This window comes from Girardinichthys multiradiatus, chromosome 7, assembly GCF_021462225.1.
Source record: "Girardinichthys multiradiatus isolate DD_20200921_A chromosome 7, DD_fGirMul_XY1, whole genome shotgun sequence".
NCBI lineage: Eukaryota > Metazoa > Chordata > Actinopteri > Cyprinodontiformes > Goodeidae > Girardinichthys > Girardinichthys multiradiatus.
This window is the reverse complement of record NC_061800.1, coordinates 45,871,041-46,120,719: the sequence shown is the minus strand read 5'-3', so window position 1 is coordinate 46,120,719 and position 249,679 is coordinate 45,871,041. Positions and strand designations below refer to the sequence as shown.

Below are 249,679 nucleotides of genomic sequence, written 5' to 3'. Positions count from 1 at the left end.
TTCATGAATGAAAATACCGGATACACAGACAGTATTTCATTCTACTTAACTTTTGCAAATGATCGGTCCTTGGATCCAGTTGAATTTATGTCCTTTTGCCAGCAAAAGACATTCAGCCCGCTGTGTTCCCTCCTGACCCGATGGTCATCGGTGTGGAAGAGAAAGACTTGTGGAAAGGTGGGGCTTTTATTTGGGAAATGGCGCCACAGGAAGTCCGCAGTTACCCCATTTCCTGGCTGTGCTGGAAGAAGGTTAATGCACTTTATTTTGAAAGATTCCGGAGTTTTAATGTGGAACACCCATGGCTGTGGGTCCCAACAACCTATACCTGGAATATTTTAATAAAACAACCCAGTCTGCTTTTTTGTAGAAAAGGGATCTGTAAATCATTGGTCTACAGTTTTGTTTCATCTGTGCTCAGCGACAACGGGACACGGATGTGTCTTAGAAAACACTAAGTGTAATAAATAGGCATGATGCTTGTGGTCCTGCTTACTATGAAATTAAAAAGTAAGTAAAAATTTACGACCGCTGCTTGGACTGTATCGAACATCTCATTTTAAAAATATTTTAAAAGTGTTGATCATCAACCACCTGTGCTGCTGGACCAGAGTTGCTGAATTGGGATTGGAGGCCACATTTCTGACTGCCCCCATTAAAGTTTCAGTTTTTATGTGGTCACATTAGCTCCAACACAAACAGGACAATATGGGTGTGTAACAGCTATATTTAATAAATATACAGTACAGACCAAAGGTTTGGACACACCTTCTCATTCAAAGAGTTTTCTTTATTTTCATGACTATGAATATTGTAGCTTCACACTGAAGGCATCAAAACTATGAATTAACACATGTGGAATTATATACTGAACAAAAAGTGTGAAACAACTGAAAATATGTCTTATATTCTAGGTTCTTCAAAGTAGCCACCTTTTGCTTTGATTACTGCTCCGCACACTCTTGGCATTCTGTTGATGAGCTTCAAGAAGTCGTCACCTGAAATGGTTTTCACTTCACAGGTGTGCCCTGTCAGGTTTAATAAGTGGGATTTCAAGCCTTATAAATCGGGTTGGGATCATCAGTTGTGTTGTGCAGGAGGTGGATACAGTACACAGCTGATAGTCCTACTGAATATACTGTTAGAATTTGTATTATGGCAAGAAAAAAGCAGCTAAGTAAAGAAAAACGAGTGGCCATCATTACTTTAAGAAATGAAGGTCAGTCAGTCCGAACAATTGGGAAAACTTTGAAAGTGTCCCCAAGTGCAGTCGCAAAAACCATCAAGCGCTACAAAGAAACTGGCTCACATGAGGACCGCCCCAGGAAAGGAAGACCAAGAGTCACCTCTGCTGCGGACGATAAGTTCATCCGAGTCACCAGCCTCAGAAATCGCAGGTTAACAGCAGCTCAGATTAGAGAACAGGTCAATGCCACACAGAGTTCTAGCAGCAGACACATCTCTAGAACAACTGTTAAGAGGAGACTGTGTGAATCAGACCTTCATGGTAAAATAGCTGCTAGGAAACCACTGCTGAGGACAGGCAACAAGCAGAAGAGACTTGTTTGGGCTAAAGAACACAAGGAATGGACATTAGACCAGTGGAAATCTGTGCTTTGGTCTGACGAGTCCAAGTTTGAGATCTTTGGTTCCAACCACCGTGTCTTTGTGCGGCGCAGAAGAGGTGAACGGATGGACTCTACATGCCTGGTTCCCACCGTGAAGCATGGAGGAGGAGGTGTGATGGTGTGGGGGTGCTTTGCTGGTGACACTGTTGGGGATTTATTTAAAATTGAAGGCATACTGAACCAGCATGGCTACCACAGCATCTTGCAGCGGCATGCTATTCCATCCGGTTTGCGTTTAGTTGGACCATCATTTATTTTTCAACAGGACAATGACCCCAAACACACCTCCAGGCTGTGTAAGGGCTATTTGACCAAGAAGGAGAGTGATGGGGTCCTGCGCCAGATGACCTGGCCTCCACAGTCACCGGACCTGAACCCAATGGAGATGGTTTGAGGTGAGCTGGACCACAGAGTGAAGGCAAAAAGCCCAACAAGTGCTAAGCATCTCTGGGAACTCCTTCAAGACTGTTGGAAAACCATTTCAGGTGACTACCTCTTGAAGCTCATCAACAGAATACCAAGAGTGTGTGGAGCAGTAATCAAAGGAAAAGGTGGCTACTTTGAAGAACCTAGAATATAAGACATATTTTCAGTTGTTTCACACTTTTTTGTTCAATTTGTATATAATTCCACATGTGTTAATTCATAGTTTTGATGCCTTCAATGTGAAGCTACAATATTCATAGTCATGAAAATAAAGAAAACTCTTTGAATGAGAAGGTGTGTCCAAACCTTTGGTCTGTATTATATGTTTATGATAAACTGCTGCATTTATCACATTAAGGTTTAATGAGATTCAGCTGAATTTTTACTTTTAGAAACTAATTTCATTTTATTTTATTGTTACTTATTAACCCTTAAACCACTGCATCACCTTGGTTCTTTAAAGTCTGCATGCTACAATCTATTTCATTTCAAGCTTATTAGGCAATGAACTGTTTATTTTAGGTTGTCCTTTTCTAAGATTTTCTCTGTTTATAAAGTACATGTACATCAAACTGTAAAGAGGGGAACTAACATGCAGAGGGCCAAAAGTTTAGGTGCTTGGTGCAACAAAGGATATGAGGAAACTTGGGGTTTAGCTTTAACCAACACATTGCTTCAAACCGGAGCACATCTTGAAAATACTTCCAGAGAAAAACAGACTTTATTCCAATGAGTTCCTCAGTGCTGAAAACAAGTAAAGAGAAAAAAACAATTCATGTTGTTGACAGTAGATGGCGCTGAAGAATAGAAACAGTTTTATTTGGCTGAGCAAGTCGATTTATGGCACTTTGGGGCTTCAGATAAAAACACGTTAAGCCAACAAACTGTTTATTTTACATTGACCAGGAAATGACCTTAAAATATATAAGATCTCACTTCCTGTCTAAATAAAGATAGAAAAAAAAAAGTTAATTGTGAAGATGACGCACACTATTGGAGTCAATCAACCAACATTTCAGAATTTATTGATACCACTTTATGAATCCCAAATATGGCAGCATAATTACTCTAGAACTTATTTGGTGAAACGTTTGCTGTCTGTACGTGGTCCACACCCTGTTAAAAAAAGTACAGTTCATGGCAAACAAGAGAAAGATGAAATATCAGTCTACACAACTATGATTAATATCTCACATCTAACCTGTTTTCAGTCACTTATTGTACAGGTTGCTTTAGCATCCAGTCCTAAAATGCATTCTCACCCATTAAGGCCAGTTCCACTTAAAAAATAAAGAGGAAGAACACCTTTTCCTGACAAAATGACAGCCAAACTTCAACATAAATTAAGAGAAGAAAGTGCATCAAGTATTCAAGTAGGATGTGTTTTCTGAAAGAATAAGAAGGGAGAGATAACACTGGGAAAGAGCTGGTCATTTACAGGATAAGAGCAAAGACTGAGAAGCCAGACAAAACTCAACTATCAGGTCTCCATCACTAAAGTTCTGATAGTGTTCTGTGGTAGATCAGAACCTCAGTGTGGTGCCCATTGAGAGCACTACTCACACTAAGACAAAATGATGTGACTGACTACCTTTGACTGTATAAAAATGACATATTGTGAAGGCCATCACAGGCAGTGGTGGAGAAGGAGGCAGAAGATTGAGCAGGAGGAAATGAGGACCGCCATGTTTTTTTTTCCTCCAGCTCCAGTTTCATCTCTTGGCACGTCGTGGATCCCTGCCGTTGCTAATGGTGACGGAGGACTTTGTGGTTGTTGGGGGTCCAGCAGCATTGACGGGCGGTGCACCGTTGCCAGTTGACCGGCCGTTTGGGCGCCCGACACTGCCAAACGTTGGGTCGCGGGGTGCACCGGGTGTTGGGTTATTGGGAAATGGTGGCATTGCACCATTGCCTGAGGTGGAGACACAAGAAAGTCACTGAGATATTAGAAGAATGAAGGAAAATAAATGATTGACTGCTACAAACAAACCCAACTGCTTACAAGTCACTAAACTCGTTAACATCTAGAACTTTGAGAATGTTCCCGTTTTATTTCCCAGCACACTGAAAACAACTCTGGAAGCCTCTGCAGTGATTGTTGTACAATGATGCAACGGTATTAAAATTCCCTTTTGTAATTCTACAAATGGTGCCTACACCAACATCTCATCTACCGGAGGAGAAGAGCCATTTTCCTGGTAGCCCATTAACAAAAAAACATGAAAACCAGAGAGCTCACTGACCTGGTGGAGCAGGTGTACCTGAATTCTGATTAGGTGGCGAGTTTCCTCTCTGGTTCTGGTCAGGCTTACCCTGTTTGGAGGAGATAGTGTTAGATGCCAAGCAAATAAATGTAAATCTTATAAAAATCTATGAGTTACACTATAATAGTAAAGACTGAAGTTAAGTCATTTCAGTTTAAAATCTGAATCTGTCCAGCTTACACTGAAGTGACATTATTTCAGATTTTTGTAGAGTGAAGAAATGTTATAAAGCTGCAAATGAACCTAGAACCTTTGTAATATATCTGATGAGCCTTTATATGGCCCTAGGTCCTTAAGGTAACCAACATTAAAGAAAGCCATCGTGTTTTGAATGGGTGCATCACCACTCACAGACTTGTTCTGCTGGTTTGCTTGGCCTAGAAGCTCTGGGTTTGGTTCACTGAAGTTGGGCACCTCCGAGTACACCATGCAAAACCTGGGAAAGAAAAACGCTGGTTTAAAAAAAAAAAAAAAAAAGACGGTCAAGGAGATGAAAGACGACGTTACCTTGCCCCCCAGGGGTGACCATCCCTCACCTGCTTCTTTGCCTTGGCAAACAAATATAGACAACCATCATTCATCTGCTCAATTCTCCTGGAAGGCGCAGATAGACATTTATAAGAAATGCTCAAATCTGCCTTTAATCCAAACGACTATTTTCCATTTAATTTCCATTGTTGTTTTGGGGGGAGGGTTGGAGTTGGAACCAAACACCTCGAGCATATTTTAGTTGGCATGATGGGGGGTAAATACAAGTAGCTTCTTGCCAAATATTGACTATTCATTTTATCAAGTGTCTTATAGCTGCTTCATAACTGCTTATTAATTACTAAAAGGGTCATACGTGGAAACTACAGCTTTAAATCTAGAGAAAAATCTCTGCTCTGCTTTAATGAACCGTTTGGTAGGCCAGTGTTTTAGGTACCATGCATTAAAACTGGTTGTCAATCATACGTTTGGCCACATGGGTGTATTTTCATTGACTTATACACACCCTGCAAGATACGAGTGACCAACATCCTACTGCTGAAGGACAGAGAGGAGGACACTGGAGTGACATAAGTAGAGGGTTAATCAAGTAGATATTACCATGGCAACATTACATAATATGATTTTCTAGTGTCAGGGAGTCTCCAAGTCATACCCCTGTATTTATACTATGACAAATTAGTTATTTCTTTTATTTTAGGTAGGCACTTTCATGAATTTTAGGAATATGGTGAAACTTTACACATAATTCAACTGTTTATTATACCAAAGTAATTTTGAGATGCCAAAAATATTTGTCAACTTTTAAATGGACCTTGATGACATTCTATAAGGTCCATTTTGTTGATGGACCCACCATTGCAACTTGAACTACTCTGGAAACATCTTCCACAGGGTTTACGCAGAGTACACAGCGCTACCCTGGATCAAACCACAATACCTCAGACCGACATCCTGCTGGTACATCTTTAATAATCAGATCACATTTTCTTTAAATTCATTCTTCTTTTAAATTGTATTTCATTTGGCTTGTGTGAGCTGTGTTTATTTTGACTGTGGTCCGCTGCCGTGTTTTAAAGTTCCCTACTAATAAAGTTGTTCTTTTTCAAAAGGGGCTATGAAACGTCTGCCATGTGAGTTTAAACAGATGGTTTAAACAACCCTAACCATAAAAGTCAGGTTAGAAAGATCAAAATCAAATCAAATTACATGGGAAGGAGTGAAATGGCCTGCAGTCCTCAAGATCCTATGAGTTTAAAAGTTCTGCTCACCACAGAGTTTTGTCATTTAAAACAAACCTGGCTGCAGATACTCACTCTCCAATCTTCTGAAGATCTCCTCCTCTTCCAGTGTATAGGGTCAGGCAGCCTTTCCATATGGACGCATAGCTTCAAAAACAGAAAACATTAGTCATCTGCAGAAATGCCTGTGCAGACAGCGATTTGTGCAGAGAATTCAACTGGTTTGAGCAAGCACAGATTTTACAAGTCGTCTCAGGGACAGTCCTACCCTCTGGTGAGCTTGATGATATCCCCAGGCTGAATGAGGCTCCCCAGTTCGTCCCAGACTGAGATAGCTATGCTCCCGCTCTTGTCTGCCACCTTACAGGATCTCACTTCATGTCCGTCTTTCGTCTTCGTCACTCGTCCTGAGAAAAGAAAGAAAAAACATGACAAACCAAAGCAGAACTCGGTGGTACACAGCAGGGCTCTCTGTGCGGTAACTGAACACCGCCGCCGGTCCCTTTAAGAGACACAAACACTAGTGGATGTGGAGCAGAGAGGCTAGTTTAGCCTAACAACTCACCGATCTCCAACACGATGAACACAATATTCAGGTTCTTGGAGCCTGGTTTCACGTCCTTTATCAGGAACACGGCCTCGTTAGAAGGTGCTGCCATCACTGGTTAGCTTCCTCTCCTATTTGCCTATTTGGCTGTTAGCTTTAGCCTTAGCGTTGCTAGTTAGCCTGCTAGCCGGAGCCCTGTTCCAGAAACGGTTTAAACCGCTTCAGAATCGGGGCAAGTATTTGCTTTAATTCAGGTTAACAAGTTACTGAACGCATAAAGAACATTAGAAGGTCATTGTTGTCTCCCGCAGCACAAACACTGTTAGCGGAATGCCTTGTTAGCTCACAGTTAGCTACCTTCGGTTAGTTTCAGGCTGCATTATATGAACAGTTTTTGTTTCCCGACTATCGCCATAAGAACGGTTTCATTTTGCACATAACACCAGCTAACAGGTTAAACGGTAGTAAGAAGTATCAGTTTTGGCAGACAACAGTCTCTAAAATACTCCCCGCAGCCAGAAGAAGCTGGACTCGCTGATCTGAAGTTATTTGAGAAATGTTAACCACAGGCTGCTGTCAAACTGAGGAAAAACCATCCCTGAACCTGAACCGCTCATACAGCTGCTCTGGTGCTTAACGCACGATGTTTCCTTTGTGTGGCTCAGAGTATGAGGAGCTGTTTTAGCTTTTAACCGTAGACTGACCAGATGCTTTGTTATAACTCTAACCGAGTCTTTGTCAGGTTCAGATTACCCCAGAAATATCGGGAATAAAGTGTTCTGAATGTTAGCCACTCCTGGCCCAAACTAGCAAAGCTAACCATAAAAGCTTGCGCCAGCTGCTCACTGTACGAACTTTTCCCTGATTCTACAATGCCCCAAAAGCTACGTTAGGGCTGTCTGCCGGTTGTTTTTATACGGCTTGGACTGTACCATTACCAACTTAACAGGAGGGGTCAACTTCACTCATACCACAGGCTCATTAAGCGTGACGCTTGGGGTTGTACGTCAACGTGGCCGCCATATTTTGAGTGGATAACAACACTGTCTGACGAACAGGGTGCCCAGATCAATTGCATTTTTACACTAATATACATGTTCACTATAATATATATATATATTGACACAGATATATTTAAATGTCTTAATTGAGTGCAAATGGAACCGAAGTAAATTTCCTTGTTTGCGTCACAAACTTGGTAAATAAAGTTGATTTTGAAGCAACCTCAGTGTTTGTGGTATCCTGAACGCCCAGTTTCTAAGCAGACATAAGCAAATCTTGCCACTCACAATATGGTTAACAGCTTTGTCAAAGGATAAATAAATTGGTTTGTTCTACTGCCGTGTGTCCCATGGGTTTCCACGCGAGAAAGAGATGCCCTCGCGAGATATCAGCAACAGAGTTTTTATAAACTTAATCATGGATGTAAATTCTCAAAGTCAATTCTCATGACCTCATCATGGGTACAATCACCCTGATTAGTTTTTATGTTAGTAAAGAAATGTTTGACTTGTGAACTCAAGAGTGTTTGTCATTTAAGATTTAGGATGAGGCGCCATTGTTTTCCTTTTTTTGCCAGGCAGACATACCACTGGGTAATTAACCAGAATGTGTTGCACAAACATCACGCTACTCTTGAAATCCGGCCGAGAAAAAAAAAAAAAAAATCGTCACGGACAGGATTCGAACCTGTGCGGGGAAACCCCATTGGATTTCGAGTCCAACGCCTTAACCTCTCGGCCACCGTGACAATACGTACCAACAGGATACAGTCCGATCATAGCTCTTGCATTTTCAGTGGTACATTTCTGCACAGATCCGTTGTGTTTTCTTATGTTTATTCACTCGTTTCTATCTATTTAATAAATGTTATCGAAGGGTGACGTGGCGAACGCGCACTGACTGTGTACCGCCACTTCTAACACTAGAGGGAGACAAACACCACTAGACTACAGGGGTTGGACAATGAAACTGAAACACCTGGTTTTAGACCACAATCATTTATTAGTATGGTGTAGGGCCTCTTTTTGCGGCCAATACAGCATCAAGTCGTCTTGGGAATGACATATACAAGTCCTGCACAGTGGTAAGAGGGATTTTAAACCATTCTTCTTGCAGGATAGTGGCCAGGTCACTACGTGATACTGGTGGAGGAAAACGTTTCCTGACTCGCTCCTCCAAAACGGCTCAATAATATTTAGATCTGGTGACTGTGCAGGCCATGGGAGATGTTCAACTTCACTTTCATGTTCATCAAACCAATCTTTCACCAGTCTTGCTGTGTGTATTGGTGCATTGTCATCCTGATCCACGGCGCCGCCTTCAGGATACAATGTTTGAACCATTGGATGCACATGGTCCTCAAGAATGGTTCGGTAGTCCTTGGCAGTGACGTGCACCAACAATTTGTCCTCTTTTGAACTCTGGCATGTCACCCATAATGTTGTGTGCATTTCAATATTTTGAGCAAAACTGTGCTCTTACCCTGATAATTGAACGTTCACTCTCTGCTCTTACTGGTGCAATGTGCAATCAATGAAGACTGGCTACCAGGCTGGTCCAATTTAGCCATGAAACCTCCCACACTAAAATGACAGGTGTTTCAGTTTCTTTGTCCAACCCCTGTACTTCTCGGCTGGATAAATGTCCTTCACATGGAACATACAGTCCCTCACAGCAGGAATCATATCCCTTAGTTTTTGAACCTCAATACATTTTATCAGGACTGTATGTGAGAGACGGACACAAAGTGGTTCGTAGTCGGATGTGGAAGCAAAACAATACATGGTTTTTAGTATTTTTTTTATTTTTTTTTACAAACAATGTACAATGCAGTTACAACTTCAGTTCTTTTGTGTTATATCTCCACAATCTTTGTACATATGTTGATGTCTATTCTTCTATGTTCAGTCAGTTTGCACAGAGACAGTCTTAGAAGATCAATTTCCAAGCCTTTCCACCGGTTTTCATTCAGATTTAGGTCTGGACTTTGACTGGGCCTATCAGAAACATAAATATGCTTTGATCTAAAATATTCCATCAACCCAGTCTCAAGTCTTTTGACAAGTTTTCTTTAAGGGTTGTTCTATATTTAGCTCCATCCATCTTCCCATCATCTCGGATCAGCTTCCTTGTCCCTACTGAGGAAAAGCCTCTACCATGTTTCACTGTGGGAAACATGGTAGAGGCTTCAATGTGTTCAAGGTGATGTGCAGTGTTGGTTTCCTCTACATGTAGAGCTTTGTGCGTTGGTCACAAATATGTACATTTTTGCTGAGTTCTTGTGACAAACTGCCAATTTTTCAACAATTGCTTTATTTTTGCTACTCTTTCATAAAGGCCAGATTAGTGGAGGTCGTGACCAGCAGTTCTCATGTCAACAGATTCTCCAACCTGAGCTGTGGATTACTGCAGCTCCTCCAGAGTTACCATGAGCCTCATCTGCTCAAAGATATTTGTTTATAACCTTACCCTGTTTTAAACAACTGTCTCCCTGACCTGTCTGCTGTTTCTTGGTCTTCATGCTGTTTATTCACTAATGTTCTCCAAGAAACCTCTGAGTTCTTTACAGAACAGTTGGATTGATACTGAGATGTTGATGCAAACAGCAGGACTCTTTTTACTCATAAGGAATGTTATGTTCTGTGTGTTAGTGTGTCACATAAAACCCTGCTAAAAGCATTAAGGTTGTTGTTTGTTACAGAACAAAATGTGGAAAATGTTTTTGTAAGGCAAGGTAATGAAATATGTTTTTAAATATTGATATGATCCGTTTTAGTTTCAAGTACACAAATTTAATCAGAAATTCATTTTTTGTGTTATATTGTTTAAAGTAGAATATAATGTTATCAAAGATACCAAAATACTAATTTTGTAGCATCTCAAAAAACCTTTTTTTCTGTCTATACCAATCAGGGGGTTATTATATAATTACATACTTTTTATTCTTCTGGAAAACTGCTAGAACAGTTTTTATTTGAGGAAACAGAATCTTCCATGGCAACAGTTTCACTGATAGAGCCATGCAGAAGTCCACTTTGTTCATTTGAGTGTTCATCTAATTAGAAACTGCAAAACCATTAAAGATTACAGCGGGAGGATGACCATAATGTTTGGCTTTAATAGTATCAAACAACATCTGAAAGGTGCTGAGAACAGAGCAAGGATCTGCTCACTCTTGTCTGTGTGGATCCAAGCTTTCACGTCTTTTTTTTCCTCCAGACGGACCAGCAGATGCTGGTCAATGAGCCACAATGACGAGGAGCAGAGCCTGGCAGATAGATAGATGGACATGATGTTACCCTTCACAAAAAAGATCTGGAAGAACGAGCACAACAAGATGGAGCCGAGGGCCAATCATTTATCCCAAGAAGTGAAGGCAGCCCCCTACAGCTCAAATCTGTGTGCTAATCTATCAACAGATTTCAGATTCATTCCAGCAGATCAGAGGGAGTTCCTGACACAATCATTTTGTTTATGTAGATGGTTTATTTGGTTTTGGTTCGGCAGGTGTTCCCTTTGGCTTTAATGAATGCTGTTCAAAAACCCGTTGACCTGGTAAGCTCAGGTCAGGCTGACAAATGTTCCTTGGTCTTAATTCACAGAGAAGTTAGATTAGCATTCACCAATAGACAATTTGCACTATATATTAAGGATTAGAAAGGTGTACTTAACAAAGTGCCCAGTGGGGGTAAAAGGTTCAGCTTTTGACGGGGTTGAGCTTTGTGTTATCAGGCAGTTCCCAAAGAGTCTGACAGTTAGTGAAACCAGTGTATGGAGTTCACTGGACACAGAAGATGCCCCATAGACCCATCGGACCAGGGGTTCACAACCCTGGTCCCAGGTGCCTGCATGTATTACACGTTTCAATGTTGCCACCCAGCTGATTTAAATGAGCAGTGACATGCTAAAGAGGTGATGCAACATTATAATCAGATATTAGGCCCTGAGGAGCAGCACCAGGGAGCACTGCATTAGCCAGCACCTTAGCTTGATCTGGATCACATATTTGGGTTTGTGGAACAGCAGGTAGTTGTACCGACTCCTCTTAATGATGACCGCTTATGCCCCCAGGGCCTTTTTCTAGAAATGCCACCTCTCTTGCCACTTGAATACTTCACCTCCCCATCACTGGTCTGCATGCAGGCCACATAACATCCATATCAGACCAGTCCTGCTTGGTCAGTAAGAGGGAAACACTTTTCAGGGTATATTTTAGTGAAGCCACTCTTCATCATGGCCTTACCCAAACAGTTATCTAATGCTAGCTTCACATTGTGAATCAGTGTAAAGTGCTGCATAAAGCAGAGTTGAGCAACTGAACCACTCCCTCAGACTGTGACTCATCACCACCACACCTCTGAGGATCTGTAGGTTACCTCTGTGGCCTACAGACCATTTCACCTCAAGTTACCCAAGAAACGCAATTCAAACCTGCTCTCTGACATTTTCTACCACATAATCAGCTACAAATAAACAACAAAGACAGTGTTATAAAATCTTTATTGATGTATGCAATTCTAAACTTTTCAAAGATACGGCATGTTTACAGGAAGCATATGTGACGGAAAAGTTCTTTGGTTTAAGTGGCTAAGAGAAAAGCAATCATCCTGATGTTACCTGCAATAACACACTCTAACAGAGCCGATTTCACTTTCAGCAAACAAAGCTTCTCACGTGTTTTCGACTGAAAAGTGTCATTTTAAAACAAAACCTTTAAGCATGCCAGAAAACACAGAATAAATGATGTTTAATGAACCAGCGGAAACAATACACAAAATACATTTCTAAAGGAATTCAAACAAAATGATTGAACAAATTTAACAGAGACAATGAGTTGATTAGAAGAAAATCCGTCAAATTATTTAGAGTTTTGTCCAATTACAGATGCCATAGTTTGTTTATAGCACAAAAAGCATACGGTGAAGTGATGTTACACCTGTGTTATATGTCCCGTCTTCCAGCTCCTGTATTTGTCATATTTAAATTCCGTCATGAATATAAGAGTAGAAACTATTCATCAAAATATTTCTGACAAGCCTTAAATGACAGAAGAGTTTGATTATATGCAGCAATCAATAAAAACTGATCTATATAGAAAATAATAAAACACAACCGGGCAGAATATCCAAGAATACAAAAAGTTAGTATATATTAGAATATGCAATATGAAAGTGTTTCATTTTTGTTTTATCGCTTTTTTGCTGACGGGTGTAAACAAGCAGGAATAACTCTGCAATTCACTAAATATTATTTTTTCCTACTGAAATATATGCAAGTATATCTAAACAGTGTAGATCAACTAGAAAATGTCCCATTTTCTAAACTTCCCAACGGTTTCACACAAATAAAACTTTTATTTTGTAGTTATATATATATGTACTTGTGCAATAACAAACCTTAAAACGAACATTAAGCTTCTAGAAAGACCTCTGGCATAACTGGAGACTGATTTGATCAGTAAATATGTGATTTTGGTCAGTCAAAAATACCTTTTGCACAGGTAATGTGGAGCTTTATGAACTTTAAAATGTGGTTTCTGCAGGTTGAAATGAGGGCAGATTATTTATGTTTTAAACATAAAAATTCTAAAAAAAGAACATTTATTGCCTTTTTGGGATTAATTTAATTCAAAATCAACAGAATTTATGTGAACTTAATTCAATCCGAAAAGGAGGTTGCCCACTCCTGCACTGCCAGATATCAGATTGTCTATCCCATAAAAAATGTGTTGATTCCCACAGTTAAAGGCATCACAGACTCTCAGTTTCATTGCCGCTCTGCAAAAAAAATGCAGCATGAAATCACCCAAGGCATCTTTATCATCCCTTCCAGCACCTGAAGTACTTTCCCACAGTTTCCAGCACAGTTGCTCTCTTTCTCCAACATGCTTAAGTGTCGGTGCTCCTCCAGGAGCAGAACACCTGTGGCTCCTCAAGAACCTCCACCACCTTCAACCAGGAGGCCAGGAGAATGAAAGATGGGCTGAGCAAGAGTCATCAGTCAAAGCTGGGAATGCTGTTCTCTGCTTTTAGGTGCTCCTGTATAACCGATCTACAGTCTGGATCCCTGGCAGCTGTTATGACCCCATTAATTATTTTTAGGAAAGTTTTGGCATTACTCAGTTTTAATTCACGTTGATCAATATTTTTTTTTCTTCAGAAAACCTGACAGTCAACTAATGTTAATGTAAACTTTTTTTTATGTCTTTGTAAAATGCTAGCTATGATCCACAAGGTGAGGGATGAAATGAATTAAATGAAAGAGACGTTTCTGGTATGTTTTACTCCCACTCTTATCGCCTAAAACCACTGGAATCCATCCCTACAGAAGTGCAAATTAAACCAGCTTGTGCAAGTTAAAGGCAGGGCAGCAGGATGCCTGAGCATGCATTAGGCATGGAGGGTGTTACAGTGATGGGGTCCTGGAAAATGTTTTAGAAAACAAAATGATGTATTAGGAAAGACAAACATGGGCAGAGCTTTTACACAATCAATAAACATTGAGTTTTAGATGTAAATACATATTTAAATAAAATGAGCCTCCGGCATAAAAGAAATAGGGATCTGCAGCCCTCCACACCAAAGCAACGCAAGCATGGGTTGATAATGATGACACAGGAGCTTAATGGCCCGCCTGCTTGTTTCTAAGCAACAGTGTGAGAAAGGTTCAGGTTCCCGGTGATCTACGGTAGCAGTGGAGAGCTAGTTGTGAGTATACAGAAAGACAAAAGGGTCAAATAACTGTTAAATAAACCACCAGGATTTTATGTTAGGCCAAAACTAGAAGTTATGCCGTTCTCTGTGTCCTTTCTTTATTTGCATTAGCTTAAGGCTGACGTTTTTACAGTTAAAAGAAAGGTATCTTTTAGTTTTAAACCAAATTGTGTGGAACATTTTACCTGAAGGGAACAGTTTAGTCCAGCAGGATGAAGATTATCTTCCTTCAAGAAAATTATGCTTTCTTTTTTCTCTCTTTTTGAGGGTTATTTGCAGTTTAAAATACCTTTAAACAAACACTTTTCACTACTTTATGCTGTTGTACCAAACCCATACAGAATGGAAATCCCTAAAAAACCAATAGTTATACAGAGCTGTGACTTTAGTGTAAAGTTACATCCACAGTAATTACATCTCAGAGTAATGCCACCCAACCTTTGCAATTATCTCCCTTTTTATATATATATTTTATTTCTTTTTTTACAGTTTCTAAGTTAATTGTTTTCCCATGATATAAGAATACTTTACAGTTGTTCTAGTTTTGTCAGCATTAATATACTATTAATACAACATAAAGTTCATATGATCTTCTAAATAGGTATCAGTTACATAAGATCAGAAAAAGGGAAACCAGATCTCACCAAGGGGACTATCTTACAATTGCTGAGGCGAAAGAGAAGACAGCGTAAAGGCTACCAAATTCACCTGTTAGGTAGGATCTGGTCTTCCTCGGTTCAGGCTACAAAAAAAAAAAAAAAAAATCCAGTAAACAACCTCAACCCACCCACGAAAAAAAAAAAAACACCCAAGTGTTGGTTAGCTAAAAATGCAAAAACGCCTCATTCCAGCTCCAGCTCGACCTGGCAACTCGCTGCCTCAGCAAGTTGTGGTTTATTGCCAGAGGTTTTATTTTAGTTCTTTTTTTACTTTCCAGAAAACTCAAAAGGAACAAAAGAGGCTGTTTTTCAGCAAGGAACAGAGAATAAGAGGCAGACAAACACAGCAGGAGAAATATAGTTGCTCCAGCACCCTGGAGATGTGCACCCATGTGCACCAGTTTAACAGTGAGTTATGGTGGATTATTGGTGGATCACAACCTGACAACAAAACGGACCTGCAGTGGAACATTTCATCTGATCTCTTTAGGAGATAAAACCATTTGAAGATATTTACACTGCACTGGGACAATGAAAGGTAGAAGTTCAGACTATGGAAGTAAAGGTTTTAGTACTCAGTAAAAGTACACACACGTTTACAGTGGAAGGATAATTTGTGTCTGTGGGGTTTTTCTGTAATTTTAGAAACTTGAAGATGAAAAGAATAAAAAACGTGGACCTGATGCTTTAAACGAATGATATTAAGACACTTGCTCCACAGCAATTGCTTCTGTGGGGATCTGGACTTCAGCTGCTACCTCAATGGGGCTTTTCTGTTTCCCTTCATCCTCTTCTTCCTCTTCCTCCTCGGTAGCATCTTCATCATGCTCTGGCACCGCCAGGCCAGCCAAACCCTCCCCATTGATCTCACACTCAACGCTTGATGATTTTCCATTGATTGACACCTCTGCCTTGACACTCTCTGTTGTAGACGGACGTAAGGTCTCCAGAACCTCTTGCACAATGCCCTCCTGGGTGTGCACCTCCCCTGAGGGAATCTTGCCTTCTAGACCTGCCAAAGGAGGAATCTCCACATGGGCGTCTCCTTCAAATGATTGCATTTCTTCAACAACCACATCAACATCTCTGATCTTCTTGACATTGAAGGTCAAAGGGGAAATTGTGAAAGAAGAGGCCTTGGAAGTTGGGGACTTAGGGTGGCTGGGGGTGAAACTCTTCTTGATTTTTTCACGCTTCTCTGGAGGAACAATCTTTGAGGTGAGCTGTGTTACCTTCTCTCCAATCTTCTCTCGTGTGAAGGCCTTCTTTATGCTACCAACTTTCTTCAGGCCGGAGCGTTTGAACTTCTCAGACCTTCTTTCAAATTTGATGGGAGAAACCTCGTACCCGTCCATCTCATCATCATCTCTGTGGGATGCAGCACCTGGAAGATCAGGATCCTCATCTGAGGACAGGCTGACTTTCTGGAACACCTCGTCTTGAGTATGACTGCCTTCAACAGATCCGGTGATAGATGGAGCAGGATGGATGGTGGATTCTGTGTCATACTGGCTTGGTACGGGAGTCTTGGGGGAGTCCTTGACCACTACGCTGGCAGGAATCTGATTGTCTTCCTATTGGGAGACATAAGAAAAAGAAGACGGATGTTAAGAAGGTAATACATAAATTTGGTTTCTTTGATATTTTACGGTTAAACTCTGTCTACTGAAGATTTCTACATAATTCCAAACTTTTGCTGTAAAGGCAAAATAACAATCCTGGTAGGAAGAAATTACACACTGTTTCTATTCCAGGGTGTTATGTATTAGGTGACAATAAAACAGGACCCTACCAGGTTCTGTAACTATTCAAATTAAACGTAAACCACACAAAAACAACAGATCCAGACAGTCATTATTCTAATAAAGATTAGCCGTTGTGTTTGAGATCATTATCCGTTCGACGACTCAGTTTGGGTGAAGTTTCAGCTGTTGGACAGAAGAACTCATATTTGACTCTAGAATACTCTGGTTCACTCAGTGAATGCAAGGAACTCAGGCCCTGGGGCTACCAGACAAGCCCAGATCATCTGCCCTCCTAACCACAACCGAGCTGGTGAACTGCTGAATCTGAATGTGTCCAATTCAGATTCAGCTTTGCAAACCTAAAACACGCGGCTATGTTGTTTTTAGAGAGAAGAATTGTGTTACATTTACCTTTAACCTGCTACCTGAGGGCATAAGAGTCAGAGATGGAGCTCTTGGGTTTTTTGTAATTTCTCTCAGCATTGCAGACTGTGACCTTTGGCTGAATCTGCTGGGATGTCCACTCCTGGGAAGATTAGCAACTGTCTAAAACGTTTCCAAGTTGTGAATAATCTCTCTCTCTGTAGATAAAGGACAGATCATGTGGAAGTTGCCTTATAGGCATTTCCAGATCGCTTGGCAGCAAAATTTGCTTCTCTAAGGTCAGTGCTGTTGTCTTTATGCCTTGGCATGATAATAACAAACACCTGTATGCACCAGAACAGCAAACTGCCACAACCTTTACTTTTATAGAGGATCTCACACTGATGATGATCAGGTAATCAATGCATCTGATGAAAAAAACTTTACTCTTTAATCCTATGGAAGCAGAGGTTTACTTTGCTTTTCGTACACATTTTTTATCTTCTGTTATCTATCAGTTAAATGACAGTGGGGAATCTGATCTGTGTTTTTCTTCACTTGAGGTTAGATTTAAAGGGTAGATTTAAATAATATATCCTGGTAAGTAAAGCCCTTGAATTTATTAGTGTAAAGCCAAATGTGTATAAATGTGTATACATTTAAAAGCAGGTTTAACATTGTTAAAGGAATGTTTTAGGAACACTGTGTAATATACTTTGGTGTCTAGGCTTGTCTCGTCTGAACAAACCAGTCACTGCATGCCTTTTTGAATTTCTTCCCAAGAATTCTGGGGAATTTTACTGGTTCCTTTTAAAGGATTCCAACACCTCTCTATATCACTTCCTGATTTCGCAAACACACCAACAGCCATAAACAGAATGGAGCAAATGGGAAAGAGTTTCAAATTCAGAGTCTCTGTGTGTTTTCACATTTTAGTATCCTCCTTCTACCCACGCTTTGACTTATTGCCCGCTCATCTGTGCACAATCAAGCAATCAGAGCAATGCAGGCAGACACACCTACAATGTTCTTCTCCCCCTGGGGATTTATGAGCTTTCTGCCCACACCGGAGTGAATGAAGAGTGGAGGTGCAGCTGCAGCGGCTGACATACTCCACTGAACATCTGAAATGCTCATAAACAAATCCTCCATGCTAGCAGCTCACAGGATCACCTGAGGTTTTAGTCGAGTTAATGTTGCCCTCTGTACAGTAAATTCCACTGATTTACAGTCCACATCACATGTCTCTATGTGGGAAAGAAAGACCTCCACATGACTCCTGCATATAAGATTTATGATTAAATTGACAAAAAAATGTAACTTTAATTCTACACATTTTCCATGTCAACATTCCACCCTCTTCCAGACAGCAAGCTCCTTTTTAACCCATTTTACAGGAAAACTATTCTACAGAGGTCAAACTTTAAATTTAAAACCTGCATAAATAAATACAAGATGGATGGCTCTTTTACATATAAATGATGAAAAAAAAATTTCTATACTTATCCAGACCTGGAAAATGCTTAAATTCCACCCTTGTACATACTGTGTGGGAAATCTGGGTGAACGACACACAAATTATTGGGTTCATGTCATTGGAAAACATCAGTGTGCTAGATTCTACTGAATGTCTGACAATTCTTGTCTTCTCCTTTTTTGTCCATAGAAGAACTTAAGAAAGACCTTCAGAAAGCCTGAAAAGCTATTGGTCATGACCACTTTTTTATTAATTTATAACAGGAAATCTGGCTGCTTGGAAGGAAAATACAAAGATATGAGGCAGGACTCAGGACTTTTGCACAGTACTGGTGTTGTCACCCATGTTCAGTGTTCTGACAGGTGATCTAACTTGCATGAACAAATTGACGTGCACCAAAGTAAGACTACATTTCAAAGAATGCCTGGCAGCTCCTGAGACATTATAGAAGTGCTTCCAGCAACAACATACCTGACGTTGCAGAAGATCTCAGCATTCCATGTTTCCTGAGGTGCAATCAGCATAGTTACAGACAGGGATGAACAGATGCCCTAGTAGCACATCTTTACAGCTTTCTCTTTTCTTTTTAAGTGTGTTTAGTAAAAAGACACAGACGTTTCAACTAGTAGAATGCAAGCACAGACAACTGATATCTTCTACCCTAATCTAGAAAAAAATGCAGCTCTAAATCATGGCTCAGGTGTGGGCCAAGTATGTGAGATATCTCCCAGGTAAGAAAAATAAATCTGTCAGTGTGTTCTAAAAGCAGACCAACCCAAGCCCAGAGAACAGGGATGTATTATTAAAAGGTAGAGAGAACAATAAAAGCTTTAAGGTTTTACAATATACAGCACAGGAAACAATAAGGTGGGGTGGATGCTGTAGCTGTACCAGACCTAATATAGTGAGATAACGCCTGTAAAATATAGAATATTGGGTCCAATTTGTTCTGTTTTCAGTACATTACAAACCGAGTCAGTTAGGACATTCTGGGATAGTAAGGGGATCACACTGTTATGGGGAAAGAAATCACCCAGCAACATCAATTCCTGGGTTTGCACCAAAAAATCTTTTGGTCTTTTTCCACTAAAGTATTTTAATATAATAAAAGTTCTTCAGAACCTATGATGGTTAACAGAAAGCTGAGCTTAACGGGGACATATAAAGCAGAATCTACATTTTTAGCCCTTGAATACATTTTATTGCATACTGAGAGTTTATAGGAGTGCAGAAAAGTCACATTTAGTCTCTCCAGGTGCTTTGTAGATATTGTCTGTCATATTTTTCAATCCATTCAGTTTTCTCTATTCCCTATTCCGTTTTGAACTGTTACATCACAGTATTCGCTGTGGAACAGCTAAACAAGGTCATAAACCTTCGGCTGACCAGTTCACATACCCCCACCATCAGAACCTCTTCGAAGTGCCTGGTTACATTTTTTTTGTTTATGAAAATATTCCCACATCAGTGGGGAAATTCTTCTTCATCTGCGTGAGGCACTTAAAGGACGAGTGCCTTCAGCAACCTCTGCCAGTATCAAGAAGGATTTGCTGAAAGACTTCATCTGATTAAGGGGTCAGTTCCTTATGTCTATGAGAAAACAGACGCAGCAAAGCGGCAAGCTGCAAATAACGCTAAAATGACAATCTTTAATTTAGACATGAATTTATTGTGTTGATATGACATCCTGGCCATTGTTTTGATAGCAGTAGCATCGTACCTTCTGCTGATGTTAGTGCTGTGTGCTGCTTTTAGCTCCTTGCGGACAGAACCGTACTGTGTGATTTGAATATTATTACGGGAGCAGTTCTGCATTTTACGGCTGGATGGGCAAGCCTTCCCTTGTTCACATCTTTTAATAAAATTTGGAATAAAAAGTTTCTGCCGCTAGATTATTGTATCTCTGTTATCAAACTACAAAAATGGCTGAACAGGGTGGAGTGGAACGTTCTTTGACCTGGAAGGGGGTTGGGGTGTAAAGTTCCTCAGTAGCATTTAAAGGGATCGCACCAAACGAGTTGCTCTCAGATGCATCTCAAAACAGTTAAAAGAGGAGCATGTGGAGCTACAAGAACAAGGTATTCAGACCAAAGCATTGCAGTTCCACTTTATATAGACCACAACTGGATGGTTTAAAAACATTAAATGTCCCCTTTAATGGTGGCATTTTCAGTTTTCACATAGAGCTACATTCCATCTCTCACCTGTGATAAAGCGTTTGTGGTAATTAGCAAAAACAATCAGATTGGCAACACAAATGGCTGAAATGAGGTTCCTCCAGAGAGTTGGTGATAGAGATGAGGAGCTCTAGAGGAACCAAGGAAGCTGCTGTTTCCTGTCTTGCTCAGTGTCCTGGTGTTTACAAAAATGTTCCCTGGATCTAAAGATGAGAAAATTAAGGATATTTTGTGGAACATCAAGTCCTATTACATCTTTGAAGTATGTGTTGTTTTTGATGTGCTCCTGTTTGAATAGGGTGTCTATATTGGAATCAAGAGTGTGGAATTAGGAGACTTTACTTTGTCAGCAAAGAGTACATTATTTTTAAATGAGGTCACTGTCTCATGGTATTTTTTCTGTTTTATTTGAATAAATATCTATCTAGGAACACATTTTCAATGCTCTAGGAGGGCCCCTAAGTGGTCAGATAATTATTGACAGCATTAAATCAGAAAGTACTTCAAGCCGTCACTTTCAGTTTCAAGCATCATGCATGCTGAGAAGAGTGAATTTTTATCAGCACAGAAAGGGTGCCTCCAAAAAATAGTGTAGGATTATGGTATATTATTGGATCTTTGGAATCCTGTGGCGCAATTGTAATTCCTTTTAGTTTTAGTAACCAACATAAATAAAACCAGCCTGTGGTTGGTTTTATTTATGGATGCCTCTGTCCAGTAACCTCAAGGATTTTACTATATTTGTAGATTTGAAGAGATGCAGAGAGAGACTAAGCAAATTCAACTACATTATTTATAAGCTTTCCAGTGTGACAGATACAGAAAGCTCTGTAACATGCTGCTAATTGTAGGGAAACTGATCTATTTTAATTATTTTAGCTAGAAATCTAAAGAAATATAAATTATTACAGTTTATTTTCAAAAACATTAATCTGAATCTTATAAGCTATAATCTGTCCATCTGTACTTTCTGAAGTAACACACAAGTGAAGCTCCAGGCACACAGCGGAAATGTGAGATAGCCATCAAAAACAAACAATCAAATATTAAAAGTCAAGATATTTTTGGGCTGTAAACAGAAAGCAGGAAACTTGCCTTTAGGACAATATTAGTTTATGTTTGGAGCTTTTCTCCTTTATACAGTGGATAAAATAAGTATTGAACACGTCAGCGTTTTCCTCAATGAATATATTTCTAATATTTCTATTGACATGAACTTCACACCAGATGCTGGTAACAACCCAAGTAATCCACAGATATAAAGAAAACTCTATAAATGTGTCCACCAATAAAGATGTATGTGATGAAGTGGAATGGTAAAAGGACAAAGTATTACATACAGGGTGAAAAAGACGTGCAGGTTTCACGTCAGACTCTCTGGTTTGGCTTAAAACCAGAGCAGGGAAACTGAAAGAGGAAAACACATCCAAATTGTATCCACTTAAAGGTTGACTTACTGTATAAAACCTGCTGCATTGCGTATTGGTTTCCAGTTAATTAAACTGACCACTGCGTCAACATCCTGCAGGTTTTATTTTACTGTGTTTTTGGCTGCATAAACAATTAAACTGTACTCCAGTTTAACATGACTCCAGTTTAACCAGTGAAATGAACATGACTCCAGTTTAACCAGTCTTGGAAAGCATGCCACAAACAACTTTCCTTATAACCATTTGACCAAGAACCATCCTGTATGCGTGCACAGTCCTCACTTTCCGGCATGTTCTCTTGGGAACCTCATTAATTAACATACCCTCTGAGGACAGACTCATTAGTGATGAGGACGTGATGGAGTTTGTGTTTTTCCAGCGTTTGTGTTCTTGTATGCATTTATCAACAGCCAAGTCGGACACTGGGTTTTGTTTAAAGAAAGAAAACTTTTAAAAGAGCAAATAACAAAGATAATTCAGTCTGACAGCAAAGAGTAGTGCACATTAAAGGCCACAGGCTTCAAAGCTACAGGCGCGTAGTTATGTAATCCCATTGAACATGGTATTTATCAGTTTCATGGTAGAATTAGTATCTGATTGCAAGCTCTGAAGCAACACTTGTGCAAGGACACTCAGTGCTCTGCTGCTCTGCTCAGACACAAGAGATCAGGGTGTGGCTCGGTGGACTGAAACTGAGTCTAGGAGCAGAGATGGCTTCACGTTACCAATGAATGACTACATATGTAACTGTAAACCTTTTTATTTTGGTATTATTAGCTCATCTCTGTGTATTCACAGCACCTCCATCCATTTTGAATGAGAAGGTATGTCTGAACGTTTCGCTGGGGTTTATTTTCCTTCAAACTTGCCAACAGTGGTGTTTCATGTCAATTAGAAACCAATTAGTAGGTTATTTGGAAGATAATAAAATTATCATCAAATCCCAACAAAAGCTTTGAAAATGACCTTTACTTTGTTGCAAATACTGATCCAGTTTCTTAATCCAGCTTTGGTTACAACAAAGTAGCAAAAATGATGAAAGATCTTGGACGAGTGATGATATCACAGAAAGTGAAATTAAATTATATATAAAACCTACAGCATTTCTGCACTTTGGTACTTTAATGACAAATAAAAATAAATACATTGATTTTAACATTTTGGAGTAGTCCAGCAGAGTCCAGACTTTATTCTGATAGACAACATGTGGAGGGCTAACGATTAGGGTGATGGTAAAGAGGCCTTCCACCTCAAAGGTCAATCATTTAAACACCAGTGGAAACATGTGAAAAAGCTGCTCTGAAATTATAAGAAGGGTTTGATTGCTGTAATCCCAATAAAGATATTTCCAATGACAATAGAGGACATAAATATAACTCAATAAATCAAAACATTAAAATTATTTTAAACAGAAAGTCATATACAAGATGTATTCATTCCACAGAGTTATACATTTCCAGCAATTATTTCTGGTATTTTTAATGATTTTGGTGTACACATAAAAAAAAAAAAATCTGTTTCTCAGAAAAAACTGAATATTACATCAGACTAATAAAAATCGTATTTTTAATACAAAAATGTTATGTTGTGGCCATGTTCAGGCCTACACAATCTTCGGGAAGACCGCTGACTAGGGAGTTCACAAGGAGAGCCCACAAGGAGGGTCAACCACAACAGGTCATTGCTGAAGAAGCCAGGTATCACAGAGTGCTCTATCCAGACATATTGATTGAAAGTTGAGTGTAAGGAAAACATATCAGTTTATATCACTCTAACCTTGAAAACTGGCTCAGAGTTTATCTTTTCTTTTTTTCTAGGTGAAACGACTAAAGGAGCTACATCCATTAACATTTACTTTTCCTTCCCATAGAAAGTGCTCCTGGATCAGTGCTTCTTTGTTCTCTTTGTGTCTCTGCTCTGTTCTCTCAAACCCCCAGTCGGTCGTGGCAGATGGCCACTCACACTGAGCCTGGTTCTGCTGGAGGTTTCTTCCTGTTAAAAGGGAGTTTTTCCTCTCCACTGTCGCTACATGCATGCTCAGTATGAGGGATTGCTGCAAAGTCAACACCAGTGAATGTCCACTGTCTCTACATGCTCATCCAGGAGGAGTGAATGCTGCAAGTCACTGACTGGATGCAATCTGCTGGGTTTCCTTAGATAGAAAAACTTTTTATCCAATTTGAATAAAAAGCTAACTCCGACTGCACTGTTCAATTGTTAGGATTAATATGAATGTATGAACCTGACTGCTGTGAAGTGCCTTGAGACAACATGTGTTGTGAATTGGCGCTATATAAATAAACTGAATTGAACTGAATTGAATATCAGCCACCACAGAACAATGTATCCTTGTTTTCAGAAGTTCACTTGGACTACAACCGTCACTTTTCTTGTTTTAAGGCATTTCTGAACCAAACAACATCAGAAGCGCATGACATGCTTCATTCTGTCGACCAGCTTTATGAGGATTTCCTTTTCTAGCAGGACTATACTAAACTTTATGTAGGTATCATTGTGTCTGATTGGCCAGCAGACTGGTCTGACCCAAACCCTATAGAGAATTGAGGGACTGTGTTCAAGAGGAAGATGAGAGACACCAGAACCGACAATACGAATGAGCTGAGGACCACCATAAAAGCAACTTGGGTTTTCTGAACACCTCAGTAGAACCACAGGCTGGTTTACTCCATGCCACACTGCACCGATACAGTAATTTGTGCAAAAGGAGCAAGGACTGAGTGCAGATACTGCACAGTACATGGAGATACGTTTTGGTAAGCAAATATTTCTGTAATAAAAATCATTTTTATTGGTGTGAAATTCTAAGTTTCTGGGAAACAAAATTTTGGGTTTTTCTCAGCTGTGACCCAGAATCAGAATCAGACTCAGAAAAGCTTTATTGACAAGTGCGTTTTTGAACATACAAGGAATTTGTTTTGGTGTAGTCGGTGCAATACAGTACAAATTAAACAGTATAAACATATCTACAATATAATATAAATATATGTGCACAGTTTTAAGTGAGTGAGAGTAAATATAGAGCAGTATAAGATGCAAGAGCGGTACAACAGTGCAGGTGATCATTGTGCAAGTAAAGCAGGAGTCCAAGCCGAGCGTTAATGTAACGCATAGAGTTGCAAGTTACAAGTGTCCGGTCAGCAAAAAAGGGGTGTGTGGGGGAAAGGGAGAGTGTCAGGGTGGTTTCCGGGCTTTGTTAACAAGGCTGGTGGCAGATGGGAAAAAACTTTTCTTGTGGCGTGAGGTTTTGGTCCAGATGGACCGCAGCCTCCTGCCAGAGGGGAGAGTCTCAAAGAGTCTGTGACCGGGGTGGGAGGGATCAGCCAGAATCTTCACTGCCCGCTTCAGGGTCCTGGAGGTGTACAGTTCCTGGAGCGACAGTAGACTGCAGCCAATCACCTTCTCAGCAGATCGAATGACACGCTGCAGCCTGCCCTTATCCTTGGGTGTAGCAGCGGCGTACCAGATGGAGATGGAGGAGGTGAGGATGGACTCAATGATGGCTGTGTAGAAGTGCACCATCATAGTCTTTGGCAGGTTGAATTTCTTCAGCTGCCGCAGGAAGAACATCCTCTGCTGGGCTTTCTTGACGTGGGAGCTGATGTTTGGCTCCCACTTGAGATCCTGGGAGATGATGGTTCCCAGAAAGCGGAGAGATTCCACAGTGTCAATTGTGGAGTCACAGAGGGTGATGGGGGCAGGTGTGGCTGGGTTCTGCCTGAAGTCCACCACCATCTCCACTGTCTTTAGAGCGTTGAGCTCAAGGTTGTTCTGGCTGCACCAGTCCAACAGATGGTCCACCTCCCATCTGTACGCGGACTCGTCACCATCAGAGATGAGTCCGATCAGAGTGGTGTCGTCCACAAACTTCAGAAGCTTGACAGACTGGTGACTGGAGGTGCAGCTGTTGGTGTACAGGGAGAAGAGCAGAGGAGAGAGAACACAGCCTTGGGGGGAACCGGTGCTGATGGTCAGGGAGTGGTGGATTGTGGCTGCAGCTGTTGGGGGGTGTCGTGTGGGATGGTAGCAGGACTGTCCCTTTGTCTTTCAAAGCGGCAGTAGAACTCGTTCAGGTCGTTGGCGAGGCGTCGGTCGTTGATGGAGTGGGGGGCTTTCGGCTTGTCGTTGGTTATCTGCCTGAGCCCTTTCCAGACAGACGCAGAGTCGTTGGCTGAGAACTGGTTTTGGAGCTTCTCAGAGTACAGTCGTTTGGCCTCTTTCACTGCCTTGCCAAACTTGCACTTTGCCTCTCTGTATATGTCTTTGTTCCCACTCCTGAAGGCCTCATCCTTATCCAGTCTTAACCTTCTGAGTTTAGCTGTGAACCAGGGTTTGTCGTTGTTGTAACTCACCCTGGTGCATGATGGTACAGCTGTCCTCACAGAAGCTGATGTAGGAAGTCACAGCCTCTGTGTACTCGTCCAGACTGTTGGTAGTAGTCCTGAACACATCCCAGTCTGTACAGCCTAAACACGGCTGGAAACTCTCCACAGTGTCACTGCTCCACTTCCTTGTCGTCCTCACAACAAGTTTGCAGAGCTTTAGTTTCTGCCTGTATGCAGGAATCAGGTGGACCATGATGTGGTCGGATTGGCCCAGTGCAGCACGTGGGACGGCGTGATAAGCGTCCCTGATGGTGGTGTAACAGTGATCCAGAATGTTGTCCTCTCTGGTCGGACATTTAATAAACTGTCTATATTTGGGGAGTTCGTGGGTGAGATTACCTTTGTTAAAGTCGCCAACGACGATAACTAAGGAGTCCGGGTTGGTCCGCTCCAGACTCAGTATCTGGTCGGCGAGCATGCGCTGTGCGACCTGCACGTTAGCTTGCGGCGGGATGTAAACACCGACCAGGATGAACGAAGCGAACTCACGGGGGGAAAGGCTTACAGTTTATGATGAAGGCTTCCAGGTCTGGAGAACAGTGCTGCTGAATCACTGTCACGTCGTTGCACCAACCACTGTTGAGGTAAAAACAGATTCCTCCACCTTTCGCTTTGCCGGAGAGTTCCGTGTCTCTGTCCGCTCTGTAGAGCTGGAATCCTGCCAGCTGCAGCGCAGAGTCCGGTATTAATCCACACAGCCACGTCTCCGTGAAGCACAAAACTGCCGATGAATAAAAGTCCCTGTTTTTCCCCAACAGCAGTTGTAGTTCCTCCATTTTGTTGGGAAGTGAGCACACGTTAGAGATAAATATTCCAGGTAACGGTGTTCGTAGTCCACGCTGGCGAAGACGTACCAGCACCCCAGCCCGTTTCCCTCTCTTCCGGCGTTTCACCGCGTGAACAAAGGTGAGCGCACCTTTGACCAGAATGTCCAAAAATTCCAGAGCAGTAGGCAGAAAAGTGGGAAATAACTCCTCTGGTGTAGCAGCCCTGATGTTCATGAGTTCTTCTCTGGTGAGAGAGCTCCGGGTACCATCACAGAAGACCGTTTTAAAGCAAAAAACAAAACAAAACAATGTGCACCAACACGCTGAGGCGACCGTCTGCGGCGCCATCTTAGGTTTTTCTCAGCTGTGACCCAGAATCATTAAAGAAATAAACAAATACATCATTCTGTGTCTAAATATTCCATGTTTTATATGAGCTCCACCTTTTCAGATTAAGTAGTAAAATAAATAATTTCCCTGTTGATTTTTTATTTATTTACTGAGGTGCGCCCGTATGTGACTGTTGTGTTACTGAAAGCTTATTGCAGCTCTTTAATAAGCCCCAGACAGACAGGAAGCTTTTAAATCAAATGATAACGAACAGATAGAAAAACTGGGAGTACTTTCCTTCCTTTCACCCTAAACGGTTTTCTGAATCCACCCGTTTGTAACAAGATCTGGCCGATTCAAAGCTGTAACCGAAAAACTTTCTGTCACACCTCAGCCAATCGAACATGCATTCAGGGAACAAACTACCTGAAACTCAACTAATTGTGCAGATCTTTCATCATATGCATATGTTTTGATCAGCCCCCCCCCCACTGCAGAGCAAAGGTTGTTTTACAGATCATCCCCCACTGATGCTTGGTGAGCCATCTGTGGACACAGGAAGGAAGGAGGAAGGAAAGGAAATGGATTTCTGTGATCTGTCACTGTACCATGCATTACAAACATGCAAAGCTCTGAGATCTTTGCACAGACATGTGCAAAGGTTTTAAGCCAGCCATCGTTTCTTTATTATTTTATTCCCAAGCAGCCAGATGTTCCAGTAATCCTTTAATTTGTTTTTGAAAAAAGTTCTCTATGATTACGGAAGGTTATTCTTTGGACTTTAGCTGCTTTTTTTCTTTCACATTCCTGTTCCTAACCATTACAAATAAATATAAAATTAATCAAATTGATCATCCAACTTTAATTTTGGCTCTAAAGCATCACAAAAACAACATGGTGATCAAAAAACTATTATTTTGGGACATTCTGCTTGCAGGTATGATCTCAGATTACATTGCTCCCTCACTGGACGCAATTCTAACCCCTCCGATGGCTAAACTCAAGTACGTTATTTGATTATGTTTTGAAAAGTCGCCTCAAGTAAAGATTGACAGAGAAAGGAGAGGAGGAGGAGGGAAGATTTGCTGCTTGGAGGTGTCTGCACCAGTCCACAACATGAAAAGACTCTACAGTTACCTGAAATTTAAATTTGTAGGCATCTGTAAGCAACGCATGCTGTAAGTTACTGGAAAAAAGATCTAAAATCATGTGTAGGATCTTACAACAGCTTAGCATAATTATAAGCAAATATGTTTGGTCAAAATGACAAATTTATGAGATGTGAAATTTGTTTTTCATTGCATTTATTAGTTACTGATGTAGACTATATTGCTAAAAGCATATGACGTCGCCCAACCCTCCACAGCCTTCACAGCTTCAGCCCTACTGGAATGTCCTTCCATGAGGTTTGGGAGTTTATGGAAATTTTCGACCATTCTTTCCAAAGATTATTGGTGAGGTTAGACACTGATGTTGGATGAGAAGGCCCGGCTCAGTGTCTCAACTTTAATTTATTCCAAAGGTCTGCAAGCTGCATATCTAGGTGCAAGATGTTAAACACCTGTGACCATGGAGGCTGTTGGACACCTGAGCTGAGTGACTTTACGACTGGGTGTTAAGAAAATACTTTTGGCAAAATTATGTATTTAGAAAATATGTTTTATAATTTTGTTTATTTTATATTATATCTTCCAATTTATTTCCAATTTAGATTTTTGCTAGACATTGATGAAGCATTAAAAGCTCATTTTAGTTATTTTTTATGAATTGCCAACATGTAATAAATACTATCAGTTTTATATAGTTGCTTTAAACCAGGATGATTTCAGTATTAACCCAAATATAACAGATTATAATTTTTTCCAGAATCAAGCAGTCCATATGTGTGCACAGCCTGTGCTTAAAATAGAAACAGGAGGACAAACCAGGAAGTTCTCAAAGTCTCTAAGGAATAGTAAAAGAATCCTCAAGTCATTTAATTTGATTTAGATTCATGCCCCTACCGTCGGCATCACAGTAGCTGTGTTTACTAGCCTCTGAGCTTCTGTAATCATTCAATATAACAACCTCTTGAAGCGTGAAGTCATGGTGACGTGATGCTGAGTGGAACAGAGCGGTAATCTTGGGACCAACCCATTTTCTACACACTTTGGATTATGATGTTTAACTTTCTATGACATGTGCTTTCTAGGTTTGATAGAGGAGGAGACATCAGAGTACAGGTCCTTCTCAAAGAATTAGCATATTGTGATAAAGTTCATTATTTTCTATATTGTAATGATGAAAATTTTATATTCATATATTTTAGATTCATTGCACACTAACTGAAATATTTCAGGTCTTTTATTGTCTTAATACAGATGATTTTGGCATACAACTCATGAAAATCCAAAATTCCTATCTCACAAAATTAGCATATTTCATCCGACCAATAAAAGAAAACTGTTTTTAATAGAAAAAACGTCAACCTTCAAATAATCATGTACAGTTATGCACTCAATACTTGGTCGGGAATCCTTTTGCAGAAATGACTGCTTCAATGCGGCGTGGCATGGAGGCAATCAGCCTGTGGCACTGCTGAGGTCTTATGGAGGCCCAGGATGCTTCGATAGCGGCCTTTAGCTCATCCAGAGTGTTGGGTCTTGAGTCTCTCAACGTTCTCTTCACAATATCCCACAGATTCTCTATGGGGTTCAGGTCAGGAGAGTTGGCAGGCCAATTGAGCACCGGGATACCATGGTCAGTAAACCATTTACCAGTGGTTTTGGCACTGTGAGCAGGTGCCAGGTCGTGCTGAAAAATGAAATCTTCATCTCCATAAAGCTTTTCAGCAGATGGAAGCATGAAGTGCTCCAAAATCTCCTGATAGCTAGCTGCATTGACCCTGCCCTTGATAAAACACAGTGGACCAACACCAGCAGCTGACACGGCACCCCAGACCATCACTGACTGTGGGTACTTGACACTGGACTTCTGGCATTTTGGCATTTCCTTCTCCCCAGTCTTCCTCCAGACTCTGGCGCCTTGATTTCCGAATGACATGCAGAATTTGCTTTCATCCGAAAAAAGTACTTTGGACCACTGAGCAACAGTCACGGTGGCTCTGGATGTTTCTACTCCAGACTCAGTCCACTGCTTCCGCAGGTCCCCCAAGGTCTGGAATCGGCCCTTCTCCACAATCTTCCTCAGGGTCCGGTCACCTCTTCTCGTTGTGCAGCGTTTTCTGCCACACTTTTTCCTTCCCACAGACTTCCCACTGAGGTACCTTGATACAGCACTCTGGGAACAGCCTATTCGTTCAGAAATTTATTTCTGTGTCTTACCCTCTTGCTTGAGGGTGTCAATAGTGGCCTTCTGGACAGCAGTCAGGTCGGCAGTCTTACCCATGATTGGGGTTTTGAGTGATGAACCAGGCTGGGAGTTTTAAAGGCCTCAGGAATCTTTTGCAGGTGTTTAGAGTTAACTTGTTGATTCAGATGATTAGGTTCATAGCTCGTTTAGAGACCCTTTTAATGATATGCTAATTTTGTGAGATCGGAATTTTGGGTTTTCATGAGCTGTATGCCAAAATCATCCGTATTAAGACAATAAAAGACCTGAAATATTTTAGTTAGTGTGCAATGAATCTAAAATATATGAATGTTAAATTTTCATCATGACATTATGGAAAATAATTAACTTTATCACAATATGCTAATTTTTTGAGAAGGACCTGTAAAGTCGAAGGCCACACCTGTTTGAGTCTTTACCGCTTACTGCTCCTGCTTCTCAAACAGATTACACGTTTGCAACTTGTTTCAATCCGTTCCTCCCTGGAAAGAACATTTTTCAGGGTTCCATCCTAAGATTTCTCCACATTTCCAGCTCCAGTTGATCTAGTTCTAACATCTAGACCAGCCCATTCTTTTACATATCGGAACTATTGTTTGATAAGGGCAACTCGGAGATGATGTTGGACAATGTTTATTCTGTACAGAGGTTTAAGGGCAAGTGTGTCAAAAGTAAAAACCAGGAAGTCGTTATTGTCCATTTTTCTTGTTTCAGACAGAAGTAAAAACAGCTGAAGGAACAATATGCTGATTGTTTTTCCTCTTCCTGACATCAATGTCAAGGCTTCAGCAAGAAATCAGATGGGTGTGAAACGTCCAGACACAAAAAATGACTTCTGAAGTCTAGTGAGAGACTTTGAAATGTGTTTCGTTACATACAGTAATTGGAAAAAGCTTGTATAACCAGAATCAGTGGCAGCCGCTCTCAGCAGTGGTTTTCTGCTGACATCATCAGCCTCACATCATTCTGGAGGAGTTCTGCTCCACTTCTTTCTAACTTTGCTTCACTTTATTGAAGTTTGCATACATTTGTTTTTGCACAGCTGTGTAAAGGTTCCATCACCACATTTCCCTCAGTTTAAGGTTTGGACTTTGACTAGGCCATAGTGACACATTGATTCTTCTTTTCATCAGCCAGTCTGTTATGTTGCTGCGTCTGGGTTCAGTGTTGTGTTCATGCCCCAGTTTGGACCAAGCTTCAGCTGTCAGGAACTTGGTCTCATATCTGACTCTAAAAGACGTTGGTACCTAGAGGAGTTCTGGTCCACTCAATGACTGCAAAGTGCTTAAACAGGCCCAAATCATCATCCCTCCACCACTTTGCTTGACGGTTGGTATAAGTTTGTGCTTATATGCTGAATTTGATTTTCTCCAAACATGGTGCTGAGAATTATGGCCAAGCATCTATTCTTTAGTCTTCTGTCCAAAGAATATTGTTCCAGAAGTCTTGCTCTTCATTCAGATGCCCAAGTCCTGTCGCCAGAAGTCGTGCTGCCATTTAGTTTTTAGAGAGAAGCAACTTTCTCCTTCAACCGTCCCAAACAGCCATAGCTGTTTAGTCTTTTTCCAATTCTCCTGTCATGAATGTTCACCCCTGATCTGCTAACTGAGGCCTGTAGAGTTTGAGATGGAGCTCTTTGGGTTCTCTGAGCTTCACACTCTGACTTTGGGCTGAATCTGCTGGGAAGTCCAGTCCTGGAAAAATTGGCAGCTGTCTGAGATGTTTTCCTCTTGGGAAAAATCTTTTCATTGCTCATTGCTAATCTCTTTTCACCCTGGCATGATCTGAACTCACATTTGCATTTTTCAAAGCTGCAAAGTGTCAAAACCTCAAAGGTTTTCTAATCGGCACCACCTCATGTCTACTTTCCCTCTTAAATCCAGCAGAACCAGCAGGGGTGTACTTAGTTTTCCACAAACAACATTTCCATTCTGGCTTTCATTCTGTTTAGTAAACAATGAATCTGTTAAATCTGTTTTGTGTTTTTGTTCACTTAAGGTTAGAATTTAACAAATTTTTACAACCTTGTTAATCATGTACCTGACCGAGGGTGCACTTACTTCTTGACATGGCTGTATAATATAATAATGAGCCAATTATTATAATTATTTTTCTATTGGCATTGAACTTGTGCTTTGGATGTGAAACAGGAGATTAAACACAGCAGCCACAAGCAAACCGGTGTTGGAAAAACATGGATGTGAGCACCTTGTTAATGTATTAATACCAAAGCTAAACCAAAGACATTCAAACTATGAGCTGCACGCCTGTTCAAACAAAGAAGCTCTGTTCCTCGTGGAACAAGCTGGTTCACAGCTTTAATGCATCCCTCTTTTTGATTTAATTAAAATACAAACAGCACTATCTCAGGCAGCTGGGCTCTTCTCAGAATGTTTTATCTTCTAGCCAGCAGTGTAAGTTCTCTCAGGCTCTCCAACCTTATCAGCTCTCTAAGTAATTATAGCTGAGCTGGTATTTTACAAGAGGAATCTGCAGTTACAAACTTGCATTTGCCTCCAAGACTGAAACAGTTGAGCGACTCGACAAACCTGAATGCAGGCAGGCAGAGAAGCCTGGTTTGCACGCATCCAGTCTGCAAACTGTAGCCTGATATCCCACCATACATTTTATCTTATGCCCCAGTCATCAGATGAGAAATGCAGCTCATACAATATATTCTTTTTTTTCTTCCACTGCTCATCAATTTTCTTCTCTATATTTATCTTCGGCTTCGCGTTGTGCCGTAAACCCAGAGGATTATCCGAGGAATGAACCCCAAAGGGAACGTAAGAATGATAATAAAGCGGGAACGCAGGCTGTAAACAAACTTCATTGTTCACTTAGAGAGCACGCCTTAACATGCTGCACACTTTCATGGAGAACAGGTTTACTATTGCTGCATCTGACAGCACCTCGCTAAAAATACACTAATACATTAAAAAGTGCACAATAATCCCTTTTTGTGATCTGGTGGCACATTTACAACTTTTTTACTGCAGTTCTGAAACTTTCTGCAAAAATAAAATAAGTCAAATTCAACTGGCTAAAAACTAGACATCAGTTGAAGCTTGTTGACTCATAGGCCTAAAGAATGTGAACACCCGGAAACATTCAGCTGTACAGCAGGGTTATATATCACCACGAGCAACATAAAAACAACCTGTGGCTGTAGCCTACAGCCAACAGCCTGCCACAACCTGTGGAGGTAGGTCCATTTCCCAGAGAACACACACAACATGAGCTCCAAAAGCAGCTCAGTGGCAGAAACTGTTGCCAGAGCAGATGTCATAAGCTTTGCAGATACTAACGCATAAATTTGAAGCAAGGTACAGTTGCTATGAAGGTGGATTAAAAAAATAAAACTGTTCGCCAACGCATCACAGGCCAAGTTCAACAACACTCTAAAAAGCTGTTTACAAGATACACTGCGATTTATTTATTCTAGCACCCCCTAGAGGTCAAACTTAACTAGACTTTGTCCTGTGGTTCTAAAGAAAATATGTGGATCAGACTTGGGAGAAGCCATAGAAACAGGTGATGCACCAATCAATTTTACCTTAATTATCTGTAACTGCTGACCTGCAAATCAAATACTGAAAATTCAGATTTTTTTGTCGTCTCACTTTTTAAGTCTGTAAATGCATCATCAACCAGAACAGAGTAAAGATCAGATAAACCTTAGGGGTTGATGCTTTGATGCAGAAATGAGGACAAACTTTTAATTCCTACATTATGTGGTGGATTTAAAACTACCCCACGAAGGAATTGACAGCATCTTTTTTATTTTATGGCCAATGCATGTACATGTAATCAAAACGAAGCTTACACAGTCGAGTCTCTTCAAAACAAAATCAGAATCTCCCAAATTCATTATCAGCTGATTTTGTCCCAAAGAGAAACTTTGTATCTTTAATGAAAACTCAAGTGTATTGGCAAGATTTGCCCCAAATTTTACCATTTTGGAAAAAAACGTTGAATCAGTAATGCTCACACATGATTCCACCGTTATCCCTCATCTCGTTTATCACAACAAACCAACTGAACCGAGGATGCCCTGTTAACAGGCGTCTTTATCGGATTTATCATGAAAACCATAAACAGATGATAATGGTTGCATGTGTTACTTTTGCTGTTTGAACTGCTTTCCCACTGTTGGTTCCATTAACATTAATACAACTGTAAATATAATTTAATGCTGTTTAGTGGTAAAATTGCACAATGTAATGCAGCTGGTGTACTGAAGCAGCCTATTGATAGGTTTTATTTGTAGAGCAGAGTTTGTGTTGGCGGGGCTCTGACTCTATGCAATAATAGATGTATTCCCTCATATATAAAAATAACACTAATAAACTTACTGTGACTTTTACTGTTATCGTAAAAAATGTCACAAATTACCAGGATCACATTTTAAGTCCATTTCACCTATCCCTGATGTCTGCTCACCCTGTAGCACTCAAAGGGAGTTTGTACAAACCTGGGCAACATTTATGTGAGTTTGCTTCAACCACATTCTACGTATTGGTCATTACATGGGACCCATAACTCCAGATTATGTCTATTGAGGGCCCATGAAAGGGGCAAAACTCCCTGGTCCTGCACCAGAATTTATCTTGCACATGAAGGGACTTTTTCAAAATAAAATGAATTTGCATAACTGGCATAAAACTTTGAAACATAAAAACGTATGGTCAACCAGTCCAAACCAAATTCAAAGCTTCAATAGGGAGGTTCGAGGAACATTGATCCATAGATCCAAATTAGAAATCCAGAAATCCATGACCTCAGTGATACTTTCCAGTCCTTAAGGGGGATCCAAAGGTGTTCCCAGAGCCAGAAGGGATATAGTCCCTCTAATCTGAAGAAAGATCCTAACGGACTCCTGTTGAGGAGAAAGGAGCCTGTAGCAACTCTACTACGAGCAGCAAACAAGGCTCCAATCCTTCTAGCCATCCTAAGAAAACACAAAAAGCGTTTTCAAACCTACAGTTCCTTTGGACCAAATCAGTTGATGAAGTTTGTTAACTTCTAGATTTTTCTGGTGGTTTGTTTTCTTTTCACTCAGAGAAAACTCAAAGCGAACCAACACCTGTCACTATAAATGAAATGAGGATCAGGAGAGGACCATATGTACATACAGGAAGCAGATGTTAAGCTAGTAGAAAACACAGAACATGTTATCATACCATTATTCTGTTTCTCGGTACTATTGCATGCAAAATTAGTTCATGTGGAACCATAACGAGACTGAAAGGTGTATCGGTCCGCACCCTAGTGGGATTGAGGTGATCACATCTACACAGACGAACTGCACTAATGGAGAAAGGAATCCAGAGTTTGTTTTAAATGTACTGAACACCTACAGTGTTGAAAACCCCAAAGATACCTGAGCTCTTCAGCTTGAGGCAGAGATCCAACCCTACAAGGACATGAAACTTAGGAATAAATGTACCAAAAAAAAAACACTTTTTGTTCTCCTGGTGGCCTAAAAGCTTTTCTTTTCTGGCAGTAAATACAACTAAATACTTATTAATCTGCACCCAAGCATGCTGCAATGTCATGCTAGGACATAAAATCCAACAGGAACAAGAACACATGGGTTGATGAGCAGGATTTTCATGTGTTTATGGCGATCAAATGTTCAACCTGTAAACCAGGAGAAGAGCGAAGACTGAGTGGGTGATTTTACCTGTTTAGAATTCTGATGAACAAACAAGGTCAGACCATGAACAACCAAACCATCCAGGCCTTTTTAACCCCAGGAAGTGAAGTTAAAGCTTGGGTTAGACAGGATTTACAAGTTTCTTCCTCCATATTAGCCTGACTTTAGTGAAAAGATTAAACACAGGAGAAAAAAACAGGCTTTACTTCCTGCTTTCTGAAGCTGGATTAAGTCACAACCTTTGGTGAAGTGTTGATACACAAAGCTTCATGACGGTTGGTAACAAAGCAAACAGCGTAAGAGTGACAGGAGCTTTACCCGTCACTGCAAACCTTCACAGGCTTGTTCAGAAGCTTTCCGTCCCATGAGGATGCATTTTTACTTCCAACTGTGTTTCATGTGCACAGGGTGACAGACTAACTGTCATTATGCTCAAATTCAATTTGACATCTTGGTTTGCTAAGGTTCTTGTGAGAAATAAAACGCGATGAGAAACAGTATGATCTGCTCAGAAATGACTTCTGTTGCTGGAAATTAAATTAATGCAGCACATGTGGCCATGATGCAGGCTGAGATAAGCTGCTCGAGGATTCCAGGACTGTTTAAAGTCCCAAACGAATCTGTGTGATGAAAACCTCCTAAATAAATCAAGACCCAACATTTTACCTCTGCAAACGAGCCTGAAAGCTCTGCATGCCTGATGGTTGGGGATTCTGTATGTTTGCTGTGACTTCAATGAGGACAGGAGGAGACAGGAAAAACACTGAAGCACAATAAAACAAACAAAACAGTCCCGAGTAGCGGTAATTAAGGCCTCATTAACCATTTTGCAGATCGGTGAAACAGAGCGGCAGATATCGCTGTGTTCTCTGACCAACCGAGGCCAAAACCCAGAACGGGTACGGACCTCTGCTCTGGCTATACACCGGGAGGCCCTCCGTGTTTCCACGTCGGCTGTCACACACAGGAACATGACTGTTTGGGATCAGTCAAGGAGGGGCCCCTTGGCCGATGTCTGAGGGCCTCTGTGGTTTGAGGTTGGCAGCGTATGAGCGTTATCAAAGTTCTGAGGGAACCGGGACAGGTGGCTCCACCTAAGATGGTGGAAAAACTAAGTTACATAGAAGCAAAAGCTAAATTGAAGAAGCAAAATCAGATTAGGTGAAGCAGAAAATGATTGGTGTTGATAAGAGAGAGAAAAGACAGGAAAAGAGGGCTGCACTCAGTTCATTCAATGCTCCTTCCCTTCAGGCCCAGCCAGGATCTTTTACAAACACAGTAACCGCATATACCTGACCATTAAACGGCAGTGCTGCATGCACAGACATGCAGAGAACACAACCCATCAGGGTCAAACCTGACCTTCCTGCACCCACCTGCAGACACTGCAAGCTCGGTTTAAGGAACGCACCTTTAAACCAAGCCCAAGCAGCCTGACAGACTCAGGTTCAAACAGAGATCCAGCGAATGTGCATTCAGAGGCAGACAAACCGTCGGCAATTGATCGGCAGCTCCTCACCTGCAGACCGGCTTAAACAGGTTAAGGTCCTGGCACCTGCTGCATTTGAACAACAGAGCCTCAGTACCTGGGAAACCAGATAACGACTGCAAAGAGCTCTCTGTGGCTCTGCCTGAGTCAACAATGCCCCCCCCACACACACACACTCAGCAAGACAACAACCCACACTCACTGCAGGACTCCTGGTAAACTGGCCCATATCAGGTTTTATGGCTTTGATTGCAACAACTGTACAAGCAGATGAACTTTTAGAGCTTTTATGTCTCAGATCAGTGAGTTTTAGAAAAATTATTTAGAATTATAATATCCTTTATCGTCATTGTCACAACAAAACTGAAAAAACAGATGAGAGGAGGCAGCTGAAGCTGAACATCCAATCTAAACCCATGAGTGTGTGTGAACTCCTGCAGGCGGTAAATGGATCCAGTCAAAGTCAGCTAAAGCTCTTCTCTATTATCCCCTGCAGCTCCATTCTCAGACACACCCTTCTTTTCTGAATCACAGGGGACAGGCTGATCTGTGTGTGTGTGTGTGTGTGTGTGTGTGTACTGCTGGAACCTTAAACCCGTGAATACTGGGATCATTTCCTGTACCTCTGCAGTATTCGCTCCATGCACAGAGTAGTTTGGTTCCGTCAGACGGGTTTGAGGAGGTGGAAACATGATGCAGCTTTTCACCAGCTGGACACACACATCCTGAACACACCCACTATTCCAGGCAAATAGGGATGCAAATTGGGCACAAATGGAACAGAGTGTGTCCTAACAAGGAGCGGAATTGCTCTGTAATAATCCTTTTTAATTTAGCAACTATTTTCTTAAAGATTAATAAAACTTCAACTCATTTTTAGCATTTTAAGGCTTGGATGTGGCAGGAATGATTGGATGTCAGACATATAGACTCATTTTAGTTTGTTAATTTTCCTTTTTTGCAAGTGGCCCAAGCATGGGGCAAAATATCGAACTTTGATCCCAGGTAAGGACATTTAACAGGCTGAGAAATAAAAAAAGTAAAATGATAATGATTCATGTGGAATACTAATATCTGTGATATCAGCATCGATCAGTCAGCCACTCAGCATATACCAAAGTGCAACATTCCCAGCAGAGCCTCACACCTTCAGTCCATGACTGTGATTTTCTGCCTGATTCATCATCACAGCTCAGACTAAAACCAACAACCTGACTGACATCAGTGTAATCACCAGGTCTGCTGTTCTAAATAAAACTCTGAAACCACACAAACTGCCTCTGCAGGCCATCTCCTCCATAATAACCTGTTGTGTTTCACATGTTCTGCCTGCAGATCTTTTTTTTTTTTTTGGCCCTCACCAAGATGAGGACCATAAAGTTGTTCCACTGCAGCAGATCTACATCCACAGATTCTCCTCCATACTGATCATTTTCCTTTTATGGAGGAGAACTGATTTGGATAGAATGTGTTGGAGCAGCTTCACAGATTCTGCAGATTTTAAACCCCTCACCTGGAAGATGAGCACCTTGAAGTGGTTCCTCTTCAGCAGGTGGCTGTGGTTGGCCTCCAGCTTCTTCACCTGGACCGCCTGCTTGTCCAGACGCTCCTTCACCTCCTTCACGTTGCCGTTGACTTTGCGGGAGCGCTCCAGCAGCTTGTTGACGCTGTTTGCGGTGCCCAGGTGCGCCTTAGACAGCCGGGTCACGTCGCTCTGCACCACCCGCACGGCGCCCTCCAGGTCGGACTGCCGCTGCTCCATCCTCTGCTGGTTTTCCTGCACCGCCTCCATCATGTTCACCAGCTTGTCCAGCAGCGCCACCACCGTGATGGCGCTTACCTGCCCAGGGGCCAAGGGGGGAGAGGCCACCGTGGAACTGCTGGGTCTCCTCAGACCGAGCCGGTTGAGGGTCCCGGTGGGGGTTGGGGAGCACGGAGCGGAGGACGGGCTGATGTGGAGCTCCGTGTTCTCGGGCTGCAGCTGTGGGATGGTGTGAGTGCTGCCAGAGACACTGACGGACATGCTGCCGGGCTCTGCGTGGGATCCTTCTTCCATGGCTCACAGGTGGTCGGAGGGGTCTTTCACCTGAACTCAAACAGTTCCTCTGTCAGGAGGTCCTAAGTGGAGCTATGGGGCGGTACTGTCACTCTGTCAGGCTCTGCAGCTACTGAAGGCGGACCGAGGAGCTCCTTGGAGTGGGTTCGGCCTCCACGCCCCTTTCTGACACGCACAAACACGCCGTGAACTTTTCAAACACCTCGTATGTGGGCCAAAGGGAGGGGCCGCGTTGCCACGGGAAACGTGCAGGCCAACCCTGCTGGCTACAGGAAAAGAGTTGGACTGACTGTTGGGAGTCCCGGCTCTTTCTGGGATCCGGATCCTTTGGCTCGGCTCACATAAAAGAACCGGTTCTTTCGACTCTCAAACGGCTCTTCAGTCAGTATTAATGAAATTAGGCAATATCAATGAACACTTAAGAAAAGACCATTAATCATTTTCCAGAAAATGTCATAAAAAGTACCAATTATGGTGAGGATTGAGTTTGAACAACCACAATTATTCCCGGATAAAATGGCTAAAATCACATTCAGGAGCACGTCATGTGACACTGTTATTCAGCATTTTAAAGGACGTTTGTTCTGTTTTAAATGCAGACATTTAATGCTCCTTGCTGAAGTAAGAGTGAAAACCATGGTGAGATCCAAAAAGCTGTCTGAGGCCTTCAGAAATATCGTAGAAACTTATGAGTCTGATAAGGGCTTTACAGAGATCTCTGAAAAATCTGGAATCAGCCACTTTCACTGTATGGAAAATAGGCTCCAAGGAGTGGACATTGAAAATACCTTCAACCATGCCCAGATCTGGCTGTCCACCTGCTCACCTGAAAGCAGAATGCAAGATGCTAAAATAACTCTCCAAAAGCCCTAACATGTTACACGGGGCCTACAGGAGGAGATGCTATGGGGTGACTTGAAACAGGCTACACAGGTAAGGAACCCCTCAAATGGACGGACGGTCGATAGATAGCGGAACTGTTCCTGTAAGTGAGTTGGCAAGTACCGCCGGCTTGGTCTGCGTAGACACACGGCTACAGTGAGGGAGTGTGAGCTCTTGCTTGTATGTCAGCCTGCTGTGTGTCCAATCCACATTGAGCATGCCTGGCTGCATCTGTTAAATAAAAGTGAGGGCTACCTTTGTTTACAGCACTGGCTGCTGTGCATTTGCATTGTGCCAAACTGTCCCACACTGCCCTGAACAAAACAACGCAGAGGTTTCTGCTTTGTAACAGCTCATTCAGCCTTTTTCTCCGCAATGTTTCTCCAAAGATTCAACAGGACGCTGTAAACACCTGCTGTGCGTCTGCTCCTTCACAAGGCCCATGTGATAGTGTATATCTGTGTGTGTTTGTGCCCTATTTTCCTCGCTGCTCTTGTTTTTGAGTTCTGTATCATGGCATGGAAATGTGGAAATCCCTCTTTCAACAATGAGATCATTTGCATGCTGGCATTCTGCCCTTGTCTCTCAATCTTCCTCTCTGTCACTGTAAATCTTTCATTCATAGTAACGCAATAATAAAACCAGAATATGTTGCAATCAGAGTGAATGGAAGTCAGAGCATGTTGTATAGCAGTAGATAAAGTGTGTTTTTATCTGAGGAACTGATTTTCTCACAGAAATAAAACAATACATCTGAACTATGACTCTGTTATCAGTACATACCAGCACTGGAGCCAGCACCGGAGTAGGATTGGGTTGGTTCTAGCTAAAGAAGCATTGTCTCAATATCAATACATTCACACCCATAAACTGGGATTAGGCTTTCTGTAAAGGCCCGTAAAAAGCACACAAAGCAGCCGTACCTTAAGACAATAGTAAAACTGCTGCGAGAGGCCTCAGTCCTCCTCATATTCATACCTGAAACTAGAACCAACACTGCAATTCCTAAAATGGACCTAAGGTCCACTTCTTTCCTGTATTTTGATTGCAGGAACCTTGTATCACTTAGAAGATCATTTTATCTGCTTTTAGGAATCAGAAGTTAATCTTCAGGAACATATTTTATTTTAGGATTCCTCTGCCAAGATGGTGTTTTCTGTGTGTGAATTTTGCTTTGTTTTTTTAACAATTGCTTTATATGTTTTAGTGTTTTCAGATTTTTATATCTTTATCTCTAAGTTTGTAACTTTGGCACAAAAGGTGACCCCGTCCAGATCCAGGGCTAAGAGCAATGTAAGGCTATTGAGGTTAAAAACATAATGTTATTTTAATACTAAGACCAAAATGACTTAAATAATCAAATCAATGCTAACCAGTGAGTTATCTCCACCCTGCCTTGTCTCTCTGTCTGTTGTTTTGATGGCTGACCTCAGGTGCTTCTCATCTACCTTTACTTGTCTTGCTCTCTGTCACCTACATGGCTTCTTCTGATCTTCATTCTGGTAATTTATTTTTCTCTGCTGCACATGAATGTTATCAATACTTAATCTCAGATCGTTCGACACGTGGTTGCTGATTTCAGGTGAACCCTCCTCATACCTTTAATCTCCACATTAAATCGGCAGCTTGTCAACATTTCTGATCGGCTCATTAGCTGGCTGAATGATAAGGAATGTACACACACCCACTACAAACCGTATGGAAGCAAATCGTCAACTGCAGACCACGAAAACGAAAAAGCAATATCTGCTTTGTTTTCTTTTTGATCATGGCATAAAATGTGCAGTCATGAAGAAGAAAATGCAAATAGGATGATTGATTACTAATTTTATTTATGAGTCAAATAACGCAGCCGCATTCTTAAAATGAAAAAGCATTTCTGGAAATGCTTTTTCATTTTCAAATTTTACATTTCAAATTGAATTCTGGTATCTATTTGCTGGGGCATATTTTGAAAAATAAATCTCAAAAGTATTTTTCTTTTTCATTTTAATTAAGTGAAAGAATGAGCAGTCTTGAAGAAGAAAATTAAAATGCAAATAGGATGATTGATTATTAATTTTATTTATGGGTCAAACAATGCAGCCACATTCTTAAAATGAAAAAGCATTTCTGGAAATGTTTTTTCATTTTCAAATTTTACATTTCAAATTTAATTTTGGTATCTATTTGCTGGGGTACATTTTGAAAAATAAATCTCAAATGTCTTTTTCTTTTTCATTTTAATTAAGTGAAAGAATGAGCAGTCTTGAAGAAGAAAATTAAAATACAAATAGGATGATTGATTATTAATTTTATTTATGGGTCAAACAATGCAGCCACATTCTTAAAATGAAAAAGCATTTCTGAAAAGGCTTTTTCATTTGAAATATGGTAACAATTTGCTTCCATACAAACCGGACATGGCAGCGGGATATCCAGTAGTTAGCGTTTGGAGACCATGTCATGAGCTGTCATTATACTGGAGGCCCAGCAACAGAAGCAACATGAGTCCAATTCGGCAAAATGGGTGATACAAACTATGCATGAGCACGTATGAGATTCTCACAGTATGATAACCTTGAGTAAAAATATCATAATATTAAAACAGTTATCATTATACATGCTAATTATTTCAGTTCCAATAAGATTATAATATTCAATTATTTTATTTTTGATTTCTTAGAGGAATAATCTTAAGATGTAGAAATTCAATGTTAAATTACTTGTCAGTAAGTACATTTTATATATGTAGCACCTTTCTGTTGCCTGATCAGAGCAACCGTGATCCCCCAGGCAAGGCTGGCACACTTGGTCTTTTCAGAGTTCAGTTGAAGGGAGTTATTTCTTGACCAGTGTCCCATTTCTTTTAGGTACTCAAGTACTTCTGACAGTTTAAAGAATTTTTGTAAGAGCATTACAACTGAATGTCATCTGCATAAAAGTGATGAGCTATTATGGAATTTCTTAACAAAGCCTGCTGAAAGCTCTAGAAAAACTGAATCAGTAAATATCCCAGCCATCCAAGTCATCAGCCATCATGTCGTTAATGGACACTGTAAAGAAAGCAGTTTCTGCTGAATACATTTGAAGAAAACTAGATTGGTATTTTTCAAAAACTTCCTGTTGTTCCGGAAAAAAAATCAATTGGTCAGACACAACCTTTTTTAAGATTTCTGAAGTAAAAGGTATTTCAGAAAGCATCCTGTAATTATGTCAATTATGTCTGATAGGAGACCAGGGTGGGTTTCTAAACAGGTCAGAAACATTAGGAAACAAAAACAAGGAGAATATCGGCAGGGTTTTGAAGAAGGTTTCATGTTTTTGCAATGACTAAAAATGTAGAAGGGAGACCATGATTGAGAAACAGATGGATACACAGAAGAACAGAGAATGGATGGAGGTGAAACATTTGCCTTGATATCCCTAATTCTATTTTTATCAGAAAGTTGTTACTGTTAGACTCTCAGACTACAGGCTTGAGAGAAGCTCAAATTAAAATGATCCTTTTTACTGTTTCAAAAAAACGTGACTTGTTTTGTTGGAGAAAAAACACGTTTGCAAATAAAGCATAAGGAATGAAATTCACCAGACAAACAGCATTCTGTTACCTCTGTTCAACCTCTATCCAAAAAATGGCTGACAGAATGCAGGTTGTGTCTGGTTTGGATCCTGTTGTCAAGAAGGGAACCTTTATGTCTGAAGTAAAGCCTTGCTGAAACCAGTAATTGACATGAGAGCCACACTTTGCTATGTTTTTGTCACAGCTCCGTCTTTTCACAGCCAGTGCAAGTAGTGACACTCCCAGCAGATACATTTGTGTCAACATGTAAGGTTAACACCTCCTTTTCAGGGCTCTCGTTCAATAAGCGTCAAAGCTGTGAAAGTCACACTGAAATGCCAGATATTCACTCGCCAAAAACAGTAACTTCCTTCCTACTCTGACCCACTTTCTGTCTCTGCTTTCTCCAGGAGATGGACGCATTTGTTGACAAAAAAAAGTTTGACCTCTTGTTTCTCGACTTTGACTTTTCCCACTTTCACCCCTAGGACCCCGTGGAGTGAAGGCGAATGACCATCCCATCCGGTCTTTTTGCTTGACTTTGCTGTTCTTTCCTCTATCCCATTTCTTTCCATTTTTTTTTTGTTGCCATTTCCTAAATGTCTTGAGGTTTTCCAGTTTTCCTATTGATACACTTTGCTTCACACTTTTCTGGTGGTATGTAAAGGAATGTTAATTTTCCCCACCTGTTATGTAATATTTGGCATTGAGTTAAGCACCCTTTAACATCCTATAGCTGGATGTGATGACAACAAGGTATCATTTACAGGGGGTAGAGGATCATTTCTGCAAGTTGGCATGAGAAAACAGACTCATCAAGCCACCAGGAGGCTAGGAAATGCAAAAGTGACCTAATTCTGACATCCCCTCGATAGTTCTTCCTTTATCACACTTTTGCAAAACAATTACATATTATATTTTCCTCTTATCTTATGTAAATTTACAAATTTAAACTCCCTTTGTATTTTTTATATTTCGATAAACTAATCTGACTTGATTCAATGTTCAGTCGTAAAGATTCTCCAGTGTAAAAGTGGTGGCTGAAACTATTGCAGCAGAGTCTCTTTCATTTAAGGCAGACACGCCGCGACATGCTGGATGGACAGAGTTGAGCTTTGGATCATGGGAAACCTCCCTGGTTCCGCTTCAGCAACCATCAGCAGGGCGGGGCATTTATGTAAGCTGTTGGTTTACAGCTCATTTTCTAAGAAAGGGTGATTAATAATATAACTTTAGATTTGCCAAACATCTTGGATTATTTTGACTTCAGATCATTTACAGGTTGTTCCTTTACAAAAATGCAACCAAAGCAGATTAAAAAGGCACAAAGCATTCTGTCTGTTTCTTGCACTCTACATCTACATGGATGGATACTGCGGATCTTCACTCTGCTGTTTTAAGGGTTATTACATTTAATTTTTATGATGATATAAAAGCAACTTTCACACTTAGAGGGAGACTTTATGGGAGTATTGGGCCAGCCATGAGATGGAAAAACCACTGAATTACACACACAGAGAACAACAGACTGGTAAAAACTCTGAATCCCAGAATGCACAGCATTAACCCATTTTGAAGAAAAGCTTCTAGGAAGGAGGAGTCACTGCTGACATCAGTGGTCTACAAAACTCTGCTCCCGACAGCATTGCTCCATGATGATTTTAATTATTAAGGGAAAAAAGCTATAAAAACCAACCCGGCCCTATATGAAAAAGTAATTACCCCCTAAACCTAAAAACTGGTTGTGCTAGTCTTGGCATAAAATGTTTGCGATAACTGGATATAAGTCTTTCACATAACTGTCTAGGAATTTTGGTCCATTTTGCTGAATTGTTTAAATTCAACCACATTTCAGGGTTTACAAGCATTAATGGTGTGTTTAAGTTCATGCTATAGCATCTCAATTGGATTTAAGTCCAGACTTTGACTAGGACACTTGTAAACTTTAAGTTTGGGTTTTATCGAGCAATTCAGAGGTGGATATACTGGTCTGCTTTGGATAATTTTCCAGCTGCATAAAGTCAGGAACTGATTGTCGGAAATTCATCTTCAGGATTTTCTGGTGCAGAAAATAATTAGAGGTTCCAACAATTATGGCTTGTTCTCCAGGTCCTGAAGCAGTAAAGCAGCTTTTCTTTGTATGAAAATACAAGCATACATTTTTTTTTTATTGTTTAAAAAACCAGAACCAGGGGACACAGCCATAATCCTTCCCGCTGGCTTTTACTTCCTCCTTAATTTAAGATGGTTTTGTAATATCTGAAGAAAACACATTACCTGATCTGTGTTTAAATGGCACCCCAGATGTCGGTGATTACCTGCAACAATGGCAGACAGATGGTCCAACCTGTGAAGATATGATGGATGCCCAGCAGTGTTTGACTTGTATAAGCAGCTCAGGCTGGATGTCTGGTCACACAGTGGCAAGAAAGTAAAGGTACCTTTTTGTCACTAAATCAAAGGCTCCTGCAGAGAAGAAAATGGCATGCTGGGACCAAAACAGATGATGATGGATCTTTAAATGACCCTTTTCCACAGAGTGGCGTGTGCTAGACTCACGCTCACTTAAATGTGGCCTTGTACGCTACAAGAATAGTTTGTTTATTTGTGGCGTGTAATTTTGCAGTGCCATAAGTATTGGAGCTAATGGACCAATTTTTGAAGCACTGAGAGTTACGCTCACATATACACACACACACACACACACTCAGACTGTGAGGAAATGGTTCACGCTCATGTGTGTCTCTCTGCAGGCATGAGTGCATTTGATTTCAGGTGAACAACATCATCAGTTCTCAAACCAATGGGCCAGCTGCTCATGGCAAAGGAGCTGAGATGTAGTTTGTTGATTGTGAGTCAGTGTGAGGGCTCTCCTGGCTGTTCACCCTGATGGGTCCCAAAGTGAAGATCTCTGGCAGAGAGCCACATGCCTCCAGGCAGAGTGATTTGTTGCTATAGATATTTTGGATCACCTGTGTTCCACATCATTGGTAATTTCTACAGAGGTGGTCAGTCATGCAGAGGAAATTATACTATCAAGTGAAAGGTAAATGATTTACATTTGGATATCCTGCGGAGATGTCCCGCAAGTTCCCACAGGTTTTAAAAATGGAGAGGAGATCCTACCTTAGAATTACAGGACATGTTGCAGACAAAGCTTTGTGATGGAAGATCTGGCAACTAATGCGCTGTAAAAAAATACTTATCCGACCTGCTAAAGTCAAATTCAATTCAAAAATACTTTATTAATCCCAAAGGGAAATTAAATGTTGTTGTAGCTCATTATGAAGGTTTCCTCAAAGAGCCGTTGTAGATGCTGATGGCTGTGGGCAGGAAGGATCTCCTGTAGCGCTCCGTCTTACAGCAGATCTGAAGAAGCCTCTGACTGAAGACACTCCATTGTTGTAGGACAGTCTCATGAAGAGGATGTTCAGGGTTCTCCATAATGTTCTTCATTTTATGAAGAATCCGTCTTTCCACAATGATCTCCAGAGGTTCCAGAGGAGTCCCCAGAACAGAACCAGCCTTTTTTATCAGCTTGTTGAGCTTTTTTAAGTCCCTGGCTCTGATGCTGCTTCCCCAGCAGATGATGGCAGAAGAGATCAAACTCTCCACAACAGACTTATAGAAGATATGCAGCATCTTGCTGCAAACACCAAAGGACCTAAGCTTCCTCAAGAAGTACAGTCTGCTCTGTCCCTTCTTGTAGATGGCTTCACAGTTGCATCTCCACTCTAGTCTGTTGTCCAGGTGAACACCGAGGTATTTATACTCCTCCACCACCTCCACTTCTTCTCCCATGATGGAAATAGTTTTTGACTTATTGCTGTTTCTCTTAAAATCTACAATCATCTCCTTTGTTTTAGTCACGTTCAAAATGAGATGATTGTTTCCACACCATCCCACAAAGTGGTCCAACACCTTCCTGTACTCAACTTCTTGTCCATCTCTGATCCACCAACGACTGCAGAATCATCTGAGTATTTCTGCAGATGACAGGAGTCTGTCTTGTACTGGAAGTCTGAGGTGTACAGAGTGAAACGGAATGGTGAGAGTACCGTCCCCTGTGGTGCTCCTGTGCTGCTGACTACCTGGTTAGACTCACAACCCTTCAGTCTCACAAACTGTGGTCTGTTTGTCAGGTAGTCTTTGATCCAGGAGATTGTTGAGGCCTCCACCTGAGTCTTCTTGAGTTTCTGACAAAGCAAATCAGGTTGGATTGTATTAAATGCACTGGAGAAATCAAAGAACATGATCTTCACAGTGCTGCTGGCTTTGTCCAGATGACAGTGGGTTTGTTGAAGCAGGTGTATGATGGCATCTTCAACTCCAACTCCACAGTGATAAGCAAACTGAAGGGGGTCCTGATGGTTTACTCAGGTGGGCCAACAGGAGTCTCTCTAGGACCTTCATGATCTAAAGCAGTAACTGATATTACACCTGCAGCTATAGGCAGCGTTGAGTTTGGAACATCAGGCCTTTGACTTACAGGCGCGATTATTTAGGAGCTGTGACAGTTTGTCTGAAGTGCAAACAACATTATCTGTTCATCAGCACGGACTTCAGATCCGAAAATATATTTCTAGAAAAAGTTTGAAACCTAATGAAAATTATTAGAGCAGAAGGATAAGGAAAACACCTCTTTCCATTTCTCATAAGTGATGATGTTTGAAGCAGTTTTAATAATTTTTTTATTTATGCTTTTTACTACTGTAAACTGGTAGTACAGTGCATCAATTCACCATGGACACGGGACCTTGACTCGAATAATCTTAACTCCAACTCAACCACCTTCCACCTGCAAGTTATTGAACTAATAGGATTTACTAATTGCTGCAATATGCATTCAAACCTCAAGGTAATACACTTTTTACAAAGACTGCATAATAATCTGATTGATTGATCTTTGAGATAAAAACAGACAGGAGGACAGGTAGACCGTTTACAGTTGAGTCAGTGTCACCATCTTTTACATAAGTGGCAGCCATATTGGATTCTGAGGTAGGAAAGAGTGAAAAATGCTTTCTGAGTGCTTTCAGTTAGGAAAAAATAGATTTGTAACTGGAAAGTCAAACTAACCCGTGTTAGCTAGGTAACTGTTACCTTAAAAATCTTAAAGGACTTGTACATGTCAAACTGCCTAGGCTATAAAATCAGGAGCATAACCCATAGCCCATCATGTGATGTAAGACTGCCAGGGCTGTACTTTATGTTTTAAATCCAGCAGAGACCAGTCCAGCATTAAATGGCCAGCAAGGCCTGGCATGAACACTGTGATTATTGGACTCAGACTCTAAGTGAGGATGAGGAAAACGACATATCTGAGGAAGCTTTCATTGTTCCGAAACAAATTGACAGTTTTATACAGTCATGGTAAAAAGAAAGCACACTTCCCCTAAAATCTGAGGTGTTACATTTTTGATTTATATCTAGGAACATATATCTTCAGTAAATCCTGGGTCTTCCCTTGGGGACTCCTCCCAGTGCTACCCACCCAGAAAACGTCTAAACAAAATCCTCCTGATCAGATCAGGTACTGTACCTCAGCTGACTACTTTATATGTGGAGGAGCAGTAGCTCTACTCTGAGATTCAATAATATGATGAAGCTCCTCGCCTAATCTCTCAGTTTTCTATTCTTTCAATGCTGGAATCATTTCAGAAAATATGACTTTTTTGCAGGATTTATCTGCTCTCCAGGTACTACTCACCTAGCAGCACTGACATTCAGAAACTTTAGTTTTTACTTCCCTTTCAGCAACAGAAACTATGATCTCACTGCAGACCAATGCAGTAACACTGCACTAGATCACTATGCCAGGCTCTGTTCGGTGTCTTCTCCACCAATCCAATAAAAAACTAAACTACATCTTGAGAGAAAGGTGGTGCTGCTCATTTCGCACCTTTGCAGATTTGGTTGTTTTGTTTGCAAGTTTTTCAGGTACAAATTAGTGCCTTTCATCATGCAACGTTTTTTACCGACCATGCTTAAATTCATACCCACCTCATGGATATTTCATGCCTGCCTGGTTTCACTAGATCATGTGGTTCCCTTCTGGAACCTGGAATACGGGGGTCTGTTGTGGGATGGCTTTAACAGACCCTGTGTCAGTTTGTACAGCCCAGGAGGACATTTCCTATCAACCGTTTTGATAGCTAATGGTTTAAAATAATTGTCTTTATTCTTATTAGCATCTACTGTAAGAAAATGGAGTTTCGTCCTATAAAAAAAACATCTATCAGCAGCAAATCACAGAGAATTATTATGATTTGATCAGAGATAATAATCTGCCACATTTCATAAAGGTCGACAGGTCCAAACTGGAACAGAACCAAATGTAAACAGAGTGTACTTCAGAGGTTTCAGAAAATGTAAAAATAAATTTGAATATGTCAGGTTTGAGTATTTTATGACCATTTATTTCCTTAATTCATTAAAATACTGAACAACAAAAAAGAAACGCTTATGCATGGTTTTAGTGCATGTGTATGAAATGGATTTTACTTCACAGAAGTTTCCTTCCTGTTCCTCCCGGCCTTGAGCTCCCCAGATTTGTGCCGAAACCAGCAGGAGAAGAACGGAAACTGTCAGGAACACACTGGTTGTGTCTGTTGGACTACACACTGAATACACACATGGAGGAGTGTTAGTGGAAATATGAGGGAAGGTCTTTCTATTATTTTCATCATTTAGAGGAGGACCAGGGGAGGACGATAAAGGTGAAGTTAAGCACTATATTAGACTACACATTTGTCCTTTGGTTGTTTCAGTCCCAGCTCAGTTTCATTCAACACTGACCAAAATATTAAAATGACCAATGATAATTAATCATTATCATTGTTTGTTTTAATGTACAGTACAGTATGTATTGCATGGTTCCTTTTCCATTTCTTCTGGTGCAGTGCACCAAGAATTTCCTTACTTAGGGACAAATGAAGGATAACTGAAATTTACTATTTACTGATAAAATCTGACCAAAACTCCAGTCAATTCTATACAGGCCACCTGGAAGTTTTGCAGGGATTTCAACCCCAGTGAATATAAAAAAAAAAAAAAACTGAAATCTTTTCCCTGGTAGGTATTAACACAGAGCAATTTTACAGAGAAGTCAAATGTCTGTTGTGAATGTAAGAGATTTTTTCATGTATTTGTTTGATGGTATTTACACATTGTTCTTTGGGAAGCAGTTATCATAAAGCATAATATACTTTAAATTATATCCATTTTCATTTGTCTTATATTAGAGAATCAGTTACAGTTTTTCTGGTAATCAGACGTTCATCATCAGAGGGCAGTAATGACACTGTCGCAATTTTTCTGTTTTCTGTGGTCGCACATAGAGAAGAAAAGCTTTCAAAGCAAAAACGATTTGATGACGTTGTCGGCAGGATTCGAACCTGCGCGGGGAGACCCCAATGGATTTCTAGTCCATCGCCTTAACCGCTCGGCCACGACAACATGAAACCAATGTGGTGGAGTGAGAAAAATCCGCGCAGCCGCAGAACACAGACTTGATCAGGAGATAACAGCACCATCTAGTGGCCGCGTATTTGCCGTCTCCAAAAACTGAACGCGCTTGCGTTCCAGAAGTCCTAAATTCATAATTATTAATATATATGCAGAGGTGGGTAGAATAGCACAACATTGCACTCAAGTGAGAGTAATATTAAATATTTAATTAACATTATTTGTTCAAGTAGAAGTAAAAATAGTTATCTGGAAATTTACTCAAACAGGAGTAAGAAAAGTTTTTGATAAAAAGGCTACTCAGCCGATTGATCATAGTATTTGATTTAATTTGTACAAAATGTTGTAATCAGACCAAAATATAAAATTATGTGCAAATTCTGGTATCTTAAGGAATAAAATAAAAAAGTAAAAGTAGGTCACATGATCAGAAAATAAATTCAGGCAGAAGAAACATACGGTAGTTAAATGATCTGTTATAACAGAGCAAAGTACGTTCAGTGACAATATATGCTGTTTGCTGCATATACAGCATTAGTTCAAAAATATTACTCAAGTAAAAGTAAAAAGTATGGTGCAGTGTGCTGCAAAATGTACTGTAACTGAGAAAATGTAGCTAGTAGCCACCTCTGCATATATGACGTTAAGTAGGAACTAGGAGTCTGCAGCACATTAAAGAGCTGTTTTGTTGGGAACACTTATAAAAACAAAATGTACAAAACATAGCCAAATTATTTTTGTAGGTCACAAATAGGTCATTGAATTCAGCAATTTTCTACTGTAAATAATGTCAAACTCCTTTTGTAGGCAAATGAAAGCCTGCCAAAGTAAACTGAGGAATGTTGAGAATGGTTTGTGACTATACCAATCCTAGGCCTAGTTAAAATATCTAGTCTGATTTAATGTGGTTGTAATTATTTTAGAGATGCTTTAGGTTTGTCCAGCCTAGAGATTTAGTGTGTGCAAGCACCCATTCATTGCTTTGTTTCTGTGCAAAGGTCTGTGGAGAGTTTCACTGGAAAGAGGGATGTCTGGGTTTACTTCCTGTAACCTTTACTGTCGGACTATAAACAATGGATGGATGGAAATTAGAAAACCACAAATAAAGTTAAAGATTCTGTCTCAGCCTATTCAATACACTTGAATACATGTACAGGATTTCTAAACAGTTCCCATTTTCAAGTTCCATCCTTTACCAGACTCAGGCCTTGTCTACATTAACAAATATTAGATGTTCTGCGATGATTGCACCTGTCATCCTCATATAAGCACAGTTTTCATGAAGTAGAACTGTGGTTTTTCTTAAAAATACCTGAGGAAGAAATTTAAACAAATAAATTCAGCTTAAAAGTGTCTTCATGTAGGGTGGACAGAGATTCCTATGATCCATAAAGTAGAGCCCTTTGTCTGCACCAACTTTCTGTTCTAGAAACCACAGCAGAAACATATTTATTGTTCTTTTCCACATCCACCTTACTTCATCCTGACCATTTAATATATAAAGATAATAAAACATATCAGGAAGAAGATACTGACTTGAAGAAAATGAACAGTTAAAGAAAATATGAGCAGTGGCTATTTAGGAAGATCTTTATCCCAGCACTGCTTTAACTATGCTCTGGATGATCCTCCTTTAGATGTTGGTGGTAGATGAGATGTTACTGGTCTCTGCTGGAGCTGCAGGGGGTATTTCAGTGTCGCTGTCGGAATTTCAGAGATTCTTTCAGAAAAAAATACATCTAGAGGAATGAAGCATTGGTCTCTGATTTTGTAATACCTGTTAATTTTGGGGCCCTTGTGGACGTATAAGAGCTGTAAAGAAATTAATTGTGCTTTACCTGTATGCCCCAAACACCACGAAGCACCCAATCAGTGCATACTAATCCAGTCTATTACCTTAGGCACAGTTTCTGTGGATTATCAACTATCCAACCATCTCACCACTAAAACCTTTAAGGCTTAATTTGGACAGAGCAAACAGATCATTTATTTAAAATACCCTTAGTGTGAACATTAGAATTTGAGTATACTATGTTTTTGTATACTGTAAATTTGCCCTTACTGTACACAGTCTCTTATTCTTTCTTTCTGATTTTACTTTTGTTTTTGCCTTTGTGTAAATCTGCATGCTTCAACTTGCCTCTCACTTTGCTGTTTGTACACCTGAATTTCCCCACTGAAGGACAAAAACCCGACCCAGTTACACCAGTTCTGTCAGAAGGAACGGGTCAATTTTCCAGGGTATTATTGTGAGAAACTTGTGGAAAGAAACCCAAAATGTTTGACCCAAGCCAAACAGCTGAAGGCAGTTATTCTAAGGAAATGTATGTAAACTTCTGAATTACAAGTAAATAAAAAATATCTTTAAAAGTTTTCTCTTTCATTATTCAGTCATTTATAAATAGAAATAATTTCAGTAATTATAACTGACATAAAACAATAAAAAACAAATAAAGTTGTGTTTTTCTGACTGTAGAAAAGGGGACCATTTTTACAAAGAGTACACGCTGTTAGTATGAGAAACACATCATGACTCAAAGACAGAACAGACTGAGGCGGCATGTAACATTTCGTGATATAAATTATTTATTTACATTTACAGAAAAAACGGACCCCATCAAGACAATGTCGTAATAACTATTGGAAATAGAACTCAACATACAGTAGCTGACGTCATTGTCACAACCGAACAGAGAGCTCTATAGTAACGTTGTGCCCTCTGTCAAAGGTCTCCTATAACACAAGGTGCAAGGCATCACGTGTAGCCCCGAAACCCCTCCCTCCCCCCTCCCAGACTGAACACACACTGCAATTATTAAAGCCCTGTACCCTGCTTTGCACTACCCCGGTATGCTTTTACCCCTCGTCTACAAAGAACAGACGCCGGCTAGTTGGCCTCTACCAAAGCGCACACATCTAATAAGACACTCACACACACTCACATTCAGTGTCCTCAACGCCTCCCCCCTCTCCTCCTCCCCAGTTCATTTTTTTCAGAAAAAATCCTCAGAAAAAGGAGACACGTCATCAACCGGAAGGTGGGCAGCGGCAGCGTCTGATGATGAGAACATCATCCCAACGTGCAAGTCTCACCGCTTACTGCTGTGCCAGCTCTGAAATGGTAATGCCACCGTCCTCTGTGGTCGTAAGTTCATAGGAGAGGGGGAGTCGAGTGAAGGGAGGCGGATGCTAACTGTCAGGGTTGACCTATGAGGGGAACATCTAACGCCACGGCGCTCCAAAGCGTGAGGGGGGACTCTGTCCGGCGATTCTGGGCTCAGATAAGACGAGTGGAGGCGCGCATGGTGTTCTCAGAACTGAAGTGGACATTGTTCTGCTTCTGCCGGTTGATTCTGTTGGTCCGTGGGCACTTTCTGCAGATGGAGGAGAAAAGGATGACACAAGAAGGGAATATTATGATTGACTGTTACATTCTACAGATGGAATTTGGTTCAATTGTCATGTTTCACTGTACTTGTGTTGTAGTCATACCCTTAGGACCATGTAGCATGGTTCAGCTGACACTGGTAAATCAAACACCCTGTCTACTATTCTGCACAAATCCAATAATTGTCTCCACTAAGAAGGGGGAACCTGTGTATTGCCTGTAGGGGTGGATCAAGAGGCAAAGATAAAGCTATGCAACATTCAGGACAGATCTCAGAATCATTGTGGTGACTTTGCTGAAAATTATTTTCTGTACTGGTCCCAAATCTCTAAATGGTGGCTATACTCTTGTAAAAGTATAATTGTACTGCGATAACCTTTGACTTTTAACCCACTTTCTGAGACCTGGAAAGTCTTAAATGGGGCTCTTGACTTTTGTGTCAGTATTTTGAGCTGCATGCTTTGACCTTGGGCTGAATTTTCTGGGACGTCCACTCCTGGGAAAATGGCCCGTGTGTTTAATATTTTTCCACTTCATAATAATCAGCCTTCCGTTAATAATCTTTCTCCCTGTGAATGACAGACTTCAGATAATATGGAAGTGACCTCAGAGCTCCTCCCAGATTGATAGGCAGCAACAGTTGCTGCTCTAAAGTCAGTGCTGATGTCTTTCCATCTTGGCATTGTGTTAACACATAACTCTTGCTTTTATAGAAGTGTTCACAAGCATAATAATCAGTTAAATAATGCATCTGATCAGCAGTACCTGGATGATACTTCTCCTCTTAAATCTGATAGAAGCAGAAGTTGAACTTAATACACTTGATGACTTTTCTTTATTAAGTGTATATATAATAGAAGTCTTATGCATTAATGGGATGGCTCAGAGAGCACCTGAAATGCCTTGTTTTACTTATTAAACAGTTGACTTGATTAGTTTTACAAGGGAAGCAGGAGCCTGGAGTTAACCCAAAAAGTTTTCCTTTTTTTGTTCTTTTCAGAAGACAGAAGTAAGTTTACAATAATGTGTTAACAGCGTGGTATTTTGGAGGACAACGCTTTCTCGAGCAGACCTTTTCCTCGCAAAAAAAAGAATGTCAGACACAAGAATCAAAGTGCAGAAATGACCTTTCCTGCTCCCACATGTTTGTCCTTTACGTGAACGGGAAATAAACAGAAAATCCTTTAAAAACTCTGACAATAGAAGCAGGACTTGTTCTCCACGGGTGGAGCACGGTGGGAGTCGCCGGGTGCATGAAGGTTCAATAAAGTGAGCGCCACCTGCTGTCCAGGAAGGGGTTGTGTTTTTCAAGGATCTGTTAAATGGGTATTGCAGAGCTGCAGGAAACATTAATGCCACCGGAGCTGTACTGTAATTCTTTCTTTACTTCTTTATCTTCCCTCCTTACCCTCTCACCATGATCTTTTATAACTGCCCACTCTCTCATTCAGCCCCCCCAACACCTCCTCCACCTTCATTACCTCCTCTGCTCAGAGGAGTAGTTCTGTCTCGGGCAAAACTCTTAAAATCTTTTATTAAATGTCATAAATTGCTAAGGTCAGCCAGAGGCAGACACACTCCAAGCTAACAATGTATATATACACTGTTAGCTTGGAGCAAATATTTGTGTTTGTGTGTGTGACTATTTGACAGTGGTTACATAACGGCCTTTAAAACGGAGCTCCTACAGATATGTGAGTGTATCTCACCTCAAATGCTCATGCAGCGTGTTCTTCACACTTGTGTGCGACCTCGGGGGCTCTGACAGGACGTTCTCCCTGAGGTGAGGAACTCTGTGACCTTTCTGAGTTTCCCTCTAGGCTCAGAAGCTTTTTATTCACAATACTCAATTGCTCGAAACCACTTCCTTGGGCTCATTGCTGCGCATGTACATGTAAGTGTAGTTTAGGAAATGCTCATATGATGGTGACCTAAATCTGTTTATGACTGCCTAAAAGGATGTGAAATCTGCAGTTACCTAAGGGGCCACTAGAAGCTGGAAGTCAGTCGTAGAAGTCGTATTGTAGACATGAATCAACATCAACAATCAGCCTCTTTGAGTTTGTGGCCCCCAAATAGTGCATTAAATGGGTCAAACCCATATAAGCAGTGACATGGGGTCAATATATAACCTGTGGACAATTTCATATTGGTCCCATTTGTTCGCTTTTTTTTTTTTTACCAACATGAACCCCTTTCATAAATTTTGGCTATGAAAAACACACAAATACCCATGAGGTACCAGTAGGTGGTGATAACATTGTGAGTAGAGCAAGTTAACGGTTGGCAGCTGCCAAACGCAGCCTCGTCCACTGGATTGTGAGACAGAGACGTACACACTTCAGAGTCCAGTGGTTAGATGCTCTACACCGCTGTACTTTGCTGTGCATTGTATTTGGAGGCTTGGAAGCTGCTACTGGTCCATTGAAACTCATTCCATGAAGCTCTCTCAGCATTATTGTTGAACTAATTAGATTATAAGACATTTGACATAAGTCTGTTGATAATGAATCTACAGAAAGTTGGCAGCCACAGCACACGTTTGACCCTTTTTCATGGGCTCTACTTTCGGCAGCTCCACTCTACTTAGCCATTTCCTTTACTGGCTTTGCCGGACTGGTACTGGCTTTCTTGGTACTTGATCATTAGCAGGTCTGATCTGGGCTGAGCAGGACGGAAATGTGAAGTGAACAGACTGCTGTTTACTTACTGGCCATGAGCGTGGTCAGCCATATGTTGGTGGCATGACAAAGTGTTTCCCAAGGTAACGGAGAGAATGACAGGCCACAGATTTTACTGCACACTGCAGTACCAGGACAAGATCCAAAAACTTACAGGGGTCTACAAAAATAATAGGGACCATAATGGCTGGAATGGGTCCAACCGAAAGCTGTAGCGGTGGTACAAAATCCCTGTTGGAGGACATGGTGTGCTTTTTTTAATTTGCATGTTTGTACTTGAAACTCATCTCATGTTAGGTCAGCTCACACCAATCCATATGACGGTAAGAGTTAATAGCTGCACGATGTTGACGGCTGGAGGTGGAGCTTCAAGCCATAACTCCAACCGTCAGTGAGTAAATGCAGAGTAGAGGGAGGCCGAGCGGAATGGAGCGGTGTGGTGCTGGAACTGTGAATGGAAAAAAGAGAAACTTGTGCCTCAGCATCTGCTGATCCTGCTCTGTGACTTTACATAGCTTACCACCCCATGGCTGAGTTGCTGTTGTTCCCAATCATTTTGTTGTACCACTAACAGTTTACTGTGAAATATTTAGCAGCGAGAACTTTGCATCACTGGAGTTACTGCACAGCTGGCATCCTATCACAGCACCATGCTGGAGTTCACTAAGGTCCTGAAATCCACTCATTGTTTCAGAAATGTTTGTAGAGGCAATCTGCATCCCTAGGTCCTGGATTTTAAACATTATGGAAGTGACTGGAACACTTGAATTCAGTTATTTGGATACTTGATCAAATACGTTTTGCCAAATAGTGTATTTTACTTCTAATTTGATTTTTTTAAATAATGAAAGTCAAAGTTTTTTATTGTTTTTGTCTAAAGCTAAACTGAATGAAAGTGAAACAAGCGTGGGAGGTTTGGACAACATTTTAGTTGGTTTCCATGACAATCAGCGGCTGACAAAAGTGACTCTTTCCTGTGATTCTGCAAATAGTTGCCGTTGAGGTCCAGTGCTGGTCCTGTTTTAACACTTAAATTACTGGTTATAGTTTTAGCTTTAGGACTAGGAAACTAGTCAATGTGTTAGGCTCTGAAGTCATGGATATATGACTGAGTGTGTGTGTGTGTGTATGTATTCAGGCAATGACTCACCTGGTAATGCAGAGCACCACCACGCAGATGATGACCACCTGCAGGGCTCCAATGATGGAGGCGATCAGGACGTAGTGCAGTTTTCCAGAGCCTGGCACCACATATAGCACGTTGTACTCTTTGATGTCACACTTGGGGCCCATGAAGCCTGAGTGACAGCTGAGACACACACACACACACACACACACACACACACACACACACACACACACACACAGAAGTGAGGGGAAACAGACAGAAGAAAAAGTCATTGAGCGACAGGTTAATAATTTCCTGCATTCTAATTGAAACGTCAGGACTTTTCCATTAATACAATGTGTTTCCTGTTATTTTTCCTTTGCTGTGACTGTTCTGATGAAAGTGACTGATGGGGTCTCAACTGGGAAATAAGGGGGGCTGGTCTGTTCACACAGAGAGGGTAGACGTGGATGATCCTCTCTTTGTTCTAACTCCTCGTCCTGATAAAGGAGCTGTAGTCCTACTTAACAGATAAAAGTAGTACTGAGTATTTCATTCTGAGTACTACAGTGACACTGATTACACAGACTGACGTAGCTGACAGTAAACCTTCCTCCTGTTCCATCTTTTCTGCTGCCTCTATTATGCATCCATTGTGAATAAAAATGTCCAGACTAAGACTGCACAGCTTTAAAAGCTCTTTAAGGAACAGCTGGTAACCCTAGCTTGTCCTCCATGATTGTTGGCGCCCATTTAAAATAACATAATCTGTTTCTTCCAGCAGCATAAACAGACACGGTCAAGAAATTACTGTTTAAACGAGAATCACTTTTTCCACAGCTTCTGCCCCAAAGAAAAGTCAAACAGGAAACTAAAAAGATAAAACAGGCGTCAAGCTAATTCCTTATGAAAATAAGGCTTTATGGCTCCATATGTGACAGCCCTAATCTAATGAGTTCCCCTGGATGAACCACGTTTTTACAGCTTCCTGAGGGATACATTAAAAGTGAGATTAATTTTCAATGTTAATAATCAATTACTGCATCAAACACTCTGAGGAGAAGGGGCACTTACATTAAACATAATCAAAGCGTGTCCCTTCAAATATCTGCTGTGGCTTCTTAAGTGCATTCTCCAAACATGATATTACTTGTTAATTATGGCATAGATATAAACACAGTCTCTCTCAAACAGAACCACATGGACCGACCCACAGACTAACTGAGGTGATCTTTGTTGTCAGACATGAGCTAAAATGGTCCTCCTTTTAATATCTCTCACCAACTCCTCTGCTCTAGCTGCTCCTGCTGTCTCAGGGGAGGTTGTTACCCAACAACACCTGCACATCCTTGTTTAGTAGAAACACACACAGTCTCCTTTACTTTCTCCATCCGCTCCACCTGACAGCATGTGAGAAGCACAGTGCAACCTTGTTCTGTTTGGAGGATGTGCTTTGTTTCTGCACTGATGTTCAGATGCAGGCACACACACACATACACACACACACACACACACACACACACACACACACACACACACACAGGACTATCAATTGACTTCCATTCATTTATCATTCATCTCTATGGCCTAACCCTGACCCTAAATCTAACCTAAACTCAATCCAATCTTAGTCCAAGACCTAAACACTAACCCAAAAACATCATGAAAAATGTGAGGACCAAAATGTCCTCACTTTCCAAAAGCTTTCACACACACACACACACACACACACACACACACACACACACACACACACACACACACACACACACACACACACACACACACACACACACACACACACACACAATTCTTCTGGTCTCAGTAAAAAAACAACCTTATATGGGAAGCCAACAGGGGGCAGCAGAGATCCTCCACATTCCCAGTCTGATCATGACTGCTCTGTATGCAACCGGATCTGTCTAGGCGAGCTGGGACAATGGAGGGTAGAGAGAACAGAGAGGGACGAAGAGGTTTTGGGACCAACGACTGCTGCAATGTCAGGCTGTAAATGATGATAAAGGTGTTTCCTCCCTGATTTCTGTGTGTTTTGGGTTTTAAAAGGTCCATAACACCTAGAAGGTCTTTACATCACTGCTGTCTCCCATGGTTCCTATTTTTTGACCCAAGGAATCTCATCACTCTCTGCGGTTCAGCAAATTTGTGAAGTTTCCTTTTATTCTTATTGCATTTCTTTTAATTAGCAAGCAAAAAATATATAAGAAATAACTGAACAATCTTTGTCTTACCCTCCTTCACCTCATAGGTGGTTCAGTCCAACTCATAGCATAGTTTTACCATTAGAGCAAAACAAAGGAAATTTAAAATAGGCAGAATGTCAATCAGCTTTTTAAGTGTTAGCAGTGTCACATCTCTGTCATTCACCATAAATCAGCAGAAAACCTTTCAGGGCTTTGCAGGTGTTGGGTGCAGAAATTTTAGACCTGTGACCAGTCTGTAACAGAGCTTCCTGCCAGCAACTCCACATGTAGAAGGAGCACCCAGGGATGGTTTATGAACTAAATCTAGCTGTAATCTGTTTAAATTGTAGTTATTATTCAGCATATAACTGGTGCAGCAAAATCAATCAATGGAGGTTTGATCTAGAGATTCAGCTAGGTGGGTGCCGCGCTGCCAATGGTCCCACACAAAGGTGTCAGAGGTATTTTAACCTCTTAAGACCCAACTTCTAGTACTGGGGAAAGAATTTAACTCTTTTTTTCTACTTTCATTACTGTAAGTTTGGTATCTACAGAACCATTAGATTCTTGGCTAAAAGCTGATCAAAATCCCCTCAGCGAACACCAAACAGTTAAAAGTACAAGTAGTTGAATCGGAAAGTAAACACGCAGTAAAATGGCATCATCCCAAAACTCGTTCTCAGCTGTTCACAACACGGCTTTTTGTCACAATCCACCCAAGATTTACTCAACCGCCTGCAGAAAAAAACACTACCGGCATCAGCAGGCAAGGTAGGTGAAGTGTTTTGCTCAATGACACAATTACTGAGACGGATGGAGCGGGGGTTTAAACCGGCCACCCACCAGTTATAGGACGAACCCCTACCAACACCGTTGCCCCAAAGGAAGACCAGAATTATCACTTGTGTTTTAAAAACATAATTAATAATATGATGATTATATAAATAGAGTTTGGGCATGTCATTTCTATCAGAAACTTCACTAAAACGACTTGCGGCTAACGAGGTTCATTTTTCACCACCGCCATATCATGGCTGTTGACAATGGTGGTCTTTGTTGGGGGTTGCACGTATACATCAGACAGAATACTGGATTCCTTTTATTTAATGGGGGTTTTTAGGAGTTTGGGTGCCAACGATGTGGTGTCTGGAGGAAGCTTCATTGTGGGAGGAGTCAGTGCTCCGTATTTTTCCAAAATCACTCCACATGATCAGAAGCCCATAACTACAGTAATCATCCATTTCAGCAGTGAGAAAAGAAATGATGGGGCACATTGTTTAATAGTTTCAAAAGTTACAATTTGTTCAATTTAGTGAACACTAAATGTTGGAGAAATTCATTCGCAAGTTTAAAAAACAAGATCTAAAAAGAGGAATAAAAAAATTTCTGTGCACCAATCTTATTAAAGTCTACAGTTAGACAGATGGGGTACTTCATCTGATTATTCTAAACACTAAACAAAATAAAAGCAAACGTTAAAAAGCTATCAACTAAGAAATAACCAAACAAGACCCTAAAACTCTTTTCCAGCAGAGAATATAAAATTTGATGAGTTACGTAGTCTAATAGTTTCAAGAACTGAAAGACAAAGCCTAGCAGTACCCACACAAATGAGCAGGGGACTATTTCATCCTCTAGTTCTAAGAACTTTAAAACAAAGATCTCTAAATGGAGTTCTGAACTACAGTCATCCTCCATTCCATCAGTGTGTGCACAAAATAAATAATGTAATAGTTTCAAGAACTAAAAAAGACCCATAAATGAGATTCAACAAGATGGCGCCGCAGATGGTCGCCTCGGCGTGTTGGTGCGCATTGTTTTGTTTTGTTTTTTGCTTTAAAACGGTCTTCTGTGATGGTACCCGGAGCTCTCTCACCAGAGAAGAACTCATGAACATCAGGGCTACTACACCAGAGGAGTTATTTCCCACTTTTCTGCCTACTGCTCTGGAATTTATGGACATCCTGGTCAAAGGTTCCGCTCACCTTTGTTCACGCGGTGAAACGCCGGAAGAGAGGGAAACGGGCTGGGGTGCTGGTACGTCTTCACCAGCGTGGACTACGAACACCGTTACCTGGAATATTTCTCTCTAACGTGCGCTCACTTCCCAACAAAATGGAGGAACTACAACTGTTGTTGGGGAAAAACAGGGACTTTTATTCATCGGCAGTTTTGTGCTTCACGGAGACGTGGCTGTGTGGATTAATACCGGACTCTGCGCTGCAGCTGGCAGGATTCCAGCTCTACAGAGCGGACAGAGACACGGAACTCTCCGGCAAAGCGAAAGGTGGAGGAATCTGTTTTTACCTCAACAGTGGTTGGTGCAACGACGTGACAGTGATTCAGCAGCACTGTTCTCCAGACCTGGAATCCTTCATCATAAACTGTAAGCCTTTCTATTCCCCCCGTGAGTTCGCTTCGTTCATCCTGGTCGGTGTTTACATCCCGCCGCAAGCTAACGTGCAGGTCGCACAGCGCATGCTCGCCGACCAGATACTGAGTGTGGAGCGGACCAACCCGGACTCCTTAGTTATCGTCGTTGGTGACTTTAACAAAGGTAATCTGACCCACGAACTTCCCAAATACAGACAGTTTATAAAATGTCCGACCAGAGAGGACAACATTCTGGATCACTGTTACACCACCATCAGAGACGCTTATCACGCCGTCCCACGTGCTGCACTGGGCCAATCCGACCACATCATGGTCCACCTGATTCCTGCATACAGGCAGAAACTAAAGCTCTGCAAACCTGTTGTGAGGACGACAAGGAAGTGGAGCAGTGAGGCTGTGGAGAATCTCCAGGCGTGTTTAGGCTGTACAGACTGGGATGTGTTCAGGACTACTACCAACAGTCTGGACGAGTACACAGAGGCTGTGACTTCCTACATCAGCTTCTGTGAGGACAGCTGTGTACCATCATGCACCAGGGTGAGTTACAACAACGACAAACCCTGGTTCACAGCTAAACTCAGAAGGTTAAGACTGGATAAGGAAGAGGCCTTCAGGAGTGGGGACAAAGACATATACAGAGAGGCTAAGTACAAGTTTGGCAAGGCAGTGAAAGAGGCCAAACGACTGTACTCTGAGAAGCTCCAAATCCAGTTCTCAGCCAACGACTCTGCGTCTGTCTGGAAAGGGCTCAAGCAAATCACCAACTACAAGCCGAAAGCCCCCCACTCCATCAACGACCGACGCCTCGCCAACGACCTGAACGAGTTCTACTGCCGCTTTGAAAGACAAAGGGACAGTCCTGCAACCATCTCCCACGACGCCCCCCAACAGCTGCAGCCACAATCCACCACCCCCACCTCCCCAACCTCAAGAGGGGCCTTGGCACCTCCAACCCCCACCAGCCCCCTACCCACGCCGAGGACGGCTCTTTCCATCCAGGAGAGGGACGTCAACAAACTCTTCAGGAGACAGAACCCCCGGAAAGCTGCTGGTCCGGATTCTGTCTCACCAGCCAGCCTGAAGCACTGCGCTGATCAGCTGTCTCCAGTCTTCACAGACATTTTTAACACCTCACTGGAGACATGTCATGTGCCAGCCTGCTTCAAGTCCTCCACCATCGTCCCTGTTCCCAAGAAGCCAAGGACCACAGGGCTTAATGACTTCAGACCCGTCGCCCTGACCTCTGTGGTGATGAAGTCCTTTGAGCGCCTTGTGCTCTCACACCTAAAAGACATCACCGACCCCCTCCTGGACCTCCTGCAGTTTGCCTACAGAGCCAACAGGTCTGTAGATGATGCAGTCAACCTAGCCCTTCACTTCATCCTCCGGCACCTGGACTCCACAGGAACCTACGCCAGGATCCTGTTTGTGGATTTCAGCTCTGCCTTCAACACCATCGTCCCAGCTCTGCTCCAGGAGAAGCTCTCCCAGCTGAGTGTGCCCGACTCCACCTGCAGGTGGATCACTGACTTCCTGTCTGACAGGAAGCAGCGCGTGAGGCTGGGGAAGCATGTCTCTGACTCCCTGACCATCAGCACCGGTTCCCCCCAAGGCTGTGTTCTCTCTCCTCTGCTCTTCTCCCTGTACACCAACAGCTGCACCTCCAGTCACCAGTCTGTCAAGCTTCTGAAGTTTGCGGACGACACCACCCTGATCGGACTCATCTCTGATGGTGACGAGTCCGCGTACAGATGGGAGGTGGACCATCTGTTGGACTGGTGCAGCCAGAACAACCTTGAGCTCAACGCTCTAAAGACAGTGGAGATGGTTGTGAACTTCAGGCAGAACCCAGCCCCACCTGCCCCCATCACCCTCTGTGACTCCACAATTGACACTGTGGAATCTTTCCGCTTCCTGGGAACCATCATCTCCCAGGATCTCAAGTGGGAGCCAAACATCAGCTCCCTCATCAAGAAAGCCCAGCAGAGGATGTTCTTCCTGCGGCAGCTGAAGAAATTCAACCTGCCAAAGACTATGATGGTGCACTTCTACACAGCCATCATTGAGTCCATCCTCACCTCCTCCATCACCATCTGGTACGCCGCTGCTACAGCCAAGGATAAGGGCAGGCTGCAGCGTGTCATTCGGTCTGCTGAGAAGGTGATTGGCTGCAGTCTACTGTCGCTCCAGGAACTGTACACCTCCAGGACCCTGAAGCGGGCAGGGAAGATTCTGGCTGATCCCTCCCACCCCGGTCACAGACTCTTTGAGACTCTCCCCTCTGGCAGGAGGCTGCGGTCCATCCGGACCAAAACCTCACGCCACAAGAACAGTTTTTTCCCATCTGCCACCAGCCTGGTTAACAAAGCCCGGAAACCACCCTGACATTCCCCCTTTCCCCCACACCCCCCCTTTTTTTGCTGACAGGACACCTGTAACCTGTAACTCTATGCGTTACATTAACGCTCAGCTTGGACTCCTGCTTACTTGCACTGCTTTACTTGCACAATGATCACCTGCACTGTTGTATTGCTCTTGCATCTTATACTGCTCTATATTTACTCTCACTCACTTAAAACTGTGCACTTATATTATATTATATTGTAGATATGTTTGTACTGTTTAACTTGTACTGTATTGCACCGACTACGCCAAAACAAATTCCTTGTATGTCCAAAAACGTACTTGGCAATAAAGCTTTTCTGATTCTGATTCTGATTCTGATTCTTTAAAAAGTAAAACCATTCAATTTTTCTGCATCAAGTTTCCCAAAGTGATTGGAAACTCTTTGCAGTAGTTCCAAGAATTAAAAGGAAAAGCTAAAAAATAGTTATAAAAACGGATCTATGAAGATATATGAAATATAACTGGCAACAGATGAAGTACTTAATCTGTTTTAAAGAGTACATAAAAACCATAAACAAAAAGACCCACAAATGGACATTTATGAGACGCAATTCTCTTTTCCAGCTCAACACATGAAAGTTATGGCTCAGTTCATCCAAAAGTTCCATAAATAAAAGCTAAATAAGAACTAAAATTATTTATTTTAGCAGTTAGAATGACATGATGCACATTTCCATTCAATAGTTAAAAAAACTTACAAAAACCTAAAAAAAAAAACCCTCTTAATTAAGTATTATAAACTTATATAATTTTTTTTCTGTTTTTTGGTTATAAGATTTACAGAACAAGTGTAAACAACCAGAGATTAAGTTTAAAATCATCAGCATATCAGACAGCTGTAGGCAGAAGGGCTAGATTAATACCCAACACATTTTTAGTCACTTTTAAACAGAAACGGCAGCAATTGTTTCTATACCAAAACAAAACAAGAAAAACGAAACATCACAGATTTAACTCCCAAAAAATGCAATCATTTGTGCAGATCATGTTTCACAAAGCGTCAAAACTCAGTTTATCATTTGTTTACCAGTTGTTTATTAAATCTACATGTGAAATCCTCCTTAAAACAGCTATTCCACATGCTAAGCCCGATGACAGATGCAAACCTGTTTATGATATTTGTCCAAACCTTTAATTTTCATTTATACTTGGTTTATTTCATACCAAACAACTTTTGAATACAGTTGGAAGAGAGATTATTGTTTGCCCTGTACATTATAGGTGCAATGTTGAATGATCTTTATAATCTGATAATCTTTATAATCTCTTCTGTAGCGTATAAACTGGTTTAGTGTTGGTTTTATATGTATTAGCCCATAGTTCCACACAGTAAGTCATGTTTCAGCGATATGCAAAAAGAGTGGAACTTAAAATAGTTCATCCCATAGATCTAAGAATGTCTCAGTGAGACAGGAAGTGATGTCATTTTATGGGCCCAAGAAACTGACCTACAGTGTTCCAGCAGTGAGTAAACTGCTTCAGCTAGAAGATACAAGAATGATAGCAAAGTTCTTGTGTGAAGAAGAATACAGCAGCGCAATCTTAGGCTGAATCAGTCTAAAGGTGCAAAAACTGTTTAACAAAGTTTAACCATAACTCTCCACTACCTCACAGAATATATTATTCTAATTTCCAGTCATACTGATACTGTGTGTTCTGGTAACACACATTGCCAAACATTTTGCTGCTACTTGTCAAATTTTATTGACAACTGCAAATTAGATGGATCCAATAAGTTGAATGATGCTTTGAAGATAAGGAATCCCCTATAATGAATCATCTATGAACCAACAGATAAATTTAAATGAGCATCACAATGAATATTTAAAGTGAGTGAGGTAAAAAAGCCAGGAAATCAGTCTGCATTTATCCACGGCTGCAGGTAAGTGATTCTTACATTATCTGTGATCAGCTGTCTGAACGGCTTGATTAAGTCGTCAAGCCGATCTGAGGCCAGCAGGACAGATGTGTTGATAAGTCTGATTGGAGAAGATTAGCACTGCAGCACAGAGTCATTATGCACCGTTGTTCACTATGTTTTCCTTGGATGCATTGTGAAAAAAATGACTTTCCACTTCCACAAAGCGACCGTGCTCACACCGCTGCAAGCATCAGCAGAAACAGTGCGTCACTCCTTTACTCCTGGAATGCAATTTGGGACGAACAGTTGTTTCCATTTTACAATCTGATGAGAGCATTAACGACAGGAAATAAAGAAGTACTAAACCCTGAAATTGCATTGTATAACTGCTAATTAATTCTGCCATGTAAGCTGTTTTATCAACATTTTGATATTATTAGATTCTATCATCCAGTCCTAATCCAGTAAAATGACGGAGATATATGGTTGCTTCCTGCAGAACCTTCCTCCTATTTCCCTAGCTGTTGGTGAACAGCATGGCAGTTTCAGAGCGAGGAACACTGACAGAGACCGAACTCACGGTTCATCAAACCTGACTGATGTGCAAGGAGAGTAAAACCACCTGCCTAAAGTCTGCAAATGAAAACAGCCGGGACCCATAGGAGCCCGGAAAACATGTTTTTCTGTCATGTCCAGCATTTGGGATGCAGGACCAGAACCTTGGATTGCCTTGGATACAAGGTTGGCCCTGGTTTGTTTCAAAGGATCCTTGGAAGGCTGGTTCAGTGCCTAAAACCTTGTGGCGGGACATGTTCATTTATTTTTACTAACATTGTTGAAAACTATGAATCACTGCCTTGCACTTCACAATGAAATGATTCATAGCTTTCAACATTGAAAGAATCTGAATCTTTTCAGAACCCTTTCTCTGACAGTTCAATCATAAATATGCTAATTACTGCTGGTCATTTGTTCTACAATGCCTTTATTTGAATTTCAATCGAACAAAGTCCTCCACCATCGTCCCTGTTCCCAAGAAGCCAAGGACCACAGGGCTTAATGACTTCAGACCCGTCGCCCTGACCTCTGTGGTGATGAAGTCCTTTGAGCGCCTTGTGCTCTCACACCTAAAAGACATCACCGACCCCCTCCTGGACCCCCTGCAGTTTGCCTACAGAACCAACAGGTCTGTAGATGATGCAGTCAACCTAGCCCTTCACTTCATCCTCCGGCACCTGGACTCCACAGGAACCTACCCCAGGATCCTGTTTGTGGATTTCAGCTCTGCCTTCAACTCCATCATCCCAGTTCTGCTCCAGGAGACGCTCTCCCAGCTGAGTGTGCCCGACTCCACCTGCAGGTGGATCACTGACTTCCTGTCTGACAGGAAGCAGCGCGTGAGGCTGGGGAAGCACATCTCTGACTCCCTGACCATAAGCACCGGTTACCCCCAAGGCTGTGTTCTCTCTCCTCTGCTCTTCTCCCTGTACACCAACAGCTGCACCTCCAGTCACCAGTCAGTCAAGCATCTGAAGTTTGTGGACGACACCACCCTGATCGGACTCATCTCTGATGGTGACGAGTCCGCGTACAGATGGGAGGTGGACCATCTGTTGGACTGGTGCAGCCAGAACAACCTTGAGCTCAACGCTCTAAAGACAGTGGAGATGGTTGTGGACTTCAGGCAGAACCCAGCCCCACCTGCCCCCATCACCCTCTGTGACTCCACAATTGACACTGTGGAATCTTTCCGCTTCCTGGGAACCATCATCTCCCAGGATCTCAAGTGGGAGCCAAACATCAGCTCCCTCATCAAGAAAGCCCAGCAGAGGATGTTCTTCCTGCGGCAGCTGAAGAAATTCAACCTGCCAAAGACTATGATGGTGCACTTCTACACAGCCATCATTGAGTCCATCCTCACCTCCTCCATCACCATCTGGTACGCCGCTGCTACAGCCAAGGATAAGGGCAGGCTGCAGCGTATCATTTGGTCTGCTGAGAAGGTGATTGGCTGCAGTCTACTGTTGCTCCAGGAACTGTACACCTCCAGGACCCTGAAGCGGGCAGTGAAGATTCTGGCTGATCCCTCCCACCCCGGTCACAGACTCTTTGAGACTCTCCTCTCTGGCAGGAGGCTGCGGTCCATCCGGACCAAAACCTCACGCCACAAGAACAGTTTTTTCCCATCTGCCACCAGCCTTGTTAACAAAGCCCAGAAACCACCCTGACACTCTCCCTTTCCCCCACACCCCCCTTTTTTGCTGACCGGACACCTGTAACTTGCAACTCTATGCGTTACATTAACGCTCAGCTTGGACTCCTGCTTTACTTGCACAATGATCACCTGCACTGTTGTATTGCTCTTGCATCTTATACTGCTCTATATTTACTCTCACTCACTTAAAACTGTGCACATATATTTATATTATATTGTAGATATGTTTATACTGTTTAATTTGTACTGTATTGCACCGACTACGCCAAAACAAATTCCTTGTATGTCCAAAAACGTACTTGGCAATAAAGCTTTTCTGATTCTGATTCTGAAAACCACATGAACTGGCTAATCAACTTATAACTCATAGGTTGACAGTAAGAACCAGCATTTGAATTTTGAACCTAGTGAACAAAAAACCTGACGTTTGACTAAGCTAGCACCTGTGTAACCCACCGGACTCAGATATGGAGACAGTGAAGGGCATTGCAGTCCAGTGAACTTACTGTTGTGTCAAGAAACCAGTTTGAAATGATCTGAGCTTTGTGACATTGTGCATTATTCTGCTGGAAGACCTTATAATCACCTTATAACCACAGTGGACCCGTCAGCAGATGGATCCACTGTGGTTATAAAGTGATAGCAACAACACTCAGGTAGGCTGTGGTCTTTAAAACATGCTCAATAGGTACTAAGGGGGTCAAAGGGTGCCAAGAAAATATCCCCACACGAAAGTTCAAGGTGTTGTACGTTCTATCATCTGGAACCAGTCTGCAAATTCTCCTCTGACCTTTGACATCCACAAAGCATTTTGATCCACTCAGCTGCTGCTCACTGGATCATTTCTCTTTTTTAGACTGTTCTCTGTAAACGTGACAGATGACTGTGGGTGAAAATCAGCAGTTTCTGAAATATTTAGACCAGCCTGTCTAGCAACCATGTCACATGTTCCAAATCACTTAAATCCCCTTCTTTTCCATTAGGGTGAGGGAGCCTTTAAGGCATACTGCTTTACCTGATGACGCACCTTTTAAAAAGGTTCCTGCAGCCCGTAATGTTCCCCAGTAGAACTCTTCACTGTATTAGTTGTAGAATTTAATTTAGTTTGAGGCTGATCTGTGTCTCTGGTGTCTTTACTTCACATCACACAGCTCTTTTTCCACTTCGTGCTGCACATATGCAAACTGAAATGGGAGCCGTGATTGCAGATGCCCCCTCAGCCCGCTTTCCAGACGGGCACACAGAACCCCAGATCATAATGCGTGGGTGCTGGGGAACACCAGCATCCTCATTAAGCTGTGAAAACTCCAATATGGGATTAATTTAGAGTAGAGCAGCACGTCTGAGTGGTCAGCAGCTCGTCTTTGCTGTGTTGCCTCAGCAGGAGGGGATCTCCAACATTTGCTCCTCTCAGCACACGGCTGCCTTATATTCACTCAGGATAAACAAGCCTGATTAACAAAGTAATGAGTTCCAGCATTCCCAAGCAATTGCAAGATTTTACTCCTTATTAGCTGTGTTATATTTTAGGATTTTATTTTAGTTGCAGATGAGGATGAGGAGAGCAACCAGTCTGTGATGAGTGAATGCTGTTTACACTCAGATAAATATATCATCTGATTGTTGATATATATATATATATACTGTACAGTCTGTAATACCAACATCAAAATCACACCCAACATATAAAGCTGAGAAAATACAGTTATTTCACAACAATTTAATAATCAGGACTGTCAGTATTAGACTAATATTACTCTACTGCTTTGTATCAGAATGAAAAAAATGAGAAAACAAAAGTAATCAGCACCTGGGAATGCTAGTGCATCAGTTTATGGGGAAGCTGGGATGAAAGGTGATAAATCTAAGTCTGAACAGAGAAATCTTTGTTTTTACAGGCAGATAGCTTTGGGATTGGGGCCATATTTACAGAAATATATGATTATAATACATCCCTGTGGAAAGTTTTTAAAGCATCGGATGTCAATGTAACAGCGATCCCAATCAGGATCCGGATTGAAGTCAGTCTGGACCCGGTCTACACCTTAGTTTTGGATCACCACTGGGGCTCAACAAACAGCCGTGTGGGAGACACCTCAACTCTAGTCACCAATAATGAATATGTTCAAAGCAACGTTTATGAAGCTAAGAGATCTGAATTATCAACACATAAAGGAAACAAGCTGATGTTAGCCGCACACAGGAGTCTGCAACCTGCAACTCCGATGCCTCATGTGGCTCTTTACAAGCACAAATAATAATGAAGGCGGCGCTGATGGTGAGAGGTTAAGCGCGCGACCATATACAGAGGCTACAGTCCACGAAGCGGCTGTCGCGGGTTCAAGTCCTGGACCCGGCGACATTTGCCGAATGTCTCCCACTCTCTCTACTCCTCTTTCCTGTCTACCTACTGTCCAAAATAAAGGCCTCTAGTGCCGAAAAAATATCTTAAAAAAACAAATAATAATAATGAACTGAGCAATATAGACAAAATATTTTATTACATGAATGTAAAACTGAATTCTAGCGACCTGTTCTGGATGTACCCGGCCTCTCACCCGTAGACTGCTGGAGATAGGCATCAGCTCCCCCCATGACCCACTATGGAATAAGCGGTATAGAAGATAAATGAATTATTTATGTTTTCCTGTAATACTTTAAAACAGTCTAGACCAATAGTTCCTAGACTTTCTGAAGACCTTTAAAGTACTGAAGGCATTTAAAGTCCCCAAAAAAAAAAAACGTGAAAGCCTGGGGAACCGTTAACACAGACAAAGTACATATTGCAAGACAGTTTGACTGCTTGGAAGGAAAATTTAAATGAGGACACATATAAAACAATCAGCCTAGTTATGATTGAATGTATGCATGCAAGAAGCAATGACTACACTGGACCCTCCGGTACCATCACTGCTGCATGTGTGTTTGTAAGTACCTGCAAGACGGCTGGGAGAGCATGTTGGGGAACTGACAGTCTCCGTGGACGCAGTAGTTCTTGTAGTGATCTGGACAGGGAATGTACAAGTTGCGGGCCAGTCCTGTCCCTGAGTCCTCTGTTCACATGGAGACACACACAGACAGCATTCCTAAATGCACATATGTTCTTGGCCACCTGTGTGCATACATTACTGTGCTCTGCCAGGCAGATACTCATTTTGACAAGAATAGAGGAGCTGAATAATAAAAAGGATGTGGAAGAAAAAAGTGGAATGAAAAGAGGAAAAAGTCGGACTGAGAGAACAAGTGATTGCTAGTCCCCCCCACCATTACAAAAGCACTCACCCGATGGGTTGATGTGTGCAAAGTGTTCGTCTCCTTTGTTCCCGGTTGTGATGTCGCCTGGAAAGGCCAAAGACACATTAAAGCATAGCTCAGGTCACTGCAACCTCTCCCGAAGCTGCAGCCATATCCATTACAGCTTCCACACTCAAACTGACATCGTTGTGAACGAAGGAGGCTGGATGGGAATTATCATCCCAACAAAGAGCTCGCATGGTGTGCACCTGTGCACCTAATGCGTATAAATGCAAACCATTCTCCTTAAGTCAGGAGCGCTCTGCTCTAATGTATTACACTGAACAAAGAGGAGAAAGGAGCCCTATCTACTGCACACGTCAGAGGGACTAAAGCATTTCTGCTAGGTTTATTGATGCTGCATTGAATTCCTCTTTCCTGAATAGCTCGAGAAAATCTCCTTCCAATCATCATCATAATATTCCAATGGATTTTTATTCTGAGGTCAGAGAATATAGGACCTGAGGTTGAAGCTGTGGAAGCATTTTTCCATAAAAAGGAAATTACTTCACTGAGTTTATTTTGTTTATTCTTTTTTAATTTTGCCAGTTTGTGGATGTCTGGTGTTTCCTTTATCACACAAATTAATTTATCTTTTTGTGCTGTAGGACCCTGTAAAAAAGACTCACCATGGGGACAACAATGTACAGATGCCTCTCAGTAAAGTAGAACATTATCAAACACTTTTATTTGATATAGTTCAGTCAAACAACTGATTTTTATACAAGTATAGAATAAGTTTGTGTTTAGCCTCTAGGGTCCGTGATGAGGAAATATTTACTTTTATCAAAAGTGTTATTCAAGTTAATGTGTGTCTTTGCATCACATTTAACTTTTTATGGTCTGTTATTAGTTCAATATGTGCCATAAATCATCAGATCTTTGACAATTTCTTAGGTGAATATTTAAATCTGTGATTTTAACAAAGTTCCAAAACATTAGACATTAGAAAGGTTATCAAAATACTTAATACTTATGTTTCTGAAATTCTTGGCCTACTGAAGTGTTCTCCTGAGCTCCACTACACAGCAGCAAGTCTTTTGGGGTATGTCCCTATCAGCTTTTCACATCTAGAGATTTTACCAATGGCTTTGGTCTCATCACTCTTCCATAAAGGTTAGATATGTGCAGTGCATGACTAACAGTTTTCATGGGGGAAGATTCTCCCAATTGAACTATGGATCTCTGCAGCTCCTCCAGAGTTGATCCATGAAATTCTTATTTCTCTGATTACTGCTCTCTTGCCCAGCCTGTCATTTTAGGTGGATGTCCATGTCTTGGTAAGGTTACTTCCATGTCATACCATTTCTATTATGGATGACGGATTGATCAGAGCTCTCTGAGACGTTTAAAGCTTGGTATGTCATTTTAAAACCTTGCTCTAAACTTCTCAACTACTTTCTCCCTGACCTGTCTACTGTGTTCCTTGGTCTTCATGGTGCTGGTGGTTCACTATTGTTATATAACAAACCCCTGAGCCTCACAGAACAATTAGGCGACAAATTAGCTGATTGACGAAAGGAAATGGTTACACTGGGGATAAATCCGTTAAAACTTTTCAGATTTTTGGGAAGTGTGAAAAACGTCTCTGTAATTCCTGATTGAGCAAAACTTTATAAAACTACTGGATATTAGTTGAAATCCACAGAATCAGGTTGTGTGTTTGAAGCTAGCATCTGCTCATACGGGCAAACTGACAGGTTCCGCTGTGTTTCTGAGTCTGTTTTTCCACCTCTTACTGTGAGTGCATGCATGAATTTGTGTGTGAGGGTCGGACCTTGGCAGCGGCCCAGGTACTTGACTTCGATGCGCTCCTGCTTCTGACAGGATTCCTCCTTCACCTGGCAGGGGTTGTCGTAGGAGCGACCGTCCGAGGCACACACCGGGTTGAAGCTGATGTGCGAGCAGTCGATGTTGCAGACACACCTGAACAGCAGGAAATCACATTACAGCTCTCCATTTCCAGCCCTTTAACATGTTGATACATCTTTAAACGGATGAATGCTGAAATGTCAATGAGAGCATTTAGATTCTGCAGCATGTTTGACTGTGAGAGACACACACCTGATGCACCAGAGGATTAAAAGCATAATATGAAAAAGCAGCACAGTTTGAGCTCAGTCAGGACTTTGGACCATCAAAGTAATCCTGTTCAAATTGTGTTTCAGCTCATTCAGTTTCACACAATAGAAAAATGAATTTAACTTTGCAAAGAGGGGCCCAGTTGCACCGGAGGGCTGATAGACAAATAATGTTCCTCTCCTGTGTGTTGGATCATTTTGTTTGCTGAATCTTGGACCATTTGCACGTTGCTGGACGCCACCAGGCATTCTGGCATCATCGGCCATTTTGCATCCCAGGGCAGTCCGCTACTACAAATCCCAGCGGGTACCACAGCTGATAGGACGGGGGCGTCGCAGCTCTGATGCCACAGTCAACTATATAACAGTATGAGACGGCCCATCATTGCTTTTCAGCTTGAAACCGAGACGCGGTTACTGGCATCTGAAGCGCATCATTCTGGAGAAGGAGATTCCACGTGGACTCTCATTCATTCTCCCTGTTGGCCAACGAGAAAACTAAGCGAATTAAGCTTACAGGAATAAGAAGGCTTGTAAATCTTCAACTTTACCGATCGACAACGTGGATTTAACACGTAACCAGAAAACCGCGGAGGTTTCAAGGAGATGGAATCGCCACCCTTGTTTTTGTTCCAGTCCACTGTTGACGGTCTGTGATACTGTTTTTCTGCTGAGGAAGCCAGAAGAAACGGACCATTCTACTCTGAGTTATCCACGGACGCGTGGAAACTCTTCACCCCCTTCTCTCTCTCCCTCTGCTCAGAGGAGATAACATCAAGTAAGTAAAATCCATTCTTTTATTTTTATTTCTTTATTAGAAATAGCGTGGGCAGGATAGAGTAGGATTTTAGTGCAATTTAGAACCGCCACTTATAGTCTAATGTGTTCTGAATTGTATGTGCATGCCATTGTTTTTTGAAACTTGATTGCAGTTGAATTTCAGAGGCCACCGAGTCTCGCAAGTTGTGTTTTTTACTCTCTGGACACCTGAACGCAGGTGCGCTGCGGAACTGAACTGCTATAATAACCTTATGGTGAAAATCAACCATTTTCTTTGCCTTCAACTTCATGTTTTATTAGTTGCTGCCAAAAGTTTTACAACCCTTTGTGTGCTCGGACATCCACAGCGGAGGGGGATGTTTTTATGACAAACAGTGTAACCAAGCCGCACTTTGGGAGTGGCACTTCCAAAGCTTCTTTCAACACCATAACCCTCTTGTATTTTTGCCATGACTGCTGGTTTGATTTCATACACACCCAATGCTGTTGTTTTATTTTGTTTAGTTAGGTATTTTACCCTTTCGTGTAGAACTTTGCATGTTTGATTAGGTGAATCGGAAGAGCGAGTTGTATTAGGGCTATGGATTTAATAAATTTCACATAGATAAAGAGAAGGCGTTTGTGTTTATTTTGTGCAAGAGTGATTCGTCAGTCAAAATAAGGTAAAAGTTCCCCACGTTTCAGCAGAAACGGTTGATTAAAGAGTGACCTCTAGTAATAGTTATCAACTATTACTGAGAATTCAATAATTGTAATTATCAAGGGCTTTGGGCCACAATTACAAAACCAGAGGACATCTCTGGTTTTGATTCATAAATGAGGATTTTTGGTAAAGAAATTAATTTTCTCAAATTATGATTTTTATTTATAATTCTTGATAAATATTAATTAATCAATAATCATAATCCCAACATGTGATAGGAAGCAATTACTGATGAAAGCACTTCAGATAACAGAGCTGCACAGTTTAACTTTGGGACAAAAAATGGTCACTAAACTTCAAACTTTTATTTTAGATGACATTAAAAAAGTCTGAATAGAAAATACAGTAAAAGGTTTAGGGTGTAATGGGGCACATTAAAACGCTTTGTGCTGTGAAACTGATAAAGACCAAACAGGTTCACACATTCAGCACAAACTGGGCAAACTGGGCTGAGAAATCACTGAAGAACTGCGAATAAAAAATGAACCAGTATGTTTGTGAAGTAAGTGATATTCCAGGTGGGACAAATTGCAACCTTAAAAACTTTAAGCTAATTTATTCTAATATAATTTGAACAAATTTTAAGTATGAAGTAAACATAAATTAACTACAATATGTCTTTAAATTGGATAAATATAAAAAAAAAGGCACAATTAACCTTTTAAATCATGCAGTCAACCCTGGACTTTATTATGCAGCACCAGACCTTTTTGAAAAGGATGGGGTTATCTCTTTTGCATTTGTGCATGAAATTTAGTTGGAAGTAAACTGGTTGGATATCTCTTCACCAAAAATAGTGCCTTTACTTGAAGCACCCTTTGTCCCAGGGTTATGATAGAATTAGAATAAAGGATTTAATGTAAGGACTGACTGAAAGCTGCCAGATGAGGTAAATCAAGTACTGGTAGTCAGTTGCCAGACCACTTCGGTTACAATGGGTGTTGTTTGTGATCATAATGTTTAAGAAAATCTCATGTTTTACTGAGATTTTAACTTTTTATGTTTCCTCTGTCAGTTCAAAATGTGCTGATCTCTTAAGATCAGGCTAAATCAATAAACACCGTCTCCATGGGATGGAGCCACCACGTGCTTTTCTGAGAGTTTGTTTGTTCTTTTAAATGTGCACATTGACTCTTGAGTCTGTGTTAGACCTGATCAGCAGAAAGTACACCCGTCCCCAGACAGCACGCTTGATTCTGTAATTATAACCCTGTCATTGGTCTCTGGGCTTCATGGTAAAGCTACATTTGCATACACGCCCCCGTGGGCACCCACCAACACATAAATGCATGCCCCAACCTCACACACACAAACGACAGTGAACACCTTCACATTCAGCTTTGATGATTCCTAACTGCAGACACTGATGGTGACTTCGAGGCTGTGCAGGAAAGTGTGGCAGCATCAGCTACGCTGCAGCACAGACAAGCAGAGGATGCTGCTATGGAAATGCTTGATGCTGATTGATGCTGAGGATGAGCTGCTTTGAGTGACCTGTCAGAACGACGTTTCACTCAAATTACAGAGTTCTTCTTTTGGTTCTCCTGTAATTAGTAGCCACAATAACATGAATGTCCATCAATGAACCGCCACAGAGAAACTGTTGTTTTCAGCCTCTGCAGTGAGTGTAAAGAGAGGGGAACCCTATAATTTAAAACCCCGGAGGCTAGTTCTAAGCTTTTCACATTGTGGTAATTAACTCATTTGATCATCATGTGTCACCTGACCTTCCTTTACATGTTTGTGGATTGTCTCAGATTTCTCTAAGGAAAAACAAGCTTTTATCTTTAAGTGGTCGCTTTATGGATTTTACAGTTTTTCCAAAGGACACAAATCCGTACAACTCCTTCAGATCTACCTTCAACGTTTCTGGACGCTTTTACCAGACAAACTTTAATGATTCGCTAAGTCTTTTCCTTCTGCATTTGTAGTCGTCCATCTAGAAGAGGAGACGTTATATCGCTCTGGTGTAAGGAAAGTTTCGAGGCGAGATAAAAAGTACCAAACATTTCTGCTTCTTAGTTCCCAATTTCCTCCTTTCGGTCCCGTGTTTTTCACAATTGATCCCCTTAACAACTCTTTATCTGCTAGCTGTTAACCTTTAAATGGTCCTATAGACGGTTGTCATTGTCAGAGTTAACAGAAAGCAAACTCTATCAAACAGAGAAGAACAGGAATCAAACATTAATGGCTTATTGTTTGGTCTAATGTGACAGATAAAAACCTAGAAATTTGCAACATTAACAGATATTTCAGATTCAGCTGGAGAAACATTTCACATTTTAAATTAATTAATTTTCCACAGATCCTTCTGTAGCTAAAAGATCTAAGTGAAAACTTTAAAGGAACCAGGTCTGGTACAATGTTTTATCACAGTGAAAAATCCAATACAGAAGCACTGAGGTTCCTGAGCCTATTGGTGAAAATATGCCTGATGTTGCCTCTTTAACTGAAGCCCTTCTTGGTTTGGTTTGTAGGTTTTGGTCGGTCTTTCTAATACTGAGATCCATGATGCTTAGTGGGATATTTAGATATATTCAGTATTAGTTTATAGTCCAATCCCAATCTGTTTTTCTCTTAGTCTTTGTCTGTGACCTGCATGGTTCCTTTGTCTTCTTTATTCCCCTTCCTTAGCAGCACTTTAAGCTCCGATAGAAAATTTGAAAGAAGTTCTCAACATCAAGTAAAGGGTTGAAATACATCTAGGCTAAAGTTCATCTAACACTGGTATACATTTTTAAGTTTACTAGAGATCTTAGCTGAGTTTCAGATGTTTACATTCAGCCCAGATCAGGAAGACAACTGAAATGGTGTGAAGGTCAGAGATCAAATTTGCTATCACCTCTTTCACCAATCAATCAAGTCACTGCAGCTCCATGAGCAGATATAGACCAGAAGAGATCTTGTTGCTGATGCGCAGCCTCTATCGTTCAGTGTTTCCATGACAGCTCCGGGTCAGTTCATCATTTTGCCGAGTCTTATCCACATTTTTTCCCCAAACTATTTTCATTTTCATGCCACATTGAGTTTTATTTTTCTTGGTACTCAAGTACTTGATGAATTATCAACCTAAATATTCAGCAATATCATATAAGATTTAACTGTAAATAGTTTTTCAAGATTTAATATTTCGTGCTTGTTCCATTTATGTTGGTTCTGATCCCCATGGGGTCAGTCCATTCTAGTCAAACATGTCCTCTGATCAAACCAAGTCAATCCTGAGTGACCTTCTGCTGATAAATATTATTTATTGGAGCCACATATCTGCAGTTTCTTACACCATAAATGGGCTAGAGAGAATTACAATAAATCATTGGCTGCCAGTATGGGCATAATATGTCCACAACGCGGGTCAGAACCAACACATGGACCCAAAGACAGAAATGACTAGAATCTACCCAGGACACTATGTGTTGTTTCAATCTGCCAAAGCAAAAATAATTATTTAAATATGTATTTACATTTACCACCATTTTCTCTTTTTATCTTACAGCCACACAGCGATTTAGCGACAGTATTAAAACTGAAAGTGGTTAAATACTCAGAGCATGAAACTATCAAGCTGAGTTTATATTTCAGTTTGTGCTTTCTGGCAAAGAAAGCTGTAAGAGTGAAAGAGCTTGGTCTAAACTTAGAGGCAACTCTGTGGGTTCAAATCCAGCCGTTGAATGGCATCTAAATGGGCATGACATTTACAGTTCTTCATTTATAGGCACCTCTGGTAAAATGAGTAAAAAATCCTCTTTTTTCTTTTCAGTTCAGTTTATTATACTTATGTAGCATCAGTTCACAGTTAGTTGCTGACACCCTGACGCAGCAGCATAATCTGACACTGACTAACAAAAACGATCCAATTTAACTTAATTATGGTCTTTTCTTCAATGGAGAAAGAAACACCAATTCCACTGTTCATGGTCACTTTTAATTATTTCTATAAAAAGTATGTAACTGCAACATGTAAGGTGAAATCTCAAAGTGCAGTAGTTTCATTTATATATTCTTAAGTTCTGTGAGTTGATCAGAATGCTTATGGTCCTCTGATTAATAATTCATGACTTTGTTTACCAAGGTATGAATATGGCATGACACAGGCCTATTCCTCCTAGCCACTCTTCACAATGTGAAAGACAAGAGAACATGCCATCCAACTCAGGTAGGTGTGTTTTGAATACAACTCCTGGCCTAAACATGTTAACACCTCTAGTCAGCGTAAAAATAAAAAAAAAGTTTAAAAGGACTGTGAGTGTGACAAACAAGGCTGTACAAGGACCCAACTTTATCTTCCTTCAAACATAAGGGGATGCTAAGGGACGAAAAAAGTCAGCTTTTAAATTTTTCTTTCTAACGAAGTTTCCATAACAACCATTACCATCACAAACATAAACATAAACAAGTTTATGGGTTGTCATTGGGGCTCTAATAATGATCCAAAAAACAAGGCCAAGTCAATCCCAGAGAAAATAAAGCTTCTTCCATGATCATCAAGTCTGGAGAAGACCTTTGGGTTGAGCTTAAGAGAAGACAGCATGAGAGAGGATCCAGGATTCTGGACCATCTAGAGATTGGAAAGAGGAACGTCATTAATAAACAGATTAAGGACCGTTTGTTCTCTTTTTGACAATGTCAGTTGTTTGTTGTGTGAAGATGGCTTCATGTGGCACTTTGTTTTCTTAGACTTTCAAATGACAACTGGCAGCTTCAAGTCAGTCTGCAGACTTATTCAGGCTTAACTGTTGAGGATTCTGAGTTAATCTACGGCATAAAGACCAAACCCATCGTCCAAAATGACATTGCAAAACTATTTGAAAAAAACAATTTGTAGAATTTCCATTTTGAATAAAACTGAATTTAATTTATTTTTTGTTTATTGAAACAGGAAAAGTTATCATTACCCCTGACTCTTTTCAATTGTTTTGCACATGCTATTTCCTTTTTTCATTTAAACAAATGTCAATTCATGACAAAAGACAGATTGGCAACTTGGTGATGGATGTTTTATAGAGGTTAAAATGCTTTATGTTAAGGAGTTCCTTAACACTGCCATCTACTGAAGTCAGAATTATTTACATATGGAAACGTTTCTTCAGGCAAGAGATGGAAAATATTTCTGTATTATGGGTCAACCTTTAAAGATTATGCAACACAGATTTTAAATTTGCAAAAGCCACCCTTAAGACAAGATTAGGCGCACAATTAAAGCGCCCTCATTATCACAAACATATCCAAACTGGATCAGTTTGAACATGAAAGGAGGGAGCAGGAAGAGCAGAGAAGGCAAATTAAAGCAGCTAACCTCATCCTCTGCACCAAAAACAAATTTCTGCACATCCACAAATTAAAAATAGAAGATATGGTACAGCCTCATCGTTGCACACATACATATGTATTCATACACAGTAATCCCATCACAGAGGAGCCTTCCATTCTGAGAAGCAGCTGCTGTTTGGTTGGTGGCTCCATACATTTTTAATCAGGCTTCTCACTTTCACCACAATGGGCACCATACCACCTGACTGCAGTGTATCAACACATCCTACAGCTACCCGCAGACGTCTGTGCACAAACACTCGGCACACATGCACGCTCAGGTCACAAATCGCCTGCTGATAATCCGTGTTTCAGAAGCTCCTTCACTCACACATCCCAAATCATTCCTCTGCATGTTTCTGGGAGTGGTATGGAGGGGTGCGGAAGTGTTAAATAGAAGTTATCAGAGCGTGGATGTGTATAAATGCACCTCAGTGTGTGCTTCGGGTGTGTGTGAGAACACTTTCTTTGCAGGATGTGTCGTATTGATTAGTTCCCTGTGATTTCCCTCTAATCAAAGCCTCCCCACCTCCCGACAGTCTGCAGGCTCCCAACTAAAAAGGCTGTATTTCACACACACCAACACACACACTGAGCAGCTAAGGCCAACATATCCACTAACTGCCTAACTGTTGTGTACAAATCCCCAGCAGCAAACCTCGTTGCAACTGAACATTGCATTGATTTTTCATAATCCTCAGTCTCAAATTTCACTGTAATCCTGTAAAAAACGTAGAGAGGGAGGCAAACAGACAAACAGACAGAGAGAGAAGGAGGCAATGCTGGTGACACACAGAACAAAACAGAAAAGGTGAATAGAAAATATCTGATAAACTCCCACCACCACATACAGGTGAATAATGCTGCTGTGCTGTGTGACATTAAATGGTAATATTCCAGGAATAATTGATAGAATACTGCATGAGATGTAGCAGGCACAGAAAAACTGTTTAAAAGGAGCTTGGTTGAAAAAAAGAAACAATTCAGACAAAAGCACAATTAGTTTCATATTAATTAATCAGTTCCAACATGAAACTGGGGCCTAGTTCTTGGTTAGGATCAGCTCTTTCTATATTCACAACTTTAACACGAGGAAACTGGTTTTATCTCAGCCCCAAGTCAGTTCAGTTATTTATACACTGTTTAGCGCAAATCCACAAACATGGAGAAGCAGCTCTTAGTTCTTATGCTCCACTAATCTGGAATAAACTCCCAGAAAACTGTAAAAGAGCTGAAAGCCTAAGTTGCTTTCAATTAAGATTAAAAACGTATTTGTTTAGAATGGCCTTTGATTGGGCCATCTAAACATTATTAGTTAAGTTTTCACAGCCTGCTTTTTATTCGACATAATTATTGTCTCCCCTCAGGGACTGCTGTAATCAGCATAAGACAGAATTTAATGCCATCAGAGGTATGACACTGTTTGCCGTAGGTTGGAAAAGCCCAAAAAGCAGCAATATTGTTATAGTTCCTGGTGCATGATCAACACACAAAGCGAAAATAGGTATGGGTCAAGTGATAAAAGAGAGTTTTAGAAATCTCAATACTATTCATCGACAGCTCAGGAAGAGGAGAACAACATTTCCTTTGAAAAAGGCCTGAGACTTTAATGTTTGTGGAGGAATTGTGTCTCTGTGCAGGAAAACTCAAAATAAGAGAAAAATAAATAATTTGAAGTTGTTTAAGAACCACCATGTACCCTCACAAGCTCTCCAGCTCAAAGCAACGCTGAAATAAAGAGATCAGTGGGAGAACGTTCGGGTTTTTATGCAGAGAAAGTGAAGCTGAAGCTTCTGAAGCGATCAAGATGCGACATGACTTCAGGGTAAAATCTCAGAGGGAAAATAATCGCATGCATGTGTTTGTCTGCAGCAGGGGGGTGAAGTCCTCAGAGAGTTTATCAGAGAGGGGCTGGGACTGCCAACTGAGAACCTCCAAATATAGAAATTCAATTTGTAGTAAACAAAGTTTTATTGTATCTGCAGAAATAAGGAAATGCATGTCCAGGAATGACTGCTGTGCTCCAGCTGTGTTGGTTTAAACAAAGTACCGTCTTGTTCTCTGTCTCAATGTCTCCTCCATGGATCTTCTTCTCTGTATCACTGTTTTTATTTTCTGCCTCACCTGAGAGCTGTCTGGTGAGAGAAGTTTGATTTTAGTTTGCTCTCTTTGCTTTAGGTCAGCTCATCCTGAACTAATCAACAATCTGCCCAAAATCCTGCCATCTAGAATCCACCCAGACAACAGAAACCAGTCACGATTATCTTAACATCTCACTCTGATGCTGGACCTTTCACCAGTCTAACAGTTAATTAGCTTTCCAGGTGGGCTAAGTCTAAAACCTGCTTTTATTATCAGCAGGAAAATAGCCTGTTTCCCAACAAATCAAACCTAGCTTTCACCTGACCTTCAAGACAGACAGTCATCCAGTATGCAATATACTAGGATACTTACAAAAGAAATGGTATTGCTTTAAGGTACACCATTAAAACAGAATTCATACCTGCAAATGGACTGACGATGTATTGCAACTTAATGGAAACCCTCTAGACGTCGCAACTAATTCACATCATGAATGGTGGTGAGTATTTTGCTATTAATGTTTCATACCATTAGATCATGTCTGAAACATTGCAGCAACCATAAGAGCAGAGCCAGACTTTCAGATCCAAGTTGAAAAACCATTGGAATATGCTAACTGTTCTGTTTATTGACCAGGCTAACTGCTATTAGCAATACAAACAGATAATGATGTATGTCTTCACATTTTATTCATTCAAACTACGTTTATGCAACCCAGAGATTAAAGGTGTCAGAATTGTTTTTTTCTGCAGCCAAACGTACACCTCATGCACACTGCAGTTATGTTGGACTTTCAGTCAATGGCTGATGAGAAATCTCTAACTTTTAAAACAGAAATAGGGTGTAGCATCATTTACAATAAAACTGCTCCAGTAGAGGATGAGGGTCACATGAGGAAAAAGCATGAGCAAAAGCAGAACTGACTGGATGGTCTTCTATCTTACCAAGATGTGCCTTCAGGTTAATTGTTGCTAGGACATTCTATGTCAAAAGATGATAAAAAACTCTTTTATCAAGACTAGTTCCTATAAGTAAGTAAATCTCAAACAGACAAGGCTTAAAAACTGTTTTGCAAAACATCTTTAAAATCCAGAGAATAAGCAAGAACTTACAAAATAGCTTCAGTGGATTTGAGGCAATTATAAAGATAAGACTGAGTCACATAGGAGGTTTCGTAATCTTTAGCAAAATCGCTGCAGGTTCTCAAAATACATGAATAGGAAAAAATAATAATTATGATGCAAACACAGAAAACAGAAACTTTAACTTTATCAGGAAAACAACTTCAAAACCCTGCAAAATGTTTAAAAAAAGACATATGGACATTATATAAGAATTATACTTCTTGGTAATTGTTACATATGCAGAGTAGCAATGGGCATACTAATATTTTGATAATCTAAGAGAGACCCCACCAATGCAGTCTGTCTTACTGTTTCCTCCTGTGTGCCCATTGGTTCCAGCATCAGGTAAATGTGTTTGTCCCAGATACTTTGCAGCTGCACAGTAGGACCATTGGACACTTATCAGACTGCCCGTTGATACTACCATTCCACACAGGATAACCAATCAAACACTATCATTAGAAGCTGGAAGAATGGGCAAGCCTAAGGATTTCAGGTTTGACTGCGGGAGCTTGATGCCGATGTCTGGAATCAAAGCATCTATAAAACTACAGCTCTTGTGGGTCTACAGTGAAAAACAGGTCCAAGAAAGGAAAGTGGTGAACCAGTGACAAGGCCACTAATGCATGTGGGGAGTGAGACCTCACCAGTGTCTTACGATGCAACAGATGGGCTATCGTAGTTCAAACTACTTACTGGTTCTGATAGAAACAGTCAGAATACTAAGATCATGACAGGTTGTTGCATATAGAGCAGTGTATTGCCCCCCTGCCAGAAAGCCATTCCCCAGATTTTAATCCAATTGAGCATCTGTGGGATGTACTGGACAAACAAGCCTGATCTATGTGGGCCATACCTCAAAGCTTATAGGACTTAAAGGATCTGCTGCTAGATACCACAGCACACCTGTGGAGTAGAAGGTTCAGGCCTCAACAGGTCAGGGTTTTCTGGCTGGCAAAGGGGGACCAATAAAATTATGTTTCAAATGGTACTGATGTATACATACCGATCACTAGTCTGAGTGTGGACAAAATTACATCTAAATCAAGCTATATGATCGACTGCCTTTGTCAGTGGGTGTGGAGAAAACAATCCTTACAATGATGTGACTATATAAAAAACACAACTAACTCAAATATCTAACAGACACACACTGGTAGCAAAGGTAAAAAATACTATCAACCCAGAAGCAACTGCAAAGGAAAGAAAAACTAGGAAGTGACTGTGGGTGTAAGTTTAATGTCCTGCTGAGTGTACTGTATTCTGTATGTGTGCATTCATGGAGTCATGTCAGACATTTCCAACCTCCAACCTGGCTGTTCATTTTAAATTCTCTTAAACTGTCCAAAGAAAAGTCTACAACGTGGACACATCTCTGGGTTTGAATGAAGTTCATTCCCCCAGTCTTGTCTAAGGAGGTCCAGCTTGCAGTCCGCCATGCAACCTCCTCGCCTTTAATTCCATCAACAAAGATGGGTGCTATTGATGGGTTTGAAAGCATAGATTTTTGTGGGTAATTACAGTTTTACACCACAAATGGATCTAAATGGGATTTTGTGAGACTCTATTGATCCCTCTGGGGCAAATTAGTCTTTTTTGCCTGCTGCCTGCCTCCAGAGAATAGGAGCTATAGAACGGTGGAGTGCAGATAAAGGCTGTGAAGCATTCTGCCAAATGAGGTTCACTCAGCATGCAGTATCTTCACCACAACACTCAGGACATTTTTCTTTATCTGAATCCATAAAGCAAGAGAAGGAAAAATATTCATTTTTCAGTGAATCACAAATGATGATGAACGGAATCAATAATACTTTGGGCAGAGAATGGGCTGAAATTACAATTTTCTCCTGACCAAGCATAACCTTTTATTTGAGCAGGCAAACATGGATTATTTAATTCTATAATGTATAAACATAACAATTAGGTTTTAAGCTAAGGACTTCCAAAGGGAACTACACCGGGGCACAGTTGGTAGCACTGTTGCCTTGAAGCAAGTAGGTCCCGGGTTTGAATCGTAGCCTTGAGTCTTCCTGGATGGAGTTTACATTTTCTTTTTGTGCATGCGTAGGTTCTCTCTGGATACCTCAGCTTTACCCCACAGTCCAAAAGGTTAACTGGCTTCTATAAATTGCCCTCAGGTATGAGTGAGTGCATGTGAGTGTCTGTGTGTGTTCATGGTTGTCTGTCCTGTACTGTATGTCCCTGTGTCGCCCTGTGAAACAGTTGACCTGTCCAGGGTATACTAAGCCTCCTTCCCAATGATTGCTGGAGATATGCATCAGCTCCCCCCCAACCCTGCATGGACAAGAAGGTGTAGATAATGGATGGATGGACTTCCAAATACAAAACAGGATTTCTTTTGTGTTGCTGCCTTCAGTGGCTACAGGTGTTTTCAGGTTTGTTAGAAATCTGAGATGTGAAGCTGATTCTCACATCTCTGAGTTTCTCCTAACTTCCCATGCACCATTGGGCATATTCCAATGTAGAAATGTACATAGTGGACTTGTAAGTGAAGTAGATGAGCCTAATAAAGCGTGTTAGGTGGAATTAGGAATATGGAGGTCATTTTCCTGTTGCACAGACAGAAAAAAATAACTGATTTCTGGTACCTGTGGTAATATTAAACTTGCTTCACTGTGAAAAGTGACACGGGTCTTCGATCAATTTCTTTTTCACACAGACTTCAGCTTGGTCCATCCTACATTTAATTTGAGGAGGGATGTTTCAGTGAAATGGTTGAGATTTGGACACCTTTAGGTTTTCAAAATGGAAAATGAACACAAACACATCAAAACTGGTTTCTGAATGGATGAAGTAGACTAATATTAAGCCTCTAGCCTTCCAAGAACCCCAGCTTCAACCCTGTTGAAAATGTATGAACTACCAGAAAACCAACCAATTAAAATGAGCTCTACCAATTCATGCCCACCACGAGTGGGTGCAAGGTTCTGACCAGAACTTTATTTGATTAAAGTATAGCCTGTATTTCCAAGCAGGAATTGCAGATAATATTCTCTGGAAGTTAATTAATCTCCTTGGAAATGCATCTAAGCAGAACGAAAAAGCTAAATTTCCAATAATGTTGAGTTCTGAGGTTTAGATTGACCGAAGCGCAGACAAGAGCTAGGCAGCAACATGTTTAAAGGAGTCTTCTTCTTTATTCAAAGAATAATCCAAAACGTAGCAAAAACACTCCAGGTACAAACACAAGAAGAAAATCCAAAAACTTACAAAGTTTACTCTGCAGGAACATAGTAGACACCGTACTTAGGTGAGGGTAGTGAACGAGAGGAACCAGCGAAGAACAAAGAGAACCACAGAGCTTATAAGCAGAGGGGAGTGAGGTATGAACCAATGTGGTACAAAGGCAGGAAATCAGAGGAGAATAGACAACAGGTGTGAACCAGGCTGCAGACAACTGAGGGAGTATGGATAGTTGCTAAGGAGACATAACTGTCCTAGTTAGTTAGGGGACATGAGAGGAGCTGGACTAAGACATAATCTAAAAGGACCTGACTACAGAAACAAAACTATAAGTAAGCACTAAATAACAAAACTGAGGGAAACAGAACTTAACGAAACAAAGGACAGAGATAGATAACAGAAACAAAGGAACCTAAAATAGACATTAACGAAAGTAAACAGAGAACTAGAGAAAATAGAAGAACACCACAACCTAATAATTAACAAAGAGCCCATAAAGAAACCCTGACCGTAAATAAACAAAACCTAAACCACAGAAAGGGAACCAGGACGAGGAGGAACAGAGAAAATAAACTAGTAAACAAGAAGAGCGCAAAGTGAACAAATACCAAGACATAAATAAACACAGAGATACTAAACTAGAAACTACAAGGAAGACAAGGGAACTAGAATAACAACAAATATAATAATAATCATAATCATAAGAAAACCATAACAAGTAATAGAAAAGCAACCACTAAAGGAACTAAAGGAAGGGGAGAGAAAACAAAAACACTAGAAGACACTGGAAGGAAATAAACAAACAACCAAGACTACAAAAACCCAAACTAGATGAAAAAGGAAACAAACACAAAACCAAACACAAAGTCCAAAATGTCGCACCCCGACAAATAATATTCCTGTAGAGAAAACCAGCAGCTTGAATGCAAAAATCACATACAGACATCAAAAATGCTGCATTCCTCCTTTAAAAGTTGCTTTACAGCTACATGGTGTGAAAACTATTTATTAATGTTTGTGTGAAAATAAGATGGTCTTTGATTACAGCCACCTCTCTCCAATCACAGAGTGATTAAGTGACAGTGTGTTTGATTAAAACCAGCTGCCGCCTGATTGGACTAACCTGTCATTTTAATCAAAACAGTCTCACACTGCAGCCGCTGCTGGCTGCCGTTTCAGGAAAATCACCCACCGTCGGGTTGCAATTACCTTCCTGATTATCCACCAGAAACGTTCCTATCAAAACACCTTGGGGCTTTTAAAGATTAAACACTCATAGTTTTCATTTTACAAAAGAGAAGCTGAAATATTCATGTCTGTTATAATATTTATGTCAAATATGGTTTTCTAAACGAGTTGTGTTATTGACTTGTTCTCCGCCTGCCTCCTGTGTTATGCCATGTGTAATTGTCTTTATTTCAGGTTGTGCTAAATAAGGTTGAGGCTCCATTTTCTTTAGTGTTTTAGTTTTATGTGCACAAACTGTCAACTCTGTTCTGCAGTGATTGGATAAATTCCCCCGCTGGGTATTCAGAAAGTGCCATTAAATCAATTTCTGGGTTTTAGTGGCGTATTAAGGTGCATTTGCAAAAGTGGGTGAATGAGTGGGCTCAGGCTGTTTAGTATTTGTAACGAGACTCAAAATGCATCATGAAGCCATTCCTTGGCATTATAGCTATTGCACACAGGGGTACATTATCTTTCCATTACATCAAGCAGTTTGATAGAGTCATACTCTCAGGGCGCTTCTAATATTCAGCTGCATGTCTGGGATTTCTTCTAACTACTGCCTCCCTTTGCTGATACCAACTGACTATGTTCCACAAAAGATCAGCAGCATTGCTTTATTAAAGTCTGATTCATGTACAACGCTCTAATTCTGCTGCTAGAACAGATCTCTATTTGAGTCTCTGCTTAATTGGGTTTTCCACAGACATGTTTTCATGTAAACCCCACCGGGGGGGGAGTATTTGTTGGGCTGCATCCACAACATAATGCGTGGGAGTGGGCCTAAAGAATCGTCCGTCCCATCTGCAGGAAATGGTTAAATCTACAACAAACGTTGTTTCATCACTGGACAAATTTCTCTTGTGTGAGTCAAAGACATTTTTGCTCTGACATTGCTAAGTCCTGTAAGGAGAGTAATTGGATTTCCAGCATAAGCGAAAATCTCCTTTTTCTCCTGGCCCTGCTCTGGTAATTGAGGTTAAATGAAATGGTCAGCCATGCAATAAAAACCCTCAGTGGGTGTTCAGCAGTGGGTGAGTGCAAGAGACAGAGGAGCGCTGCTTTGAAATCTTTGAGGTAAAGCCTATATCTGGACTGATTTGATTGAAATTTTGAAAAGAGTCAAACTGACAGACCCAGGGTGAGGTGATTTGGAGGAGAAAATGTTAGATTGAAAAATATAATGTGTGTGTTTGAATGTTCAAACTGACCAAACGTCCTCAGCGTCCACATCGCACTCTGCTCCGAACTGGCAGATGTCACAGGTGGACGTCTCCTTCTGCCCGGTCTCAGCCGAGCCCTCGCCTCCTGAAAGGGACAAAAGAAAAACATGTGACTGGTGCACTTCACAAAACTGATGTCATCATCACGAAAGAACATTATCTGAAAACTTTGAATCAGGAAATTAAGGCCTTGTACACATGTAGCAGAGTATTTAAAAAAACAAAGATCTCCCCTACATCGTTTTTAAAAATAATATCGTACACACGTGAGGTTTTTCAGAAAGTTTTCATCCAAACCAACCTCCAGAAATACGCCACTGAGCGTTGTGTTAAACACTCCAAACACATAGGGGGCAGTGTAGTGCAAAATGAAACCTATGTCAGCCAATCAGAATCCTTCAAAACAATCACGACTTCCTGTTAGGTATATAACATTGGCGCCAGGAGGTTCGTTTGTGTGGACAGAAAAAGAAGTTGAACGTCTTTTAAACAAAGTTTTATAAAATAAATCTGAGAAAACACAAGATAGTGTCAATTGGGAATCATTCATCATTCATTTTTACTCCACTGTACGGCCGAGTCTATGAACAATGGTCGCACATTTGACGTCAGCGCTGCCATATTTGTCGCAGAAGTGATGCACCGAACTGTAAAAGTCCATTTGATCATGGACACATGCTGGCTCAAAAAGTTTTTATAAATCTCCACTTTGGCTGGAGTTTTCAGAATTATTCGTTTTTATTCACGTAAAACGAAGTTTATGACTGGATGAAAGCCCAAAACATAAAAGGTTATTCGTTTTCCCAGGTATCTGCCTACGTGTGGACAAACCCTAAGGCTTTTGTGTGAGTAATTTCTCATACACACACACTCCACCCCACACACACGTCTTTCTTTATTCATCATGTGAAACCGAAGAAACTTGTGCTGCATTATTGTTCACTCAGCTTGACCTAAATCCCTAAGAACAGAACTGTTACAGTATGACGGCGACATTGCTGTATAGCCCAGACTCATCTGTCCTTCTGTTTGTGGTTCCTAACAATATTGATTCCTAACATTCAATGCAAGCTTTGAAAGAAAGTGCACCTCATGTGAAAATGAAAGTCAGCCTTGGACAACTCAAGCGCATTTACATTCTATCATATCCCACCTAGACTACACTGAAGGCATCTCCTTCATCTCTTTCCCCTCTTCCTCCTCCACTCCCCTCACCTGACTCTCATCTATCACTCTCAAATCCCTGCTGATCTTCCCTGAGTCCCTCTTTTATTTCATCGTGCTGATTTTTCTGTGCTGCGAGTGCGACGACTCCTCGGTGGCGACGTGGGTTCTGGCGTCAGGCTTATTGCAGCTTAGGGGCCCCGGCGGTGCACATCACGACTTGTGAATGGCCAACGGGGAGAAGAAAAGGAGGAATAAAAAGCAATCTGGCCAATCTCAAATTGCCTTCTTCCACCACAGAGAGCGCCTCGCTCCTCTTCTCTCCCCGCCTCCCCTCAGCACTCTATTAAACAAGCTTTATTTTTAAACTTACCAGCACCCAGAAGAGCAACTTGGAAGAAGAAAACGAAGAGATGGAACTTGGCATAATTTCCCCGAGTCATTACTTTAATCTCCCTAACAAGCGCCACTACGCAGTGCTCCCCTGTGTCACGTCTTTCATTTTCCCTCCTGAACCTGTTGTTATTTTTGTGATCTCTCGTGACACGCTGGACTAAAATGGAAAGAACTCTGTTAGTGCGCTGTAACCTAATTTTCTGCACACAGGTCTGTATTTTTATTTAAGGTCAAAGTCAAGTAAAATACATCATGCCTGATTTTGTGCTTGTTGCTGTTGAGTCACAGCAGTTTTCATTCATCTATTCAGAGAAATTCCAAAGCTACCCCACAACATCTGAAAATAAAATGTTCCTTTGCTGGTGGATTTAAACTCTTTGTTTTGGTTTTTCTATCTAAAGCTGCTGTCTGACTCTGCAGGTGCTCAGACAGAAGCCATGACACTTGTCCTCTGAGAGCTGGACATTTGCAGTCATGCAGAAAGATATATATTCAGTATTCACAGCTTTACTTTCAGGTCACAGGACCACCAAGATAACAGGGCGTAAATCCAAAGCCTACCAGCGTAGCATGAATGGCAAATCCTCCGAGTTCACGGTAAAAAAAACCAATGGTTTTAGAAACTGATGTGTAATTTCAGAATTTCAAATGATGATTGCCTTTATTAAGGGAAAAAAGCTATCCCACATGTTTTAGTTCAACTTTACTAGCTACGGTTATAGCCAGACCTGTCCATACAAGAAATCATCTAACTACAATCTGTCTGACATCATGAAGTAGGCTCACAGATTTCAAACAGCAACATGCCCAGTACTATAGAAATTCAAGATTAGTCTGTAAAAAGAAACAAAGACATTTTTAAGTATTTGGGACTCAAGAAAAACAGTGAGACACTGAACACTGGTGAACCTTCCCAGGAGAGGCTGATTGACCAATCTTACTCCCAGAGTGCATTAATGCAGGAGGTCAGAACAACATCTAAAAAACTGCAGGCCTCACCTCCCTTAGTTAAGATCAGTGCTCATGATTCAACAATTTGAAAGAGAGACTGGGCAGAATTGGCAATCACAGGAGAGTTCTAGAGCCCTTAAGCAGTCCAACACAGAGTAACTGGCTCTAAGGTACTAACAGGCAAAGTGTATGAAAAACGCCAAAATCAAGTGGCTGGAACAATGTACAAGGTCATCTGTGCCCAGTCTTTACCCACAGTCAAAGTGAGAGACAACAACAGGAGTTGGTTGGAAAGTTAAGGCTAATATCCGGCAGGACGAGTCGAGGCCTCAGTGGGCCAGTGGTCATTGTTGAACATGCAGCCAAACACTAGGGAACTGGTTGAGGCACATTCCAAGAATCACCTTAGAGATCTCTGTCCAGAAGAGCACAATCCTAGGAATGAATAAGAACCATCAACTCCCAGGGCTCTGGCGGAGGAGCCTGAGCTCAAAGTGGAACTGCCCAGGTGGATAGGGCAACTACAGTACATATTTTGACCTACCAGCCTTATTTTTTCATGACGTATTGAAATTGTTCCTTTTATAGTCATACTTTAGCTAATGGATATTATCTAGTTTTCACACAGAATCTTTAGGTGGGCAGGTAAATGTGAAGGCTAGCTAATAAATATACAGGAACTAAAATACAAATTTCAATCTAAAACATTCTGTAAAATTACAGCATAAATTTGAAGTGGTCAGTATAGTAACTGAAATGTTAAAGTGACTAGTTGTTTATTAACTGCTACAGTCAGAGAATGGACCAAAACTCAGAATTTCATCCTAGAAGGGACAAATATCACAGGATGTTTTTAAGGTTATAGGAAACTTAATAGCAAATGTAAACTGTAAAAACTACAGTGGAAAAACACATGACATCATGGCAGAAAAGCTCTGGTGCATTTTCTTCAAATGAAAAACAGATTATTCCTGTAATTTTAAACGATGCCTCAGCAGCATCCAAAATGAAGTTTCAATTTCACGACCACCTCCAAACTACTTGTTATCTTGTTTATAGGAAATTCTGGAGTTTTTATTTTCCAGCATATGTTACATTGTTGACACACCCCGCAGTGTCTGCTTCTACCTTATGTAACCCATGATATCTAATCAATGCTGGTCCTACACTGCTCCAGAAGTTCCCTGTGACATTTCAGACAGGTTACTGTTCCTCTGAGAATGTGGGTGGGTGTTTCTGGGATCCCCCTGAGCTTGGCCACTATACATTCAGTCGCATACAAACCGTACTACACGAGTCTGAAAAAATACAATGTGATATGTTCTTCTGGACTATGAGCAGTTCAATATTCCCTAATGTTTCTAGTGTCTGGGTCTGTCTATGACTGCAGCAGTCTGAATTAACCAGCACTTACTTTTACTGTACAAGTGATTCCCATTTTCTCACAGCTAGCTGTATACATAAATGCCCAATATTAAATAAAACGATTCTGTCTAAATTTGTGGATTTTATTTTTGATTTATTTGAGTGCATGAAACACACAGGGGTCATACAATAGAACAGGCTTTCTCACAAAGACATGATAAAACAAATCCTGTTATATCCAATGATCTAAGTATCATATAAACTCTTCCCTCACAGTGAAAGAGCAGTAAAACAGAGGGTGATCTGTGTGCTCCTCTCTGTGTGATGTGACCCACTCAGTTGGGACTCAGTCCTCCCTCAGCCCCACAGCCAAGTGGGAGAGGCCTAAAAACAGAGCAGCGTGACTCCAGTCATTAAGAACTGCGACGAGCAAACAGCTTTAGTTGTGAAGCAGGAGAGGTTGGTCCTCACATGTATAACTGACACCAAAAGGAGAAGTTTTTGGTCCACAGCACGTCTACAGAGAGGAAAAGAAGCTAACATTAGCCAGCTGTTTCCTTGCTCATCAAAGATCCTCAGCAGGGAAAGATTCACTTTTACTGAGGACCTTCTGCTACATGTACTGAGTCAGACAGTCCTCTTGAATAAAGAATAAAGCTCTGTGTGTTTTAGAGGAAGTGTTTTAAAAACATTATAACAGGTTTGTGAAACCCTGCTAAACCCTGAGCTGGAGCAGAGAAGGCTGAGCAGAGAAGGTTGAGGAGAGACTCTGTAGGACAGATTAATACTCGCTGTTAAAAAATGAACAAAAAAAAATATAATTTTTGGTGAATGAGGTAGATGGAATGCAAACACAGAACAATTGTGGATAATGTAACACTGAAGCTTTGAAATGTAGATTTATAAATCAACAGTTTTATTATACCAAAACCTTTTTTTTTAATTAAAATACTGGTGGACATTTTCGGTCAGAAGTCTTCAACAGAAAGGCCTAAAAAGCTGAAACCTGTTTAATTAGAAATGTGTTTTTCTGTTTAATGCATCCACTTTCATATGAAATATATATAAAAATACCAATAGATAACTTTTAGGAGAATAAAAAACTAATTTATATTCCTATTATTTGTCATCCTTCTAGAACATTATTGAGGTTTTATTCCTTAACCTTGTAATTAGCTACTTTTTAGGGTAAAAGAATGCGTTTACTTGTAAAGATTTAAATTTTAGAAAAACAAAATTAAAATTAAAATTTTCTCATTAGGTTTCTTTAAATTCCAACTGGATCTGGATATCTGTAATTACGTAAGTTGTTGTGGTGTTTACATTTTATTAGCTTTTTAGACATTTTCATATACATGTTCAACCCTCTCTCACAAACTTTGCATCAATTCAAAAGTAAAAAATTGTGGAGCTGTAACAAGCCTAGTTTTGTTCATACAAAATTTTAAACCCCTTCATTCTCTATACTGTTCATATATGGATCCCAAATATAAAGAAAGTTTAGTTTGCCTCCAGCAATGTGCGTAAGTCTTTCAAACCTAATACAATTCACCAGTTCTCTAATCCACATTGTTTGCACTCATGCACCTTCAGCACAGCGCCACCACTCGGCGGGCCTGGACAAGTCCGAAGTCCAATAGTCTGACTATGTTTGATAAAGATGAAAATACTTGTGGGTATATTCCTAGAACACAGAAGTTGGAATTGTGCACAAAGCAGGTATTGTAACATCAAATATTCCTGCATCCAGTAACTCTTTTCCAGAAGAGTTTAATCTTGGGGCATTCCCAAAGGCAATGGATCAGAGTACCTTTCTGAGTGAAGCATTTTGGGCATGTGTCTGGGGTGCTACCTGAAATTTGATGGAGCTTTACTGGGGTTACATACAGGTCCTTCTCAAAATATTAGCATATTGTGATAAAGTTCATTATTTTCCATAATGTCATGATGAAAATTTAACATTCATATATTTTAGATTCATTGCACACTAACTGAAATATTTCAGGTGTTTTATTGTCTTATTACGGATGATTTTGGCATACAGCTCATGAAAACCCCAAATTCCTATCTCACAAAATTAGCATATCATTAAAAGGGTCTCTAAACGAGTTATGAACCTAATCATCTGAATCAATTAGTTAACTCTAAACACCTGCAAAAGATTCCTGAGGCCTTTAAAACTCCCAGCCTGGTTCATCACTCAAAACCCCAATCATGGGTAAGACTGCCGACCTGACTGCTGTCCAGAAGGCCACTATTGACACCCTCAAGCAAGAGGGTAAGACACAGAAAGAAATTTCTGAACGAATAGGCTGTTCCCAGAGTGCTGTATCAAGGCACCTCAGTGGGAAGTCTGTGGGAAGGAAAAAGTGTGGCAGAAAACGCTGCACAACGAGAAGAGGTGACCGGACCCTGAGGAAGATTGTGGAGAAGGGCCGATTCCAGACCTTGGGGGACCTGCGGAAGCAGTGGACTGAGTCTGGAGTAGAAACATCCAGAGCCACCGTGCACAGGCGTGTGCAGGAAATGGGCTACAGGTGCCGCATTCCCCAGGTCAAGCCACTTTTGAACCAGAAACAGCGGCAGAAGCGCCTGACCTGGGCTACAGAGAAGCAGCACTGGACTGTTGCTCAGTGGTCCAAAGTACTTTTTTTGGATGAAAGCAAATTCTGCATGTCATTCGGAAATCAAGGTGCCAGAGTCTGGAGGAAGACTGGGGAGAAGGAAATGACAAAATGCCAGAGGTCCAGTGTCAAGTACCCACAGTCAGTGATGGTCTGGGGTGCCGTGTCAGCTGCTGTTGTTGGTCCACTGTGTTTTATCAAGGGCAGGGTCAATGCAGCTAGCTATCAGGAGATTTTGGAGCACTTCATGCTTCCATCTGCTGAAAAGCTTTATGGAGATGAAGATTTCATTTTTCAGCACGACCTGGCACCTGATCACAGTGCCAAAACCACTGGTAAATGGTTTACTGACCATGGTATCACTGTGCTCAATTGGCCTGCCAACTCTCCTGACCTGAACCCCATAGAGAATCTGTGGGATATTGTGAAGAGAACGTTGAGAGACTCAGGACCCAACACTCTGGATGAGCTAAAGGCCGCTATCGAAGCATCCTGGGCCTCCATAAGACCTCAGCAGTGCCACAGGCTGATTGCCTCCATGCCACGCCGCATTGAAGCAGTCATTTCTGCCAAAGGATTCCCGACCAAGTATTGAGTGCATAACTGTACATGATTATTTGAAGGTTGACGTTTTTTGTATTAAAAACACTTTTCTTTTATTGGTCGGATGAAATATGCTAATTTTGTGAGATAGGAATTTTGGATTTTCATGAGCTGTATGCCAAAATCATCTGTGTTAAGACAATAAAAGACCTGAAATATTTCAGTTAGTGTGCAATGAATCTAAAATATATGAATGTTAAATTTTCATCATGACATTATGGAAAATAATGAACTTTATCACAATATGCTAATATTTTGAGAAGGACCTGTACATTCTCATTAGACATTTGTACTGAAGTATTTGGTGTCTTGTACTAATAGTTTGTTTTTGGGCCTTCAGACAAGCTTGGTTCCATTCTGCTTCATCTAAGTCCTCTTGGATGTCCTTTCTCCAATCATTTAAACTTCTCTGCTGTAGACAGACCAGTAGTGTCAACCAACATTTTATAGTATTTAGATACAAGTCTTCTACTGTCTAAATTTGAGATTGTTATTGCCTCTAGTTTTGATAATGGTGGCTTACACATAAATTGTTTCCATTTTGAGGACGTGAAGCTTTTGAGTTGTACGTATTTAAAACAAATGTTTTCTTGGAATACAATACTTCAAGGACAACTGGTCAAAAGAAAGCAACACTTCATCTACATAAATATCCATTATTTTCTGGACTCCCTTAACACTCCAGTGTTTAAATCCAAAATCCAAATATGTTTTCTGAGGTGGAAACTCCTTGTTTCGCCAAGTAGGAATATACTGGGGCAGTGTGGGTGTGTCACCTAGGTGCTTGTGCGTGGCATACCATACTCTAATTGTGTTCTTAAGAAAGTGATTGTTTGTGCACCTTTTCAATGTTTTAACATTTGCTCACTATAAATACAGTTTTTTTGGTAATGTAGGTCATGGACTGATTCCTGCTAGTCAGCCAAGATGGTGGCATCCTGCAGAAATAATACCATGCACCTACTAGTTGTGCTGCCATGTAGTATCATCTAAGGTTGGGGAGTCGAAGTCCTCCTCTCTCATATGGCAAATATAAAAGTCCAAGACGAAGCCTGGCTTTTCTGGTATTCTACACGAACCGACTAAACAAATTATCAAGTTTATCTTAAAATGAGTCTGGTAATGTTAAGGGAAATAGTATGAGAATTAGGGTAAAATAGACATTTTTAGTATATTTACTCGCCCAATCAGGGCTATAGGTAAGCCTGACCATCGATCTAGTGATGCACAAACCTTGTCTACCAAAGAATCGTAGTTTGCAGCTGTCACGTTCTTAATATAGGGGGTGATCTTAAATATCTATATCCTTCTGTTGATATTGTGAATGGGCTATTAGCTGATGGATTGCATCTCTCCGCTTTATTAAGTGTTAAAACTGATTTAGAATTGTTGACTTTATATCCAAAGAAACTTCAAATTTTTCAATTAATTTCATAAGGTTAGGAATACTGTAAGTTAATTCTGTAAGTTAAAGGGTTCGCAAATATTGTTGTTTGTTAGGATTTCAACCTTTGGGTTGGTATATAGTAATTTAATCCATTTAAGGAAGACCCCACTAATTCCAAATCCTGTAGGAACCTCAACCTAAATAAACCAAGATGGCGCCGACGATGTCCGCCTCTAAGCTTCGCTCTGTTTCTTTGTGTATTTTGTGTGTTTTTATGTTTTTCGAGGCACATTACTGTGGTCTTGGGCCACAATTCTGTGGTCTCATTCAGCAGAGAGGAACTTTTCAACATCAGAGAGTCCTCTCTCTGGATTTTTTTCACCATCATTCATCAATCCAAGCTTCATCGAACTCCTGACAAGTGGAGCTGCAGCACTCTGCGGGATACTGCGCCGAAAGCGTCGGAGGGGAAACCGTGCTGGTAAAGCTCCGCCAAAGAGGACTTCGCACACCACAACCTTCAATCCATCTGGAAAATGTCTGCTCTCTAAGTAACAAGATGGACGAGCTGCTTCTTCTCACCAGTAAAAACACGGACCTCCACGGATCAGCGGTTCTCTGCTTTACCGAGACATGGCTGAATGAAAAAATCCTGGACCGCGCACTGCTGTTGCCGGACTTCCAGCTGTTCAGAACGGATCGCAGCGTGGAGCTATCGGGGAAGAGGCGGAATCTGCTTTTATATAAACAAAGGTTGGTGCAGAGACGTAAAAGTGCTGGGAAAACATGTAGTCCGGATCTGGAGTCATTTTCCATAATCTGTAAACCGTTTTATTCACAGGGAGCGTTTTCCTCTTTTATAATAATCGGCTCATATTTTCCACCACATGGCTGCACTTCTGCTGCTGAAAAACATCTCACTGAGCTGATTACAGACGTGGAGAAAAAATACACGGACTCTTTCATCATAATACTGGGATATTTTAACAGTGCAAACCTCTCAAATGAACTCCCCAAATACAGACAGCATATTAAGTGTCTCACCAGAGACAAAAACACACTGGACCATTGTTACACAGCTTTAAAGGACTCATATCATGCTGTTACCAGGGTTGCTCTGGGACTTTCGGATCATTGTCTTATCCACCTCATCCCAACCTACAGACAGAAATTAAGAGCTTCCAAACCCGCGGTTCACACTGTTAAGAAGTGGACTGAGGAATCAAAGCAGACACTACAGGCCTGCTTTGAATGCACAGACTGGACTGTTTTTGAAACTTCAGCCACTGACCTAAACCAACTAACTGATGTGGTGACATCATACATCAGTTTCTGTGAGGACATGTGTGTGCAGACCAAGACATTCTGCACCTTTGGGAATAAGAAGCCATGGTTTACTCCACACCACAGGAATCTGCGCAGGGAAAAGGAAGAAGCTCACAGCAGTGGAGATTGGGCGCGGTACAGGCAGGCCAGGAACAGACTAACAAAGGAGATCAAAGCAGCCAAGAGAAGCTACAGTGAGAAGCTGAAGAACAGCCTTTCTGCTGGTGATGCTTCGGCTGCATGGACTGGTGTGAGACCTGACTGCCTATAGGAGCCCTCCACCCGTCCTGAACAGAGTCCTCGCCTGGCCAACCGTCTGAATGGCTTCTACTGTAGACATGACAGGAAGCCGTTCACACCTCAAATCATCCCCTCTACATCCCATTCAGGAACAAATTCGACCTGTAAAACAACCAACCCCCTACCTTCAGATCCTCCGCCTGCACTAAAGATCTCCAAGGAAGATGTAAACAGGCTCTTTCAGTGCATGAAAACAAAGAAAGCTGGAGGACCTGATAATGTCTCCCCATCATGCCTGAAAGCCTGTGCAAATCAACTCGCCCCGATCTTCACCTGGATCTTCAACAAGTCGCTGGAAACGTGTGAGGTCCCCTCCTACTTCAAACGATCCACCATCATCCCAGTGCCCAAGAAACCCACCATCCTAGGATTAAATGACTACAGGCCTGTAGCCCTGACGTCTGTGGTCATGAAATCCTTTGAGCGGCTGGTGTTGAAGCACCTGAAAGACATCACAGGCCCCCTGCTGGACCCCCTGCAGTTTGCTTACCGAGCAAACAGGTCGGCAGATGATGCTGTTGACTTAGGTCTACACTTCATCCTGCAACACCTCGACCACACAGGGACATACGCCAGAATCCTGTTTGTAGACTTCAACTCGGCCTTCAACACCATCATACCAGACATCCTCCACCAGAAGCTCACCTAGCTCAACGTCCCAGCCTCCACTTGTCAGTGGATCAAAAGCTTTCTGACAGACCGACAGCAGCAGGTGAGACTAGGGACCATCTTCTCCCGAACCAGATTAATAAGTACTGGTGCCCCCCAGGGGTGTGTTCTATCCCCACTCCTCTTCTCCCTGTACATAAATGACTGCACCTCAGTGGACTCGTGGACTCTTGAAGTTTGCAGACGACACCACTGTCATTGGACTGATCCAGGACGGTGATGAGTCTACATACAGACAGCAGGTGAATCGGCTGGTACACTGGTGTGGTCAGAACTACCTCGAACTCCACCCGTTCAAGACTGTGGAAATGGTGGTGGACCTTCGCCGAACACCATTCCCATACAACCCCCTCACCATCCTCAACAACACCGTGACAGCTGTGGACCACTTCAGGTTCCTAGGGACCACCATCTCTGAGGACATGAGATGGTCTTCACACATAGACAACGTTCAGAAGAAGGCCCAGCAGAGACTGTACTTCCTGAGGCAACTCAAGAAGTCCAACCTTCCACAGGAGCTGCTGGTCATCGTCTACACTGCCATCATTCAGTCTGTCCTGTCTTCATCCATCTCAGTGTGGTTTGGCTCATCCACAAAACAAGACAGGTCCAGACTGCAATGAATAATCAGGAATGCAGAGAGAATAATCAGGGCTGACCTTCCCTCCATCCAGGACTTATACAGGTCAAGGATCAGGAAAAGAGCTGCTAAAATCTCTGCAGACCCCACACACCCTGCACATAAACTGTTTAGAGCTTTACCTTTAGGTGGCGCTACAGAGCACTGTTTACTAAAACCAGCCGCCACAAAGACAGTTTCTTCCCCCAGGCTGTTTCTCTGTTGAACATTTAATAGAGTACAGAACAACAGCATACTGAAGTCGCAATTCCACCTTGTATATGTGTATATTGTATATATGTATTTAAGGACATAAAGATATATGCCGAGTATATCTCATAACGCAAAAGAAAATAAGAAAATAAATAAACCCAGAGAGCAAAGTGTACTGGAGTCAAATTCCTTGTTTGTTGTATGTATGAACTTGGCAATAAAGCTGATTCTGAAATAAGTATCCCCTTTCTATTCTGTCAAATGCCTGGCTTGCATCTACTGATAGTATGGCATTATCTCTTCAATTAGGTACTTTATAAAGTATATTTAAAGCTCTTGTAACATTATGATATCCCTGCCTTTTATGTATAAAACCTTGCAGATCTTCTAGTATTAATTGAGGAAGGTATTTATCTAATCTTCTTGAGAGCACTTTACAGAGGATCTTTGTTTCACATCCCATTGAATTGATTGTCCTCTATGACGTACACTCTGCTTGGTTTCAGTATTAGATTCAGTATTTCAGTATTCGTCTAAGTGTAAACGTTTTTCAGCCTTTTCCCCTTGATCATATTGCTTAATGCTGGTTTTATCGACATTAAGTGTTTAGCAACTTTATCGGTGGTCATTAAAAAGAAGCTTTTAAAATTGACAGTTGTTTAAATTTTTCAGGGCAACTGTCCAAAATTTCTATTTAAACTTTCTTAATTCAATTTTCTATTTCTTGTAATTCTTGATTCTTTTGTTTTTTATGGAACTTGTGTAACTCATTATTTCACCTCTTATATAAGCCTTAAAGGCCTCCCATCTAATACTTGAAGTTTTGCTGGTGTTTAATTTGAAGTATTCATCAATGCACTTTGCCTCTTTTTGCAGCAGATATGTTTGAAATTTCCATCTTGAGGGATGACCAAAGTTACCTAAGTGCACTTTTAATGATAACACTGCATGGTCACTAATGACTACACTGTTGCACCAACATTTATTAATATTAGACAATAGTTCCATAAAGATTAGGAAATAATCAATAAGTGTACTAGAGTAGCAAGAATATACTTTTTTGTTTGGGTTCTGTGTTCTCCAGATTTCAGTCAGGTTGAGATCCCTTATTTAATTCAATAATACTTTTCTATTTTGCAAATGGGATGGGTTTGTTTGGCTGCATCTATCCATTTCTGGGTTCAGGGGATTATTAAAGTCGCCCCCAATTATAAAATGCCCCTCCAGAGAGGAGATTGTAAGGAACATTTTCATAAAATGTTGTATTGTCCTCATTAGGGTCATAAACACTGATAAGATTAAGTTTCTGTGACAACAGATTGCCTTGCACTACAATGTATCTACCATTGTAGTCTGGAATACTATTTATGATGTGAAATGGTATATTATGTATGAGAACATGTAGCACTTTGCCTGGCCCTCTTCTAATTAAGTTGGAAGAGAATTCAGGAGGAGGTTAGTGATGAACCTAATAAGATGCAAAGCTATGTACACACTCATACAACACCTGAATATATAAACATACACACAATAACTTGGACTACGTTTAAACCCTGCCCTAACAACTTTCAACAGACATACCCCAACTCTAATACTCCCTGAACTGGAGTGCATACCTTACACCGCAGTTTAAATTGGGGGAAGTGCTAATCCACACAAATGAGGAGTAACTGTTCCCTAACCTCAGCCAAAGCAACAAAAATGCAAAGACACGGAGACAAAACATTCTCCTGAGCATACTAAAAAAACTTATAGTAAATTTTCCAACTTACAACAAAAAATGTATATATAGAACTTGAAGATTTGCAGGTTCATCTTTAAGTAATGATATTTTCCCTTAAGTTTTAACTTTTTTAACCTAGGTAAAGTCAACAGTTTGTTTTTCTTCCCTCTGCCAAATTAGTCAGATAAATGTGTAAAGTAAAAAATAAAAAAAACTTTTGGGGGTAGTATACAGTAACCTGTGGAACAGAGTCAATTAAAATCTGCCATTTAGCGTGAACGGTGGATTATTCGGAGAGTGTTATGGTCTTATAAAGAGTCTCAGCCTCCTGTGGAGTGCAGAAGCTATGCATCTTGCCTTTGTGCAAAACTCTAAGTCTACAGGGGTCGTGTTGAAAGGCGTTGATCTCCACAAACGGCTTGATAACCGCGTTGAAACCGCGCCGAATCCGGACAGTCTCTGCTGACAGATCTTGAGTGAAAGTGATCTTGGTCCTATCATACTTTATATCACGGCGTCCAGCTTTTTGGTAGACAAATTCAATCCTGGAAGTTTAAGAAGCAGAAAATAATAGTTCTGGCCTGATTGGGTTTGGCTAATGCGAGTGTGCGGTGTGCCCACTCCAAGGTGAATGTCTTTTTGGGGCATAGCTCCAGCCAGAGGGGGAGCTTGTTGTGGATGAAATCAAAAGGGGTTTGATTACCCTTGGCACCCTCTTGTTTATCTAAGAGTCGGAGGTTCTTCCTTCTCCCTTGGTTTTCCAGATTATCTGTTTTAGCTTCCAAGTGTGCGAGTGTTTTTGTCACTGCTTCTAGCGCTTTGGGCCTTTTCCAACGACTGTTCCGCCTTATGTAAGCGCTGTTCTGCTGCGTTCACCTGTGGAGCATTGCACACCACATCTCGTTTAACCTCCGACACCTTCCTTTTCAATGTGGTGAGTGAGTTTGCCATGTCAACCAGCCATGTGATGTTATTCAACCTCTTTCCAAAATCTGCACGGTGTGATTTCAGCTCCTTTAAAACTTCGGTTATGCTAGCCGTGTCGTTAGCTTCGTGGCCCAGTGGTTCAGGCAAATGCGTTTTGTCAACAATGTTTCATTGGTGAGTAAGAATTTCACGTGGCTTTGTTGCAGATGGTTTTGGCGTATTAGCGCTCTATTGTCATCCGAGCAAAAGTCTTCCTATATTGGGGAAATACCGTTCATGTGCAGATGCTTGATGGAGCTTCCTCGCTAAGCTGCCATCTTGGCCGGGTCACGTGACACCGTCATTGTAAACACATTAAATCATTTAATGTTCTGGACCTTTGAACAGATCCAGAAACCAGATTTGGACCTTTGAACCTAAAATCCATTTTCATTCCATACAATAACTGTTTGTCACTCACCAGAGTTCAGACCGACTGAATTAGAAGGTTTCGACTGACCACCGACATGAACCTGGTTTCTCTTATTTCCATACATCCTCTTCCACGGAAGTTCTCACACGTGTCACCTTGATTTTTTTGGTCTACCATGCAGGCCGGCACCTATACTCAGATACTTTAGTCAAATGATCTGCTGTGAATAAAGGTGTGCAGGCAGGCATGTAAGCTCTCCCACACTACACAGGAAAGAAGAAGCACAGAGGAAGCCCCGATACATGATCACCTGCTCAGATTTCCTATATATGCAAAGAAAGATCAACACGGTTTCCATTTCTTCCTCTTACTGTACCCTGATAGTCTCATGTCGCACTAACACAACATTTCCCCTGCTTCTGTTTCTGCTAATCCCTGGGATCAGGAGACACGGATGGGTAATGACTGAAATGATTAGCCCCTTTACTCCCCCCTCAATCACCCCCTGCCAACTGCTATAACACCTCGTATCGATCCAACGCCTGGACCAAAGTGGCCAGCTTGTCTCCTCGCTTTTATCTCCAATTAATTATTTTGTTAAGATCAGTTCTCTTTGATTAAACTTGCATGTGGCATTGGGGCAACTTTACCACTCTAGTAAGGATATAAAACCAAAACTAAAAGATATTTTGAATTGACTAACAACACATAAAGAAGATACTGAAGTGAAATGTGAAGTAAAGTGCAGATAAGATAGAAGAGATATGAAACGAAAGAGGCATTTAGAAACCGAGGTGCCATGGACCTTGATTCATTCTAGTATAGAACATATTTAATCCCCCAACTGGTGTCAGAGGTTTGGCCTTGGGTGCACTCACAAACTGAGAGAAAAGTTGTAAAAACAACTTTGACAACTTCTGCATCTAAACCTGAATCTCCACAGGTCACGCTTGGTTGCTGTTCATAGCTTGGAGCTTGGAGATCATGTACCTGCGGCAGCTGGCTCAGTGACTCTGCAGAAAGCAATGGGGGTAGACTGGTTTAGCTCCTGTAACTGGTGACATGCAACCAGGGACAGACTCTTTTCAAAGCAAACTAGACTGATATCTCTGTTGCATGAGCAAGGACTCTTATGTAATGAAGGAGCATCTTATTTAATGAAGATAAGCAGTTACTTTTATGTTGAAGTTACCAAGAAGCATCCTAAAAGCTACTTTCACTGTGTATACATAGGGTTCTATATGGATTTCTGCAAGTTTGACTAACAGTAATATTTCCTCCAGTCCATTCTCATTCTGTTTGTATCTGTAAATGTATGCACATTGTCGTCATAAAGCCTGAGGATAAGCACCATATTTTGATCTCAACCCAGCTGAAATATTTTTCACACTGCTTGAATCATCCACTGCAAACTTTATCCAGTCAGATCTCTCAGGGTTGGATGTGGAGTTGAGGAGGTTTTGGTTTTGGTTCAGCTTGTGAATGCAGGAGATCAATGAGTAAAAACACTCAATTTCTTAGCCATCTGCTGCAAAAAGACCCCATGGAATCCAGTAAAATGAGTAAACAGAAGCAGAAACAAATTGAGTAATGTTGAAGACAAAAACATGAAAGAGAAAGTTGTTCAAACAGAAGCCTATACACCCTTCCGGGCTGCAAGATCAACCTCTCCCAAGGCAGCTGCAACTGAAGGCCTAGCAGGGTCTTACAAGAACTAACAATCAGAGGGGAACCACGGACAGTGCTCAGTTTTTCTAGGAACGATTGACAGGAAAGGAGGGTCTTCTGGCAGGGTTTGGAAAAAGTGGGTTGACTGAGGTCAAAAGCTTATCTTCCCATTAGGTGTGATAACTACTAACCTCTGGTCGTACATGGGTAAACTTCGATTCCTGAGTCCTTTTACACAGTAGAGTTTAACAGTGCGATGATAAAAATATGCAGATTTAGCAACAAAGGATGGGAGTTCAAGGACCAATTCCAGGTCAGACTGTCAGGTCATGGCCAGCGGTGGTTGAATTAAGGTAAAGCTGGATCTAATTCAAAATAAATGATCTCTTGGACTCTAGGTGTCGCTGCTGAGCTTTCTATACATGCGGTGGGCCTGAAACACTTAAGAAGATAGGTGATTACTGGATCCAGCTAAACCTTAGCTTCTTAAAAGATAAACAAGGAAAGAAGCTGATGAATACATCAGGTACGGACTTTTCTGGAACTTTCAAAATAAAGTGGATTAACCTTCTTCTGGCACAGCCAGGATACGGGATAACTGTGGACTTCCTGTGACGCCAATACCCAAATAAAAGCACAACTGTTGCTACATCCGCCCTCTTCCACACGGCCTTCGAAAGGGACCGGATAGGGGAGACAAGCGCGCTGATGTTTCTTTGCTGGCAAACAGACATAAACTCTTCAACTGGATCCAAGGAAGCCATACGATCATCGATCATATGCAAAGATAAGTACGAATGAAATGCTGACTGTGTATCCGGTATTTTCATTCATGAACGGGAAAATTAAGGTGTAAGAGTTGCTTACTTTTTCTCTGAGGCCTGCAGAAGCAAATTGTGAGAGGTTCCCTACACAGAAGCGGTCTCTATGAAGCCGAGCGGAGCGGAGCGGTCTCCCAGTCTGGAAGGAAGACATCAGAGACCGCATCACCATGTTAACGTGCAGTGTGGTTGGCGGACACAATGAGCTAACCCTTTGTTCACAGAGCAGAGAGTAATAGAGGGATATTTAGATTGAAATGATCTAAACGTTTTTCATTTTATGAAATTTGGTTTTGTTTGTGTTGAACTCAGCTATCTTGGTGCTAGCAGGCTATCTGCAGTACACTTGCTCAGGTTGTGTTCTTTGTTTGTATGTTTTTAAAGTTAAGACAAACTTTACTTGAAGATTGATCATAACGCGCGTCTGCGCTTATGCATTTTAACCCTTTTATTGACCCTGGCATTCTAAAGGTATGTGTTTGATTCTGGTGCTAAGCTAGCAGCTTCTTTGTTAGCTTAACTGCTAACAGCTAAGGACATGTGCTTGCTGCTAAATAATATTTACCCAGAAAGGTTTAGTTTTCAATCCAGTAAATAATGTGCCCCTAACATCATTTTACTAAATTTGATAACTAAATAAACACCATTAAGCCCCATTTCTCCAGAAAGATTTAGCTCCTTTCTAAAATATTCCCTTTATAATATTTCTTTAAATATTATTTTAATAAATAAAGGCAGCTAATGAGACACCGTTGTGAATTAGTCATCCAGAAGGTTGGTTTTATTCAGCACATAATTATTTAAAACATTATTTTATTAAAATAATATTTTATCTGATCTTGCATTGTGATTGGTTGTCTAAACGTTTTCTGATTATAGCCTAAGTTAGTTCCAAGACTAACTTAACTTCATTTCCAGATTCTTCAAGATAATCCTTGGTTCTCAAACATAAACATTGCATGGTAATATTGCATAACTCTTTTGGTCATGATTTTCAATCATCTTTAATCAACTTGATATATTGTACATAGTCCATTAGTCTTCATTATTCTTTAATTCTGCTTGGTAGTTTAGTTGGATTATTTTAGCATAGTAAAGAGTTTGTTATTTGAAAAATGTTTGACTTTGAGTTGACTTATTTTTGTTAATAAATTCTTGTATTTTAAGAAATTGTGTGAATTCATTCCATGTGTGCGGGTGTACCCCGCCTCTCGCCCATAGACTGCTGGAGATAGGCACCAGCTCCCCCGTGACCCACTATGGAATAAGCGGTAGAAAATGACTGACTGACTGACTATTAAAATATTAATATTAAATAATATTCTCAGATTAATAATCACAACAGCATCTTTATGTTAAAAAGACATCAATATGACACACTTGCATTTTCCATGCACTTCTATGATAGAATTGGTAGGATTTTGGCTAACATTAGAACCTTGCCTTATAAATCTGTGATTAAGCAAGGCTGATAAGGAAGGAACAGAAACAGTATGGTATAAACAAACATTTTAATCTGACTATGATCCAGTTAAAGATACAATTCATAATTAAAGCTGCAAGCAGCCTTGAAGGCCCTCGCACCTCAGCGCAACTCGGCCTGTGCAGCGACCGCGGGAGCCTGGCATTGCCTCCTACACGTCACTGATGATAGCACTGCTTAACTTCAACACATCGCCACTAGGTGGCGCTGTGAGCAATATGTCATATGATCTTCGGTCATGCAGAGTTTTGGTCTGGTGAGAAGCATTTAAAATTTGGAGTAAATCGGACCTTCCAGGTGGAAGCTGGACTCACTTGTTTGTTTCTGGGCAGGGCTAAAATGATGTCATCAGTTGACTGTGTCAACATGTCCATCAATATTCAAGTGGATCAGATTATGTATGAGGGAGATATGGCCCTTGAAGTGTCCTAGTGGGCGCTGTTGATCCAAATTCCAATGTAATCCAAAAGAGCTGTTTGGTGGTTGTCAAAGATCAACCATATTCAGTTTGGAATAAATTGGACCATGCAGGTGTAATTTACAGCCAAATGTATGGCCGTGGTGTGACATCAGAATTCGCCACGTCGCCACAGCCACACCCTGAAGCTAAACCAGTCAGTACTGGAGACTGTCTTAGACTATCGTGTTATCTGTTACTTGGGACAGTTTCACATTGATTAGGTGAAGAGCATCAAAAATTGACTGTCTAAAGGAAAACATGACACTTCCTGTTCTCAGGGGGCGGGGGTTTTATGATGTCAACATCTGATCAGTGAATATTTTTCAGGGCCAGAGGCAGATCAATCCCAGAAGGTTTCATGTGTCTGTGACTTTCCTTGTAGGAGCTATATCAATTTCGTCTTTCATGGCGAGAAGTCATATTTTGAGGCGTGGCCACGCCCACACGCTTTCATGTAGCAAAAAGCTTTTGATAACCTTTGATCCCCAATGCCTTAAGAGTAAAATGAATGATTTTCAAGTCTCTAAGTCAAAAGCTATAGGAGGAATTCGCTCAGATATGCGGGCTAGAAAGGGCAAAAATGGGATCAAAATGGCAAATTAAATCCAAAATGCCCGACTTCCTGTGGGGTTTGGATCAATGCTCCAAGAGACTTTTTTGTAGGTCCTGACAAGAAACATATGTGTACCAAATTTCAGATCCCTCTGTCAAAGCATGGCTTGGGGCTGATTTTTTAAAATGTTCTAGGGGGCGCTGTGGACGAAGTAGGCCACGCCCACCAAATATGTCATCAGATCTTTGTTGGGGACTGGACTAGGATCAATCACATTGATTTTGCTGCAGATCAGATGATGTATGTGGAAATTAAAGTCAAACGTATGGCCATGGCGTGACGTCCAACTTCGCCGCGCCACCACGGCGACACCCTTTTATGAAAAGTCACTGTGCTTCAAACAAAGTTAGACCCACTAGTTATCAGTCACCTGACACAGTTTTAAGTTGATTGAGTATAGAAAGCCAGATAGCGACCTTTCCCAGTAAAAAATAGTGACTTCCTGTTCTCAGGGGGCGTGGCTTTGATGATGTCAGCATATGACCCCATAGGATCGTCGGAAAGCCGAAGGTCCTCCTTCATGCCAACTTTGGTGTGATTTGGCGTTTCTTTGGGAAAGTTATTGCAATTTTTCACTTTGGGTGCAAACAAAATTTTTGTGCCCAGGCCACGCCCCCTAAACATGGCCGAAAACTCACGATTGTGATAACTTTTAGTCCCCCATGCCTTAACTGCATATTGACCAAATATGAAGCCGATAGCTCAAAATCCCTAGGAGGAGATCGTTAAAGTGTTTAGCCACAAGTTTATGACCTTGTTTAGCTGTTCCACAGCAATTACTGTCTGTTGGAAAAATGTAATAGTGAATAGAGAAAACTGAACGGATTGAAATATACGATCCAAACACAATATAAAGATATTTATGAAGCACCTGGAGAGACTAAATTCAACTTTTCTACACTTCTACAGGCTCCAATACACAACAAAATGCATTTAAGGGCTAAGAAAAGTGGACTTTGCATGATATGTCCCTTTTAAGCCCAAATTTCTGTATTAAAATGCTTTTTATTGGTCTGAAATATTCTAATTTTTTCTTTTTTCTTTCCGCTCTCGGTGGAGGAGGATGCTTTTCTCTGTCTCCCGCACCCTCCCATATCTGCCCTGCCTCAGCTCTGTCTCTCTTTTTGGATCCTCTTTTTGCACATCTTCCAAAATTAGAGTTATGGATTTTGTCAGCTGGTCTCTCAATGCGATTGATCAAGACAGGGTGAAGGGGAACCCTCTTGTCCAGACCGGACATTTTTCTCCAGATCCATGATGGACTCCTGGCAGAAGTGGAGGATTTTCTAATAATTAATAATTTTCTAATTCATTAAATAAGACTATATATTCCTCAGGTGAATGCTAAGTTTCACTCTTTTGGATCTGCAGTCCCAGCTGCATGATGTGGCAGATTGACTTGTTTGGTGCAAAAGGACAAAGTGATCCTTAACAGAGGGTTTGTGGTCAGGTGTTGATTAAAAGTGATGTTACAGGACATGTAGAGCAGCTTTTCAGGCATTCAAAATAGAGCTTCAATTCAAAATACCCAAATCTTTTTTCACTGCTGTTATGTTCTGCATTGTTTTCAGTTTGTGATATCTAGCACATTCTAAATATAAACCAGACTATGATGGAGCTTTGTACACCTTTTCAGGTGATTGGTGAGAAGATAGATGGACATTTTTGGGTCTAAATTAGGGGGATGTATAGACTTAAGGTTGGGTTTAAATGAGGGCTGCATTAAGCCTTGACACTACAAAAGCAACACATGGACTATAGTTGCTTGATGGAAACCAGAGCAGCTTAGCCATTTTTGTAGGGTGGCTTTAATATTGTGGCTAATGTCTGAATATTCATATAATCTCTAATGAAGGGCTGCTATAAATACACCCATCAGGTATCCATTGGTTAAAGATGAAAAAAATTACAAAGATGCTAGAGATTGTCTTTAATCTACAGAACATTAAACCTTAAAGCGAATCCAAACAACAATTTTCCAGAAGAAGGTGTTCATCAGAATGTGTCAGGACAGAAGGCGAGCGAGTGAAGAGGCCGTAATGAGTTCTCCGAATGAACAACCGGGTTTCACGGCTGAGATGGGAGATGCTGCCGCCGCCGCTGCAGGGATGATTCACATGTCACTGTTTTATGGATGCTGAAAAAACTTCCATGACATCTTGGCAAGTGTTTACCTGCCGATATATAGGGGCCTATTGGGAAAAAAAGGCTGTGAAGCCTTAAAAAGCCATCACAGCAGCAGCAGAACAGATTCTGGTGGGAGCGCTGGTGTGGCTGTAATGACTTAAAAACAAGCGGTTCAGTCTAAATCCGTTCCAGATTTCACCCTCCCTAGGCAACCTGATGGGGGCTGAGTTATTCTGCAGAGGAGAATGGAGGATGGATTGCAGTGTCCAGATGTGCCAAGCTGATATAGATCCACTGAAATTGGCTCGAGGCTGTACCAGCTGCCTAAACTGCCTCCACCACCGACTGACCTGAGAGGACTGAATCTGCATGTCCTCTCAATTTTCTGTTCTTTGCTACTTTTCTCTCCTTTAACACCATTAATCTCCCAGCATCTCTGCGCCTGCTGTTTTATATCAGCACATAATATTTATTATTCCTACTATATTGTATGCAGAAAGACTTGTACCGTGCTGCACTGTGCGTCTGTGGACACATCTGTGAAATCAAAAGGAGTTTAAGACTGAGCAGAGACAAAAGATCATTCAGTGGAGTGACCATACAGAGGAAACAAGACTCCATTTCACACACACACACACACACACACACACACACACACGCTTTCACAAACAAAGACGCGCACACGGCCAAACACTGACAGGAGATTTAGAGAACGCTTGTGTGCGGCTATCGCCCAGATGATGAATGAAGCCCACACACGTCTGGAAAACAGAGCAGGACCACTTCGACCTTGGTTGCAAACATGCAGGGTAGAGACCGAGAGGTGCGGTGAGGGATGAGAAGGGAGACGCAGGCCGTTGCATCCCCTTGCATCCCCAGGCACCTCATCATAAAGCTGTGTGTGGCAGCAGGGGAAACAAGCGCTGCAGCGTAAATCCCACATGCTCAACATTTATAGGTTTCCACTTCTGATTGTGCAGATTAGCTGTTACACTCATTTATTTGAGTATTTTGTAATGTGCTGTAATAGATACATGCCATGTCTGCATGGGCTGTCAGAGTGAGAGGAGAGGTTAAGGATTTAAAACAGGATCCATTCAATGATTATTAACTCATCAAGAAGCTTCTGGTTCAAAACACAGGAACTCATAAACAGTGGCCTGTTGTGGCAGATGATGAACGAGGAGGACCGAATATCAAGAACACCTCTCCGACCTTCCTGAAGGTGCTCCGTTGTTTTAAATGCACTACTTTTGGTCATGTGTTGCTAATAAATTACTGTGTATAAATATACTGGGCTGAACTGAGAATTCTAGGACTCATGCACGCAGTGGGCCAAACAAAATTATTTCTCCTGGCAGGTGTGATAAATCTAACCAAAGCTGCTGTGTTCCAGTAAAAAGACATATGATCCATGAAAGGTGATACAGGAAGCAATGAACATGAGCCGCAGAGCTGATAATGGCCCAGCATGATGATACACAATCCATCCCGCAGCATCCAACGTCCTCATGCCTTGAACTCTTGACTCATCTAAGATGTAATCCCTCCATCGTGTGCAGAGCTCCATTAAGACTGGACAGTGCTGACAATTAAGCTATGAAGCCCATCAATCAAAATGATATTATCAAGCGGGCATGCTGCCCCCAGTGGCCGTTTCGAAATGCCGAGCCGGGCCAGGGAGGAGACGACAGCCAAATAATCCATACACATACTGGACATCAATATTGAAAATATGACAGATGAGGCTGCCAACAGAGGCTGGGATTCAATTTCTATTCTTCTTTTTACTGCAGGAGGCCGGATCGCTTTTCCCAAAGTAATTTATCAGCCAGGAGGCCAATGAAGAGAAGCCGAGCTGCAACATGTGAGCCAACAGGGGTTGTTCCACTGACGCAAATGACAAAATGAATCAGGCACGCAACAATAATGACTGTGATATAAGTAATGACACCATCCAGTGCTCTGTGGGCTCAGAAATGCACTGCGTGTGGTACTTCCACAGTGACAGAACATTAAACCCAGTGAGACACAGAAGGTTTGGATTAAACACACTGAGCACAATATTCTGATTATTTCTTTTCACGGATGTAATCTGACCCGCAGCTGACCTTTTTCCCTGCAGCCTAACTGATCAGGCTGAGTTTGGCTATTTGATGGACGATAACATTAGTGAACCAAGAGGACATACTCCAACTCCTCTAATGTTTGAGAGTTGAAGTTGTTTTGTTTCTTGTTATTGTTTAATAGTCCAATTCTGGACAGATAGACACTGGTATAATAATAATAATAACAATAATAATAATTGTTTATTTAGTTTTAATAGCAATAATAACATTTTAAAGATCATTTCATGCAATTTAATGTCCTAGACTGGCCTTTAACGTGTCATCGGGTCTGGTTCTGGGTGCAACAGAACCAGACTCATGATGCTGCTGGGCTGCACCAACAATAAATCTCTATTGGACAAGTTGGACTTGACAATGCCGTAACTCAGGTTGTGTCTTCAGCAGAGTGGATTTACAGCCGACCCCCCCCCCCCCCATGTTTTAGCACGCTCCAATCAGAAGTGACAGCTATCAACCATGCACCATCCCATCATTTTTGGAGAAAATGTATTGATCATGATTACTGTGATGAAGGCCAAAACCATGATCTTTCTTTCCCCATCACATTTTACCAGAAAAAGCTGCTCTAATTTTGATGACAGAAACTAAATTACTCCAGCTAAGATCGAAGATTCTGCTCTTCTGCTGAACTGAAGAAAGGACAAAAAGAACAATAAAACAATTTTGTGTCCTAACACAGAGGAGTGAACAGAACAAATGCATTTTTACAAAGAAATGCAGTTCATAAGGAAAAAAAAACAGAATTGTTTGTGTCTGCAATAAAAATCTAATTTTAAGGTAATGTCATAAATAAACTTTTACTTAATGGCATAACTAAAGGAAACACATCAGGCTCTTTGGTTGATCAGAGCTCTTTAAAGGGGTTCAAATCAGCAGTCATGGCTATGTACCATCATCTCCTCATGTTTTTAGAAGATAGGACCCTGAAGTTTCTTCTTTTGTTGGCGGAAACCTTAGAAGAGACCTGAAGTCCAGAGCTCAGAAAAGCTTTACTTGCTTTTGTTGTAAAATGGGAGTTTTTACTCTCTTTCCTCCCTGTGCACCACTGGTCCGTTTCCCTCCAGTTCCGAGACCCAACCAGTAAAACCAGCAAAGTATTTACCTTGTGAAATAATGAGAAATGGTTAAGTATAAAATCAAGATTTAATTCCAAAATGATCAGTGTACAGAGTATACAGTTGAACAGATACAGAGTGACATTCACCTTCGGTACCGGGCCCCCCTCAGCCCATCTTAGGGATGAACCGAGAGAAGCAAAGAATGGAGCGTGAGTCCTGCGTTTATCTATGCCTGTTCTTAACCCTCCTAAAGGTCATCCTCTTGTATCAGTTTATCTTTGACAATGTGTTGTGTCTTATGTGATATCAACAGTTATGTTGTGTAAGCTGTAGCAGTGAGCGGTGCTGCAGATAAGAAACAAGGGCAGATATGTTTAATTAGGGCAGCAAGGAGATGATTAGAAAAGGCCACAGAATCATACATCCATAACACTTTGAAACACCTGTACGTAGGACTGATCTTTTCTCAGAAATCTATTGGATTTATATTGCAAGTTATATTTTAACTCAATGAACTAGCTATCGAACAGCTGAATATGAAAAGGTTTGATATCCAATACTACATTGAGCTTCATGTCATAACTGCAGGGTGGTTCGGTTGTCCTCCAGGGCCAGTGCCCTGCATGTTGCAAAGAGCACCTGATCTGAATAACTGTTTCATTAACAGGCATCTGCACATATTGGGGTATTTGTGAAGAGACAAACACGGAAACATCTAAAACATGCAAAACTCTGCCCCCAAGGACTGCAACTGGCCAACTCTGCTTGGTAGCAGCTCTGCTTTACAGAGAAATAAAACATCCTTAACCAAGGTCAGATCACCTATCCATTACAGGGCAAAGACACTCCCCAGGCTGCAAAAAATTAAAAAAACTAGGTCTGCTGCCATTTAATAGCATCAATATAGACTACATTAGAAAACCATCCAGAACATCTAAACTCCACACGAAAGAACCCAGAACCTCTAGGTTCTGAGCCAGGTAGTGCTAAGTACAGCTGTTTTACTTCCTAACAGTGATAAATCCAAAATGTCTGACTTGGTTTTGCTGGACTTCTGTGGTGCTTTCATCAGAAATGATCATAACATCCTGATTGATGGACTGTGAGCGGTATTGTCTGCTACTGTGCTAAACTGCTTCAGAGCTTATTTGACAGACCAGACTGCTTTGCTTCATTTGGTTACCTATATGTCTGACCAAACAAAGATCAGATCAGAGGTTCCTCAACAGTCCATTCTAGGGCCCCTTTAATTCAGCATCTACATTATACCACTAGTGCAGATTATAGACATTATATTATAGACAAAAAAGTTATTATTTTCTGGTCCAACAAAATGCAGTATTAGAAATCGGCACCCAACTAGACTCAATGGGGCTAAAGACTCCAGAATTTGAAGGAAATATGGATATAGTAATGACCCCGACCTCAATGTTGGTAACTACATACATTTCATGGTTACTGTCAGTCATTAACCATAAAGACCCCTCTGTCATGATCCGGTGTTTGTGTAGGAGTTGTTGTTCTCCGCCCATTCAGCTCCATGCTTTCTCTCAGCGGTTTCACATATTTCCGGACTGCCACACACCTGCAACCTGTGTCATTCCCCATATCCCTGCAGAAGCTCTTCTACTAACCTTGTCCTTCGCTGGGTTTTCACGTTACTCTCCCCGTTATTCCTCTCTCCATGCCTGTTATTCTCTCCGTTGACCTGCCTGTCTCTGCCCGTGTTCCACGTTCGTGTTGTTTTCTAAGTTTTCTTCTTGATTAACAAATCCCTGTTGGCTCATCCCACGACCCTGTCTGCCCTTTGGTCCTTCATCCAACCCACACATCATGACACCCTCAGGCCATCAGAGACCTGTTCACTCAGTGTTCTCAGGACCACAGCTAAACAGTGGGAGGGAGCATGTAGTTTCTTAGCTCTTCAGCTATGGAACCAGGTCAACTGTTCCTTCTCCTTTTTATTCTGGACTGAAAATGTTTACTGCACTCTAACCCAAAAGCTCAAAGATGATTTCATCAGTTCATCTTTTATCATCTCTTAACTTTTTATTCTTTTAAATTAGCAATTAAACATTCCTTTCTTTTAAAGTGAATTTTAAATTAAACTTTAAATTTAGTTGTTTTTTTTTACTATTCCTGCACTGTATTATTCTTTAGCCCTCTTCCTTTATTTTCCTGTAGATCACGTTCAGTTATCTTGTATATAAATGACCTTGCCTTCCTGCCCACAAAATCAGTCTAAATGTAGCACAAATATTAATAATCTCAGCAGGCGGTTTGTGATGCCCGGTGCTGCAGCACACTTCTATCAGTGTACTGAAAAAACGTTAAGTCGAGTTCGATGTTTTTCATTTTTCCAACACAGACTCACTCAGCAGAGGGCATTTTGGGGTGAGTTTCAATAGGTCCATCATCTGCCACGTGCATCTTCGTGTTTTTTTACCATCTTGTTTTTAAATCAGGGATTATCTCTTCTTACATGGCCACGAAACACTCGATTAAAAACTTGAAACAAAACCCATGCTGATGTTCTTCTTCACTGCCTAATTTTCAGTTTAATAAATTTTATATAAATGTGACAGTCAGCTCAGCTACCAAATTATGTATCTAATATATTTCTTCCCTTTCTTCCTCTCTATCCTCCTCTATTCACTTATTTGCCCTCATCCACACAGCGGCCAAAGATTCTGAATTTCCCATCCATATCTCACATCGGCATGCTCGTTGGAAATTCAATTAATTCCCTCTCAACTGGCTGCCGCATATAGCCCTCGCTAACCTTGTCATATTTACTCTCAGAGCTCCAGCACAATGCAGAGAATGCAGGAAGGTGCTGGCAGCCAGTTACAAACACCCTCTCATTTTTCTCTCCCCATCTTTTTCTATTCACTCTTGTGGAAAATTGTGTTGCACTCTTGTTTGTTTTTGAGTGGTCCATGTGCAGAGAAACACTCTTGTCTCATGTGGCTTGTTTAGACCACTAGCAGCGAACCTGTGTGGAGCTGCAATGAACCAAAAAAAGCAGAAAATTGCCTTAAACATAAGAATAAAAAGAGACTCTCAGATAATTTAAATATTAAACCAAGTTAGACTTTGGCTCAGATTGATATAGGAAATAATGCCTTGTACTAATAATAACAATGAATATTGTTTCTGATTTTTAAACTTTACAAATTAGAGCTTCTATCACTGCATGGCCCAGGAAAAAACATGCAGGTCAAAATTTCAAAAACATGTCTGTCTTGAATATGTTGATTCACACAAACATGTGTCTTACAAAACAAACTGGTCTCAAATGCTCAAATTGAGATTGAACTTGTTTCCCACCACAGAATTTCAGTTAGGCTGAGGTCTGGACTTTGACTAGGCCATGGTAAAACCTTGATTCCCTTCTTTGTCAGTCATTCTGTAGAAGATTTGCTGCTGTGTCTGGGATAATTATCCTGTTGATTAAACAATTCGGACCAAGTTTCAGCTGGTGGACAGATGGCCTCACGTTTGATTCCAGAATATTTTGGTGTACAGCTGAGTTCAAAGACAGCTTTCTGCTAGACATTCTCAAATAATCAATCCTCCACATTTTCAGTGTTTGTGCTGGAGTGTTTGATCTTCTCCAAACATGGTATTATCCATGACGGCCAAACATTTGGTCCTTGCTGTCCAAAGCACATTGTCTCAGAAGTCTTCAGTCTATGTCTATGCTTCATTCAGATGCAACTTTCCATACCTAAGTCATGCTGCCATACTGGAGAAGAGTCTTCCTTCAAAACTTCCAAACGAGCCATTTTTGCTCATTGTCCTGTTATGAACCAGAACCTTTAACATGCTGAGGCCTGCAGAGTCTGAGATGGACCTCTTGTTGTTTTTTCATTTCTCTGTGCATTGCACGCTCTTGTCCTTAGTCTTTATCTGCTCCGAGATCAATTTCTGGCAGATTGACATTAGATAGTTTTGAAATAGTCAAAATATGTTTTCCCGAAGGCTGCAAGGTGGCACAGTGGGTAGCACTGTTGCCTTGCAGCAAGAAGGTCCCGGGGTTGCATGTTCTTCCCTTGCATGCACAGGTTCTCACCGGGTACTCCGGCTTCCTCCCACAGTCCAAAGACATGCCTGTTAGGTTAATTGTTCTCTCTAAATTGGCCTTAGGTGTGTGAATGAGTGTGTGCATGGTTGTTTGTGTGTTGCCCTGCGATGGACTGGCGACCTGTCCAGGGTGTACCCCTCCTCCTGCCCATAGACTTCTGGAGATAGGCACCAGCTTCCCCACGACCCACTATGAAAGAAGTGGTATAGAAAATGGCTGACTGACTGACGTTTCCCAGATTAATGGGAAGCAATGATTGCTTCTCTAAGGTCATTGCTGATGTCTTTCATCTTTGGCATTGTGTTAACACACACCTGTATGCCCCAGAGCAGTAAACTGGGACCTTAAACAAACTGACAAATCTACAGCAAAAAGAATCTCAGTTGCTCTCTGGAGCATCTATCTATGCTATACTACTCATTAATGTCCTTCTATTAAACTCAGAATAAATGGATAGACCAACATGGCTCAGCAATAAGACAGGAATTGTCTAGTGACTTTCTGTGATCTCATCTACGTTCCTCCAGCAGTGTAATTATACAGTGCAAACTGTTGTAGTTATTACGTGGATGAATGCTTGCTGCCGTTGAAGCAACCTTTGTTCTGTTAATGAACAGCCAATGATCACAACATTCGATAATATAAAGTAATTCATGTCCCTTTGTCCAAGATGCCTGGCCTGCTCTACAGACACACTAACCGAATGACTCTCAATTTTTATCTTTGGATTAAAGCAACTTGCAAAACAACAACTCTAATGAAATATTTTCTCTGAACTTAGTGAATTTTCTGGAACAGAGTTTTATTTCTGTTAAGAAATATTTGTCCTACAGCATTACGTTTTGTGTACTAGATAGTGCACTGTTGTAAAATCTACCCAGTTTAACTTTGCAACCACACATCTCACAGTCTTGAATCTTGTATAAGTTTATTTAACACCATCCAGAGCTGTCAGGTATGCTTCCATCACCTCTACATCTACTGTGATTCAATAATTAAAAGCAACTTTCCTCACACACAGTTATAAATTCAGCCACACACAATTCAATTCGATCCTAGCTGTAATATATTTCAGTCAAGGTCAATTTGATATGCCGGTTGATAAAAACACTTTTCATCTAAGAAGACCCAGCCAACTGCGAACCTCCTCTAAGTGAGCATGAGGTGAAAGTGGAAAGAAACGACCTCTTCCTGTTAAAAGGGACATATGATGCTTTTATTGTAGCTCCACAGGCTCCTCTTTTACCTGCCCTGAGGTGTGTCTGAGAGCAACTTGTTTTGGGGCCTTCTCTTTAAATGTTTTTGAGGCACTTCCTACCCCGCCCCCTTCCAGGTCAAAGAGCGTTCCACTGATCAGTTCGGCCATTTTTATAGTTTGAGAACAGATACAAATATTGTGTGGTGCAGAAACAACACAAAATTGTCAAAAACAATAAAATCTGTTACTGTAATAATACTATTCCAAAGCATTATTACAGTAATAATAATAACAATAATACTACAGTTATGTCCTCAAGGAGCTGAAAGCAGCACACAGCACTAACATCAGAAGAAGACACAATGCTGCTGCTATGAAAACAATGGCCAGGACCTCATATCAACACAATAAATTTATGTCTAAAATAAAATTTGTTTTCATTTCAGCGTTATCTGCAGCTTCCGCTTTGGTGTGTCCGCTGTTTCCATATACTGAAGGAACTGACCCCTTAATCAGATGAAGTCTTTCAGCAAATCCTTCTTGATACTGGAGGAGGTTGCTGAAGAACTCATCCTTGAAGTGCTTCATGTAGGTGAAGAGGAACTTCCCCACTGATATACACATGAAAAATAAAATGTAACCAGGCACTTTAAAGGGGTTCTGATGCTGGGGGATGGTGTAATGATATGTCCCCTTTAAGTGAATGAAGATGACATTTGTTGTAAATTGGTGCTATATGAATAAACTGAACTGAATAGTTGTACAGACTCTGATATACAAATTCTGGGTAATCTTCAATGCATATGGGTTCTATATAATCCAAATAAATGTCTTTTATCAAGTTGTGGTAAATTGCACAGGTCCATATCATCTGAAATCAAACCTTCTGCCTCTGGAGTTTGTCGGACCAACTATACCTACCAGTGGCTTTAAAATACATTTCAAGCTTTTGTTCTGTAACATGGTGGCCCAAACGTGGTTGACAACGCCACTGGACAGGCCGCACATGGAAGAAATTATGAATAAAATTGTGAACCTGAGGTTACCTGTATGGGAAACTTGAATATTGCTTTTCTAAGGTCTCTTAGGAAAAGGTTATGTGTACAATTAGACTGGCATTGCTCCAGACTAATATTAAATTATGAGTGTTTCTAGCAGATGGCCTAATCTATTCAATTATAACTATAAATATCACTAACTTGTTTTTCTACTGTGGAAACCTGCTATTTAGAAGTATTTTTTGCACACTTACTCCAAATATTTACCCCTCCCACCACTCCACCCAAAAACAAGTCCACTTCAATTTTGCTACTTAGTGCTCTGAGCCATTTAAAAGCACTTCAGGCCCTTTTACTGCAAAAAAAATCTGGTGGCTTATTTCATTGAGAAACCCAAATGTGCTTTCAGAGCTCACAAGAAGACATATGGAGTCCCCTCAGTAGGAGCTTATGTGCTTCGCCTTAGCATCAAGAAAGAAAAGAGACACTCTGTCAAACCAAATAAAGTTTTTCTCTTATTAAAACAGCTAAAAACATCCAAAATGATGCTTTTTTCAGCCAGTCATATGACAGTAATGTAATGGACAACAAACCTCTAAATAGGATTATTGACAAACAAATGTGCTCTTTTGCACAAAATAGAAACCAAATCATGAACATTCTTTGGAATTTATTCATTGTTTTTTACTGAGAGTGCACTGTTTGGCCCATCATGGGTGAACACAGATGTACACTGCAAAAAAGGAAAATCTTACCAAGTATATTTTTCTAACCTTTAGTCAAAACCTCTCATCACACTTAACATAAGTCAAAACCATCTACAGAGATACATTTAAGTGAGATATAACAACTTGTTTTGAGACAATGCATCTTGAAAATCTTGATAAGTGAAATAATCTTGAAAACGTGTTGTTTTGAGTAATTTCTTAAATGAAATAAGTTTTTTTTTTTTTGACATTTCAGATGAGTTTGAAGTTCCTGTGAGGTTTGTAAAACATAAAGTCTTGTTTCATTTTTAAGACATTTCTGTCAAACCAAACATTCAAGTGATTTGGAAAAAAGACAGCTAAAATAATATTTAATTCTCTGTTCTGTTGCACTCTGGACAGATTCCAACATACTATTCCAAAGGTAATTAGTACAAATACTGTTCTATACTACAGTAATTGGCAATGCTCTAAAACATTGTTTGGTCCATATACCCAGACTCACCACTGAGACAAGACTGACATTTGATGATATCTGTCAGGTCATATTCACTGCAGTGTATTTCCTATTATTAAAATTCACATGAGAGTATGGTCAATAATCAATACGCTTGTCTGCATCCATGAAAATATTGACTTGAGCAAAGGGAGGGAAAAATACAAAGATGAAAACAGGTTGGAGAAGGGTTATAATGCTGTGAATGCATTTCTTAATGCTAGTCAGGAATGCATACTTAAAGGTAATTTGTCTTAAAATGCAATGTTCAAATCTTAATTTAAGTTGGTTTTGGACCTGGATCCAGAGCATTGCCACAATTATAAAACTAAGAATGAATTAAATACATTTTAAAACAAGAGGATGACATTCAAGATGAAAAAAAAAAGATGCCACCTTTGAGAGGAAGGACACTACTTTTGGGCATCACAAGCTTATTATGAGATGCAAAAGCTCATAATTGTAGTAAAATACTGCTCAGAATGAGTTTTCGTGGCTAGTTTCAAGATTCTCTATATCTTGTGAGGCTTTAATGCAATGTCTTATTTCTAGAAATATTGTCAAGTTGATTTTCACTTGTTCCATTGGCAGATTGTTTTGCTTATTTCAAGCCATAAAATCTTATTTTAATTTCTTTTAACAGATTTTTGAAGTGGCATTTTTTCCAGTGTACCATTGGTTTAATGTTAAGAGCAATTTTGGATTGCTGCAGTGTTTGTAATGTCCGCACACACCTAGGGTCCAGCAGCAGAGAGCGGACTGATAAAACTGGCTTCAAGGTCGCGGTCAAAAGGGACTAAGAGGACACATGTTTCATTAATAAAACAAGACACAAGGAGAATCGCAACAACAATAAAATAGATAATCAACTGTCTTTTATGTCTGGAGAAAAGCCATTGTTGTACTTATAAACTCAAAACTGAACACCAGTTATTGAAAACATATTGTTTCAGAACTGATGTTTGATCCATAGTTTGATGGAATGTAATAAAAGCAGAAAAGCTATGAAATGTCGTTTCTCACATGGTCAATTATGTTTTTGGATTCATTGAAGGTATTTCAGTTTCGTTCATGTTTTCAGGGTCATTTTCCAAATTTAAGCCACGCTTAGTCTGATGAGAACATCCATTCTTTGGTTGGTACAGCAACAGCCACCAAGTAAACCCATGAGAGGCCATTAAACTGCAAAATATATTACAACAGATACAGTATTCTGACAATAACTCCCAACTTATCTTACCATGACATTTTTTCCAGGTTTGTATTGTTAGTGTCAACTAAAAATCTATTGGAAATTTTGGAAAAACTGTAGTTTTTAATGAAGTTTCGAAATACTACCAATAAGTAAAATACAATAAAATGGTTGACCTTTCAGCAGTGGGTGCTATCATGCAAAAATGGCATCATGGATTCACATGAAAGATTGCAACCTGATTATACCAGATTATGCTGGAAAATGGGAGAGAACAATTAGGAAAAGTATCAACTCGCATCCAGAGCAATAACCTGTCACCCGCACCACTGCCACCTCTTCCACCTGGCCCCCACATCGCTATCTGCACCGCAGCACCCCAAAAAAATCCCATCAAATAAAGGGAATACAACACTGATGTATATTTGTAAATTTGTCAGACTACAGGGAGCAATCAAATATCTTTGGGTTAATAAAAGGAGGAGCAGAAAACAAAACTAATCGAGGAGCAGCTGCTCCGCTTGCCTTATTGCTAAGGTGCCTATGCTTATGCACATATCATGTGCAACATGTGAAACATGTGCAACATTGTGACGAATGGCCTAAGTGGGCGTGGGTTTTGCACACAAGTCTGAAGAATTAATTGGACACACTGAGCACTTTAAGGCAACAAACAATTCACTAAGTATTTTCTTTTATTTTAAATGGTAAATGGACTGAACCTATATAACTCCTTTCCAGTCATACCAACTACTCAAAACACTTTACATTAGAGCTAAATTCACTCAATCTCACTAACAAATTCAGACACATTCACACAACGATATGCAGATCAATCAGCAACTTGAGGTCAATGCCCAGGGGAACATTCTAATTTGGCAGGAGGAAGCTGGAATTGAACCCACAGCTTTCAGGTTGCAAGATAACTACTCCTTTCACTGATCCACAGTCGGCTCACTGAGCCGCAGTCGTCTTTACCCTCGGTGACATTGAAACATTCTTACGATTCAGGATGACGATCTAAACTCTTTACAAATTATAATTCAGATTATCCTGGGTACAGGGTTTCAGCAGTGGGTGTGTTTATGTAGTAAAATCCCAGAAAGTGGGACAGAGATGGCGTGCAAATGGGTCACGGAAGGGTAAGTGCTCTGGGTGGGGCGTGGCTGAGGGCAGACTTGGGAGGACAGGCTTGGAGCCTTTTCATAACTTCTTGTAGGCCAGGATTAAAATCAGTTTTCTTTGGCTGTTTGGACCATGGAAAAACAAACTGTGGCCACCTGTTGCTGCACACTGCCACTAAGCCAGTTGAATTAAGGCTGCTGCACTTTTTCCATGCTCACATTTGATGTTTGGATATATTTTGGGCTGTGAAAAGGGTGCAATATTCATTTTCCACCAGCAACTCTAAAATGCACAGCTTAAATAGACGTTGCTCTATTAGAAGTGCAACTGGTAAGATATAAGCTGCATCTCTGCTAATTAGCTGACTGGCAGCTGCACCCGAGTAGATAGTCTGACTACTTAACCAGCTAACAGCTTGTTAGGCTCCCAGTGTTACTTTATACATGGAGAGTTGCAAAACAGAACACTATGCTGCACAATAAGCAGCTGAAGACTACTACTATATGTAGTTGGTGTTTATTGTAGATTTCTGCTTACAGTTTTTACAACAGGTTTGACATGTTGTTGACAACATTATTCTAACTGTAATAAACAATATAATACATTATTTAGCAGGACAATGCATGGTAGCAGTAAGTAGAACACCACATTAGTACAACCTCTTCTAAAGAAAATGGTCCAGATCAATGTAATTAAAATCATAGACCAATTTCTAAGATTGTATTCTGTCAACAATAGCAATATCATTACTGATATCTTCTTGGCATGGAATTCTGGCGACTTTATTGGTTCTGCTTGACCCAAAGTCTGCCTTTGACGAAGTGAACCATATACATTTTATATCCTGCTTGAATAATCTATTGGGCATTCATAACAAAGCAGCTGACTGGTTTCTAACCAGGCTTATTGGTCTTTCTGATCAACATTTTAGGCTCAGAATTAAACTGTGCTCCTCTGTCATGTGAGGTCCCATAGGGCTAAGTTCTAGGGCCACTGCTTTTCCCCTGCATTTAATGCCTCTAGGTTCCATCTTTAGAGGACATGGAATGGCCTTGTACTGGTTAACCATCGACTTTCAGGTGTAGCAGCTTTTCCTGCTGTTAGAGCAGATCATGGCTTCCTAATCAAACCACTCTTGGATTCCAGGGAGGATATTAGAGCTTGGTTGGCTCTTAACCTCTTAAATTTTAAATAAAAGAAAATGTAGCATTTCACACTATGAGAATTGTTCCACAAAACAAACCTTAATTTCAGCTCAGCAGAGATGAAAAATCATTTTCAAAAAAAATAAAAAAACTATAGGAGACTGCATAGACTTGATTAATATTTCAACAGTTTGCACTTACCTTGCTAACAGAATAAGACATTTACCTGAACAAGTCCCCACTCCCCACCCTTCCTGAAGCACAGCTCAGACTGATGCTGGGGGCTTTGGCACAGCGTTGCCCACTCTGTCCCCTTCAACTGCTGGCTCTGCTGTGCAGCAGTGACAGAACATCTCAGAAAATGTCCGCCTCCGGCCTACAGCCCCTACTGCACAGACTCCACCGGTGTCAGCTGGTTGCACAGTCAACCCCCAACATGCCACTTCTAATCTCGCCCCTAGTCTGTTGGGCCGTGCTCACATTGCTGAGCTCTGGAGTGGAGCCTTGGAGAGCCGGATGGCTGGTGAAGAGTGGCAGGATTTGGTCTCAGAGGCGGAGGAGGAAAGACTAATCTTGTGTGCACAAGACCACCAGGGAGGATTGGCTGGGGCTTAAGAGAGATATACAGGGAATAGAGAATTGGAAACCAAACCAGGTGAACAGAAAACAGCCAGAAAAAATACAGCAGGTGCTGTGTCAGGATGTGGAGGACATTAGTGGAGGAGAAAGTAGAAGCTAGTGTGCTGCAACAAATTTATAAAACTGTACAGAGCAGGCAACCTGTCGGCACAGTCCATTTTTAAAGAAATGAGCCATGAACCTGCTTAAACCTGCACTGAACTGTTAGCAAAGTGTGCTTTATGTGCACAGTTCAGAGGGGTTAAATTGGAGTGAAGTTCCAGTGCAGCTGTTTTTGAGATTAATAAATTCACATTTCATTCAGCTTTGTAGAAAAGAAAAAAGCTCCACCTGAGTTGGTTGTTTCCAGTATTTTTCCTCTGCACTGATGGTTATAACTAACCATCAACGCAGGCACGATTGTTTTGTCTAAAAAGACGTGACAGATCTGTCTAATGCAATGACCAGCTTCTTTTGGAAAGCATTTTAAACGTTTTCACAAATAAAACACAACATTTATTTATTTATTTAGTGACTATTTATTGATTTATTTACCAACTGACTGCATAAAGCACTGAATGATTATCTGCAAGTTCAAGTGGCATAAAGACAAAAAACCTCTTTTATACAGAATAGTTTGCATGATTTTCTGCAGAGACAAATGCAACAGAGAAGCAGAGGTAGACATTAGTCCACAGAGAAAAATCTGAGCGAGGGATTCAGATGCAGAAGAACATTTTGATTTATACTTAACAAAACTAACTGAAAATGCTTCTGAAGGTAGAGAACCCAAATAAATGAGTAGCTGTAATAATTTGAAGTTTTTTTCTTTCATAGTGCTAGGGTAGTTAATCCCCCTCCATAATTCACTGGAATATTTCGAGGCCTCCCTCCATCATGCAGCACTCCTGCACCCCTTCTGTAAATGTAATTTCAGGGAGTAAATAAACAAGTGAACTGCCCCTCTGCCAATCTTCCATTACAAGCCACAAAGTGATGTGCTCCTGTGATGTAAACAAACTGCCAGCCCCACCGTGCGTTGCTGGGCTCTCCCAAAGCGAAGCGTTGAAGTTTCCCTCTCAGAACACAAAGCATTCGGCACGCACAGAGTTTCCCCTCTTTAACGCCGCAAGAAGATTCACCCATTCCTCCTGAGACGAGCACTGAAACCCACAAATAAACAGCCTTCAGACGTTTACATATGGAGCACGCTGCCGCCGAAGGCCTCCAGAGAGCGAGTGCTAGGCTCATTTGCAGCACCGATGCAAAGATTCAGAACTGGCTGCTTGGGTTTATGATGACTGACTGAGAGGGGAATATTCAACATGAAGGAGAAGAAAATATTCTAGGCTGGAAATGTCAATAAATTTAATTTAGGATGTTTATATGAGAATGACAGGGTGTGCTGCAAATGGGCTAGTCTGCTTCAGGTATATTGACATGATCTACCTTTCTTTGTAAAAACAACAGTAATACTACAACCATCATTACTGCTGCTAATATGATAATATTTCTACAAAACACCAATCAAGTATAAGATTATGTTAAAACACTTAAAACATTATGCTAAAGCAGCCGTGATCTAAATTGCCCTCGACTAGCTAATTCGGTTTAATCATTTGTCATTCCAAGGTTGACAGATTTAATAATTAACACTAGTATTTACTGGGAAATTATGTGGTTTATTGCATTAAAAAAGGTTTTGGCTTTCAGGCAAATTAATCTGGGAAATATTCAATGCTTTGATCATTTATTTATTTTCCTGAAAAATTTATCTTTTTTGTCCAAAATCTGCTATTACAAGTTATAATCAGAAACAAACGTTAGTGATCCCTTCAGGTAAATGGCAGCAGATTATCTGCCTCACCATCACTGCACACTGTATAAATGACCAGTATAAATCAGCAATGACAAATCAACAAATGGCTACAAGCTGTCCAGAGGATATTAAACCTTAGCTGTGAATATTGGATCCATATGAAGCACTGTGGTTCGGTTTTACTGCCTCACTGAGCATCAGCAGAATAATAATAACTGCTGCAATTATGGTGAAGATAATGAGAAAATGTTCTTCTGCAGCTACCGAGGAGCACAACTGAAACAGGTACAGAGACCCTGCTCTCTTTCCTCTTTTATTCCCTTCTTCTCCTCTCCCTGCCTTCATTATTTCTCCTGTTTTTTAATCTTCCCTCCCTCCTTTTTTTTCCTTCCACCTGGAATCCACCGCGACATCTTTCTCTGAAGCAGAAGGTAAACTTGCTTTACCTGCTGCAGTTTTACAGTAGCAGAGTTACAGCAGTTTTTAAAAGTGAACGTAGCACTGTTAAAAGGCCAGGTTTGTCTGATGGAAACAACAAACTCCCCAGAATGTTCTGGGGATCGGGCATAAAATAAATAAAGATGCATTATAGTAGTGGTAGTTAATGTTTATAGCCATTATAACAGTGGCTATATCTATCATGTTTGGAGGTTGTTGATGAGGACCCAAATGCAAACAGGACATCAGCGGACCCATGACTGAGTGTGAAATGATGGATTTAATAATGGAGAACTGAGGACCTTACAGAGAGACACAAGGAATATCAAACCTGACACCAGAGTAAGAGAAACGTGGAATCCAGCCACAAACAATGAAAACCGAGTGAGTACGATCAACAGAATGAATGGCAGCTGAATGCTGAGAAAGGCTCAGGACCTGAGGAGACGAGACAAAGGACAGTAACAGAAATATGGAATAACTAGAAGAACAAACATAAAGTAAACAGAGCTAAACACAGAAAATACAGAAATTACTCAAAATGCAAGACCTGAAACACAGAGCTCATAAAAATGTAATCACAAGTTCATGGGATCATAACAATATCATTAAAACATTTTAAAATAAAGATTATTTAAATCGATAGATTAAAACAAATAAGCACACAAATGAATACATATATTACATAAGCAAGTAATGTAAAATACATTCCTTAAAGGAACTACAAGAGGTTATCTGAATTATTTTCAGAAGAACTTCACAATAAAACCTTTGCCTTCTGTCTGTCAGAGCAAAGCAGGAAAATACAATCTCTTCTGGTGTATTGATAGGATCTCTTCTGGAGTTAACATCTGCCCTCAGTTAGTCTAAATCTGATGAATCAAATAAAATCCAGCTGTCCCATCGATATTTTTCCTGACATTTGATAAGTTGCATCTTTCATCTAAAGCCAGAGTTAGCAGAAAGGTTAGAAAGGACTGAAATGATCTTATTTTACAAAGTTATCAGTCATTTATTACATCACGGAGTGGTTTTACTGGTTTTACAGTAACCCTGTAAGTAATCCTGTTGTTGCTGAAGGAAATGAAAGAAAGAGCCCGTACAGAAGTCTAAATCTTGATTTAAATGTGAACGCAGAACAAAGAAAGAAATTAAATTGTTTTAAAATTCTTAAAATTGGGCGACCCATGTGCGGAGGCTGCAGTCTCTGACGCAGCCGTAGCGGGTCTGAGTTCTGGGCCGCTGACCTTTGCTGCATGTCTTCCCCTCTCTCTCCGCCCCATTCACTGTCTGTCAATTGACGGGATGAAGGCCACCAGTGCCACAATATTAATGCAAAAATTCATAAACTAGAAAAGGAAAGTGTGCATTTGAAAAGTTGTTTTTTTATTTGGCTTACATAATGCAAATAGGAATGAGCTGAAATCCTGAGGGACAGGCCACTAGAGCAGATGGATCCTGCATGACAGATTAGAGCCATTATTTCTTGGGTCCATCCTTCCAGTTTCCCTGAGTTGAAGTTGCTGATGGTTAACCTGGAAGTGTATGAGCTCATACCTCTAAATTGGTACAGAAAACACAGTGTGTGAGATGTCCTATTATCTGGAGCCTGTCCTGCCAACATGAAACTCTGCTGCTGCATATTCATGTTGTATTTCTCTCTCAACCGCTGACACACACAAATCATTGACCTTTCCTTTCTAAACTTCCCACCACACTCCTCTGTTCCCTCTTTTAATCCCAGCCAAATCCTTCTTTTACACTCAAAATATAATCCCAATCCTCTCATCTCTTCCCTCAAATTATGTGCAGTGAATTGCAGTGATCTTTTTCCTGTCCCCTGACGTGCTTTCTCTGTGCCTTGTTCCATTATTTTCAGGAAAATAAAAAGAAACAAAAAAATCCCCTGAAGCCGGTAGGAGAGAGGGTTGGACCAAAAGGTGACCTGGCGGCTCTCATCAGCGTCTGTCACACTTTTCAGACACTGACACTGAAAGCTCAGACGCCCGGCGGCTGCAAGACATCCAGCCTGAACCTCACTTTAATTCATCTCATTCGGAAGCCCTGCTGCATGACACACACACACACACACACACACACACACCACACACACAGAGGAAATCTCAGTAATAATTTCAGAGTGGCATGATTGGATACGTTCCCATGGAGAGATAAAGGAAAAGCAAAGCAGCTGAGGTGAGAGATGGGAATGGAAGGAGAGAACCTGCGTGGATGAAGGGATCTAACGACTTTGCCTCCATCTCATTTGCAGATCCTCTCCCTCTCGGCCTAGATTACGTGGTTATCCCCCGTGCCAAAAGAAAGGCTTATCGGTCGAGCCGTTCCTCTCTGCTCTGCCTGAATGTATGCTCTATGTTTCAATAAAGGCCTGATGTCTAATGCTGCAATAAACTTAAAAACCCTTTCCTTTTCTGCCACTCCTTGTGTGGGGAACGCAGAGCACAAAACAATCTTTATTTCAGCATCATTAACTCAAATCTGATGGAATTAAGACACAATCTTCTAAATGGGAATGACATTCCTTTACACTGCTGGAGCACGGAGCTTTTTAAATGACATATTTAAAGAGAAACACCTCATTAAAGCAACTCCCCCAAATAATTTCCTGCTTGTTTCTGCAATGTTACCAGTTTTAGAAACTATGACAACATTAAATAACATCATTATGTTGGAGAAGGAAGCCTGTGCAGTCAGTCTTTGTCTGTTATTACATCAGGAATCATCAGTCAGTTGAACACAGGCTGAAAATAACAATTAGAAACTTTACATCATGTTTTAATTTCACTCTTATTGTGTTTGTGGTTTGATGTTTGAATATTCTTCTGGTAGAAGAGCGGTAGTCATGGAAACAGTAAGCATCATTGTGTTTTTCATCTGAGAGAGAGAAGAGGTTTGTGTTTGGTTCATTATCACAAATCAACAGTAAGTTAATGAGACTTTCAAAAATTCATATTTACAATCAAACATTTCTACATGTCGAAGGACGGCTGAGTGAAACAAATGGATGGAGAGCAGATGCACCAGGCTCACTGTGGTTGGAATCTGCTGCTCAACTCTGCTTCATCAGTGTTAACTACAATTAATGCTGCTGTGATTTACAAATATCTACATAATATTACACTAAAAGTTCATACATTATGTCAGAATCAGTAAAGAACATTGTTCTTTGGTCTCTTTCCAGCCCAGCACTATCCCAATCTTTTCCAACCTCAAATTTCTCAGCCCTTTTTTGGCTAATTTTAAAGGTATAGATACCAAAGCTCCTAATGAACTTCCCCAACCAGGGCGGACTTACAGAGGCCTTACTGAGACAGAACTCCCAGACTTCCCTTCGTTCCCAGCACCAATCAAAAGACTCCCCAACAGCCTCAACCTTCAGATCCCTTCATGCCTTCATCTGATCTATATAAACAGAAAATGGTTTCTTTGTGAGAACAGTTTAACCATAACTAAGATCTAATACAAGACGTCATCTTGAGACTTGATAATTAAGATATTTGCACTTTTTACTAACAACATAAGACCTGGATGGATGGATGGATGGATGATAGATGGATGGATGGATGGATTGATGGATGGATGATAGATGGATTGATTGATGGATGGATGGATGATAGATGGATCTTAGGTTGTCAAATTCCTTGTTTGTATGTACAAACTTGGCAATAAAGCTGATTCTGATTCTGATAATAAGATTAAAAACAAAATATGGGAGTGCATATATTTTTCTAATCTTTTGCAAAAAATTAACACAAGATGACAGAATTTATACACAATTCAAACTATCATAAAAGCTGATGACCTCACCATCACTGTTTTACCCTCTTGCCAAAGGTACATACACCATCTGGCTCCAGTAACCAGGAAGTGAGTTGGAGCTAAACAGTTCCTATTATTCTCAATTATCTGCAGACATCAGCTTTGGCATCACATTCTTTTAAAAACAAATCAAATTATATTACTGCTGAATATCAGTGCAGACATATACAATCCGTCATTTGTATGAAAATGTTAAACTTATTTTTGGCCCAGGTTGTTTACCAAAGCTCTGCTATACGCTGAGTGCTACTTTAATGTTGAAGACATCGGTGCAAAATGTCAACTCCAACTGGGTTCAGACTTTTCAACGAGAGACGCAGTCTTTCTGCCTCTCGGCTTTCACCTGCCTCCTATTAACGGGAACATATTGGCTCCATAGGTTTTCTGTGTGAGTAAGATTTGCAGCGTAGAATAACTGAATAAGACACACATAGACACACACCCACACACACAAACACACACACACACACACACACACACACACAGAGACACACACATATATGAGTGGCCTGCTGGTAGTGAGCCTTATCGCTGTGCCACAAAGTGGGAAGATTAGATTACTCACTTCCCTAAACCTCTAACGTGGTTACCATAGCGATAGCCCTGCGACTGAGGGAGCAGCTTGCCACTTTGGAGGCTGTTCGATGGAACAATCACCAGGGGAACCAAAGGTCAGGCTGCCACTTTTTTGCCTTTCTATTCTTTTCTATTCTATTCTATTCCATTTTCCTGCTAGCTTTTGAGAAAGGTTCCAATGTCTGAAAAAGGATTTTGCTTTGGGTATTTTAGACAAGCTGGAAACACTCACTAAATAACTGGGTGTGTTAGCGTTAGCATGTTAGCAGTCAAACAGGAATGCTGGCATTAACATGATGACACTGATTTTAACATGTTTAGTGTTAACACGCTAGGTTGGCTCAGGCCACAGAGAATTATGGTCAATATTAATATTATAGGACATCCTGTTTTGCACTGTGATGAATTTGCAGCTCCCTATATACATGACCCTCCACACTCATTAGCCTCCTGATACAAAAGTCTAGATTTCAACTTTTATTGCAGCAGGACAATCTTATACTGAAAAATGTCAAAATCTTAAGCCATTAAAAAAGTAGTATTTTTTTATTTTATTTTATTAAAAGCGTCACTCCTCTGCTGTTAATGCTTTTTCCAAATTTATTTCACCAACAGGACAGCATTTAAGGTGCATTTCCTGGAATGTTTTCTCCCCCAGAACCTATTTTCCAAGAGCTTGGCAAATGTTTGTGACTGTGAAGGCCTAAACAGAGCCATATGTGTAAATTACATATGCTGTTGCTGACTGGGTGCATGTTCAGCTGCTAAATGTGGGAGAGAAACACATCCTGAAAATATTAGATTTTCAGTAATGAAGCTATATGGTGATTCTGACACAGCAGCTACCCTTTATACCTTACAGAGCCATTTTAAACACCATGGAGAGGAACAGCTTGAAAGTGATCCACCCCACGACTGCAGAATCATCCGAGTATTTCTGCCGATGACAGGAGTCTGTCTTGTACTGGAAGTCTGAGGTGTACAGAGTGAAACGGAATGGTGAGAGTACAGTCCCCTGTGGTGCTCCTGTGCTGCTGACTACCTGGTTAGACTCACAACCCTTCAGTCTCACAAACTGTGGTCTGTTTGTCAGGTAGTCTTTGATCCAGGAGATTGTTGAGGCCTCCACCTGATTCTTCTGGAGTTTTTGACAAAGCAAATCAGGTTGGATTGTATTAAATGCACTGGAGAAATCAAAGAACATGATCCTCACAGTGCTGCTGGCTTTGTCCAGATGACAGTTGGTTTGTTGAAGCAGGTGTATGATGGCATCTTCAACTCCAACTCCACAGCAATAAGCAAACTGAAGGGGGTCCTGATGCTTTACTGTTTGCTTACTCAAGTGGGCCAGCAGGAGTCTCTCTAGGACCTTCATGATGTGAGATGTCAGGGCAACAGGTCTATAGTCTTTGAGGACTGATGGGTGAGATTTATTTGGTACCGGAACAAGACAGGAGGTCTTCCACAACACCAGAACCTTCTTCTGGGCCAGGCTAAGGTTGAAGAGGTGCTGCAGAATCCAACAGAGCTGCTCTACACAGGCCTTCAGGACTCTAGGGCTGACATGATCTGGACCTGCAGCCTTATTCCGATTCAGTCTCTCCAGTTGCATCTTCATTTGACTTCTTGAGACCTTGACCATGAGCGGCGCAATTCTTTGCACATGCCCTGTGGTTCCGGGTCCTGGGTCGTCTCTGACACTCTCTTCTCTTTAGCTCAGCCCACAGGGTTTAGCAGACTCCAGGTGTTTACCTGGCATCTCTCTCAAACCATATCTTGTCTCGTAGCTAGTATCTAACGGTTGCCATGGAGACTTGGTCACCTCCAATTTGCACTTTCGCCTCCTCACTGTGTATGGTGGGAAAAACTAACTTGGCTCCTCATCCAACATTGTTTGGAACATTTTCAGTTGGTTTAAACTTTGTTATTGTTGCTTGGACTGTGGATAAGGAAAACTTCTCTTGTGTTTCCTATTTTGAAGAAAGTTAAATCTATTTTCTAGGAATTGTTAAGGGACCCAAAAAGTGTGGAGGATTATTTAGCTAATAAAAAATTTGAGCTGAAATTCTGAACAACTGAACAACAAAAATGACTTACTAACTAGTACATGAGTAAACAACACCGCTAAAGTAACCTTAATGTTTATGTGCTTAAAATCCATTTAGAGTCAGAAATCAGTCCCTTTTCCTACTGTGAATGTAGGTGCCATGGGCACTTTAAGAATGATCAATCATATTTGGAAAGCCAATAAAACAATAAAGTGTTTTTTTCTACCTTATAAGGTTATTTCTGTGCACTGCTGCATTCCAACTGAGGAAGATCAATTGATATTGAATTTATAATCACACCATAGTGAAGCCTAGCTCCTTAATTCAAACTAATGAAGTGTTGGCAAATCCATAATGTTGAGGGTCTGATCAGTGCATTAATTACCCCAGTTGGGCTACTGTATTTCAATTAGGCCCAGTACAGTGCTCATCTTTTCATTAGTCAACAAGCACCAAAAATAAATGTTGCACAAACAGTGGAGACACAGCACGGCACATCAGAGGGCATATATAGAAACAGATATTCTGTTAGATTAAAAAGTGTTATTTTTCCAAAGGAAATACTATGAGACAAAAGTTTAAAACGCCAGCCTTAACAAGTGAACGAATAGTACATAGAAGGAGGTAGTGGAGAGGTCTAAAAGAGAATTCAATGTAAATACTGGTAATTAGACTGCAGGCCTCCCTGGCCATCTCCACTGAGGACTCGTAATGGAGTCATTTTCTACCATTTACTGGGAAACATGGCTGAGAGGAGTAAGGGACGCTGCTCTGACCTTGACAAAGCACTTCATTTAGATAAGTGTTGGCCTCGAACCTGAAGTCAAATTAGGTCACACTGGTGCCTGCAGCCCACGCAGCATGACAGTTTCAAATCTCCGAGTTTACAACTGCAGGCAGGAGAGTCCTGCTGACTCATAACCAGAACTGGAGCTGGTGGAGCCTAAGATCAAATTATGTTTACAGGCATTACTAAACTGAGAAAGACAGAAAAACCAGACTGGATGTACATCTGGGTCTTTTAAAGCACCAGTGAATAATTAACAGTCACTTGTTGGCAAACGAAGACCTTTTAAAGGGTGAGTTCTCCCTATAAAGATGAAAAAAGGTTGTGATCAATTTAATGTTTCTGCCAAGTGAACTGTCTGCTTAGAAGGTAATGGATGGACAGTGTGTTGTCTGTAACGACTGCAGAGTCAGTTAATAGGATCATTAGTGCATTTTACTGATTTCCTTCATGAGATCAACACGTTTGCTTTCACATCTATGTCAATAATATAATGTTTAGTAGATCAATCAATCAATGAATCAATCAATCACTAAAACGTCGATCGGCAAATAAACATTCAAATAATAATAATAATAGCTGCTTATAGATAAAATAGTTTTTTTACGTCATATTATTTAACTAACATCTGGTAGTAATACTTATTTTATAATCATTTCGACCAGAAACCAACGGTAATTTTTCTTGATGAAAAAAGTTTCATCATTGTTTTTATGAATGACATTTTTCTCCAAATGAAAACTCCCAAGATATAGAGAAAAACTCATGCATTTTGACCAGAACTTTGAAAAGATTATCTAAAGTTTGATCAACAAAAAAAAAACAAGTTAAAAATGTTGGGGGGAGATGAAATCTAATCAGTTGTGTTGTGATTATGAATCTGAGAATATTATTTAATATTTAATATTAATATTTAAATATTTTATCAAATAATATTTGGGTCTGTTAAGGGTTGTCCTGTGAATACCAGCCCAGTAAGGCGATGGTATTAGGACAGAATAGAAAGGTGTGAGACGAGCTCTTACATTATTGAACAGCATAAACTCTGCACATATATGAAATGAATTCACACAATTTCTTAAAATACAAGAATTTATTAACAAAAATACGTCAACTCAAAGTCAAACATATTTCAATCAACAAACTCTTTACTATGCTAAAACAACAGGGAATATTGATGGGCTATGTACAATATGGGCTATGTACAATATAAACAAGTTGATTAAAGATGATTGGAAATTATGTCTGGCTGCACGGTGGCGCAGTTGGTAGCAGAACCCACGCATGCATCCCCGTGCATGCGTGGGTTCTCACCGGGTACTCCGGCTTCCTCCCACAGTTCAAAGACATGCCTGTTAGGTTAATTGGTCACTCTAAATTGCCCTTAGGTGTATGAATGAGTGTGTGTGTGGTTGTTTGTGTGTTGCCCTGCGATGGACTGGCGACCTGTCCAGGGTGTACCCCGCCTCTCGCCCATAGACTGCTGGAGATAGGCACCAACTCCCCCGCGACCCACTATGGAATAAGTGGTAGAAAATGACTGACTGACTGGAAATTATGACCAAAAGAGTGATGCAACATTACCATGCAATGTTTATGTTTGAGAACCAAGGATTATCTTGAAGAATCTGGAAATGAAGTTAAGTTAGTCTTGGAACTAACTTAGGAAATAATCAGCAACATTTAGACAACCATTCACAATGCAAGATCAGATAAAATATTGTTTTAATGAAATAATATTTTAAAGAAAGATCTGCTGAATAAAACCAACCTTCTGGATGATTAATTCTCAACAATGTCTAATTAGCTGCCTTCATTTATTCAAATAATATTTGAAGAAATATTATTAAGGGAATATTTTGGAAACGGACCAAATCTTCTGGACAAATGGGGCTTAATGGTGTTTACTTAGTTATCAAATCTAGTAAATGATGTTCAGGGACTATTATTCACTAGCTTGAAAACTAACAACCTTTCTGTTGAATACTCTTTAGTAGCAAGCAGGTGTTCTTACCGGTTAGTAGTTGAGCTAACAAAGAAGCGGAGAGCTTAGCACCAGAAACAAACACATACCTTTAAAATACCAGGGTTAATATAAGGGTTAAAATGCATAAGCGCGGACGGCGCGTTATGATCAATGTTCTGTTTAAAAATCACCCTTTAAATAAAGTTTGTCTTAACTTTAAAAACATACAAAGAACACAAACAAGGCACGTGTGCTGTAGATAGCCTGCTAGCACTAAAATAGCCGAGTTTCACAAAAACAAATTTCATAAATGAAAATGTTCAGATTATTTCATCCTAACTGTTAATCTGCCCAAACCTAACCTCTGACCGTGGTGAGGAAATGTTGTCCAAGGGGCGAGGAAGTTTGGAGAAGGTATCCACAGTGAACAAAGGGTTAGCTCTCACGATCAGAAGGTGCGTTCGTTCTGTGAACAAAAGGGTTAGCTCCGGAGCTGTAGCTGGGCGGCCCGTCCTGTCCGCTGTGGTCTCTGCTGTCTTCCTTCCAGACTGGGAGACCGCGTCTTTGCAGGGGCTTCTCTCAAACACCGTTTGCGTCTGGGGGGGCTCGGTTCCTGCTTTTGGGATGAAGCTTTCTTAAGCTCATCTGCCTTCAGGTCCACTAACTTTGCTTCAGCTTTCTCCATCCTCTCCTCAGCTTTTGAGAGCTCAAACCTCACAGCATTCTCTCTTTGAAGGGCCATCTGGTGATCAGTCTGTAACTGAGAATATCTTTTAGCTTCCAGTTGTGATTTCTGTTGATACAACAAGTTAAGCTGACAAAGAACATCTGAAATCAGAGCATCTCTAGTCGGATACTTAATGAAGTTTACCAACTCCTGAATCCTCTGATCACATGTGGCAAGGTCAAACTGATTTAAAGCATCCCGCTCATCTGGAGACAAACGGATGAGATCAGCAACCACCACTTTCTGCATCTCCACGTCTGCTGAATTCATAATGGAGTTTAATTCCATTATTCTGGCAGACACTACAAAACAACAACAAAGTTATGAGAATATTGCTAAAAGCAACAACAAATGTATGTCCAGCTATATATGTGTATCTGACTATACATATATTGGAAACATGTGATTGTAAAATGGGTGCAACAGTTGATTATTCAACCTGTGACTTATGACAACACTATGCTCTGTTACAATGCTATTCCTTTCTCTAAGGATCTTTTGTGATTTTACAGTTAATTTTTCACCTTTCTTGGGAGGAACTAGTGATTAGACACTACTCTTAACCTGTAAGGGAATTTTGCTTAAAATGCAAAGGAAAAAGAAAATTGCTACACTTCCTAAGTGTAATAATTGCAGTTTGACTTTTGATTCACTGCCCTTTATGGCAGGCAGGGTGGATGAGATTAAATTTGGGATTTAATCTGGCAAAAATCCTGTTCTTTCAAACCATAAAACAAACTATAAAGTTCCTGAATGGATACATGCATCACAATTAGGTCAGATCCTAAACTAACTGCAAAGTTAAATCAGTTTCAGATTGTGGTCATACACAAAACACAGCCTCTGGATACAAATGTGCAGCAACTGTCTGGACAGTGAGGTTAACTGAAGTTAAACCAAGTCTCAAGTTATTGCTTACACAGAAGAAATCAGACTTAGTCAGAACATCTAAAATTTTGCCTATGTAGCAGAGTTGATTGTTACTAACACGGAGATACTGGAGTTATTAATTTTGACAAAAGTCTCAAATTGTGAACTCCTGGAATGTCACGAGTTATAACGTTCTCTTAAATATAATCAGTGACATCTGATGTTAGAACTCTGATGTTTTGAGTCCTATTGTGACCAGTGACAGCTGGTTTTAAGCTAATCACTTGGTACATCAATAATGTGCAGTTGTGGTTTATTCATTCGCATTTATGTACAGTGTAAGCTGTTCATGATAATGTCCACCCAGCGGGATGCCAATGTTGTGATTATGAATCTGAGAATATTATTTAATATTTAATATTAATATTTTATCAAATAATATTTCGGTCTGTTAAGGGTTGTCCTGTGAATACCAGCCCATTAAGGCGATGGTATTAGGACAAAATAGAAAGGTGTGAGACGAGCTCTGACATTATTGAACAGCATAAACTCTGCACATATATGGAATGAATTCACACAATTTCTTAAAATGCAAGAATTTATTAACAAAAATAAGTCAACTCAAAGTCAAACATATTTCAATCAACAAACTCTTTACTTTGCTAAAACAATCCAACTAAACTACCAAGCAGAATCAAAGAATAATGAAGACTAATGGACTATGTACAATATAAACAAGTTGATTAAAGATGGTTGAAAATCATGACCAAAATAGTGATTACTATGTAATGTTTATGTTTGAGAACCAAGGATTATCTTGAAGAATTTGGAAATGAAGTTAAGTTAGTCTTGGAACCAACTTAGGAAATAATCAGTAACATTTAGACAACCATTCACAATGCAAGATCAGATAAAATATTATTTTATTGAAATAATATTTTAAAGAATGGTCTGCTGAATAAAACCAACCTTCTGGATGACTAATTCTTTGCAGGGGCTTCTCTCGAACACCGTTTGCTTCTGCGGGGCTCGGAGAGACAGTCAAGCAATGCTTGTACCTTAATTACTCCCGTTCATGAATGAAAAGACCTAATACACAGACAGTATTTCATTCGTACTTTGCATATGATCGATGATCGTATGACATCCTTGGATCCAGTTTGAAGAGTTTATGTCTTTTTGCCAGTGCTGGGCCTCCCCTGACCAGTGCCACTAGAGGCCGTGTGGAAAGAGGGCAGATGTAGCAACAGCTGTGCTTTTATTTGGGTAGTGACGTCACAGGAAGTCCGCAGATATCCCGTTTCCTGGCTGTGCCGGAAGAAGTTTAATGCACTTTATTTTGAAAGTTCTAGAAAGGTCCGTACCAGAGTTTAATGTCAAAATCCATGGCTGTGGGTCCCAACAGTTGTAACTTTAGTCCGGTGGAGAGGTGATGGAGGTAGGAGGAATAGCCAATGATGCTTAATATTCTTCAGCAGTAGGAGATAAATGACGGCACACGGTGGAAGTCATGCGTCTCCGCTGAACATTCTCCTTACGGAGTGCAGCTTAATGCCAGTGGACCTATGAAATTTATTACTCTATGACTTCATATTTTAGTCCAACTTTATTTTATACAACTAAATTTACTGTCATTAAGATTGAATAAAATTAAACTAAAAGTAAAATGTAAACTATGGATTAAATTGTGATTAAAACTAAATTTAATTCAGCTGTCAAATTTAGATAGATTCAAACTCATAGAGAAAAATCCTGAAGTAATCTCGTGTGTTTTCTGTTATTTCAGTTGCACCAGGAAAGCATTAGAAAGCGGAGGACACATCACTGTGGGAAAGACAATGGAACTAAATCATAAAAGGGTCATTTATAATAACCATCACCAGGACTGACACAATAAATTTAAGACTTTTACTACATTTCTCTTCAAAATAGCTCAAGCTCAGTCAGATTAGATGGATAGACTCTGTGAACATCAATTTATCAGTCTTGTCTCAGATTGTTCTTCTACTTCACCGCTACGCCATGTATGTTCTGTCAAATAAAATACCAATAAAATACAATAGAATTTGTGGTTGTGGCATGTCAGCATGGGAAAAGGTATGAATATTTCTGTAAGGTTCTGTATAGATAATAAGTGCACTTCAGTAAATTATAATCCAGTCCCTTTTTTGAAAATTGTACACTTTCTGTCTTTGTTTAGACACCGTAGCCTCAGAGAGAAGCTAACGTGGCTAAATATTGTTTTCCTTCTTCTTTTAATGTATAAATTGTGTTTTTTAGATACAGGAACCTTTTTACGTTTAAAGCTTTTTTTGTCCTTTCTCCCAGCAAGATCATGTGGGTGCAATTCAATTTCTCCACTGTACAATTTGATTTGGACAAACGCTAGACATGACTGTAGCCATGTGACTACAGTCATGTCCAGCAGCTCTCTCCCTGCACAGTTGACTTGTGTTCTCACTTATCTGATAAAAAAAATAAAAGAGAACACACACTGAAGCATGAAAGCACCCATGCGTGCACTGCAGCTTTAGTTTTCAAACACATACACACTGCCTACAGCCACTGGAACTGGCAACCTCGTGGCTTATCCCAGTTTATGTGTGAGGATTTATCACCGGCCATTAAAATATATTTGATTTTCAGCAGGATGGGTCTCCACTGCTGCTTTCCTCACTGCAACTCAAACCCATCTTTTACAACATCTTGCTTTAACCTTCTCCCCCTGCTCGTTAAGCACCAGCAGGCTTCTCCTACCTCTGCCAGACTTCCCTCCTTCTCCTGCCTCTATCTCTCCCATTGCTTCTCTCCATTTGTTCGTATCTCCCCTTTGATTCTATCTCTGTCAGATGTATCTGGTAGTCCGAGAATGAGGACAATTCTCCAGCTTCTGCTTTCAACTACGCAGAGGTGAACATTTTTAATGAGCTTTCATGGGGATACAGAGGGAAATATTTACCACTTCTTTTATTTATATTATACTATTAAAGTTTGAAGAAACAACGCTGGATTTTTGGTATTTTTTTCACCCGATGGCACAAAGTCTTATTTTGATTGGTTTTGTGTTAGATGCTTCCCTTTTGCCTTACTGAATCCTGTCACTGAATCCTTGTCAAATACAATGGGATTAGGAGGAGAGAAGCATTGGAAGAAAAGTGAACGCTTGATGTTATATTTTCTGACTATTTATGTTGAGCTATGTTTCTCATAAAGACATTGTAAAGATTATTTAGTTAAATTGTTCAGAATTCTGCATTAACTTTAAATATTTCAAAAATAGTTTAATCTGCTACATTCCCCTTAAGCTCTAGTTTCTCCTTTACACATATCCCTTCAGATGGACATTTATAAACATTTTAAACTTCTCAATGTTCCAGTAAGCACCATAATCCACATCGTTTCACCATAACTCAGCCATGTCAAGGTGTCCCTCATACTCATAAGATTTCTGACGGAGGAGTCAAGATAATATTCAAATTGTTGTCTAAGAGCCAAATAGCACTCACAGAAAGCTTCAGAGATAACAATTAGTAATGCACTCAAGCGCAATGGCCTCTATGCACACTCACTGCGCAACACTCCACTGCTGAAGTAAAAGTATGCAGAAGCTTGTTTAAAATTTGCGACAGATGATTTGGACAAGCCAGTGAAAAACTGGAGCAATAGAGTCTGGTCCGATGGGGCCAAAGCTGAACTCTTTGGATATCATTGCAAGCACCATGTTTAGAGGAAGAATGGTCCGGCACATTACCCAAAAAACATCATGCCACAGGTGACACTTGCAGGTGAGGTCATTGCAGGTCATGGTGTGGGCTGTCTGACAACATACATTTCTGGCAGACTTCATCGGACAGAAGGAAGGATGAACAGACGTTCTTGATAAGAATCTGAAAATGGAATGAGTGTTGATATCCAAGCAAGACATAGTCCCAAAAACTCAGCCAAGGAAACTCTTAATTGGTTTCAGAGAAATAAAATACAACAATTTCAAATGACCAGTCACCTGACTTGTATTCACTGAAAATCTATAGAAAGAACAGAAGATCAGATTGCATAGAAAATGGCTTCCAGAACCTTCAAGATTTGTAGTATGTTCACGTACGTTCAATGCTTATTCCCCGTAATTTCAGTTTGTTTACCCATAACTTCATTTGTGGACTAATTAGCTGATTTCTTTGTATGCATGTATTTTATATCAACAAATACTGTCCAATACTTGCAGTGTTACTGGCAGAGAAAGTCTGCATGTTTTATGTCCTTACAGCTTTACTGCAAGTTCTAGAAACCAAATGCTTTAAAAACAGCCTCAGGATGGGATCCTCTGAACACAAGAGCACTCAGCTTGATGCAGCAGGCATGGCATCAAACAAAGCATGATGGAAATGTTTGTGTCAGTTTATATAATCCATGAGTGAGTTTATTCTCTGCCACCGTTCACATGTTCTGCAGACATAGGTGTAGAATATATGTTTTTTTCTGCCTCTCTCCCTCTCTATCTCTTTGTAACCAGCCTTATATTTTCTCTCTTCTGTTATCTAGTTTGCGGCATTCCCCAGGCGATTTTTTATCAACGGCCCCTCAGCCTCAGCCCATGTTTTTGTTTCTTTCTTTCTGTTCCATCTCTTAACTCTTTTTGTTTTTATCTCTTTTACAAAACAAACCGGACTGAGCCAAGGAATATCAGCATGTGTATTGATTTTAGTGCTGAAAATTAGCAACACAAAAAAGTTACTTAACAAAGAACCCCTCACAGCCGTTAGTCGTCTTTATCCTAACATGTTGCCATGGATGAAAGTCCATCATCTCCATCTAACCCTCTCTAAAACTGAACTGCTTGTCTTCCCAGCCACCCTGATTATACAACACAATAACTGCATCTAAACCTAATCCCTATCTCCTGCTCCATCATGTCATGTGGTCATCAATGACCATCTGACCTTTAAAGATCAAGTTGTTTCTGTCGCTCCTTCGTGCTGCTTCACGTCGCTAAACATAAGAAAAATAAGGCCATACCTAACCCAACACACCACCCAGGTCCTGATGCAGTCTGTGGTCATCTCCTGCAACCCCCTCCTAAGATGGTCCAGAACGCAGTGGCCTTTCTGGTCTTCAATCAGCCTGAAATACCATGTGTCACCACTTTGTTCGTTGAGCTCCACTGGCTACCATTAGCCGCCTGCATCAAATTCCAGAAGGGAATGTTAGCCTACAAAGTGCTTTATGGAAAAGCTCCCATCTACTTGAATGGTCTCTTAAAGGCTTTGTCACGACTCGGTCGATGGTGGAATGACCTAAACAGAGTTATTTAACTATATTCATCCAATCAGTCTATCGTAGTATCCCTTCTCATTTCATTCTAATTAAATAATAAAACGAAAGCCATCTCAGTCTGATCTAGAAGCAGGTTTAATTTAAACAGGACATCCCTGAAACCCCATTCCCCAGTTACCCAAAGTTTTACCAGGCCAGGACGATAAAGAATTTCTCCAATGAGTCGTGGTTCTTCTCCATGCTCTCCTTCTAGAGAGACATGCCTGGAAAACCTCCAAAGGAAGCCATCCCAGAGGGTATCTCATCCTATCAGCTGACTCATTTGATATGAGGAGCAGCATCTCTACTCCAGCTTCCCCTGGATGATGGAGCTACTCGCCTTATCTCTGAGGTAGAGCCCAGACACCCTACATAGGAAACTCATTCCATCTCCCTGTAGTGATCACTACCTCTTGACCATTTGGTTGAATTCTTGACAGATTTTAGAGGTTTGCCTTTACATTCTGAGTTTTAACAGTTAATGCTTTATTCACCATGAAGGCAGTCTTACAGAGGCCTTACTGAGACAGAACTCCCAGACTTCACTTCGTTCCCAGCACCAATCATAAGACTCTCCAACAGCCTCAACTTTCAGATCCCTTCATCTGATCTATATATAAAAAAAAATGGTTTCTTTGAGAGAACAGTTTAACCATAACTAAGATCTAAAACAAAGACTTTGCACAAGATATTTGCACTTCTTTATAACAACATAAGACCTGTTGGCTTTTTCCTGCTTTGTAGATAATCATGCTTCCTTCTGCATTGCCCTGCAAATAAAGTCAAGTGATGAGCGCACTGTTGAGGGTGTGAAATAAAATGAGGGCAATGTCATGTCCTCCGTCTGTGTACAGTCTACAGCAGGAAGAAGCAGCACCTAACACAAAACCCCTAACCCAATAACGCTGAGCAAATTCCCAAGTAGAAAAGCTGTTTCCTCTCCTCATGGAAGCAGAGCAAACGGCCGCAGACGGCAGCATAAACACACGGCAGACTGACAAGGGGTGCATTATGATCAAGAGGTTTCCGTGCTGAGTGTGTTTACACATCCGTCACACGTGGAACCAGATTAGCTTTCAGTCACAGTCACATTCAAGTACATCTGTACATAACACTTAAACAGTCACTCTTCCTGTTTAAATGCTCGACCAGGTATAAAAAGCAGCATCCTAATTTATGTGCATTCTATAGAAATCTGCAAATATATATTTTCTAAAGGAAGTTACTTCTTCATACTAATATTCACCCAGTTTTAAATACAGTCATGATAACGCAAAGTAAGATGAAGTCAAAAGGAAATGTTTTATGTGAAAAACGAAGTACACCTTCATGTTCAGGAAATTCTTCAGGAGGGACAGCTCTTACCAATGGATGTCTGTCTCTCTCACAAAATTGTGAGGGAATGTTGCCTTGCTCGTCTTGCCAACACTGCTAAGGTTCAGTGGCGTTTCTGCACAGCTCTCTGAGGGTCACACCACAGGTCTGGCCTTTAAGTGGGCCATTATACACCCTCATTTCTTTCACATTTGACTACAATATTTTGGTAAACACAGGCTCCACTCAATAAATGCAAGGCATCTATGTCCTGTAGCTGCAAAACAAGCTAAAGTTATCGGCCTTCCATCACTGTGCTTTATAATTGGTATTGCATGTTGGTGCTAATATGCAGTGACTGCTTTTCTCCAAAGATGAAGCTGTGAATTATGACCAAACATCTCTACTTTGGTCTCATCTATCCAAAGAACATTGTTCCAGAAGTCTTCAGCCTTGTTCAGGTACATTCATAAGTTATTGTGTCAAATTGTTTTCTGAGAGAAGACACTTTATCCTTCAACTTTTTGAATGAGCAATACATATTCAGTGTTTTTCTAATTATCCTGTCATGAACCTTAACATTTAACATGTTAACTGAGGCCTTTAGGATCTGATATGGAGCTATTAGGTGATTTGTGATTTCTCTGAGCATGGCATGATCTTGGGGTGAATTTGCTGAGACATCTACTCCTGTGAAGTCTGGCGGCTTCTCTCTGAGAAGGCTTATTCAATTCAATTCAAATTCAATTCAAAAATACTTTATTAATCCCAAAGGGAATTATGAGGCCATTTCCAAGATATCTTAAGTCTATCCTTCTACAGAGTAGTATGAGGCAACAGTTTCTTCTCTAAGGTCATTGCTGATGTGTTTCCATCCTGGTGAGGTGTTAGCAGACATATGTATGCTACAGGGCAGAAACTGACTAAACTCTTGTTAAACAGGTGCTCAAACTAATGATGATCAGTCAATCAATGCATGTGATCAGTAGCGCAGTGATATTTAAATCATGACTACATGGAATGAAAAGCCTAAGAATTTAGAAAGGACATATGACATACTGTTTTCTTTTACCATAACTATGTTTCAGAGTTTTAAATAATAAAATTTTGCTTTTCCTGAGCAGATTAAACTTATCTGGGCATAAAGTTGAGCCAGTTAGTGTTTATTGTGAGAAAAAAAAAACTTTTTGTGTCACAGCAGAGAAGATAAAGAGAAGCATATTAAAAAAAAAAAAGCAGCGTATGCGGAGTTGAAGCAGCGGAGGTGGAGGAGGATGGATGAGGTGAGTAATCTTACCATCGTCTCCCGATCCCGATCCGGCATCTGCAAAGAGAACAAACACAGTTATTAACCACAGGCTCCTGCAGCCACACACATTAGCTGAATGAGCGAGTGTCTGCATACAGAAGTGTTTGTCTGGGCCTGTTTGATTATAAGCTTGTGGTTGTGTTCAGAGGACACTTTGTGTTGTTGCGGGGAGTGGTTGAGCGATATGAGATTTCTCTAAAGATACGGCAGAAAGTAATACTGTGAGTCAGATTTAAAAGGAAAATGCAGCCTGAAATAAATAAGCAGGATGAAGCTCAGATGGAGAGAGTCGAGACTTTGAGCTTTAGGCGTCCTCGCAGCTCTGCAGCAGCAGCAGGAAGGCACTCACTGTTTCCAGCTGCAGCTCTGTTTGTGTGTCAGCGAATCCTTTTCCATGGCTTTCCCACTGAATCTATGTAAAGCCCCTCCAACACACCAGGCTTACTCAACTGCTCAACAATACAGCTGTGAAAGGGATACTGAGGAGCACTTTGGAGCGTCGCGTAACCTGATCAGCCTCATAAAGTGATCCGCTGAAATACACAGAGACCCGATGCAGGCAGGTCCTTGGAGGACAGCGAGGGGATAATAGCTCAGCTTTCTATTAGGACCCATGTGAGATGAGTTTATAAGTAGATGTGCTCAGAGGGGGGTTGTCATCATGGAATCTGAGGAGACCTCTGACACTGATACGAACATGGCGTAAGGTTCGGATCAATAAAATACATTTTTAACAAGAAACATGTCTGTGTCGTGATTATTCTTTGACCATCAGCAGACAGACAGATGTGCCTGGGGAAAGCAGCCCGTTCACGTAAGAAAACATCAGTGAGGTGGAGCATCTCCAAACTGATCAGATTTCAAAGCTTTTATTTTGGCTAAAATATATTTAAACCATCAGATTTACAATGTAGTGCACAGCTAGTGTCTCCATCTTAAAGTCATGACGATAGATGCAGTATTTAATATTGCATTATGTTATTAATTTTACAGGTATTTTTTCCCAAACTTCTTGAGATGATTTTTTAAATACAAAGTTTGATTCTTAAGCACCAGCCTGGCTTAACAAGGTAAACAGATAATCACATTAAATCAATTCATGGTCATTTCATCGCAAAGTATAAAGTTTACAACAAAATTAGATATTATCTTTCTGAGATATACCACAGATTAGTGCAGCGACCCGGGTTTTCCTAGCCACTATCGTCTTGTGTTTTTTTTTTTTGTATTGGACTTAAGGATAAGAACATTTTTTTAGATTAAAAACACACAAGAGGAAAAATCTGTTTTAAATCCAACACAAAATGAAAGAAATCAAAATCCCTGTTTATGCATCAAAGCAACTGACCCTGACCTTTAACTAACTTTTATTCAACTTAAAAAAGTACATCAATGTACAACTTGTTGGTTGATCTGTTTATACACTGAAACTGCTGGAAAATCCTACTGTGATATTATTTTATGAACAGAAAAAAACATCAGCTTTTTTGTTAACCTGCCAATAAGTCAGGAAAGATTATTGGATTCTGATCTCTGGTTGAATAATTGGTGCATCTTTGATGTAAACTGCATACACTTTGCAGTGGTTCAGCATTTTAACAGCTTGAAAGAAAAGTTTTTTAGCAGTCTGGTGGTTCTGCCTTTGATGTTGATGATGCCAATAAGGAGGGATTCTTGTATCCGTACTCCTATGAATTTAATGCTATTCTCAACTCCCTTAGCCTCCTGATTAGTCAGGTATTTTAGCCTTACTAATGAAAAACGTAGCCTTTCAGTCCCTTAAACCATCATGTGACATGTTTCCTTAAACAGCCTATTTTTGCATACGAGGAAAAGGACAGGTTGTATGCAGCTCAGGTTGTGCATTTTTCCAGACACCTACTGGCTGTCAGAATCCAGATGTTTAGGCACCTGGGAATCTGTATTTATGCAACCTGAGTTTTTTTATCATCTTTTCGTGAAAATGCCTTAGGAAATAAATGCCACAAGCAATGCACAATGTGGCCCAACAGAATGACAACATGTGACTTCCTGTTTCATTAGTGATGCAGTTGTGCAATGTCAGTCAGCTTTTTTAGTGATTTAGTTTTTACTTGTCTAAGAAAGGTGTCTTCTGCACCTGAGTCTTCCATCTTTGGGAAATGTAAAGCTTATTGTGTTAAACTGCTTACCAACATTTGGCTAAAATTCTGTCAGTCATTTCATCTTATCGGTTTGACTTTATCACGCCACTATGTTTTCTGTGCATTCCATGGATTTGTTACTTCTAGGCTGTATAGTTTTTAGGTTTTTGTTATCTAGAAATCCGGAAAATTCAGCAAAAGCCTCTAGCTGATCAAAAATGCTACAGAAAGAATTTGTTCTAGAATTGAAAGGAGAGATCATATTTCTCCAGTTTTAGTTTCTCCTCATTGGCTACCTGTTAAACCCAAAATATAATTTAAAATTCTCCTTCTTATATATAAAACCCTTTTTGATTCAGATTTTTCCTAGCAGAGCACTTCGCTCTCAGGCTGCAGGTGTACTGTTGGTTCTAAAAGTGGAATCGATGTCAGAGCTTTTAGTTATTCGGTTCCTCTCCTGTAGAATTTTATAGTCCATAAGGCAGACACCCTGTCTACTTTTAAGACTTTCCTTTTTGATAAAGCTTAGAGTTGACTGGCTTAGGTGAGCAATAATTCAAGTTATGCTAGTATAGGCCACATCGAGAGGAGCCAGTTGAGGTGGCTCAGGCATCTATACCGGATGCCTCCTGGACGCCTTCCTCGGGAGGTGTTCCAGGCACGTCCAACCGGGAGGAGGCTCAGGGGACGTCCCAGGACACGCTGGAGGGACTATGTCTCTTGGCTGGCCTGGGGACGCCTTGGGCTCCCCCCAGAGGAGCTGGAGGAGGTGTCTGGGGAGAGGGACGTCTGGGTGTCTCTGCTGAATCTGCTGCCCCTGCGACCCGGTCCCGGATAAAGCTGATGACGAGTACGAGTATGAGCTAGTATAGGCTGACTAGATATGAATCTGTTGGTGATAAGTATTCGTTGTGACATGGTGAATTCCATCAAATCAACTGAATTCCATAGATTCTTATTTTCATTTAGGAGTTGCCTGAATAGATTCTGAATGGTATCAAGCTGGACTATATCGATGGAATATGAACATAACTGTTGCTAAAAGGATGAAGTTGTATTTGAATTAGGCCAGTTTATTTTAATATAAAGAGCCTATTAAAGAGACTATATGGCTCTCTCTGAGACACCTCCCATCAAGAGTTTAATATGGACCACCTAACACAAATGAAGATAAACTGTATTGTCTATAGAAAAGTAAAGGTAAGGTGCCACAGTTGCCTTGCAGCAGCCCGGCCGGGGGTCTTTCTGCACGGAGTTTGCATGTTCTCCTGCTGCCTCCTACAGAGTGTGTGTGTACATGGTAATTTGTCCTGAGTGACTCTGTGATGGACTCTGTGACCATAGATACTGGAAGGATGGATTATATAGTATTGTGGAATCTTTAATTCCGACTGACAGGGAATTTAAAATTAGAATCCAGCCATCAAATAAAGTGAAAAAGGTTTAAGATCTGATTTATTATATTTTAAATATAATCTTTTTAACAAGGCTGAGTTTGTCGATAGAGCACTGTGTAAAATATAACAATGCTTTCTTCAGTGACCTCATAAAAATTACAATAAAAAAGAAAGAAGTGAACAGTTGCCCTAAATATATATTAAATTCAAACTAATGCAAAACACAGAATCTGCATCTATCAGAACTGAACCTTTTCACTCTAAGACCAAATAGGACTCTTTTTTTTTTTCTTTTAAAAAGAACTCAAACAGACATCTTTAATCACAGAGAAAAAACCTTTGAATGTTTTTTACAAAAGCTCCCTCCTTCATCCTCTTTCAATTTGCAGAATTTTATTGACCTTGGAGCTTGTGGGACACTAAGTGTGCAGCATTTCGTGAAAAGGCTTAACTTCAAGGATCAGGCTCAAGTCAGAAGGGGCTTGTGGTAAATCAATAAAAACCTTTAGCTTCGGAACAATAACAGAGGTCTGTGGAGGCAGAAACAAAATGGCTACAGAGATGAATAACGGTTTACATTTTTACCTTTCTGTCTACCAGATGAGGGGTCATAGAGGGGGGGAAACAACATGTGTTCTTAGTCAGAGTCAGAGATGGAGAAGAAAAGGAGTGACTCAGTGGGAGAGGGCAGGTTTGCTCTTTGTTTTGTGCCAACTGACAAGAAGAGAAGAAGAAAAAGAAAGCAACTTTCCTTTGATTTGTTTTTCCTACAATCTAGCATCCATCCATCCATCCATCCCTCTCTCCGTCTCTCATCTATCCATCCATCCATCCATCCCTCTCTCCGTCTCTCATCTATCCATCCATCCATCCATCCATCCACCCACCCATCCATCCATACATCCACCCATCCATCCATCCATCCATCCATTCATCCATCCATTTCTCTCTCCGTCTCTCATCTGTCCATCCATTCATCCATCCATCCCTCTCTCCGTCTCTCATCTATCCATCCATCCATCCATCCACCCATCCATCCATCCATCCATCCATCCATCCACCCATCCATCCATACATCCATCCATCCATCCATCCATCCCTCTGTCTCTCATCCATCTATCCCTCCATCTTTCCCTCCCTTTCTCCCATCCATCCATCCATCCATCCATCCATCCATCTGTCTCTCATCCATCCATCCATCCATCCCTCCCTCTGTCTATCATCTATCTATCCATCCATCCATCTTTCCCTCCCTTTCTCACATCCATCCATCCATCCATCCATCCATCTCTCATCCATCCATCTTTCCCTCCCTTTCTCTCACCCATCCATACATCCACCCATCCATCCATCCATCCATCCATCCATTCATCCATCCATTCCTCTCTCCGTCTCTCATCTATCCATCCATTCATCCATCCATCCCTCTCTCTGTCTCTCATCTATCCATCCATCCATCCATCCACCCATCCATCCATCCATCCATCCATCTGTCTCTCATCCATCCATCCATCCATCCATCCATCTTTCCCTCTTTCCCTCCCTTTCTCCCTTCCATACATCCATCCCTCCCTCTGTCTCTCATCCATCCATCTATCCATTTTTCCCTCCCTTTCTCTCATCCAACCATCCATCCCTCCATCTCTCATCCATCCATCCATCCCTCCATCTTTCCCTCCCTTTCTCCCATCCATCCATCCATCCATCCATCTGTCTCTCATCCAACCATCCATCCATCCATCCATCCATCCATCCTTCCCTCTTTCCCTCCCTTTCTCCCTTCCATCCATCCATTTATCCATCCATCTATCTATCCATTTATCCATCCATCCATACATACATCCATCCCTCCCTCTGTCTCTCATCCATCCATCTATCCATCTTTCCCTCCCTTTCTCACATCCATCCATCCATCCATCCATCTTTCCCTCCCTTTCTCACATCCATCCATCATCCCTCGATCTTTCATCCATTCATCCTTCCATCTTTCCCTCCCTTTCTCCCATCCACCCATCCATCCATCCATCTCTCTCTCATCCAACCATCCATCCATCCATCCATCCTTTCCTCTTTCCCTCCCTTTCTCCCTTTCATCCATCCATCCATCCATCCATCCATCTATCCATTTATCCATCCATCCATACATACATACATCCCTCCTTCTGTCTCTCATCCATCCATCTATCCATCCATCCATCTATCCATCCATCCATCCATCTTTCCCTCCCTTTCTCCCCTCTCTTTCTCCCATCCATCCATCCATCCATCCATCCATCCATCCAAACAGAGAGATTTGCCATGATGCTCCTGCCTGCCTCAGCTTAAGTCTCTCCTGTGGGGAGAAAACATGAAGACTGCAAGGTCTGTTCCTCAGAGCACTTGGTGTGATAGAGAAGAGCTGCCATACTGGGCTAATCAGCTTCCTCTGAAGCTTTCCATTGACTTTAAATCAGAACTTTATTATCTTTGGCTGCAGGTAACTAGAACAAACACTGACCTTTTCTTCTCATGTAATATAGGTTTTTACTAAATGTCACAATCTTTTTTAATATTTGCCTCTCTGGCAATTATTTTCTGCAACAGCTGTTATTCAAAAAATGAAAGGCAGTCATGTTTGTAAGCTTCACACTTAGCATGAAGGTTGCAGGCCATCTGTTTACTGTTTAGCCTGTAACGTCTGGTCTCTTGGTCCTGGCAGTTTAATACAAGGCTGCAGGAGAGAATGTGACGCGGTTGAAGAAAGATGTTGGGTGCCAGTCATGTTCTGCAAACACGAGACACCTGCTGCAATCACTAGATATGTCAGGTCAGGATTTCCAAAGGGAAGGAAATAGGATTAACACAAAGAGAGCCTTAAAGTTGCCAGATTTTTCTTTGGGCTTGAAACAAATAGGCATTTATTCAAGAGCTGAAAGAAGATAAAGATGGTTCAAAAGACAAGTGCAAACAAATCTGATTTTCATGGATCCAAATTACTTATATTTTTCATGCATCATTTAATGAATATGTTTTTTAAATTATTGGCATGAACTACAAGTTTGTCTTTGATAAAATATCTTCATTAATATACCCAAATTAACAGGAATTTTACAGTTTTAGATTTAACACCACAAACCATTTTCCTTTAAACTTGTTTATGATCCACATTCCCCTTTGCAAACATCACAAATAATATTTCCTTTAACAGTGACCTTGACTCCTACATTATATATTAAGCTCATACAGAGTTTTAAGTCAGAGCTAAGTTAAAGTTTGTCCAGCCTAGATTTTCAGTGTGGGTAATCTGTAAGTAATAACATGTTGCACGCCTTCTAATCCACGCTTTTACAATCTCCAGCTGATTATTCCTGGTGTTGCCACACGGAAAAATACTATTAAACCTCAAAGGGGTCATTCTGAGCCTTAATGCATGATGTTCTGCTGCCTTCAGCAACCATTACTGAATATCAAACTAAGCCCAGATCATTCACTTTAGAAGCTGGCACAGTGGGCATTAGCTACTGTTGGGGTGAATCACTTTTACAGCTACTGTTCTGACCCTGATGACCTGAACACTCTGGGACAAGGTAAATGTGGATTAAACAGACCACATGACCTTTGTTTTCAACCAAATTGAAACTTTTCTTATAAATGGATAAGCTTCTACAGTCAGTTCCTGGTGTTTTACTGTCTAAAATGTGACTATGTTAAAGTCCCAATTTTCATGCTGTTCCTGCAGTTTTAGCTTTTAAAAGCAACATTTCAAAGACAAAGCTGGTCTCTCAGGTCATATCCAGTACAAAACAACACTCCACTCCCATCATCCTTGTGAAGTGTCAATCAGCTATATATGATCGCTGAATAAGGGGAACCTCCTTGAACCCTCCTCAAAGTTGGCTTGAAGATAAAGTTTGAATTATTTCCAAGAGGTAAGGTGTCTACAGTTAAAATAAAGAGCTTCCAGCAGATTTGCAACATACAAATAACCTCTGAATGATAAACCGTAACCTTGTCTTCTGGTATCAATGGAACTTGGAGCTGCATTCAGTAGAGTTGATCAAGACATCCTGATGCATAAACTGGGAAAGTGGAGCAACGGTCCTGCCTTAACTGCTTTCTGATCTTACTTGAAATACCGGGACCACTGTCTTATATTTACTGATGATGAATCTGAGTACGAGTACAAATCTGAGTAAACAAAGATCACAGGCAGGGTTCCTCTAGTAACCTTTATCTAATACCCAAATGGCTTCCTAAAAGTTTCCTAAAGTGACCATAATATCAATGAGTGGATGGGTCAGAATTTTCTTCAATAAAAGACAGAGGTCACTGTGTCCCATTAATACAAGGTTAGAAATCAGCCAGACTCTATGAGGCTAAAGACAACACTGTGTCAGAAACCTCAGTATAGGTATGGATCCAAACCTACCACATCTAGAACTAAATTAGCCACCTGCCATCTTGAAAACAGTGTGAGCATTTTTCTAATAGTTGAGATCGGGGGTGTTTGAAGGTCATTCTAGGAGGTTAACGTTACCCCGCACATCCACACCAGCTATGTCCAGGTTTTACCTATCTAGCTAAGGAATCTGGAGGTAGTCCTCCTTTATTATCCCATCCACCTTGTGCGATGCACCAGTAACAATGGTAGTAAAACAGCTCCAAGGCATGTGGAGGCTCAGATATGACTTTCTCAATTAGTGCACATCTACAGTTCTTCTCAGACCTTCTTGATCTTTTCCAACGTTCGGTTTAATAGTCAGTCCAGTAAGGGCTGTTGCTGCCAACCATGCTCAATTTTTATTCAAGTTCAATTTTTATTTCAATTTTGAGAACTAACCAGAAGTTACTCTGCCATGAATATTTAAAACAAAAACAACTTTCTAAAGCAGATATACTTGAGCCTATATATGTATAATTTGGACCCAGCATGAACCAAAGACAATCCACAATAAATTCCAACTTGTTCACTCAACTCTCGTTTTTAAAATTAAATACAGGAGCTGTATGTGTTTAATTATCCCAACCCATTTGGCACAGTTACCAAAACCTAACCTCAGTCCCTCTTCATCCACTCTCATTCTAAACTCACATTTCCAGTCATTGATGGATTACTTGATATCATTATGGCCCATTCTTAGTTAGTGAACTGAACCGTCCAATAGCAATGTCCCATTCAGCTTGTTGGAGAGATTTACTTCATTCGGCTCACTGTTTAAGCAGTCTCGTCGGTGTTGTCTGCAGCAGCAGCAGATGGCTCTTTCCAGCCATAAAAGCTTCTGTGAAGCGACTACAGAGACGGCACAGAATGGCAAACACAGTGGAGCACTGAGCAGCTTAAGAGACACAAATTTGCTTTGGGTTTGCTGGAGGCTGAAGAAGTGAATGGGAAGTGGGAAAATTAAAGTCTCATTCATCAGGTCACGGGAACATGAATGCCACAGTTCATCCTAGAATGCTGGAAAAATAACATCAGCAATGACGTCTACTGATAAGGACCTGATGAAGTGAGCTGAATGTTGCAGAAAGTCAGTCAAACGACTTTACGTCAGCTGCTCTTCAAACAGCTAAAATTTATGCTATAGACAGGTTCATGTTTTTTTTTTTTTTTACCACAACACCTTATGACTAGGAGTTGTCTGTTTAACTATGAGGTTTGTTGTATAATATCGGAACAGAGACCAGACGACACATATCCATTATACTGTGCACTCTCACCGCTAATGGGATTTTCAAACATGGAAAGCCGGATGGAGAGAAAGTGAAACAGCAATAGTTCAGAGAGGAAACATGGTCAGCAGTGCTCTCACCCAGCTGGTGTTGATGTGACTTTTTTTCATATTCTATGTATTATAGGGTAATTTAGCTGAGATAATCAACCAATCACAGAGCAGAGCAGAGTACATCAGAGATGTTTCCACCCACCATTGTTCTCCACACGAAAGCCTCGTGTTTAACAGTTATATAAAGCCGCTCCCACACAGGCAGGGGTGTTTTAGTGATGGGAGCTGAGATTTACCATGGACAACCGTTAGTCCAACCTGACAGTGAAACTTTATTTTACCCATATTTCACATTTCAGCATTAGAAAGTACAGTAATGTTTATCAGCTTTGGGTCAACACTGTTCAATCTGGGAAGGGCATGAAAAAAATAGATAACTGAGCTGATAGTGATGTTAGAAACCCATTCCTTGAAGCTCTCCATGCACGGTTCTTGAGCTGATTACGAAGTCCCTTGAGGTTCGTAGGTTTGTAGTTGTTGGCGCTGCACGTCCACTCTGTTTGAATCCCACCAACCATTGACGTTGGAATATTGAGTAGTCAGGACATTTTACCATTCGACTTATTGCACATGTGGCATCCTGTCACAGTGCCACACTGGAATTCAAATCGAGATCCAACATTGCAAAAGAAACATTTGATCTAATTTTAATGTACAGGCTCCATGAGACTTCCTCCTCCTCTATGGAAAAATGGCCACATCAGTCTACTTCATATGAGCTCAGGTTTAGGAACATGATCAACCCCAGCATGCTCACTGTTATACCCTAAAAAGGCTAATTTCTCCATCCAAAGGTACAACGCTGTGACAAAGAATTTCCTTCAGCTAATCATGAAGCCCTTTCAGGCCCCTCAGGTTTTCTGGAAAGTGTCCTTTGTTGGTACCTTGAGAGAGAACTAAACACACTGTGATCTTTCTCCTATTACGGCCCTCAGCTATGGAACAGCCTTATAGAAAACCTAAATGGCAGCTGAGAGTTTAGATGTTTTTAAAAGCAAACTAAATACGCTTCTATTCAGTCAGGTTTGTAGATGAAGTTTAAAGTTAATAAAAGTGAAAAGTGTTCTATCTAAGTAAACCCAGCATCAAGTCTCTGACTTGCAGCATTCACCCCTCCTGTAGCAATGAGCATGTAACTTGGATTGTGTCTTTGCCGTTGCAGCAATCCCTCATAGCCTGCATGTAGCAATAGTGGCCAGATGTCAGGCAGGTTCTGTTTAAGTGATTTCTTGATTCGACAGGTCTGGTGGTGTTCAGACCTCTCTGTGGTTTGTAATATTTTAGTCAGCTGTCCAAAAATAAAGTTAATCACAGATAACTGATGATTTAATATGGGAGGTTAAAGAGGGGCTGATGATCTGAAACATTTAAGTGTGACAAAAAAACAGAAGAGTTCTGTAAAGAGTGGGAAGTACTTGTTCACAGCACTGCAGCCTTAACTGAGAATGAAATAGCTTGAAGTCATTTAGGAGCAGCAAGCTACATTAATGCCAATGTGTTATTGTGTTGTTGTCAGGAAAGGTTAATTTAGTCATAAATCACATTGTGACAGTTGAGGAGAGATGGTGTGACTGTTGCCGGCTGTCTATTCATTCCCACACACTGAATATTTGTGTACAGTGACCTCGTTGCCAGTTTTCACCAGAATAAAGAGAACGTCCTCGATTCTGGACCATCACTACAACAGCATCCCTGTTCAACACCCTGAATAAGATTTTCTAAAGTGCTGCTTTCTGTATGAAGAAAAGAGTCGTTATGCTCTTTTTTTCTGCCAAAGGATTCAGAAATGTGTATCACACACACTGTCTTAAAGCCATCACATGAGGACCTTACACACAAACACGAGTTAAAAACAGGCGGATGGTTCATGTGACTGCATGCAGCTGTGGCACACACACACACACACACACACACACACACACAGTGTTGCTCAACTTCCACCTCCATCTCCCCACGTTCCCTCTGCTGAGCTGGCCCATTCACGGCTCCTTTAATGGACTTCTGCCGGCAGCTTATCAGAGACGCTAACTGAGTCAGCAGCTGCTCAACTCGAGCCAGCACCAAATCTTGGCCTCAGTTCTGATTCACCTGGGTCTAAAAACAAAATTAGCGAGCATTGCATCGGCAGTTTATTCACCCAGTCACAACTAAGCACGTTATTCAGAACGTGACTCATTAATCGGTATGCTGTATTCCTCCACAGGCGTTGCTTCTTTTGCTTAACAAGCTCACCCCTTTAAATATGTAATTTATGGATTAAACCTGTTAAACTGTCCTAATGAAATAAAAAGCAAATAGGTAAAACAAAGGCACCCTGCTTTCACAGAGTCTATACATAAAAACCTGCAAAAATCTACAGATTTAATTCTATCTACCTGGGGTGTTTTTGTTCAGTGGCCCTTTTATAAAAACCAAATCCACGCCAGGATTAACAAGTGGTGCTGTTGAAAGGGTTGCTCGTTGGTCTCTGAGGTGGAAATATAAGGAAATTATGTGGATCTTACTTAGACTGCTGCCTTCTGCTCATTGGTTAAAAAAGTCTCGAAAAACTACTTTACAACACATGTTTTATTCCTGCTTGAAGCCCAGCCCAGCATGTTTAGGGTCACCACTGGGCTTCTGCAGATCTAGAAGAGTCATCTCACTGAGAATTTTGTTCATTAAGTGTTAGTTTAGCTCCAGTATTTTGTTGCCCTTTCTGAAGCAGAGAGTCTGCAAAAGCAGTTTTACATCAACACCAACAGTTTAGCTGCATAAAAACTCAAATAAAAGGTTTTCAGCACCAACTTGAAAAGATAGATTTGGCTTTATTGTGCTCAATTCAGACTAAAACTGTTAAGAAAACCCAGCAGGCATTAGTATTGATTAAATGACTGAACACTGGATTAACATGAGATCATAATTGATCATCTTTATGCTTTTTCTTTTAATATAGCTAATCACCTAGTGACTTGAGTCAAAGCACCACCTGGAATAGCATTCACAATTAATAAACCCTGTCAGATTTCCTCATATTAGCAGCTGGTGTTTATAAATTCTGCTTAGTACACAGAGAATGTAGTTGAGTTATATTTATATACTGAGTTTACAACTCAGTATATAAATACGAGCATCAGTCAAATGGCTTAGAAATAGCCTTTATAGGCAGAGTGGTTTATAAATCAGAGTGGTAATAAACCAGGAAATCTGTATCGACAGGAATGTTAAGATAAATAAAGCTATATTTGTTGATAATTTTTTCTTCTGTAGGACATTCAGTTTACGGTAAATTAAATTAAATAAAAATGGATTTAACTTAAATAAAACTGCATTAAAATAAAGTGAAATTACATAAAATCAAATATTAATAATAAAATAATAAGTTAATAATATTAAATTAAAAATAAAGAAAAAATAATATCAAAAACACTTAAATCATCAAATAAAGTAAAATGACACTGAATAAATAAATAAATTGATTTAAATCATAAATTCATTAAAATAAATGGAAGGGTCCAATCAAACTTTTCAGTGGCTTTTAGCCGTGCATCCTTAAATTTTCCTGCTGTTTGGAATATAGATTAACTAACAAGGACTAAACTGCTATTTGATCTAAATGTTGGTGGAGGTACCGTATCTGGAAGGTTATAGAATTTCAATTCCCTCTATTGATCTAAGAAAGTGCTGACTACGTTTCACACCGAAATGGAGACGATTGGTCACTGAGATTCAGAGACGGAGGTCCAGATGACCAGGAAAAGAATCACTCACATAGAGCGTGATCAAAAACAGTGATGGCTTCTTTATGCAGCACTGCTGCTCTTCACAACACAGCTAATGGAGAGCGTGACCTTTTCTAACTGATGACGCCCACTCAGCTGCTTCAACACCAACCTCCATCAGCAAACTCTAATCCCAATTATGTGTAAACTTTACACAGGTTTTTTTTTTTCCTTTCCGGCAGGGGAAAGATGAACACCTCAGGTGATGCCATCAATGAAATGCCCTCATAATAACACAATGAATAAAGGCTGTTAGAGGAAAAAGGCTGTTGACCAAATTTGGTGTTTCTTCTATTATTGAGAGCAAGTCACGGTGCTGCTGAAATTACTGTCTGTGTAATTATATAAAGTCTATGTTGGTCAGCCAAAGAAACAGCCTCTATTCTAATAAAACAAATCTGTGCTAAACGAATGAGGACACAAAGTATTGTCTGCACCTATGTACAATTTCAGAGGATAAGTAAGCAACCAGATAATTTACTTATATAAAAGACAATGATATGCATCTGATGAAACTGTCAGTTTTAGGTGGTAGATTCAAATCAGTACATTTAATAATTCCTGGAAGCTGTGAGGGAATACTACCTGCCTGTTAAAAGTGGAAGGATCAGGTTGGTTACAAGGAGACCTTATTCAGCAGCTTTGCTGAAGAGCATGTTACATTGAGGAAGCTATTCAGGGCCATGCTTATAACACACACTGTAGCCTTGTTTTTAAACTCCCAGAGTGTTTAAAAAGGTCTCACCATGGACACCTAAACATGGAAAACATTTGAGGATTAAATTACTAATTTATAAACTGAAAGATGACCAAAGTGCCGAAGCCACAATGCAAGCTTCATTACATGCAGAAACAATTCAGCCCATTCCAGTTGAACACTTGAAAACAAAAGATTTTCTTGCAGAATTGCACAATATGTCCATACCCATGTTTCTTCGGTTTTGACAAATTTCCTGTAGTGCCTGCCAATAAACAAAATCGCAGATCTGCAGTTTAATTTGAGAGTGGTCATTTGTTTATGTGAGACAGACCACAAAGCTACTTCTCTGTGTTCAGGATTTATTGAAGACTCAGGATTCGCTTGCACAAGGTGTGGTTTCTGCTGACAGTTGTTTTATCATCACTATAAAGAATGACTAGATGGACACTGACTGACTGCAAAGTTTTAAGAGCAAAAGTAAACCGATTATTATTAAATTTGGTCCTGGCATAAAAATGATCAGCTAATTTCACAATCATCATCAGACATCTGATCGGTGCAGATAAAGCTGTTAAAGAGTCCAGAAGACCAAGTGCTCTAAAAGAGGGAGAGATGTGTTGAAATCATGGTCTTCATGTGTTAGCAATGGTATCATCCAAAGAAAAGCTGCAGTCATGACTACTTTGCATCAAAGCAACCTCAGATGCAGGAAATAATAGTTTTGTGGGATAATCAAGAATCTGAAGCTGAGAGGTTTATCTGCATAAAAAAAAAAAAAAAAACGTTTTTGGAGGTCCAAGATGGTCCAGCAAGAACCAGGGCTGCCTCCTTCTGAGGAGAATGCTCTAAAACTGTGTTACCTCCAATGCGTGTGAGTGTATCTGTTCAGCTACGAAAAGGGTGGGCCTCCTCTTAATTCTTCCCAAGAACACTGCCGTGAATAAAGATTGGGAACAAAGCACCTCCAAGAGTAACTTCTGCAAACACTTCAGGCCACGACTGACGAAGGCCGTTGGATTTTCCAGCATAAATGAGGTTAAAGTGATGACAAAGTAGCTCAATGATCAGAGCATGTAAATTTGGACCTGTGGTTAGGAAACACCATAAGTCTGAATCCCATTGAGACGTAGCTGTAGAACCAGAAGACAAAAGACTGTGATCAACTCCAACACTAAGACAAGAATGGGTCACCATCTGTCAGGATTTGGTCCACAGGTTCATCTCCAACATGAGAGTGAGGATCATACAGATTAGGAAGGAGACGTTGTCTTGCTGTGTTGAACAGAGCTCCTGGAAGCTGCTAGAAGTGACCTTCTAAAAGTCTTAATGTTGTGCATCATCTCAATATCAACTGAACCACAAGAGGAAAATGATTCCTCTGAAGGTTTCTTTCCCTTTTCTTTGAACACAAACTTTAGGTAAACTGATACTCTGCTGGTCTTATATGACCTATCACTTAGTGTATGGAGGAAAACTCTGAACTGTTGCTCAGTAAGGTACATTAAACTTTAGAAGGTGTGTTTGCTGGTCAACATTTTTTTTTTCTTTTAAATCATACTGAAATAGCACTTCCTATAGAAAGAATCATTAAATTAAAAAGAGTTTAACACAGCTTAAATATGAAATAAGGTTAAAACTAGATTAATCTTTTGTTATTTGCTTCCTATTTGCACTTCATGCATGCAGACGCAGCAGGAACTTTGCCTCCTGCTTCAATAAATCCTTCCCGGTTGTTTGTATATTTATTCAGAGTGTTCTGCATGAGCGTGCTGACACTAAGCTGCTCTGCAGGTGTGTGTTCCTATTAGTGTGTGTGTTTGTGTTGCATGATCTAAATGCACATACCGGCAGGACAGTCTCCCTCTGACATAATAAGGACTTCAGACTGCAGCTTGCAGGCATCTCTGCGGAGGAAACACTCATTCTGGTAGTTCTTGTTGTTGGAGCCGCACACTGGGGCATAGTCGTTGTTGCACTGCAGAAAAAAGAGGAAAACCAAGATGGAAATAAGCAAAGGGAATCATGACTTTCTAAAACACTTTGTCAATGTTTTCAGACTTGAACAGTTCAGTGCTGGTAAACATGTAAGCTGAGCAGCAGATACCTTTATTTATTAAGGTCTAAAAGTTAACTGAAACTGACCAACAAGGTTCCATTTGTTACATACAATCATCTCCATCATCAGTTCCAAAAACTAGGGAGTCATTTTCACAACTGGGGAGGATAAAACCTCTGGTAAACATCAACAGTATGCAGGTAAAGCACAGGAATATTCAGTTGGGGAGATATCACACTGATCCCAGAGATGCCAAAACAGGAACCAACACACGATACAGGTCCTTCTCAAAAAATTAGCATATTGTGATAAAGTTCATTATTTTCCATAATGTCATGATGAAAATTTAACATTCATATATTTTAGATTCATTGCACACTAACTGAAATATTTCAGGTCTTTTATTGTCTTAATACGGATGATTTTGGCATACAGCTCATGAAAACCCAAAATTCCTATCTCACAAAATTAGCATATCATTAAAAGGGTCTCTAAATGAGCTATGAACCTAATCATCTGAATCAACGAGTTAACTCTAAACACCTGCAAAAGATTCCTGAGGCCTTTAAAACTCCCAGCCTGGTTCATCACTCAAAACCCCAATCATGGGTAAGACTGCCGACCTGACTGCTGTCCAGAAGGCCACTATTGACACCCTCAACCAAGAGGGTAAGACACAGAAAGAAATTTCTGAACGAATAGGCTGTTCCCAGAGTGCTGTATCAAGGCACCTCAGTGGGAAGTCTGTGGGAAGGAAAAAGTGTGGCAAAAAACGCTGCACAACGAGAAGAGGTGACCGGACCCTGAGGAAGATTGTGGAGAAGGGCCGATTCCAGACCTTGGGGGACCTGCGGAAGCAGTGGACTGAGTCTGGAGTAGAAACATCCAGAGCCACCGTGCACAGGCGTGTGCAGGAAATGGGCTACAGGTGCCGCATTCCCCAGACCTGGGCTACAGAGAAGCAGCACTGGACTGTTGCTCAGTGGTCCAAAGTACTTTTTTTGGATGAAAGCAAATTCTGCATGTCATTCGGAAATCAAGGTGCCAGAGTCTGGGGGAAGACTGGGGAGAAGGAAATGCCAAAATGCCAGAAGTCCAGTGTCAAGTACCCACAGTCAGTGATGGTCTGGGGTGCTGTGTCAGCTGCTGGTGTTGGTCCACTGTGTTTTATCAAGGGCAGGCTCAATGCAGCTAGCTATCAGGAGATTTTGGAGCACTTCATGCTTCCATCTGCTGAAAAGCTTTATGGACATGAAGATTTCATTTTTCAGCACGACCTGGCACCTGCTCACAGTGCCAAAACCACTGGTAAATGGTTTACTGACCATGGTATAACTGTGCTCAATTGGCCTGCCAACTCTCCTGACCTGAACCCCATAGAGAATCTGTGGGATATTGTGAAGAGAACGTTGAGAGACTCAAGACCCAACACTCTGGATGAGCTAAAGGCCGCTATCGAAGCATCCTGGGCCTCCATAAGACCTCAGCAGTGCCACAGGCTGATTGCCTCCATGCCACGCCGCATTGAAGCAGTCATTTCTGCAAAAGGATTCCCGACCAAGTATTGAGTGCATAACTGTACATGATTATTTGAAGGTTGACGTTTTTTTTATAAAAAACACTTTTCTTTTATTGGTTGGATGAAATATGCTAATTTTGTGAGATAAGAATTTTGGGTTTTCATGAGCTGTATGCCACAATCATCCGTATTAAGACAATAAAAGACCTGAAATATTTCAGTTAGTGTGCAATGAATCTAAAATATATGAATGTTAAATTTTCATCATGACATTATGGAAACTAATGAACTTTATCACAATATGCTAATATTTTGAGAAGGACCTGTATACTGAAACCTTTCCAGCTTAGCCACAGCTTTAAAAGGTAAAGGTAAATGCAACATGTTTTGCTGTATCTACAGCTAAAGATTCAACACCACAGCGTGTGTAAATAAACCAGCTTCATGGTTTTACAAACATTTCAATCCAAACATACAACAAGTCAAACAGAAAGTTTTAAAGCAGATTTCCCTTCCTGTGGAACGAACAACAAACTAAAACACAGCAGAGCATGCAACTTTAAATGGGAAGCAACTTTATGGAAAATTCATACGCTCTGCACTTTTTTTACTAAGTCTGCTACTTGACTTGTATGTAATGATAGCATGTAAAATGTATTAATTTTCTTCTCTGTTTGCTCTGTGTCATAAAATATCTCTGGAAATAGTCAATAACTGGGCTGAAAGTGTGTGAAACAGCAGCCAACATTTAAAGAAAAACTTCAGTAAACCAGTAGAACTGGATCCAGACCCGTTGAACAGATTTAAGTCTGGCTGCTTGGGGAGGAAATGTAAAGAAATGAGGGATGACTTCACAGTTTCTTAGTTATCTCTGTGAAAACTCCATCACTTGTAGAATCTCCAGGCGATAACCTCCTGCAGATGTTTACCTGAACACTGTTTTCCAAAGTTTACCCTCTGTTTTTACTGGTTACTCACTATATATGTAGCAGTGAACAGGGCTGGGAGTTAGGAAAACATGCTAAATCCTTCCACTTGAGAGAAAACCACAGGATGCATGCTGTGCAGTTCTTTTTAGGACACTTTGTAGGTTTTAAACAGGAAAAACTTCAACCTTCGTCATGTTCTTAAATCTGCAGTGGATAGTTGTAATGATAACATTCACTTCGCGGAGCTCTGTAGAAAAATAGCTTTGACCTCCTGCTGATCTCCCCGTGTTGCTCCACTGGAGCAGTGGGAGGTTAAGTGACTTGCTCAAGGGCACTCAGGAAAATAGCTGTTAAGGTACAGAGGAACATTACTCATTCATATCCCCACACGGTTTGTTGGCTTCAGAGCATGTCTGGATTTTTCAGATGACTGATGGCACTACAGGACTGAGTCTCAATGTTCCTTTTTGGGGGAACGGAGGAGAGATATTCATTTGATTTCATATTGATTTTCCACTGCTACACTGCTGGAATAACAAACGTGATTATTCACTTGAAAAATATTACCTGCTGTTCCCCGAGAAAAGGCTGTGGCTATCAGAGGCAACAGAGGAACTGCTGCTACACAGGTGCTGGACATTACCTGATTACATTAAACAGTCAGGACAATTTGGTGATGAGTGAAAAAGTTTTCCTGCAGGATGGACCATCACATACTGAAGATTTTTCCTCACCAGGATAAGAACGGACTAATGGACGGACCAGGGATTCTTGAGACCTGGCCTAATTCACCACACGTTTCCTGGCAGATATGTAAACCGATAGTTGGTGGCATTCGGATGTTATGGGAAAAAAGTTCACAAAACAGGTATCAGCATCAGCTCTGGGATGGAAGGGATGGAAGGAGAAGTAACCAGCAAGCAGACCAAATAATGAAACATAATAATTAAGTGCACTTAACAAAAAGCAGGAACCATTTCTAAAGTCATTAATTTTCACTAAAACTTTACTGTCACACATCCAATGTAAAGTCATGGTAAAAAAGTACATTATCTGTTTATTCAAGGAGGTATAACTCATTTGTTTTATGAATTGCTTCTAGAATTACCCAAATTTAACATAAATAAGATACACAAAACTGATTTGAGCAAGTTACTATTTATTAAACAAAGATTAAAACAAAACTAAAATGATTGTGAAAAACTGAGAACTCCCCCAAAAACCTCAAATAAAACTACATAAAACTAGGACTCATTTCAAACATACAAAAAAGTTAGCCACAAACATTAAGGCTAAAGAACATTTGGGAAACAGATTTTTATCCATTTGCAAAATTTGTCAACTTATTTCATATTCAATTGACATTTAATAATGAAGACCTGAAGAGTCACAGATGATTCAGCCAAACGTAAACCAGTGTTTTGATTTCAAAAACTCCTGCTCCTGAAAGTTAATTTTTAAAGCTCAATTAAAAGAACAAAAATGTAACGTACGCATTGGCACAATACCACAGAGCAGCAATGGACCAAATGGCCATAAAGTTTGTTTCTACTGCAGGATTTGTCCAGGAAGAAGGGCCGTTTTCTGGGCCATTATTACTGTCCTGCATTTCTGCTGCATTTACCAGCATAAAAACAAATTACCAGGGCAGATGTCTGGCCCTGGATGGGAGGTGGCACTTTCTCATTCGCCAGGAAGCTTTGGATGAAGTTTGCTGGAGGGAATGTGCGAAGCATTTAAATATGCTGGATTTTTGTAATATTGTAATTTAGAGATATTAGTTTAAAATATTCCACAGCTCATTTTTTTCTGCTAATTTTAACTGTCATGGAATTCGTATTATTTATGTCTTCTGACAGTTTTCTGTGTGGAGAGAGGGAGTAAATCCTTTATTCAACATAATATTTTAGGCTCTTAAAAGGTTTATGTCCTGGTGTGCAAATAAAAAAAAAAAGTCAAGGCTTTGTATGTGGCTTTAATTATTATTTAATTAATAATTATGTCAATGTTACAATCTTCCTCAGACTTTGAGGTGATAACTATTCAGTTTCACAGTATAAATGCATTGAAATAATCACACATTTATAACCATGCATCAGGTTTTAATACTGACAGGAGCTGTCTCTCTTCTTGTCTTGTTTCTGAAGCAAACACACACAGAACATTATTTTAAAGAAAAAGGTTTGCTATAGTAATGCCTTTCCAATGCCTTCCCCCTGAGACCTTTCAGACAGAAAACCTTAAGAAGACATTGTTATTTTCCAGTTTGAATTTTCAGACTATTTAGAGTGGAAAACACATGAAAATATCAAACAAAAATAAACCCTCTAGGTCACTTTATTTTGTGCTCCACCAGTTGGAGCCGTTGGACACAAAAAATGATGTTCAAAGATGGCCACAGACATATTAAGCAGCCACATTTTCATTTTTCAGAAAACTATTTTCACCTTCAGTCCTCACCATGCACACCAGCCATTTGTGAATGTTTTATTTCCATGCCCTGAAACACCAGTTTTAGCAGTTAAGCTTCACATCTTTTAGAAAAACACAAAAGATTTCTTTTTAGCCTGATTCTTAATATGGAAAAACAAATTGTTTCTGCAAATTCAGAAGTATTAGGAAACGTTCAGGGGGTCAAAAACTGGCAGTGACAAAAACTCTGATAAATAGAGGTAGTTCTTTCGTTTTTACCTCATATATGCTAACTGGTAGATTTACAATACATAAAGAAATCTCTCTCCCAAGTGGAAACAACAAAACCTAAAAATCTGGAAAGATTTCAAAACAAGGGAATAAAAATAAAAATAAAAACAGAAATCTAATGGCAATGACCATTTAAATATAAACCAAATAATTAAATAAAAACACACACAATGTCAAGGGAACCAGGAGAGTGTATTATAGTTTTAGCAATGCTAGCATAGTGTTAGTATTTGCTACAAACACAGTAAAGGTTTGATAATCAGAGGAGGGAAATATCTCTGGTATTGCCAAAACTCAAAAGAGAGAGGAAACAATCAACTGTGGATCATGTTTTAACAAGCTTAGTTGGAAGAAGACAAAGACAGAAAAGGGAGGAGAACAAGAAACTGCTCTCTGGCTCCTGATCAAAAGAATTTAGAGAGAGAAGAACAGAGAAGAGTCTGAAAAAATGATCAGGAGTAAAGTAGAAGAGTCATACTGGGCTAACGGGAAGAAACAGGCCCACATAGAGAGAGGGTTGCTGAGGAGTAACACAAATTTAAGAAGATAGAGACGTGAGACGAAGATGTGTGGAAAGAAAGAGTGAGAGACAAAGCCCTGTCTCGACAGAACCTGGCACAGTATGAAGAAGAGCTGCAGCGCCTGAAGAAACAGAGGGATACAGGGAAAAAAATAACATCGTCAAATAAAAAAAGAAAAGAAATAAGGACACCGACTGAAAGAAAGAGAAAAGACAGAAAATCCCTTTAAAGAAGAGATGGGAAATATGGCAACACCACAAAGGTGCTTGGAAAAACGTCCTGCAGGGCTCATGTTTTTTTTTTTGGATGCCATCTCCTCTCATCCTGGTCCCCCTCCTCTCTCTCCGGCTGTCCTTAACCTGGGGACCCAGTTTCCTGCCAGCCGTGATGCAACAGAAGGCAACTTGCCCAGCAGAACCCTGTGGGTGTCTTTTAAGAGTGCCTTCATTTCCGTGAAAACTCTCTGGAGCCTTCACTTGATCTCCCTCAGAATGTGGCTCTCACCCCTGGGGAAAGCAGAGGAGTGATGACAGGGCTGCAGATTGTAAACCTCTGTCTTTCTTCCAGAAGATGCAGGAAAGACGCTGTTAGTGTCATCTTAAAGCACATTGCTTGCAATGGTTGTAATAAGGGAGAGACCATATGGAACCAAAGATATAATAGCTTAATCTTCAGATATTTTCCATTAAATGCTACTCTGATCTTCAAACTTCTTTTTGACTCAGTAAAGGCTTCTCCTGACATGACAGCAGCAAATAGAGCGAGCTGATATTACAGATTTCAAACTTCTTCCTGAGTCGTGTTTCTTTTACCCAGATCGTCTTCAGACAACTCTGGACCGTGACGGCATTGTTTTAGCCGTAGCTTTGATCCCGTCGCTGTTTGATAACCAGCAGCATGTGATGTCGACAGTCGGAGAAATATCAGCTTTGTCAGCTCTTGCACTTTACTGCTAGTCAACTGAGATGACTGTCAAGCCTAATAGAAAAGAAAAAGACAGAGGTGCCAAGACAATTCGCGAGGTGCGCTGAGAAGAAGTATGCGAGGGAAGGATTTTGTAGGAAGCACCAAAATGAAGAGGTGATAATGAGAAGTGGTGAATGAGACAGAAGGTGAAGCAATTTGATCCTCCACAATGCTCTGCAGACAGAGAAGATGAGGCTGATGGCCAGGACCATATGGCACAGCCTTATGTCCCCACTGGCTGATGCTTCCATAAAGTCGAGGACTTTTCCCAAATATCTGACACGACCTGGATGATCTTTTGGCTTTTCTACCAAGAATAAAGTGATAGAAGAAAAGTGTTAGCACCCAGAGGCAAGAGTCTGATTTGGACACAAGTTGGTACTTTTTGAAACAAGTGATTGGTTGGTTAATGGGTTTATTTGCTGTTAGTTGCTGTTTAACTGTTAGAATGATTGGAACAGGTAAAACAAACTAACAATTCCCAACTGGGTAGTCATAAACTCAGGGACCACCTGTGCGTGTTTGTGTGCATGTTTTGCACATATTAAAAATAGTTTTTTTTTGTGCACAGGTTGGCAACAGGATTCAGGAAGACATTATATCTTGTATTTCAGGATGGTTCAGAGAGACAAAACAATTTCCAGAAGTATTATGAAGAGAAAAGGCACATTACAGATTTACGTTGCAAAGAAATCCAAGAGACAAGGCACCTATTAATGAAGAAAAACGAAATAAATTTTACTTATAGAAGTTTTCCTTTTAGTGCTTGAGCATACATGTGCAGAAGCATGAATATGCACTTAGGTGTGCACATGTGCAAGTTTGTATGTATGCAAGAGTCACATGAGCATTACAATGGAGACAGAAAGAGGGCTCATAACAAAACGGGTCATCAGCGGCCTCATCAGGAGTGACCGATAATGTTGCCAGAGGATCCAACAGTCAGTTGGGACAGAGAGTGAAGGTCAGCCAATACAGAGGCAATCTCGTGGACACTAGAACCATTACTAGCATTTGATTGATTTAATGGCTTCACATTGAAACCAGACAGTCCTTTTGTGCATTACATTACGTGCATCTTAATTAGACCGTTGTTTCTAGGTGCTTCACTTGGTGTCAACTGGTTTGGTCCATGATTGTATACTTGCTTATTTTACCTAAGGGCACTTGAGGTTAGCAAGTCTCACGGTGGTAACATTACTCTAAGTATTTAGGAGTAAACAGCTACTGTAAACTGAAGACTTTTAGAACAAACAGTCACTTTAGGGAGATTTCTCTGATCAAGGTCAGGATCATGTTGTGCTGCTGTGTGTGCAGCAGACATGGGAAATGTATAGAGCTTGAATAAAAACGTTGAGATGTTCTGACACTATTCTTTCCAACCATCGTAGAGTTACATATCTCAGAATGACAGCACAGAGGTTGCCTTTATTGACGTAAGTGGGGGTTTATTCAAATGAACTCTATACGTATGTTGCTGTATTAATACTTTTTAGTGAGTCTAAATGTGGGGAAATGAAGCTCAATTTGTGAATCAGTTTTAAAAACATCAGAATATTGACACACTCATTAAAAAATGGATGCATCTGGGAAAAAAACTGGACCTAATCCCATTGCATCCAGAGTATTGACATTAAAATACGACTGTCTTAACATTGCTACTACGAAGATTTAGTCTTCTCAAACCCCCAATCGGTCATGGCAGCCAGCCGCTCGCACAGTTTCTGTTTGAGGTTTCTTTGTGTTAAAGGGTTGTTTTCCTTTACCCTGTCGCTGCACACATGCTCATTATGAAGGATTTCTGCAACGTCAACGACACAATGCAATAGCACACAATAGCATAGCTATAAATTAATCAATCATCTTAGGACTAAATTAAACCATTTCATAGAGATCAAGAAACAAAGTAAGTCACCTTCTTCAGCACTACATGTTAGATGTTTTTTTTATTTGTGCCTTGGTGGCTTAGTGAAGGAAACAGGGAGAATTGGAATTTCTACACAAATTAGGACATCCTCAGTGATTTAAAAAAAACAATGAAATAAAAAAAAGAATGAAACAAAAGAAAGGGCTTTTTAAAAAAGGCTTGTAAAATGTAATGAAAAACATTAGGAAATGCCCTCATTTATGGCGGGGGGCTTAAATTATACACAGGTGTATCATATCAGGTCCACATGATAAGAACTTTAATACTCAGCATTTTGGACGAGGTTTGCCTCAGACACTTAGATTGTTACAGTCTCAGTGAACGGCATGGTGAGATCTGAAGAGCTGTCTGAGGCTTTCAGTAAGACAATTGTAGCAGTTTATGAGTCTGGTAAGGGATTTAAAGAGGTCCCAAAGGAAATGGAAAATAGCCCTCCAAAAGAGTCTACAAGTGGGGCATATTCACAACAACTGCCAAGATGTCCAGGTTTGACTATCCAAGCAAGTTCACCCTGTGAGCAGACCGCAAGATGCTAAAAGTGTCATATTGTGAGGTTTGAAAGTGGACTGAACAATAAACCCTTAAAACATCAAAGAACAATCACAAAAGAAAACCAAAATCCAAACATCCAATATGACAAATATCCTAAAATGTCATCACAGGACAAAAGGCCCTGATTTAAGGTTTTCATTGAAAATCAGAAACAAAATGAAGTAAAAAAACTGTGAAGCATGAAGGTGGAAGAGTTAAAGTTTGGGGACGCTTCGCTGCTGCTGGACTTACCCATCACAGACTCCACTATGGATTTCAGAGGGAGCTTGAGAAAATGCGAGACCATCTGAAAAAAATGGAAGCTGATGTAGAACTGGACCCTGACACATAACAGAGACTCAAAACCAACAGATACATTTACTAAGGACTGGCTGACTATAAAGAAATGAAACGTTTTGAGCAGAGAGTTTCTCAGAAATGAAAGCAGAGAGTGGGTCAAACGTTGCTTAAACCAAGGTCAGAGACCGGTGGATGGCTACAAGAAGAGTCACACTGAAGTTATTCTTTTTTCAAGAGGGTAGCACTAGCTATTAGGTGGTAGGGTGTCCTATCCTTTTCCCCAGTTAAATGTAATGTCTGTGTCTACTTGTCATTAAATATGTTTCATTTTGAGGGATAAATAGAAAAAAGATTACATATTGATATGTGAACAAGAACTGAATAATAATGAGGTGTTCAAAGGAGCTCTTGATCACAGTTCACTTTACATTTAGTTTTACAGAAATTCTGTTCAAGTTACCAACTGATTCTCTTTTCTCTTTCACTCATTCTGTTGTTTTTATCACCTAGAGTCTAGTTTCTGCAAATCTCCTGTAGGGGCTGCTGTGGTTCTGCCTACTTCCAACTCTCTCTTCATCCACGTTCCAATGCTTAAATTTGGGACTGCAGCCAGGACCTGTGGTCTCCCTGACTGCCTTAGATCCTGCACACACACACACACACAAACACACACAAACACACACACACTGCAAAAACATGTAGGCCAAGCTGTTGATGCATCTACTGTCATAACAGTTTGTGGGTCATAACATACAACAAGCCAGCAGAGCAAGCAGAACCATCAAGGTCCATACTGGGCTGTCGTAACCGCAGTGAGCATCGTCCAGTGGCTGACAGGAGTGGAACAAAGACAGGTGGGAGAGGAAACAGAAGGCAGAGCGGAAACATAGCAAATCAGGCTGAGAAAGAGGGAGGGAAAGGTCTGCAGGGGAGAGAGAAAAAATGCACCGAAGACAGAAAGGTAAATGGGAAACAGAGGGGAGAAGGATCAAACTAAAAATTGAACTGATGATAGGTGAAGGATGGTGGGATGATAAGTGGTGACTGTGAGGAGAGAACAAGCAGGGTAATGTACTGGGTGGTGGGGGATCTGCTCAATGCAAACCACATGGGAGCAGGAGACAAAGGAGAGGAGACGTGGGTAGTGAAGGCAGGTTCACGCATCGTTGGAGGGAAGGAGCTCTGGAAGGTGCAGCAAGACCAAACATGACAGAATATAAGCAATAATAAGCTGGAATCTCAATGTCACACCCCTCAATCCACCGCAGCCCACCCCACCAAAAATTCATCATTGAACCAAGCAACAATTAGTCATGTATTGCTCACAAGTCGCACTAAGGCATGTGTTGTATTTGCATCGCAGCAGGGGTGTTATTCTGAAGTGAGACACGCACTGTAACAAACATGAATCATTACCAAAGTACAACAAAACCATGTTAAATAGTTTTATTGTACAAAAACTTTGCTTTATTGAAGCTTTTAAAAGAAGAATCAATCTTGTGATCAATATATGCTTCTTCATTTGTCAGCTACAATTTGATTACAGAGTTAATGATCAGTTCTTCCTTTTATTTCAACCCAAAACAAAAAAATAAATTAATAAATACACAAGAATGACTTAAACAAACAAATCTTTGACCTTCACGAGAAAGTTGCAGTAAACCGTAATGTTTTCAGCTCTGATCTATATGACCCAAAAATTTCTTTACATCTCAGGTTTTCTGTGAGTTGAGCTGGGTAGCATACACGCTAAATGGTACATTGTTTACTTGTGGTCCTTAGGGTTGGGGTCAAAGCAAAGGGGTTTTAAAATATACCCCTTTGCTTTGATGTTACAAGTGTCCATATGCTGAATCTAAGTGGCCTAAGAATGGAGCCCTGACGAACTCCACATGTAATGTGGTTGTTAGCTCACATTTCAGACAACGAATATTTGTCCGCGACACTGAAATAAGTATTTTAAGAAAACAAATTTGCTAATGCTCAGTCACAGTCCAGAAGTTATTTCTAATTAATATTATGTATACGCTTAAAAACTCAGTAGCCTTAATAGCCTGTAAAATGACACAATAGTCAAACTCTAGTATTCGAAGGACAGTGTCCTTTAACCTTTAGATGTGTCCCTGGTCTAACATACCTTAATGAAATGGTTGAATTGCCTCCTCAGAGTGTAGTCACATTCTACAGTCCTTCCAATGACCTAAATGTTTGTCTTAGGTGTGTTAGAGCAGAGAAACATCTAATAGTAGCAGGACACTGGCCATCAAACACTGGAATTGACTCAGCAATGACGTTTCTGAATGAAATAATTTCTGTGCTACAATATCTTGTGATAATAAAACATTACCATATTTATCATTCACATCAAAGATGAATATAAATGTTGACAGAGTGAGGAACCAGACACACATGGTTTGGAAGCACAGTATGATAATATGAGTGCACCCCAGCTGACTAACAATCCTAAACCTGCTGAAAAATATGTTTTGTATTCTCAAAGGCAGCTATGAACAACAGAAAGTCCTCACTTGGCATTGGTATTGTTTGCTGCTTTACCAACCCTAAAAATAATGTGTGTTGGAGCTGTGGATAAAAGCTTCTATTTTAAAACTTATTCTGTGTAAAATTATAAAATCATAATATGCCCACTCCAGTTAAAGTACTTTAAAGCACTGGAGCTATGCGGATCTCCCCTATCTGGATAAGAGGGTCAACTATGTGGAAAAGTTTAAATTCTAACAGTCAGCCTCAGTCAGTAAGGTTTAAAAATCAAAGATCAAAATCGAGTCTCATTGTGAATGTTAGCTTAGAATGGATGCAGTTGGTGGATCGTGTTTGTTAAAAGGCCTTGATTGGTACAGGAGTGTAGAAGCCAATCCTGATATGTGATCATCTTGCAGGTTAAGGAGTTGTATACTTCCAGCATGTTTCAGACTGCATGTATTTTACCAGGTATCCATAGAAATATTAAGTTGATGTTCGTGAGTCTTACATTTCTTTGTTTCTTCTTTTTCATTCATTTTACAACCTGTGAAAGCAGGAACGATTAGGTGAGATAATGTAATTGTAATGTCATATAATTACATGATATGGTTAATATGTAATATAATGAACAGCGTGTGGGATTCTTGTGAAGGGTTGCCATTACCCTCTGAGCTGCACTTTGAGAATCCAAGTATTAACATATTTATATGGTAGAATTAACCCTGCGTGTAGTTCATCTGAGACAGCATTTACAGTGAATATTTAACTATCTTCTGGGTTGAAAAAGCAGCCAAGGCGTAGCCCAGAACCAACACTGACCCAGGCTGAATGTGTCATTCTTTATGCTCACATAGTTTTGCTGTTTATATGAAAAGAAGATATTGGGAAAAGGCATGGACGTTCTGCCACCAGTGATAATTGCTAGATGGAACCAATGTGCCAGGAAAATGGTAAGTTATTAATTATATTTTTGATGTTTTTTCTAACATTTTATTTTTTGGTCACCGAGGTACTCCAATCCTCTATACAACTGTATGCTACATCAGACTAATTCTGTAAAATATATATTTTCTTCACTGCTTGGATGCAGAAAGAAAGCTCTGTGAACAGAAGATAACCTTGTCCCAAAGTGTATCACCACACTGAAGGAGAATTTATTGGTCTGATTATTTAACAGAGACCATATAGATCAAGATCTCTCTCTGATAGAAGAACTGCAAGAGGTCAAACTGGGAATAAAAGAGCATGTGGACAGTATGGATGGAATCATGAATCCTCAAGCTTCTTCTGTCCTGCATCTAATGATATAATTGCAACATGTTTTAGCAATTTATTTTGTTATTGTGAGTGTAAAGCTACAGTCATTCTATTTCTCATTTAGCCATTATTCAGATCAATGTTGCAACATTTAGGTAGTACTTGTTTCAGTTTTATAGCAGTGGAACATATTTGTATTAAAATCTGTGGTAGCCTGGTTTAGCTGTAGGTCAAACTGTGTTTACTGCAGTATCCAATTGGTAGGAAGCCATTCCTGAAACATCCATGTGTTTTATTTTACAGATAATTTGACAATGGTGTGTCCTATCAAACTCCTATCAAACAAGTATGGCTAAAACAATTTAAGTGTTCTGCCCTTCACTCCAAAAATAAAACCTTTCACAGAGTGAAACAGAAGGAGTCGGGCAAGAGGAAGTATAAGGATTTAAAAGAGAGTTCAAAGTGTAAAACAAATGTGAGGCTTGCTGATATTGTGATACAAAATTACAAATAAACGGAATCTTCCATGAATTCTTCTGTTTTCTCTCGGCACACCAGCAGGTGCGTCTTAGCGTGCAAGTGTGTTCATTGGGCCATGGCTTTGTGGCTGGTTTACAGCGTTTAGTCTTTAAAGGAGCAATAAAACCGAAGATATCCGCACAAACAAAGTAAAATCATCCAGGGGCTGATCAACATCTCCATGTTGTTGGAACTCCAGAGAGGGAAACTTGCAGGCTGTAAATGCAGCTGAAAAATGCGATGCCGTCTGTGCATCGATCAGACAAAGGGATCGCACACAGGCATGCAAGCCAGGCCCAGATGTTAAAAGATTGAGCCCAAATAAAGCAAGCAGATGATCAGAAATACCTGAATAAAAAACTCCTTAACATCTCCATATAAACCAAAATTTAAAGCAAGTCCAGGGTGTGTCTATTTCCACGTTGTGGACCACTCACTGACTGATTTAAATTGAAGGAGCTGATTCAGTTCAAGAAGTACTTTGTTAGCAGCTTGGTCTCACAACACATATGAATATGAATAAGATCTCCATGAATAAAAATCCAATCACTATCTAAAATGATCGCTAACAATAAGTCTGCAAAGTCCTGGAGAATGTTCTTATGAAATTTGGGTCGCCAGTAGATAACCAGGCACAGTAGTAAGGATTCACATTTTATCTCCACAAGCTGAACCTCCAACCTGGAAAAATGGTCAGCTGGAAAACTGGAGACATGACAAATAGGAACTGAAAGAACACCTAAGTGACTCCTCCACCTTTACTTGCAGTTTGAGGGGATCCAACATCAGGCAGAAGAAGTTCTGAGAACTCGGGTGAACTCCGCAGCTTGAAGCCACGTCTCAGAAACATAAACATTTGTCAGAAACATAAAATCCGAAGATTGCTGAGCTCCACACCATGTTTCAAGGCCAACACCGTAAGAGAAGAGGAGCTGCCACTGCTCCACCAGAAAAAACAGACTGTATCCAGCGCCAGGACATGGCAACATCAGGACAGGGCAAAGCTAAAGGGAAGTCCGTATGTTGGAGAGGAATGGTGATGAGTTTGAGGCTTTGTCCTTAGATGTCCATTTCAAAACTGAGTCATGGTAATGTCAAAGTGTAAGAGGGTTTGGCGATCTTAAACCAGAAGGGAAACATCAGGCTAGCTATTTAAAAACTGTGAAAAAGCAACAAACAAACCAAGGAGCAGACCTGACAGACGGTGACCCACACATGATGGAACCATCTTGTCTGAATCTCACCAAAGAGATTTGTGTCCACTCAATACATCTTGCATTCATTACCGTGCACTTTTCTGTAATGTTGATGTTATACATGCAGTTCTGCAAGTGTAGAAGCAGTCTTCTAGGGTTCTCCCATTTTCCTTTTTGCCCCACCTCTCTGTTTCGCATTTTTTTCCCCTTTTGTTTTCAAATGTCCGCTAAGGTAAGATGATCGCTGAAAAGATTCCTCCTTTTACAGAAATGTATCGTTTTGCAAAAGAAGTAAAAAGGTGAATTTTCTTTGAAACTTCAATATGTTTGATTAAAAAGCAAAAAAATTAAAAAGACTTTCAGAATCTCCAGGCATCTTTTCTGATCGGGATGAAAATGTAAAAACTGATGTTTTGCCATTTTCTTCTAACAGCTTCTTCCACTTTGCATTAAAGTTTGTGAGCAGCGGCAATAACATCTTTAGAGATCAAGTCACTTATATAACAGCCTCAGTTGTTCTGCCTTGTTATCTAAACTAGAGACATTAAGTAAGAACTCTGGCAGATTCCTTTTATAGAAACAGATGATCCATAACAACATTTGTAACTCTGTGACCATCTCATTTCCAACTAACAGAAGTTTTACATGAAGTGTTTCCCACAGTAATGGATCTTAAACCTTTCTGGCTGACCCCCCTTTAGGTGAAGACAATTTTCAGTCCTATATTTCAACAAAACTGGGAAAATGGGTCAAATCTAATTTAAATTAAAGAAAAAGTAAGGACATAAAAATTTACACTTTTCTTTAAAATGTTTTTCCCCTCTTTTATTGTGTCAAAAAATGTTCGTGTTTTTTGTCCTTCAGTTTTGTGTTTTCAGAACAGAAAAACAATGAAGTAGAAATATCACTTTTATAAAACAATTACAAAAAGCAGACTGATCCATCAATGTTTAATTATTCTAAGAATTGTGTTTTTGCTGAGATTTTCAAGATGTGTATAGCACATTCAGTACTAAAGATATTAACTTATTTATTGGCCACCCTTATGGCCACAAAGTCCTTCTAATATGACCCCTGGTATGCATAGAAAAGACATCAGTAGCCATTGATGGTATTTAAATGCCACCCTGACTGTGTTGTGATTTAAGGCATATTCAGAAACATCAGTCTACAAGGAATTCTTATTTCACAGTATATTGGGCTAAATGGATAAATTTTTACTACATATGTATGTTTTACAAAATCTATGCAACACAGCAACTTTTGTGGTGCTTTATGTGAGATGTTATGCTTTACTGTTTTCTAAAGCAGCTGAGTAAAATAGCTGATTTATCTCCTGTCACAAGTTTTTCAAGGAACCCCTAGTGAGCAGTTGATGGTGATTCAGGTAAGTTCAAGGGAGAAGGGGTGGAGGCTGGTTGGGCTAATGGCAGAGAGGGAGGATCCTTCCTGATATTTTACATGCACAACTAAAATCTTCCACTGTTGTAACCTAGACTTGTTTCTGTGTTACAAAATATTAAAGGGCACATCCCCAAAGATTAGGAGTAAACTTTGTCCTGGTGTTATCCTTACTGCCCTTACATTGATCTTGGCTCTTACTTCAAACGTTACAAGAGGCAGTGTGTGAAATATGGGGCAGCTGCTCTCCTGCTAGTTAAAGTTATTGTTGGCAATGGTGGGTCCATCAACAAATTGGACCTTATAGATTGCAAATAGGATGTCCTCAAAGTTCATGTACACGTAAAAGTAGACAGAAAAATACTTTTGCAATATAGTGTATTTCCATTTAACCACAAAACAGATAAGTAAAGGTGGCTGTTTTAAGTTCCAGATATAAAAGCTGCATGCAGAGTGTATGATGCCCTTTATAATAGTCACAATACAAAAACATATTCCCAAGTTCTTTTCTTACCTAACAAAGGCAACAATACAGGAACAAACAGTCAACAAAACACTGTGAGTACCACACCAAGGCAATGTCGACACTTCTCCAGTGAACGTCTGAGTTTGTGGGCCTTTTCACTATCCTCCTAAATACAGAGTCAGTGGTTCAGAACTGCTGAAAGGGGAATTTTTTTCAGCTAAAGGACACTCCTGGGAACCTTTTTGTGCAAGCATCTCAGGCACTAGCCAACATAAAAAGGGGTATGAAGTGCTTCACTACGCTGCTCTCCCTTCATCAGCATGTGTGGCATATAGAATGAATTTCAATGACAACTTTGACATTTTCTACAGAAGCAAAAAACTGTTTCACGAGGATGAAGTCCACTGATCTTTGCTGGGAGTTAAGGTGCAACAACAATTCATTACACAGCGCTCAGAGCATCTTTTTGAAATGTTCGCAGTATCTAAAGCTATCAAAGAAGAGATGGATCTGAGGGGAGACCACTGTGTCAATAAAAAAACAGATAAAAAACCCTACCCTATTCCTGAGTCCATTCTCTAAACACCAAAATGATCAACTCAACTATTATAATTCTATAGTCAGAGAAACAGCATGTTAAGATTAATGGGAGTGATTGAGAGAGAAGGTCAAAGGTTATAGTCTGGTCACAAAAATGTATTTTGTTCCCTTTTTGTAACCGGTAATCTGAGCCCAATTCAGAAATCATCACCAGGACCAAACATTTTAGAGACACATTCATGTGCTGGTCCATCCATATATAAAAGGGTGGTAACCACCACAATAAAGAATTAAGATTCAGGTAGTTTACACATGGGTACAATAGACCAAAGAGTGGTTGTCAATCAGGAAGACATTTTTGAGCAGGAAGTCACAAACAGAATCAGCTAACAAAGAAAACACAATTTTTGCTAAAAAGAACTGAATCAAGTTGATTTTCTGGCATAAAAAATCTAAGAACTAAAAACAATATCTCATAAAGTTCTGGTGGATTAATGTCGTAAAGTCAATCCTTCAGAAATAGTTAATTTACAGACGTTTCAGACATTCAGAGAGAGAAACTCATAGTCCAACCTCGAACACTAGGAAAGAATCCTTCAAACCAGGTCAAAAACCTTCAGCATTATATTTGATCTAAGCTTAAGGTTTAAAAAACACTTAAAAAAAATGAAAAAACATTGCCATCATGCAGTTGTTTCTCTCCCAGTCCAATGCAAAAACTTACGCCCTTACAACTTCACAACATATTTTTGTAATGCTTGGCTTTCTGTTCCGCCTAAAAGATCTACTCCAGAACTCAGCTGGTCTTTCTCCTAATACACCCCTTAGCCTGAAGACCTGAGAGCAGCTGAGAGCTTAGGTACTTTTAAAAGGAGACTAAAGATTTTTTTTATTTTATTGACTCTTTCTGGGGTCTTTCTGCATGGAGTTTGCAGGTTCTCCCCATGTATGCATGGGTTATCTCTGGGTTTTCTGGCTTCCTCCCACAGTCCAAAAACATGACTGTGTGGTTAATTGGTCTCTCTCAATTGCCCTTAAGTGTGAATGGGTGTGCGCTTGGTTGTTTGTCCTGTGTGTCTTTGTGTTCCTCTGTGAAGGGCTGGCAACATGTCCAAGGTGTACCCTGCCTCTCACCTGTAGACCGCTGGAAATAGGCCCTAGCTTCCATGCGACTCTGTACAGAAGAAGCTGGTATAGAAAATGGATGGATGCTTGTTACTAATGTTTTTGCATGTTTACGATGTTTGGTTTTAACTTCCGTTTTGTTTTTGTTTTTTTTTACATTGTATTTATTTATTTCATCTTTCTCCTTGTACCATATACAGTACATCTAATCTATGCATTGCATTTCCAACGTTCATCATCTGTTACTGATTTCTCTCACTTTTAATACCTCATTGTTTTAATCTCAACATAATTATTTTTTGATTTTGTCTGTCTACTATATTTGACCAATTTGAGCCTTCTTATTGTCTCTTCATTGCTATCTAGTGGTTCATGTGTTTGTCCTTCAGTTGTTAACCCTTTTAAAGCACTTTGTGTTACACCTGACTGTATAATAAGTGTTCTATAAATAAAGTTTGATTGATTGATTGATTGATTGATTGGCTAAAACAGATGTCTGCAAACAAATGTTAGCATGAATACCAGCTTTGTAGTATCTAGCCACTAACTAATAGTCCTAAAAGTTGCACTAGCAACTGATCATTAGCAAAGATCAGTGAAAATTGTAAAAATATCTACATTGATCAGTGTTTCATTTATTGCTAATGTGACTTACTGAGTCTTATACCTCTTAAACTAGCAATGTTTAATGCTATAGATTTCTTTACTGACAAACAGTTTGAAATCCAACTACGCCAGACTGCCACAGACGTGTGTGCCGCTGCTACAGAATCCACACATCGATACTCAATTATTACAGCTATAACTTATAACTAATATTAGTTAATGTAATGTTACACTATGCAGATGCTTCATTCACCTCGGTATACTGGATGCTTAAAGCTGAAACTAAAACAGAGAAAGTGCTACTACCACTACTACTCCTACTACTACTTCTTGATTAATTTGGTAAATGATTATCTGACCACTTAGGGGCACTCATGGTGCAATGAAATGTAATTCCTACAAGGTCCTTAAATACAAAAAAGTCATATAAAGGAGACAGTAACTTTCCAACAAAAGATTAAACTCCCCATCCTGATGCAGCAGAGCATTGTGAATACACACACCTCCTCAGAATGGAGTGCATGGAAAGCAACACACATTCAAAGAGGTGACAGCAGTTGATGTTCTACAAATTCCTCTTTGTTATCACATTTAGACCTACCTTACCCACATTTGTCATGATGCTAGCAGATATGGCAAGATAGGAAACAGTATGACAACAATATTAATAACTGATAAAGGCACATCACTGGTGAGATATATAATTATAGATTATATAGAACTTGAAAAATATATATTTACTTGAACTAAGAAAAACACAAAGGATTAGCATACAGTCATTCCACTAATCAGCTGTTAAAAGTTATACATTTGCAAGAAGTCACAGCAGCAACAACTTCATTATAATCTGTCTAAGAGGACAAGATCTCTAATATTTATAGTTAAGCCTTAAATTTGTTACATCCCGTGCAGATTTATGCTTAATTTCATCAAGATGTTTCTTCTGACTGGAAGCAAGATTTTCGCTTCAGAGTAGCAAAGCCAGAGCCCTGACTTGAATTTATTATACAATCGGCAAAGGGAACTAAAGAATAGGGTGATGACAAGGAGGCTTTCCAACTTCCAAAATTGCGAGTTCATCACTAAATATAAATCGTCAAAATACCAGTGGAAACTTGCCAACAGCTGTTGAGCAATTATAAGGTTCGATTGCTATAATAATATTAATAACACTAATAACAAAACTGATAACAATACTACAACCATTACTAATAATAATAATAACAATAATAATAATAATAAAAGTTTAATTGATTCCTCTAAGGGTCAACCTCATGCTCAGCCTCCTAGGTTGTATGTTTCATTTACAATTTACTTTATTAAAATCATCACAAAAAGTCTGGACATAAAGCTATTTTGCAAATGCTGAACCTACACAGAATTGTGCGGGTAAACATACAAAATTAGATACTGTAAGGCATTTGTGACAACATGATTTAAAAAAAGCAATAGAGCAGCTAAAAGAAAATGAAAGCATAATGCCATTCATAAAGAATCAATAGTTACCAACAACAATAGTGCTTACTCAGCATGTGCAGCTGCTTTCTGCAGAGCTGCTGCATGTACTGACTCTGTACTAATAATGTTTAACCCTTCTTCTTTGTGGTGCTAAGCCTGTAATTATCAGATGTGTAGAGGAATGTCAGTATTACCTTAGTGAAAAAATTTGCATTCACTCCCGATTATGCAACTTCTCAAAATAGTTCATAGAAATGATGAACAAACAAAACAGGCTTTCCTTTCTGAAGACTGCTGGTAAAATCCCTTGTATATAAAAAAAAAGCACAGCATATGGTAATTTTTCCAGTTTTATTTAAACTAACCAATGAAGGTTTAATCACAACTGCTTCCTTGCTAATACTAATATCTCTCCCAGTACTTTACATTTTGTCAGCTCAGAATTAATTACAGCCCTGACAAGAAATAATTAGTGGTCTGATAGTGGTCTGACATTTAACACTGACTGAGAAAAAGTCTGTGTTGATGTTTTTTGAGATCTGACTGAAATTTTGGACATGACCATATGAGCATATGTTTAGCTTCTGATAAAGTATTGGTCATATTTAACTAATAGATCTGCAGCAGATGATGCTGTTAACTTAGGTCTACACTTCATCCTGCAACACCTCGACCACACAGGGACGTACGCCAGGATCCTGTTTGTACACTTCAGCTCGGCCTTCAACACCATCATACCAGACATCCTCCACCAGAAGCTCACACAGCTCAACGTCCCAGCCTCCACCTGTCAGTGGATCAACAGCTTCCTGATGGACCGACAGCAGCAAGTGAGACTGGGGAGCATCTTCTCCCGCAGCAGATCAATAAATACTGGTGCCCCCCAGGGATGTGTTCTATCCCCACTCCTCTTCTCCCTGTACACAAATGACTGCACCTCATCGGACTCGTCCGTGAAACTCCTTAAGTTTGCAGATGACACCACTGTCATTGGACTGATCCAGGACGGTGATGAGTCTGCATACAGACAGCAGGTGGATCGGCTGGTACACTGGTGCGGTCAGAACTACCTTGAACTGAACCTACTCAAGACTGTGGAAATGGTGGTGGACCTTCGGAGAACACCACCCCCATACACCCCCCTCACCATCCTCAACAACACCATGACAGCTGTGGACCACTTCAGGTTCCTAGGGACCACCATATCTGAGGACCTGACATGGTCTTCACACATAGACACTGTTTGAAAGAAGGCCCAGCAGAGACTGTACTTCCTGAGGAAACTCAAGAAGTTCAACCTTCCACAAGAGCTGCTGGTCATCTTCTACACTGCCATCATTCAGTCTGTCCTGACTTCATCCATCTCAGTGTGGTTTGGATCATCCACAAAACAGGACAGGTCCAGACTGCAACGAATAATCAGGTCTGCAGAGAGAATAATCAGGGCTGACCTTCCCTCCATCCAGGACTTATACAGGTCTAGGGTCAGGAAAAGAGCTGCTAAAATCTCTGCAGACCCCACACACCCTGCACATAAACTGTTCAGAGCTTTACCTTCAGGCCGCTGTTACAGAGCACTGTTCACTAAAACCAGCCGCCACAGAGACAATTTCTTCCCCCAAACAACAGCATACTGAAGTCGCAAATGCACCTTTTTATTATTATATATGTGTATATTGTACATTGTAAATTGTAAATATGTATATTCTGTAATGCAAAAACAAAACCAAAGAGCAAAGTGTACCGGAGTCAAATTCCTTGTTTGTATGTACGAACTTGGCAATAAAGCTGTTTCTGATTCTGATTTGTGTTGCATGTGTGTACATATTTCCTTCCAATTTACAGAACAAGTCTTCAACTTCAATTGTGATTCTGCAGAATTAAAACAGCCACAGCATTTGTTGGCCCATTTATTATAGTTATTATCAGAATATTCTCAAAATATCCGATGCATTCATTGTCCACCCACACAGGTGTTTGTACTCATCGTACCTGATTGGATCCCTTCGAGGACAGCGTGGGTGACTCAGCCAACATGTAGTACTGTTGAACCTGTTAGGCGGTAGAACTTCAAGTTTTTTTTTCTTTTATCTTTTCACTCATCTAAATTGGCTTATCTCCAGTGAATTATTTGTATTTCCAATGAAATTTTCACTGAGAATATTTCTAATCAAAATAGAATAAAATGCATTCATGTACTAGCATAGTAATGCTCAGCTTGTCATTTAAACAGGGTGGATGAGTGAATCTCACTTAAAGGGCATTTCTCACACAGGAGCAATCTTATGTGGGATTCACTGTGAATATGTTTCCTTGGCTTTGGCTCAAAATATATTCAGCAAACACTACCTGTCAAAATTCATGACTAAACCTCAGCACAGAGGAAAAACTCAGCAAGCTGCAGCCTGTTATGCAAGTGTTTACATCCTATTCTGAAAACTGTTCAATTAATATTTAGAATGTCAATAGAAACCACACTGCTAATTCTTCATGCTGCTTTGTATCAGTGATCTATATAATGTACTGTGATGTAAAGTAATTCTATTTTCATTTTGGCATTTTTAATAATTTCAGTAATTTCCCTTCAACTCTATGAAACACATTTCTTGCATATTATTTTTTCACACTGCAGTGTGTAGGAGCTTGCTGGAACTACAGAGGTGACCGAGCTTATTCTGTTCACACACACACGCATGCTCACAGAAAGAAAGCAATATACAAACACAGGCCTATCCTTCTTCCACAGAGACCTGACTGATAGCCTGATCCATTTCCTGTAACCATTAGAGGCGGCCCTCGATTATACAATCCATCCCAAGGCTATCTTCCACCTCTATCAATAATAAACATCTCCAAACTAGGGCTAGCCTCAGAGGATCCAGGAGGCACTACCCAGCACGTTCCAATTTGGATGAAGTATTGCGCCTGCTCAGACCTTCGCTAAGTCCGGAATTCGCTTCCGACTCAACTTGTCCTCAGTTGTTGCTGAGACCTCCCTTCTAGCAGCAAAACCTTTGGATCTCAGAGTTATCAAAGCTGCAGCTTTATCAGGTCTGACAAAGATGCCTCTGTGACGACGGTAGCGGCAGAGAGCACCTGAGGCTCGCTGACAAGATACAGACGCTCAAGTCTGTATTCCACCATTTGAAGTGATGGAAATTTGACATATTATGTTTCAACTGACCAGAGGAGGGAGTCGTGTGGTGGGATGGCTCAGAAATAAGAAAACTATGTTTCTGTTGTTTTCTTTTCATAAATAAAGAACAAATGTAGCTTTGATGACAGTACAAAAATACAAATCTACAAAAGAAATGGAAAACAATGTGTTCACTTAGGCCTTTACAAATGGTTGATACAATGTTGGTGTACCTCAAGAGCATATATTTGATCCCATCCTTTTCAGTTCTTAATGTAACTTCTCAAATGTATGCGGACGACATTAATTTATACCTACATGCAAAACGATGCAGTGAGTTGCAAAAAAAAAAAATTAATGGCCACAATTATAGACAAGATACATAAATTATTTGGGCATGTTGCCCAAAAAACCAGTTGGTATGGCGATAATGTCTAATAGTTGTCATGGAGACTAAGTGACTCAAAGATGGCCCTCTTTGCTGCAGTGTAACATAGTTAATCCACTATGGGAAGAACTTAAAGTCCCCTCACCTTTTTTTAAGGACTTAAAGGACTTTGAAGGATTTTAAAAAAACTTCAGAAATATAACCCTCCACTGACCTTGCAGACCTGAATATAAAAATAGTTGTTGATGGACAAACCAAAATCTTACACATATGATGTTTTTCTTTCTACTCAAAAGTTGGGAGTTTATGGTATAATATAATCTCCCCTCAGTTCATGCGAAATAAAGTTTTCCTAGCAAGTCTGATGATGTTTGGAGCAACCAAAACTGGACGAAAAATAGATTTAGTGAGCGGCAGAGTTCAGCCACATCACTAACCCAGAGTAACATATGCAGCTGAGGTCAGGGAAGGATACAGGGAGGAATAACAACAATAAATCTGTTCTGTGCCTGTCTATCCACAGACCTCCTGGATGAAAATGTGTCAACTGTCTGTGCAAGTGACAAACTCTTTTCCCATGATTCCTCACCATGTTTACAGACACTGCTCAAGCACTTCTAGTCAAGGAAAACACAAAGAGAAAGGGAGGAGGGGGAGCTACACTAGGATGGGCAGAAGGAAGTCACTGTGACAGCGAGAAGATGGAAGAAGATATGGGAAGACTGGGAGGTGGTTGGCTTGTGCTGCTGCTCTTTAACCGTTGGCAGTCTCCTCTTGATTAGGGCTCAGCCCGCCAGTCCTTGTGGAGTCTGCCCAGGCAAATCGCTGGAGACACTCTCCTCTGTAATGGTGTCTGACAGGCCAGCCAGAGCCACAGAGGAACTGACATGGATGCTCCGTTTTTCCAGGAGAGATGCCTGACACAATTCTTCCTCAAGTCCAGCATCTCCCTTCTTGGTGTCTGTTCTAAATTTGGATTTAGATGCTTGGAACCTGCTGCTACTGCAGCAGAATTAAATGGTTTCATTTTCTAAACCCAGACTCAGCTTCAAACAGACATGACAAAAACAACATATTTTATTTGCATCAGATCCAGAAAGCTTACACCAACTTATCTGTGCAAACAAAAGCTTTCCAAGCTTATTTATAAAAGCTTCCTGGTGGTAAACAGCACACAGGAGCACATGCTGCACAGACTAACTGAATAGAACAGCTTTTTGTCTGTGTGTAAAATACCAACTTCGTTTTTACCCCCGGCTCTGTTTCAGCTGAATGCTCTCATGCTCTCAGACCCAAACTTCCTCTACTCACTTGTCCTACTGATTTTAATTAGTCTATTTATCTCTCACAGACAAGCAGAGGTGACTACTGTGCAGCAGAGACAGCTACCTGACAAATTAACTGGCCCAAATCAACTAAACAGATATATAGGCACACTTATTTTTACAGCATTGGACCTCATCTGTGCTAATCAGGATTCATTCTGCTCATAAGATATTAAACTGCAATATTTCTGCTGCCATTACAAGAAGCAACAAGGTGGTTGTTATAATGGGATGTATAAAAAAAATGGGAACAAAACTCTCCAAATGTTCCAGTTCAGGAACCCAGAAACATTTACAGAAGCTAATCAGGAAATACAAATGTATTCCATGTTTTTGATCTAAAACATTTAAAGCATTTAGAAATGAGATCAATAGAAAATTCCTCTGATGCTGATGCCATGATTCTCAATGGATGGATGGATGGATGGACACATTTTTAGAGATTAGAATGATTTCAATTAGAAGCATGAATAGATTTGAAGTTCTAAAGATCTAAATATGACTTCAGGTCTTCAGTTCAAATGATAGGATGCTTGTAGGGATGCACATGTGAACATATTTAATTTGCTTAGCTGGAGCAAAAGACTGAGATGGATGTGCAACCGGTGCAACCGGTCCAGGGTGTACTCTGCCTTATGACCAATGACCGATGGAGGAACCTGTGTTTATCCACAACCCCACAAACTGTAAGTGGGTATAGATAATGGATGAATGTAAGGATCAGAAAAAGACATAATCAAAAACCATTTATCACACAGATTTATTACAGTTTTACTATTGTTGTTATTGTAGTTTTTGAGTAAACTCCATTTAGGAGAATATAGAACCTGTTTGTAAATGGTCTATTATTATTATTATTATTATTATTATTATTACCAGCAGCCCTATTCCTTGCAGCAGAAAAAAACATTGCAGAGTTCTCGCTGTATGTAACTATAGAATGGTTGCCCTGACAAAATCCCAAGCAGCATGTTCAACAAACAGCTGCATGACTTCAAAGCTTCCCTCAAGAACAGAAATTAGATCAGAGCAAAAGCAGGCAGCTTTTCACTAATAACCCCGGGAATCTGTGTGGCTGTTATTTCGCAGTCTGTTTCTAACTCAGCAGGTCGTGTTCCTGGGCATCTATGTGTGTCTTGTTATGGGTCGGAACATTTAGGGGGTCAGCTGGGGTTCCGTTGTTTAGGACTCTTAAATCTACCAGGAAAGACTCCAACCAATGGATCAACATGGACTTATTTTCATGTCCGTTTAATGTCGGTCAGCTGTTGTTTTCATTCATACCAAAAAAAATTGCTGAAATATAGTCTAAGCTGAAAGTTAATTTTAATATTCAAGTTGGTTAAGTTCAATAACTGACCAGTGTATAGAAACCTTTATTGAGTAATCCATGGGTTCTAGTTTCCCTGCTGGACAAATTTGATGTGAAACATGGGCCCATTGCTCTTAGCCACTCTTCAAAATGGGAAAGATAATAGAACATTCAACAGGGACAGATGTGCTTTAATCTTAACCAGCCAGGAAATGTCTACTGAAAAACATCTCCAGGCCTTAACTTGCCCATGTCTACAGTCAAAATTATTAAATGTTTAACTGTGACAAAAAAGGCAGTTGGATTTTTCTCCATTTTTCAGTATGATATTTTGCTGCTGTCATAAAAGATTATTTTATGTTGATGTTTTTTACACATATTTATTTAAGAAAGAATACTTATTTACATCTGTGGCCTGACAAAAAGGCAGTGCCTCTTGAGGGAAAGAAGTGGCTCTTCATAAATGTGGCTGTATACTAACCTCCATCTGAAAATCAATCATCTTTTTCTAAAAATCTCTGGTCCGTTGACATTGTCCTGATAGAAAGGATCATAAATGAATGCAAATTAATGCAATGGGATCTGTATCAGAGGCTGGTATCTTTACCATCAGAACCTGGGAGAATTAAACCAATTTTAAAATTTTGCATTTGTTGTTATTAGCCTATTATAGATTACATAATGTAAAGTACATATATATATGTAGGTGGAGGGTGTGGGTGTGGAAGGGAGCAGGGGCCTAATTTAATGTTCCTGCTGGAGTAGTACCTTTGAATCTGTTACCTTGTGTGTGATCTTGAAAGTGAGCATTGAAATGTTTTCTCAGTTTCTTTTCGGCTGAGTTAGGAAGGTCGTGGTGCCCTTCCACCCACCCATCAACATCATATGAACCCACAGAACGTTGCATTCCAGTCTAACGTGCTGCGAGCCACCGATACCCAACATTAGGTGGCTTCGGATGGTATAAAGTGGGAGAGCAATTTGAGGTCAAGCTTTACAGTGAATAGTGGTTACATCAAAACAACCAGCAGGGAGCTTTCTGAAAGCCAAATATGCTGCCAACATTATGCTGAGTTCTTTCACACAAACCCAATGAATACTTAGCAGGTTAAATTGGTGCTGTGACTTAGTACACATTTGATCCCAGTACTTTATTCCAAATATGTTTAGTTTTTCAGAAAAACACCTTAACACAGTGATGATTGCTACATAATTCCCTTTAAAACACAAAGGTATGCTTGTGCACAGGTTCAAAATGAAGCACAGTCAAAGTTAATGGTTTCAAACTGTAAGATGCTTTGTGTACAATGTGCTTGGTAACATGTACACTTTACTATGAATGCTATTTGTGTTTGGTTATTATGATATGTGATACATGTATCAGCTGTACTAAAATGTACAAATTCATAAATGACATTTAAATCAAACATTAAAACAAAAACAACGAAACAGGCAGCGCAGCATAGCCAAAATAAGTCAATAAGTCTAGTTCTAAGAAGGTAAATCGGAAAGATTCTTGTTGTGTTCAGATGCCAGGCCAGCTAATATTAGCAAAACAAGGCCATGTCAAGCGATCATATAATGTAACATAAGGTGAAACAGTAAATACTCCCATTAGAAAAAGAAAAAATGCTTGTCCACAAGCACTATTTGTAAGATGACTTTATTGCAAGCACGTTGCTTTGTGTAATCAAAGCAGGCTAGCTAAGACTGGCACAGCAAGGCCATACTGACAGAACGTAACTTAGAAGCTTGGGAGAAAACGTCTGAAAACATTTAGGCAAGGGGCCTGTCTCAGATCTATGGGGATTGAATTCCAGTTCATCGGATCATAAACACAACAAATACAACTTAATAAAATGTTGCATTAACAAATTATTTGATATTGATAGCGTATTACTCATTAAATGAACTGGAGGTGCAGCACTGTCCAGTATTTATTTGGAAACAGGTTTGTTTAGTGTTTTAACGGATAGATTGGAGGGAAATACATTGTTCTTAGCTGGTACTGCTAACAGCATTCTTAGCCAGATCATTCAGCATGAAAACTACAAATCCTACTGGTTTGCAACTTAAACATAAAATTTGCAACTTAAACATAAAATCACATTTAATAAATGAGAATATTACTGAATATTTCCTGTATTTCAGTAACTCGGTTCACAAGTCAAACACATTATAAAGATTAATCACACTCAGTTAATTATGATAACTTTCCGCTTCAAGCCAATGAAAGGACAACATTTATGGTCAGAATATTACATCAGACCAATAAATAAACATATTTATAGAAATGTGGACTTAATGAAAAGTATGTTCAGTATGTTCCTGCTTAAAGGTTGTTATTTTCAAAAGGTACTTTTAACCTGACAAACAAGCCTCATTGAAACATGATCTATTCAATCTGACTTTAGTTAGGTTGGGTGTGATGTTAGTTAAGACATCTGAATGAAAATAATCAGTTTGTCAAATGATGAGCTAGCATTGTTTAGCTAGGGTTAGCATGACAACCTTTAGTCACATTCAGTTGGACAACTTCATGATAAGGAGACACACAATCATATCTTTTATGACGTTGCTGCGGAAACAAAACAGTAAAAACAACCTCATTTCAAAACAATATTTCAAAACAATGTTTGATGCATAAATTATATGCTCCAATGTAGCTCAAAACATAATACATTGAGTTAAGTACATTATTTGTTGGTGGGTTGTTTAAAGAATTTTTTATGAGTCACAACTCTAACATTATATTACAAAGCTTCATCACAGAGAGCAGTAAAATGTGCTCTTTATTCTGTGGTGGTCTGGTTCAGCTGAAGTGCTCCACAGCTCCGTGAGCGCACATATTTTTAGAGTGGACGAGCCCTTTGGGAATCAGCAATGTGACCTGGCATTAACATAACCAATCCAGGAAACTAAAGCATTTCCCAACAGATGTTATGAGAGGAATTAAAAGGAAATGTTATGTGATTACTGCAGGTATCATGGGACGTGGTAAAAATAAGTAAATAAATAAATTGATTTTAGATGAATGTGGCATTGAAGTAAGTCAGATCAGTGCAGTGAGAGAAAGTCTTGGTTCCTTCCAGAGTCAGTTTGTGACAACTCTAATGCTTCTTGGCAATGAATAGTGTCCATTGATTCAACCACATCAAACTCACTTCCTCTTCACAGAGCCCCCTGCATGCATTTTGAGTGTGTGTGTCTGCGTGTGTGAGAGAGGTAAAGCAAGTGGGAATGTGTACAAACATCCATAGCTTTAGTAGGAACAATAAAAATCCATCCAGGATGAGAATTTGTCCCTCTGCCATGTCTCCCCTGACAGGCCTGAACAAACTGCCAACAGGAGAGAAATTTGGACTTATTTATCTGACACTGATCGAGGGTGAGCGATTGCTTCAGGGCATTGCATCACCTGCTAGGACAGGAAGGTCACGTTTACCCTGACTGATGAAATAAAGACAGTGACACCAAGAATCTCCACACAAACACACCCAGAAAACACAGAGGAGTTAGCCTCAGACTTATGATGTCAAGTCAGAAATTTTGGTGTAATCTGCTCTTTCCTGAGAGCACCTCGGAGCATACTGACACCAGTATCAGTGGCAGATCTTCTGTAGAAGAATGAAGCTGTAATGTCATTTATCTGCAGGCCTCTGTTAACGTTTGCTCTCAGGGAAGTACGAAATTGAGATAAAAGCTGGCCAATCGAGTGTCAGCATGCCTACTGCTGCTCGCGCTGATGACGTTCTGATAACAGCGATGGATGGGGTGTGTACTAAGCCTTTAAACCTCACTGGCTTCATTTATCTGTGGCTCTTCATCAGCAAAGCTTGTAGACCTTACACTAGAATCAATACTGGGCTAACTGGATTGCTTCATTTTTATTAAGGGTTTGGCTGTAAAATTAAGTATGAGTCATTATAGAGAACAGCAAAATTTCATAGGCTCATGCCATGGGCCCTGAATGTGCAGACTGTGAAGGGTCCACATAAACTGGGCTCACACTATTAAAGTACCACCTCATGGGACTAATAATGTCTGATGCAGACAGCAACTTTAATCAAACTAATTATCTTTTTTTTTTTTTTTTTCATAGACAAAACACACACCAAACAGCCATACTTCTGTCCTATTGAAGGTCGGTCAGTCCCAGAAATATATGTTGAAATTTTGATTTTTTAAGACCATCAGTCTTGATAAAGTCAATCAGTACAATAAGATATGTTTATGTAGACATCTAAGCACCTTTCACGTTTCAACCACATTTTCACAATGGTTACACAGAAAGCAACGTTCTGTGTCTTTCCAACAATGTTTGCTCTGAGGGATAATGCTACAACATAAAAAGAGGAAAACTAAAGTTGGAGGAACAGGTCTTGGCATATAGTCGCTACACCAAAAAGGTCCATGTCTTAAAAACACCTTGACAGCACAGGGATGTTTTACTCAGCATTAGGCAGATAGATCAATAATACTGCAACCCATTTGACTCCTGTTTGACAACTGTTTCTGACATGTTAGTTATTGATTTATTATGTATCTGATGTGTATTCTTATTTGCTTAAAATCAGAAAAATATTATAGAAATTGTCTATAGACTAAATCTAAAGGCTTAAGGCCTGCAACCAACTAAAAATAAATGATAGTTAATATTTAAGGTGTGCCACTAAAGCTATCCTAGGTCCTGTTAGCAAGAAAAGGTGCAAAATGTTGATGAAATTAAATTTTAGGTGCTCCTTATAGGTATTTAACCATTGTGGAGGAAAGGAAGAGCCATGACTGCAGTGTAGAGGTCAGTCAATACATCAGATGGTCAGCAAGGCACCCGTCTCTGAGAGCTGCTGGATTAACAACAAGCCTTCAATCAGCTGTAGCTTAGTAAGGAATACGCTCCAACCAGCAGAAGGTCTCAGAGCAAGTGGCTCCAGTGTTATCATCTGTACTGAGAATTTCTCTCTTCTGGGGGAACACATTTGTCTTCCCTGAAATGTCTCTACTATAAGATCTGAAGAGAAAGAAAGAAGCAGTTGCTTCAGATCCTTCCTTCAAACCTTGAAAGAAGCATGGTGGCCAAATAACATCAATGATAAAAGATATTACCTGCCCTGTTTCTCAAACATCCAAAATATCAATCGACTTACCCCAGTGTCTGATTTATGGTGGCATACAATGTCTAATGATAAATCCATCACAACTTTCGCTGCTCCAGTCAACCACAAACTAATACCGCTTTCTTATAGAAAAAAACGAAATAAAACAGTCCTGCATTCAGTCCAGTTTAATCTAAGGCCTCTATAAAACACAGTATGTTACGGATGATGATGCACAAGGCAGAGGATGTAAAATATCCTGATGGAGCACAATGAAAACACAAATTCTCCATCCAGCACAATACAACTAAAGAAACAGATCTGGGCAGTTGACTAATTGAAGTGAGTTATCAAAATAAGTTAATATAAACCTGAAAGAACAGAAAGTCTAAGTTCTTTACAAACCGGAATTTGTTATAAAGGTTTTGACAGCAACATTTCAGAGATTAAACTGAGAACATCTAGTTGAACCAAACTGACCAGATTTGAACAAACAGGTAAAGCTTAAGAGGAAACAATCTGGGCAAAAATAGGTATCATAGGCAGATAAATATATATGACATTATTTTATTAAGAGCCATCAGAACAATGACCAGAGGAGCAAATTTAGCTCATTAAAAGCCTCTTACCTTAAAGTCACAAATGCACGTCACCATATTTCCAATTCTTAGGCACTCGCCGTCAAACTTGCAGGTGTTGGTGTCGCACAAGAACAGGTCCGTGTCCCGGTCATCAAAACCTGAAGTACAGGAAGTCAACAAGAAACATCAGTGATGGGTTTATCAGTGCAGATCCTGTCTGAACGTCGACCAAAGCACTCATTAAACATGGTGTCAAAGAAAAAAAAAAAAGTTATCTGAACATTACGGCCCAAATGTGGCAAAATCCAACAAAAACATTTTATTTTAAATTAAAGTTTTTATCTGTGATTACTCAAAAATAATTAATGAAAGGGTTAAATTTAAACATTTAAATTATGTTAATTCTTACATAAATGTGTCAACAGTTTGTTAATCACAAAATAAAAAAAAACTCATACATTAAAATACTAAATCTGTATCAAGATAAATACAGTATTTATTTAGTTATTTATTTCATATGTCCTGAGCAGCAGTTAAGCAATATCATTAAATATTTGATTATGTCACTGTGGCTCATTAAATAGGTCCTGACGTTTGATTGGTCAATCTACACAACAGTTTAACTGCAGACCAATCTCCTCATCTGCAGCAGTGTTAGACCCGCCCACTATGATTTGATTGGGTAAAAGATATTTTGGATGTGCGGAAATGTTTTAGACTTAGTCTAGACTAAGACTAGACTTAGACTTTACTGTCATTCAACTGCACAAATTAACAATGTACATTTGAGCAAGATTTCACTGCAAGGCTCCAAATAAAAACAGAAAAACATGTAAAAGCAAGACAGTATAAATATAGGTATATGCAATATTCAAAAAGAACAAAATATATATAAAATAACATAACAATAGGAAGGAATGTGCCAAATAAATAAATAGATTTAAAAAAATATGTACAGAAACAAAATGTATATAGTGCCATTATCTGTTGCAGCTGGATGTATTGAGTTCACAGTGACTATGTAAAGTGGCTGTTGTTGTATGGGAAGAGGGGGATGCCCTGGTCAGGCATCGTCTGCGAGCAGTGTCATGGATGGAAGGAAGTGCTTTCCCGATGATTCTCTCCGCTGTCCTCATCACTCCTTCTACACATTTCCAGTCTGAGGCGTTGCAGGCCCCACACCCGAAAGAGATGCAGCTGGTCAGTATGCTCTCTACAGTCCCTCTGTAAAAAGTGGTGAGAATGGGAGGGGATGGGAGGGGAAAGGTTTGCTCTTCTCATCTGGCGCAAAAAGTGTAGATGCTTCTGTGCTCTCTTCAAAAGAGCAGAGGTGTGGAGAGACCAGGTCAAGGTGTCTGATGTGTACCCCCAGGAATGTGATGCTGCTGACCCGCTCCACTGCAGCATCATTGATCAGGAGGGGGGTGTGACTTGGCTGATTTTTCCTGAAGTCAACAACAATCTCCTTTGTTTTGTTGGTATTCAGGATTAGATTGTTTGCCTCACACCACTCCACCAGGTGTTTCATCTCTTCTCTGTAGGACAATTTGTTGTTGTCCAAGATGAGACCAACCACTGTCGTGTCGTCCGCATACTTAATGATATGATACGTACTGAACCTGGCATGGTAGTCCTGCGTCAGGGTGAAGAGCAGTGGGCATAGTACGCAGCCCTGGGTGGAGCCGGTGCCGAGGGAGATGATGCTAGAGGTGTTTTTGACGACCCGTACAGACTGGGGTCCGTTTGTGAGTAAATCCTGCAGCCAGTTACACGGGGGGGTGTTGAGTCCAAGGAGGGCCAGTTTGCTCACCAAATTCTGGGGGATGATTGTGTTGAATGCTGAGCTAAGGTCCAGAAAAGGCATTCACCCGTGGGTATTATTCTTCTCCAGATGTTCCAGGCTCAGGTGGAGTGTGGAGGAAACAGCATCCTCTGTGGAACGGTTGGAGGGATAAGCAAACTGGAACGGATCAAAAGATGGGGGGAGTTTGGAGATGATGTGGTCCTTCACCAGCCTCTCGAAGCACTTCATCATGATGGCAGTGAGTGCGACAGGGCGGTAATCATTGAGTGATGAGACTGTGGCTTTGTTGGGCACTGGTATGATGGTGGCAGTCTTACAACAGGATGGGACGACAGCATAGGTCATGGAGGTGTTAACTATGTCCGTTAGGACGTGAGCCAGCTGGTCTGCACTCTCCTTGAGCACTCGTCCCGGTATGTTATCAAGGCTGCTGCTTTTCATGCGTTACGTCTTCTCAACATCCCCCGGACATCAGCTGTCTCAAGTCTGAGTGCCTGCTCATCTGGGTGAGGAGTGGATTTCCTCACAGGAGTGTTGTTGAGGGCTTCAAACCGACAAAAGTAATTATTAAGTGTGTTAATAAAGTCTATGTTGTCCACACAGGGTAAAGAAGAAGCTTTGTAGTCAGTAATGGTCCGGATGCCTTGCCACATGCGTCCGGTGTTTGATGGGTCGTGGAAGAAACCCTGGATTTTCTGACCATAGGCACGCTTTGCTGTTCTGATGGCACGGCTCAGCTTGGCTCTAGCTGACCTGAGTGCCTCTCTGTCCCCGAACTTAAAAAATATATTGAAATAATTATATATATGCATTTAACATATAATGCATTCAAATTACTGATTTGAACATTTAATTATGTATTTTAGAAATTATGTAATCGTTTACAGAGTAATAAATACGTTATTTATTTATAATTACAATTTAATTTAACCCATCACATGTTTAGATATTTATTTAATAATATCATTTATTTATTTACTCTATTTATAATTTTATTTAACCCAGAACATATTTAGACATTCATTTATTAAAATTATTTATTTTACTTTGTTCCTTTTTTTACAAAAAAGGAACAAAGTTAAAGTTAAAGGATCTTGTTGTTTTTTTAGTTGTTTTAATTATGTTAAAAATGATGCTAAAAAAGGCACTCTCGGATGATCTCCCATTGTACCTCGACAGGTCCCACATGTCTTCAGTAACACAGGATGCATGTAAGCAATTACATTATTATCCTATATTTCTTCTTTAAGTTGAATGTTTGTTTGAGTACGGGTGGGCACACTCTCAGGGCATGGTGCTGGGACATGATCCAATTCAGGCCGTGCTATGAATCTCAAATGACATTCTGAATCCAATCACAGTCATATGAGCAGGAGACACTCAGCTCAAGGCTATTTGTCTACCTGAAATGATTGCTTACCAAAAGCCCCCCCTATGAACATGAAGCCATTTGGAAAGTAAAATGGTTTACATTTAAACATATTCCAGCTGACAGGAGATGGAAATGTCTTTGTTGGGGTAGATGAAGAACATATTGGGAAAGAAGCATGTCATTCACTACTCAGGTAAAATGGGAAAGAGGAGGTTATTTTTAAAGCATCATCCATTTGATGCAGCCACTCTGTTTGGGGTTGTTGAGGCTAAAACTGCAGACAGATTGCTGGTCCATCACACAGCTAGCACAGAGAGACAGACAAGAGGGAACACTTACACAGGCAATTTAGCCTCACCATCTAACCTACAATGTCTTCAGACTCTAAGAGAGAGAACCAGAACACAGCCTTAACATGCCCCCAGTGCCCCCCAGGTTCAAACCCACAGCAAGACCACAGCACCAATGTGCAAAACAAAATGATAAGAAAGACATGTATAAAGGCCATAAACAACTAAAACCATGAGGGAAAAAGGATCCACGTGTGTTTGGTTACATCTAACTCTGTTTTGTCACTTTGTGTCAGCTAATATCCTTTTAAAACCCAGTTAAATTTATATATATATATATATATATATATATATATATATATATATATATAAAATCAGGAGCCTTTCTGAACGGTTAATTGTTTACCTTTTTAATTAAATGGTTCAGTCACACAGTTGAAGAAGACATGCCTGAATGATGTTAGATTAACTAAAAAGTAACATAAAAAACAAGATAAAACAAAAAGGCTAAAACTAACTCTACAGCTACAAGGGAAAAATGGAAAAGTTTGCTGGTAAAAACTTATATGTTCCAAATTTTGTCTGAGCTGATTAAAGGTTAAACTTTATCAAACATTTTTGGATCTCTCTCTAGAGTTTAAAAGGAGGGCTTGCAACCTACTTTTTAGTGATAATATCTAACATTAATGGTCAGAGGGAACTTAATGCAAACGGAAAAAAGAGTAGCGGATTTATTGTGACTCTACCGGGCTTTTTCTGGCTAGTTCTATGTCTCTTTATCAGGAGCTTCTGGGGATGGAGCATTTAACAGGTGGTGATTAACCAATCAGATGCTGACTTAGGCTAAGGGAAACAAGTGGCGATGTATTCGTAAGCATAAGAAAAAAAGTTTTAATTATTTTTCCTACCACATTCTGTAAACTAGAAAGAGACAAAAAATGGAATCAAGTAAAGCTGCGAATCCTGGCTGACCTCAGGATGTGATTATAATTCTTCAGTTAACGATGCATCTTAATGCTTTGCATCCTCTAATTACAATCTAGGACACTGAAACTCTTTTCCTAGTAATTCATATGAGTGGGTAATTATATTTTTTATACATTACTTCATAAAAAAAAGACACCAGACATCTTTTTTAATGTAAGAAACAAAGTTGTCCTCCTAGCAGTGACGTTGAGCAAAGAGTACATCCAAATATTACTGTCTTTATAAATCCCTCTAACTTCACTGCCTGTCATGCATCAAACAAAGAGGTGTTTTCCAGGTGAGCTGCAGGTTTCTCTTCAAACCACTGGTTTGTTGTGTTGAGGCACTAATGTATGCTGATCTTTACATTCAAAGGTCAAACAGCAGAATATATGTGACAGAGCTCAGACACCACTGATACATTTTGGATTGAACAAATATGACAGACCACTTCTATATGTCAGTGTCTATGACAGAAGCTGCTTTTCATTTGCAGGCTTTGCGCATAGCTGCTGCATGAGGGAGGAAAAAAAAACAGGGCAAAATTTAAAACCACTCCCACTTTTATGTGCACTGTCTGCTCAGTAAATTTCACAACAGCGACATTGCCCCATCTTTGACTCCGAGAGCTGTTAGTGTTTGCTGAGTCTCCTCTCTCCCAGAGACAGAAGACAGTGTTGACAGAGCCTTGTTAATTCGTCTCTCATTAGTCAAGCTTGTGTTTCAGTGGCAGATGTCATATCACTGAGAAAACCACCTTGGATCCTGATATCAGTGATGCAATCAAAGGATTCAGTTTTCATCACAGGGATTTTACCACGTGCATACATTTTATTCATTGTGTGTACTGTGTGGATAAAATCTAAAACATATTGACATATGCAGGGTGATTGCATAGTCTCTGTTTTTATGCCTCGTCACTAAACTCTTTTTCTGGTTCACAGAATCGTCAAAATTTTGGCTGTTGTGAATTAAATCCCAAACCTTACTCTAACTTTAAGGTTTTCAAAAAAGATGAATACAATAAAATTTGAATGTGCAGTCATATTAAAAAGAAAGCACCCAATGGTTATTTATGAGTTATAGGAGTTTTTCAAATCTAAGTTCAAGTGTACAAAATCACACTAAAGATGGAGCTAAAAGGCACACTGTGTATGCACAGCTAAATACATTCCATGGTTTGACAACTTGTAGAAAGATGTTTAGCAGCACTCACTCTCTGCTGTGACAGTTTCTGTCTGACTATGTCTGTCGCTCACATCGTTGTCAAGGATGTTTTTCTTCCTAAAATTGCCCTATGGTTGGACCTGGTTACGGCTGTTTGGGCAGATGGCCTCGCATTTGACTCCAGAATACTGTGGTATACATAGGAGTTCATGGTCCACTCAATGGCTACAAGGTGCCCAGGTCATGTGGCTGCAAAACAAGCCCAAACCATCAGCCCTCGCCCATCATGCTTGACAGCTGACAAGAGTTGTTTGAGCTGATATGTTGTGTTTGGCTTTTGCTGAACTTTGTGTTGTGCATTAAGGCCAAACATTTCAATATTGGTATGATTTTAACAACATTGCTCCAGGAGCCGAATGTTTCATTCAAATGTAACATTGCAAACCTAAGTCCTGCTGCCATTTTCTTTTTAGAGAAGGATGTTTTCTCCCTTAACTGTTTCAGACAACTGGAGAATAAAAATTGGCTTTTGCTTTGACTTATATAACAACAACCATCTGTGGCCTCGCAGCTGTTTCTAGACTTGGTAGTTCTAAGTGTTGATAAAACGTTAAATGAAGCATTAGTCCCCATAATATAGTATTCAGGAGCAGCTTGAAGTTGAGAGGCCACGGCACAATTAGAACTCCAAGCTGCATATGAACATCTAAGATGCTCATCTTTCAAGTTCAAAGATAAACAGTTAGAGTTTTGTTCCCTTATTTGTCTCTTCTCATGTGGTGCTGCCTCCAGGAAAATTGTTTTAACTAGAAAGATGTATGCAACAATTTCTCTTAGCTGCTTCAAATCAAATCTTCTAGACTGAATATGACAGTTGCTCCATAATATGCATCTTTCATTTCATATGAAATATCTTTAAATCCCCCTTCATGGCTGAATAACTGCCATGCCGTGGAAGAGGACAGGTGCATGTTTTTTTTGTTTTTTGTTTTTTGCTGTATGCAGGGATAAAAAGAATAGACCAGTGTAACAATGCTCTGATCCCATCAGATAAAACATGGATGGTAACAGTAGCTTCACCTCTCACAGCTGATCAGACGTTTTAAAACCCAGTTGCCCAGCAGCCCCACCTCTCTTCTCTCACTGGGTTACATGCTTCTAAAGATTTATCAGGATTTCTAGCTTCTCTATCCATCCTCATCCAATAAAGTTTTTGTTTGGTATTTCCTACTCCGTGGGCAGGGCTGGCCCAAAGTTGTATAGGGCCCTAAGCAGAATTTGTTTCAGGGTTCCTCTTTCTAGTAGGAGAATCACCACCACTAACAGCATTTCAATACAGATTTGGTTGAATCTGGGAAAAATTACTTACATGTTTGCTGAGATGTATTTATGAACAAACTGAGCTCAAAAACAACAAAAAGATTAAACTTGCTGTAACTATGTGAGCGTTTCCCCTACTATTATCCAAGGCGGGGCTATCCCGCCTGCCAACAGGACTACCCTGCCCCCTCAAAAAAATCATGACATGCAGTTAATTTATTAAACGTCTGTATGTGTTACTGCAGCCGAAGAGGAAATATATTATTTCCAACCTTTGGCAGAGGAACACACCATTTTAAATTCTTGACATGCAGACGCAAACACGACGAGCAGGGAGGTGGAGACACGGAGAAATGTCAGTGTTTCACCTGTAGTTTAGTTGGAGGGGAGGGGCAGACCCTTGTTCCTCTGACAGTGAAGTAATTTTTTTCAAATGTATTTTCTAAATAACTATGGAGGACATGGAGAGAAGAGGAAAATCCTTGATGGTTAATGCCCTTGTACGGAAGATCATTTGGGCCAAAACTCTAATTTACCTGTTGCTTTATGCATGCCTTTCTGGCATGGGAAACACTTTATGTTAACAAACCAATCAAACAATGAAGATCATTCTTTGAACTTTTACAAAGTAAACTTGGCAATTTTTAATCAAATTTAAAATTTGAACAAAGAATTAAAAAACAAAGTTTTAAAATCTTATGCCGAATCTGTTAAATCAAATGTAATAGTATTCTCATTCTCAATAGACAAATATACAAATTTTGTGATGTTTGTTCAAATTCAAGCAGTAAAAATGTGCACATGTTGCCAGTAAAGAAAACAGAGACTAAAATGAGAATAAAAATCAGAGAATATTCTCTAAGGTCCAACGTCTACATTTCCCATTAGAAGCCAAATGTTTCATAAAGAGCTCCACTTTTCAGTCCTCTCTCTCACTTCTACATGTCACATGATGATGGACACTCATGCACATCACCCTTTGTAAACTAAGCATACCAATCGATACACCTTTCCACTCGTAAAAGCTCTTGTTGGAATCCAGCAACCTCATCAGACAATAATACCCTGTGGAAGAGAAGTCGGTGCTACAAACGAACCTGCTATTTGGCAGAGTCCTGAATGACCATGGAGTGTCAGTTCTCTGTTCAAATATACAATCATCGAGCCAAGAACAGTGACATGAGAGGTCTCAACACTCGGAGTGAGCGGATGGAACAAAGCCCTTAGCTTGGAGAGGGCCACATGAGGCAGTCTGGAGAGCCACAAAATAAAAAGAAAAAACTGGCGGTCAGGCAGCTGGCATGTTGATGGTACTCAATGGAGTGAGGTATTGTTATGATGACAGTCATACTGCAGGCTTTCTGTAGAGAAATCACTGAAAAATCTCAGGTCCTCTTTAGGCCAGCTGTTGGGAAACATTTTATGCTATGTGTGATAAAACTCCAGGCCTCTAATTTTATACTTTGATTTCTTCAGGTTTCTCTGAGAGGAAATTGTTAAAAAAGAAAGAAGCAATTGTTTTGAAATAAAAGGAAAAAAGAAAATGTGAGCCCTCCACATGCCATTAAACTGTCTTCAGTACCCAGAAACAGATGTGCAGCCTGAACATTTTCTGAAGCCTGGAATCTACAGGAATACCTCCATTGCTTGTAAACAATAACGCTGAGGGATTCATTACCGCTGGAGGCAATCTCATCGTCTTATGAACAACAATGCAATCATGACTTACACAGGAAGTCAGTTTGTCTACACTAGAAACACAAAGAAACTGTCTCTGTGAAGTGTTCACAAAGAAACCATCGACATTAGCTTTTGTTACGGACGTAAATCTCTGACTTGAATGATCTGATAATAAAACACTATGAAAGTTAGATGACTTGATCATAAAGACAAACAGGAAGTAGGCCTCAAGTACAAACTGAAATTTTATGATAAACAGGAGCCAGATCTGGTAGGTTGCACCTAAGCCACACCTTGTGTAGCCATAAGCAAGCTTCATCGTTCTGACTGGATATTTGACCACTCTTCCTGGCAGAATGGGGAGAGTTCTTCCAAACTAGTTGGTTTCCAGGCACGGACCCGCACAGGCAGTCAGAACTTATTTTATCCTTTCCAAATCTAGCTTGATTGTCCTGCTGGAACATCAAACTGCACCCTTCTTTTCAATTATCCCATCCTCTTCATGCAACACAGCAAAACAGCCCCACAACAAGATGCTGCCATCACCATGCTTGACAACTGGCATAGTGTTCTTAGGTTTTAAGCCGTCAGCAGTACTCCTCCAAACGTCATTGCTTTTTTATTGAGACCAAACAGCTCAGTCTTTATCTCATCTGACGTTCAGTCCTTTCTCCAGGGGACATTATGCTTGTCCACCTGGATGGCTGTAAATTTGTGCACCCAATTCTTGTTTTTAAAAATCATTGCAGATATGTTGTATACCCCAGAGAAAGATAAATATGTCTTCATGCTGTGTCTGCAGTTCCTTGGTTTCTCACAGTTCAAACGATTTTTTCCAGACATGCATACACTGTAGCTTTCATCACAATCACATCTTTTAAGCATAAACCAATCTTGGCACTTGCTGCAGGTTTACTTTTGATTCCCCAAGAAAGCAGCTGTGCATATGTTTGGAAGACGCTAACATCAATACTTGAAAACCAGGCCAATTTGGCATGTTATACCACAGGATGTAAACAAAGATTTCAGCATATTAGTTGAAAAACAAAACAAAACATATGAGTATGAAATAAAAAAAAACTATGAAAAGAAAAAAAGGATATGTTGATGGAGACTGCATCTTCCCAGTGCAGGAGGTTAGACGTTCAACAGTTTCAGCTGTGTCAAAACGTCATCCAGATCTCAGTGATGAATCAAAGAAAGCGTCTGCTTGTCTGTGCTTCATCTGTTTGGACAACAGCTTGTCTGGTCCACTTCAAATTTGGCAGGTTTGTTACTTGAGGCATGTTTGAAAATTCTGTAATAAGCTCTCCACTCATTGCTGGCCCACGCCTGTTCTGTGGCTCATTGTTGGTGTTTAACACAGAGCCTAAGTTTCCCTTGTTCCTTAGCAACATAACAAAAGGTCACGGCGAAGTGACACTGAATTCAGATTAATGACCTTTCTGCAGATGATGTAACAGGTTTAGATAATCAGCATACGGACAGTGTTTATTTTCAATAGACAGAGTCTTCTGACACAAGCTCAGTGAGTTGCTGACATGATTCTAGTTAGTCTTGTTTTTTAAAGGTCCACATATAACGATGGTAAAAATGGTAAATGGACAGAACTTATATACTGCCTTTCCAGTCATACAGACCACTCAAAGCGCTTTACACTCGAGCCACAATTAGCCAATGGCACTCACTAACACACCGATATGCAGATCAACTAGTAGGCAACTTGAGGTAAAGTGCCTTCCCCAGGGGCACATCGACATATGGCAGGCGGAAGCTGGAATCAAACTCACAACCTTCTGACTGCAAGACAACTACTCTTCCAACTGAGCCACAGTCACCTATAATAATGATATATTGAGCAGTATAAATGCTTATACACATCCTGCGAGAGGTTCCCCATGATCAGAGAACATGAGCTTCTGGGTGTTTTTAGAGTTCCACCAGTCAATGGGCCATGGATCAAAATTGGACAATTTTATATGAGCGTCTCTGATCGATAATCTGCAGGACTCCTATGGAAATTAATTTAAAAATTAGAGCTAACATATTGCAGGAATAATAAGTCAGTTAATGCGATCTGTGTAAATAAACTGTCTCCCTGCAGTGTGACCTTACATAGAAAGTCAGAGTATAACAGAAAAGAACAGACAATTTTTGGAAAGAGGAATGGAAGAAAGCCCAAGCAACATTGCAACCTGCTGCAGCACCATCTCTGGGTTAGCAGTGAGATTGGAGTGTGTACGCAGATTCATTTCAGAATGGCACATTTCAACACTAAATTACTGACAAAAAGGTTAAATAAAAGGTCTGCACCAGCAGCAAACATATAGAAGTATCAGCTCTGTTTTTAGTCTTTGATTATAATTAATGCTGCACAACAGATAAACACATAGGTCAGATATTATTGCCAAATAACATGATGAAACTACTGATATCAAACCAAATTTTTCTATGTCCTCTCTTTCTTTTTCGTCATCATGTTGACTCCATTACTTCTTTGAGCCTTATCATCCTGATCACTAAACTCTCCATCAGCTGTGGACATGGAGGGCAGGTAGACTCCATGCAAATGGCCAAATACAGGTCCTTCTCAAAATATTAGCATATTGTGATAAAGTTCATTATTTTCCATAATGTCATGATGAAAATTTAACATTCATATATTTTAGATTCATTGCACACTAACTGAAATATTTGAGGTCTTTTATTGTCTTAATACGGATGATTTTGGCATACAGCTCATGAAAACCCAAAATTCCTATCTCACAAAATTAGCATATCATTAAAAGGGTCTCTAAACGAGCTATGAACCTAATCATCTGAATCAACGAGTTAACTCTAAACACCTGCAAAAGATTCCTGAGGCCTTTAAAACTCCCATCCTGGTTCATCACTCAAAACCCCAATCATGGGTAAGACTGCCGACCTGACTGCTGTCCAGAAGGCCACTATTGACACCCTCAAGCAAGAGGGTAAGACACAGAAAGACATTTCTGAACGAATAGGCTGTTCCCAGAGTGCTGTATCAAGGCACCTCAGTGGGAAGTCTGTGGGAAGGAAAAAGTGGGGCAGAAAACGCTGCACAACGAGAAGAGGTGACCGGACCCTGAGGAAGATTGTGGAGAAGGGCCGATTCCAGACCTTGGGGGACCTGCGGAAGCAGTGGACTGAGTCTGGAGTAGAAGCATCCAGAGCCACCATGCACAGGCGTGTGCAGGAAATGGGCTACAGGTGCCGCATTCCCCAGGTCAAGCCACTTTTGAACCAGAAACAGCAGCAGAAGCGCCTGACCTGGGCTACAGAGAAGCAGCACTGGACTGTTGCTCAGTGGTCCAAAGTACTTTTTTTGGATGAAAGCAAATTCTGCATGTAATTCGGAAATTAAGGTGCCAGAGTCTGGAGGAAGACTGGGGAGAAGGAAATGCCAAAATGCCAGAAGTCCAGTGTCAAGTACCCACAGTCAGTGATGGTCTGGGGTGCCGTGTCAGCTGCTGGTGTTGGTCCACTGTGTTTTATCAAGGGCAGGGTCAATGCAGCTAGCTATCAGGAGATTTTGGAGCACTTCATGCTTCCATCTGCTGAAAAGCTTTATGGAGATGAAAATTTCATTTTTCAGCAGGTTCACAACCTGGCACCTGCTCACAGTGTCAAAACCACTGGTAAATGGTTGAGATAGGAATTTTGGGTTTTCATGAGCTGTATGCCAAAATCATCCGTATTAAGACAATAAAAGACCTGAAATATTTCAGTTAGTGTGCAATGAATCTAAAATATATGAATATTAAATTTTCATCATTACATTATGGAAAATAATTAACTTTATCACAATATGCTAATATTTTGAGAAGGACCTGAATAGAACTGACAACATGAGTGAAGGGCCCATGTATTATAACAGTCTCTGAAATGTTGCATCCAAGCAGTCCTTGCATACATTGATATGATGATGACTGGGATTTGATATATTGTGCAGCCCTAATTATAAAACTGCAACTCTTTGTAAAGTTATTTAATACATCAGTATTATATGCTCTTTTTCCTTATCCAGTCTTATGAAGATCAGCGCATCTGCCTTACTTTAATTTCAACTCATCCAGTCTTTCCCATTTTGAAGAGTGTCATGTAATATTTACACTGAACACAGGACAACAGGAAGACATGCATTACTAATTAAAAGTTCCAAAACACTCTAATAAATAAGCAGAAGTACCAAAATGCTTTAGTTTGATTCATTTTACAGAATACCAATATGTTGTGGTGATTTTGTTAAAAATAATATTTTCCTTTGGTGGATCTTTCACCGCTGAATAAATCTATTCAAACTAAAGACTACTTTTGAAAACAAATAGTCAGTGGGAAATTATGCTGCCGCAATTACAGATGAATTCATCTTAAGGATGTTTGGACACCTTCACCAGGACAAAAAAAAGAAAGATTCTCAAATGCAGCTTTTGTTACAAAAGGACCACAGTGGCAGCTATGCAGAGCATGCACCTATACTTTACATATATAAAAAGGGTATAAAAAGAGTTATAATTAATTTACACTTTAAATCAAACTTTAATTAATTTTTCCTTGAGCTGCACACAGCAATCTTGTTTAATTAAGAATAAAAACTGTTTCTTGACACAACACTCTTTTCCACAGGTATACCCATCAGATCTGTTAGGATTTGATACTTGCATCTTAGTGATATTAAATACATAAAAGGTCCAAACAGAAACATCCTCCTACAATTTCTGCTGTAGATCCTGCAAGATGTCTTCACTTTACATTATTCAATGCAATAAATTAGACTCTTGTTTATTCTCCTTCCTCCTCTCAATACAGCTTGATTAGAATCATTTTAGCAGAACAAATGTTGCAGATAAACGTGAGCTGCAACAACCTCTCATTAAATATGAAATGCATGGGTTTTATCAAGGTGTTTTGCTATTATGCCACTTTTCTCCAATTATTAACAGGCACACCTGAACATGGCTCCTAAACAAGGTTCCTGAACATGGTTCCTGAACAGAGACCTCTGCACATTATGTCAGAGGCCAGGAAAACTTGATGCTTCCTGCTCCGGCTCTGCTGCTCCAGGAGGAGATTACAGTCAACTGAATAATTAACGAAAACAAGCTGCCAAACATCAAATATTGAACAGGTAATGTTTATATACTAACAATTATGATGGCAAGTGAAGCACTTTCTGGTCTAAAAGAGAGATAAATGCATCTCCTTCCATCTACCTGGAATTTCACTTGGATATGAAGATCAAGGAGTCCTGCTTTTGTGTTTTAAGCATCCCGATGATCAATAATAAATTAAGATAAATTAATAATGAAGGCTGAACAACCACAGTGGTGAAACATCCTTTCGTGACCTCACTCATACTTAGAGGTGGCTTTTATGTAAAACTTTCCAACAGGTTCTAGACTGTCGGGTTACATTTGTTAATTCAAATTTTATTTCGAAGGTCTGTACCTCATGCGACCTCAGTAACTTAAACCTTTATTAAATTTAACAGTGCAATGCTGACCATAAAATGAAAAAAAATAAAAATACTAAAAACATTCAAGAGATTACCGATTATCCCCATTTCTGCATTACAGCTTTGGTCCCTAACAAGTATCTTTACTAAACTCCAAAGTAAAAATATGAAGTTGGTTTATGTGTTTACAGAATGAGAAAAAGTGAGAATTTCAAAAACAATTAGTTTTTTTTTTTTTTTTTATTTGACCTGCTGATCACCATGTTGGACAGATTACGGGAAAACTGGCAGAATTTTTTCAATAGCTGATTGACTGGTGCATCACTACTATTTACAGTTCAACGCACGGACCAAAATGCTGGACAAATGCTTCTGACAAACAGTCAAAGCAAAGAGCAAAGAGTTCTGATAAATCTCAAGTTTCACAGAGAGATTAGAACATCCTCTGACTAAACTCTATTATAACTGGAGTGTATGTAATTGAATCTAACTGCATAACTGGATTGTACTGGCAATAACTGCATGGATTCAAACTGAATTTGTGAAACTGAACAGTGAATATGTAAATATGAAATGTATTACTGTTTCTTTGGTTCTAACCTGTTGACGTTTATAGTTGCAAAGGGAGTTGCTGAGCAAGAGACTACAGAGGTACTTATATTTACTATTAAAACTGGAGTTTTTAATTATTTACTGTTGTAATCAATACAATTAAGATTAAATTAGCTTGTTCTCACTGGCATCAACAAGACGCAATACAGAAATTATTTTATAAACATCCAATAACTTCATATGTTAAATATATCTCAACACATATTTATATGTACTTTTACTAAAATGACTGAAGGTAGATGAAGACAGTTTCTCAAGTTATTTCCGAATGCATATGTTTAATGAGATCAAGGCTGCAAAAATGTAATTCCCCTACAGTTTTAACAAAGCTAACATTGAATGATGGTTTGACAGTGAAAAATGTTAAGCTATTAAATTTTTCAGTGCCGCTCAATCATGATGTGTATCATAATTAAATATCTGGAAATCAGATGAACCCTTACTGCATTAAATAGCCCCATCTGATTCAGGTGGTAGAAGGACAGAAAATGAGGTCCTTCTTTATCTCTATCACATAATCATACTCGTCGTCTCCCGTGTCATCTAGCCACATCACTGTCAAAATAGTCAACATACATGTATGACATACTGTGTGAAACCATGAGCCAGTTTCCATTAACAAACCAAAGTTTTTCGTGTCTTACAAACTTTCTGATTTAAAAAGGTTTGAAGAAGATTCAAGAGACATTCGTGTATTGACTGTAAAGCGTCACTTCTCTTCCTCCTTCATTTGAGGTGAGCTGTCAGTGAGCTGTGTATGATAGCTAAAGACTTCAGGAAAATCCACCTTGGGACTTCCGGAACTTTTCCATTTCTTAATAAAATACCAGGCATTTATGCATTTTTTACACTTTGAAAAAAAACAGTTGTGGCTTTCCAGCAACAGTGTAGCACCAACTATTGATTTAAAGAAACACAACAGCATAAAATATATTTTAAAAAATCAAGATTTCTTTTAAACTGGCCGGCCAGCTCTCTTGTGTTTGAGCTGATACTGAAAATGATGGTCAGTGGTTTATATATGGCGACCTGTTCTATCTATGTTTAAGACTCCTAATTTGAAGTAATAGAAGAAGTAGTCAGTACAGGAAACAGTTATGTACTGACAACTGGCCTGCTGACAACACTTACACTAGCACCGCTTTTAAATTGGTTGTCTGGCAGCGTTTTGAGTGCTTGGCAGATAAAGATTCAGTGACAGACAAGATGCGAACTACTTTGTAAGTTGGGACAGGCTATTTTTATCAGTTATTGTTATGGGGGCGGGGGTTGTTTAAAGCTGAAGTAGGAAGTTCTGAGAAAACTGTGGCCTTAGCCTGAAAATTTGAAGAATCACACTTTACAGGTCCTTTTCCTTGCTGTCTGCTGTGCTCCAGCCCAAACTCCACACCTCCTCCTCCACAGCTGAGCCTGATGTGAACGTGCAGCTTGCTTGTCGCCATTGGTCTTCTTCTGTTTACCATTTGCGAGCAGATGCCACTCGAGAAATTGCCGGTTTTCTTGTAAGTTTAGGTTATTTTTCCACTATTAGCACAGCTGTAACACACCAACAGTCTTGAGCTTGAACAATGGTACACGCTGTGTGGGGGAGAGTTGTTAGCAGCGCGTACATGAGCATGATTGACATCGCTAAGATATTCATCCTGGCTCTGATTGGTTCTTTCTGACCAGGAGCAGTATATTTCTGCAAATGGGAAATAGAACCACTGAGAGGAGCCAGAGGACCTTGATTTTTTTCAAAGATTATCTCTGACAGTTTTAACAAATGTATAAAAAATACATTTTTATAAAAGTTACCTACGGCAGCTTTAACAATAGTTAGGGTTCATTAGAATAACATTAAACACTAAAATGTTTTCCATTGTTGATTTAATGACAGCACGACAGATATGAAAATATTTTAAAACTTGATTGAACACAATTATTTTCTTCTGTTTAGTGGTATAATTGTACTACCTAATGTAACTGGTGTACTGAAGTAGTCTATTTAAAGATGGACATTTATTTTTATTTTTACAGCAGTATTAGTGTTTGTGGAGCTTTGACTATGTGCAGTGATAGATTTATTTTCTAAAAGCTGTGTAAGTTTTAAAATACTTTTTCATCCCTTAGTGTTACTGCAATAAATCCCAACCCTGTTTGCAAGCTCTGTGAGAATACCACAACTGGCTACATGTTAGGGATCTTAAAGTTAGCATTTCCTTTCATTTTTTATTGTTTTTATTGAGGTAGGACTGGAATTGATTAACTCTGGCTAAACATGTTATATACTGAGACTGATCAATCATGACCTGGAAAGCTCTAAATAAACTGAATTTCCACTAAAAACACTTTGAGATTTATGAAAGCTTTATTTGGGAAAACAATAATTAAAATTCCCAAAGATTTCCTTGGCCTTAGAGTAACCTTACAATTAGGCAAGCAATAACACAATGCATTTGAACAGTATTCTAGATTCTGAAAAACAGAGTTTTGAAACTAACTCTTTTTCTGAACATATTTTTAAAAAATTTATTTTTTGACTCCAACCTTGTCTAGTCTTGTTTAATTTATCATCACACCCCTATTGATTACAAATTTGAGACCTAGCTAGAAACTAAATATGGATCCCAAATGGGGCCTAGACAAAAAGCCCAACACACACGTGGTGCACAACTAGCCTCAGCAAAACCCATATGGGGCCCACATACACATTCTGGCTGTTTTGCATGCCTGAATAATACGCCACACAGCATAGGCAGTATGCAGGAAAGCTCCACAGGTCTCCACCAAAGACTTTGAGCTAATAGCAACTAGAGAGCACACCAGTATGAAAATATGCATAACAACAGTCAACTCCTAACTACAACCAGGCATGCTGAAGCAGCATATAGATTTATAAATGCTGTGGAGACAAATGTCCAACTGACCGCGTAACCGCCCAACAAGGCACCAATTTACACCAGCTAAATTGTTTTTCAATTCCTTTGGTCAGTGATGTACTATGTGAACTGGAAACACCTGGAACTAATGAGCTGAAACACGGATTATTGCCACTTATCCAACTGAAATCTGACAGACTTCACTCAATAGATCAATTCCTCCACCGTGCTAACACAGGGACCAGTACAGTATTCCCATTAAACGGACTGCCCATCCATTAACTGTAGCTTTACTGAACCATGCATAAGAAAGTGCTGACTGGTTCTGGGTCTCTTTTTTGAATCCAATGAAAATAACCCAGCTGCTCAGATACTCCGCTGTGGTAAAAATGATGCATTTCCATTCAGCTGTCCAACAATGTCATAAAGAGCTTAATTATATGTGTTAGTGTCTCCCCTATATGTCTAAACATAAAATATTCATGTTTTATTTATTCACGTCTCATATTTTTCTCACATGGAAACACGCTTTTATGCAATCACAGCAAATCAGGATATGTGTACAGTTCAGAGTTTTAGCAACTCCCTGAGACACAAAGCATCTCATAGCAAAGTCTATCTCTGCAGAAGACGCAAAGAGTCACTTAGTGTCAGAACCATTATTGTAAAGAAAACCTGCATTTTGCCTCAGAGACCTCCTTGTCACTCTGCCTTTGAATCCTCCAGATTTAAAACTAAATACAAATATTTGGTAAAACAATATTTATTCACCTTTTTATTCAAGACTAACCATTGAATACTTGCTCAAATACTTGTTCTGAAGTGATACTGAACCATTTTTGAAAATATTTTCCAGTCAGCCTCTTCCTCCATGAACAGAAAGGTGGTGGTTTTGTTGTTAAAGTGCATGAAATGAGAGAATAATTAAGCCTCTTAGAATTACTAATAGTTTAATATAAGACTATAAATATAACAGAAAGGGTTTGATCTTTTCTCTAGTGGACCAACATTCTCCTTGTCATGGTTTGCTCAATCCAATTGAGTCTCAATGTGTGTGCATGTTAGCGTGTGTGTGTGTGTGTGTGGTGTTCTCTGCATATGCACTTAAGCCTCCTCAAGGCGTGTTGGATAAAAGCCTTCGCCAAAATGCATATGAGAGTGTGTCAGGAAGTGGGTGGGAATGAATGTGTGTGTGTGTGTCGAGAGGACGTGTACCATTATCAGTCATTAAACTAGGAATCCTCACCACGGTGGACGCAGAGCAGCAGCAGATGATCCAATGCATATGTAGGGTGGAGATTATCAGAGGGGCGTATCTCAATCCACATATGATCGATCACCAGCCTAAATGACCGGAAAATATCACTAATATGTTTAAACAAATGAGATCATTCATCACTGAACATTGGAGTTATTGTATACTTTACGACAAAGTAAAGTCTTGTCAAATGTCAGCAGGAAAAGCATCAGTGTAAAATGTTTGGTTCTGAGATATTTATATCAAATAAATACAAAGAAATAAATAAACAAATAGGCTAAATAAATGCAAATTAGACTGTATGTTCTGAACATTCAGAGGTAAATTAAGCATAAAGTATTCAGACTGCACCAACTGAATCGTTCCAGACAACACTGATGAAACATATTTAAGATGTTTCTCCTTTCTTAAAAAATGATGGCCACGTCCTCCGGCGGCGAATGGCACCATGACTCCATATTGATGTCTGGATGTTCAGAGCTATAATATCAATATCCCTGCTGCTCGTAGGAGTGACCGGCTTGGAGCTATTTTTAAGGGCTCGTACTCGGACGGGCGGCAGGGGAAATATGTGTCGGCGCGGAGCTGCGCGGCGCTCTGCAGCTCTGTGGGCAGCTCAGCTCTGCTCTCTGCATGTTTTTGGGCTCCGAGGAGAAATTAAAATATACAAGTTTTACAGCCTCCTCGATGCTCCGCACACAAAACATTAATTGGCTTTATTTAAAACTGGCGTGGATAAAAACACAGGCGAAGCAATGAAAACAACCAGATTTACGGAAAACTTCAGCTGTGTTTCATTACTGTCGTGTTTTGAGTTTCTGCGCAGTTTTGGCTGCAAGTGGACTACATGTTTAAAGGCTTGCTTCAATGTTAGAGTCAGACCATCCCTCGTTATTTAGGTGCTGATGCCTCAAACTAAATGGATGTTTGTTGCGCGCATCCCAAACATGCCCTGCTCTGTTTCTCTCCGAACTGACTCAGCAAGGCACCCTGCACCGATCCGCCTGCACCGAGTTGCCTACATTGAGCTATTGGGTTGTCTGCATTGCTGGCACGCAGGAAGACTAACTGAGAAAATGTCCATCCAGCAAACCATCAAAACTCCTATAGCCTCAGACCGCGGGCTTTGCGGTCTGGTGTGTCCGCAGCCAGAACCAAACACAGCAATGTCACAGTACACAGCGGCAAAGCCACAACATGCTCCAAAACAACCATAAACTTTTATTTCAGTCTGGGAGGACTTAGATAATTGCAAGCGGTCTCACCGGAGCAGTTCCAGCCGGTCGGCGTCTGGCAGTCGCTGAGGGAGGACGGGAAGGCGCGCAGCTGCTCCACAGGTAAAGTAGCGAGAAAGGAAACGATGGTGATCCGGATCCAGCCTCCCGTAAGAGCCGCAGCTGTGCCTCCCCACCGGTGCGGCCGAGCCTGTGCAGCCACGGACGGACCCATCTCTCTCTCACTGGCCCCAGCCGCAGCACGGGCGAGGCGGGGAAACGGCGCGCAGCAGCTCTGATCCCGACAGGTTCAGCGGGGCGCCTAGAGCCCAACGGCGGAGCATTTTCCGAGCGAGACGGTGCGCCCCATGAAGCAGTGGCCCGGGTGAACTGAGCCGATCCGAGGCAGGTGGGAGATAATAGACCAACAGCAGAACCAGGACTGGGAACCAGAGGGGAAAGGATGGAAGAGGGTCAGTGGGATGGAAAAGTTGGCGAGGCAGGCTGGAGGACCTAAGGAGGAGAGGATGCTGAACTGTGATGAGAGGGAGACAGGAGGAGGAATGGAAGAAACATGTGATTTAAAAATAAAAAACGAATAAAAAGTGAAGCCAGGATCCAACGGCTGGGATGGATATGTGTGGTTATATCCGCGGTGAGACAGCAGCGCTTCTCCGGTGCGTTCAGAGCCGCAGCCACACTGTTTCTGTCCGCCTCGCTCACCAGCAGCAGCTGCTGATCACGTGGAGGGTGATGCGATAGAGAGAGAGAGAGAGGCATGGGGTGGGGGTCCGTTACAATTAAAATATCTAAGTTTTAGAGAAGGACTACATGCAGAAGGAATTAAAAAGCAAAGCCACAGAGAGGAGCTATAAAAGACACAGTGTGCTGTGGGCTCAGTCCCAGCAGCTGCTGATGGATGCCCCACACACAGGCACATCAAACATCCCCTTTAATTGTTCTGCAGCCAGCTCCTGCAGAACTGCTCCTTTCTGAAACAACACCGATGCTTGTGCTCACTCTACCTCCCAGCTCCAGAAATAACTCCACACTGTTCATTTATTTCTGGGAATAATCCTGGGATCACGCACGGCAGGATGCGGTTGTCGTGTCTGAATGTGTCGGCAGGAGTTTAAGAGGTCAAGTCTTTAGGGTGAGAACACACTGCCTTTGATATAAATAAATTGGAGACATGCGCATTAAAAGTCCTGTGGGGGAAACAGCAGGGTAGCTGTAAACAGCCCGTCACGGTTAGGAAGGGGACTTGACCTCATGATGTTCGCGGGGGGAAAGCTGCAGATGCTTAAAAACAAATAATCAATTTATTGCTCATCACAGACAGATTATTTCATGGGCTCTCCTCACTTAATAAGGTTTATGGCATACATCTACTTCAGGAAACAGAAACTTTTCGCTTACAGATAAACACACTTAGGGCGTTTTGCTTAAGTGACTCTCCATTCTTGATCTATAGTTTTTAATATGCAGTTATAGCAATCGGAACCCTTTTTACAAGGTTTAAGAGTGTTTATGACGATTTTTGACCATCCTTCTAAAAGCACATTCGTGAGGTCAGACACTAATGTTAGACTAGAAGACTCCATAAAAACTCCATATTTTGCCAATAAACCAAAGTTGCAGTGCGTTAAAAGATTTTAGGTGCAACCACATGCCTCCATCAACTCTGAAGAAATCTAGAAATGTGGTTGGACGGTAAAACTTCAGCAAACATTTAAAATGACTCTATCATGTAACTTATTTGTCTATCATGTAACTTATATGTTTGAGTATAAGACACTAAATACTGTAGTTCATAGAAATCTTAACTCTCATGTGTTTTAATTATTTGTATTACAGTTTTATTCTATTTGCTATTTTATAATTGTTGGTGTTGTTGACATTGAGACCAAAACAGAGACACACAGGGAAGCCAACCATCAGGTAATGCAGAAAGACTTAAGGACTATTAAGAGTGGCCAATTAATCTAACATGCATGTTTTTAGACAGTTGGAGGGAACTGCAGTACCCAGATAGAACCTATCAATGCACATGAAGACCTGGTAATTCAACACCGAATTGACCCAGCCGAGATTTGGGCTCTTTTTTTTTTTGTTGCACCAGTTCCACCAGAAAAAGTACAAAAAGGAAAATTCTTTTGTTTTTGCTGTCAGCCCAACACGCCCCTCACTGACTAAAAGGGCTACACACATCCAGCATGAATGGTCTGATTTCAATGTAATTTGGTCTGAATCGCAAATTAGCAATCCGGAAGAGACACCAGACAGCAGAAGTTTTGACATCACTAGTGGAACGAAATTGCTCCTGGCAGCTTCCTTAGCATTGGACAGTTAGGAGAGTGGTGGTCACCAGACACAGAGGAGACTCAGACTCAGACAAAGTTTCATAGGTGTCGTATTTTGGGCTCGAATGAAACCAGGTTTTTGGATTGTGTAACAGTCTGGCATGTGGGGAGTACAGATGTCAATGAGGCCTGAATTTGGACCTCTTGGGTTTTTGAGGACAGCGACAAATGTCATGAAGGCTTCAGGTGACCAAGAACGAATGCACCAAGGGAGGACCGTTGTACTGACAGAACCTAGCAACATCTGCACCTGGTATTTGAATACAGGTGTTTGAGTCTTTACAACACGGTGTGATATGAAACAACATATATGCGGGGACCCTGAGGTACCCACTGATTGCTATATTAGGCAAGGGTTATTGTACTTTTTCAAACTCTTGAGTGAGCAGAACTCCTAAATGTTTTAAATAGTTTAAAATATAGATGCCAACTGGATCTTTATATATCTGGATATCAAATTAAAAACCTTTTAAATGAAAAGATTTAAGTTACTGAAAAAAATATGTGGATTTTTGAAAAGCACACGTCTACCAAACACGATCTTGGTCCATAAATAACATTTTTTCTTTACCTACGATCCTTCGTCAGCAGATGGAGTTTTATCAGCTCTAATGTAAAGGCTGAACTTGTTAATGGAAGGTACGTATATGAAACTATGGTCAAGTGATTTCTTGAGAGCCTCTCAAACATTAAATTGTGATTGGTATTATGGTAAACTGCAGACAAAAAATGGAAGTTTAATGGGCTGCCATCCTGAAGGTCGTTGGTTTGATTTCTGACTTCTGCTTTTTAAAGTCTCCCTGAATAATATGCTGCAGCCAGATTTTCCTCCAATGTGTGATAGAGATAACACTGCATCACCTGTAGGAGACCGTTTAGACCGTTCAGGAGTGTTATAGCAATGGCTAAATATAGCTTGTAGTGTAAAGCGCTCTTTTAGAGGTCAAGAACATGAGTAAAGTGCCATGTAGAGTAAAGAGCCAGTAAATGAAGTCCATCATACCATTTACCTAAATCCTTTCACTAAAGTGCAGTATCCACAGAGTGGATTTAAAAAGTGGTGTAGTAGTAGAAAGATGAGGCTAACAAACGAGTGGTAGGAAAGCATCGCAGGGTTGTCTTTGTTCTGGCTAAATTTTGATTTCAAAAGAAGCTTGCTCTCTTTGCCCACAGCAGTTTTCTTTTCCCCTGAATCAGTTGGGCAAACTGTGCGGCTGTTGCTGCTTCTTCACTCATCCTCATATATAATGCGTAAGTACAATTAGAGAAAATAATGTCACAGTTTCATTGTAAAACAAATGTGAAGTGTTTTCAATCTATAGTTTCAGACATGACAGAAGATTTGAGCAATTCTGAAACCGTCGTATAAGCTGATACTGGAAACCAGGCTTTTACAGGACAGCATACAGTCAAACATCAAGGTGACAATCCCAAAAACTACCAGCTGCAGAAACAAGAAATGATTACTTAGTCTTTGTTATGCCAAAATCTAGGAATATCTGTTGAAATTAAATTGCAGTGAAACTATACCTGTCCACTTACAGGTTTCTTCTGATTTTGCTTTTTTATCACACTTGTTTTAGACAACTTTCATAACACAGAAAGATAACCAATGAGAATCAATTAAATTAGAGCCAATCTGACCACATGAAGTAGATTTAAAGATTTCAAAAACACATCATACCTGGATCTAGAGAAATTAAAAAAGCACATGAAAAATAAAGTCACTGGCATGTATTTATCAAGTTATTTCTACGGCTTTTAGACTCCATTGAAGCACAGTGAGAACCAATATTCACAAATGGAGAAAACATGGAGCACTGGTGAACCTTACCAGAAGTGGCTGACCCGTAAAAAGTACTCAGAGTAAATCAGTGACTTACCCAGGGGGTCACAGAAGGATCCAGAACAACATCTAAAGCTTTGCAGGCCTCACTTACTTCAGATAAGGTCAGAGTTTATGTTTCAACTATAGGAAAGGAAGACTGGGCCAAAATGGCCTCTATGGAAGAGTTCCAAGGCCAAAAACACTGCTGAGAAAAACACACAAAAGTCCATCTCACATTTATCATAAAACATCTTGATGATCAACAAGAGGTTTAAGAAAATATTCTATGGGCTGATGAAACAATGTAGAACATCTGGGAAGGTGTGTGTCCCATTACATTTAGTTTAAAACTAACACAGCATTTCAGAAAAAGAACATCATATAATCTGTCAAACATGGTGGTCTGGGGCTGCTTTGCTGCTTCAGGCCCTGGATGACTAGCTGTAGATATTAGAATCACGAATTCTGCTCTTCACCATAAAATCCTGAAGGAGAATGTTCAGCCATCAGTTTATTATCTAAGGCTAAATAACTATTTTGTTATGCAGCTAAATAATGATCCAAAGCATACCAGCAAGATCACCTCATGAAGTGGCTAGTCAAAGTCCAATTCAAATACTGTGATATGACCTTAGGTTACATCTTTCTATATGTTTATGGTTCAGGAATGTTTTTCTGCTTTTTGTCTCTGCTCACTCCTCAATAAATGCTCTGAAAGCTGTTGTACTTGTAAGCAACAAACTGAAAAAAATGATTATTTTAACTAACAGTGTAAGGTTTATATCTGATTATTTAACGGCAGGTGTAAACAAAGCAGCGCAGCCTTGTATCACTCATATATTCAGCTTGGCTGTTAGGATGAGTCAAAAAGCCAAGACAAACCTTTGAAGAGTCTCAAGCCCGACTCAAAGGATTTGGACCACGTCGCAGCCCCTGGCCTGGCTCCCTAGGATGACAGACAGAACCAGAATAATACTCGAAAACAGGCACACATTATGGGAAAGATGGAGGCTCATTGATACAACATTATGAACAAAAAGAAAGCCATAGTGCATAAGATATCCCTAATGCTCTTTATTACAGTGTTTTGTGGTGAAATGTTCTCATGTTTCATGCCGAGGTAGTCAGATGGTCAGAATGTTTGATTAAAGGAGGGTTTCTGTTTTTGTGCTTTAGAGGATCAAATGAACCTCTTTGCAAGTGAAATGTTAAGTGGAATATGGGAAAATTAACAGAAAAAAAAAAAAAAAAATGGAAGAAAGCAGATTAAGTATTAATGCCAAAATAAGAGTAATTAAAAAGAAATCTGAACAAAGAAGGTATATACAGTACAAACCAAAAGTTTGGACACACCTTTTCGTTCAAAGAGTTGTCTTTATTTTCATGACTATGAATATTGTAGCTTCACACTGAAGGCATAAAAACTATGAATTAACACATGTGGAATCATATACTGAATAGAATATCTCTTATCGTATGTATGCTGTTGGCACATAACTTCATATCTCTTTACAACCTCATGACCCTAGCCTACTACAGTCACTAAGTTAGTGTGTCCATGCAAAAACAGTTATATGCAATGATAAATATCACCAGTCAACTAGACCCAGTTAGGAAAAGACCACTGAGCGTCCAAGAAATCTTGTTGTGTGGTGTGTTTGGACTCAGACCAAGATTTTATGAACATACAGTACAGACCAAAGGTTTGGACACACCTTCTCATTCAAAGAGTTTTTTTTATTTTCATGACTATGAATATTGTAGCTTCACACCGAAGGCATCAAAACTATGAATTAACACATGTGGAATTATATACTGAACAAAAAAGTGTGAAACAACTGAAAATATGTCTTATATTCTAGGTTCTTCAAAGTAGCCACCTTTTGCTTTGATTACTGCTCCGCACACTTTTGGCATTCTGTTGATGAGCTTCAAGAGGTCGTCACCTGAAATGGTTTTCACTTCACAGGTGTGCCCTGTCAGGTTTAATAAGTGGGATTTCAAGCCTTATAAATGGGAATGGGACCATCAGTTGTGTTGTGCAGGAGGTGGATATAGTACACAGCTGATAGTCCTGAATAGACTGTTAGAATTTGTATTATGGCAAAAAAATAGCAGCTAAGTAAAAAAAAACGAGTGGCCATCATTACTTTAAGAAATGAAGGTCAGTCAGTCCGAGCAATTGGAAAAACTTTGAAAGTGTCCCCAAGTGCAGTCGCAAAAACCATCAAGCGCTACAAAGAAACTGGCTCACATGAGGACCGCCCCAGGAAAGGAAGACCAAGAGTCACCTCTGCTGCGGACGATACGTTCATCCGAGTCACCAGCCTCAGAAATCGCAGGTTAACAACAGCTCAGATTAGAGAACAGGTCAATGCCACACAGAGTTCTAGCAGCAGACACATCTCTAGAACAACTGTTAAGAGGAGACTGTGTGAATCAGGCCTTCATGGTAAAATAGCTGCTAGGAAACCACTGCTGAGGACAGGCAACAAACAGAAGAGACTTGTTTGGGCTAAATAACACAAGGAATGGACATTAGACCAGTGGAAATCTGTGCTTTGGTCTGATGAGTCCAAGTTTGAGATCTTTGGTCCCAACAACCGTGTCTATGTGCGCCGCAGAAGAGGTGAACGGATGGACTCTACATGCCTGGTTCCCACTGTGAAGCATGGAGGAGGAGGTGTGATGGTGTGGGGGTGCTTTGCTGGTGACATTGTTGGGTATTTATTCAAAATTTAAGGCATACTGAACCAGCATTGCTACCACAGCATCTTGCAGCGGCATGATATTCCATCTGGTTTGCGTTTAGTTGGACCATCATTTATTGTTCAACAGGACAATGATCCCAAACACATCTCCAGGCTGTGTAGGGGCTATTTGACCAAGAAGGAGAGTGATGGGGTGCTGCGCCAGATGACCTGGCCTCCACAGTCACCGGAACTGAACCCAATCGAGATGGTTTGGGGTGAGCTGGACCACAGAGTGAAGGCAAAAGGGCCAACAAGTGCTAAGCATCTCTGGGAACTCCTTCAAGACTGTTGGAAAACCATTTCAGGTGACGACCTCTTGAAGCTCATCAACAGAATACCAAGTGTGTGGAGTAGTAATCAAAGCAAAAGGTGGCTACTTTGAAGAACCTAGAATATAAGACATATTTTCAGTTGTTTCACACTTTTTTGTTCAGTATATAATTCCATATGTGTTAATTCATAGTTTTGATGCCTTCAGTGTGAAGCTACAATATTCATAGTCATGAAAATAAAGAAAACTCTTTGAACGAGAAGGTGTGTCCAAACCTTTGGTCTGTACTGTATATGCAATAAGTGATATTCGGATGTTTTTAGTCCATTAAACATAGTACAGTGTTGAAACTTTTTCTCAAGATAAAAAAAGGTGTTATTTTTTTTGGAAGTCCCACAAAGTTTGACCTCTAAAATTGTGCCACATCACATGTTTTTCATTTTCCTTTTGGAGACAAAAATAACAGCATAAAAAACACAGTCTCATGAAATTCTATTGAAACAATGTAGCCAGAAAGTTAGGTAACCTATAAATCTCAATCATAGTAATTTGCTATACAGCGGGAAAAATAAGTGTTTAGAGGCAAAGATATTTTCTAATATTTGCGTTGACATGAAATTCAAACTAGATGTCGGCAATCTAAGCAATCCACATGAATGAAGAAGTTAAAGCAAATTATTCCAAAAATGTATGTGTAATGAACTGGGATGGTAGAGGTAATAAGTATTGACAATACCTACAGTAATTTATTGAATACTTTGTGGAAAAGCTGTTCATGGTAATGACAACTATAAGACATCTCCTGCATTGTTTTACTAGTCACATGCATTGCTCAGGTGTGATTTAGACCAATTTTGTCCTCAAAAATTACCTTCAAATCTTGAAGGCAGTCTTTGCTATGCATTCTGATCTTCAATTATTTACATTGATTTTCTGTTGGAAAGAAGTCAGATGATTGACTGTTCAATTTAGGTAGTTGTACTTTCTTTTTTTGTAACCAAATGAAATGTTTCCTTGGCTGTATGTTTTGGACTATTGTCTGCATTGGAAGTCTAAACTTGCTTCTTCTTCAGACTCTCATCAGGACAGCCCCACCATGATGTTCTCACCTTCAAACTTCACTTTTGGCATGGTGGTTTATGGTAATGTGCAACCCTAACCCTCCTAACATGAGGTGGGCAATAACATCCAAACAGTTCAGTTTTGGCCTCATCTGATTTATAATCTCCCACTATTTCTCTGGCTTGTCCAAATCTTCAGCAAACTTTAAACAAGCTTCAACATACTTTTTCTTCAGCAGTGAGGTAGTGTGCCATAAGTGTGCATCGAGGCCATCTGGCCACAAAAAGCAAGAAATTTATTCTCATTCTCGAAGTGGTAAGAACAAGAACAAAGTTCGTTTTGGCTCTGACTATTTTTACTTCACGAGAAACTCAGCTGTTGAACTCCTAGAAGGTCCTGTCCACTGTAGCTTACGTCACACCTGTGACAGACAACACAATAACAATACAATGGCAGGGGTACTAGTTTTCGGATTGATGGAGGAGGAGGAGGAGAAGAGAAACATTTTTGAAGCAGAAGAGGAAGAAGATTCATTGTTGTTTGCGATTGCTGAAGAAATGGGGAAAACAAGTGAACGCAGGTGGTGTGTTTGACCACTCAATACAACCAGATTTGAACGATAGATATTTTGTTCCACTGTGCAAAAAAAAAAAAAGAAAATGAAATTGTCGTTTTTCCAGCTCAACCACGGCCATCCAAATGCTGCCCAATCACACAGCAATTGTCGGAAACCCGGCGGGAAAAATGTTCTGCCCAGTTGATGTGTCGAGAACAAGCAGCGACAACTCCCACAGCACAGCTGTGAGGACAAAATGACGTCAATGACTGTGAGAACAAATTTCTCGGTTCTTGTGGAGTATGTAAGTAGGCTAAGGCTTACAGTGAAACTCTCTTTGTTTTTACCAATTGCCCCTCTCTTGATTATTTTGTTACCTGCCTCCGTAATGCCGACCCTCGTCTGCCCCCAGACCCATCTCTGTTTACCTGCATTGAATTTGTTAGCTGTGTGGGTTTTCTAACTTGGACTGGCCAGGATTGCTCTGTTAAAAAATTGCCTAGCATGCTGTAACGTCACCTGCCAGACATGTGCTCCTTGAGGCTTCCCTATCGCTCCCACTGGCTGGAGCATCCTACACACTCAGGATCGGAGCTAGCCAGACATCATACAGAAGGTTAGTGAATCTCTGCTCACCTGATTTAAAGTTATCACCTTGTGATTATATCAATAACCCCTCGGTCTCTGTTTCTGCACTCCTCAGGTTTTGAGGAAGTTCCTTGTAGGAGTGAGGAACATATGAACCTAAAGTTCTCTCCCATAGTTTGGTACTGGTCTTTCAAACACTAAGGAAGCAGGTCTCTAATGACCTGGGAAGTCTATATAGTTCATAATTGACAAGAAACTCAAGCCAAGATCATTCAGTGCTTTATAGATCAACAGCAGAACTTTAAAATGAATCCTTTGACAAACAGGGAGCCAGCGCAGTTTAAAAAAAAAACTGGTGTCATAATATCCAATGTCTTGTTGTCGACCAAGACTGTGGCAGAAGTGTTTTGGATGAGATGTAACTGCTTGTTTTTTTTTTTTTTTTACAAAGACTGCAAAAGCCACCATTACAACAATGTAACCTACTGAAATTAAAAGCATCCACTTGTTTTGACATGAAACCCTTTATTCAGTCAATGTGTTTGATAAAGATAATAAGCATATTTCACAACAGATTTTATACAGTACAGACCAAAAGTTTGGACACACATTCTCATTCAAATAGTTTTCTTTATTTTCATGACTATGAATGTTGTAGCTTCACACTGAAGGCATCAAAACTATGAATTAACACATGTGGAATTATATACTAATACATAATATATATTAATATATATATATATATTATGTATTAGTGTATTATGTATTAATATATTAATATAATTATATACATCAGCTGAAAGTCTTTGAAACTTGCTGGTGGCTATAAGCCTCCACCAGTTCAAAGAATCCTTGGATCAAAAGTTGACTACGATCTGGTGTTAGTGTACTTGCCAATCAAGGACAACAATGTCAAGTAATGATCTGCTGTTCAAGCATTTGGCAGGAGGGAGCTGGAATCCGAAACACAACCCTTGGATTGCAAGTTGACTACTCTTCTCACTGAGCCACAGTGGCCTCCACTAAGCTGCCCAAGAGTTCGTGTTTGGGCAGAGAAAATTAGTTTATGATGAAACAATCAACTATTGTTTATTTCATGGTGTTTTGGTTTGCTGCCTGTTGAAGCTAAGGCAAACAGGCCTCGTAGCCTTGAGGCTAGCCAATTTTGTTTTTGATATAAACTTTATTTTCAGTGAGATATTTTGAATGCTGATGGTCCAGTAATGTGAGTCTGCTCAATTTTACCTGTGTTTTTACTCTCTTTGAACTAACCTGCTAAACATAGGTTTGAATATTGTATAATTTGTTCTGAAAGAATGAACATATTTTTCTTTGCACAATGTGTAGTTATATTAATTTGTCAACTCTTCTGAATCATTGTGCTTCAGAGGCTAAAAAAACTGTTCATCCTCTGAGGTCAGTTTGCAGACACCTCTCTTTTTCCTGCACCTTCACATAAAACAAAACGAGAAGCAAATACAACCTTGGCTAAAAGAAAATAGAGAATTACTTTTCTGAGCATGTCCATTCAGCGGGTCTTCATGCAATATTCTCATCCATTGTGAAATGATTCATTTGTTCCTCAGCCGCCGGCATTTGTGTTGAAATTTTAACTTTACCTATTAAATAAACAGCCCAGTATCATCTTTAATTAACCATCCCTCTGAGACTGGTTCTTTTTAACCCACATTAACAATGTTTTCTCTTGCTCAACAAAGAAACTTTAACTTGTCTGTATTTAAACTCAATTTCCTTCAGCTGAGCTCTTACACCTGGGTCACAAATATTTAAAATTATTCTTTTTTCACATTTAAAGATTTTGCTTTCAGCTTTCTATGCACACACTTTAAAGTTTTCTTGGCTCATTTGTGTTTTCCTTTTACTATTTCCCATTTTTGTTAAGTACTCCATGCAGGTTGCATTCATTTCTTAACTTTTTGGCAGTGTTTAGACTGACAGCTCTCCTGTTGATGGTTCCTCCTTGTTAGGGTGTTCAAACTCTTTACTAAAGACTCATTTACATCTTTCATTTAATTGGATTCATTTAGGTACATTTTACAGAAAAAAGGTTTAACTGTAAGGTGAAATACGTAGTTTGTATCTAAGCTTTTATGTTTGCTGTTTTTTGTTGCAGCAGAATGAGCATCTGCCAACACCAGTGATGCAGTTTCTGTTGAGTGTGCTGGTTTATTTAAGCTCTCTCAAAAAATGTTTTTATATTTTTAATGAGATTTTACAGTTTTGCCTCTGAAATATGTGAAGTGCTTCATCCATCATTGAGGAGCAAACTTGGGAGTCCAACTTTATCCAAGCACTTGTTTTAATCGTGGCATCTAAATGAGCATTTGTTGAGTTTGGTGTTTTCAGTTATTGCAACCACAGACCATTTGTGGGCAGTGCTGGTCATTGAGGGTCAGTGATCAGCTTGTTACAGATGCTTCTCTGCTTGAACACACCTTAATTTAATGAATGAGTCATTAGCTGAGCTTTGTGACCAGCTGGGAGATACTTTAACCATTTGAATCTGGTGTGTAGGAGCAGAGAACTCGAAGCCCTGAAGGTCCTTGATGACTGGAGTTGTTCATCCGTGTTGCAGTCGCATGTCAGTGGTCAGCCACCACAGATAGTGTCCTGCATATCTTCTGCAAGCTGTTTCTAAAATGTTCATTGAATTTAGACCTTTTTCACTACTGGCTTTACAAATTTTAACATGTTTTCATTTATAACTTTAAGCAAAAAAATTATATATTTTTATTTTGCGACATATGGGGCTGAATCTCTAACTTATTTATTTTTTATCACCCAGGCAACCTACTAGTAACATAGTTTAGGTCAGTGGAACAATGCTTGAGATCCAGTTTTTCTTGTGCTATAGAAGAGTAGTAAAGGTAATTTTACCATAAACTTATCAGCTGACTGACACTCTAACATGGCTAAAATTGACTTTGCATTCCAATTACATAAGAACTTCAGACCCTCTCTTTGTTCTTTGACTTATTTATGTTTGCATCAGTCTGACTGAAAACGAGGTCTGGTCTCAGTGACATGCCTGCTTACTGAGGTCGTCCTGAATGCAGTCTAGCCCCTGGGCAAAAGGCTAATTACATTTCTGACTTGCTGAAATGTACACCGTCCCCTGAGAGAGCGCTCTGGAATAACACTCAACCCTGGATTGGATAGCTACTGATTGATTTTTACCTCATAATTACTTTGACGTATTAATAAATCATCCATTTATTTTGAAATCCTGGAGCTGGCCATGTCTTGGGAATCAGTCGCTGGTGTACGTTACGCGCTGCAAAGGTTGAAAGGTTAGAGTACACATAAAGCAGTACGGTATGTAATTGTGTCATTTGCTGCTGAGATACTTCATCACAACTTGATCCTTGGCTCTTGAAACTGCATCCATCTGTGTATGTGTGTGCACATAAATAAGAGGCATGGCGTGCAGTCATCAGTTCCTCATTGTCAGAATCTCGGAAATAAAAGCATGCGTGTATGTGCAGCCCTCTGTAAAGCTCAGCATCGGGAACACACCACACACTCATCTGAACAGCTATGGAAAGGGTCTGCTCATATTGAACTCACGCTGCTCTGCACACTTTCACTCTTACACTCTTAAGTCTTTCACTTTAACAAGACTTATAGAACACTTTCTGGTCCAGCGCTTGCATCACTGACTGAAGTAGAAAATAAAAAAAAAAAGAATAAAATCTTAGAACAGTTGCTTGCTGCACCATAACAGTGTTGCATCAGTAGGTTACTGGAAGAATTATGAGTGAAAATCGCTTATAATACTGTCTCATAAATGGCACAGCAGTTAAAACATGATGATTTTTTGAATTGTTACTGTTTGTAAAAATTTTTTTCTTTGTTTGTTGTTTCAGACAGGTCTCTCTTGTAAATGAGATCTTGGGTCTCAATGAGATAACCTGTATAAATAAAGGTTAAATAAATGAAAAACCTACTTTCGGTAGTGATGAACACTGCAAGCAGACACGTTGAAATGCATCGGCCCAGAGCTTTGTGACAGTGATCTGGGGTTTTTAACACCTAAAATAGCAAAAGACTGAAAGCTGCATCTGCTTTTGCAGATCTACCAAAAAAGCAAGACATGTTGGTAAATTTGCTGTAGTGATATCATGAATGGTTTTTACCATAAGGATTAAAGCCGAATGGTTAGGCTGATGCACAACAGTAAGAATCACTACGAGCTACAGCTTCAGCAGAGGTTTATACTATGAAATAAGATCAATCTATCTGGGTTTTCTTCACTGGGTTTTCTTTATCTGTAATGTTGGAATCTAAGCTGCTTTCGAGCAGCTTTTGGAAATATTTTGATAGAAGAAGAAGTCCAAAGTACGCATCCATAGAGGTGTCACAAAGGTCCTTTCACTTGGGGTGAAAGGACTTGCAGGTTGGTATATGTAGTGCCCTCTGGAGTAAAAATTAAATCATTGTGGTCCGTCTTATTATTATCTCTGACCACAGCATAGCAGGTGGCTCCAGGGGTTTAACTCGAGCAGCATGGAATCTGTGTGTGCCTAGTGGATCAGGCTTTGGATCTCCATGACGGGTCCAGTAGTGTCTGCCTTTTACCATCTTCAGATGATTCAGTGGAGCTGGTATAGAATGAGCCAGGCCCATCCACAGTATGCAAGAGAGGCAAATACAGACAAATACATGAAAATGTGTGTGGATTAAGATATGATCCACCCACCATCTATCAGAATGTTGCATGTTTAACAGCAGGTGAAACTGGAGAAGAAAACAAAGAATCATCTAGCCATTAAAGAACCAACAATTTAATGTTAGAATTTGACTCTGGAAGGATTGTTCTATGCTATTTGACAGCACGCTAAACTCTACATTTTTACAGGATTTTTAAGTCCCTTTTTAAAGATTTTAGTTTTTCAGACTCGTATATTCACTACTTTGTTTTACTCTTGTCAGTAAATGCTAATCATGGGCACAAAAATAGAACAATATGGTTTCTGCTTCACTTGCTTGATTTTGATCATAAAGAAGAGAATCAGCATACCCTGGTGTAATTACATTCATGTACCTGAGTGTGTGCATTCATGGGCATATGCTCGGAAGTAATTATATAGGGACAGATGTTCACATTAGTTCAATATGTGAGGCTCAGCGCATCAGCAACTTTCACATCAACTGAGCCAACTAGATCCACCCTGATCCAATCAGGTTCTCTCTAACTGGGAAGAGTTTGTTTTAATGAGAAGGTGATGGGGATAGGGACAGAAGGCATAAGGCACCTTATATTTTCCTTCTGTAGGTGTAAGCCTGCATGTCAGTCATTACCATCGTTTTAAATACTGGAGTTATCGGAAAACATAAGAACAACAACTTTTATAGCTAAAGGGTTACCTCAGTGAGTTTGGTTTCTTATTTTTTCTTTTTAACTAAATCTTGATCAGGTTGAAGGCCAACATTAGTGCAACAGCGATGAATGGTTACCTTGGGTATATGTCTGATACTGGTTAGTGATTTACACACAATACTTTAGATCTGATGAGAAAATAAGAGAAAAAAATACCAATCAGATTCAAAAGTCCTTGAAACTACAACTCCAGATAAAATAACCAGTAAACTAAGATGTGGTTCAGTGTGAAGAGAAGTTGTCATCCAAAAGCTGTGGGTTCAATTCCAGCTTCCTCCTGTTGCATGTCGATGTTCCTCAGGGCAGGAAACTCAACCCCAGGTTACCTACTGATCTGTGCATCAGTGCATGTGTGTGTGTGTGTGTCTTTGTGAGTGCAGTTGGTTGAATGTAGCTCTAGGGTAAAGCACTTTGAGTGATTGGTATGTTGCTATATGCGTACATTCAGTCTATTTATCATTAACAAAGAGTTGAGGATCCACTCAGGCTTTGTACCAAACATAAAAGGTTGTTGTTGTGGAAACAAATCATTACTGACTGAATTAATGTCTATTTGGTGAAATCTTCAAATTGTCCTAGTCAAAGGTCAGTCAGTACCAATAATACTGAAATTATGTGAAGGGAGGAAACGTTTCCATCCTCTTGAAGGGTTAGCAACAGATCAAAAATAATTAATAAGACTATTACCCTAATATTCTTCCTAGTTACATAATGTGACAACGTATAGAGTTCTTAAAAATGCTGTTTAAAGATGTTAGTAAATGATCTTACGAACCCAGTAAGACCTGAATTCATTTGTACACAACAACCCAGTTTCCTCTTGGGTTGATGTGTTAGTAAAGGCAGCACTGAGCATCTTTAAATTTATTTATGTCTTTACAAAATTCGCCAACAACCTTTTCATGTTTTTACATATTTACTTTAAGGATGGACATTAGTGCTTAGATCTTAAAATAGAGATGGTACATGAATTTAAATAGGTTAAACTCATTCGTCTGAACTTTAAATATTTTGTTGTTTGCCAATTCTAAGAAGAAGGCTTGCACTTCAAGGTTGGCAACTAGCAGTTGTGTTTCTGTTGCCAAACGGTGGCAGTAACATTATTTTTAGCAAAGAAAAAAGGACACGACCCAGAAGACATAGATTATAAGTGTGAACTAGCAGGCTCTGTGTACAGTTCATCAAAAGAGAAATAGAAAAGCCAAAGACTTTAGTTTCTATCATGGGCTCCAGTGCAAACAGTGGCAGACCCAGAATAATTTCACAGGAGTGACCAGAAATGACCATTGGCTGAAAACTGATCCTAGGTTTCTTTTTGTGGGTTTAGCAGTGGTTCTTTGTCACTTTCCCATTACTCAGAAGACTCATACAGTAGAGGACTTGCGGAGACACATGGCTATCTTTGCCTTCTCCCCGTAATTTTTATAAAACAAATGCAGAAAAACTATTTCTGAAAAGAGCATACATTTTTTGTTTGTCATCTTTCATGTTATGACTGCCATGCTGTTCTCTACCATTAAATACACTTTGCAGAGTAGTCTTGGGATCTCCTCCATCATCACTTTCAATATCAAGTTATGGTGGACTTCATCTGCATATTTAGTTCTCTGGAGAACAACCTGTGAGCACTCACTTTCATCATCTGATTCTGCATCAACCTGCATCTTCCTCTCCTGACATCCTTTTTTCTTATTACTGCTGGACTCTCTGCTAATGAAGTAAGATGCAATCTTTCTCTTCATTTTGCCTGACAAGGAAAAAACATTTCCTAACATGATACCAAAGCATTTGGCAGAAATAAACAATACTTAATCATTCAGCTGCCAACATAAGTGGATGCACACAAATGAATCCCAAAACGTTCATGCATTTACTGTTCATCATGAATCACTTTGACTTTTGACCATAACCATATTCATATTGTTTCACCTTTCAGCACTGGAACTGATGCAGGGATGATGTAGAACAGCTTCACAATCTTATGGACTTACGAGAACAACCACATTGTCATGGGTATCACATTCCTTGTTGATGCTACTGATAATTTTGTAATCAGTGAAGTCTGAATTGCTGCAACATAACCAGCTGTCTTTTGTCATTGGTATGGTGAAGAAAAGAAGCAGCAGAGTTGTTGGTTAAAAACAAAGCAGTAACATTAACTCCAGTTTAGCTGGAGAGAGGACCAGTTAGCTGAAATAGAGACACTACACACAGACGTATACACACACAGTTCTACTTTGAGCTGTGGTCCTCTACCAGAGGCCTGGTAGCTTCAGGGTTCTGTGTAGTATTTTAGCTCCTCTTAGAACTGAACTCTTTGGACAGAGATCTCAGAGGTTGTTCCTGGAATCTGCTGGAAACACTCCCCCTGTTTGGGGGTTTCAGCCCGAAGTGCTAGACCGTGTCAGAGGCATCATTCCAAGGTGTACCTTATTGATTTTCAACAAGTGAGGAATTTTACATGACATCACTTGTTCACACATTTCTGAGATAACTTTGCTGTTGCTTTTGAACAGCTGTGTGGGCACCCTGTCTTACTGACATACAGTGGTGTGGAATTGGATAGTATTTTATCATGTATGCTGTGAATAATTTCTTCTATTTATATACACATAAGGACACGTGGTTGTGACATACAAAATCTTTTATCTGGCTTTGGTGTTTTAATAATTGTGTAACAATATTAAGCGATGAAACCTAATAAAACTTTTTCTCAATAGACTAAATGTGGGTGTAATACTTTAGTATGGAACAAGGTTTGTAGGGCGCTCCTATCTTGAGCGACAGTCAGTTGTTCTGAAAAATTAGTGCAGTAGCCAATGGCAAAGGAAAGAACTACATTGAGATTATATTACTCTATCTAGGCTACATTACTGACAGAGGTGGGATGAAAAGGAAATTCATGAAATCCTTTTCTCCACTGCCTTGGTTGAGTAACTGGATCCACTGGGCCACAGTTGGAAGAGTGGTACCCTGGAAATCAGAAGGTTGTCAGTTCAGTTCCAGTTTCCCCTACCATATGTGAAAGTGTCCTTCTGCAAGCTACTTAACCCCAAATTGCCGAGCAGTATTAAATATTTGTGAGAATGTGTGATTCAGACACCATCATGCCATCCACAGCTCAACTAAGCTATACGAACATGTTGGACTGGGATTAAATCTGGAAAATATTTTTCAGTGTAAAAGCAGTCACAAGGCTGATGCATTTTTCTCCCTCCACTATGATTCTATGGTGTGCAGCCACAGTTGTACCATCCATTGAGTCTAAATTGGCATTACTGTCCTGCAGGGGCGTTTTTAGGCTCTTGAAACATTGGGGGCTTTGGCCCCGACCCAAATTATTTTAATGTTCATAAGACAGCGGCCAATTTTCTAAATCATTTAAAGTTAAACTAACATAGGACATGTTGTACCAGTTCTCTGTCTAGGCCCAGTTTTGATTGAATATAAATTATTGTGAATCAAACAAAGAAGGTTTACAATAAATTTACGTGGTTTTCATTTTTTTTTAGAAGTGAATGAGGGAGAAACAGAGTTTAGGATTGATTAAAAAACATTTTGCTGAGGCAGAAAATGACACATTTTGCTGTATTTAGAAAAAAAACCTAATCTAAATTGTTGCTGACAAAATGTGTTCTTAAACTCAGAGATATGTACTATGGTCCAAAAAATTTTCTCATCTATGTAAATGACTTTTTAAACATTACACTCTGATCCAAATGTTTCACTCCTGAGGGTCCATGGTTTTAATTTCTTACATTTAAAAAGGAAACTGGTATAAAGTTGATTTATTTAAAACTTAGTAAAACTGTTAGATCCTAAAATCAAATTTATTTGATTTAATTATGCTGAGAGCTTTCCAAACATCTCATTAAAATAGTTCCTTCTTTCATGAACCTGTTCTGTTTTACTGCAGACTGTGCTGGAAATTTTTGCTAGGCCAAATGTCTTCATGAGTGGAATGCAGGGCTGAAAAGATGTTGTTCTCCACTGAGCATGTGGGCCATGAGTTAAGTTCTAACCATTAAACACTTTTTTTTGTTTTTTTCTTTTAACTCATTGCGAAGTTATTTGAAGTGGGCAGGGATTATATGGAGCACAATAGAAACAAATCAGATTGTTTTTTAGATAAAATGTTAAATCCAATGCAATTTTGTGGCTTAGTGCATTGTTCTAATACTTCTAAATTTTGCCTTTTAAGAGATCCGGGCCTAATCAGAAAACATCCGGGACTTTAGCTCCTGAAGCCAAGTTCTAAGACGCGCCTGTCTCCAGCTGCTGTTGCAATACTTTAGCCAGGACCCTCCATGACCTGACCTGGTCTATTAGTTGTACTGGGTAGCTGATTGCATGTTTATTGCAAACATGAAGACCTCACCAAGATTCTATAAAGACCACATATGCTCTTACGGTTTTTTGAATATTAGCAGGGTCTACATTCAGAGTGAAGGGGTATTACTGGTGACACTAGTACCTGTCAGCTGGTTTGGGAACCCCCAAGGAGAACCAGGTCCTAAAGGTCTTATTCTTCACCAGTGGTGTCCTTTATTTGCAGCTGTGACAGGCACCAGGTACCTTAAGGCCACATCTCCTGTATGTACTGAAAAACACAGAAGACATAATTTCAAACGTCTTATGAATTCCTTTTGTCATCATGCTAAAGACTTAAAATGATAAATATTACTATCTACCTAGGTACACACACACACACACACACACACACGCACACCCACACACACACACACACACACACACACACACACGCACACACACACACACACACACACACACACACATTTGTGAGGAATTATGTGTATTCTGTTAATAAATTTAATATAAACAGATGAAAATGTAGAAACTCTTATATTTTATGTAGTTAGATGCTATGGACTTGATACACAGTATAATTCATTCTAGCAGATCCTTGTTCCACCAGCTGCGATTTATGTTGCTTCTATAAGTAAATAAGAATCTATCTGTGGAGATAACTGAATTCTTTAGACATAATTAAACTCATACACCTGTCAGCAGTGAGTGAGTCAAAATGAAGCCATGTGGTGGAGTGAACTGTTCATTGAGCTGCGAGACTGACACTGAAACATGTAAAGCTCTGAAAGGTTCCCATTGGCATCTGTAACTGTAGAGGTCCACACCCTAATCTGGCCAACAAGTCCATTAGTCAGTGAGACAAACATTATATGGAGTTTGCTTAAAGTTTAGGTTCTTCCTAAATAGTTTACATTGTCTTTACATGTTTCTTTCAACAGCTTCTCTGACTCAAAGAAAATCACTTTAGAGATGATACTAAAATAAGTTTTACAACAAAATCTTCTTTCTAGTAATTTTAGTCAAATGAGAGTAGTTAGCAGGCCTTTTTTGTGCTTCAAATAGCTGCAAAAACAAATACAAATTTGTCTGAACTGTAAATTCTGCTATATATATATATATATATATATATATATATATATATATATATATATATATATATATATATATATATATATATATATATATATATATATATATATATATATATATATCTGTACATGTTCAACATTACTGTTGGTTTTAAAAATGCACAGTGTAACCGGTACATTTGCTTATGCACCAGTTACACTGTGCCTTAGCACCAATGATGAAAACAATAGCTGTCATTGTACAATGTGCACTGACTAACAAGGTGTCCTCTTGGCATTTTTAACAAGCAGTTAGGATCTGTATCCATGGTTTCCAAGAAAATCTGAATTTTTGATTCAGGCCTCAGGACTGTTTCCTTTGCCTCGATCTGTCAGTCAGTCATAAATGAGGTCATGTCCAGAGAGAAAGGTTGTGTTATAGATTTAATGATTTATTTTTGGTTCACATTTAACTTCATGTTCAGTAAGATCAACTTTTTTTATGTGAAACTACTTGAACATCACATTTACCAACTCTTTCCTTTTCTTCTTAGTCCTGTTTGGGGTCAAGGGTGCGGGAGCCAGCAGCCAATGGGAGAAGAACATGTTACACCAGGGACAAGTCAATAAAACACAACTGAACTGAAATAAACTGCTTGTAAAAATAGTTTTTAGCAGAAACTTTGAGATTAAGAAGTTGAACAGGAATCAGAGTGTGAACTACTTTTTCCTCAGTGGTGAACTAAAAAATCAAAAGAGAGATGGGTTTGCATCATGCTGCTACTGCCTGTGTGTTTTTCTAGTCAGGCCCAAACAAAACAAGCAATATTTAGAGCTGTACTGAATCAACTCAGATGTTAATGTAGACTAGCTGAGGAAAAAAGGAGAAACTCCATATTTACTCATTAATTTTCAATGTCTTTAGGATTAGCCTGGACTTCTAAGAACTTTCCAAATGGCTGTGAGAGGTACTATTTGAAGTCATCTTTCAAATGTAATTTCCTCCAACAGCGACTGGCCTAGAGTTCTTTTTAATGCTCTAGAATGTATATTTAATCCCACCCATACACTTGCTTTTACAGTATCTACTAAACTTTGTTAGAAATTTTGACAATGTTTCCTAAACAATAGCAGGTATGCACAGGCTAAATCTTTTTTTTTTCCCAGAAACTCTTCTTTTAATGAATAATGTCATGTGAAAAAAATAAGTACATCATCTGTGGGATTAAAGATGGAAGGCAGCGTCCAGATGCTGGAGTCTTGGCCGTTTGCTGCTGCGGAGCATACAGGTGTGAGTTGAGACAATGCCAAAGAGGAAACACTTTTGTCGTGACCTTATAGAAGCAACTGTTGCTGCCCATCAATCTAAGAAGGTTATGAAGTCATTTCCAAACTCCATGAAGTCCATCATTCTACAGGGAGAAATATTATTCCCATGCTAATCTTCTCATGAGTCGACATCTCAGCAAACATTTAATGCTTAGAAATAAAGTAGAAAAAACCCACGGTGATAGAGGGCTGATAATTCGGGCTTGTTTGGGTTAGGGTAGGGTCATAGGCCCTGGGCACCTTGCAGTCAGAATTGAAGTGTTGCAATGATCCAGTCAAAGTCAAGACCTCAAACTGACTGAAATACTGTGGTGGGACCTTCACAGATGTGAATGAAATAATTAGTTGCTATTTAATCAAGGTGCTTCTCAAACAGTTTGAAGACCCTACTTTAAGATTCGACATCTGGCTTGGGTAAATCCTAAAATCTTGATTTCCCTATCATCTTTATGTTTTACAGAATGATTGCATTACTTTGCAGGTCTGTTATCTTTATTTGTCACCGTCACAGTTTTGTTTTAATAAATCTTATGAGATGAATGTATTGATATTGGATATTTTGTGTTTGCTGTGCAACACTTTGCTGCAGCCTGGTTTGTTTAGAAAGTTCTACATGAATAAAATTAACATTGACAGTTGAAATCAGGACAATGATTTTTTTCTATTAAAGCGAAGAACATATACAGATATTCAATTCCCACTCACTTATGAATAAAATGTGATCCACAGCTTTACACTGACTTCTCAGAATGAGACCATTACGATTTTAAACCATTTACAATGAATTTCACACTAGTAGGAGGCATTCCAGGAAACATTTTCCTCTGCTCCTCAGCCTGCTGGAGGGGACACAATAAAAAGAAATAAGGCCATCCACTTGGTGCTTAAAACGAGGTCTGAACTGCAGCCATGTAGGTCTGAAGTGTTTCTGTTAAGTATATATATGACTCTCTCTACAGTCCTTATGGTCATTTAAAGATTTTCAGGTAGTGCTCCTTTTATCGTCAGCTTGTTTAAATCTTCTGCTACAGGTCAACTGAACTAAATTCAATTGTGGCTTTGCAGGGCGGAGAGGCTACATCATCCTCCCAGACCCCTTAAAGTAATTAAAATTCCTGTTGGCCGTGCCTCTGAAATGCTTTTTAAATCATCACATCTGAGAGGGAGGGACACCACAGACCTTGGGGTTTTCAGCAGCAGCGAAGCAACCACAGACATGTCATGTCATTTGCTTGAGCGGCCCACTCGGCTAATTGGTTAGGCAGAGTTAATTTGACCCCCTCTTTAATTTGGCTGGCCACTGGGGACAGGAAGTGAGAGTAATTATGTAGTCGGACTAAATGTAGCTTTCACAAATGACTCAGAGAGTTCTGATGGCACAAAATCTGTCCACAGGTTGACTTAATGGGCGGTGAAACTCTCCTTAAAGCTAAATGGTCACTTTCTGTAATTTGCTGTAATTTTGACGTTTGATGGAGTCCTCGTGGTAACGGTTTGGGACAAAAGTGAACAATATCCCAGAGTACAGTTGTGGCCAACTGTTAGTCGCCTCTTTTTTAGTTCTAAAATACAGCTATGATAGACTGAAGAAGTAGCTTGAAGAGGTGATGGACCTTGAATCACAACTAATAGTCTGAAACAAGATGTGAAGGTGGAAATAAATCAAAAAGTCATTATAACAGGAAGAAAGGGTGCAGTATGAGCAGGAAGATGCCAGTTCAATCAAAACTGGATGTAAAACAGGACTAACGGCAACTTCAGAGTGAAATTAAAACTTAACAGAAAACAACAATGAATTAGCTCTGCAGTATTTCATCATCATCTGTCAGAGGTGTTAAAGGACACAAACAGTTAAAACATGTAGAGCCATGGGACCTCTTCAAACAACAGCAACATTAAAACAGTTCTGCTAAAATGTCTCAAAGAAGCAGAAATGGCAAAGGGAAAAGCTGAGTAAACAAAACTGAAACTCTGTTCAACAGGAAGCAGTTCTGAGGATCTGACCAATCACATCTAACCGTGAACATAACTTAGACAATGACCAATCACATTAATGTATACATACATGTGAGTATGGAGTGTACGTTTCACTGATAAAATATCAAAAAGTTAATTTAAACACTAAAGAAAATTAAGAGTGATTCGTTATTCAGCTCATTTGACTCAAAGTTGCCAAAAAAATGTCATTTACATGTATGCCCAAAAACCACAATAGCCCATTAAATGTTCAGTTCTTTAGTTAGAAAGGCGAGGGAATTGGGGTCTAAAACAACTTTCAAATCATTAGAAGAGAGCGTGATCAATTGTACTTAAACAACCATAATCTTGTTTTAGTCAATAAACAAATGAAATGCAGAAAAACGTATTTTCTAACTGAAGAAAAAGTTGGGATACACTTCCCCCTAATAGCCAGTGTTGTCCCTATTAGCTGAAATAACTTCAGCTCCATCTGTAAGATGTTTGAGGGGTTTCTCACATGTACACCCTGGTTCTGCTCCCCTTAAACAATTTCAGTAAGTTTAAATTCTGCTTTTACTTGCCTTACACTTTCTGAACACCTCATCTCTTGTTTCCATAATACACAGCTCCAAGCTCTGCATAGCAATATACAGGGGTAGGACAATGAAACTGAAACACCTGTTTGTAGACCACAATAATTTATTAGTATGGTGTAGAGCCTCCTTTTGCAGCCAATACAGCATCAATTCGTCTTGAGAATGACATATACAAGTCCTGCACAGTGGTCAGAGGGATTTTAAGCCATTCTTCTTGCAGGATAGTGGCCAGGTCACTACGTGATACTGGTGGAGGAAAACGTTTCCTGACTCGCTCCTCCAAAACACCCCAAAGTGGCTCAAATAATATTTAGATCTGGTGACTGTGCAGGCCATGGGAGATGTTCAACTTCACTTTCATGTTCATCAAACCAATCTTTCACCAGTCTTGCTGTGTGTATTGGTGCATTGTCATCCTGATACACGGCACCGCCTTCAGGATACAATGTTTGAAGCATTGGATGCACATGGTCCTCAAGAATGGTTCGGTAGTCCTTGGCAGTGATGCGCCCATCTAGCACAAGTATTGGGCCAAGGGAATGCCATGATATGGCAGCCCAAACCATCACTGATCCACCCCCATGCTTCCTCTGGGCATGCAACAGTCTGGGTGGTACGCTTCTTTGGGGCTTCTCCACACTGTAAGTCTCCCGGATGTGGGGAAAACAGTAAAGGTGGACTCATCAGAGAACAATACATGTTTCACATTGTCCACAGCCCAAGATCTGCGCTCCTTGCACCATTGAAACCGACGTTTGGCATTGGCATGAGTGACCAAAGGTTTGGCTATAGCAGCCCGGCCGTGTATATTGACCCTGTGGAACTCCCGACGGACAATTCTGGTGGAAACAGGAGAGTTGAGGTGCACATTTAATTCTGCCGTGATTTGGGCAGCTGTGGTTTTATGTTTTTTGGATACAATCCGGTTTAGCACCCAAACATCCCTTTCAGACAGCTTCCTCTTGCGTCCACAGTTAATCCTGTTGGATGTGGTTTGTCCTTCTTGGTGGTATGCTGACATTACCCTGGATACCGTGGCTCTTGATACATCACAAAGACTTGCTGTCTTGGTCACAGATGCGCCAGCAAGATGTGCACCAACAATTTGTCCTCTTTTGAACTCTGGTATGTCACCCATAATGTTTTGTGCATTTCAATATTTTGAGCAAAACTGTGCTCTTACCCTGCTAATTGAACCTTCACACTCTGCTCTTACTGGTGCAATGTGCAATCAATGAAGACTGGCTACCAGGCTGGTCCAATTTAGCCATGAAACCTCCCACACTAAAATGACAGGTGTTTCAGTTTCATTGTCCAACCCCTGTATATTCCTATGCTGATCGTTTTAAAGCTTGAAATTGAACACCCATAAAACATATAATAAATTAAGCATTGCCATATCTTTAATTAGCACTCTGTGAAGCTCCTGAGTTATCCCTTATTTCTTGTGATTTAATTTCCTAGTAGGGCCAAGTAGGACTTGCGGGCATTGTCCATCTTCCAACACAGTACGGTTTTGGTACTTTACTGGGCACCTCCTCTACAGGTTTGGCTCCATCCTACACCTCAGTTACATATGCGTACTCATTACACATACATTTGGCTTTGGGGGTTGGGGTGGGGGAGACTCTGGTGTCAGCCAGCAGTGGGGTTTTTGACAACCCAATTTCAATGGCAATTTTAATGCACTTGACATCATTCACAGCATTATATTACATTAAAAGAGATCTACATGCATACATTAGAGATGAGAATGGGGAGGGTGGGCAGCGGAGTTGCTCATGGTCCTCGTCACTTCCATATCTGGTGTGACGTCACCCTCCTTGTTGCTGGGCAGTCTTGTTGGGATTAACAACAGGGGCTGAGACTACCTGCCCTCTGCTGCTCCTGGGCGCCGATTGTTGCGAACACACACACACACACACACACACACCCACACACACACACACACACACACACACATACACACACACTCTTGTTTTGCTATATGTAGTGAGGACCATGTGTTGACTCCCATTGACTTCCATTGATTTTCAGTCATTTTCAACCCTTTCTATGCCCTAACCCTGACAATAACCCTAAACCTAACCATTACCAGTGCATGCCTAACCCTAACCTTAACCTAAAGTCAATTCACACCTTAGTCCTAAACCTAACAGTTAGCAAAATAGGTCGTGAGGACCAGCAAAATGTCCTCACTTTGGTACAAACGGTCCTCAATTCGATGGTGAAATCGGGAAAATGGTTCTCACTGTGATGCCAAGACAGGAACACACACACACACACACACACACGCAACAAGTGCATTTTTATCAGTTTGTAACAGAAGCTCGGCATTGTTCTAAACAAGTCTTCCATGTTTTTGCAGTCTATAGTAGTCTATATAATCATTCAGTCATTATATAAAGAAAGATCCATTAGGCTGCAGTATTCCAAAGTTTTCAAGGTAATGTCACTCCGTAGTCCCTTTGTGAAATTAAACTCAACATATACAATTATCAAATAACCAACAATGGCTGAACCTGAGCTTAGTTATCACAGCCCTTTCAAAATACATTGATGTGAAACTGTGAAAAACGTCCTCTCAGCATCCACAGAACACAGCTCAATCTAGTATTTGATAAAGTTGGTGGTTTAGTTTCCAGCAGAATCTCCAAAAAAAGAGGAGTATTTATATAAATTATAAAACTTCTCAGAAAGTTGCAACAACTATAAAAAATGCTGCAAACTGCAGTTTTAACCTGTAATTTTGAATTGAGTCATAAGATGGCCTTTCCATTCTGTGTATTTTAAAAGAATGGACCTGAAATCCATACCAGAATATGTTAATATTAACAGAATACTAAACAATGACGAAAATGTGGTTTCTTTCAGGACTGTTAAAATCCTGACAGAATTTAAGATTCTTACTTAAGAAGATGATTGTCTGCAGCTCCTTCAGGGATGGATATAAATATCGATTGAAAGTAGCATAACAATAATCTAATCTATTTTCTGTAATGTAGTCATTTCTGATCACATTTACAGTATTTAGATTTACCATTCAATTAATCATATGTTCGCCTCATTAACTTATCCAGAAATGCTTCACTCAGCTTAATTTGATATTGATAACAGTGACTTGAGCGGGCTCTTGATTTGCTTTTTCTTTGCTTTCTCTTGGTGTAGCATGCATTTTAACATTTTAAGTAATGTGTACTTATTGAGTGAAGTCAAACACAGTGCCACTAAAATGTATCCACAAGCTCCATAAAAGATGTATTGTTAATTTTTCTGAATGTTTGGAGGACTGAAACATTTAATTCAGACTTGCTCTTGTTTGTTTTAAATAATTTTATTCCACACCAAAAAAAAAAAAAAGCATAAAAACTTCTAATAATATTTTGGTCTTTTGGACTCCAACATGCCTTAAAACCAAACGGCATCCTGCTCCTTCTAAAAAAGGATCCAAATCAATGGATTGAGATTTGAAAGTAGATCAGTTCTTTTTGTGGAGGCTGCCTCTGCGGGAGGGCGAAGCTGGGTACGCCCCTGCAGCCCTTCCTCAGTAATCTGACATATGCAGCGCTTTGCACCATTACAAGCTTTGAGGCAGTGATCAAAGGAGCAGGCTCTAACAGAGCCGGGAAACAAAAACGGAAACAAAGGAACAAATGATTCTGTTTCCATCCCAAGTTTGATGTTTGATCTGTGGCTCATCACAGGGTCTCCGCCCACCGACTACAAGCTGCCATCTCCCCATTTCACTTTTTTTAACAGTTCTGAACCAATGCCTTCTTCAGTCTTCTCCTCACGTGTTAGTAAAATTATATTTCCTCCTGAAATATTCAATGTGTAACCAGCAGCTGGTGTTCATAAAGCCAGTAATAGTGATTATTCTCCAGACTCCATGCAGTCTGAAAAAGCAACAAACACAATTGACAAAATTAACTGTTTAATCTGTCATCTGAAAAGACTATGACACAAATGCAAACCAACCAAAACATGGCTGTTAATCCAAACTAGTTGGTCTAGAAGACCGTTTATCAGAGGAGCAGAAAGTGGCCCATTGGGAGGCTGCAGATATCAACACCTCAGGTGGAAGAATCTGTCCACAGAGCAACTATTAGATGTGTGCTCCACAGATCAGGGCCCGTATCCACAAAGATGCTCAGAGACGTCTCAGAGAGCTCATATCTTAGCCTAAAATTCTTGGCAAGGGCTCCTAGCTTCAGAATGATTCAGTTCTCTGCTGAGAGCAACTCTGAGGAGACAACACAGATTCCTATCTTAGTGAGGTGTGGTTGACCTTGTTGCTTGGTTTGGTTAACCCCGTCGCTAGGCGTGACACTGTCTTCTAAGAGCTGTGATTGTTTCTTAAAGGAAACAACAAATAAAACAAATCTGCTCCCAGTAATCAATGGAGAGAAAGTAACCGATGATAGTAATTAGACTGAGTTCAGAAATGTGTAAGTCATGATGATAAAACTTAGATAAATTAAATTAACACAGCGTCGAAGTGTTTGAACATAGCTTATTTACATGCTGATCATTATTTTGATTAGCTTATTATTATGTTTACTCACCATGCGCTGGTTGTTTTCATACTGTATCTATTTCATATTAATTGATTTCATATTAATTTTAAAATTCAGCATGTTACTGTGATCTCCTTGTTTAAGGTTCAATTTGGTTTAGTTTGGAAAAATGACCAAAACACAACTGAGAAAAATGTTAGAGAAAAGCAAACTGAACAGAGGAGCAGAGCCTGCTGGTGGAGGAGAAGAGAGGAGTGTTCAAAGGTAGATTTGGTCCTGGGATCACGGTGGGAACAAAAAGGCATTTCCAGCAGATCAATGCGTCGTTCCCTCTGCTTTCAGCACCAGCCTGGAATGTGAGCAGCTCTGGTTTCTGCTGCATTCAGAAGCTAGAGAGGAGATAGCAGCACACCAGAGAACTTCTCCACAGACGGGGAGCGTTGGAGATGACCATTTAGGATGAGGCTGCTGACATCATCATGAACAATACAGCAAATACTGATTAAACTCATTTACATCTTCCTGCTCTCTCTCTCTCTCTCTCTCTCTATATATATATATATGTACAGTACAGACCAAAAGTTTGGACACACCTCATTCAAAGAGTTTTCTTTATTTTCATGACTATGAATATTGTAGCTTCACACTGAAGGCATCAAAACTATGAATTAACACATGTGGAATTATATACTGAACAAAAAAGTGTGAAACAACTGAAAACATGTCTTATATTCTAGGTTCTTCAAAGTAGCCACCTTTTGCTTTGATTACTGCTCCGCACACTCTTGGCATTCTGTTGATGAGCTTCAAGAGGTAGTCACCTGAAATGATTTTCACTTCTCAGGTGTGCCTTGTCAGGTTTAATAAGTGGGATTTTAAGCCTTATAAATGGGGTTGGGACCATCAGTTGTGTTGTGCAGGAGGTGGATATAGTACACAGCTGATAGTCCTGAATAGACTGTTAGAATTTGTATTATGGCAAAAAAATAGCAGCTAAGTAAAAAAAAAACAAGTGGCCATCATTACTTTAAGAAATGAAGGTCAGTCAGTCCGAGCAATTGGAAAAACTTTGAAAGTGTCCCCAACTGCAGTCGCAAAAACCATCAAGTGCTACAAAGAAACTGGCTCACATGAGGACCGCCCCAGGAAAGGAAGACCAAGAGTCACCTCTGCTGCGGACGATACATTCATCCGAGTCACCAGCCTCAGAAATCGCAGGTTAACAGCAGCTCAGATTAGAGAACAGGTCAATGCCACACAGAGTTCTAGCAGCAGACACATCTCTAGAACAACTGTTAAGAGGAGACTGCGTGAATCAGACCTTCATGGTAAAATAGCTGCTAGGAAACCACTGCTGAGGACAGGCAACAAGCAGAAGAGACTTGTTTGGGCTAAAGAACACAAGGAATGGACATTAGACCAGTGGAAATTTGTGCTTTGGTCTGATGAGTCCAAGTTTGAGATCTTTGGTTCCAACCAATGTGTCTTTGTGCGGCGCAGAAGAGGTGAACGGATGGACTGGACTCTACATGCCTGGTTCCCACCGTGAAGCATGGAGGAGGTGTGATGGTGTGGGGGTGCTTTGCTGGTGACACTGTTGGGGATTTATTCAAAATTGAAGGCATACTGAACCAGCATGGCTACCACAGCATCTTGCAGCGGCATGCTATTCCATCCGGTTTGCGTTTAGTTGGACCATCGTTTATTTTTAAACAGGACAATGACCCCAAACACACCTCCAGGCTGTGTAAGGGCTTTTTGACCAAGAAGAAGAGTGATGGAGTGCTGCGCCAGATGACCTGGCCTCCACAGTCACCGGACCTGAACCCAAATGAGATGGTTTGGGGTGAGCTGGACCGCAGAGTGAAGGCAAAATGGCCAACAAGTGCTAAGCATCTCTGGGAAGTCCTTCAAGACTGTTGGAAAACCATTTCAGGTGACGACCTCTTGAAGCTCATCAACAGAATGCTAAGAGTGTGCAGAGCAGTAATCAAAGCAAAAGGTGGCTACTTGGTAGAACCTAGAATATAAGACATATTTTCAGTTGTTTCACAATTTTTTGTTCAGTATATAATTCCACATGTGTTAATTCATAATTTTGATGCCTTCAGCGTGAAGCTACAATATTCATAGTCATGAAAATAAAGAAAACTCTTTGAATGAGAAGGTTGGACACACCTTCTGGTTTGGACACACACATCTGGAATATATATATATATATATATATATATATATATATATATATATATATATACGGTTTTCTTTGTTTAGTAGAACAGTATATTCAGACCATTGTCTTTGTCAGGTTTTTTTCTCTTACTATGCCTCCATCTAATGTTTGATAAAAGAACCAACTGACCTGAGCAGAGCTCCAAGCAGAGTTTCGACCATCAGGAAAGCTGGTTAGACAAATCCAGTACATCCTGACATTTCTTTTTTGACAGTTTAACAAAATACAGCAACATCCTGTTGGATTTTACAGAACGTGAGAGTGTCTGCTGAGCAAGGATCATGTCCAACCAGCTACGCTTTACATACTTCCTGTTAATGATGACTGTCAGCTGAAAGATGACGAAAAAATGTGAAGATCATATTAAAGTCAGTCAGTTTTATTAAAATAAAATGAACTCAAAGAAGATTAAAATAATGTTACTCAATTCAATTCTAAGTTTGTGCAGTCAACCATAATTCTATTAATCATCGACATCAACAGCGGAGAGCATATATACTTCTCTCTGCATCAAACAGGAGGTATTACTTAGATTTTCTACAATTTACTGTTATTCTTCATTATGTACATTCCTGCTAACATCATTAGTTATTTCATCCCATTACTATTTTTGTCTTTCTTGTTGTTTCCTGGACCTATGTACAGAACATGAGTCATGCCTGCTCTAGTCCCAGAACCCTTCTGTTTATCACCATATAAGCCAACAGCTAAGCTTCTGGCACATTTTATTTTTTTTATTATTAAATGGAATGTAAATACTACTGTATTTTCTTCAAAAAAAGGTAAATCTTGTTAAAGATAGTGATCTGGCACTAACAAATGAAAACCATAAGGAGAAGGAGTTTTAAGGAAACAAATGTTACTGTTGTCATTATGTGCATTTCAATGGAAAAAAAGACCCCTAAATTTTAATCAGTTTCCATCTAATCATTTTAGTTAAATAACTGTGTGCTATTTTTAACATGTGCTCTGAGTGTTCCGATCATGTCTAGGATTATGTCTGGAACCCACATATAGGAGAATTTTCAAAAGTGCCCTGAGGTAGTTGGATCTGCATGAGTTTGGCAATCTGAAAGCAGTCTGTCCTGGGACACATTTAAGGACCACCCACTGACATGAACTAACTCCACAGACATGAACTGACTCCACAGACATGAACTGACTCCAATGACATGAACTGACTCCAATGACATGAAATGACTCCACAGACATTATCCGACTCCACATTAATGAACTGAATCCAATAACATGAACTGACTCCACAGAAATGAACCGACTCCACATTAATGAACTGACTCCAATGACATGAACTGACTCCACAGACATGAACCGACTCCACATTAATGAACTGAATCCAATAACATGAACTGACTCCACATTAATGAACTGAATCCAATAACATGAACTGACTCCACAGACATGAACCGACTCCACATTAATGAACTGACTCCAATGACATGAACTGACTCCACAGACATGAACTGACTCCACAGACATTGAACTGACTCTACAGAAATTAACCGACTCTGTTTATTATTTGTGTTAAATCAGATGTTATTACAGGCAAAACTTTCTTAAGGAAAGCTGTGGGTAAAAGATTGAGACAGCAGGAAGAAGAGCTTAGTTGCTGTACAATTTCTTCTAAGATTTTGTAGTTTATTTGGTGAAATTGGGAAATTTTGTCAAAATCGGTTCTAGTTGGAGACAACATTGGTACTGGAGTTGATGTGGATGTGCTGACTGCCCCTCTGAT

General features: G+C 40.1%; 4 protein-coding genes and 2 non-coding genes across 6 annotated transcripts; all 6 read right to left on the bottom strand.

The window, feature by feature from the left end:
* Positions 1-3,062: 3,062 nt before the first annotated feature.
* nabp1a (nucleic acid binding protein 1a) lies at positions 3,063-7,501 on the bottom strand. Its single transcript, XM_047371581.1, has 6 exons — positions 6,614-7,501; positions 6,317-6,455; positions 6,124-6,195; positions 4,670-4,754; positions 4,298-4,367; positions 3,063-3,966 (listed from the first exon to the last, which is right to left on the bottom strand). The coding sequence occupies exons 1-6, from the start codon at positions 6,705-6,707 to the stop codon at positions 3,767-3,769; spliced, it is 660 nt and encodes a 219-aa protein (XP_047227537.1). The 5' UTR covers positions 6,708-7,501; the 3' UTR covers positions 3,063-3,766.
* A 762-nt stretch (positions 7,502-8,263) lies between these two features.
* On the bottom strand, positions 8,264-8,345 carry trnas-cga. The gene has a single exon. It is a non-coding gene; the product is annotated as a tRNA-Ser (tRNA).
* A 3,735-nt stretch (positions 8,346-12,080) lies between these two features.
* Positions 12,081-41,741, bottom strand: LOC124871607 (caveolae-associated protein 2-like). The gene is made up of 2 exons (XM_047371049.1): positions 39,653-41,741; positions 12,081-16,543 (listed from the first exon to the last, which is right to left on the bottom strand). The coding sequence occupies exons 1-2, from the start codon at positions 40,193-40,195 to the stop codon at positions 15,671-15,673; spliced, it is 1,416 nt and encodes a 471-aa protein (XP_047227005.1). The 5' UTR covers positions 40,196-41,741; the 3' UTR covers positions 12,081-15,670.
* Positions 41,742-51,994: 10,253 nt separating this feature from the next.
* trnas-aga lies at positions 51,995-52,076 on the bottom strand. Its single transcript has one exon. It is a non-coding gene; the product is annotated as a tRNA-Ser (tRNA).
* A 2,572-nt stretch (positions 52,077-54,648) lies between these two features.
* LOC124870896 (tomoregulin-2-like) lies at positions 54,649-105,655 on the bottom strand. The gene is made up of 9 exons (XM_047369721.1): positions 105,540-105,655; positions 105,086-105,249; positions 100,962-101,012; positions 91,353-91,449; positions 75,411-75,559; positions 73,622-73,678; positions 73,275-73,392; positions 59,305-59,463; positions 54,649-55,459 (listed from the first exon to the last, which is right to left on the bottom strand). The coding sequence occupies exons 1-9, from the start codon at positions 105,653-105,655 to the stop codon at positions 55,363-55,365; spliced, it is 1,008 nt and encodes a 335-aa protein (XP_047225677.1). The 3' UTR covers positions 54,649-55,362.
* A 23,175-nt stretch (positions 105,656-128,830) lies between these two features.
* LOC124871665 (tomoregulin-2-like) lies at positions 128,831-218,032 on the bottom strand. Its single transcript, XM_047371132.1, has 5 exons — positions 217,129-218,032; positions 197,106-197,215; positions 164,561-164,690; positions 148,961-148,987; positions 128,831-129,131 (listed from the first exon to the last, which is right to left on the bottom strand). The coding sequence occupies exons 1-5, from the start codon at positions 217,310-217,312 to the stop codon at positions 128,902-128,904; spliced, it is 681 nt and encodes a 226-aa protein (XP_047227088.1). The 5' UTR covers positions 217,313-218,032; the 3' UTR covers positions 128,831-128,901.
* Between the last annotated feature and the right edge of the window lie 31,647 nt (positions 218,033-249,679).

What these genes read in the sequence shown, in the direction of transcription:
- nabp1a (XM_047371581.1), bottom strand. Translation starts at nt 6,707, where the DNA reads ATGGCAGCACCTTCTAACGAGGCCGTGTTCCTGATAAAGGACGTGAAA. An exon ending in GTTCATCGTGTTGGAGATCG is followed by an intron (nt 6,456 to 6,613) that starts GTGAGTTGTTAG and finishes TTCTTTTCTCAG; the next exon opens with GACGAGTGACGAAGACGAAA. An exon ending in AGGTACACCTGCTCCACCAG is followed by an intron (nt 3,967 to 4,297) that starts GTCAGTGAGCTC and finishes TCTCCACCTCAG; the next exon opens with GCAATGGTGCAATGCCACCA.
- LOC124871607 (XM_047371049.1), bottom strand. Translation starts at nt 40,195, where the DNA reads ATGGAAGAAGGATCCCACGCAGAGCCCGGCAGCATGTCCGTCAGTGTC. An exon ending in TCAAGGTGCTCATCTTCCAG is followed by an intron (nt 16,544 to 39,652) that starts GTGAGGGGTTTA and finishes GTCTCCCAATAG; the next exon opens with GAAGACAATCAGATTCCTGC.
- LOC124870896 (XM_047369721.1), bottom strand. Translation starts at nt 105,655, where the DNA reads ATGGCAAACTCACTCACCACATTGAAAAGGAAGGTGTCGGAGGTTAAA. An exon ending in TTACATAAGGCGGAACAGTC is followed by an intron (nt 105,250 to 105,539) that starts GTTGGAAAAGGC and finishes TTAAACTTCCAG; the next exon opens with GATTGAATTTGTCTACCAAA. An exon ending in GTGGTGCTCTGCATTACCAG is followed by an intron (nt 55,460 to 59,304) that starts GTGAGTCATTGC and finishes CTCCATCTGCAG; the next exon opens with AAAGTGCCCACGGACCAACA.
- LOC124871665 (XM_047371132.1), bottom strand. Translation starts at nt 217,312, where the DNA reads ATGGGTCCGTCCGTGGCTGCACAGGCTCGGCCGCACCGGTGGGGAGGC. An exon ending in CGTGCATTTGTGACTTTAAG is followed by an intron (nt 164,691 to 197,105) that starts GTAAGAGGCTTT and finishes TTTTTTCTGCAG; the next exon opens with TGCAACAACGACTATGCCCC. An exon ending in AGAGGGAGACTGTCCTGCCG is followed by an intron (nt 148,988 to 164,560) that starts GTATGTGCATTT and finishes TTCTCTTTGCAG; the next exon opens with ATGCCGGATCGGGATCGGGA.